General features: G+C 36.1%; 5 protein-coding genes, 1 long non-coding RNA gene and 1 pseudogene across 14 annotated transcripts; 3 read left to right on the forward strand and 4 right to left on the reverse strand.

Annotated features, from left to right (window-relative positions):
• Positions 1-1307: 1307 nt before the first annotated feature.
• PCNP (PEST proteolytic signal containing nuclear protein) lies at positions 1308-16669 on the reverse strand. Its single transcript, XM_019711210.2, has 5 exons — positions 16542-16669; positions 10936-11150; positions 7740-7814; positions 4459-4514; positions 1308-3118 (listed from the first exon to the last, which is right to left on the reverse strand). The coding sequence occupies exons 1-5, from the start codon at positions 16603-16605 to the stop codon at positions 2992-2994; spliced, it is 537 nt and encodes a 178-aa protein (XP_019566769.1). The 5' UTR covers positions 16606-16669; the 3' UTR covers positions 1308-2991.
• Positions 16670-16750: 81 nt separating this feature from the next.
• Positions 16751-34188, forward strand: LOC141571604 (uncharacterized). Its single transcript, XR_012496500.1, has 3 exons — positions 16751-16838; positions 17421-17474; positions 34050-34188. It is a non-coding gene; the product is annotated as an uncharacterized LOC141571604 (long non-coding RNA).
• Positions 25393-29086, reverse strand: TRMT10C (tRNA methyltransferase 10C, mitochondrial RNase P subunit). Of its 2 annotated transcripts, XM_074332611.1 has the most exons (3): positions 28948-29078; positions 27886-28005; positions 25393-26915 (listed from the first exon to the last, which is right to left on the reverse strand). In XM_074332611.1, exons 2-3 carry the CDS (start codon positions 27904-27906, stop codon positions 25635-25637), a joined length of 1302 nt encoding a protein of 433 aa, XP_074188712.1. In that variant the 5' UTR covers positions 27907-28005; positions 28948-29078; the 3' UTR covers positions 25393-25634. The 2 variants fall into 2 exon arrangements, with proteins under 2 accessions (XP_074188712.1, XP_019566768.1); XM_019711209.2 differs by lacking the exon at positions 27886-28005 and having other exon boundaries at positions 28948-29086.
• LOC109434355 (putative protein ARB2BP) lies at positions 33053-44406 on the reverse strand. The gene is made up of 2 exons (XM_019711208.2): positions 43972-44406; positions 33053-34544 (listed from the first exon to the last, which is right to left on the reverse strand). Exon 2 carries the CDS (start codon positions 34533-34535, stop codon positions 33462-33464), a length of 1074 nt encoding a protein of 357 aa, XP_019566767.2. The 5' UTR covers positions 34536-34544; positions 43972-44406; the 3' UTR covers positions 33053-33461.
• On the forward strand, positions 43760-159360 carry SENP7 (SUMO specific peptidase 7). Of its 7 annotated transcripts, XM_019711204.2 has the most exons (24): positions 43761-43929; positions 51274-51326; positions 61557-61655; positions 65072-65169; positions 90766-90963; positions 98609-98803; positions 119632-119750; positions 122490-122671; positions 123771-124110; positions 124706-124863; positions 126293-126439; positions 130721-130754; positions 132990-133169; positions 134396-134658; positions 136914-137047; positions 138483-138599; positions 146352-146474; positions 151305-151397; positions 152040-152164; positions 153320-153372; positions 154609-154652; positions 154747-154815; positions 155381-155531; positions 157541-157821. In XM_019711204.2, the coding sequence occupies exons 1-24, from the start codon at positions 43890-43892 to the stop codon at positions 157676-157678; spliced, it is 3153 nt and encodes a 1050-aa protein (XP_019566763.2). In that variant the 5' UTR covers positions 43761-43889; the 3' UTR covers positions 157679-157821. The 7 variants fall into 7 exon arrangements, with proteins under 7 accessions (XP_074188682.1, XP_019566763.2, XP_074188691.1 ...); XM_074332581.1 differs by lacking the exon at positions 61557-61655 and having other exon boundaries at positions 43760-43929; XM_074332590.1 differs by lacking the exon at positions 146352-146474.
• LOC109434349 (HORMA domain-containing protein 1) lies at positions 112156-113709 on the reverse strand (annotated as a pseudogene).
• A 2722-nt stretch (positions 159361-162082) lies between the features above and the next one.
• On the forward strand, positions 162083-242221 carry IMPG2 (interphotoreceptor matrix proteoglycan 2). 2 transcript variants are annotated; one of them, XM_074332641.1, is made up of 19 exons: positions 162083-163498; positions 163981-164211; positions 181835-182001; positions 185397-185428; positions 185534-185557; positions 192232-192281; positions 193153-193235; positions 204241-204402; positions 208374-208432; positions 210708-210728; positions 215256-215500; positions 217730-217815; positions 229396-229696; positions 231436-232727; positions 233349-233568; positions 237208-237418; positions 238757-238945; positions 240333-240531; positions 240990-242221. In XM_074332641.1, exons 1-19 carry the CDS (start codon positions 163318-163320, stop codon positions 241071-241073), a joined length of 3837 nt encoding a protein of 1278 aa, XP_074188742.1. In that variant the 5' UTR covers positions 162083-163317; the 3' UTR covers positions 241074-242221. The 2 variants fall into 2 exon arrangements, with proteins under 2 accessions (XP_074188742.1, XP_074188743.1); XM_074332642.1 differs by having other exon boundaries at positions 240336-240531.
• Positions 242222-288358: the final 46137 nt, after the last annotated feature.

Below are 288358 nucleotides of genomic sequence, written 5' to 3' on the forward strand. Positions count from 1 at the left end.
TATTTTTTAAAAGAATGGGGACATGTCAAAAAGACATGAGGTCAACTGGAAGGAGTCTGCTTGGGCAAATCTGAAACATTTTGAGTAATAAAATAAATAAATGGTAGTAATGGGTTAAAACCTATAAGGTAACTTAAGAACATTTGGGCCCATTATCATTAATTGAATAAAGAATGGGGAAGAAAACTTCCTCATAATAGAATTTCAACTACTAATAGTAGAATGATAGAAACAGAAAGTCATCATTTGGCAAGCAGTACATTAAGAATCATCGGGGGTGGGGCATGAATGCCTGACAATTAGTGGGCACAAGTATGATCAGAAATAGGGTATTTACGTGGTCCCAAGAATTTTCCCACAATACTTATTAACTGCAAACCCCAAATTAAGAGATCTTTTACAAATAACTGGCCTATACTTTTCAAAAAGTCTAAGGTCATAAAAGACAAACACTGAAGTGTCCTAGATTAAAGGAGTTAAAAAGAGACAACAACTAAACATTGTGTGATAATGAAGTGGATCTTCAACTAGGAAGCATGTAGTGGAGCAAATGGTGAAATCTGAGTAAGGTCTGTAGAACAATAGTACAATAGATAAAAATACTGTAATAATGTTAATTCCCTGATTTTGACAATTGTCCCGTGGTAATATAAGATGTTAACATTTGGAGAACACGGAAATACCTTATATTTTCATAATATGTTTTGTAAATCTGAAATTTTTTCAAAATGAAGTTAAAAAATTTAAAAAGTATCTTCACTTGACCAGAAGAGAACTTTAACAATCCCTTCATAGTATGTCAAGCTAATCTTGATCGTTAAAAAAAAAACACTTGAAACTCACAGCCTTCATTTGTAATTGGTCAAACTAGGTAAGAATCATAATTTTAAAATGTAACTCAATCTTTTCTTTTACTAAGACCGGACTTATTGGTCAGCAGTATTATAAACATTAAGAAGCTATACAGAACTAATGAATGATAGACACTAGTGAGAGAATTCCTTCACCCACCTAGTTTTCAAAGATATGCCTGGATCTTCTGAGGCACAGAACACAGGACTACACTTTGGCAGTGAAGGAGGAAGATGAAGCTATAGAACTGAGTGCTAAGTTAGGTAGACTCCAATAAATAATAATTTAACATCTCCCATTGATTTGGCCAACAATCTGGGCAAGAGCAACCATTGTAACATTTGTCTCTTCTTTGTTAAAAAAAAAAAGCAAAAAAACAAAAAAACAACAACAAAAACACACAGAAAACAAAAAACCCCAGCAACAATGAAGTGGAATAGAAAATAAGAACACTATTGAGTTTGACAAATTTATTGGTTATTTTAGTAAAGACATTCATCTCAGTCGTTTCTCTCTCCCATCTTGACCTTATGTTAATATTTGAGTCAAGAATATGTAGGAGAGGGATGTTATTTCAACATAAACAGTAAAATGGACAAAAATGAAAAGTTTGCCTACATTAAAGCAAGTTAAGTTCATGTATCTTGATATAATTAAATCATATAAGTAAGAACTAATAGTTCGATGCACATTTCCATTGTTTTACTTGGGGCGTACTCTAACTGTAAGTGCATGTGAACAAGTATTAGGAATATATACAGGCTGCTTCTCTGGAGTTATTACCCATTAAAAGAGCTGAGTTATTATCTAGTTACCACCATTAAGACAGTCTGAAGCTGCCCACAAATATAACATAGTAGTTTTCAAGGAAATGATTATACTGCATTTTTCTTTTATCTATGACTGTGCCTTTAAAGATGTGTTTAACTGTCACATTAAAAAAGAATTCATATACAATACAAAAATACAAAACAAAAAAAAACCCCCTACAACACACAGCTCTAACAAAGTGGTCGAAGATTCCATAAAATGTTTAAAGATGCATTTTCTTTCCTTCTGTTTTCAGTACCTAAAATGTGCTTTTGAGAGGCCACTGTTAATATGTATACACCGAAACCATATTATTGTACTAAATAAGAATTCCTACAGTAAGTTCAAATCAAATTGGATTTCACAAGTTAGTAACTTAAAAGTTTTGACAAAGTTACAGAAAGTGCATCTTTCTCATTTTCCATCTTCACACAACGCTGACTTTTTTGGTGTTTATCTTTTAAAACTAAAACAGCCCAATATTTAAGCACTATGTACATTTAAAATTTTTGGTGGTGGTTTGTATTTTAAAAGAAACAGCTTCCTTATGACTTGCCTCAAGATCTGGTGGAAATGCTTAAGGAACTAGCTATAACAAAAATCAAGAGAAGCACATTCAAAATACTGATTTACTTTGGTAGCAAATAGTTGTTCTTTGAAGACTAATGAAGGTAGACAAGACCCGTTAAGGTGAAGTGGCCTATTTCAAATACTCAACAGTTTACATAAAATTTTTAAGTTTTTTTAAAGAGCTAAGCATCTGTATCCACTGATAGCAATGCAATATCTAATTTATGACTTGAAACAAAACAAATGCCCAGTAGGAAAAAAAGCAATATTGTAACTTTATCTAATTTACTTTCAGTCAATAGTCCAGTAACATTTTCTTCCCAATATAATACTCCCTTCTCTATAAGGCTGTTCCTGGGAGCCAGAAAGTTTAGGTTAATGAGGAAGTTAAGTTAGAGAGTAATTGCTTGCAGTTTAAACAGACAATAACTTTTTGCTTCCCTCTTAATGTGCTAATAGTTGTCTAAAAAAATATGCAATTCTTAAAAAGGTACCATTTCTGATTTTTTTTTAATTATCTGTAACCTTTGGAAACTAATCACATGAAACTACAAAATTAGCAAATGTCTTGAAATCTGTATATAAAACATAAATTACCTCTAATTTCAAACTCTCATTTATTAGTGTACCACTCAATCTTAAAAAAAAAAAAAAAAAAAAAAAGGCGGCTCCAAAGATAGTCTTATATCATTCTTTAAAAAGGAAACTGTTCCTTTTAACTTTACACCCACTCCACACCCCAATTTCAAAACACATCATTTAATTGTCTTGGTCATGGACATTTCCAAGATGAGATTTTATATTCCGCTCCCATAGCTTCTGGTTATCAGAAAACCCATGTTTTCCTTTATTGAAGGAGTTTGGTCCTGCCGATGTTGGTGTATCCCTGTGTTAAAAGAAAAGAAATTTATTAAAAATGTTATATAAAGCCTTTTGGGCCACGTTTTTAACTCAATCAAAACACATTTGCTTAGCACAGGCTGAACATCAGAAGCCCCTACAAAGCTTTTTTAAAACATACTCTCCACAGACCCAGTCCTAAAATTTCAGATTCAGTAGGCTGAGGGGGCCAGGTAAATCTGTAGTTTTAACAAACATTTAAGATGATTCTGACACACAGCTAAGGGTAGCAACCTTTATAGTTTTTAAAACCGTTATTTGCAACCCATTAATAAGGTCACAAAATCAATGATGGCTTACCATCAACATTTATAAAAAAATGAAATACAAGAAAAACATGAAGATGCATCAGACACAGAAAAGATTCAGGTCATTTCATGAACGGTTTCAATTTTACATGTTTAGATACATGTATATGGGGTGTTGAGATTGTGTTACAATGTCAGATGAATTCCTTAGTTAGATCTCATATGAAAGGTAGGTGCTGGGCCCTAAGTCCCACTGAGACTGTTCCCATTGGAATCCTATACCAAAAATCTCAAGACTGATGCTTGTTTATGGACCTAGCAATTAGTTCTTTGGGAGCTGAAACATTTGGTAGAAATGGGGACATTAATATGGGTTGGTTTGAAGCTGAACTTTCTTACTAGCCTATAAGTTATCCATTTATGCATACAAAGACAGGAAACTGAACAGTATATTAACTTAAAGTTATTTCCATGACAATAGAAACAATGAAGGAAAATGAAAATATTTTGTCTTACTTCGGTAAGTAAAATTTGGCATCTAAGTTGCCAAGGAAAAAAGGACGTTTTTGATCAAGATTAAGTGGTGGGAATATAATAAATGAAATGAATGAAAACCATTTCTTTTCATATCAGAAAAAAATTTAAATTTAAATCTTAAATCAGAAACATTTCTCATAGCTATTTCTTATTTGAAAAAAAATATACAGATTACATGTATCTGAAAAAAAATAGCCTTAAGTTATTATTTTCTTAAGATACTCATTTTCTCTTACCAGGAGAGAAAATAAGATCATTGATAATTCACAAAACAAAACTATTTGCCCAAATACATAAGAAAAGCCTGAACACTAAAAGATTATGTGCAATTTATTCTTGCTCTTAATTCACTAACATTTTCTACAATATTCATGAAAAAAAAATGTTTTTAAAGTTTATTGGGGTGACAATTGTTAGTAAAGTTACATAAATTTCAGGTATACAATTCTGTATTACATGATCTATAAATCACATTGTGTGTTCACCACCCAGAGTCAGTTCTCCTTTCATCATCATATATTTGAAAGAAAATTTATAATACCTTCCAATATTTTTCATTCTCATCTTTGCTTCTGGAGGCATTTCCTCTGGTTCACTCTGGAGAAAAAAAAGTAAACAGAGATAACTGCATATAGATTAAATTCACTTAATTACTAATATGCTAAATTTTCTATCTAAGCTTTTTAACATTTTCAATACTATAAATTTTGGTAAGAGGAGAAAATTATCTTAACTACATTTTAAAAAGAAATACACATCTTATGGTGTGCTGATTTTACATTTTAAAAATTTGGTAAAGACTTGATATTCTAGAACTAAAACCATTTGTTTATTATGTGCTACACATTGTGTTAAATGTTTTAATATGTACACCTTTAAAAACCTAATAATCCTACATGGTGAGTATAATTACCATCATTCCCTGCTATTTTTCCCTACTTATACCTGTTGAAAAGCTATGTTTCTAGTCAAGTTCCTTTTAGATATGTTTTTCTGTATAAATGCTGCTGCTGAGCTAAAGGTTCTTTTTTAAAAGGGTATCCTTAAGATCCCGCTTAAAGGGTTTCTACAGGTCAAATATGGGAGAACTTAAACATTACAGCCTGTTAAAAAAAGTAAGAATCCATAAGCCTACACTTATAAAACTAAGGAAAAGCTCCTCTTTACTGTAAGAGATAATAAACATAAAAGAGATGAAAGAATTAGAAAAATCATCATTTTGCAAACATAATAATTGATTCGGGCAAGAATCACGAATGGATGTTAACACTGTGACTAAATGTTTAAGACATTATAGTTTTCACATATTCTCAAATCGTATCCCCAAGACAAATTTTCATTAGAAAAGGTAAAACAGTAATTTGACAGCAGAGAAATCTAGCAGACATCACTTTAACCAAATGATCAAAGTTAACACTGCCAGTAATGGGACATATTGAGAACATGTGCTCCCTGATATGATGCACACTGAGAACTTGGAATCATTTCCGTGGTATTCCTGCCAGAAGGAATGTGAATCTAATCATGAGGAAACATCAGACAAATTCAAGCTGAGGGACATTATACAAAATAACTGGCCTGAACTCTTCAAAATGTTAATGACATGAAATACACAGAAAGACCCAAGAATTGTCCAAAATAAAGGAGTCTAAATAAAAGAAATATAACTGGAAAACTTTTTTTTAATAAAAAATTAATTAAATTTATATATTTGTCCAATATGTTTCAGGCTCAGGTTACTTAGCTATGTTCTACAGAAAAAGGAAGACTCAGATGAAGGTTTTAGATGCATGTGTTCTTTTATCTAAGAGACAAGTTTATCTTTCATTATCATTACCATCTCACAGCAGAAAGAGTGTTGTCTGAACCTGTCCAAAATTTCTTTAAAAAAAATAATTAGGGAAAACAGTAAGGGATGATGCAAACAACAGAGGACTAAAAACCACAAGACCTAAGTTTTAGTTCAACACTGTGTGCATTAGCAGATACTTATGCATACTTTACTTAATTTCTCTATTTCCAAAATAGAAATAACCGTATCATATCACAGGGATATATGGAGTAAAATAAAGTTACGTGAAAATATATCCAAATTGTTAGCTATTCAAAGTAAGCCATTACTATTATGTAGATGCTTACCATTTGTCTACTTTTACACATGCTGCTCCCTTCTTCCTTTATTGCCCTTCCCTCTTATAATCTGTACATAGCAAAGTGCTTACCAATGTTAGAGATGGCTTTAGAGATGGCAGAGAATATTAAACATTATTTAAATTAGTACTTTTTAAGTTTTCTTGGGGAGGCGGGGCAATGAAATACTCTTTTTCCTCAACAAATTCTTACTTGGGTTCCCAATATCACAGGTAAAAGACTCGCTAAGTGAAACGGGCAGGAGACCAGAGCCCAGCTTGTTAGGCATCACCTACCCGCACAGTACCTCCTGAGACACTCCCATAGAACCCCAGAACTCTCTGAAAAATAGTTTAAAGTCCTGTGCTCTGAATTGAGCTTTCATTTTACAGTTTAAAAACTAAGGCTCCTCAAAGGTAAATTGATTTATTCACAGGCTTTCTACTGGTTAATAACAGGGCAGGAAATAACTCCAGATCTACCAACTGCCAGTCTGTGGTCTTTCCATGCTGCTCCATCTATTACCCAGCCTCTCATCCTTCCATCAATTTCCACATCACTTCATCTCTTCAGGTACTGGTGATTTTTCATTTTGTAGTATTTTATGTATAAATCTCTGCCTTACTAGCTTGAGTTTCTAATTTATGTTTGTAATCCCACTGTACCTAGTGAACAGAAAGCACTAAAATGTGTAGAATGAGTAAATGTCTCAAGCAGAATACAGTGATAATCACAGTAATTCTTTACCTACTGATCTGGGCTCCAATCATTCCACATTTATCAGTGCCCAAAACTCTTCTACAAAAACCTCCAGTCCAGTCAAATGCAGGAGCTTAGTATTTACCACTTGTGATTTGAAAACTGATGTCTTAGTTTACAAAAGTATTCCTTGGTTTGTCAAAATCCTGCCTAACTCATGTTTCTTCTCTTCTATATTCTTCCCAGTCACTCCGGCTCCAGAGTTTGTGCTCTTCTGAATGTGTAATTTTTATCTAGATTCCTTATGGCAGCAATTTCTCATGGACCCTGTAACAATTGTTACACAATGGGGTCACATCTTAAATGGGGGTTAAGTTCTAAAGTCAGAGACTAAAGAAAAAAATTGGTGAAAATCATACTTAAAATTCCGTGTGTCATTCACAAGCCTGGTAAGAAAGGGATACTGTGAAAAGCATGAGGGAGCTAGGACTGCCCAAGAGAACAGCAGATAAGCACCTCATGCTTACTGTGGAATATGTGCTTATTGAGTAAAACTTCTAGCAGAATCACCTGCATTGTTTAATTGTTATTCCTCATGGGGCTTAAGGGAGAAGGCACTCGAGCTGCCGTTTCAAGTTTAAGGCATGTATAATGTTTCACCACTGAAGACTTCAACTATAAAATTAAAGGTGGCAATATTGAATTTTTCTTTTTTTGGATACTACGTAGTTCCTAGTACAGACTTAATTATTATTCATAACAAGCATGTGCTGATCTGATTCTTAAGTTCTTTGCCCCAGAGTCAATACATTTTAAATAATCCTACAACCAAATAAATACAGTAATATCCAGATTTTGCAGGTGTCACAAAAAGAACTATTCAGAGTTGCAAAGGAAATTTACTAGTACCATTAATACAACCTACAATTGCCAGTAATAGCTTCCTGAAAGAACTGGTTAAAGTAAAATAAGTAAGACTAGTTGTCAACTTACATCTTCATCTTCATTAAAAGCTGCTGCTACTGAAAGGGTTTTTGGAGCAAGAGTTGGAACAGTTTCTTTAGGCTTCTGAAGAAGAAACATTAAAGAGTATCACATAAGGTTTACACAGCCTTGTTTAATGATATAAATAATTTCTCTTCAAAGATTCAACTTTATGTTTTCATAGAAACAATAGTAAGAAACTCAGAACAAACTTTGGACAAATCCATTCTTTTTGAAAACGTGAGTTAACAATGGGTATGTTTTACTATATTGTCCATTTATTTTCCTTCTGTAAAAGATTTTCTAGTTAGGACCTACAATTTAGTATCATTTAGCTAAGGGGTACCTGGTACAGGTAAGAGGAAATGATTAATAATATTTTCCCATAGTAACATTCAAAATAAATACAGTGTGCTTGGGAACATAAAAGACAAAGATTCATATCTCTCTCCCTCCCCACCACTCCTGGCTAGTTTTTTGCCCTTTGGCCTATAAACATGCTTCATCCATACCATCTCTTTGCTCTAACCTACGTTTTTGAAGTAAATTGTTTTCACTATCTCCAATCTTCTCATCACCCATTCAGCCTTCAACACACTGCAATCTGGCTTCCTCCCTTACACCTTCCGTTATTCCTCACTCACCTAGAATCAAGTGACCTTGATTTTGTAGGGTCACTAATGACTAGTGTGTGGCACTTGACTCTGTATCAGCTCCTTTTTGAAAACACCTGTACCTTGGCTTCTGTGACACTGCTTTTTATCGGCTATTCTTGATTCTCTGACCTTTTATTCTCTTTCCCCTCCCTTAAATGACAGATACTCAAGAGTCTATACTTAGTGACCTTTCCTTCTCTATACTTCCCTAGCCAACTTCATTCATTCCCAAAGTTTTAACTACCAAAATCCCATGTCTACCTCCAAATAGGATGTCATCTGCCCACTGCACAGTGGACAGCTCCACTTAGAGCTCCCATAGGTATGTTAGTTTCACAGTGTTTGTAAGTACCTAAGCTAGAAAACCTTTTCCTCAACTTGCACATTTTATTGTAAGGTTCTGATTAAATTTGCATTAAAAACTTAAATATTCCTCTGTCCCCATCATACCACTACAATACCAACACCTAAGGCCACTTAACACTACTTGCCTGAACTACTGTTAGAAACACCATCTCCCCACCTTCTGTTTTTCCCCCCCTCTAATCCTCTGTGCTGAGCGATCTATACAGAGTGATATTTCTAAAATGCAAATTTGTTTAAGGGTCAAGATTTCTTATACTATTCCACGGCTCTGCTAGAACCTAAAGAATAAAGCCAAACTATAATACGGAATACAAGCCCTTTATGATTTGGTCCGATGGTCTCATTTTGGGGGCTTTCTATCCTACATTTGCCTTCCAAACACTTTCCAACTACACTTTCCTTAATGTACTGGGTGGGTTCATAGCTAAGCTGCCTTTCCATGAAATTCCTTTTATCTGAGACGCCCTTTTGCCTCCTGCCTACACTTAAGGCCAACTCAAACATCACCTTATCAGTGAAATCTTCTCTGATCTGCTCAAACAAAATGAACCATTTCTTCTTCCATAACATACAAAATACTTTTTATAAACAACATTTGCTTTTTGAAGGAATAAAAATGTTAATTTGGAGATTATGCATAGTGATTCTAGAAACACCCTTTAATCTTTTAAAGAAGTCATGTATTTGATGTAGATACACATAAGACCAAGTACGTATTTGTTGGCTGATCAACTATCTTTCCATATCGTATAATCAAAAGCAAAAATTTCAACTATTTTTTATACCCAACACGGAAATCCCCCAAGGAGATAGTTTACATGATAGTTTATTTTATGAAAACAGGTTTTAGTTTTCCAAAGATTAAAAGTTTTACTGAGTAGACTTTTTCAAACACATCCCACCCATCTAATATGATGAACAGTAACTAAATCATGTCAATGATTTAGAAAATGCAGGGGTTTGGATATCTGACTTAGGGGTGTATTGAACCACAGTAAAATTTATTATCAAGGGGAACATCTGTATGAGAAGTGTACATGAGAATATATGTTTAATGACTATCCACAAAAGGTAAATATTTATGCAGTTAAGTCTATGCAACTTTTTAAAAAACCCAGGTGAAACAAAAAGGATCAGTTCAAATAGGGAGTAGTCATAAATAATAAAGTCACAAGATGAATGTCTTTTGTTCAGACTGAGTTTAAACAAAACAAAGACAGAAAAAGGCAAAACAGCATAGGGTGGGAGTTGGAGTTGTGAGGAATGGTAGCTCTTTTAAAACTAGAAGTGTAGCTCAAACTCTAGGTGGAATTTGATTCGTATCTTATTTGTAAGATCTTTGAATGAACATCTAATGCAGAAAAAAGCTGTATATGTCTGGCAACATGGTATTAATTTTCACAGAATAGACACGAATAAATAACTCAAAAGCAATTTTAGGGTTTTTTCCTCCTTACACAAGAATGTAACTATTTTCTAAAGCCAATAGCAATACACTATAAGTAACTTAAAGAAGAGATCTATTTGGTTGAACCATGTAAAACTGGCTCTTTTACTAGTCAGAAAGAATCAAAGTTTTAAACCTCATGAGCCTCAATCTAATATTTCAAATACTTTCCAGACACACTCCATGGTTCATAAGTATCAATTCAAGGTTTACACACTAAAACAAGGGATTAAAAGTTCATCTGAAAAGTACTGTTACAGGATATCAGTGTCCACTTGTTGCTCCAAAATAGGGTAATAAGGAAGCTCTTCTTATCAAGCAATACCTTATTAATATTAATCTTCTAAGATAAAATAACTGATAGCTAGAGATTATTTTTAACAGTACTAGAATTAAAAGGTAAGAAACATAAGCTAAAATTCTTTCTGAAAATAATTTTCAGAGGTTTTGCTCAGCTTAGAAAAATTCTAAGCTATTACTTTATAAATATCATCCCTATAATCGTTGTTCCTTTTCATATTCTAAACCTTTTAAAACATAACTTTATTGAGATATAATTCATCCAGATCTTTCTTGAACACAGAGCTAGAAACTCCTTAAATACTTATATATATTAATATAAGTTAATGCCCCCATCTACCCTTCTATACTTAATTTAACTAACCCAGTTAAAGCCGGTTTCCAAAACAAATTCTTAAGACCCACTACGAAAAGCATATATAAAATAACAACTCACACTTGATCCAAGTTTGATGGATATGGCTGAGGTTTTCTTTGTCGTCTGACTACCTATGGCAAATCCAAACTTGGAGATCTTTGTAGGTTTTGTTGGGAAGTCTGCAGCTTCTTCTTCAGCTGATCGCTTCTCAGCGCTGCGACTGGAACTTTCCCCTCCATTACTGGAAGAAACAGTCTTAGTTTTCACAGGTTTTTCTGCTTCTTCTTCAGGTCCTGGTGAAGTCGAAACAACTTACCAAGATGAGCTATTTTTACTGAGCAGATTGATGGGAGCAGCAACCTCAAAAAGCATCGTTATAAGGAAGATACCTCTGCAGTTGTCACCTACTGACCCAACAGTCTCTTCCACTGTTTGTTAGAGTATACAGCAGGAACTGAGATTGTGTGGCAGTAGAAGAGGCTCCCATGAATTAACTAGCATAAAATACAGAGCAATTTAAAATTATAAACATAGAGTTCACAAAAAATAAAGGCCCTTCAACTAAGCACTGTTATGTAAGTTGTACAATAGTTATTTGTGAGATTTTGGTTTTTAAATTAAGGTCTATAAATTCTTCTACACAAACTAGATTGTGAGCAATTAGTCACATCATAGGGATAATACATTTGACTAATAATTTCTAATATCCTTCAATAACGTACTAGTTATACAAAGCACCTAGTTAATGAACAACCCATTACCTGACTACAATGTTAATAAAGTCTGGAGTAATTTTCTTGAGTGATGTGTTCCTCGTGATGTGTTTCTCATGTACATCTCACACAATCTTTACTTGTAAAGGAAGTTCAAGGAAGATTTCAAAGTCATCACCTTTTGAGTAATTTAATTCTACTTTGAAAGCTTGGTTACCACCTGTTTTAAGAGCCTTTAACAATTCTATTCTTAAGAGCCTTTAACAATCATACTTAGGTTTATACATTATTTTTTCTCATGAAAGAAAGATGAGCTAAGTGTAATTTGAAACAGAAGGCATACAGACACACACACACATATATATAAAAGTTTGGAATGAAAGATGTCTTTCAGTAATTTTGTTCCTTTTTGTATTAATGATGAAATTAGGTAACATCTTGAATATCTTAGGTCTGTTATACAAAAAGGCTATTTAAGAATATACTGGGAGGTAAAACGGAAGGCTGTTATTAAAATTTTTATTTTCTTTCCCTGTTTTACCAATTCACCCTATTGAATGTATTCTGCTACACTGGATAGTTTATTTATGGAGAAAGAGAATATGCTCTAAGGGATTGTCCTCACGATAGCTAAGAAAACAGGACAAAAAGCTAGAATGGGGGGACAAGGCATAAATTAAACAGAAATAGACTGACAAGTAATGGATTAAAAAACCGGAAGCTATAGATCTCAATCTATATAGTTTTGGAATTATAGGGTCTCTAGTTAATGAACACTTTGAAGAGAACATTAGATTTCGTTTAGAGTAAAAATAAAAGGAACTCTTTATTCCTTTGGACAAAGGGTAAGAGTTGTAATGACAATGTAGGGGAAGAATTAAGCAGGGTTAGTTAGGTTTTGGGAATTTCTCCAGGAAGTGCCTTTCACTTATTTAGCTATGAAATTACAAAACCACCTGAAGAGTGAAAGATTGCTATCAAAGGTAGAAATACAGAACTCAATTTAGAATTTCTTTAAAAAAAGGTATTATGCAAAGTTTGTTCTATGTTCATAACTAAAATCATTTATGCTAAATTTTATTCTGCTTTCTACTTATAGCTTTAATTTACAGAAAACCTAAACAGTGATAACTTCTTGGTTACTGAAACCCAGCTACAATTGAAAACTCTGTATTGGAACACACAGAAACCCAGAAAAACATCAAAACAAATAGCATAAAAAACAGTCTTGACTGTAGTGTAACTGCTCTTTGAACTGTGACTCAAGGGCTATATAATCAGTCAAGATTTCCAGTTCTTTTAAAATCTATCTTTACTTAATTCTAGGTTTCCTTTTACCCAGAAAAAATAATTTTGAAATGAAGAATCTAGAAAAATTAAATCGCAAATAAGAAAAGTGAAAACAATTCTTACTATAATAACATTAAATGTGACAATTAGCTGAACTAGTTAGTATGTGCTAACACACGGAACACAATAGTACTGTCCAACTTCATGATGCTGTAAGAAGATTTCTATAAAGACTGCTCCAGAAAAAGGTAGCATGAAAAGGTGAGCTGGGAAAACTACTCTACTATTAATTAAGTACTCAACTGACAGCAAACTCAATTTTATTCACATCTGCGTTCTTGTCATCTGAAGAGGCAAGCTATTAAGACCACCCATACCTCAGGTGCACACTGAAAACTAAACATACTATGTCTACTAGGTCATTTCTACACGACTGATTTCAGATCCAGCAATTTATTTCTGGATATAGTAAATAACTGGCCTTGCTCACTCTCAAAAAGTTTTTCTTTTCTTTTTATTGTAAGCAACTGGAAATACTCAATAGCTTTAGAAAACATCTACTCTTTCTTCAATGAAAAGGTGTGGGAAAAGGAGTGAAGGAAGATAGGTCCACTAGTATTAGCGCTCATTACTTAGCGTGGATTGATTTGTTATTTTCTCTTTATATAATCCTTTTCTAACAATTATGCAGAAGATACACAAAACATTTAGGAAATAAAGCAAATGAAATAATGAAGATGGGAAAATATGACAGCCAAATCTGTTATCAGTGTGATTGTTACTATAATTTCTATAATTCTTTATATAGCTCATTAGAAAATTATTTCAAACTAACGTGAGCTTTGAAATATACCATTAAATATCAACATCAATTCTTAAGTCCATTAAGTGCTTTCCTTCAAACACAACATGTACTACTTTAATATTTGGGGCTTTTAATAAAACCTCTGTTTTCAATTTATTTAATGAGATGCTTTGTATTTTGGGCTGTGGAAAACAAAATTTTTGATGACCATAGATTAGTAAGATGAAAATTTTTAGCAATATAATTTATATTTTAAAGGATGAATAAACATGTTTAGTTTTTTAAAAATAAGAAAATCACAAATCAATTTATAACAAAACATGGATAGTTATATGAAATTACTATTTTATCTATAAATATTTTAATATAAGGAATTTTATCTAGTTTGTATTTGATCTGAGCAAACAAAATGTGTAGCTTACTTAATGTGAAATCAAATTACACATGGTACAAGCATTTCCCCCGCCACTGAATAGCTGAGGAGAGGAGGGCCTTGGAGCACAAAGGTATCTTACTTCGAAAAATATTACCTAATAAGAAAGTTTAAGTGTCCCCTTCACGACCCATTTGCATGCATATTGATAGATTCTTCATCTGAAAAAAGGACACACAGCTACCCCTCCAACAGGACAGGTGTGCAGCTTAAATGAGAATATCTTTAAGACCCTCCTAGTGTCTGCCATAATAAATGTCAATTTCATTAAAGTAGGTCTTAGATAACTGAAAATACCCTGAAATGACACTGATTATGATTATGAATAGCTCTTCTCTAAAATTTCTATTTATTTCAAGGAATAACAAAAATTTAGCCAAAGGGAGAAAAAAAAAATCTACCTAAGGCCTCACCCTTAGCATTATAAGAGATAATCTCTTCACTTTAAGGTGACAGCAGGTGGTTCAAGTACATACCTTCTCTTGTTGACATAAATTTATGTTAACTATGGAAGTAATTGCATTAAAAATACTTATGCTTCCAACTTTCTGGATTGTTCAATAGGAATTAAAAAAATCAGAATTCTCTAGGTAAGTCCCTAAGACAAACTTCATAGTGTTTCAAAACAGTGTAGCAATAAGCACTATATTGTTTTAACTATCATTCCTTTGTACAATCTCGTTAAAAATATGATATTCAAAAATAATTTATATGCAACAGCACTATTTTTTTGTAAGGCACACCCCAGGCAAATTATTAAAGGATATTACTTATTGTAAGTCACCACCGTAGTTTTTAATACCACTTAGCAAAGATAATTTTATACCATGTCCCCATACAAAAATATGCTAAAATAAAAACATTAATATTCATACTACAGAGCTAATTATCCCTAACTGAATGGGTGGTAGATAAATTATATAATGGAATTATGCCGACACTTAAGGTTCATTTTGGCAGCATGTTAAATGCATCTCCTACACAGGCAAAGCCAGTCTAAAAGTTAAGAAAGTCGAAAGGCCAGATAAGATTCTTTAGGCTATAGATTTTTGTTTTTCCTTAAACTACTCCTTTTTAATGTACTTTTACCCGATAATTTCCATGACAATAATTTTTGGAGGAAAAACTATCTGAGGTGATAATACTAGATAGTTTAAACTGTTGTTTCGTAAACTGTTTTACTAGTAAAAAAAAAAACGGGGGAGAGTGAGGAGGGAGGAGTGTTTTGGCTTAACTAACAGCACTGCACAAGTTATTTAATGAGCAAATTCTGGGTCCAAAGTAACTGAACATTACACTTCTCAATTTTTGTTCCCAAGGCAATTCACATTAAACTTCATGTTAGTAGGTCCTAACAGTTGCCTTTATATGCTATTAATGTTCTCTATTTTCTCATGTGAAATACTTTCATGGGTGGTGAACACACAATGTGAGATACCGATAATGTATTACAGAATTGTACACCTGAAATCTATATATAACTTTACTAGCAATTGTCATCCCAATAAACTTTAATTAAAAAAAAAAAATACTTTCAGAAACAAGAACTTGAGGGAGTTAGAATAGAGAGTAATACTTAAAACATTCTAAAGATATTATGATCAGCTCGCACGTGTTATTTGCCTTGTTACGACAAAGGGCGGGCTGGAGATATTACATGCTTTTCCCTAATGCACAAGATCCAAATAACAAAACATGGGGTGTAACTGTAACCTGAGTTTACGTCGTAACAATATACAGGAAGAGTCATACTAGCCTATTTAGCCACCTAAATATCTGGCATGCAGATAGCAGGCAACAGCCTAACTCAGAAAAGGCAGACACTTCAAAAAAGGCAACCAAAACCTATCCCTAGACCCCGCGGCTTAAAGCAGCGGGCAGAAAAAAGTATTCCTCCATCGCCTCGACCCATCGCGTTACAGGGTCAGTATTCGGCTTTAAAATAAAGGAAAAAGCAAAGGTCGGGGTAATCCACCTCCTCGGAGAAAAGAAAGCAGCAAATGAACCCCTAAGTGTAACTGAGAGGCCGGCACCGTCGGAAACTCGGCTTGCGGCCACTGCTCGGTTCCTCCCACTGTGTGTACGCGTTTTGTGTGATGTGCGTCTCCAGTGTGGCGGTAGCGGTTCCTGCATCGCCGCTCCTGGTCCCACCCCTAGTTCGATCCCCCTTTCTGGTGCCCATCTCCCTTCTCCTCGTAACCATGGCCTCCGCTGGGGGCAGGAGGTGACGAACAGTGGCCGACTATCCCCCGGCAAGGAGGCGATGTGGGCCCGGATCCCAGCGGGCCGCACCGGGCGTGCCCGGGGCTCGTCTGGGCCTAGCACCTGGCCGGTGAGCGCCAGATCCGCCCATTCTCGCCCCACCCTACGCCCCCCACCCCGGGGAGCTCAAAGAAAGGCCCAGAGCATCCCGCTCAACCCGCGACGCTGGGGTTGTGTTCACCTCCGGCGGCTCCAACTCGCTGCGGCTTCTCAGGCTTCTCCTTTCCCGCCTTTCCGTCCGCCATTTTCCCCGCCGCGGCCTCCCTGCAGCCACGCCAAGGACGTCACGGTCCCGCCCAGTAACCACTGAGTTGCGGAGCCGGCCGGCGAGGTGCCAGCCTAGAGCGGCCCTGGAGAGTCAAAAGAGGCCTTTCGGAAACGGAAGTAAATGTGACGTCAACGAGCCACCGCCGAAATCAGGACGGGGAAGGCTGGGTGGTTTTTATGAGGACTGGTTAGGGGCTTTTACTGAATGGAGGTCAGTTAGATTTTCATGGTCCAGTGGCGGATCCAGAGAAGTGAGGGGAGGTGGGATCATCACCTTTCAAACCGTGGAATCGTGTAAGGTTTTCTGCAGACTGGGGTGTGGTTGCCGCTGAAGCTAGCCGGCTCTTTCATTTTGGTCTTGCTGGATCTCTTGTGCCTGCTCAAAACGGAACAAAACAAAAAACTGTAGGCCTGTATTCTTTTTCCCAATTAAGAGAGAAATTAGCGTTCATAGAGCGCCCTCTTGTGTCAGACTTTATTTCGTTTAATTCCCCACCATAGTCCAATACGGAATTATCCTCTTTTAATTATCTTTGAGGCCAAAGAATGATTTGTCAAAGATCACGTAGCCTAGTGGTAAAACTTTTTTTCTAAAGGCCCCAATTTATGTATCAAGTTAGGAGAAGTTATTTTATTAAGTGAAGACTTCAGTAATTTCTGCCTTCCTTAGAAATCTTTAGTGGATCCCCAGGGTTTGCAGAATGAAGTCCAAGAGTTATATTGGGACCCAGCCTAACTTTTCAGCCTCATCTTCCCTTTTTCTCTATTTTTATACTTCTCTCTTGCCACACAGGTTTGATGCCTTGCCTAGGGAACTGGAATTTCTGGGTTTGCCTTACAATATACAGTGAGTATTACAGAAATTGGTCTTCGGAGTCAAAACTTGGGTTTGAATTCCCTGATCTACCCTCTACTGGCTGAGTGAATCTTGAGGGTTTCTTAACTGTCTACAGACCTATGTTTCCTTCTCTATAAAATAGAAATAATAATAGTACCTCCTCAAGAGCAGTCATGGGGGTTAAATGAGTTAATTTCTATATACCATTCTTTGGTTACTTTATATTTCCCTCAGTATGTGTTTTAAAAAACTTGTCTGCCTAGATGGCTCAAAAGTTTTTTGACAACAAAGACTTTTTTTCACCCCCAAACGGAGACCGTTTAAAGATTTTTTTTTTTTCCTTCACTGCACTTTGTACTGTGCATTTCATATATTAAAGATGGATGGATGACTCCTCTGGGCTCAACTCTGGAGAGTGGAGAAAGAGTCAAAGTATATTTCCCATGACAGAGGCAGGGGGTTTGGTGGTGATGCGTTGATTTGATGATTCGAAGTCCCTGTTGTACGATTTATGACAATGTATGTAAAAATGTGCCCAGCAAAGTATTTTACATAGAGCAGGTAATTAATTCATGTTTGTTTTATTTTTCCCAGATGTGATCACAAATTACTTAATCACTGAGACTCTCACTTTTATCATTTATTAAAGAGACATACACAGATTTTTATGTAAAATTATGTATATATTTACTTACAGATGTCTGTATTTTTAAATGAGGAAAATTAAGTTCAGACAGAGTCACATATAGCTAGCTATCTAGGAGACATTTAGTTCCATATACTACAATGTAGAGAAGTTAAGGATGGAAGATAATAATCCACTCACCTGTCAGTTCCATGAAGTCACATCTTACCATTGTTTCCCCAGGATCTAGATTATACCAGTTTCTTCCCCCACCCCTTTCTTCCGCCGCCCTCCCCACTCTGGTTCAAGCTGTCGTTTCTCAGTCTAGTTGTGTAGGACACAGCTAGCTGATATTAAGATCCTTGAGCTCCCCCAAGCTGAGGCAGTGGGTCATCAGCCAGCTGCTCACAGCAGCTCACGGCAGCTCTCACTGGCAGCTGCCCACTCACGATGGCTGCCAGCCACTCACGCTGGCCACCAGCTGCTCCTGGCAGCACACCGTAGCACACCGTAGCCCACGGCAGCCCACGGCAGTACTTGGCAACAAACAGCAGCTCGCGGCAGCCCAGCTCCAGGCAGCCCAGCTCCAGGGAGAGCTGTTGTTCACAATCTTAGCTATGGAGGGCGCAGCTCACTGGCCCACGTGGGAATCGAACTGGCAACCTCAGCATTAGGAGCACGGCGCTCCAACCACCTGAGCCATCAGGCAGGCCAATTATACCAGTTTCAATAAATACTGAAGAAATTAATGCAAGTTTCAGTAACCCCCAATAAATGGGTTGGGGAATAAAAAGGCAGTATACCGCAAGGCAAAGAGCAGTAGCATTCCATTAGACAACTGAATTTAAATTCTAACTCTGCCATTGGCTAATCCTGTGTGTTTGAACTGATAAAGCAATCTTACTGGTCATGTTTTAACTATAAAAATGTAATAATACTTATAGTGTTCCTGAGAGGATTAAGTGAGATAATGCAGGTAAAATTTGTAATATACTGCTTGGTTCATGTCCGTGGTTGCTTGATGGTAGCTATTGTTTGTAATCTCTAAAGAGCTATTCTAGTAATGGTTTAAACAGCTGGAAATGGCAGGCTATATGGACAGTTATTTTAATTTGAATGCGTAATTTGTGAGGTGACAGCTATAATAGCCAACATTTATTCATGCTTACTATATGCCAAGCATACTTTGCAAGTTTAACATGAAATCAAGAACAATTAAATCATCACAGCCTTATGAATTAAGTGCTACTATTACTCTCATTTTTATGCAAGAGGAAACTGGGACTCTGAAAAAGAGGTGGAGCTGAACTTGGAATTCAGGCAGAGAGCTACAAACTCAGAGAGGAAAAGTAGCCATAGTTTCACTAACCTTGAATAGGTCCTTAATTCAGCCTTATAATCCTATAATATTTCCCTGTACCATTCTCAAATTTTAGTGTACACCAGAACCACTTGACAGGCCTTTTAAAACAGTTAAAACTCTGGTACCACAGACAATTTTTGATTCAGTAGACTCAGTGGATAGAAGCCCCCAAACTTGCATTTCTAATTAGTTCCCAAATGATGTTGATATTCTGCTTTGGGGACCACACTTTGAGAACCACCAAGCCTAATTCATTCACTTTCCTAGACTATTTCACACTTTCTCTGCTGTCCAAGAATGTCCAGTATATCCTCCCCCTCAGCTGATGACTTTGCTTCTTATTTTCACTGAGAAAATAATAGAAATCAAAACAGAACTTCTGTATATTCCCACCATAATCTATGGTGTCGTACCTGCATTTGTACTTACACTTTCTGTCTTTGTTACTACACAATCATCACTCCACTGTTTCATCAGATTTGCACCCCTACTACTGGATCATTCCCAACAGCATACATACATGGTTTTATATCTTCCATTTTTACAAAATAAGTAATAAACAAAAGACTCTTCTCTTGATCGCATATCTCCCTCTACCTCTTCATTCATTACTTTTCCCCTTCATATAGAAACTCTTTGAAAGGACTGTTTGTACTCACTGTCTCCAATATATCTGGTATTTGGTAACTACTCTGTTACCACCTGGTTTCACCCACAATTATCTTTTTTTTTTTTTTTTAAGATTTTATTGGGGAAGGGGAACAGGACTTTATTGGGGAACAATGGTCAAATTGTTGTCCTTTCAATCTTAGTTGTGGAGGGTTCTGTTCAGCTTCAAGTTGTTGTTCTTTCAGTCTTAGTTGTGGAGGGCGCAGCTCAGCTCCAGGTCCAGTTGCCGTTGCTAGTTGCAGGGGGCACAGCCCATCATCCCTTGCGGGAGTTGAACCGGCAACCTTGTGGTTGAGAGGACAGGCTCCAACCAACTGAGCCATCTGGGAGCTCAGCGGCAGCTCAGCTCAAGGTGCCGTGTTCAATTTTAGTTGCAGGGGGCGCTGCCCACCATCCCTTGCGGGACTCGAGGAATTGAACTGGCAACCTTGTGGTTGAGAGCCTGCGCTCCAACCAACAACTGAGCCATCTGGGAGGCAGCTCAGCTCAAGGTGCCGTGTTCAATCTTAGTTGCAGGGGGCAGAGCCCACCATCCCTTGCAGGACTCGAGGAATTGAACCAGCAACCTTGTGGTTGAGAGCCCACTGGCCCATGTGGGAATCGAACTGGCAGCCTTCGGAGTTAGGAGCACGGAGCTCTAACCGCCTGAGCCACTGGGCCGGCCCCCAACAATTATCTTTTACCTTTGTTATTACAACAGCCTCCTAACTGGTTCCTCTCATAATCTAGCCTCCAAAGCAGCCAAAGTGATCCTTTTAAAAGAAATCCGATTCATTCACTCCATAAATTTTTTTTTTTTTTAATTTTTTTTAAAATTTATTGGGGTGACAATTGTTAGTAAAATTACATAGATTTCAGGTGTACAATTCTGTATTACATCATCTATAAATCCCATTGTGTGTTCACCACCCAGAGTCAGTTCTTCCATCACCATATATTTGCCATAAAATTTTAAGTGCTTGTTATGTGCCAGGCACGTACCAGGCCTTGGGGACACAGCAATGAAAAATGACCCAAAAAAAAATCCCTGCCCTCATGGAGTTTACAATCTAGTTATCCTATTAAATCATCAGGAACATGCCACTTTGCTCAAGACCATCTGTTCTTCCCATCTCATTCAGAATAAAAACCAAAGTCCTTAAAATGGTCTAAGAGGCTTACATGACAGACCTCTAACTACCACTCTGACCTCATCTTCAGCTCTTTTCCTACTGGGCATCAGTTACAATAACATCTTGTACTTTGAACCCTCTCTCAGGGCCTTTGCATTCGTTTGTCCCTTTACTTGGAACTTCCTTCCCTCATATCTCCATAGCTCGCTCTTACTTCAGGTCCCTGTTCAAATATCAATCTCATCAGTCTTCGTGCAAATTAGAAAAGTGCTCTCTTATTGAATGCATTTTTTTAAGCTTATAATTCAAAGGCAGATAGTGCCTTTGTATGAAGAAAATGGTGCTTTTTCCTTCTAGCCTACATGGCCCTGTGCCACAGTACATGGCTTGGAGAGGGTAGGATGGGTGCTCTTACGCGGTCAACAACTTGCTTAGAATGCATTCTCCAACCACCTTTTATAAAATAGTAATGTCTCTCCATTCCAGCATTCCCCTTTCTCTCTTAACCCTCATATCATTTATTACTATATAACATTTTACATATTTGTCTTCTCTCTGCCGAGAATTTAATATCCATGAAGCCTGAGAATACTTTGTTCACTGCTGTATCCCCCAAAATTAAAACACTTCTGGGCACATACTAGGTTCTCAATAAATATTTGCTGAATGAATGAATGAGCCCAGGTGGAAGATAAGCTTCTAGAGTGAGAAAAATAAAACAATTGCTGTGACATGGAAATCAAGAAGTATTTTAAGGAGAGAAGCATTCAGTAGATATGCCATGGAAATGGCCACTGAATCTGGCTGGAAACGATATGTAAGCACAAAACAGATACCAGTGTTATCAAGCAGTACCCTCGAGCTGCAATGTTCAATGGCAGCCACTAGCTACATGGAACTAATAAGCACTGTAAATGTGGTTAGTGCAACTGAACTGAACTTTTAATGTTATTTAATTTTAAAAAACTGAAGCAATTAGCTTTTGTAAAAACAACTCTATTTTGATGGGACTGAATTTTACTTTAACCGTTGAAAATTTAGTATTCATATTAAGATGTGATGTAACCACTAAAACACCAGATTCAGGAGGCTTAGTATGAAAAACTGAACATGAATGTAAAATTTCATTAGATTTTATACTGCCAACATAAGAACATCCAAACCTATAGAGAATTTTCATAAAAATTTATTTAAGCCAAACAGAAGATACACCTGGAATCAAGATCTCAACAAACTTGAGAAAAGTGCTTCTGGAGAAGGACAGTTTGTAGCTTCTTTTATGCATTTGAAATTAAGGAGGTTACATGAAAGTGGGAGAAAGCAAGGTGGGTATCGGATCATAGAGTAGTTAACAAGATTATGTGCTCCCTTGAGGGTGATTATTTTGAAAAAGAGGCGTTTCAAAGGTGTGTTAACCTAGATGCACAGATACAATGGACAGGGCTTGCTTGAGGCAAAAATAAACCTTTTATCAAAGAACTTATATACCTGGATCATGATTACACACCATGACTGGACCAGTTAGGAATTTATGATCAGATTACCCACCTTGTGAGTTTACTTTCTCTAGAACCTCTCCTTCATCCACAATTACTGATTACAAATTGAAATAATAGTGTGGGCATATGGGTAAGCAAAAGATATTAAGATTAATTTTACCTGTTCACTTATTTTTAACGTGGCTACTGGGAATTTTAAAAGTACATATGTGGCTCAAATTGTATTTGTATGTAACAGTGGTGTAGAGGAAATGCAAACAGTGTATTCTAAATACTTGCTTGAAGAATCTGGCTTAGATATATAAAGTTAAATTGGGTAATATGGTAGGGGTAATAGTAGCAAGTAAAGACTTAAAATTGTTTTAATTATTAAAAGCTGAGGGAGTTGGTAGCATGTGTGAAAAGAGCAAAAGGACAGAACTAGAAATGGCATTACATGAAAACATGTTTCTAATAGGTAAGACGGAAAGACAACATAGGCAACAAAAGTTGTCTTCAAAGAGGAATACTGTAGAATAAATTATTGGGTATTAGTGATAGAAAAGCCATTACTTCCTACTCAGTGCCTGGGAAATCAGACCATCTAGTTTGGAGAAATTGAAGCAGCATCTGAAGTTCTATGTTCCAATTTCTAAAAAATTAAAATCAGTATGAGTTCAAACTGGATGAGCTTGTTATTGGGATTTAACTCCATAAGAGGTCTTAGAATAACAGTTACTGCTTGGCTATTTGAAAGGAAAATTGTCTTTTTTTTTTTTTTAATTCTAATGTGTTACTGAAATACCTTAGCATATTGTTATACAGAAATAAGAAGGTACTCCTTAAAGGGACACAATAACTTGGCATATACTAGTATTAGAAATTACATGCATTCCAATGAAATTCCATTCCATTTTGAATGCACAGTCTGAATTAGTTATTAATATTTACTTAACACTTATGTGCCAGACACCATATTAAACGTTTTATTATGAGTCAAGTACTGTTTCATATCTCCTTGAAATTAACAAATTTCAAGAGGTTGAGCAATTTAGGCAAAGTCCGAGCCAGTAAGAGTGGAGTTGGAACCTAGGGAGCAAGGCTGGGAGTTGGGAGACCTCTGCCATAGGAACCTTGTTTGCCTTACTCTAGTGGGTCCTGATAGGCAATCTTACCTCTTGTTCCTTAGCCACTGTGCTATATCATCTTCAGTGTATCTCAAAGCAGTTCAAGTATTAATACCTTGCCACTTTAGTAGGGTGTAACAGTTGAAATTCATTCATACCACACTAAGTTTACACATCACTTCCTCAAGGACTTTCCTGATCCCAAAAGTTTGGGTTAGGCATTCCTTGTTTCTCCATTTCATTTTATACTTGCCTTATTATAGAGGGCATAATTTGTAGGTTAAAAACTGGGACTTTAAAGTCAGACAAATGTTTTGAATTCTAAGATATTTTAAGGCTGAATTATTTTGAGTAAATTTTCCTGTAAAAAAGGTATTAATGATAGTACTTTTAACTTAGTTGTTTAAACAATTCATGTAAAGCTGCATTCTGTTTGGCACAAAGTAGTTATTTAGTATTTGGTAAAAGTTAGATCCTGCTTTAAGAAATGTATTGGTTAGTGTATCTTAAGCTAATTTCCAATTCAGAAACTAGGTAGAACTATTTGGCCATACATCTCTAGTTCCCATGTTATCAAAAATTTTAATGGTGCAGCTAACCTACAATGAATATGGTTCCTAAAAGTTCACTTCTTAGGAAACAAGTACATATTTTCTCAAATATATTAGGACTCATTAGGTAGCAAGTGGCAGAAACCCAAACTAGTTTAAGCAAAGGGGAATCTATTAGCGGGATACCAGGACATCTCATGAGGTTTGAACAACCAATAAATGCTAAAGGCAAATCTATAGCTAGACCTCAGAGACAACTGAAAGCAGGGATTTGAACAGCTCCAGAAATTGGTCTTATTTCTGTAGGTAAGCTTCACTCTCCTCCTGCAGCCTGGCTTCCTTTATAGAGAAGGACATGGCCACTATCAATTCCAGAGCTTTCTGTCAAAGCCCACCATGAGAAAGGAACTAACACAGGTTGTCTTAATTCTCAAGTCCAAAAATCCTGGAAAAGCGTTCTGACTGCCCTATCTTATAGTCAGATGCCCATCTCTAAGCCTGAATCTAAGCTTAGTCTCCTTTGGGATAATCAGCTGTGGCCAGGGGAGCAAGGTCTGTAAAATAAAATAAAATATGGCAGCTTCCATTCAAATCATATGGCTGGAGAAAAGGAACTATTTCCTAGAAAAGGAAAACCATCTATACTACAATAGGGAAATGCTGTATGTAACTCTTATCAAATAAACCCTTTTCTTCCAAGAGGACAAGAAATGAGTTTTATCCCCCAAACCCATTTTTCATGATATAGCCAAATCACATGACATGCCAAGGGATTATCTTAACCTTTTGTTTAATAAAGATTCTGTTAAACAGTATACCTTAGTGCCTATGACATGCCCAGCACTGTATCAAATGTTACTTTAATACATGAACCACCACCTGAAGTTTAGAAATCTTTATATCAATTTTTGATGAGAGGGTAGTTGTTGACATGGCTAAAAGAACACTTAAGAAGGAAAATGGAGTCTCAGTCCAAGTAGTCGTAAAAAAAAAAGCCACACCAATGATACAACAGTTTTACTGGGCTCAACAAACTTGGACAACATTTGTTACTTTCTAAGGTTATTAAGTTTCTTTTTATAATTTCCAAAGTTTTACAGATATTAATTGGGGAAAGATAAAATACTTTCGTTTGGAAAGACAACCTTTAAAAGAAAGAGCAAGTGAATTCCATTCAGGAAGAAAGAGACTAATAGAACTATATTTCCAGTCCATTTACTGTTTAATCGATCAAATATTCTCATTCAGGTTACTTTTTTCTGTGTGCGTATATTTAGAGAGCCTTTTGGAAATGAATTAAAAGTCTTTGACTTCTTCACTCTGTTGAGAAGCTCTTGAGAATACCGAGAAATCTCCAGATAACCAGTATGTTTTCTCTTAGGAACAAATCTCAGAGCCTCTTCCCAACTACCAGTGTTTTTCACACATAACAAAATACGCATCATTTGATCTAAGGTGAGATTTTTTGTACCAGTGTCCCACTGTAAATATTTATCTAATGGAAGGCATTCTGTTGCTAGATTCAGCCGTTTTGCTTTGGCTAGGGATATACCTGGCTGCTGATTCTTATCTACAAAAGATCCCACTATATAAATTTTGTCATGCTTGAAAGTACTCATAACATTAGGAGAATCTGCAGTTAAATATATAATACTGTCCTTTGGGAATAAATCTACGTGAGATTCTTCTGTTGCTGTTAAAAGCAATTTGTTCCATTTCTCTCCATAACGTTTAATTAACTCTGTATAAAAAGGGCCATCTATTTTAAGATTGCAGAAATAAATATGGAAAGGATCAACATCTCTTCTGTTCCATCCTTCACTTTCTAAAAGTTGGGAAACAGTATTCTGCAGTTCTTTTGGTTTCATGTAATTGTCGTAAGCCATGTCAAAAACCAAAGGTTGTCCAAACTGCATAGCCTGGGCACCCTTCCAGCCCATTGCTATGTCCATGTTCCTGTCCCAAAGTCGGAGAAACAGGAAGTCTTGTTGTTTATCTTCCTTAGTCGTTTCTAGCAGTTGGTCTGTTTTTGCTTTTTCCTTTGCTGCTGCTTTTATTTCCTTTTTTATTTGCTTAGCTTTTTTCATTTTTTCCTTAACATATAAATATTTTAAATATTTTTTTTTCGATGATTTAGAAGCACATTCCATAATGGTTTTGAGCTCTTCTTCACTGATGTGTTCTGGTACTTCTCTGCCAAGCAATCTCCACATCTCAATTAACTCCCTGGTGGCAGCTACAGGATCTTCATCTTTGGTACTTGAGACTGTTGAAACACTTTCTTGCACACTAGATTTCATTGTAACTTTCCACCCATCCAATTCCAGCTGTTTAGGAGGTGATGTACTCTCCTTATTAGGACAGGACACAGCAGGTATTTTGGAAGACATGTATCTCGGCAGAATTGTTGAATATAAAACCCTTCTCTTCCTATGAAGGGTAAATGGTACCAAAACTCTGGTAAAAGGTCTTACGAAGGTAATACTAACACTCATTTTGAGGAAAACAGGCCCGTAAGAAAACCCCTATAAAAGAAAAATGTAATGAAAAGTTAGATAAAGATTTTAAAAACCTTTCAACTAACTGTGCAAGTACAAATTTGAGACATCAAAATGCAATTGATTTCTGAAACACAAATCTTAATACAACTTTATTTGCTGTACCATTAATTTTTCCTAGACTCCTGTGGCCTAGAGACTACAATCACTTACCAGGCAAAAAGTTTAAAACTTATTTGGGTTCTTATTTTAGACATGAATTTCCCTATTGCTCTAGGCAATAGGATATCTTGAGGATCCTTTTTAGATTTGAATCTAGGGGCCCAGAAAATCAATGATACTAGATAACAAAGTTATATACCACTGATGTGGCTAAGGTCATGAGGCTGTATTTGTCTCCATTCTACACTTACCCAGATAGAGACCCAAACATAAGAGCCTTAACATAAGCAACACATGAATACGAAAGGCTGGAAAGTTACAGAATATGACAACTAGTAAAAAGCACTTATGAGCTGCTATACCAATGCCTTTGTATGTTTTCAAAACAGAAATATAGAGAGATCGCTGATTTTAAAACAAAACACAATAAAAAAAAAAACCCTTCTTTCTCCAGTTCAGACTTTATTTTGCAGCAAATAATGTTATTGCCAAACAAAATGTCCAAAATTAGGAGATATCTATATATATCTATATTGATACCACAATTTTATCGTAAAGGTACAGATGTTCACAAAACAAAGATGCTTACAAATGTGAAACTAGTGCTGGATTTGAAGCAAAAAAAGAAATTCAACTTTTTACAAAATGCAATTAAAATACTTGAAAAGAAAAATTCCTTCTTCCCGTGGCTTCTTTTAATGACTCTGCATGCTCCTTGGTCTCCTGCTTCTCTGACCTGTGTACTGATGCTTAGATTCGCCCCCAGATGTGCCTCGGAGTTCTGTCCTTAGCCCTTTTTTCAATCTAAACATTTCCCCTGTGAGGTCAGATTTACCTCAATAGCTTCAATCACCATGAATCAGAAGACCCCTTTGATGAAATAATCTCTCTCCCTTCCCTTCCCAATCTGTTTCTCCGAGTTTTTCAGGGAGGGATACGGCTATCCATCCATTTGCTGAAACCAGAAATGGAGTCATTTCATTATTGTCCTCTCTCACACCCACCATACCTAATCCATTTGAGTTATTTTCACTTTACTTTCTAAATAGTTCTTGAATCCATTCATTTGTCTTCAACCCCATTTTCTTACTTGCATGTCCTAGCCTCTAGATTTGCTCTTTAAGGTAGATGACATTTGGAGGTAGGGCAAATCTGATCAATGCACTCATATCGTCCCAATGTGTATTTCTAAGCCAGGTTAAAGTCTAAACTTACAAACATGGCTTATAAAGTTTTTCATGAAATCACCCTTTGCTAACCTCTGCAGCCATAGCTATTCTTCACCTCACACTTTAGATCAAGTATTCCTCCTATTAGTTCTTATAGCATCCTGTACCTCTCTATCATAGTACTTATAACACTGTATTCTAATTGTCTAGTTACTTTTTTGCCCCACTAGATGGTAAACTCTATCAGAACAAGGACTATGTTTTGTTTATATTAACAGTGAACCCAGTGCTTGGCCGTATATGGCTCTCGGTAATTACTTAAGTATTTTTCGAATAAATACCCTGGGTCAATGCTTCTCACATTTAAAACATGTTCACACATGCTTTAAAGAAAGAAACGATTTACTTTAGACTCCCTGGAATATTTAACCGGGAGTTCTCAGCCCCAATATGAGAAAGGCTGATTTCAGAACGAAAAGTAACTGGTAAAGATTTTTAGGGTATCATAGAAATGAAAACCTAAAATGTAAAAAAGCGAATAAGGATATATTTTAGGGAACACTGCTCTTGTTCCAGATATTGTACTATTTATAGTTTTCTTAAATCACTGGGCTTCCTCTTACGTGGGCCTTCTTAGCGCACATGCTCCGCTAAGTCTATCTTAGAACGTCTCCCGCGTCTTCCCACCTCGACACGCACACCGGGAGAGGACAAGAAACACCCAATACCAGGATTGCAGACACAGTGGCTCCCTCCGGTGCAAACCGCAGGGACCCCGAGAGGACGCAAGACTCTGCTGTGAAGTGCAGCCCAGAGAGATTGGCGCCACACCTGACCCGCAGCTCGCCTGTCAGTCAACACAGTGATGGTCACTGGCGCGGACCCGCAGCCGGAAATCCCGCCCGCTCCCCCTGTCGCTGCGATATGACGTCACGCCACAGGGGAAAGCGTTTTGGCTTGGAAAGCAGCTCAGTCGGGGAGGAGGCTCGTTGCCCTACCCTGGGTAGTTGCAAACGACCATCTCAATCCAGATGGGCTTTCCAGCTGTGTTTTTGTTATTTTTTTTCTGTCCTCCCATTATTTAAAGCTCTTTCTAGTCCTCTTCTCTTAACCTACACTCTGCTTGGTCCCTTTATAAGCATTTACATAGTACTAAAATAAATGTTTTCACAAGTCTCACTCAGCTTTAAACTCCTAGATGCTAGGACTTTAACTTATTAAACTTTTTGACTAGTTTATCACCAGTACCTGGTACAATGCTTGGAACCTATAGGCAATACTGAATATCTCTTGCTCCTGTTAGCTATTTTGGAAAATTTAATGTGAAAATGAAGTTAAAGCATGTACTGCAAATTCGTGGCCTTTGGGACAAAGTTCGGTCTGTAGGTGTTTTGTTTAGCCAGCACAGCATTTTAAAGTGTTTTGATTTAGAACGTGCCCTTCTAGTTGCTAGATGAGGTGCCGCTGGATTCATTCATTGCTTGATAAAACCAATTAGATCTTCAAAAACGTGTGATTTAGTTGTGTGGACGGAAAAGGGGCCACAGGTTAAACTCTATAAACTCAGGAGACTGAAAATAACCCCATAAGATGGTCTGAACATAAAAAGTCCTAAATAGAAGTGATTCCTAGCTGGTAGTCACATCCTTGGCCTGTAGCTTCCTAGACAAAGGTCAATACTTACCTTAAGAGAGCCTATCTCCTTTTGCATCTAAGAAAACATAAGCTTGGAATGTAAGAATAATCCCTTTTGTGCCCAACCCACCACACCAGAGCAGGAAACTACAAAATCCCTCATTGTTATCTTGTTCCCCAAATAATATCTCTATGTGCTGTAAAATGCTATTAACTATCCTTTACCCACTAATGCAAAAGAAGTGTGTCTCTCCTTTTTACTTTTTATCCAATCCAGAGATTTCCCCGCTTTGCTTTCTCCCACTCCCTTAATCTACAACCGATGAATTTCATGTAACCCTCCTCCTTTGATTCTAATGTATAAAATAAGTTGCAAAACGGCCATTTTCGGGAGCATTTTTTCAATCCCTTGAGACTTTGCTTCCTGGCAATTGTTGTCATTTTGGCTCAAATATAACTCTTATAAGTTTTTTCTTAGGCTGGATTTTTTTCATCAACAGTTGTCATTATTAAAACATACAGTACAACATCATTCATTGGGGAAAGGATATTCTTTTCAAGGAATGGTGCTGAACAAGTTAGACCCTTAACCGAAAACCATATAGAAAAATTAACTCAAAATGGATCAAAGACTTCAATGTAAGAATGAAAACTATAAAACTCTTAAAAGGAAACATGGGAAATGTCATGACATTGGATTTGGCAATGATTTCTTGGATACGACCCCAAAAGCACAGTTAACAAAAGAAAAAGTATACATTTGGATTTCACCAAAACTGAAAACTTTGTACATCAAAGGACAGTATCAACAGACTAAAAAGGCAACTACAAATCTCATATCTGATAAGGGATTAATATCCTGAATAAATAAAGAACTCCAACTCAACAACAAAACAACCCAATTCAAAAGTTGGCAAAGAATTTGAATAGACATTTCTCCAAAGAATATTCAAATGGCCAATAAGCACATGAAAAGATGTCAACATTAGTAATCATTAGAGAAGTGCAAATCAAACCTATAATGGGATATCCCCTTACACTCATTGATCCCTATTATGGACAAAAAAAGGGTTCTGTAATAAAACTGGAAAGTACAGTGACAGAAAGTAAACTCACAGGATGATCTGATCATAAATTCCTAACTGGACAGGTCATGGTGGGTAGTCATGACACAGACATATGACATTTTTAGTAAAAAGTTTATCTTTGCCTTAAGGAAACCCTGTCCATTGTTCTTAAGTATCTACATTAACACACCTTTGAAATGCCAGAGCAATCTTTTCCAGACCTCTCAGTTGTAACCACCCTCAAGAGAGCACATAATCTTGTTAACTAGCCTGCAATCCAATCCCCACTTGGCTTTCTCCCACCTTCATTCCCTACCTTATTTTCCCTCCTTAATTTCAAATGCATAAAAGAAGCTACAAACTGTCATTCTAGGAAGCATTTTTCTCAGTCTGTTGGGATCTTGCTTCCAGGCATATCCTCTGTTTGGCTCAAATAAATGCTAGTAAACTCTTACCAAATTTTTCTACAGGTTTGGATGTTCTTATGTCAACACTATTATAAAAAAGACAGTAATAAATATTGTCAGAGGATGTGAGGATGTGGAGAAATTGGAACTCTTGTGCATTGCTTGTGGTAATGTAAAATGATGAAGTTGCTATGAAAAACAGTTTAGATTCCACTCCTAAATTATACTAAAGGAATTGAAAGCAAGGACACAGACACTCATAATCCAATGTTCATGTTAGCATTATTGACAATAGCCAAAATGTGGAAGCAATGGAAACATCTATCAATAGATTAATGGGTAAACAAAAAGTCATATGTACTGTTAAAAAAACAAAATTCAACTGAGTAAATTTGAAGATCTAATTGGCTTTAATTAAGAGATCCATGAATTGGGCAACATCCCATCAAGCAACTATTAATGGAAGGGCATTCTGAGAAGTTGTACAAAATGGAAAGTTTTTATAGGTAGAAAGAGGGTGGGACTAAGAAGCTAAAAGTGGACTATTTAGGCAACGTCACTTTCCCATAGAGAAAGGCAGGGAATCTAATAAGGAAGGTTTTTATAGGAAGCATGATGGGGTAAAGGAGCTATTAACAAAAGAAAATAAAGCATTGTTGGGCCAGGACACCGTTTCTTTGGGAGAAGAGATCTTTGAGGTCATAAAACACGGGCTTAGTCAACAAACCCCTTTTGTTGCTTTCCTTAGAGGAGGAACTAGGCCAGATGATAATCCATCATAAATTTCACCTCACATGAGGTAGATTTAACTTTATTACCACCCTGGCCTTTCTAACAGTGCTTCACAAAGTGTGGTCCCCAGACCAGCAGAATTAGCATCATTTGTGAATTAGTTAGAAATGCAACTTTTGGGGCCCCACCTTCCAATTCTACTGAATCAGAAACTCTGGCAGTGATGCCCAGCAATCTTTGTCTCAACAAGACATCTAGGTTATCCTGAAGCACTCTATATTAGAGAACCAGTTTTTGAAGAAAAATTGAAAAGCAAGTGAGGGAATTTCCAGTTAAAGAGAGACTTTCCATAGTAAATTTGCTAACCATGTGTTCTTTTTTGTTGAGATATATTTAGTTTAGTATTGGGAAGTGACACACATATCTTGGTGTACTTTGCTTTTGAACAATGATCACAGTCTATTAACTTTAATTACTTTCCACAAGAAAGGAAAAAAAAAAAATCACATGATGATGTCAGAAGGTCTTAGGATTTTCCTGAAGGCCTTCCATATCTGTCTTTTCTCTACCAGGACATATCTCTGGGCTTCAGCTTATAGGAGCCAAAACACTGGAGATGTCTTTCTTGTGTTTTCTTTCTTTCTTTTTTTTTCTTTTTCACCTCAAGCTGCAAAAATAGATTGGCATCAGAAGTCAGAGTAAGGAAATAGGGTAGGGTGGCCCCCTAGGAGACAAAGTTTAAAATAAACTTTGTTAGCTCTTATGCTAGATGTTCTATGGCACCTGTTATTTCTTAACACTCTTCACATTTGCAATTGGTTTTGATTGTGAATTCCGTAAGGATAAAGGCAGTGTTGACCTTGTTTGCCAGTGTTCCCAATACCTAGTATTGACTGGCACATAGTAGACACTCAGATATTAGCTAAGGGCATGAGTAAACACACATACACACTACGAAAATTTTAACCAAAAGAACATAAACATACAAAGAATGAAGTTTCCTTATGATATTTAATTTTTATGTTCCCTTGTAATTTTAATGTAGCATAATAACACAGAAATCAGACTGACTTAATATTTAATTTCTATTTACTACAGCTTTAATGTCATTCTATTAAACCATATGAAAGCCACTTTTCAAAAGAAAGATCCTCTAACTTTACTAGTATGGTAAAATATTAATGATTATGGACTGACTTCCTGGTTCATCAATAGGCTACAAGAGAACATATGTGCTTTTAGAAAAGGAACAAATCAAACCATAATCCAGAATATAATACTGTATGCCAGCTGGAAGTGTTCTTTCTCTTCTAGCATCTACGTTAGCCAAGTTTCAGTTGGACAAAAAACAAAAAAACAAAAAAAAAACTTATATGACAAAAATGTATCTTAAACACTTTGCTATATTTTTGTGGAGCTTCTTGTTACTATTGGCACATGAGAAGAATTAATATTTGTTTTGGCTCTCAGAGCTTTCTTAAAGTATTTAAAAATTGACTGAAGGCTAGAGGAAGGGGCTAAGTCATATTTTTCTGTCCCAGCAGAAACCATTGGAAACTCTTTTTTCAAAACAGTAACTGCAGGTTTATTCAAAGGCTTAGGACTTGTCACCCATTCACGGCAGTGGTGCTTTATCCATGCTAATAACTGTACGTCACTTCCCAGTTGGTGCCTCACATGATGCTGAGAATCAATAAGTGCAACAGCATATACTTTGCTCATCACTTCCGATTTCCTACGAACAAGCAAGTCCATAAAAACCAAGCCTCCATAACCGTGTACAATGAAGGCAACATCCTTGCCTTCAGTCTTTGAAATGAAGTAATCCCAAACGTAAGTCATGTGTTCTTCAGGGGTGTTGCTACATCTTTTTGGAATACATTGGAGAGGCTTCTGGAGAGAGAAAAAGCTCTCAGTTTCAACCATTTTTAGGGAAGAGGATTCAATATTTTGTGTTGAAAGACCTTTCCACTCTTTTTCTATCTTTAGGTCCACAAAATTGTCATTTGGGTTCAGCACAATTACATCATAATGTGCCTGCAATGCCATTTGAATACACGGTATCTGACTTCCATGTTGTAGACCATGATGTACTATTGCCCGCTGACTCCACTGACCAGCTCGAAAGACCCCATGGTCTTGAAGAAGGATGAGAAGAGCAGAATGGTGATTTGTGAATGCTTTCTCACTCATGAAAAAGAAGCTTCTTGGTTCCTTATCAGCCTCCGGTGGGATGTAGACTTTTTGTAATTTGCACACTTTTTCCAAAAGCTCATAAATGTATTGTTCGAGCAAATGGCCAAGGGCCTGGTAGCGCTTGCTATTCCTCTCAGGGACATTTTTGTAATAGTTAAAGACAAAAGGCCCTTGTGTCTCAATGTGTCTCAATTCAGCTTTTTCATTGAAGTCATATTTAAGTTCTTCTAGTAAGTCAGATTGTTCAGTAAATTTTTGGAAGCTCAGTTCCTGTGTCATTGTTAACCACTGAAAGTAAAAAGCAATAATAGGTTAGTGCTAAAAAAGAAAAAAAATAGTAAAAATTTCAGCTTGCTTAATTCTTCTTGTGGGAAATCATGATAAATTAAGCACTTTACAAACATTGACTTTTTAGCCTATGGTAAAGACTTTAACTCAAAATATTTGTGAATGACGCAAAACAGTGAGAGACTGAATATACTAAGGGACAATGCCCAGACCATATATAAAAAAAGAAATATGACCCACAACCTGCAACGACTTACCCAGGAAGCCAACTCCTTATCTGTAATAAACAGCCCAGAAAGCTAGCCTGCTCTAAGTCAGACTTGTAGGAAGTCACACTGCTTGCTACCTCTAGTGACCAGGAAGCCAAACAGTAACTTCCGTTACAACTGGACCAATATGACCAGGAGTTGATTAATAACTGACAGCTTCCCTAATTTTTACCCCCGCTTCCAACTTAGGTCTGAGAAGAGAAAGCCAAGTATGCACCCCTAACCAATCACATAGGATGCCCTGCTACTAGTCAGCCTGCCTATAGCTTCCCCATGCCAGCAGCCTTCCCTTTTTTCCACTAGAATGCTCTCCCACTTTTCTGCCTACCTTTACGCGTTAAGTCTCTGACAAAAGGCAAGCAATGGTGGCTGACTCCCTTGCTATTGGGAGCTCAGAAAAAAAATAAGGTTTTGCTTTTCTCATTTGGTTGGTCTTTGTTTATTTCCACTGTAAGCATTTTAACATTTTTTACAGGGGATGGCAGTGAGGGTGAAATATGAACCAACCAGTGTAGGTTATGATCAATTTAATAATAGGCGATACTGATGTCTGATGTCTGAGAAAGAAAAAAAGCAGCTGACTGAGCAGTTAATTTAGAGAGTTACTATAAAAATATTTATATAATATTCATATGTTGCCAGACACTATTCTAGGTACTGAAGATACAGCAGTTAATTAAAAGACAGATAATCAGGGGTGGCTGGTTAGCTCAGTTAGAGCATGGTGCTGATAGCACCCGAGTTGCTGATTAAATCCCCGCATGGGTCACTGTGAGCTGTGGCCTCCTTGAGAAAAGAAAAAGAAAAAGAAAAAAGACAGATAATCAACAAATATATGCATATAAACATTTATATATCAGGTAATATGTAGGCTATGACGAAAAATAAAGCAGAACAGCAGGATAGAGATTGCTGTTTTAGATAGCATAAATAAATTAAAACTCAGAAGTTGAAGAAACTGAAACTTATCAAGAGTAAGAAACTTGATGAAAGTCACTCAACTTAGAAATGTGGGGCTAGGATTTAAACTTATATCAATCTAATTCCAGAGGCTTCTCCTTTTAAAGGATGGTTAGGTCAATCAGTTATTTACATGTTGGAAAAATACATTAATTACATAATAGCACCTGAGATCAGCAACACTTGAAGAAAAAGGTTTTAATGGAACAGGAAGGACTAGAAAGCAGTTTAGATAGGTTGGCTGCTTCAAACAACCAAACACCTTCATAAAGTGCCAGTGGGGTGTGGGAGTCGGAGAATAAGATTCTGAAAGTGAGAAAACAGTTAAGAAATCAAAGCAAGCACCATTTTAATTTTGCCATAAGCCTTGATAGCAACTTGAGTGGTACTGAAAATCATTTTGAGTGCTACTTATTGGAAGTGGGTTGTGAATTGCTAGTGTCAGTGTTAAGAAATTAAGAGAGAGTATATGTGTATGTGTGTATGTGTTTGTTAAGAACATGAGTTTGAGTATCAGAGAGCCTCAGTATCCAATTGTTTATTTAATAGCTGTTTGCCTTTAGGGCAAGCCATTTAACCTTTTAAAGCCTTTTCATTTCCCTGTAGGCTCTGGGACTGCGATTACCATGGAAGCTTCAGCTTCTATATTTTCCTGTTTCTAAGGACCCTCATTGAACTCCTTCTCTCAGACACCTTGTAGGTGTTTACATGCTGCCCCTGAGGGTCCTGGTAGATAAAACAGATAGTAGCTACTTGGCAATCATCTAGGAATTTGACGTTCATGACATGCAACTCTTCCAGGTGGATGTTCAAGGCCTTGAGCTCTTTATTGTCCCAGTCTAGTGGAATAACCTTGAAAAGAGTTGCAGGCCAATCATCTGGCACTTGGGGTCAATGATGCCCATAATGCCAGTCTCTGAGAGGTGCCCAATACAGTCCTGGACATTGCCACGGACTTGCGTTATGATGTCAATGCTCTTGCCACTCTGCTTATACTCCAAGCTGCAGGCATTGTACTTAGCTGTCAGGATAAACAGTAGGACCTTCCTTTCCCACTTGGGACTGAAAAGCTCCATGACAGTGATCTTCCACACATGCCCACCTCTTTAACGGGCTGAAGCCATGGCGGTAACCACATAATCCCTAATCTTGTGTTTTTGGCAAGCAGCAGGTTCAAGTCTTTAGCTGAAATAACATGAACACGCAGCAGTTCACGGCAGTGGACCTGTGTGCCATTACCACATAGTTGTATGACAGGTCGAGTCCTGAGACGGCCCATCAGGACTTGAATGCAATGACAGAGATGGACACCAGTGAAAAGACAGGGGACCTCACCTGTGTGGTGAACTCCACTGCCATTGCCTCCCCCCACGGACACGTTGCAGCCCAGACAATCCGGGTGGACCATTCTTATAGCTATATTTTTGAGCACTTTTCAAGAATTTTCCTAGGCAATATGCCTAGAAGTAGGATTTCTAGGTCATATCAACATCTTCCATTTTACCAGATATTGCCAAATTGCTCTCCAAAAAAGGTCTATTTTATAATTGGGCATGGATGAGGAGTTTTTTTCTTTTTACAGAAAAGCAGTAATCTCTCAAATCTAAAAATGTTTATTCTGATGCTGTGCTGAAAACTTCCCTTTTCTGATTTAAAATAAAGAGAAAGGTAAAGAATATTTAACTCAATGAACTAAATGAAGAACTTTGTTAGCTGCTTTTCTTCCAGAGAGCAATATAAACAAAATTAGAATTTTTTAATAGCACATGTTATACATTATTCATCTTTTTACCTTTGTTAAGTGTTTGTGTACCTAGTTGTTTGAGAGACAATTCTCAGGGGAAATGGGAGTTTGCAAACTAAAAAACCGAAATGGCACACAGATATATGAAGGGCAGGTGGAGGTGGGGGTAGACAGGAGCAAGGTGGAGAGTATCTTGCAGAATGAAAAGGTACACAATCCTTTAGAATTCATTGTAGCACATTTTGTTTGGCTTATATACTCCAACCTGTCACTCTCCCCAAATTCATATCAACCGTCTACTTGATATATTTACTTGGATGTCAAATAGTCATCTCAAACTTAACATGTCCCAAACACCCCTTTCAATCTACTCTCCCTCTAGGTTTTCCTGTCTTTGCAAATGGCAACTCCATTCTTTCAATTGCTCATGCTGCAAACCTCCCTTCTCTCTTTCACACACTACATCCAGTCAATCATCAAATCTGCAGGCTCCCTTATTTGAAAATATAGCTGTAATCTAATCACTTATCCTGCCTCCACATCTACTACCCTAGTCCAAATCACCATCAACTCTCACCTTCATTAAGTTCCCTATCCAACCTCTTTCCATAAGCTCTCATCTCTCTGCAGTCTGTTTTCCACATAGCAGCTAGAATGATCTTTTCAAAATATCTAAATTGGATCTTACACCACTGTTCAAAATTCTGTGACCTCCCCTCTCATTCGGAATAAACACCTAAGTCCTTACCATGGCCCATAAGGTTCTACATGGCCCTTGGCTCTCCAGTGTCATTTTCTTCCATTCTCTCACTTGCTTACTCATCTAGCGACTTCATCTGGCTCTTAGCTCTTTCTCAGGTGTCATTTCCCACCGTTCTCTTGCTTACATGACTCTAGCTACACCTGGCCTCTTTGCTTCCAAGTTGTGGAGCAAGCCCCTGTTTAAGGGCATTCCTGCAGCTTGGAACACTCTTCCCCTAGTTATCTATAGGGCTTCATTTCCGTAAAGTTTCTGCCCACCTGTTAAATGATCAGAGAAACTTCCTCTGAGCATTCTACCGTGTTTCCCTGAAAATAAAACCTAGCCGGACCATCAGCTCTAATGCGTCTTTTGGAGCAAAAATTAATATAAGACCCGGTATTATATTATATCATATTATATTATATTATTATTATATTATACCTGGTCTTATAATATAATATAGTAAAATAAGACCAGGTCTTATATTAATTTTTGCTCCAAAAGATGCATTAGAGCTGATGGTCCGGCTAGGTCTTATTTTCGGGGAAACAGGTTATCTGAAAGGGCAACACCTTCCAAGCCTTCCTCACTCTTTATCTATGATGCTTCAGTTTTCTTTTTCCTTCCTTCCTTCTTTCCTTCCTTCCTTCCTTCCTTCCCTCCTTCCCTTTCTTTCTCCTCTCTCTCTTTCTCTCCCCCTTTTCATTTCTATTCTTTTAGCACTTATTATTAACTGACATATACTTGCTTATTGTCTGTTTCCCCCATTAGAATGTAAGTTACATGAGAGCAGGGACAAGGACTTCATTTTGTTCACTACTATATCTCTAGTTCTTGGTGAATAGTAGGCACTTAAATATTGTTGTTAGAATTTTATGATTTTTTGCTAAGGGCATAAGGAAGAACAAAAATCCTCTAGCTGTGTATACAGGAGAGAGATGCATGCAAAGCTTTGAAAATTTAAAGAGACTTTTTCTATAATTCTAAAGTTAATAAAGGTTGATTTGTGATTATTCTTAGAGAATGTCTTATGCATCTATATATATTTGTTTTCTCTTTTGCAAATCAAGATGGTCCATTAAAATAAAGGAGACAATCAAATTGTTTTATATGCTTAGTTTTCTAAAGAATGGTTTAGAATACGATAGCTTAGCTTCAAGAATGAGATTGTTAGAGCTGCAAGGGATGTTACTGATATTCTTAGCTAATGCATTTATTTTATAGAGAAGCGAGGCTTTCCAAAGGTAAAGTGACATGTCCAAAGTAACTCAAGTAGCTCTAGGAGCTTGAGAGAAGAATACTTTTTACCAGTGATCTTAAAAATGCATAGTATTTGACTGTTTTCATTCATTTACTGAAAATTTAGTGAGGGTATTTGTTACTTAGTTTCCTTTATCAAGTAGTCTAGTCATTTTGTGTTGAATGAAATAAAAAAAGAAAATAATATGTAATAGAATTTCAAATTAGGTACTAGTAATCTGGATTAGGTGGTGACACAGCTGTTATGTTTTGCTCTAAGTGTGGTTATTTTTTTAATTATTTATTTAAAAATTGTTGTCCAATATGATAAATTAGATCATTTTAACTATTTTTTGGCATGCAGTTTAGTAGTTTAGTGGCATTAAGTACATTCATAATATTGTACAACCATTACTTCCATCCATCCACAGAGCATTTTTAGTCTTGCAAAACTGCAACTTTGTAGACATTAGTAATAATTTCTTATTTCCCCTTTGCCCCTGGTTACACAGTGATGCCCTATTTTAGTAATCATCATCTGTTGGTATATTTAAGAAAGAGGTCCTTTTGTATATCCTATGCCATTAAGAAGCACAGAATGAAGGATGCTTCCCTCAGAATTAAGAAAACAATTATTGTTTTGGTACAAGAGCAGCATTATTTTTATTTTCCCAACACAGAATGCAACAGAATGAGGGTTTTGTTTTTCTTAAGAAAAATAATTATGCCTGTATAAAATTCCATTTAATAAATTGTAGAAAAATAGTAGAAAATGATAGACCTTATTAAATTGTATACATAGCAGTTTCAAAAGAAAGAGCAAATTAAATAGTATTCCTTCCTTCTGCCTACCCCTCCCCAGGAAAGACTAAAGAAGCTGAATTTAATCCACCTGAGGCAAAGACTTTTAGAAAATAGAATATTAGGGGCAGGAAAAAAAAAATCAGCTGTAACCAAATCTTGGGGTTCCCAAATTTGACTATGCAACAGAATCTCCTAGGAAAGTTTTAAAAATTAGTAGTTTAGTGAACTATTATAAAGAGAAACAGCCTTGTAACCACCCTAGGTTGGCTTTGACAGTCATCCGTAAAGTGCCTTCAAGCACCCTATCCCTCCCTCTAAAAGTGACCACTGCTTTGTATTTCTTTATGGTTTTATCTCCTGAGTGTGTAGCCCTAGTTTAGTTTTATGCTTCCTTTTTTTTTTAAACCGATTTGTATTCCTGGGAAACTTTTTAAACATACAATTATTAGGCCCCTCTTCTAGGAGATTCTGATTCAAAAGGTCTGAGGTGGGACATGGAAATAGGTAATTTAAAAGAAGATTCTCCCAAATAATTCTGACAGCTACATTTTGGATTTACTGACTTTGTCCAATCCTAGATTCTAGGCTTCTTGATTTGGATTATTCAGAGGTAAATGGGTACCAAAAATTAAAGGTTAAAAAAGATTAAAGCCTCTATTTTACTAAGTTATAATATGAAATTTTTCTATTACAATCAGCCAGATGTGTTAAGGTGTAGAAATGCTAAATAAACACAACATTTTTAGATAGAACAGTTCAAAGAAATTAGGGATGTAGGTACAAGGTACCTCAGGTTCAGTCCCAGGGCCAAATGACAGGTTAGGAACCTTGTGTTAAATGTTTTTACACAACATTTTCCTTTTACAGCTTGCCGGACAATAGATTACCTCTTCTGCTCAAATGCCCCGAGTTACTGCAGGTTTTCATAACTTCTGGAACAGGCTATTCTATTTCAGGGTAGTTACTATTACTGATTGCCTTACAAAGGAAGATATCGTTGAAGCCAAACAAACTATCTGCATCTTATCTGTGGAAGATAAACTTCCTTCATGTAAAAATTCTCAATATTTTAAAGTGTCAACTACTAATGAAAATAAAGCGAATAGCAATTATGACACAGTACTCTATCTGCAAAATCTAGGCTTTCCTGGAGCCTATGGTAAGTAATTCCAGATTATTCATTTTTATTTTTAAAATAGGTAGAAAGTCTAGATGTCCCCAGTGGTCATCCAAATCTATTTACATTTGTAATGTACTTAAAGTTAATTCATTTGTGATGAGAAAGGGCCTTTTCTAGATTTCATTAAGCTCTCTTCAAAGAAATTGTAATCAAGGGGTAAAATAAAGGGTTGATCAATTTCACACTGCCATAATGTCTTGAACCTATTAAAACCATACCCATTGCTGTAACAAAATTATAATGAATACCTAATTTAAATACTTAATACACACATCTAGCACTTAATAAAGAACCATACTCATTAGGATCAAACCAGTCCATCCTCTCCTCTTATAAAATGCTGGGCTGATGAATTTCTAATCTGAAATGATTTTAATTTAAAAGGCTCTATAGCATGTGAAATAAACGTACATAAAAGAAATGACATTCTCCTCAAACATACTAAGAAAACCATTCACTGTTTTTGGTCTTTCATATTTTTTAAATAAGGAAGCTTTCAACTGAACATCATAAAACACTGTAAAAGAAAGATCATTTAATTAGCCTTTCACAAAAGGCAAATGAGGTTGTTAAATAGCTCCCTCAAAAGTAGAAACTGAACTTTTTAGTACTTTAGTTGTTTGCAATACAGTCAACTATGCAGTATTGATTGTTAAAGTTACAACAATAAAAATAATCGTTAAAAAAGCAAATTTGAAATTCTTGAGCCTAAAGTTCATTTATCTTCAAGTATGTCATTCAAAACAAGCTCCAATTCAAAGAAACAAACTAGCTCACTAAGTCTGTTTAGCAGAAATGCTGTATTTGGTTCAGTGGCAATGAAATATTTGCATGCCGAATAATTTGATCAATTTCTTATAGTTTCACTTCTCTTAAATTTATTTCTTACTGCTAAACTTTAAAACCACTTACTTTTATGGAAGCTGCTAGTTTGGTGAAAATATATTAGGCCTACTTACATTTTCCTTTTTTATATTTCCATCTCTCAGCTCCATTTCCATCTTTGCAGTTAATTTGTTTCCTATAAAATTGGCTAATAAATTAAGCCGGTTTGATTCTTGCATTAAATTATTCAATTGAAAAGGTTGATTTATGAGTAAACTTAAAATATTTTTCAGCAAGCAATGCTTTTTATTTGTTAAACAGAAATAAACTAGGGCCTCTAAATGGAATCATTGTAGTGAATTTCAATCTTAGCAAGCCCTTAAATATTCCTGCTCTTCAGCGACTCCTGCCCTTTTCAGCTTATTCCTCCCCCAGCCCCATTAAGCCTTAGCACCTGAAGGCTTATCTCCACCTCAGCACAGACCACACAGTAATTATTGAGACGCCAACTTCAAGAAGCAAGAGACTGGGCTCTAGTGGAGAGTTGGTCAAGTCCCTTTGTTGACCTTTGTAAAAGGGGAAAGGGGGGAGCGGATGTTAAATTCAAGTATCTCCAGGATTCCTTTCAGCTTGGAACATTACATTATCATTTTGCCTCTGACTAGAGTGCTCTGTTGAATTTTGTTAAAGTGTTGTGATTAAGGCTTACACATTTAAAAAAATTATTCACGTATGTACATAATGGCTAACAAAATAGGGCAATTTTCTAAACTGATGAGCCCTTTGAAAGGACTAAAAAATAATCAGTCTAAAAGTTGAGTTCATTGAGGACAGAGCTATGCCCTTAGGTACTGTAATAAAAGTTAGTTGTATGAATTGTAGGTTACGGCCACCCACTTCCTATCATATCAATATTTTGTTTTAAAAAATTGATGCAGAGCTTATCTGCTGGTCTTTAAAAATGACGAGCTTGAATTTAATGAGATACTCTCCGACATATTTTTCCTCAGCTGACCTAATTTCCACTTCAACTGCTAAACCAATCACTAGGCTAGTAAGTGATTTTGCTGTCTTAAAATCTTGTTTTTGAGTTTCTGGAAGCGCCTTGAGGACAAATATATAGGAGAGACCGTGAGGAAAGAAATACTGCAAAAGGGGTAACGTTTTATTCTCATACTTCTGGGGCCACCTGGCGGGATACAGCGAACTGGCGGAATTCCTAAAGTTTTCCATTTAATTTTTAGGCAAATTAGTCTTCCAAGTCAGCACAACCCCTTGACGATCTCTGGCTAAAACTTTGCAACCAGACTCACTTTGTCATAAGGGCAGAGACAATGAAAAAAGCGCCTCTAAAAAAAGACTTGAAGTGGCAAACCACAGAGAAAACAGGTCCCAGGAAGTAACTTCCGGGTGGAGGTGGGAGGAGCGGTTGATTTCCGGTCTGAGGGCAGACGACAGCTCTTGCGCAAGCGCGGTTCGTATTTTCCTGGCTTTTTTTTCCTTTCCCCTCCCCCTCCCTCCCCCAGCCTAAGGGGTCTTGAGGTGACAGCGACAGTAACTACGACTCCTGCAGGAGGAGAAGATGGACAAGGGGAAGGCCGGACGACGCCGATCTTCATCCGGTGAGAAAGGGTCGGAGGATGGCTGAGCATATTGTCTCCTACCTTATACAAATGGGAGGCACCGGCAGCGACGGGTGCTGAGGCCCGGAGCTGTGAGGGCTCGGGCTCTGGCGGGGGCGGGGAAGGGAGGGGAGGGAGCGGAGGGGCGCGCACAATGGAAGACTCCTGGGTCGCCCCCGCCCCTGCGAATCGAACACCCAGTCCGAGCTGTCACCGAAGCCTTCGTAGTTCTTCACTCCAACACCCTTGCATTTTTTTCCTCTCACGAACACCCTGCATGAGTATTATCGGCCCAAGGATCTTCGCGGTTGGGTTGCGGCTCTCCTGCCACGCCTTCCTTGTATTTCCACCACTGTTCCAATTTCATTTCCAGCTGCTCAGAGCCTGACCCTATTTTCCTCTATTTCTTTGATCTCGACTTTGCCTCTTAACCCCTCTACTCCAGGCTGGTAGACACGGCTGCAACGATGGAAAGGCGGGGCTTGCTAATTGACACTTAATTCGTCAGATAAATACTGGAACATATCTCGTTCTTGTGAAGTGGCCCGCTTAAATAACCTTTTTCTCTTCCAGCCACCTCATGCTTCTTCCAAAGGGGATTAAAAAGTCGAACAAAGGATTTAAAGACGTCCTTTCTTCGTGTTTTTATTCTGAGCATACTGTTTTTTTTTCTCAGCATATTTTTGTTTTTGAAATTGCTTTGCAGTTTCAATGACTATGTTCAGTCTTGGGTACTACATCTGGGAAACTCAAAAGTAGCGTTCTTTCTAAAACATGAGGTAGAGCTCCTCCCAGTCAACAAGTTTTTCTTGTTGTTAATTCTTAAAAGACATTGATATTTTTGTTAGTTATCCCTTGGGAGAGGATTTTTTTTTTTTCTGATGACTTCTCTTTTGGAGCTATTTTTTCTGAAAAGTAATTGTTGTTACATATAATTAAAAACCATTCTCAAATCGAGTATTACCTAGCTGTTCTCCAGTATTCATCTGGTTTTAAGAGCTGAACATTAATTTTTAACGATTCTCTTCTTAATAGTGTATATTTAATTTTCCCCACATAAATTCCCAGAAATAAAACATGATTATTTATTCACATTTCAAGGGATTCTGGATTCTGTGTGCCATTTATGTGCATGCAGTTGCCATTTTATTAGTAGTTGCTAACTGATATTTATGGTTATCAGAATTTCATAAGTACTCAAAGAGAGGAATTTGATTAATAAAAGCATTCTAAGTTAAAATTCTAAGGAAGAATTCTAAGTTAGAAGTAGAAGCAAGGCAGATAGCAGTAGAAAGAAGTGAAGGGAAGAAGTTTCAGTTTCTTCTATGAGACTGCACTAGGTTTCCCTAAACTTTCTCTTAAATAAGGAAGAACTCTGTAGGGGTTACACAGTGTATTGCTCAGAATTCACTTATTTGCAAGTAGCAGCAACCCAATTCCAGCTGGTTTAAGCTAAACACAAAATAAGCATTTATGGGCTCAGGTAACATAACTGTGGGAGTGGGATGGCTTCCAGCATGGCTATATCTGCTTTAGGCACTGGTTCTAAAGGTGTGCTCTGGGGACCTCTGGGCTCCCTGAGACCTTCTTGGGTCTGTGAGGTCAAAACTGCTTTCATAATATTGTAAGTCATTGTTTGCCTTTCTCTCCGATTCTCCTACATGTGTACAGTAGAGTTTTCCAGGGGCTACATGGCATATGTTTTTTTTTTTGTTTTGTTTTTTACATGGCATATGTTACAACAAATTGAATGCAGAAACAGATAGGGAAAATCAGCTGTCCTGTATTAAACCAGACATTAAACTATGTAAAAAAATGCCATTTTTCTAAGTATTTTTGAAAATATATTTTTCATAAAAGTATTTTAGTTAACATGCAAAGCATTTATTGTTTTTAAATGAATTAATATGTTAAAATTAAAAGAAAAATTCCATAAGTAAAAGAATCACAAAGACCCCATTACCCTACTTTTGTGAATGTGGCCATGAATTAGGAATTAAACACAAAACACCCCTAAACAGTGAGGAGATATCACAAAGTCTGTATGCTAAACTAAAATTCACTCACGAGAAGTTTCTCAAGCCCTTCTTCAGAGTATATTGAATCTATATTTTAAAATTATTTATAAGCATGATTATCTTATTTCCAAGTTCAAAGCATATCAAAAGCAGTAAGTTAGATAGGGACACAGATAAAAAAATTATTGGTGCCAGCGACAGGTCCACTAACAGTTGAACGACATAAAAATTGAATGTGTGGATCATTCAAGGGCGAATGACTGTTAGAAACGTTTAACAACAACAACAAAAGTATAACATTTAGAGTCATAGATCACAATTTTCAAGTGGGTTTTTGAATTAAAACAGGAAAGTTCAAGCAAATTTCAGGTTTTCGACTGGTTGCTTCAGGCAACATTCTTCAAGATCTGTGTTTGCTCTCAATTTGAGTTAAGTATACATACTTTTTCCTAGTACTTAGGTACTAACCATTGTGCTAAAGTTTATATAAATTTTAATTCTTTCAAAAGTTTATGAGGTGGTTATTATTTCTGATTTACAGATGAGGAAACTGAGATTTACGGAGGGTAAGCAACCGTTAGCAATAGCAAGTAAGAAGCAGAGCCAGGATTCAAAATCTGGTCTTTCTGACTACAAATTTTAAACTCTTTTACTGTCACAGGACATTAGTGAGCCTACTTGGAAAAAAGAAGGTTCCATGGACAATTACATGTGATACTGTAGTTACAAGAAAGTTTTATTTACCACAGGATTTTTCAAAGCCTTTGCGATGCTACTGTACATTGTGCCTTTCCAGAAGAGTAACTGAGCATGCACTGTTTCTCAAACTTGCTTGATTTTGAAAGTTCCCTCCTCCTCCAGTTTCATCTTGAGGACCGGGTGTCCCATAGTGAGACATTTCTTTTATCTGTAGGCCCAGGTGATGTCTATCTATTTTGACTCGTAAGTGTAATAAACCATAATTGAAGTTCAAAATGAGAATCTACAGTTAATCATGAAAAAACTTCATTATTTGCAGAGATGTTAAAGGGTATGACAGGATATAGGAGCAAAAAAATGGGTTCAGTATGAGTGAGGAAATGGAAGGGCCAAAGGACGATATGTTGTAGAATGAGATTCACATTTGAGAGCTTGAGAAGTGAAGCGCTATTCCTTAAATTCATTCATGAATGTTTTTCTGAAATAGGGATGTGTAGAAGTTTGTTGGAGTAGAGTAAGTTAAGGTGAGTCTATTGTTTTGAGTGAATTGATTAATAGTTTTACAGGTTCAGAGTGATGGTAGATTTTAATAATAGAGAGGAAAACTATAAATCAAGTATCAGAATATTTTAGGAGTGTTGGAGAAGGTTTGGGTCAGTATGGTGATCACAAATATGGGTGAGGTCATATATCCAACTTATGGGGATTTTAAAAGAGGAATTATTGCAATAAAGTTAGAATATTAATTGGAAGTGGTAGTTCGGGAAGGAGATGGTTAATCCCTGCTTCTGGTTTTGTAAGTGGGAGAAGAATCTTGAGAGTTTTAAAAAAATAGTGTAGTCAATAAAAAGCTGGATTCAGTTAAACTAAGGTGGAGGAAATGTTCAAGGAAAAGATTCAGAATTTAAGGAAATTGTATTGACACTAGAAAGGATTTAGTGGGTTAGTGAAGAGATAGAAAAGAATGCAGATGAAAGGCTAGAGTTGAATTATGTAAGAAATGAGAAAAGCAAGGGAATGGGCCGTAGAGATTGGCATCTAGGATGGTAAAAGTGATTCCCAGGCCTGATGATGGAAGGCAGAGGATTGGAAAGTAGATTAGAGGGACATGGTAACACAGCAAATGGCTTATGGATAGGACTGAGTAACCTCCAGAGATCTAGACTGGAAATTTGCTATAATGGTGCTGCTGTCTCAAACCTGCCTCCTAGATGGATAACTGTAATGGGAGTCCTCAGTAATTGAGGAGGCTGACTAATGTGGGCTGCTTCATCTTAGCTGCCTATTGAAAATTTAGTCATTATCTAAAACTTAACCTCAAAGCCCAGTTAAATTTTGCCTTTCCAAGAACTCTTTAATTAACTCAAACTTAAAAATAATCATACCTCTTTCTGAACTTCATAGGTCTTTGCACCTCTTACATGATGTTTATCATATTCCATTATATATTCTAGCTTGCCAAATTGTTTACTCTGTGCTGTTTTACTATTAACTCTGTGACAGACACTGTCTTATTCATCTATAATCCCCATAGCATCTAGCATGCCTGGTTAAGAATATACTGGTTAAGAATACCACTTGGAGTCAGACCAATGATGGATCAACATGGTGACCTTGGACATTTGTTTGGATTATTCAAACCTGAATTCTTCATCTATAAAGTAGAGATAATACCTTCGCTGATCCCATGAGATTTTTGTAAGGATTAAATAAAATAATTTGTGTAAAGTACTTAGTGTAGTACCTGGCAGTGGTAATTATTATCCTAAATACATGTTATGGAATAAATAAGTGAATGAGTTATTCCACGAGCTACTTAGGAACAAGTCATGCTTTTTCATTGTTTGGCTCATATATTTAGAATGAGAATAATTAGATTTTCCTATATGCTAATACTAACATACAATACTGAGGTCACTTAAAGAGAAATATTTTAATATAAAATATAATAATAATAACTACCATTTATTTGCACTAACTATATCACAGACATAATGCTAAATACTTTAATATAGACTATCTCACTTTAATCTTAACAATTGAAAAGCTGGTTATTCTGCCCTGTTTTCGAGATGAGAAACTGAGCCTAAGAGAAGGGATAACTAGTAAGCAAGATACAAATTTGGGTTGTCTGGCTTTAAAATCTGTACTCTTGAGCACAATGCTATACCAGATAATCACCAGTAGAAAGGCACATTATTTATTAAAATGCTCCAAAATTAACCTAGTATAAGACGGAGCAACTCAATTATAAAAAGCCCTAAAATTTTGGGAAGTCATAATAGTATTGATTAAAGGAAACAGTAACATTCTACAAAACAAGATAGAAGCACTTTTAACTCAGTGAGTCAGTTGGGGAATGTTAATCTGTAAATTGCAATTTAAGCAACTGATATTCCTGTTTAAAAAATACGTGTTTTTATTATTTATTAGATTTAAAATTGACTAGAAAGTGATATAAGGTAAAGGTTTTCTTACCATTTATTTAAGAATTATTTATTTTTGGTAGTCTAAGGAATGCTACTTTATTGAAAACTATTTAAAATGATCAGAGGCTTAAGTATAGAGGTTAACATAACTTTTACATCAGCGTTTGCTTCAAGAAATGAATATAGTGAAATTAATGCTGTGTATTACACACTTAGGAGAGATTATTTCAGCTATATAGATTTCTGGATAAACTATAGTTCATTTATTATCATTGTTATTCAACAAGTTTTTTTATTTTTAAGTTGAGGTATTACATGTAACACATTATACGTATCTTAAATATATAGCTTGATGGCTTTTTATACTTGTGTACATACACTTGTTCACCCATCACCGAGATCAAGATACAGAACATTTCCAGTATCTCAGAAGGCTTACTTGTATCCCGTCCCAGTCAATATTCCTTCCCTCCGTAGGTACTGTATTCAAGGCTTTTGTCCATTTTGAAAATTGGGTTGTCTTGCCTTTGCTTTGTAGGAGTTCTTTATACATTCTGGTTATGAGTCCTTTGACAGATATATGAATTATACAGTATTATTATTTATAGTCACCATACTGTACATAGATACATGTATTACAAATTATCTTTCAGTTTGTGGTTTGCCTCTTTTTTATTTTTATTTTTTGGGTTGTAGAGTAAGCGTTTATTATCAGAGCACCGGTGGTCTGAGGAGGCAGCAGGTTAACACCTCCAAACGCGGCCTTCAGAGTCTCAGACTGGCTTGGGTTTTTAAGGGAAAGTCTGAGCGTTCCGCCAGAGGCTATCTGACGGTTTTGGAGGTCCCCGTGGAGCCTTCCCTCTGGCCACGCGATTCTGTGGTGGAGTCAGCAACCCTGGAACAAGATCGGATTAGCCTGGAAGGAATGCTAGACCATAGAGATCGGGACCAATAAGCCTGAGGGTATTAATCATAAGTTTCAGGGTAATTTTCTAAAACGGAACTGGGTGGGACGGGGCATTCCAAGCTTAAGCCACAGGGGGATGATCTATTGTTAAACTATAGGTAGGTAAGTAAAGCTGAGGGGGCGGGGAGGATGCTGAGAGGCCTCCACCGTGGGGATGCCAACCAGTTGCCTTCTCATTCTCAATGATGAGGTGTGAGAATGTGAGAAAACTAAACGGCAGTTTAGTGTTAATGAAGTCAAGGTTAGGATTAATGCTACTTGTGCCTTGTTTAAGAAATCTTTGCCTACCCCAAGGTCATGAAGATATTCCCCTCCTTTTTATTTTTGAAGCTTTATTTGCTTTCTCTTTGACATTTAAATCTATGATCCACTTAACATTAATTTTTTGTGTATAATGTGAGGTAGAGGTTAGGTTTATTTGTTTTCCCATTTGGTTATCAAATTGCTTCAACATTACTTATTGAAAAGACCATCCCTTTCCCACTGAATTGCAGTGGTGTTTTTGTCATAAATAGGTGACCACATATGTGTGGATCTCTACCATTCATTTTTATTATGAAACCTGTGATATATTACAGTAAATTGTAAGTTCCAGGAAAGCTTGGCCTGTGTTTAATTTGCTTACTACACTGTACTCAATGCCTAACACAGTGCCAGGCACGAGATAAACTTCACAAATATTTGTTACTTGAATGCAAGAATCATAAGAGAAAACTCTATAAGAAGTCTGAAAAATGTTGGTGAGGAAAGACAAGCTATTCCCAGTTGCATAGATGCTTAGATATGCAGTAGAACTAAAAATGTTTTTGGAAAATATTCCTAACTTCCAGGTCTCAGCTTCTGCTTTGCTGCCTTCTCCCTGACCCCATCATAAAAATTTGAAAATTTTTCTGGTCATACGGACCAGCATTTATTGAACACCTGTTAGATGCCAGGACTTTTGCCAGGGAATTTCTTATTTAGTGTTTAGAACCAGTTTTCCTCTTTTTTACTCTTTTGTCATCATATGTCTGTTGTTTAATGGGGACATTTTGTGAGAATCTGCTACTGTTCTGATTATTTTGTGACCTTGATGTTTTTACTCTGTCAGGTTCTGTAAAATGTATTAATATAGATTCTAAATCTAACAGGAAGTTAATTTAAAGCAAAGGATGGCTGTGAAAGGATTTATTTTATTACCTTGTTTATTTCATCCAGATATTAAGTGATAATCTTTACCATGTTTTTGTAGAAATTGTCACAGAAGGAAAAAGGAAAAAGTCTTCATCTTCCGAGTTACATAAGGTATGCATTAGTTTTCTTTTTAACCCATGCATTAGCTTTAGTTACTAATATTGAAAATATTTTGCTATTGTCTTTTTAATAAAATTTAAAAAATACTATAAAACTGTAACTAATTAGTGATTTTTTGGGAATGGTGTATGCTGATTATCTGAGGGTTTAGCAGGAAATCCTTTCTGGGACCAGCCTTGTTTAAATCATTGTAAGATGTACCAGTTGTACTTTCCAGGCCTCATTTGAAATTTTATGTAAATCATAATGCAGCAGTTCTTTGATGACTGAATATACTAGAGCTCCTCACGTTCATTCATTATAATCCTGTAGACATAGAAGAGTTATATTTAAGTCTTGTGCTGAAAATTAGTATTCAAATATGTCCTTTTAAACCTTTTTTTTTCTTCCTTTATTTCTTCTCTATTAGCCAAGAGTAGCAAAACAAGCAAAATGAAGTTTCCACCTACTTTGGAAGTTTTCAAAAACATAATCCGTTTTTAAAAAGATAATCTTGTTTTTTCTAGAACTTTGTGATTTAAATGCATTGGTACCCTGATTTACATTTTAATAACTTATTAGACACTTTTCTCTGAAGCATTCCAGGGTATGCACAGAGGACTTTAATTTGGTACATTTCATGGAACAAGGGAGAAGTCTATGAGAGGGAATCAAGAGTGTCTTAGAAGACCACACAGAGAGCATGGCTTTAGGGACTCTTTTTTGTACCTTGGCTTACTTCACATTTGTGGGATGTGGTTTCTTCATGTAAAATTCTGAATTTAGCTTAAGTGTGGTAAATGAAGGAGGTGAAAAAAATCTTACATTGGTACCATACCCAGTTTTTTAAAAATTTAATTTTATTATGAGTTTCAGGTATACAAAACAACATAAGGATTAGAGATTTATACCCCTCACAAAGTGATAACCCCACCAAATCTACTACCCATCTGATATCGTACATAGCTACTATAGTGCCATTGACTGTATTCCCTATGCTGCTCTTTACCTCCCGTGACTATATATATACATATATATATATATACACATTTATATATACATATATGTATGTATATATATATATATATATATATATATATATATATATATATATATATATATATAAACACACACACATGCATGTACATATATATACTGGTGGTGCCAAAAAAATGTATACAAGTGTATACTTTACTCAAGCAATAGTTCGCCCTAGTCAGAAGTGTCTGGACGCTGATAGTAACCACTTTGAGCACCTCTTGTAATTGCAGAAGTCAGATGTGACTTGTATTCATCTTTTGTTATTGGTATAGATTGAGTATTACAATTTTTTTTCTTTTTTTTTAAAAGATTTTATTGGGGGAGGGGAACAGGACTTTATTGGGGAACAGTGTGTACTTCCAGGCCTTTTTTCCAAGTCAAGTTGTTGTCCTTTCAATCTTAGTTGTGAAGGGTGCTGTTCAGCTTCAAGTTATTGTCCTTTCAGTCTTAGTTGTGGAGGGCGCAGCTCAGCTCCAGGTCCAGTTGCGTTTTCTAGTTGCAGGGGGCACTGCCCACCATCCTTTGCGGTACTCCAGCAACCTTGTGGTTGAGAGCCCACTGGCCCATGTGGGAATCAAACGGGCAGCCTTTGGAGTTAGGAGCATGGAGCTCCAACCGCCTCAGCCACCAGGCTGGCCCTGAGTATTATAATTTTAATAGTTTTTTTCTTTCTTAAAATGTGTATACATTTTTTTGGCACTGCGTGTGTGTGTGTGTGTGTGTGTGTATTATAGTTGACATTCAGTATTATTTTATGTTGGTTTCAGGTGTACAGCACAGTGCTAAGACATTCAGATAATCTATGAAGTGATTCCCCCGATAAGTCCAGTACCCATCGGGCACCTTGCATAATCTTTGCAATAATATTGATTATATTCCCCATACTGTATTTCATACCCCGTGACTCTTTTGTGACTACTGATTTGTACTTTCTAATCCCTTCACCTTTCTCACCCATCCCCAACCCTACTCCCATCTAGCAACCATCAGTTTGTTCTCTGTATCTATGAGTCTATTTCTGTTTTGTTTGCTCGTTTATTCTGTTCTTTAGATTCCACATATAAGTGAGGTCATTTGGTAATATCTTTCTCAGTCTGAGTTACTTCACTTAGCATAATATCCTCTGAGTCCATCTATGTTATTGCAAAGATAAGATTTCACTCCTTTTTATGGCAGAGTAATACTACATGTATAAATGTACCACAGCTTATCCAGTTGTCTGTTGATGGGCGTTTTGGTTGTTTCCTATCTTGGCTATTGTAAATAGTGCTGCAGTGAACAAAGCGATGCATATATCTTTGAATTAGTGTTTTGGATTTCTTGGGATAAATTCCCAGGAGTGGAATTGCTGGGTCATAAGGTAGTTCTAATTTATATATATATATATTTGGTCTGTTATATATATATATATATATATATATATATATATATATATATATATATATATATATATGGTCTGTTAGAATTTATGTGGTGCGTTTGAGCTGCAGGATGTCAGGCTAGAGCAGAGGGAAAAGATCATAACCTTTATTTTTAATTTTTTGAGGAACCTCCATACTGTTTTCCATGGCTGCACCAATCTGTAATCCCACCAACAGTGCACAAGGGTTCCCTTTTCTCCACATCCTCACCAGCACTTGTTTGTTGATTTACTGATGATAGCTATTCTGACAGGAGTGAGGTGATATCTCATTGTGGTTTTTATTTGCATTTTTCTGTTGATCTAGTGACATTGGGCATCTTTTCATATGTCTATTGGTCATCTGTATGTCCTCTTTGAAGAAATGTCTGTTGAGGTCCTCTGCCTATTTTTTAATTGGATTGTTTGTTTTTTTTGGTATTGAGCTGTATGAGTTCCTATAAATTTTGGACATTAACCCCTTATTGGCTGTATCACTAGCAAATATCTTCTCCATTTAGTGGGATGTCTTTAACTACCATACCCCATTCTAAATATCTCTGTACTGACTACTGCTTCTTTTCTGTTAACACTTCCAGTGAAGTGAAATGTTCTGCTTTAGACTATTGCTTCATGGAATTTAATCTGAAATTCCACTATTAGAAATTTATAATATTGAGTAAATACATTTCTCTTTTTTATTTTCAGCTGTACTACAGTATTTTTTAACTTTATTTTCAAGTAACTTTAGATTTACAGAAAAGTTACAGAAATAGCACAGAGTTTCTGTCTACTCTTCACTCAGTTTCCCCCGTTGTTAATACTTCACATAACCTTAGTACAGTCATCAAAATTAAGAAATTAGCATTGGTACCATGCCTAAACTATAGAGGTTATTTGGATTTCTTTAGTTTGTCTACTAATGTCATTTTTCTGTTCCAGGATCCCACATTGCATTTAGTTGTCATGTCTTCTTGATTTCCTGCAGTCTATGCCAGTTCTTCAGTCTTTTTTTCTTTCATGACCATAACACGTTTAAAGAGTACTGGTCAGTATTTTGTCAAATATATCTCAGTTGGGATTTATCTCAGGTTCCTTTTGATTAGATTAAGGTTATGACCTTTTGGGAAGAATACAACAGAAGTGATGTACCCTTGTCAGTCTGTCCTGTTGGGGGTACATGATGATCATATGTCTTATTACTGGTGTTGTCAAGCTGGTTGGTCACCTGCTTAAGATGATTGCTTCCTGCTTATTTCATTAAAGTTACTCCTTCCTATTGTAATAAATACATGTCTTGGAGAGATTCTTTGAATCAATGCAAATATACTGTTTCTTCTCAAACTGTGTCGACCATTGTTTAGCATCTTGCAGTGGATATTGCCTGCAACAATTATGTATACACGAGGTGTGACAATTAAGTTCCTGAACTTGTTGCAACAATGTTGCTAACCTTTTTTGATATCAGAGGGATAATTCATTATGAATTTGTAACAACTGGACAATTAACCAAGTTTAGTATTTGGAAGCGCTGAAAAGGCTGCATTAAAAATTTAGATGAAAACAACCTGAACTTTTCACCAACAGTTCATGGCTGTTGCATCACAGCAATGAACCAGCTCACACGGCACTGTCTGTGAGGGAGTTTTTAGCCAGTAAACAAATAACTGTATTGGAACATCCTCCCAACTTACCTGATTTGGCCCCCAATGACTTCTTTTTTTACCTGAAGATAAGGAAATATTGAAAGGAAGACATTTTGATGACATTCAGGACATCAAGGGTAATATGATGACAGCTGTGATGGCCATTCCAGAAAAAGAGTTCCAAAATTGCTCTGAAGGGTGGACTAGGCGCTGGAGTCAGTGCATAGCTTCCTAAGGGGAGTACTTTGAAGGTGACTGTAGTGGAATTCAGCAATGGGGTATGTAGCACTTTTTCTAGGATGAGTTTGTGAACTTAGTTGTCTGATCGCGTGTATATATAATATTCTATTGGTGATTTTCTATTTTCCTCATTCCCTCTACATTTACTAATTGAAAGTTTTTTGTAAGGGAGAGCTAGCCCTCTTTTCCCCATATTTATTTATTCAATTATTGTATCAGTATGGATTCATAGGTATTTATTTTATTCTATGGATTACAATGTACTACTATTTCTATTGGTTTTGCTGATCAAAGTTTTCCAGCTTTAGTATTGGGAGATCTTTTGGGTTGGCTCCTGTGCCCTTTTGCCATATTCCTATCTTTTTTTGAGCCCTTCCATATTTTCTGGTACTACCAGATACTTTCCAAGGAGCGCTGGTTCTTTTTATTAAAGAATGATATTTAGAAATCCAGGTCTGGGTGCTGGGTGTGCTTATTGCTGCTGAGGTGTCATTGTGTCTAGGCTCTCTCAATAGACATGACTAGAAAAATGTATGCGTACTAACCCATACACACACACACACATTTTATTTCTCTGTCTACTTCTCTCTATATCTATAAAAAACCATGGGTTTAACACGGATACTTCCAATTCTAATCCACCACTACAAGGCTTGTTCTGGCCTTCCTTTCCTTATTTTTAATTTTTTTGACCTCATGATCTACAATATATTTACATAGTTGTTCAACAATAAAATATACATAAAGTTGTACTACTGCGTTTTAAAAATGTGGAAGTTTTTAAAGAAAATTAGCATATTAAGTTCTTGTTAGTGGTTTATACTATAGCCTTTTCTCTTAAGACAGCTAGGGAAATAAATTACTGAATTAGAACTTTTATGGATATAGGGACAAGACACTGATAATATTTTGAGTTTAAAGCATCTAAAAAATATTTCTAAAGTATAACTAGTTTGCTGCAGAGAAGTTAGAAAATTCAGTTGAAAAAAAAAATTCAGCTGAGCAAAATGAAAATCCAGACACAACCAAAATTAATACTTCGATGTATATTTTTCCAGTTTATCTATGTAATAAGCAAATATTTAGATATTACAAAATATGAAACCACAAAATACTGTTTTATAATTTGCTTTTTCTATTTAACTATATACTACGAACATCATTTTCTGAAATCAAATTTAAAGCTACTGGATACTTGACATGTCTTGGAGACTATACTAGACATTAGTACCAGGGAAGCAAGCAGTAGTAAATATTTTTAATAACTATGTTATATTCCATTATATGGGTGCATCACAGTTAATTTAACTAATATCCTACTGTAATTTTGAGTTATTTTCAATTTTTAAAAAAATTAATGCTGCAACCATTATCCTTGTAGCTAAGTCTTTGGAACATTATTATCTACTAAATTATACTTGGCCTTTTGATAGAAGCTGGATATAGATTAATTCAAGACTGATCTCTCTGGATAGATGTGGAGTAAGAGTGAATACTTTGAATTCTGCTAATGTGAAGATTCATAGTCTTTGGATTTAGACATGGGGAGGTTGATAATCTATTTCAGAGCAGAAAAACAAGACTTTCTAATCTTCCTTGGTAAGTCATAACCATGTCTATGGGCACACACCCAATTTTCTTTAAATAACAACTTCATATCTATGTAGTATCTGAACAAGTAAGTGATTAAGATTCTGAAGTTCTCAATTAAGAACATGGCAATGAGCATATCAGCCTGAACAGTTTAAAGAGTATAAGTTAGCAATGTATAACTTTTCAATAGAATCCAGCAAGTGTTTTTTTTTCCTGATTATCTGCTTTTCATACATCCTCTTTTTGAGGGCATACTATAATGAATTAGGTTTAAAATGAACCTCAAACTAACTGCATGAATTGATTTGCTAAATGGCTTATTTAGTATTATATCTGAATATTAGTAAATAAATGTTCTTGAGCTTGATTTTTTGGAAGTTATTAGAGTTTTATCAATGTATTTAAGTATAACTTGAAAGGAAAGGGATTTAGAACCCATTTTTTTCCTTAAATGATTAAATTTCAATCTTTAAAGTATTAGGAAACTATTAAAAAATACTTAGAAGTATTAGGAGTCCATCTGATTCTTGTAATGGAATTATAATATAGGCTTTGTAGAATCATTAATAGCTTAAGAATCTTTATTGATTGTACACATTTGAGACTGATTAAAATTTGTCTAAGAAGAGATCAGATTGTGGCAAAAAGGCTTACATTATTTTTGATCAGTTAATCATTAAGAAGAAAGTGTAGAAAAAAATTGACAGTAGTTAGTTGTACTTGAAGTCTGTTTCCCAATCATAAATTATATTAGAGTGAGAGATTTAGATCTATCATTTATTGACCAAGAAGCTGACACAGAAATAGTTCTGGAGATATAAATGTTTTTTTTTCCCCTTGCCTTTAATAATTGCATGGTATTCCTATTAAAAAAATAAAACATTTGGGGGCGGCCAGATGGCTCAGTTTGTTAGAGCACGAGCTCTTAACAACAGGGTTGCCAATTCGATTCCCACATGAGCCAGTGGGCTGCGTCCTCCACAAGTAGATTGAAGATAACAAGCTGCTGCTGAGTTTCCAGAGGAGTGGCTGGATGGCTCAGTTGGTTAGTGTGTGAGCTCTCAACAACAAGGTTGCCGGTTCAATTCCCGCATGGGATGGTGGGCTGCACCCCCTGCAACTAAGATTGAAAATGGCGACTGGACTTGGAGCTGAGCTGCACTCTCCACAACTAGATTGAAAGAACAACTAGTTAGAGCTGATGGGCCCTGGCAAACACACTGTTCCCAGTATTCCCCAATTTAAAAAGAAAAAATTTGGAAACTATAGGAGAACACAAAAATGAAAAAAATCTGCTCTTATCTCACCATTCAGAGATAATCATTGTAAAACATTTTTGTGTATATCCAATATTTTTTCTATATGTGGATTCTTTTACATTGTAAAAGATGATTATGTACATATGCTTTTCTGCTTATTATATTGGAAATAATTTTTTATGTTAATTATTCTTCTGGAACATTTATTTAATAACAACTATGTAATATATCATTGTTTGGCTTTACCATATTTTTTTTTTTATTATCATCGTTTCTAGTTTTTGTATAAGACATACCTAGTCTATATCCCTGTTCATAAATATTTGTTATATATGTACTTTGATTTTATTTCCATAGGATAAATTCCTAAAAGTAGAATTGCTAAGTAAGAGTACCTAAACATTTTCAAGGTTTTTATACTAGTTTAGAGTTTTAATAACTATCCAGATATCATGAGTTTATACTTTGGGGAAAATAGAGAGGTGCCCTTTTTGAAAACGGGGTAGATTATCTTAATATTTTGTGTCCCTACTAATGTAAGTATACATGAATATTTGTTAAGGTAAATAATTCATTGATACTGAGTCTAAGCCACTCATAGGTAAAAAGATAAAAACTAATTAGTGTGAGAAAAGAATATAAATTCTTCCGTAGAGGCCATCAATGTTCTTTTATACGATACTCATTTTACAAAAGACTCAGCACCTATACCCAACTCTTACTTTTGCTAAATCTCAGTTGTTGTCCTACAAGTTTGAGCTGGACATCTTTTTAGATTAAAACTAGCGTCATATAACAGATTACCCCAAAACTTATTGGTTTAAACTTATTTTGCTCATGAATCTGCAGTCTGTGCAGGGTTCACTTGGAGATAGCTTGTTTTTGTTCTACTTGGAGTTAGCTAGGTTGTCTTGGCGGCTGGGGCTTGGAATCACCTTAAAAGCTCACTCACTTACCTTGATACCTGTGCTGGGAAGACTTCAAATATATTGGTGCAAGTCTACTTCTTTTTGACCTTTCTGTGTGATCTTTCTACCATAGTGGCTTCAGGGTATCCAAGATTGTTTTACTTGTTGGCTCAGGGCTCCCAAGGTGTGTGTGTCTGTTAGTACATGCAGACCCACAGAAAAGTCCTGAGACTGAAAATCTATCTCTACACGAGGGCAGGGAAAAACGGAAGAAAGAGGCTGGCCACTCCAGCCTGGCAAGCAACACAGGCTATTGAGTAAACTTAAATGTGAGGCACGTCTTGGGTGGCTGCAAGATGAAGTGGATTTCCTGAGTCACTTGACAGGTGACAAAGAATTACATAAGGTAAAAGGGGGCAGTAGTCATGGGTACTAGTAAGTGAATGCTACCAGGTATGGGAAGTTACTTGGCATGCTTGACCAGGTCAGGACAACAGCCTATTTCAGGAACCACCACATAGCCAGAGGCAGGGGAGGGGTGCTGATTTACTATGTCAGAATGAACATGGACTACATCAGACAGTCTTTAAGGTGAGGTTGACGGTAAGCAATCTCCTTTCTGACCTGGTCCAGCTCTTGAGTCATACATTGGTCACGTCATGGAACAATCTCTCCTCCACAGTACAGAGAGACAGAGAGTGAAGGAAAAAAGGGGAAGGAAGGGAGAATACACAAGCATGTGAGAGCTAGGCAGAAGCTGTATTGCCTTTGACCGTATGATCTAGTTTTGGAAGTCCAAGCTGTGGCCACATTCAAGGGGAAGGAGCATAGACCACGCCTGATGTTGGAGCACTATCAGTGTTACTTTGTAAAAAGACTATTTGGGAGGTGGATTATTGGTGTGGCCATCTTTGAAAAATACAGTATGCCATAGCATGTAGGCTAAATAACCTGCTCACAAAGGATTCATGGGTATGAACAGCCTGAAGCCTTTGCCTTACTGCCTGAAGAAGTATCTATTGTTCCCTAATTAAAAATATGAAGGAAATGGTTGATTTAGAGATAACATTACAGATGAAGAATTATAAACAGGTACCTTTTTATGTAAAATAGATATGAGTAATACATTACTGGTGTCTAGGAGGATTAACTCAGAGGTGCTAGTGAAATAAAAGAGTTGAGATACTTTTTCTTCATGTTTATTCTATCCTTCAGACTTATGTTTTACTCTCATGAAATCGTTTTATGGATTATTCTGGTTATAGTTGATATAGTACAGTGCTTATTATATGTTATATTTTATAGGCTGAACTTGATGCTTAACCATTATTTATAACTTTCTCTTAATATGAAAGTTAAGGTACTAAGTTCTAAACAAATGATTTCAAACTTGTGGCTCTGATGGATCATTCATTCGTTTATTCAGCATGTCATGAGCCATACATATTGGAGATGTAAAGGTGATTAAGTCAGGGCCTTCTTTAAGGACCTACACAGTTTGGAGAAGATAGACATGTAGACAAATAATTATAATATGATATGTGTAATATAAATAATGTACCAAATACATTCACAGAGAAAGGAATGCCTTGGTGTGGGAGTGATGGTTGTGTGGATAGGAGAATAATTTTCGGCAGAATCTGAAGTATTTCACATGGGAGAAGTAGAGAGGGCATTCTAGATTGAGAGAGTAGTATAAACAAAGGTCTAGAGATATAAAATTATATGACATGTTTGAAGAAGATTGAGTAAACTCAGTGTGGCGGGGTATAGAGCTTGTGATATGTAAATGATGGGAAAGAGCTTAAATTAAGTTTTATCTATAAATAATGGGTGCCATTGTTGTATTTTAATTATTGTAGCCATAATTAGAATTGTATATTAGAGGACCGTGGATAGCATTTGAAAGATTAGAAGGGTAAGAGACTATAGGTAAGAGAATAGTTGTGAAGCTATTGTGATACTTCATTTATCTACCTTTATACTGAATGAGGAGTTTCTTTTTTAAATAAAATTATATATAACTACCTATAAATTAAGTATTGAGTTTAAAACTTTTAAAGCTAATAGTAAAATATTAATACAGGGTTCTGTTTGCTGGTTCAGCTCTTATTTATATTTTAATTAAACTGATTATTTTCTCATTCTGGTTTCAGATAACAAAGATGTTTAATGCAAAATCACAGGATGTTTGTGTTAAATCATCACTATCCAAACTCAGAAGCTCAGAACGGTGGGACCTCCCTTTGCAGGGGGTAAATAAAAACTAATTTCTTTTAAGTACATAGTATTATTTGGTATATTTAAAATATTTTAGTAAAACAGTTTTTATTTTCTTATATATCCTTTTATGGATTTGCTTGTGTTACTTATTTGTAGGTTTAAATTAGTTTATATCTGGCATATGTTGAACTGATTCTTTGAGGTTGGTGTCTTCTTCAGTTTAAATCTAAGTGTACCTTATGCATGTTATTTTCTTCATGAAATTTAAATCTCATTATTAAATAAATTATTTAAATTTGTGAGAATATTAAGCTTATTAGAATCATTTGCCCCTCTTTTTTTTTTTTTGTAAATTTGAGAGGTGTATGTTCAAGGGTAACATAACGTAAGACAACTGTTTTTCAGAAGATATTCTGTTTATGAATCTGGATTTTAATTTTATCACTATTAAACATTATAGAGATCTCATGAATAAGGCTTAATTAAGATAGCACTTTTTAAGTACTTTTTTTTTTTTTAAAGATTTTTATTGGGGAAGGGGAACAGGACTTTATGGGGAACAATGTGTATTTCTAGGACTTTTTATTGGGGAATAGTAATATGTTTTTCCCAGGACTCATCAGCTTCATCCAAGTCAAGTTGTTGTCCTTTCAATCTAGTTGCAGAGGGCACAGCTCGCTGGCTCACTTGGGAATCTAACCGGCAACCCTGTTGCCCAGAGCGCGCGCTCTAACCAACTGAGCCACCTGTCCTCCCTAAGTACTTTTTTTCTTGCTTTGCACAACTCATGGTCAGTTTTTTAAAATAGAATTTTTCTCAGATTTTTCAGTTTATCCATTTGATGTTATATGAGTCCATTAGGTCTAACATAATAATATACCACTGACTATGTGGCTTAAAAATTTATTTTCTCACAATTCTGCAAGCTGGAAGTCCAAGATCAAGGTGTCAACAGGTCTGGTTTCTCTAAGGCCTCTCTCTGTGTCTTACAGATGGCTGTCTTCTTGCTGTGTCCTCATATGGCCTTTTTTCTGTGCCCCATCCCCATCCGTGGTGTTTCTTTCTGTTCTTACAAGGACACAAGTCCTGTTAGATTAGGACCTTGCCCTTATGACCTCATTTAACCTGAATTACCTCTCTATCTCCACGTACAGTCATATTGGTGGTTAGGAGGACATCAACATATGAATTTGGTGGAGGGGAGGGGACAAAATAACATTAGTATTTTAAGATAACAAATTTTAAGTCACCTTGAATATATGTGTTTCTATGTTGCAGACAAGAAAAATTAACTATTTATTATAACTTGTTCTCAGAGGAAAGATTTGTCATTAGTATTAGTTGCTTTAACATTATTTAAAAATTTAATTATTAAATAATTCATTTTTTTTAATGCAAGGTACAAAAAAGGGAAATAATAAATGGGACCAGATGACTTCTGTTGACATAAAAATAAAAAATATTTATATAAGTTTAGAAAATTTGGGCTGTATAGAAAGGGACAACAAGATGAAGCAAAGAATCCTTCCCTCTCCTTTTCCTAAAGGCAACTAACAGTTTTTTTTTTTCATTCCTTTCAAAGAAAAAACAAATGTATATGTGCTTATATTATTTTGATTATTTTTTTGATTGTTGCACAGAAGGGATCATGAAATACATATTGTTCTGTGCTTTACTCTTTTAAGTTAATATACCTTAAAGTTTTTTGTTTTGACACATTTAGATCTGCCTCTTTAATTTTTGATGGTTTTGTAGCACTCCAAAGATATACTGTATACTATAATTTATTTACTTAATGCACTCAGACAGTTTGGTTGTTTCCAGAGTTTTGTAATAGAAGCAGTGTTTCAGTGAACATCATTTTTTACATACAGGGAATCAATTTTGAGTAGGTCTAAGGGAGTTTGTGTATTAAGTTTTAATAGATACTGCGAAAATTTGCTCCAAATTATATTGTCATCGATGAGATCTCCCATTTTTGTACAAACTTACTAGCACTGGGTGTTATCACACAGTATAATTGTTGCCAATTTAATAGGAAGAAAAAAGATATTATTTTAATAAAATTTTGTCTCTTTGCATTTATATATTTTTCTTTATGTTTGAATATTGAATTTATTATAGAGTAAAAATTATATATATTATATATAGTTGGCCCTTCCATATTCATGGGTTCCACATCCATAGGTTCAATCAATTGCAGATGGAAAATATTCAGAAAAAAATGTTATGCTATTACTGACATGTACTATAGTTAGTACTCTTATCACTTAGGCAATTACAAGGGTTTTTGGAGCTCTGTGCCAGGAATTGGGGAGATGTGTGTGTGTATATATATATATATATATATATATATATATATATGTATGTATGTATGTATATGTATATATATATATGTGTGTATAGATATATATCTATATCTATACACATATATATGTATACATATGTATATATGTATGTGTGTATGTGTGTGTGTGTATATATATATATATATATATATATATATATATATATATAATTTTTTTTCCCTAATGTTTAACACTCATCAAGATTCATCCATGTGTAACATGTCAGAATTTTCTTCCTTTTTAAGGCCAGATAGTATTTCATTTTATTTCATCATATATATATATCACATTTTGTTTTTCCATTCATTTGTTGATGGGACATGTGAATTGCTTATAACTTTTAGCTTTTGTGAACAAATGCTGCTGTGACCATGGGTGTATAAATATCTCTTCAAGAAAGACAGTGTTTTAAACTTACTATGTATGTAATCATCATACATCCTTGTGAGATAGCTACTATTATTATATCCATTTTCAGATAAGGAGACTGATACATAGAAATAAAATAAATAGTTTATTTATCTAGATTCACAGTGTGTATTAAATAAATTAATTTCAACTTTTGTTTCTAGTCAGATTAAATCTATACTGTTAGTAAAATGTCCGACTCTTTCGTAAAATTTTCCATGCATCAATTCATGAGAAACCAATTGTAATTGTAATGCATTCAAATTGTTATTAGTTTGGTGCAAAATAATTGTGGTTTAAAAGGTTAAAAATAATTGCAAAAACCGCAGTTACTTTTGTACCTACCTAATATAAATGCAGCTAATTAAGAATCACAGGCATTATGTAACTTGACATGTAATAATTTTTATTATTTCCTTTAGACACATTAAAAAATTTTTATAGTTATGTAAGCTTTAGAATCTCAAAAAGTTGATTACCTGACAAAAATTGCCTTGAAATTTTAAAATCTATTCCTACTATTATTGCACTAGCAAAAGAGGCACATGTTTTGTAGATTGTATTTTTCCCCCTCTGTGAACTACTATTAATTTGGCTGTTTATTTCGAATTTCTAAATAAAATGAAAATTTAAGTGCATCTTCATTGTCATATTGCTATGATTATTATTAAAATTCCATTTGTTTTTCCTAGTGGGACAGAAGCCTAAGAAACAAGGTCTTCTCTCTAGACCATAAAAGTAAAAAAGGTGTCCGTGGGCGTCCTGTCACTTCTAACACATCACCAGAAAGGTAAGATACATGTGTATGTGACGTAGGATGGGCTCATACTATGTGTAAATAGTGTGACCATGGGTGATTCATTATTCTCTTTAGGTCTCAATTACCACAACTTTTAAAATGTAAGGATTAACTTCTGTGGCCTCTAAGGTTCCTTCCAAACTCTAACCTTCTGTGATTCTGTCATCTTAACTCCTTGTATTTGTGAGTTTGGAACATCTTGATAAGATTTAGCTGATAATGCAAGAGTTACATATAGACATTATAACGCTTGATTTATCATTTGTGGTCTGCAGTCAAAAACATGCTCCATTTAGCAGCTGTGTTCCTGTAGTCATGTATTAATGCATTATGGTTATACTGGAATTAAATATTCGGGGGATTCAGATTGTAGTTATCAGAAGGAACTTAAGAGCATTTCAGGTTTGGACATCAGTAAATGATTAGAAAGTTGTTATTTTACAAAAGGGTGTTGAAATTTTGAATTTTCTTTTAGAATAGTAATGAATAAAAAGTGACAACAGCAAGGTAAACTTTACCGTTGTTGGGAGATCACACAAAATAGAAGACCAATTCTTGGATTTATGTCAGAGTACTTTATTAGCTACTTACCGTATTTTGCCATGTATAATGTGCACTTTTTTGCCCAAATTTGTGAGAGAAAAATAAGGATACGCATTATACATGGGTACTGAAAAATTAAAACAAAAGATTTTTTTCCGTGAAAGTTTGGGCCAAAAATGTGGGTGCACATTATACACGGGAGCACATTGTAAACAGCAAAATACGGTAGTCGTCTTGTCTGTAGGAAATATAAAAATGTATCTGTGACTCCACAGAAGTTTATATACCTCCTGACCGTCTACCATACAAGGGATAAATTGTAAAGGTGAATAGGGCAGTTCTATAGATGCAGTGATTTTGCTTTGAGCCTCAGAATAGCCACGAACTCAACTTATAGACTTGGTTTTTCCAAAGATTGCTATGATTATATCAAAAGTTATATTTGATCTGAGAGATGGAGTGATAGAAGTAGCGGAATCATTTTTTTTTTAATTAAAAAAGTAAGGGGGGTGGGGGGTGGGGGGTGGGAGATGTGGGTAAGGGGGATCGAATATATGGTGATGGAAGGAGAACTGACTCTGGGTGATGAACACACAACGGGATTTATAGATGATGTAATACAGAATTGTACACCTGAAATCTATGTAATTTTACTAACAACTGTCACCTCAATAAATTTAATAAATATCTTTATAAAAAAAAAAAAAAAAAAAAAAAAAAAAAAACATTTTTCTGAGGGTTTGCATACATAAGGTTGTTTTATTTTATGGGAGAAATATCCTAAAAACCCTGCATACTTCAAAATTTATTTCATTCAAGTCTCATTTTCCCATAAGAGTTCTTGGAAAGTGGTGGGAACAGGTTCTTTGAGCATGTCAATCTATGATTATTGTAACGTATTATTCCTTTAATATTACCTTTTAATTTCCAGGCATTATCTCTAATATCTAATATTTTCCAGTTTGTTATTTCCAAAATTATTGGCCTAGCATAAAGTGGCAATTGTTTAGCTTTCCTTATAGAGTTTACCACATCTGACTTCTGTTCCAAAGATACTGATTTTCAGGCATGTTATTTGCATTAGGACTATGATGTCCACTTAATGACATTATTAGAGGACAAAAGAAGATTTTAAAATTTAGTAGCAGTGGATATTGAAATAAAAGCACAGCAGTGATTAAAATTATCGTGTTTTTAAAACACAGAAAGAACACTGTTGTTAACATGGTCCTGACAAAGGAAGGTGGATGATTCTTTTTATTGGTCTAAGTAATGCAACCAGTAGGCAATAGTGTAAGCAGCTTTATAGTTTACTCAGCTAGCCAGCTTTGGAATAATACATGATTTTTGACATATTTTTTAAATTTGGAGGGCTTTGTATTATTTCAAAAGTTGTGCCTGGAGTAATACTTTATTACTTATTAATAGCTATATTGCATTAATTTAAATTCACAAAGTTAAAATGTTCATAAGATGCTTCTACACTGTGTTTTTGAGGAAATGTGCTTGCATATTTAAAAGTGGGATTTTTTTTGAATAATATCTAATGTATGATTGGGAGGACCTGACCAAATCCTAGTGACATAAGCTTAGAAAAGACACTGTACTTTAAACCGGTTTTTCTCTAGCTTTACTAAAGGTTCTGGAGCTTTTGATTCTTAACCATTTTCTACATCTTCTACCTACTAGTTTCAGATGGGTGAAATGTTTGGGATGGTTAGAATGTCTGGAAACAGAGGTGGGATAGAACATGATGAGTTGCTTGAATGAAATTTGGTTGTGAGAGTTAAATTAATAGGCAGAGTTAGGAAGTGACTTTATTAAAAAAAGTAAATAGGGATGGGAAATTGTCACATATTTGTTTCATGGTACAAGGGGCATGTGTTCATATTTTTGTAAAATTCTCTTGGGTGGATCGAGTATTTTTAGACAAGTACCAATTTGGCTTGCTTATTCTCCTGGAATTTTTTTCCCCCTCTATTGATACCATTTTCACTACCAATGAGCTTATAGAATTTGTACTTATGGACTTAGTTTTCTGGTAACATAACGTTCTTATCAAGTCGCTATTCTTCCTACCCCACTAATTATTCCTTTTGGAATATCAATAATAGAATCCATGACTCATATTATCAGGCTGGATCTGAATACCCTCTGTAATTATGGCAGCTAACATCTATCGAGTGCTTATATGCCAGGCAGTAGGTTAAACCTGAATTATCTCAATTTTCACAAGTCTGTGAGATATAAATAGTATTGGCCTTACTTCACAGAAGAGGACATTTAGTTCTAATTCATTATAATGTGGAGGAATATTGTTAGTATGTCTATGGAAAAGCTATTTTAATATTACTAGATTTAATTTTTTGTTTTAATCACTTGTATTACTGAGTTCTGCTAGACTATCTGAACCATTTCATAAATTGCTAGTCTGTACAGGGAAGTAAAAGCAAAAAAAAAAAGAAATATATCTGGAGAGGAGAAAAAAATCCCTTTATAGTTGCATTACTTTAGAACCTCCAATCCTATCTGCTGTGTTTGATCTCATTTTTGAAGATCGCAGTACCTTTCAGTGTCCTAAAAAAAATTAACAGTTGTTGCAATGTAACTTACATGCTTTAAAATTCATCCATTTAAGTCTATAATATTAGTACATTTACAGAGTTGCACAACCATCACCACAATCTAAACTTTTGAACATTTCCTTCCTCCCTCTCCTCCCCACAAAACTGTATGTAGTCTCACTTATAGCCCAAGGCAACCACTAATCTTTTAGTGGTCTATAGATTTGGGTTTTTTGGGTATTATGAATGAAATCATACAATATGCTGTTTTGTATCTAGCTTCTTTCACTGAGATAATGTTTTTGAGGTTGATGTTGTAGCATGTATTAGTATTTTGTTTTTGTTGCTGAATAACATTCCATTGTATGGGTATTTGTTCTTTATCCATTCACTAGTTAATGGACATTTAGGTTGTTTGTACTTTTTGGCTATTGTAAATAATATTGCCATAAACATTCCTGTTCAAGTTTTTGTGTGGATCAATGTTTTAATTTCTCTTGGGATTGGAATTAAAATGCTAAACTGTTTTCCAAAACAGCTCTACCATTCTACATTCTCATTGGCAATATGTGAGGTTTCCACTTTTTCCACATACTTATCAATACTTATTTTCCCTGGTTCCTTCCCTTTCTGTCTTCCATAGATGTCCTGCTGGATGTGAAACAGTATCTTGTTGTGGTTTTGACACGAATTTCCTAATGATGTCGAGTATTTTTTCATGTGCTTTTTGGTCATTTGTGTATCCTCTTTGGAGATATGTCTATTTATAGCTGTTGCCCATTTAAAAATTATATTGTTTATCTTTCTGTTGTTGAGTTGTAAGAGTCCTTTATATGAAGTGTGATCAAACAATACGGTGAATGTTTAAATAAAAAAAAAAATTTGTTACAGTAAAAGACACATTGCCATTAATCCTCCTTAAAATACTCCCCCTCTCTTCAAAAACACTTATCCCATTGTTCCTGCCACTTTCTGAAGCAGTTCTGGAAGTCCTCTTTGGTGAGTGTCTTTAGTTGTGCTGTCATGGCTGCCTTGATGTCCTGAATCATTTTGACTTTGGGGAAGAGCCAGAAGTGACATGGTGCCAGAGCCGGTGAATAAGGTGGATAAGGACACACTGTAATGTTTTTATTTGACAGAAATTGCCGTACCAGAAGCAGTGTGTGACACAGAGTGTTGTCATGATGGAGGATGATTTACAGTACACTTTAAAACACACTTTCTCTCAACTGTAGCTCACACCTGACTGACTGCACTGAACAAGTGGAAACTTGTCACACACTGTTACTAAGGTTTGACATGCTGCTTCCTGTATTGAAGGTCCCTGCTGTTCAGTTGGATGGCACTCGGCAGCAGCATTCTCCGTATTTTGTGATCACAACAGAAAGGCTCCGTGTCATACATCGCTTTTGGTATGGCAATTTCTGTCAAATAAAAACATTACAGTGTGTCTATATTCACCTTATTTACTGTATCTGGTACCGTGCAACTTCTGGCTCTTCCCCAAAGTCAAAAGGACCATGAAAAGTAAACATTTTGAACCGATTCAGGACATAGAGTCCATCAGGCCATAGAGGCCGCCACGACAGCACAACTAAAGACACTCACAGAAGAGGACTTAATAGAACTGCCTCATAAAGTGGCAAAAATTATGGGATAAGTGTGTTCAAAGTGAAGGGGAGTATTTTGAGGGGTATTAATGACAATGTGTCTTTTACTGTAATAATTTTTTTATTCAAACATTTACTGATTTTTTTAATCACACCTCAAGTATTCTCATACTAGTTCTTATCAAATATATGATTTGCAAATACTTTCTCTCATTCAGCTTTTCACTTCTTGATGATGTCCTTTGAAGCTTAGAAGTTTTTCTCATTTTGAAGTCCGACTTATCTATTTTTCTTTTGTTGTTGTGCTTTTGTTATCATATCTTAAGAATCTGTCGCCTAATCTGAGGTCACTCCTGTGTTTCTTCTAAGTGTTTTATAGTTCTAGCTCTTAGATTTGTGTCTTTTATCCATTTTGAGATATGCACTTAAATTTACTGAAACTTTGTTGTAAGTTTTGAAATTGGGAAGTCTTCCAAGCTTGTTATATTTTTCAAGACGTTTTTGGTTGTTCTGGATTTCTTGCATTTTCAGTTGAAATTTAGAATCAGGTTGTCAATGTTAACAAAAAAGGCAAGAAAGATGTGATAGAGGATGTGTTGAATGTGTAGACCACTTTGGGGAGTATTGCCATTTTGCAATATTAGGTCTTCCAATTCACGAACATGAGGTGTCTTGAGGTCCTCTTTAATAATCTGTAAACAGTGTTTTGTAGTCTTCAGTGTCTTAGACTTTTTTGTTATATTTATCCTGAAGTATTTTCTTCTTTCTGATGCTGTTGTGAATGGAATTGTTGTCTTAATTTTATTTTCAGACCGGTCATTGCTAGTGTATGGAAATTCAGCTGATTTATGTATGTTGACCTTATACTCTATGACCTTATTTAAGTCTTACTAGTTCTAAAATTTTTAGTAAGATTCCTTGGAATTTTGTATATTTAAGATCATGTCATCTGCAAATAAAGGCAGTTTGACTTCTTCCTTTCCAACTAGATGCCTTTAATTTGTTTTCCTTGCCTAATTGTTCTGGCTAGAACAGTGAGTACAATGTGAAATAGATGTGTGAGAGTAGACATCTTTGTTTTGTTTTGTTCCCACTCGCAGAGGGAAAGCATCAGTCTTTTTACCATTAAGTATGAAGTTAGCTATAGGTTTTTCATAGATGCCCGGCTATGTTTGTGTCCCCTAAAAATTCATGTGTTGAAATCTTAGTGCCCAATGTGGTGGTATTTGGAGGTGGGGTCGTTGGGGAGGTGTTTAAATCATGGGGATGGAGCCCTCATGAATGGGATTAGTGCCCTTATAAAAGAGACCCCACAGAGCTTCCTAGTCCCATGTGAGTCCCACGTAGAGTAGAAGTTGGCAGTCTACACCTCCGTAGGAGGCCTTCACTAGTATCCGACCACGTTGCCTGGTACCCTGAACTTGGACTTCTCAGCTTCCAGACTGTGAGAAGTCAATACTTGTTTATAAGCTGCCCAGTCTATGGTATTTTATTATAGCAATAGAACAACACTGCCTACGACTGAACTGCCAAGACATGCCCTTTTAAATGTTGAGTAAGTTAACCTTCTATTTCTAATTTGTTGGAGGCTTTTTATCAGGCATGTGTGTTGGATTTTTGTCAAATGCCTTTTCTGCGTTTGTATCATGTAATTTGTATTCTTTATTAAAATAATGTATTACATAAATTGATTTTTAGATTTTAAACAAACTTTTCATTCCTGGGATAAATCCCACTGAATCTGATTTATAATCTCTTGTGTGTCGCTAAATTCAATTTACTAAGATTTTGTTAAGGATGTTTATGTTTGTATTCAGAAGGGAAATTTGTCCGTAGTTTTCTTATGTTGTCTTTGTCTGGCTTTGGTATAATACTGGCTTTATAGAATGAGTTGGAAAATGTCCTCTTTCTTTGTTTTCTGTTTGGAGATGTTTGGAGGATTGGTATTAATTCATCTTTAACTGTTTGGTAAAATTCACCAGTGAAGCCATCTGGTCATTAGCCTTGTGTGTGTGTGTGTGTGTGTGTGTGTGTGTGAAGTTTTCAAATTACATATTCAAATTTTTTCTTGTTATAGCTGTATTCAGATTTTCTATTTTTTTATGAGTCAGTTTCGGTAGTTTGTGTTTTTCTAGAAATTTATGCTATCCAATTTGCTAGCATACATTTGTTCATAGTATTCCCTTCTAATTCATTTCTGTAATATTGTTAGTGATGACCATTTTTTCATTTCTGATTTTAGTGATTTGAGTCTCCACTTTTTTGTGTTCAGTCTACCTAAAGATGTTATTTTTGTTGATCTTTTGAAAAAAACCAACTTTCGGTTTAATTAATTTTCTCTATTGGTTTTCTATATTCTATTTTATTTGCACTAAAAAGAAAATCTTATTTTCTTTGTTCTACTTGTTTTGGACATAATTTGTGCTTTTTCTAATTTATTAAGGTGGATGGTTAGGTTATTGATTTGAGATCTGTCTTTTCTAATAGACGCATTTACAGTTAAATGTTTTTTCATAGCACTCTGCTGTTAGCTGCATTTCATTAATTCTCTTTAATCTCAAAGGTATTTTCTAATTTCTTTCTTTTTTTCCTGGATTTTAGTCTTGTCTCCACTACTTGACTCACTGGGTGGCTTTAGATAAGTTCTGAAGCCTCTTCAAGCCTCTGTTACCCCATCTTTAAAATGGGTTTTGGTTGTTGTAAGGATTAAGTGAGATAAGTTCCTGAAGCATTTAGCACAATGCCTGGCACAAAGTGGAAGTGTTCAGTAAACTCTATTGTTATTATTGATGTTGTTATTATTCTGCTGGCTACAGGAAGTCACCTAAGCAGTACCGATTTTGTCTTTTAAATTATCCAGTCCTAAAGGGTCCCTCCATGTGATAACTTAACGTAGGTTGGGTCTCTGAACTGGGTTCAGAGACAAAGGTTTATGGGAATTATTAGAGTTTTCCCGTTTGGGAAAGTTTCCAGCTAGAGTTTATCCAAAACTGTATTTATTATCTTACGTCAAAAAGGGCTCTGCTTGTCATGACTAGGCTTAGTGGAACATCCCAAAGAAACTGGAAGGAGGCAGGGGCTGTTTACAAAAGCACACATCAAGAGGAATATTACTTCTTTGCTGCCACTGCCCTTCCTTTTCCGCCTGCATGACTGCAGCGGCCTGCGTGTCCCCCTGAGGTCTGCTCCCCACATGGTTGGCGGAGTGATGTTTTTCAAATGTAAATCAGATCAGCGACTCTTCTGTTTAAATCTTTACAGTGGTCTCCTATTACATTTATCTTTACTAAGTTTTATGTACACTTATTCCATCAGTTATTGAGAGAGGTGTACAAATGTGGATTTGTCTATTTCTGCTATTCTGTAAATTAAAAAAATTTTTTTGTTTTAGATATTTTGAAGCTATGTTATTAGATGCCTACAAATTTAGAACTCATAAATCTTCCTGGGGGTATCTACCCTTTTGTCATTCTTTAATATGCTTCTTTTTCATTCATCCATTTATTTATTTATTAGTTTCAGGTGCACAAAACAAAGTAATAGTTAGACATTTATCATTTATATCCCCCACACTGTGTCAGTCCCCCTCCCCCATCCACTATCCCTCTGACATCGCACACAGCCATTACATTTCCTATTCCTAATGCTGTACTCCGCTTCTTGTAACAATATACGTATATATATACACATATATACGTATACATATACATACATATACATATGTATATATATGTCATACATATACATATATGTATGTATGTATAAATTTGTAGTTGACATTCATTATTATCCTTCTTTGTCTTTAGAAATTCTTTGTATCTTAGAGCCACAGTTCCTAAACTGTACTGAGGTGCTTGGAGGCACTGCATACTTACAGAGCAGTTTGGGATATTTTACATTTTCAAGGGAAAGCTATTGACATCTGTTAGATGCCATGTGAGCTACATGGAGGTAGTTCACAGTTTCAGATTCGATCACACTTGTATTAGGATCCTATTGCTGCATAATAAATTATCCCATCACAAGTGAAAAACATTTTGGGAAGAGAGAATGAACCCAGCAGAATATAGACACCGAGGTATGGGAATAAGGGAAAATCACAATATCGTAGCTCTGGTTGGGACTTTACAGATTGTGTATTTTCTAATTTCTGATATGATTTCTCCTTTGACCCATTTATTATTAAAATGTATTGTTTAGTTTCTGTATATTTTAAAATTTCAAATATTTTCTTCTGTTTTTAATTTTTAAAAACTGAGATATAAAGGACATATAACATTATATTAATTTGTTATACAACATAATGGTTTGATATTTGTGTATATTGGGAAATGATCACCACAGTAACTCTAGTTACCATCCATTACCACATATAGTTATGCACTTTTTTTGTGATGAGAACTTTAAGATTTACTTTCTTAGAAGCGTTCAAACATACAATATAGTATTAACTATAGTTACCATGCTGCACATTACATCCCCTGACTTATTTGTGTGTTGTTAATTGTTATATGAATTCCATTGTGGTCTTAGAACATTTTGTATGATTTCACTTCTTGTAAGTAAATCATTTTATGGCATAGTGTATGGTCTTTCTTGAAGCATGTTTCATGTGTTGGAGAAGGATGTGTATTTTGTTGTTGGGGTGGAGTGTTCTGTGTTTGTTAGATTTAATCAGTTGAGAGCATTCTTTAAGCCTTCCGTAGCCTTGCTGATTTTCTATCCAGTTGTTTTATCCATTACTAAGATAGAACTATTGCTGAATTGTCCATTTTTCCCTTCTGTTTTGTCAGGTTTTGCTTAATGTATTTTTGTGGTCCTGTTATTAGGCATATGTGTATTTATAATTGATGTTTCTTCCTGATGAATTAACCTTTTTCTCAGAGCAATGTCCCTTATTGTCTGTACTAATGATTTCTTTTTTTTTTTTCTCTAAAGGCTATTTTATCTGGTACTAATGTAGCCAATCTAACTGTCTTATGGTTGCTGTTTGCCTGGTATACCTTTTTCCATTCTTTTACTTTGAACCTATGTATTTCTTTGAATCCCAAGTGTGTCTCTCGTTGAGAGCCTATGGTTGGATCTTGTCTTGTCTGTTTGGTCTGCTATAACAAAATACCGTAGACGAGGTGGCTTATAAACAACAAACATTTATTTTTCATAGTTCCAGAGGCAGGGAAGTCCAGGATCATGGCACTGGCAGATTTAGTGACTGCTGAGGGTTTCTGGTTCATAAATAGCCATCTTTTCTCTGTGTCATAGAACAGAAGGGTTCTCTCTGGAGCCTGTGAATCCCATTCATGATGCCTCATGACTGTGTCACCCCCCAAAGGCCCCTCCTCTTAATACCATCACTCAGGGGTAGGATATCAACATACGAATTTTTTTGGGAAACAAACATTTAGAACATAGTAGATATTGATTTTTTTTTCATCTACTCGGACAGTCTCTGCCTTTTGATTTGTTTGTTTAATCCTTTCACATCTCATGTGAATCAAAGTGTCTGCAGGGCTATGCTTCCTCTGAAGGCGTCAGGGAAGGATTGCTCCATGTCTCTCTCCCATCTTCTTCAGACATTACTTGTTTTTTAGATGCATCACTGCAGTCCTCTGTATTTACATGTTTTCATTGTGTGTCTTCACCTAATCTTCCCCCTGTGTATGTCTGTTTCTTTGTTTAATTCTCTGTTTTGTAAAGCCACCAGTCATAATGTATTAAGGCCTAACCTGTTGACCTGAGTTTAACATGGTTAGTGTAGAGACAATATTTCCAAATAAAGTAACACTTTGAGGTAATGGAGGTTAAGACTTTAGAATGTCTTTTTTGATTCAACCCATAACAGACCTTGAAATGGGAGAGAAATTGAGCCCTTTTGGGATCAGTATTTTGTTTTTTAAGGAAATGAACTTGCAATCTCTCAATTTCCTTTTTCTCATTGTTTATTACTTCTTAAAAATCTGTTTCTACCTCAGTGACATGTAAATGAGTATTTGTTGTTTTGTAATACCTTATTTTGTGTGTGTGTGTGTGTGTGTATTGGTTCTGGTTATAGAACTATTCAGGTTTGCTATTTATTCTCTTTAAAAAAAATCAACTTTATTGGTATATCATAGAACAACATGTATCAATTTTAATTATAAATTTTTATGATTTTTGCAGATGTATTTCTTTTTTTATTATGGTAAAACATAAAATTTATTATGGACATAACATAAAATTTACCATCTTAACCATTTTAAGTACATAGTTTAATGGTGTTAAAAACATTTATAGTGTTGTGCGAAGATTATCACCATCCATCTCGAGAGCTCTTTTTATCTTGTAATATGGAAACGAACCGTTAAACAATAACTCCCGATTTTCCCTTTATCCCTCAGCTCATAGCAACTACCATTCCACTTTCTATTATCTACGAATTTGACTGCTGTAACTGTATAAGTCATGTAAGTGGAATCATTCAGTAATTATCCTTTTGTAATTAGCTTATCTCACTTAGCATAAAGTCCCCAATGTTCATCCAGGTCGTGACATGTCAGAATTTCCTTTCTTTTTAGGCTGAGTTATTCCTCAGTTATTATTCATTGTATATTTGGGTTGCTTCTACGTTTTCGTTATTGTGAATAATGCTGCTATGAGCATGGGTGTACAAGTATTTTGTTGAGACCCTGCTTTCAACTCTTTGGGGTATATGCCCTGAAGTGGAATTGCTGGATCATTTAGCAATTCTATTTTTAATTTTTTGAGGGACCACCGTATTATTTTCCATAGCAGCTGCACCATCTTACATTGCCACCAACAGTGCACAAGGGTTCTATTTTCTGTACATCTTCGTCAACACTTGATAATTTTTTTCTTTGTTTTCAAGAATTCTTTTGTTTTTTGTTTTGCTTCTGTTTTTTTATTATTTTACAAATATTTTCTTTTTGTTTTTTAAAGATTTTATTGGGGAAGGGGAACAGGACTTTATTGGGGAACAATGGTCAAATTGTTGTCCTTTCAATCTTAGTTGTGGAGGGTGCTGTTCAGCTTCAAGTTGTTGTCCTTTCAGTCTTAGTTGTGGAGGGCGCAGCTCAGCTCCAGGTCCAGTTGCCGTTGCTAGTTGCAGGGGGCACAGCCCACCATCCCTTGCGGGACTCGAGGAATTGAACTGGCAACCTTATGGTTGAGAGCCTGTGCTCCAACCAACAACTGAGCCATCCGGGAGGCAGCTCAGCTCAAGGTGCCGTGTTCAATCTTAGTTGCAGGGGGCAGAGCCCACCATCCCTTGCGGGACTCGAGGAATTGAACTGGCAACCTTGTGGTTGAGAGCCCACTGGCCCATGTGGGAATCGAACCGGCAGCCTTCAGAGTTAGGAGCACGGAGCTTTAACCGCCTGAGCCACCGGGTCGGCCCCCTACCATACCTTTGAAAACGAAATTTTACCAATACTTTATAATCTCTTCCGGAAGATGAAAAAGGGAATATTTCCTAACTCATTCTATGAGGCCAGCATTACAATAACATCAACACCATACAAAGACATTGCGAGAAGAGAAACTCCAGGCCAATACCTCTCATGAACATAGGTGCAAAAATACTCAAGAAAAAATTAGCAAATTGAATCTACCGATATATAAAAAAGAATTAGACATTACGATCAAGTGGGTTTTATTCTGGTGTGCAAGACTGGTTCAACACTTAAAATCAAGTAATATAATTGTATTACATCAACAGGCTAAAGAAGAAAAGTACATGATGATATCAATCTATGCAGAAAAAAGCAATTGTCAAAACTCAAAATCCATTCATAATAAAAATAAAAAAACCCATTCAGCAAACTAGGAATAGAGGGAACTTTGTCAACTTGATGAGAAACATCTACAAAAAACCCCACAGCTAACATCATATATAGTGATGAGAAAGTAAAACCTTTCCCACTAAAATGAGAAACAAGGCAAGGATGTCCTCTTGGACCTCTTTTTTTCAACATTGTACTGGAAGTCCCAGCTAATGCAATATAACAATGAAAGGAAATAAAAGGCATACAGATTGTCCTGACTGGTTCCTTTTTATGGCTTCTCTGTCATTTTTTATGCATAATATCTCTTTGTTGAAGTTCTCACTGGATTCATCTGTTCTTCCCCTACATTCATTGAGTGTCCTTATAACCAGTGTTTTAAACTCTGCATCTGGTAGATTGCTTGTCTCTATTTCTTTTTCTGGAGTATTTTTCTGTGTTTTTTTTTCATTTGGGATATGTTTCTTTGTCTTTTCATTTTCGCTGCCTCCTTGTTTGTTTCTACATACCAGGTGGATCTGCTGCATCTCCCAGTCTTGGTACGGTGCCTTCTGTAGTAGGTGTCCTGTGAGGCCCAGTGGTCCATTTTCCCTGGTTACTTAAGATCCAGTGGTATCCTTGAACTTGTGTAGGTTGTGGGTTCCCTCCTATTGTATTTCAGTCTTGATTGCTGTTGGCACATCAGTGGGTGGAATTGATTCTCAGTCTGACTACCTGTGAGGACTGGCCATGACTAAAGCAGAGGAGCTGTTGTGTGGGGGCTGATTTCACAGAGTGATTTGCTGTAGCGGGTTTTGGTGCCTGCTGAGTCCACCCTTTGTTTGTGGAGCTAATTGGGTGGTGATCAGGTGTGATCTGAAACTGGGTGTGTTGGTTCTGGGGTCTCTTGGAAGGAGCTCTGGTGCTGGCCCAGGTCAGCTGCTGCCTATGTCCAGCCCAGGGAGCTACAAAGTGATCTGTGGTTGGCAGCTGCCTGTGCTGGGTATGGAAGTGCCTGGGAGAGACTAAGCTGTGAACTGAGGTTGGCTGCCAGTAGTGCTGGGCTGGGGGCTGTTTAGCAGGAGGTACAGGACAGCTACTGTTTGTTTGGTATTTGTGGACCTTTCAGAGATTTTAGGAGAGTCCACAGTGTGGATTGAGGCTAGCCAGTTTGTGAGTATCAGCCTTTTATTGGGTAACAGTGTGTTTTTCCCAGGACCCATCAGCTCCAAGTCAAGTCATTGTCCTTCAATCTAGATGTGGAGGGCGCAGCTCAGCTCCAAGTCCAGTTGCTGTTTTTAATCTTAGTTGCAGGGGGCACAGCCCACCATCCCATGGGTGAATCGAACCAGCAACCGTGTTGTTAAGAGCACGCGCTCTAACCAACTGAACCATCTGGCCGCCTCTAAATTTATTTTTGTGTTTTGATTTTTTGTAGGCTGTCTCTTTGTCAAAGTTCAGTGTGAGCTGTAAACTTAAGGTCTTCTCAGGTGTTTTTGGAGCCTGAGCCTTTTCCTATGTATTTGTGGTAACTTTCTGATTTCCCCCTTTCATGCATTACTTTTGAATGTTATAATCTTTAATGGCTGACTCCGCAAAAGGGAAAAAGAAAAATGAAGAAAAGAAAAAGGGGCACTGGCCCTTTAAATCTCTAAAAGTAACTTCCTCCCAGACAGGTGGGTCTTGTATGGGGAGGTGCAACCACCATGGCTGCCTCGTGTTCAAAGAGCAAGAAAAAGTGCTTTTAAGTAAAGGTAATTACAACCTGTTTTTACTCACAAAACTGTTGAAACCAAAGTGCGTGGCATCTTTTCCAATTCCATTTCTCCAAATCTGGGTACTGACTAGATGTTCTACAGTTTAGTTCAATCCTAACATTATCTACCTTGAGTTAGCCTCAGATCCCACAAGTTAAGGTCTCAGTCTCAGAAGACTGCACTCACTTCAGATGCCAGCAGCAAGTCCCAGGTAGTCACTAGAACTTCTGACTGACTGGCTATACATGGGGGTTCCCATGACCCCCTCTTCACGTTTGATAATTTGTTAGAATGGCTCACAAATCCCAGGAAAACACTTTCTTACATTTACAGGTGTATTATAAAGGATCCAACTCAGGAACAGCCAAATGGAAGCGATACATAGGGCCAGGTATGGCTGGGGGTGTGGAGCTTTCATGATCTCTGGGTGCGTCACCCTCCCGGCATCTTCATGTGTTCCCCAGAGACAGAAACCAAATGTACATTTCTCACTGTATCAGTACTAAACTATAAAACTTTTTCCTTCTCTTGTCTCTTTCTCAACCTGTCATGGTGTATTTTATTTACATTTATGTGTTCTAAGTACAGAAAAAGAAAAATTAAATTATTAGGATGAATTTTACCTTTCACCTTTATATTTATTGTGCACTGCTACTTTTATATGCAGCTGTAAGAGCATTGGACCTGTATGAGCACTTACCGAAATTATACAATTTATATTTCATAGTTTGTGTATATATATCTATTTTGTTCTTACTGTAAGAGTGGACATGTTGCACAAAACTAACCCAGCTGCTTTCATTTCACTTCTCGATACATCTGCATTCTACCAACACTTTCTATCTTTGGCATACTGATACGTAAAGAATGACTGAAAGTAAAAGGAACTGAGTTGTCTTATCATTCCCTTTCCTGCAGTGTCATCATTTTCACTGTAAGTGGTTGGCTAATATAGGAAAGTAACACCAGTAGGAAAGGATACAGTAGAGTACCTTGTATACTTGTGTTTCTTAGGATGCCATCTCTCCCTCTCCCTCTCCCTCTCCCTCTCCCTCTCCCTCTCCCTCTCCCTCTCCCTCTCCCTCTCCCTCTCCCTCTCCCCCTCCCTCTCCCTCTCCCTCTCCCCTCCCTCTCCCTCTCCCTCCCTCCCCCTCCCCCTCTCTCCTTCCCCCTCCCCCTCTCTCCTTCCCCCTCCCTCTCCCTCCCTGTGTGTGTGTGTGTGTGTGTGTGTGTGTGTGTGTGTGTGTGTGTTGGAACCACTGAATGGTCTGAATGAAAAGTGTAGCCTTTCAGGACTTTCAGTGCCTCTGCTTTGCCTTGTTATCACTGTGAATCTCATTGAACTCTCATACATGGTGAGACTATCAGAATTTTTTGTTCATGAACATCTCAAATATATGTGACTAGAACAGCCAGGAATCGTGGACACACGTATTAATATGATGAGTATCTTCTTAGCTCATGTGCATGCTCCATTGTACCATGAATTTCACTTACAAAACGCAGGTTCCAAGATGAAATTGTTAAGAATTTCAGGATAGCAATAGCAGAGCATTAAAAAAATGTGGGGCTTTGAGCTTAGAGCCCTGTATGCTGTGTGGATTACATGTTCATAAAGCTGGCTCTGGATGCAAGTGAGATACGATGGAAATGGGTACTAAGAGCAGCTTCAGATGAAAAAGAGGATCATCAATAGGTGGTTAAGAAACTTCTAGTATAGCTCAAATTAAATAGGTGTTATGGTTTGAATGTGCCCGCCCCACCCCAAATTCATATGTTTCAATCCTAATCCCCGATATGGTATTAGGGGCCTTTGGGAGGTGATTAAGTCATGAGAGAAAAGCCCTCATTAGTGCCCTTATAAAAGGGACCCAGGAGCTCTGTTGTCTTTCCTGCCATGTGAGGACAGTGAGAAGAATGCTAGCCATGGATGAGAAAGTAGGTCTCACCACATATTAAGTCTGCTGATGCCTTGATCTTGGATTCCCGTAGCCACCTGGACTATGAGAAATGCATGTTTGTTGTTAAGCCACCCAGTCTATGGTGTTTTTGTCATAGCAGCTTGAGTGGACTAAAACATTATGAAAGGGGACTAGACAGAGGTATGCAATTTATTCTGTTAACCATATGATTTGGGGATTCAAAATATTCAGTCAACTAGTGGTTTTAGTAGTACCTCAGAGTCCAAAGCAGTTAAGCATCAGTGGTTTAATTTCAAAACATCAGCTGCAGTATCTTTCTCATTCCAAAGAAGCTTGTTAAAGCATTTGGCCAGTTGCTAGGTAACAAACTGATGTACTGCGGTATCCCAGGCGACTACAGTAATAATTATTTTTTAGAGCCCTGGAAATTATTCTAATGGTTTTTCAATCCAAATTTTAGCTAAATGTACTTGTATAAATTAACAAAAATGTTACTTATTTAATTGTTTATAATTTGGCTTTAATAAAGAACACTAATAAGGTAGACTCATTTTCTTAAGGCAATATACATACTGGGGGTGCCAAAAAAAATGTATACACATTTTAAGAGTTGTTGTCTATGCTCAAGCAGTAGTTCATAATCAGAAGTGTCTGGACGCGAATGGTAACCACTTTGAGCACCTCTTGTAATTGCAGAAGTCAAATGTGACTTGTAGTCATCTTTGATTATCTATATATATTGATTATTACAATTAATACAGTATTTTCCTTTCTTAAAATGTGTATACATTTTTTTTGGCACCCTCTGTATTTTTGCACGCTCTTAATGGCTTTTAATTACTTTTACTGATGTACAGTTTACATATATATGAATTTTATGTGCATATTTTGGTGACAAATTTGCACGCTCATAGTACCACTACCACCACCACCACCACAATCTCTGGAACATCCAAAACTTCAAGTGCCCTTTCCCACGTATCCCTCAACCGACCCACTTACAACCCCAGGCAGTCATTGATCAACTGTCTTTTACTGTAGATCAGGTGTGTCTTCCTAGAATTGCAAATATATGAAAACAACAGTATGTATATTCTTTTGTGTGTGGCTTCTTTCACCAAGCTAATATTTTAGAGATGTGTCCATATTGTTGGATGTATCAGTAGTTCATTTCTTTTTGTTGCTGAATAGTATTCCATTATATGAAAATAGTATGTTTATCTGTTGCAGAGGAAAAGCTTTTCCTTTACCCTCTTAGATTCTATGTCTGGGCCTGAGGATTAAACTGACATAAAACAGATTAACAGGAAAAATGCATACACATTTATTTAATATTTTTATGTACATACAGGAACCCTTGTAGGAAAAATGAAGACTTGAAGATGTGTTTAGGACTGAGAGCTTATATACCTTTTTAACAAAGAACGATAAATTTGTGGAGAAGCGACAAGACAAAAAAAAAGGGTTAGTGCTTCTAGGTGCAGTAAATTGTTGAAAAATGACTAGAAATATGAGAGAAACTAATGGAAGATAAAGGTTATTTTAGATTTGTTTGTATAGATCCGTAGTGGTGTTGACTCCCAGTCTCCAGTGATAAAAATGTCTTCCTGGTACAGAAAGAACACCTTTCTCATGGGAAATTATATGACACACTTTTAGGTGGAAATGGAAGGTCAGACATCCCTTCCTGCAGCTGCTGTTTCTCAAGTGCCTTCAGCTCATAATAATCAATATGCCAAAGACGCTTATTTTGGGGTGTTATGTTCTTATCCCCTTCAGCTGGACATTTGGGTTGTTTCCATTTTGCGCTACTATGAATAAAATTGCTGTGAATATTCATGTATAAGTACCTGTATAGACATGTTTTCATTTCTTTTGGGTACATACTTAGGAAATGGATTGCTGGGCCATTGAAAGTATATTTTTAACTGTGTAAGAAACTGCCAGCTTTTCCAAAAATGATTGTGTCATTTTACATTCCCACCAGCAGTGTAGGAAACTTTTAGTTCCTCCTGAACCCTGACAACACTTGTATGGTCGGTCTCTTTTATCATCATCCCTGGTAATTGATGTATAGTGGTATCTTACTGTGGTTTTAATTGCGTTTCCCTGATGAATGATGATGTTGAGCATCTTTTCATGTGCTTATTGGCATTTTGTATCTTCTCTAAAGTGTCTGTTAAAATCTTTTCTTCCTCTCTGCCTTTTTTAAATGACAATCTTTTTTTTAAAGACCATAAGATAATATTGATGATATTGAGTACTTTTTCATGTGTATATTGGCCATTCATGTCATTTTTGTGAAATGTGTAACTCTTTTGTCCATGTAGAGTGAGAAAAAAACCCTTTTTCTCTGCCTTCCTAAATTCTCTGAATGGGGTTTTACAATTTAAACTGCCAAAATACAGGTTAATAAGAGAAAAACAGTTTATTAACACCTGTGACATGCATATATGGGAGAGGAACTCAAAGGAGTGGTTAGAACTTGGGTTTATGTAGCATCTTAACAAAGAACAATAAATTTCTAGAGAATTGACAAGACAAAGGAAAAAGGTTTGAGACTTCCAAGGATCGCAAACTGTGGGTTGGTAAATACGGGGGAAACTAATGGAAGATAAAACTTTTTTTAAGTAAGGCTTGTTCTGTAGATTTCATCTCTAGGCTGATAAGAGTGTCCAGTGCTAAATAGTCACAGCTTTCTTTTAGGCAAGTGGGGGATGGACGGAGAGCATTTATTGCCTTCTACTGTTTCTCAGTTATCTTCAGCTCAAAATAATACTTATGCCATAGTGACATATTTTGGGGTGGCATATTCGGGTTTTCTGTAACTATTTTTTGAAGGGCAAGAAATACTCTAAATTAAATTACGAATACAGAAACCAATTACTACCTTCATTGTAATTGTCACTTTACTGAACCAAAAAACAGGCTTTGAAATTTGAGGAAGGATTATTTTCTTTTGATTTCTGAATTTATGTAGCTAAGTTATATATTTAAGTCATATTTATGTATTCATTGAATGTTTATTCAGTTTTGCTTTCTTTTGAAAATTTTAACTTTAAGAAACTTCAAACTTTTATAGAATCACTAGTATATGTGCTTTTTCATAGAGAAATAAAAATAAAAAAAAATTTTCCCCCTGCTGTGGTTGTGCTGTTTTCCTACAACTGCAGGTTTTCAAATGTATAAAACAGTGCTACAGAAGAGACCTAGTATATTATTTAGTGGGAGTTGTAGTTTTAGACTCTTAAGTACATGGATCAGTGATTATTGCCCCTTGTAAATGAAAAGTAGAATAATGGTTTATAGCTTAGAAAGAGCTATTTTGTAAATAGATAATTGGATGGTTCTGAAAAGCCTAGCTAAGTTCTTTAGCAGAGATAATAAGTATATAGAATCTTGGGTTAGGTGGAGCTCTCCATTTAGCCGTCCTCTATTCTTTATGTTTACTGTAAAATATAATGCGCCTACCAAAAAGATGAATAAAAGACAAGCAGTTTAATAAATTATATATTATAAATTATTTTTTATAAGGCAAATATACTCATATAACCACCATCCTTGTACAAAATAGAAAACTATGCCAGAAATTGTCTTGTGCCTTTGCAGTTAGAACTCCTCTCCTCCCTTTTAAACTAACCTATCTTCTAGGTAACTTTCAGGGTACTACTTTCCTACTTTCTTGGAATAATATTGTCACCTAAGTTGTGTCTCCCTAAATGTTAAGTTTAAGTTTTATTTTGTCTGGTTTGAATATTGTGCTTCATTCTCAAGTTTCTATTTCAGTATCCATAGAAATCTTATGGCATTTACATATAGAAATTAAAAAATTTTTTACTTGAATAATTTTGGGAAAAAACATTGCTGACTTCTGTTTTAGGATATTATTAGTCAGCCAAATTACAATGAAGCCAAACATATAAACATGAAATAAGCGTTTTCCCAGAGAATCCAAATTGTTTTTTTCACTTAGAGCCACCCAATTAGAATAATTAGTAAGAACACCAGTGGTTATTTTCCAACATAAACACTTATTTGGTCTGGGTGAATAGGAAAATGACTTTTCCCAACATTGGATATTTTTAATTAAAATTACCATTTGATAATAATTTCCCAAATAATTTAGCAAATTACTAATAGTTAGTAGTATTCCCAGTAGACTAAAAGTATACCTTATATATTAAGATTTTATAAATATTTTCATTTGATCCTTTAGAATTTTGAGTTGTACAGTTGTAAAACCTTGTAAAAGAATAGTTTAATATCCTGAATGCAAAAAATACATATTCATTTCACTTGTCAATTGATAGGTTTTGGCTATGTAAACCTGAGCTGTTTACCATTCTTTAAAAAAAATTCGTTGACATCTTTTACATAAATAGTACTTGCTTAGTATAGAGAACAGATAAGACAAGTAGAAAACAGAAAAAAACAAAACAAAAACGATATGTGGACAGAACTGAATCCTTGAATCCAAGAAGCAAATAGAACACCTAATTACCTCAATCCCAACAGGCCTTCTCCAACGCACATTGTACTGAAGCTGTCTAAAATCAACGACAGAGAAAGAATCCTCAAGGCAGCCAGGGAAAAGAAGACGGTAACCTACAAAGGAAAGCCCATTAGATTATCATCAGATTTTTCAGCAGAAACTCTACAAGCCAGGAGGGAGTGGAACCAAATATTCAAACTATTGAAAGAGAGAAATTATGAGCCAAGAATAATATATCCAGCAAAGATATCCTTTAGATATGAAGAAGGAATAAAGACCTTTCCAGACATACAGAAGCTGAGGGAATTTTCTAATACACGCCCTGCACTACAAGAAATACTAAAGGAGGCTGTTCAATCACCATCAACAGGGACAATTTGTGGCAATCAAAACATAAAAAGGGGGAGAGTAAAGGCCTGAACCGAAATATGGCAATGGAGAAAGGAAGCATGCTGAAGAAAATGGAATACTCTAGGTATCAAACTTTCTTTTACATAAACTTAAGGGTAATCACTCAAAAAAAATCCAGAACTGAAATATATACTGTAATAAAAGAAGAAACAGGGAAACATCATAGAATACCACCACACAGAAATAATAGACAACAACAAAAAGGCAAAGAAACAATAGAGACACAGCCTTACCAGAAAACTAAAGATAGAATGAGAGGAAATCCTCACATACCAATAATCACCCTAAATGTAAATGGACTGAACTCACCAATAAAAAGGCACAGAGTAGCAGATTGGATCAAAAAACCAAACCCAACCATATGCTGTCTCCAAGAGACACAGTTCAGCTACAAGGACAAGTATAGACACAAAGTGAAAGGGTGGAAATTGACACTCCAAGCAAATGGTATCCAGAGAAAATCAGGTGTAGCCATACTGATATGGTGGCCAAGACATGGGAACAACCAAAATGTCCTTCGATAGATGAATGGATAAAGAAGTTGTGGTATATATGCACAATGGAATACTATTTGGCAGTAAGAAAAGATGATATAGGAACATTTGTGACAACATGGATGGATCTTGAAAGTATAATGCTAAGCGAAATAAGTCAGACAGAAAAAGCAGAGAACCATGTGATTTCACTGATATGTGGTATATAAACCCAAAACAACAAAAGAACAAGACAAACAAATGAGAAACAGAAACTCATAGACACAGACAATAGTTTAGTGGTTACCAGAGGGTAAGCGGGGTGGAGGGTGGTAGATGAGGGTAAGGTAGATCAAATATATGGTGATGGAAGGAGAACTGATTCTGGGTGGTGAACACACAATGGGATTTATAGATGATGTAATACAGAATTGTACACCTAAATCTATGTAATTTTACTAACAATTTTCACCCCAATAAATTTAAAAAAAAAGAAAAAAACTGATATTCAGCCACCTTAAAATTTAAAGTAGAAGATTTTAAGAGACTAATAATATTCCATTAAATGGCTTTATCGTGGTTTACTTAACTATTCTGCTGTTGCTGAGCATTTAAGGTTGCTTTTATTTAATTGCTTTTATAAATAATACCATGGTGAATAACTTTTCCCCGCTTCATGCGTAACTTCCCCCCCGCCCCCCATATGTCATACTTTTTTTGGTACGGGATTTCAGACATGGAATTATTTTGATGAGAATGTGACACTCATATATCCTTCATCTAGATTTACCAGTTATTAAGCTGTTTACAAATCTGCCTTCTCTCAGTCTCTTTTCAGACATGTATGTAACTGCATGTTATATACACACACACACATATATTGCATATATTGGGGGAACCATTTGAAAGTAAGTTGCAGACATCAAGGCACTTTGCCTCTGAATACTTCAGCCTACATTTCCTAAGGGCCAGGACATTCTCTTAACAGAATAACTACAATGCATTTTGAAGAAAATTAACAATGATTTCATATTGTCATCATATATAAAGTCTAGAATCAGAATTCCCTGAATGTCTCCCAAATACGTTTTATTATTTTTGTAAATCTAGGATCAAATTGCGGTTCATGTGTTATATTTTTTGGTTATTATGTCTCGTTAGAATAGCCCTGCCTTTCTCTTTTTTAAAAAACCATGACATTGACTCTTTTGAAGAATCCAGGCCAGTTGTCTTGTAGAATGTCCTACAGTTTAGATTTTTATGACCTATCTGGTTTTGTCCTTATGATTACGTTCATGTTGCATTCTTTTAAGAATACTTCATAGCTGATGTCATTTGCTTATTGCAGCATATCGATACATAATGTTTGCTTGTCCCACTGTGGGTGCTCCTACATTTGATCACTTGCTTAAGGTGGTAGCTGCCAGATCTCTCCATTGTAAAGGTGGCTTTCTCCTTTGTAATTAATAATCACTTGTGAACCTAATTATGTTTGTATTGTGCTGACACCAAGGTGGCTGAGTACTGATGGAAAAGAGTCACAAGACAGAGTATATTTGTGACATAAATTCATGATTATTAGTCTCACTAGATTCCTAAACTGCAAGATAATCCTGTGTTTCTCTAGTTAGGTTGTGTTCGCTCTCACCACAATGATGATTTGAAACCTTTCCTCTTCTCAAGGCTGTATTCCTAATACCTTCATATTAATTTGGAAAGATGATCTTGGTTTCTTCTACTTCTTGGAAGAAGGAAAGGGGTGCCACTTCTTCCATGATAAACCAGCATGGTGGAGCAGTTAAGAGTGCTAGCAATAGAGTTGAGAGTGTATGGTTCTGGATCCCACTTTCACTAACTCACCCATTTTACTGTGGGCTTAGTTATTGGGTATTCTATCTTGGTCTTCTCAATTGCAGAAGAAGAACTACCATTGTATCTCAGTGTAGTTGTGAGGATTAAATGAAGTAAATCATTGTAAAATGCTTGAGTAGCATAGTGCCCGGCATATTTTGCATATTCAATAAATATTAGCTCTTGTTATGCCATTTCTTAGGAAACTTACTGTGTTAATTATTCTGTCTCCTGTATCTCTAGCCTCTCCTACTCTGTTGACCTCTTTCCATAAGCACTTAAGCTTTCACAGACGTTTTCTATCTTAAGCTAACTAACCAACCAATAACTAAGAAACCTTTCCTGTACCTCCCATCTATCTTCAGCTTTTGTCCTATATCCTCTATTCACAGCCACATGTCTACTGTCTACATTTTTTTGTTTCCCTTTCCTCCTTTTTCTCATCCCACTGTGTTCTGGTTTCTGCTCCCAGCATTCCACTAAACTACCCCTGATAAAGTCACCATTACCTCTCTAAATTCATTTTTTATTTCCCTTTAACCTTAGTGCTTGCATTTCATTCTTCATAAAAGATCAAGGTGATCGTTTAAAAATGCAGCTCTGATCTCATCATTCTCTTGTTAAAACTAGTATAATAGATTTCTATCGTTACTGATATAAAGTCTCAAATTCTAAATATAGTTCACAAGGTCCCGCCTAACTGCCCATCTTTATCTTGTACAGATTTCCTTTTCACTCTAAGCACTTGAACCAGGCAAGTTCTTTAATTTCCTTGAACAAACGTTACTTATATATGAGCCATTTGCATTTTGTCCCCCTTTTTGGATAACTCTCCATTTTACACCTGTTTCTTTTGGATAGTGCCTATCCTTTGAGGTTTCAGCTTCAGTGTTGTATTCTCAGTAAAACTTTCCCTCACCTGGTTCAGAAAGGGTGCAGCCATCTGTGTTTTGTCTTAATACCACTCATCAGAATTGTAATTAAATAACTAATTGGGTAATTCTTCTCTGGTAGGTAAGCTCCATGAAGGCAGGAACTGTAACCACCTTGTTCATTGCCGAATCTCCAGATTCTATTAGTAGAGTTGTTTGTTAGCTGCTAGCAGGTAGTCAGTATTTGTTGAAAGGGTGAATTATTCTTATTCACTTAGAGAGATGTCACTCATCTCTTTATTCGTTCTAAAACCTCTAGATTATTTTTTTTAAAAACTCAGATTGTTTGGCGTTCCAGTGCATATTATGGAGGTTGCCCTGAAGACTTGTACCCCCTCCTTCCAGATGGTTTGAAGATATAGCCCCAAGTAGCTGCTGTAAACAAGTGATTTCTTTGAAATCTGTTTTATTTTTAAAATACACGAGCACTTTGCTTTCTGTTTCTTAATATTCTTATGTTTGTTAAATAAACAACCAAACTGCCTAAAACTGGTACCAGGGAGGAGGATAGACACTCTTATGATTAAACATTTCCTATTCTTTAAGTCATTCCTCATTTGACATTGTTTCAAGTCTACTTGGTAACCTGTTTACACTACTGCAAAAGCTGTATTCCAAGGTACCAGAACTGAACACAGTTCTTCAAGTATTATTAGCACAAAGATGTATTGAAGGAGTAATGGGCAAAATGTAATGAGACAAACTGACATTTATCAGTTTTACTCTTGAAATTGATACAGGTACAATAAAAGGAAATGTTTTAAATTGACCTGTTTCTAGAAATAAGGTAAAATTAAATCTATATCTTAAGACTGTATAAGCTTAAGACGGTAGATGATGTACTGTTGCACTCTTAGTTTTAACATTGTTTTCCAAATCAACAAATGCTAAAAGAAGAACAAATTTTTAGTGCAGGAAGTGGTTGCCTCTGTGAAGAGTTGTGTGTATTGTGTATTGTTGTTCCACTCACAGTGTGAATAGGCATAGATGGGTTACTAGGAATCCAGCAGCTGTACATGTATGTGACTACAGTTGTAGCATACTAGATGGAATTCTGAAGAAAATCCCAATTTCAGTGAAATAAGCTTTACTTTTTAATATATGTTCAAGAATGGTTAGACAAATGTTTTACTTATGATATTTATTATTCTAGTTAATTGCTTGAAGAACTGAATTTAGAATCCTTGGAGGTTTTCATTTCTTATAGCTTGTGATGACTTCATGTATTATACAATGTTTAGTACTGTATGTATTAATTATTTGTGTGTGTAACAGGCAACTCAAAGTTATGTTGACGAATGTCCTATGGACGGATTTAGGACGAAAATTCAGAAAGATCCTACCTAGAAACGATGCTAATTTATGTGATGCCAACAAGGTGCAATCAGACTCATTGCCTTCGACATCTGTTGACAGCCTAGAGACATGTCAAAAATTAGAGCCTCTTCACCAAAGCCTTAATTTATCTGAAAGGTATGTTGTTCAGTATTGATTTTGTTCAACTCACCACGTTTTGAAATAATAATATAAGTCCAAATTCTTAAAAATGAGATTGTTGTTGGAAATGATCTTTAAGAAAATCTGCATATGCAGGTGTGACCCAATGAAAGCAAATCTTAAAGCTGACCATCTTAATTAATAAACTTTGTGATCATTCTGTACTCCATTAAGTAGATTAACAGAATTATTTTTAAGAGCAAGTATCAGTACATTTAATTTACTTCACAATTTGATTCATGTATGCACACTTTTAGAGATTCATTTATGATATAAAATGAAGAGATGTATCTAGATAGGTAATGACCTAGATGAAATAACATCTAAAAGGTATGTTAAAGATGCAGAAAATAAAAAAGATAAGTTAACATACCTTTCAAATGTTATTTAATCTAGGTCCTTACCACTTTTGACTTTTTTGAGTTTTCTTTTTAAAAGAGGAGATGATGTTGAAATATTGCTACCAGATCTTTAATATAAGCATGCAGTTTAATTTTGAAAAACAACAAGACAAGATTTGTTTTGTATTTTTTAAAATAATTGTGTATGGAGTTTGGGGCTGAAAACTAGGAATTAGTTCTGGGAAAATTTGATCTGTAACATAATATTTTTTAATGTATTTCCATTTACAGTTTTAATCTTTAAATTAATAGTTTTTGGGGGAGGTGCTTTGCTTTCATTTGGAATAACCTGTCATTAGCTAGATAGTGCTTTGGTTATAGGGTCTGTAATCTGAATGACAGTGTGTAAGTGTTTTAAGCCAAGATTCGGATAAAAATCACTAACTTTCAACACTTATTTAAAAAATAAAAGTAGAACTCTGTCAAAACATATGAACATAATATTATACATTAATTTTAAAAAGGATACGCCTTTTAAAAAGGCAAAAACATAAAAAGCTAAGTAATGAGAATCTCCTTACTAGATCATACCTGATGTAAATTTAACTTTCTAAAGTATCCTAAATTTATAGAGTCAGACAACTTAGCTTCAGTAATTATGAAGCAGTTTGCTCTCATTGTTCTGGATGCTAGCATTTTCCCTTTTTAGTATGGGTGAATTATTTCTTTATTGTGCTGATAGATCTAAATAAAGGGGCTACTTAAAGGAATGGCCCTTCTAAGTCCTTTGACTATTTTGAAAAGAAGCCGCAACTCATCAGTCCTCTCATTTTCTTTTCAACTAGAACAGTGTGATTAGAATAGTGTAATGTTCCATCCTTTTACAAGAACAGTTTTTTCCACCAGGAATTGTTAGCTAGATTATGTGTTCATGAAATTTAAATGTAATATGAAGAGTCCCAATAAGAATCTAATTTGGTTTTTACTGTGTATGTGTGCCTTTCTTTGATTCGCTTCCTGGGGTGAACAACCAGCTAGTCTAGACCTTGTCCCTCAGCTCCAGGTGTCCTAAAGTTACCTTGTTCAAAGTGAATGCGTCATCTTTGTTTTTAGACTTGTTCTGAATCTGTATCCCCTCCCTGTCTGAGTATATGACTCTGTACACTCAGTTCTCCAAATTAGAACTTGGAATTGTCTTAACTCCTCTTTTTTCTTTACCCGTCATAGCCAGTCATCTATCATGTCTAGTTATTTTTACCTTGTAAGTCTGAATATGATCTCTTCCCTAACTTTATTGACACTGCCTCAGTTCAAGCCCTAGTAACTTTATGCCTTTAATACTATGATATATTACTACGATTGTAACTGGATTGGGCTTCCTGTGCATAGTCTTTTCCTTCTTGGATATTTCCCTATATTGTTGCCAAAGTATTCATTCTCAAAGGCAGATATTACTTGTCACTTTCTAGTTTAACATCTTTCTGTGACTCCACATAACCTTCATTATAAAGTTTAAACTCCTTAGCTTGGCATGTGGGGTCCTTAATGATCTCACTTTTGCCTGTCTCTAGCCTTTCATCTGTTCACTCCTCCATATTTGTACTGTGTTTTAGACTTAGGGAACTATTAGTAGCGGACTGAATGTATGATACCTCTGAGCTCATGCTGTTTGTTCTCTTGTAGGCAATCCACCTTTTAGCTTTTATTACTGACTTCCATTGGTCTTTAACATTGAGCTCATATGCTATCTTTTGGGAAGTCTTCCTTGGTTCTACTAGCCAGTCCACTGCATTTTGATCCCTTTCTTTATCTTGCTAACAAACCTGTTCATATATCATATAACTCATTACTCTATATTGCAGTTTCTATTAGGTTGGTGCAAAAGTAGTTGCAGTTTAAAAGGTTAAAAATAATTGCAAAAACCGCAATTACTTTTGCACCAACCTCATAGTTTCTCTACCTCCCTGAGAGTAAGCTTCATGAGGGCAGGGGCTACATTTTATTATATTTTTTTTATATTCGTAGTACCTAGCACAGTACTGGACCCATACTGAATGCTCAGTAAATGCTTGCTGAATACAAGTAAGAGATTGCTTCTCAGCAAAGTTATATTTCCAGTCTTTTTGAGTAGGGAATGTAATTTCCTCCATTAGAACCAATTATTTGCTCTGTAATTTTGGTGGATATAAAAAAAGAACAGGAAAAGAGATATTATAAGCTTCAAATAAGTAAATTGAAAACTGTTTAGGTTGTGGCTTTGGATAGATGTTTTCTGTCTGGGACTTGCTATCTGGAATAGGAGACTTATACATTCTTTAATCTTTGCTTAACATTTATTCATTCATTCTTTCATTCACTCATTGAAGGAGAGCGCAGCTCACAATGGCCCATGTGGGGATCGAACCGGAAACCTTGGCATTATCAGCACCACGCTCTAACCAACTGAGCTAACGGGCCACTCCCAGTCTTTGCTTAACTTTGACAGGATGCTTTTTGTTTTATTTTTATCTTACTTAGCTAGGATTTCATCATTTCAGAAAGATGAAAGGGAGAAAAAATTATTTTTTGTTTTAAATTTTATCTTGGAGTTAATTGTCGAGTAAACCAAAATTACTCATTCAATTCCAGAAATGGCATTTTGTTAGAAATTTTATTCGCATTCTGGGATCTAAAGGTAATGATCTAAGTATGTTGCCTTTTATGGGAGGACAATTTAGCCTTTTATTTCTGGATAAGATTGAGAAGAAAAATAAGTTATAAAAAAAGTATCAAGAGTTTTAGAAATATTAAACTAGTAGTATGTGGAATGCACAAATTTCTTCTTAAATAAGTAAACCATATTTTAGTGTAGGTTTTATCTCCGTATGTGGTTTTATAGCTATTTTCTTGGGAGAAAATTTCTAGATACTTATGAACCTTGTTTCAAGTGGCAAGAAAGAGCCTGGTGGGACCAACCACAAGGCTTTTGAGAAGATAAACCATCTTTCTCCTGCTTTCATCAATTGGCACCAGAGATTTTTAGAGAAGTATAGAGACAGTATATACCCATATTTCATTAAGAAAAAGTAGAGCCTGGTTCTTGAAGTTTCCCTAAATGGTATAATTATATTTATTCATATTTTTCTTAAATTTACATATGTTTGAAGTTTTTAAAAAGTACATATTCCAGATATGGTGATGGTAAGACTTTTTTGATACTACAGTATTTCTATCACCTTAAGGTTTCTTTAAGCCAGCAATATTTTACTTGAGTGATAATTTATTCACTTAAAATTTAGCTTAGTAAAAGAGCAAATTTAGAAAATTGTGAATGCCTTTAATAAAGTTCTTCAAAAATTTATTTTTTTCCTCTACATAGCTTAGGAATGGATTTATGAGAACTTTATTAAAACATTACATAGTACAGTTTTAGAAAAGCATTCATGTAAGTTATACCAAAATGAAAACTAAATTAGTATTATAATTTTTTGTGCTTCTTGTATTATAGCTTTATTACTAAATGTAATTATGTTATCTTTCAACAAGGGCTTTATTTCTTTAAAAATTTGTTGTTGACATGAAGTTTATGTTAATAGCTCTTAACAGTTTTTCAGATTTACTCCCATTTGTTAAATTCTTTGAATCTTACATTTACCTTGCTACGTATGCAGGGAAGACACCTACAATTTGTAATTAAGAAAATTAAGAATCAGAAAAAATAACCATGCAGAGACACAGTCAGTAAATGGTAATACTTCTCAGGCCAGTATACTTTCTGTATTATACTTTCTGCATTTCTACTTACTGCATTATAAAATGTTGTTTCTGCTTTGGTTTAACATACTATATTTTTAAGTGTGATTTCAAAACATTGTTAAATAAATTCTGTTGTATTTTACTGATACTATTTACATACTTTGGAAAAAAAATTGGATAGACTGTGTGAAATGACAATTTTTAGTCCTTCCTTCAATATTGAAATAGTATGAGAGATGAACATTTATATATTTCTTGTAAAAATTCCGACTCTCTTGAAATGGGGTTATCCTTAGAATTTCCATGGCAGTGCTCATTTATATAATTGTGCACCAAAAGATAGCTTTGGTATTATGAACTTACAAATCTATAAAGTCATCACTTTACAGATGTGTATTCTGTAAGAGTGTCACACAAAGCTTTTTGTTTCCTCAAGGTACTCAAATTGGGTAAGTTGTCAATAGTTGATGAAAGATGATTGGGCTACGGCTCTGTTTTATGAAGAATTGGGTATACTTATAGGCATTGATAGCTAATTAGGTATTTTTGTAATAAGATATTTTCATCAAGATTGGAGAATATGGTAAATTATGACAATTGAGCACTATTTATAAGAGGATAATTTATAACTTTGAGCAATACTTCAATAATAGGAAAATTAAAGTGAATTTCTCTTTATTGTGTACTTACTATGTGCCAGGACTTGTGCTAACTGCTTTACAGCTTAACAACTGAGTAAGGTAGATATTATTCTCCCCATTTTAGAGATGAGATCAATGCTAAGAGGCATAAATTAAGGTAAGTAATTTGCCTAAGGTTATATACAGTTATTAGGTACTAAAATCAGATCCTGACCCAATGTTTGTCTGACTCCAAAGCCTTTGCTCTTAACTCCTGTGCCATACTGCTTTTTACTCTAATGAATTTTAATTTTTTCCCATAAGTAAAGTAGGAATTGGACTTTAGTACATATTTTATATGATATCTAATTTCATTAATGTTTAAATATTCTGTTTGTTCTTTAATTTTTTCCTTGTGGCATTTATTCACATAGTAATTGAGTGCTTTCTAATTGGAAGGCATATTGTGGTAGACATGCTGAGATAGTTCCTTAAATCTTCTGACAGCTTCAGAGTCCCTCTAGGGCTCTTGTGCTTTAAAGATGTGGCTTCTGCTGCTTGGTATACAATCTTTCAACTAGTTTTGGGTGAATTTTGAAAATTTTCTAGGAAAGACTTTTAGCTATTTGTTTAACTTAAAAGGTCTCATTTATCCTCTAAAGTTCTTTTTTCATATCTCTTCTTTGCTTTTTCTTTCTTTAGCAGCAAAACAAATCATGTAAAATTTTATTTTTACTTAAATATTACGGTTTCTGGGTTATCTTTTATTATGGGACACATTTTAGAATTTAGTAATGATAGGGGAACGTAAAAATAATATTTCATCAATTCTTAAAATGAGTTATCAATTTAGTATATCAGATTCTCTCATCTCTTAAAAGTAAGTAAAATTTTATTTACACTATAATATTTATCTGGGACAAAAACAGTTCTAACCTGAATAAAATTTTCTCTGCTAACATTCCTGTATGTTTCCTAAAGTACTGAGAACCACAACTGAGTTTCCTTTAATGATTCATTTCATAGCAATTGCTAGTGTGAAGTCAGATAAAATAAATCTTGAGACTACTTACTAGTCCTATATTGTCCCCATTACCACTTCAAATCCAGGATATTAAGGAGGGTTCTGTCAGGCATCAGATGTACAAAGCAGACAATAATAAATATTAGGTTGTCGCAAAAGTAATTGCTGTTTAAAAGGTTAAAAATAATTGCAAAAACTGCAATTACTTTTGCGCCACCCTAATAGGATCCTTAGAGATTTAAATCATACGAGGAGGTCCGAAAATATCTCTGCCCTCCCCTCCTCATAATTAGTGGTTGTATTAGATGGCAGACTTTCTTTCCCTTCTTCTGCACTTAAACTCTGAGTTCAGGGAATTGTATTTACTATTCATCTTTGGTTTTAGATCATATATGCTTCTTAATTATCGCAATACTTTTTTGTGGTGGTTGTGCTGGAAGTGGATATTTTAAAAGATCTGAAGTATTGACAGAAAAGCTTAGTTATTCGGATCCTTTGGCAAGTTACTACTGAGACACAGTGTAATGGAATAAAATTAACAAAACCAAAAGATAATAAATAGGCCCAGGTTCTTTTACTAGGAAGAGTTACTTATACTTGGGCGAGATTTAACTTTTCTGAGCTTTGAGTTCTTCATGTTTAAAATAAAGAGAAAACTAAATTATTTTAAAATTCTCCGAAGCTCTGAAATTCTATGCTGTGTGGAACATAGTGAAAAGAACATAGTGCTTCTATGGAGGGAAAATAAAAGAGTACCTCTCTTAAGTACTACAGCAAATATTATATATGTAAATATATATATGTAAAGTGCTGCTAGTGACACATTGATAACAGCAATATGAAAACTTAAAAAATGCAGTAACAAGAGCTGAAAAAATTAGAAAAATTTGGTTTGGGCCAGCCAGTTCAGGCCAAATGATAGCCTTGTGGGCACATGTAGTGTGGCAAAGTATATCAGTTCATAATAACAACTGGCCAACCAAGGAAAGATTATACTATCCTCTTCTGTTTAAGAAGACACTGGGCCTACATAGTACATTTGCTATGAACCCTGCCAATTTAAAAAGTTTGGAGTTTTAAAAATACACTTTAATTTTCTAAACATAATTTAATTTATTGACTCTTTCCCTGATGCTATTATATACAGCATATACAGAGGGTGCCAAAAAATATATACACATTTTAAGAAAGGAAAGCTATTAAAATTGTAATACTCAATATATACTGATAACAAAAGAGGAATACAAGTCACGCTGGACTTCTGCATTTCCAAGAGTGCTCAAAGTGGTTACCATCAGCGTCCAGACACTTCTGATTACGGCGAACTACTGCTTGAGCAACATTGACCAAAGTGTCCACTTGTATACATTTTTTTGGGACCCCTGGTATATTGCCATCAGTATATGCGCTGTTTCATATAGGAATTTGTCATTATCATATGTGCAATCTGAATGATGTCTTTCTTGTTGGATTTAGCATTTGTCATTTTTCAATTATAAATACATAATTACTTATCAAGGGCCTTTATATTGAATGATAAAAATAAAGATTTCTTGAATTGGTTTGTAGTAATCTGTGTTTTTAATAATGACTGAGAAAGAGAAAGCATTTTTTGAGAAAAATTATTTAAAATTTAAAGCACCCAACAGCATCCATTCTTACAGTTAAAGCCATTGTGGTGGCAAGCTAATCTATGCCAATTTATAATACATAAGTACTTATAGAAACAAAAAACAGAGTGTTCATCCAAAAATTTTAGTATTTACAGGTTGATTTCTAGGATGGTATAATTTTATAGCCTCCTTGTGCTAAGATGAAAATGTTTGAAAACTCAACTTCCTAGAATATATTTTTTACTGCAAACTTCAGTACAGTACAGTGTTTGTTATTTTGTGTGACAGGATACCCAGAGTTATATTGACGAATGTCCTGGGAACGGAGTTAGGAAGAAAATACATAAAGACCTCTCCTGTAACTGAGGCCAGTTTGGGTGATACAGACAACTTGCAATCAGAGCAGCTTTCTTCATCATCTGATGGCAGCCTAGAATCTTGTCAAAATCTAATTCCTCACAAGAGCTCCTTTTTATCTGAAAGGTATGTTTAGTGGTAACTTCACTCAGAATAAATATTACACTTCTTCTCATGAGCCCTCCTCTCTTCCCTCACAGATATGTCTGTTAAATGTGAGGCAAATGTGCTCTGGTGGCTAGTATGACTTTTCTGTCCTGGTGGCTGGAATGGGTGTTGGAACCAACAGTCCATGGCTAATAATCAGTTTCAAAACGTACTGGTCACTCTTCTTGTGTTTTGGGAAAATGGATGCAGACTCTTAATGAAATTTAGTTACCTATTTTAGCATTTCATTCTATTTGTATAGTATAATTGAAATCCATTCCCCTGACATCTGTCTATTCCTCCTCCTTTTCTGTCCTATCCACTCATCTGGCTGGCCAGCTGTCCGTCCATCTATCTGTCTGTCCATCCATCCATCCATCCATCCATCCATCCATCCATCCATCCATCCATCTTGTCTTATTTACTGTTTTTGTATCAGATTCTAGAACTGTACCTGGCACATAGTGCCCAGTAAATATTTGCTGAATGAATGGCTGAATGTATTCCTCACAAAAATGGATTGAGTCAGTTGAATTCCATTAGTAAATGTGGCTTACTGTGTCATCATAAGAGAAATGGAAATTTGAAGTTGCATTTGTTTTAAGTTCTAGAAGAGGCTCACGAGGGGACTGTAAAAAAGAAAGAAATTGTGGGAAAAAGCTAGGGGATGTCAGTTAGTAAATACCAAAAGATCTTTTAACTTTCATTTTTATCATGAACTTCTCTTTTTAATTTTCTGCTTTCAGCAAGTAGAGTAAATACTTTTTATCTGAGTGAAAAATTATTGATCCAGTCTTAATGTTTTTTTTCACCCTGAACCATCCAAAGGTAACTTCTAGTTTGCATTTCTCTTATAAGCCTAATTACATTAAAGAATATTTATAAATGCCTCTTTAAAAATCTATAACAAATTTACATTTCTAATACATTTTATTTTTATAAACTATTTCTTATGAAATTAAAAAATTTTATGAATTTTTCTCCTTTTGGAAAGTATATTATGTTTCACCTACGTTCTGCTTAGTGACTTATCAGTGATAATTTTAACTTTACACTTTATTTGATCTCTTTCTGAATTCTTTGAAAAAAAATGAGAGTTTTAGTGACATTATCCAGTTACTAATAAATGTAGTTAAATAAATACATGTAGTTAAAAAATATAAATGTAGTATAAATAAATGTAGTTAAAGGCTGTATAGTTAAAGATATTAGAAATACATTTATCATTTTATACTATAGGTGTTTATTTCAGACCATGAGCACCTTTAGGAGAGATATCATGTGTTATTTGCACTTTTACTCAGTGCTTATTAGCTCAATACATTTTGAATTTTGTGTACTTGAGTTAATGTTTATATCAATTAACCTTGAGCTTTGGTTTCCCGAATTTTAAAAACAGAAATAATTTTGAATGACCTTTCTACCTCACAAAATTATTTATTATCTCTCTTAAATCTCACATGTGAGAATTCTTTGTGCACATAAAATATATTAATAAAAATATTATTACTGAAGGCTTATGTAAGACTTATGTCATTTGAATTCCATGGTAACAGTACAGCATAAGTGGTGATTTACCATGAAATTACAGTTACCATGGAATTCAAATGACATCAATGCACATTCTGAAAAATAATGTGTTCTGAAAAATAGCACTAATTGTGAGGATTCTGTGAAACTATCATATTAAGTCTGTACTTTTCAGGCTTTATACCAATCTGGGGATAAGGTTTAATAATAATAGGTCTAAAATTTCTGGATGTTTGTAAAATGTATTCAGTAAAAACTCTAACTCTCCCCAAGTTCTTTTTAAATAGTTATTGTCAACAAAAGTTTGCTGCCATCAAGCTAATGTTGATAGGAGTCCCCAATCTGGGGTGCAGAAAGAGGAGAAACTATTCAAGTGAACAATTTGAAAACTGGGGAAATGCAGCCTCCAGTGGAAAAAGTACATTCTACAGAGACAAAGGGGAAGCCGTCTTTTAGAGATCAAGTTCCCACTTGACAGAAAAAAAATATGGTCCATTTTTATGCAAATGAGGAATCCATGTAGCACAGTTCTGATTGGTTGTGATTGCACATTCTGATTGGTCTTTATGGAGCAGCTCTGATTGGTGAATATAACCACAAATGGGGATACAACTGCATAGTTCTGATTGGATGGGGCAGGTATCATTCCATTGGTTGCAAGATGATACCAGGAAGTCTTGTATAAGGGTTGGCACAGATGCAGGAGCATAGTGCAGGGAGCTGAAAGTTCAGTCTGTAGCTTTCCCCTGAAATGCAGCATGCGTGAGAGGCTTCGGTTGGCAATGGCTGCCAGACTCTCTAGTTATGAATTCGTTTCCAGTTAAACACAAGATGTCCTTCAAAATTTCCAGGTGGTATTTGATGTGAGCCCTGAGAAATTATTCTGTTGATGGTAATTTTTTTATTTATTCTTGCAATAGATATAGACTTTGGAGACAAACATCTGGATTCAGATCTTAGCAGTACTTCTAACATGCTGACTTACCTTAGGCAAGTTACTTATTCTGTGTATAAAATAGGGATAGTAATGTACACCTTATAGAATTACTGTGCAGATTTAAGGAGATGACCTATGTAAAGTCCCTGGAACTTAGTAGGTGATTAATAAATGGTAGTCATTATTTTTATCTCTCTTATTACTACTGATAATCAACAAGCAATTAAAGGCTGTTGTAGCTGATGCTACTGAAATCTTCTATGGTGAGGATGACAGTATCTTATCCTGAGATTATGGCTATCCCTCTTGCCATTACAAGTGCTGCCAAGGCAATTGTCACAGCCATACTAGTATTACCATTTGGTTTAAGGCAGAGTACTACGCTCCTTAAACCAAGCTTTAGTTCTCTCCTCCATTAAAACGAGTTCATTTTGTGGAGAATCCAGAGTGCTCTGTAGAAATAAATTGCAAATATGGCCATACCATCACTTCAGTTGATGGGCCCCATTGGAACTCAAGTACAGTATGAGTACAGCGTAGGCTCAAGGATGAGACTCTTGTAACCAATCTTCTCCCAGTCTGCCTGTCTCAAAATCAGGAAGAGTAAATAAAAATTATTTATTAATAGATTGTCTCAGGAGACATGATGTTCTGACATTATTGTTATCCTGTTATTGTAGAGAATGTGATGCACACTCTAACTCTTGTTATGAAGATATAATGTTAAGAAGCAACTAAAAATTGGTGGGTAAAAGAATGGAGGCTAGGACTGAAAACTGAGGAGGTTTCCTCTGAAAACCTAGCACTTACGCCTTTGATGATGTATATGGAAAATGTTATGTAAATGCTAAAAATCTTACTTTAGCCTTAGCCTGTCTTTAGTGTTTGGAGCTGTTATTACTGACAGATAACCTGAATGGAATTTTGTAGGAAAAAAAACACCTTGTGTTTTATGCCAAAAATAAAGGAATAATAGAAAACACCAAGAATGAGTAGAAAATTTAAATTAATGTGGTCTCCATGAAGAAGCATATTTGTTTTTTCTAGATGAAAATTTATTATTTTAACATACAGATACTTATTAACTTTTATATTAATCCTGTAACAACTTTTAACTCTTTTAACTAGTATTTTTATTGTCTTTATTATGATATTGCACTGTGATTAATGCCATACCTGTCTTTAACTTACTTAGTACAGGCTTGAATTGCAGCTCTGGCAATTTGAATTCGCTTAACTTCTTTCTCTATACTTAAGTTTACCTCATCTGTAAAATAAAATAATAATACCTAAATATGATGGAAGAGTAATAAGAAAATCAGCTTTTCTTTTAATTTGATAACTTCCGCATCAGTACATAGAAATCTTTTTTTATGTATATGTACTTCCTTATGAATGGACATTTACGATATTTGTCATTTTTTGTTTGTATACCAATGCTACAGTAAGTGGATTATCAATATGTCTTTGTATATTTATTCTTCTCAATCTTTATATTGCCATTCTACATTTTAACCATAATTAGGTGTTATTAAAAATTTTTTGATAGCATGTTGGGGAAAATAAAATAGTTGTTTTCATTTCAATTATTTTTTATTTTTAGTAAAGATGGATTTTTTTATTTATTATATGAGTTTTTAGTTTTCATATGTATTGGGGTGTTCCATCTGTTTTTTATTGATTTGTAAGAATTCTTATTAGAATTCTTATTAGAGGTATTAACTCTTTGCTGTATTTGTTGCAAATTTTTTTCAAGCTTCCTATTTGTAATTTTACTTTATTTGTAGTATCTTCTATAGTATAGAAATTTAGAATTTTATTTTGTAAAATCTGTCAGTGTTTGATATATGTGTTTTGGTTTATTCTTGGAAAGATCTCCTCAACCCCAAGTGTCGAAATAGGTCAGTCAACTACTGTTTTAATTTGTGATACTTTATATGAGGTATCAGATCTAGAATAACAGTCTGGAAATTACTTTTCTTATTGAAGTTTTGATTCCTCTTTTGCATTTCTGTAGTTTGGTTTAAATGTCTATGGGTTGTTTTCACCCTTTGGCTATTGTGAATAACACTGTTATGAACATTGGTGTGCAGTGTATTTCAGTATTTTTTAAAATAATTTTTTACTTTTCAATTACAGTTGACACACAATATTATATTAATTTCAGGTGTACAGCATGGTGATTAGACATTTATATAACTTACAAAGTGATCATTTCAATAAGTCCAGTACCCATCTGACACCATATATAGTTATTATGATACTACTACTATATTCCCCGTGCTATATTCTACATCCCATGACTATTTTGTAATTACCAATTTGTATCTCTTAATCTCCTCCCTTCTTCACCCATCCTGCTTGCCCCTCCCCCCAACTCCCAGTGTAGCAATCATCGAAATGCTCCCTGTATCTATTAGCTTGTTTCTGTTTGGTTTGTTTGTTTGTCTTGTTTTCTAGATGACATTTGTCTTCCTCTGTCTGATGTTCTCTACTCACCAAAATACCCTCTAGGGCCATCCATGTTGTTGTAGATGGCAATATTTCGTTCTTTTTTATGGCTGAGTAATATTCCATTGTATGTATGCACCACCTTTTTTTTTTTTTTTTTAATTTTTTTATTGGGGAATATTGGTGAACAGTGTGTGTTTTTCAGGACCCATCAGCTCCATGTCAAGTCGTTGTTTGCAATCTAGTTGTGGGGGGCACAACTCAGCTCCAGGTTTTCAGTCTAGTTGTGGAGGCCGCAGCTCACTGGCCCATGTGGGAATCGATCCTTTGACATTGGTGTTATGAGCACTGCACTCTAACCACTGAGCCAGCCCGCGGCTCTGCTCCAAGCTCAGGCCGTTGTCTCTCACTGGTCCATGTGGGAATCGAACCGATGACCTTGGTGTTAATGAGCATTGCACTCCAATCACTGAGCCAACTGGCCACCTGCGCCACCTTTTATTTATCCATTCATCCATTGATGGACACCCAGGTTGCTTCCACATGTTGGTTGTTGTAAATAATGCTGCGATGAACATATGGATGCACATGACCCTTTGAAGTAGTGTTTTGGGTTTCTTCGGATGAATACTCAGAAGTGGGATTACTGGGTCCTTCTTTGTCTCTTAGGGCCTTTGTTTTAAAGTCTATTTTGTCTGATATAAGTATTGCTACTCTAGCTTTATTGTCTCATTTCCATTTTCATGAATTAACTTTTTCCATCTCTACTTTCAGTCTGTGTGTGTCTTCTGATCTGAAGTGAGTCTCTTATAGGCAGCATATGTAAGAGTTTTGTTTTCTTATCCATTCAACCACCTTATGTCTTTTGATTGGACCATTTAATTCATTTGCATTTAAAGTAAATGACTCCATGGAGCAAAATCTGCATTAGCAGGGCTCCGTCCCTTCCCAGTATGCCCTTTGGGTGTGTTGTTTGTGGAGGTGGTTGGGGGTGCATTGTGTATGTTGGTTCTGGGGCCTCTTGGAAGGGGCTCTGGTGCAGGCCAAGGTCAGCCACTGTGTGTGCCCTGCCCTCGGTTATTTGATATGAGTTACAAAGTGGTCTTTGGTTGGTAGCTTGTTGTGATGGGCTTGTAGGCATCTGGTAGAGGCTAAGCTGTGAATTGAGGCCAACTACTCCTAGTAGAGCTGGGCTTGGAGGTGCTTAGCAAGAGGAATAGGACATAGTGAGGCTTCTTGTTTGGGGTGTGTGAATCTTTGAGAGATTTTAGGAAAGTCCATAGTGCAATCCAAGATGTCTGTTTGTATGGCAAAGCTGTTGGAAGTGGCTTGGGTGGCCTGGCAAGTTATGTGGGGCAGTGTTTCAGGCAATCTCCAGTGTGGGATGAACAGTGTTAGCCAGGTCGATGAAGACTCAGACTTGACGCCCACCTATGCCTTCATTCTGGGTGGGTGAAGAGGGCTTAACAAAAGAATCATGGCACCTTGAGCAGCACTTTTATCAAGGATGGAGTTTCCCCTCCAGCCCCTGCTCTGAAGCCAGACAATTCAGTTCCTCTCTGTATGTCCCTGGCACTTTTTGAGCTGCTGCCCCAGCACTGGAGCTCATAGCAAGTGGATCCATCAGTGAGTAATTATGTATGCAGGTCCTTTAAGAGAAATGCCTGGGACTCCAGTAGCCCTCTGTCTCACTGAGCTGCAATTCCTGCTGGTTTTCACAGCCAGGTGTTATGGGGCGTCCTCCTCCCAGCACTTGTGCCCTGGGCTGCTCCTCGGGGAGGACCTCTGCAGCTGAGCTATCCCTCCTGATTCTTAACCAGGGAGTGGGACTAGCTCCTTTAGCATCTCCAAACCTCCTACCTGTCTCCATGTGTCTTTATATCTTTAGTTAAAGAAGTTCTGTTCAGGTAGTCTTCAAATGGTTCTCAATGGTGGTGGTTGTGTAAGTTAGTTGTAATTTCGATGTAGTCATGGGAAGAGGCCAGCACAGCATTTACCTTTTCCACCATCTTGACCTAAAGTCTCTAGGTCTGTAGGTTTTTCTATTTCTGCAAAAACAGCATTACAATTTTTATAAGAATGCATTAAATCTGTAGATCGCTTTGGTTAGTATCTTAACAATATTCTTTCAATCCATGAACATGGGACGTGTTTCCATGTATTAATATCTTTAATTTTCTTTGTCATGTTTTTAGTTTTTGAGTTTTTTGACTCCTTGGTTAAGTTAATTGCTAAGTTTTAAATTCTTGAAGCTATAATGAATGGAATTGTTTTGTTAATTTCCTTTTTTCATTTATTAACTCTAACAGTTTCTTTTTGTATATGTAATTTTTAGAGTTTTCTACATGTAAGATCATGTCATATGTGAATACAGATTATTTTATTTCTTCTTTTCCAGTTTGTTTTTATTTTTATTTTTCTTGCTTAATTGATCTTGCTAGAACTTCCAGTACTATGTTGACTAGAAGTGGAACAGGTGGGCAAACTTATCTTATTCCTGATCTTAGAGGAAAAGCCTTTCACCATTTGTTACGAAATTCACTGTGGATTTTTTTATATGTGGCTTTTATTATGTCGAGGTAGTTTCCTTGAATTCCTAGACTGTTGAATGTGTTTTCTTTTTTATCATCAGGAAAGGGTGTTGAATTTTGTCAATGTAATAACAAGCGGAGAAAAAAAGGAGGAGGGACACAGGCTAGAATGGAGCTAATTAATTAATTTATTTAGTATCTAATCAATTTATTTAGCAATATGCAATAGCAAAAGACTATGGCAATTAACAGAATATGCTAATGTCAGAAAGTAAAGGTGGTTAAGACTAAACTATGTACATTGATAACAATGTCACGTCAAAGAAGTACACATACTAATAAGTTTAAGAGATCCCAACACATGTTTACTATTGATCAAAAATCACTTGGCTAAATACACAAATAACATCACTTAAGGAGTATCCAAAAGCAGTAATAAGCTCTATAGGATAGCAACTATTACAATAGATGTCAAAAGCTCACCAAACTGGGGGAGAACAACACCGGAAAAGTCATAAATCAAAACCTTGCCACGTCTGTAGCTGAGAGAAACTCAGGTGTCTCCCACTCCGTTATTTGTTAATTCCCAAGAATGTTGCTGCTGTTGCCTTTGTTGTTGGGAATTAGGAAGTCTGGTACTGCAAGCTGCAAGCTGTATACAGGTTCCCAAAGATGCTAGAATGATGACAATTCACCAACAAAAGAAGTTTCTACTGTCCATTGAGGCAAGTTCTGATCTCTCACTCTGAAACAATCCAATCCTGAAAAGCAGTCCTAAAACAGCAAATCTTCTGAATAGCAATCTCTTGAAACAGTAATCAATCAATATCAAGCCACCTGAGGTCTGTCTTATATATCTCTTTAAATGTACCTTAGAGCCAAGTTTCTTGTCCTGTCCCCCACCCCTTCAGGAATGGCCAGTTATGGGAGGGTCCGACAGCTATTGATATGAATGTTGCCCCTCCGGCTGAAGGGGCAGTTCATCCAGATGAGCAATAAGGCCTGGCGATGTGCCTGTCACGTCGTCCTGATATAAGTTAGCTACTTCTTCACTTCACTGCTGATGTGGGCGAAACAGAGGAGAACAAAGAGGGAATTCTCTCAACCCCTGATCAAGAATTTCTTTAACCCTAAGCTAATCATCACCTCACAGCACAGACAGAAAAGCAACCTCATCTCATATCTTCCTTTCTCAGGAGAATGAGACCAAAGGGGAAATTTACTCAACCCTTGATCACAGCATAGAAATAACCTCATATACAGGAACAGATCAAAGCTGATAGACAAAAGCTCACATCAACCAGTGAAGGCAAATTTTCCTCAACATCTACCCTACAACTCGGCCTCAAAATTTGTATTCATTGGTAATTACATGCAGTCTCTTATGTGAGAGAACAAAGAGTCAACAGACAAAACTTAACCATCACCTCGCATGCAGTCTCTCATGTGAGGGAAGAAAAAGCAAACTAAAAAGCTAACTATTACCTCAAACGGAGTCTCATGTGAGGGAACAAAAAGCAAACAGACAAAAGCTCACATTAACCAATGAAGGCAAATTTTCTTCAACATCTTCCCTACAGTCAAGCACTTTTTCTGCATGAATTGAAATGACTGTGTGGTTTTCCTCCTTGATTCGGTTAATGTGGTGTATTACATTGATAGAGTTTTGTATGTTGAACCATCCTTGCATTCTACATATAAATCCATGTGGTTAGGGTATATAATCATAATGAGCTATTGAATTCTATTTGGATTATTTTTGCATCAGTGTTCATAATGGATATTGGTCTGTAGCTTTTTTGTAGTTTCTTTGACTGTCTTTGTTATCAGGGCAATGTTGGCCTTATGGAATGAGGTAGGAAGTATTTTATCCTCCTCAATTTTTTGGAAGAGTTTGGTAGAATTCAGCAGTTGAAGCTATTAGGTTCAGGGCTTTCCTTTCTTGGTAGGTTTTTGGTTACTGACTCAATGTCCTTACTAGTTATGGGTCTATTCAGATTTTCTATTTGTCATTCAGTATTGGTAAACTTGTGTTAATGGGAATTTGTCTATTTCATCCTGATTGTCCAATTTGTTGGCATACAGTTGTTTATTGTAGTCTGTTATAATTCTTGTTTCTGTAAATTGGTAGTAATGTCCTCATTTTCATTTCGATTTTATTAATTTGAATCTTCTTAGTTCATCTAGCTAAAGCTCTGTCAATTTTGTTGATCTTTTTGAAGAACTAACTTTTGGTTTTGTTGATATCCTTTTTTTTTCTTTCTATTCTATGTTTATCTCTGCTCTAATCTTTATTATTTCCTTCCTTCCACTGTCTTTGAATTTAGTTTGTTCTTTTTCTAGCTCCTTCAGTTGTAAGTTAGGTTGTTGATTTGAGTTCTTTCTTATTTCTTAATATAAACATCTACAGCTATATATTTCTCCTTTAGCATTGCTTTTACTATATCCCATATGTTTTGATAAGTTGTTTTCATTTTCATTTATCCCTTAGACTTTTCTCATTTCCTTGTGATTTCTTGTTAGACTCATTTGTTGTAAATTGTAGTGTTTAATTTTCACAAATGTGAATTTTCAAGTTTTCATTCCATTATTGATTTCTGACTTCATCCTTTGTGGTCCGTGAAGATGCTTTGTATGGTATATCTTTCTAAGTATATTGAGGCTTAATTTGTTTTCTACAGTATGGTTTATCCTGTAGAATGTCCAATGTGCACTTGAAAAGAATGTATATTTTGTTGTTGCTGTTTGAGTAGAGTGTTCTGTATATGTCCTTTTGATTTAATAGGTTTATTGTGTTGTTCATGTCCTTTAATTCTTATTTTCTGTCAGGTTATTCTATTTGTTGTTGATAGAGAGATATTGAAATCTCCCAACTTCTTATAGAACTGTCTATTTCTCTCTGTCAGTTTTCACTTTATCTATTTTGATAGTCTAATTAGGTGTGTAAATGTTCATGCAGTTGACCTTTGAACCACACAGATTTGAACTACAGAGGTCCACTTATACAGATTGTTTTTTTTTTTTTCAATAAATGTATAGTTAGTCCTCTTTATTCCTGGGTTTCACATCTGTGGATTCAACCAACATTGGATTGAAAACAATATTTTCGATGTGTGGTTGGGAATCCATGGATGTGGAGGGTGGACTGTATACATTGTTCTGTGCTATTTTATATAAGGGACTTCAGCATCCATGGATTTTCGTATTCACGGTGGGATCATGGTCCTGGAAACAGTCCCCTGTGGGTACTAAAGGGTGACTGTAGTTAAATTTTGGGGGAGTCCAAAGTTATATATGCAGATATTTTACTGCATAACGTTGGGGGTTGGCACTCTAAACCCTGTGTTATTCAAGGGTCAACTGTAATTGTTAAATTTTCTTGTATTGAATCTTGTACTGATATATAATGTTCTTCTTTGTCTCTTGTAAACTTTTTGATTTCAAATCTATTTTGTCTGATATTAGTATAGCCACTTTTGTTGTCTTTTGGCTAGTATTTGCGTAGAATACTTTCTTCTATCCTTTTACTCTTAACCTATTGGTGCTTTTGGATCTGAAGTGAGTCTCTGTAGGCAGGCTATAGTTGGGTTATATATATTTTTAAATCCATTCTGCTAATCTTTGTCTTTTGTTTGGAGAGTTTAATTAATTAACATTTAAAGGAATAGATAAAGTGACTTATTTCTGTCATTTTGATTATTTGTTTTCTATATGCCTTATAGTTTTGTTTTTGCCCCATATTTCCTGCGCTACTGTCTTTTTCTGTGTTCCCTTGTTTTTTGTAGTGAAACTTTTTGTTTCTCTTCTCATTTCCTTTTGTCTGTACTCTGTAGCTGATATCTTTGTGGTTATCGTGGGGTTTACATTTAACATTCCTTTTTTAAAAAGTTTGTTGGGGTGACAATTGTTAGCAAAGTTACATAGATTTCAGATGTACAGTTCTGTAATACATTATCTATATCTCACATTGGGTGTTCACCATCCAGAGTCAGTTCTCTTTCCATCACCATATATTAGACCCCATTTACCCTCTTGTGGAGCCCTGCTCCCCTTACCCCTTTACCCTAAACTGTTGTCTATGTCCATGAGTTTTTGTTCTTTCAGTTATTTTTCTTGTTCTTTTGTTGTTTTTGGTTTATATACCACATATCAATGAAATCATGTGGTTCTCTACTTTTTCTGTCTGACTTATTTCGCTTAGCATTATAATCTCAAGATCCATCCATGTTGTCATAAATGGTCCTATTTCATCTTTTCTTACTGCCGAATACATTTAACATTCTAAAGTTACAACACTGTAATTTGAATTTATAACAGCCTAACTTTAGTAACATTCAAAACTGTGCTCCTATACAGCTCTGTCTTCACTTCCTTTCGAGTATTGACTGCACAAAATTATATTTTTATGCATTGTGTGTTCAAAAATGTAGTCTAATAGTTTCAAAAAATGCATTAGTCTTTTAAATCATGTAGAAAAAGGCAAATTACATGCCAAGGTACAATAATACCAGCTTTTATAATTGTCCATGTATTTTCCAATAATATTTATTTCTTCATATGGTTTCGAGTTACTGTCTAATGTCCTGTCTTTTCAACGTGAAGGACTCGCTTTAGCATTTCTTGTAGAGCTGATCTAGTGGTAATGCACTATTTCAGGTTTTGTTTAATTTGAAATGTGTTAATTTTGCCCATACTTTTGAAGGACAGTTTTGCCAGATATAGAGTTTCTGGTTGAGTTTTTTTCTTTAGAACTTTGAATATACCAATCCAATGCCTTCTAGCTACCATGTTTTTTGACGAGAAATCTGCTTAAAATCACCCCCCTGCTTTTTTTTGCCCCCCTTCCCCCCACTCCGGTTCAAGCCATTGTTTCTTCGTCTAGTTGTGTAGGACACAGCTCCCTGGCCCATGCTGGTATTATGAACCTTGTGCTCTCCCCGGCTGAGACAGTCGGTCACCGGTTGTCAGTCAGATGCTCATGCTGGCTGCTGGCCACTCACGCTGGCCGCCCGCCACTCATGGCAGCACACAGCAGCCCATGGCCACTCACACTGGCTGCTGGTCACTCACGCTGGCTGCTGGCCACTCACGCTGTCCACCGGTTGCTCATGGCAGCCTAGCTCCAGGGAGAGCCGTTGTTCACAATCTTAACTGTAGAGGGCACAGCTCACTGGCCCATGTGGGAATCGAAACAGCGACCCCGGTGTTAGGAGCCTGGTGCTCTAATCACACTTGAGCCACCGGGCTGGCCCTGCTTAAAATCTTAATTGAGATTTTTTTGTATGTGACAAGACATTTTTTTCTTGGTGTTTTCAAGAGTCTCAATTTGTCTTTGTCTTTCAGTAGTTTTATTATAACATTTTTCAGCAAAGGTCTTACTGAGTTTATTCTACCACTAGTTCCTTGGGATTCTTGGAGGTTTATATTTATTTGTTTGTTTGTTTGTTTGTTTGTTTGTTTATTTTAGATGCTGGATAACATTTTTGCTCCCCAAAATGCCAGACTCAAAATCTTAGTCATCATTTTGTCTTATTTTTTTTTTTTTATCATTTTGTCTTATAGTAAAAAATGTTTTAAAAAAGGTAAAGCACATATGTTTAATTGTACACTGCATATTGTTAATACACTGTATCAAAGTACTGAAGAAGATTGTTTTAATAACAATTGCAAACACAGTTAAATGGCATAGTTTTAACATAAGTAAAAAGTGAATTCCTTCCAAAATTTAACACCAAAATAAATATTATTTGTTTCAAAATGGCTTTAGGAGGCCTTAAAAATTAATATATTTTTTAAAGGAAGTATCCACCAAAATGGAAGCTAGATCAATATTGAGTAGATAATTATGACACTGATGTTTTTTATTTTATTCAAAAATTCTCTTGGATTTGTCTCAGATAACATTCAGGATCACAATGTGGTAAGTCAGCTAAGAATTCAATTTCAGTTCACGAACTGCATAAGACTACATCTAAGTTTTCAGAGATAGGGCAAACACACCTTAAAATAGTAATATAGTTCCCTTTAAATATTGTAATGAACTGTGCAAACATGAAGAAGAAAAATAATTTTCGTGTATGGTCCTTTGGTTCACTAAACTTTTTATTTTTGGCATTGACTAGGAGAATTAAAGTGATGACAGACTTTTCCCAGATTTGAGTTCACGTCTCTTTTTCTTGTCTTTAGAAGGTTTTACTGATTGATTTCCATTAGCCATTTTATTCTGAAAGATTTTTCCACTTCTTGTTTTGCTTTCAGACACATCAAGTTCAGAAGTTTTATTTACTTTATACACATCAAGTTCAAGTGTTTTATTGACTAAGTGCTCAACCTGAGAATGAGAAATTGAAAGATCTGGACTTTCTTTACACCTCATAGTCTCATCTTCCTCACAAACTAAATTTAGTTCTTCAAGTTCAGAAGATCCAGAATTTTTTTTCTGCTCTTCCATTTTAGTTTCAATGTCAAAATAATCACTTATATAATGCTCTTGGTCATATTCTACATCATCTTTGTCCATGAGAATTTTCTGAAGTGGTGTTTTTAATTGTTTTGGTGATAATACAGGTGAATAAATATTTTCCATTCATTCTTCTCAGTAGTCACTTTGATGGTGTGAAAAGGAGTTGGAACTTCTCCCACATTTAAGTACATAGGCTCCCCATCAAATATCTCTCCACAATCACCATCCTTAAAACCAGGAGGCTGGTAATCTGCAGGTGTGACTTCATCGTAGTAAAAAAGTTTCATGGTCAAACAAACATCATTAGGTAAAGGTCCTAGATTTTGTATTACAACATAATTCTTGCGAATGAGGAGAATACTTGCTTTCTTCGTGTCAGCAGATGACACACGTGATTCACTGCTTTGGTTTTTACTTAAGAAGTCCATGATTGGTCCATTATTGGTATACTTGAATTTAAATTGGTAATGTTCTGAAATTGTGTGAGGGTCTTCTGGATTGGTGTATACAACTAGCACAACCATCCTTAGATGTTTTTTCTGTAAAGCTTGATAGCATCCTAGCATCCACTTCACTAACTGTGTAGATCCTGGACAATGTTTATCTTCTCTCAGAATTTTGAAAAAAGATCATCTACCTATCTTGTTCCATAAGCACATTCTGGAAAAATTCCTCTCAAATACGTGATGCAGGATACTGAAACTGCTAGGAGCCTCTTCACTAACACCAAGCTCAGTTGATACCTTACTGGGAAATATCAATGCACTCACAGAAGTTCTCTTCAGTTGTGCAGTGGCCATCTTCTTATAAAGTATTTTCTTTAATTCAACCTGCGAGGGCCACTACCAGCGACCAGAACTGTATGACACTGATTCTTGGATGTTTATATTCATGTCTTTCATCAAATTTGGAATTTTGTTGGTGATTATTTATTCAAATAATCTCTCTGCCCTTTTTCTTCTCCTTCTGAGACTCCAATAATGCATATATTGATCCATTTGTTGATGTACCACATGTTCCTTAGGCTCTATTTACTTTTCTTAAAATTTTCTTTTTTCTGTTCCTAGATTTGATAATTTCCATGATCATATCTTAAGGTTCACCAGTTATTTCTTCTGTCTGCTCAAATCTGCTTTTGAATCTCTTTAATGAAATTTTGCATTTTAGTTAGTGTATCTTTTAGGTCCATAATTTTCCTTTTGGTTCATACGAGGTCTGACAATTAAGTTTGTGAATTTGTTGCAATGATGCTGCTAAGCTTTTTTGACATTAGAGGATTATTCATTATGAATTTGTACCAGCTGGACAAACAGTTAACCAAGTTTACTATTTGGAGGTGCTGAAAAGGCTGTGTGAAAAAGTTAGACGACCTGAATTTTTTGCCAACAGTTCATGGCTCTTGCATCACGACAATGCACCAGCTCACACGGCGCTATCTGTGAGGGCGTTTTTAGACAGTAAGCAAATAATTTGGACCACCCTCCCTACTCACTTGATCTGGCCCCCAATGACTTCTTTCTTTACCCAAAGATAAAGGAAATATTGAAAGGAAGACATTTTGATGACATTCAGGACGTCAAGGGTAATACGATGACAGCTCTGATGGCCATTCTAGAAAAAGAGTTCCAAAATTGCTTTGAAGGGTGGACTAGGCGCTAGCATCGTTGCATAGCTTCCCAAGGGGAGTACTTCGAGGGTGACCATGTGATATTCAGCAATGAGGTATGTAGCTTTTTTTCTAGGATGTCTTTGTCAACTTGATTGTCCGAGCTCGTGTGTATATTTTGACTTTTTATGAATATTTTCATTTTGTCATAAGTCACTTCCTTGACTTTGTTCAAGATTAATTTTAGCTTTCTGAGGCGCTTTAAGACAGTCATTTTAATGTCTTTGTCTGTTGAGCCTGTCATCTGGATTTTTTCAGGGACAGGTACTGTTGATCTATATTTTTCCTTCAAATTGGCCATACTTTTTTGTTTCTTTGTATGACTTGTGATTTTTTTGTTGAACACTTGACATTTGAATCTTATAATACGGTAAGTCTGGAAATCAGATTTTCCGCCTTCACCAGGGTTTGCTGGTGTTTTTTTAATTTTTATTTTTTTATTGTAACATGTCTTTTTTGCAGGGATCAGTCTGATGTATAAACATAACATGTTAGGTCTTTTCTAAGTCTGCGTCTTTCTTTGGTTATGTCTGTGACTTTCTGAATACCCTCATGTATGTGATTACTTTTTAACATCTTAGTCATTAAGTGTTTGGTTTCCAAAAGAGAAAACAAGAAAAATGAGGGCGGGGGGGCAGGGCGGAATAGAGGGGGAGGGAATGGGTGCTAGTCCTTTAAATCTTATGGAAGTCATTTTAGTTGGATAGGGTGAGGGTTGCAAAAATGGATGCCTTCTTAATGTCTGCTCATCCATGATTAAAAACAACAAGCAGTTATCAGAATACAGATTCCCAGTATTTGGATGACCTTGTCAAGACTGCTCACCTTGGTTTTTGCAAGCCCATGCGAACAGTTTTAGGAACTCTTAGGAACTTGGGCATAGGTGCTTGCCTCAGGGCTGTGGGTAGGGGATGGTTGGTTACCTGCTACCACCCAAAAAGGTGAAATTGACCAAAATTAACTCTAATTCTTGTTGAATTTTTTGACTGGAAGTTGCAAGCCTTTAATAGACAGCAGAATTCCAAAATAGTTACATCAGACAGATTCTGCCAGTGCAGTTGTTGTCTAGGTGAGTAGATGGTAGGTGCTTCCTACTCCACAATCTTCCTAAGGTCACTTGATATGAGTTTTATATTTTACTGTACAGAGATCCTTGATTTATTTTTGGTATGTGATTGTTAAATAGTTTTGGAAATGTGGTAATTACTTTATGTATTCTATTACAAGGGAATGCTGTAGTTTAATAACTTCATAGTTGCTTATTTCAAAATTTTTATTCACTTAAATAATACCATAATGAGTTGTTTCATTAATAATAATTATCATGGATGAGAATATTGTGTGTAAGGCTTTAACTCATTCTTTGGCTATTGAAATATTAACCATATCGATTTCCCAATTTTTTGTATCAATTTATTTTTGAAAATTAACTAGTGCATTTTTTTGATAGGTTACTGACAGATAATATTGTATTAGCCTTAGGTATACAATATAATGATTTACTATATGTTTGAATTGGGAAATGATTAACACAGTAAGTTTAGTTAACATCCATCACCCCACACAGTTGCAATTTTTTTTCTTGTGATGAGAACTTTTATAATAAGAGCTGTCTTAGTAACTTTCAAATATACAATACACCACTTATAATGGAAACTTTACCATTTTACTATAGGGAGAGCGTTGCCACCTACCCTCCTGGCAGCCTCCCTCCAGCTGTCACCTCCCTCCAGCTCTGGCAACCACCAATCTGTTGTCTACATCGAGGTTTTGTTTGTTTGTTTCTTTGTTTTTTAAGATACTACATATAAGAGAGGAAGTGAGATGTACAGTATTTGTCTTTGTCTGACATATTTCACTTAGCATAATGCCTTAAGGTCCATCCATCTTATCACAAACAGCAGGGTTTCTTTCTTTTTTTATCACTGAATAATATTTGTGTGTGTGTGTGTTTGTATCACATTTTCTTTATTCATTCTTATTATTATAGACACTTAGGTTGTTTCTATATGGTGGCTATTGTAAATAATGCTACAGTGAACATGGGGGTGCTAAATACCCAGTACATGAATTGCTGAATGACTTGGCATTTTTTTTTTAATTTTTTTAAAATTGGGAAACAGAGTGTTTCTCCAGGGTGCATCAGCTCCAAGTCAAGTCATTGTCCTTCAGGGTAGCTGTGGAGGGCGCAGCTCAGCTCCAAGTCCAGTTGCCGTTTTCAAGCTAGTTGTTGGGGGGGGCACAGCCCACCGTCCCATGTGGGGATTGAACTGGCAACCTTGTTGAGAACTTGAGCTCTAAGCAAATGAGCTATCCAGCTGTCCACCGGCAACTCAGTGGAAGCTCAGCTGAAGTGGTTGTCTTCAATCTAGTTGTGGAGGGCGCGGCGGCTCACTGGCCCATGTGGGAATCAAACCGGCAACCTTATTGCTAAGAGCGCACTCTCTAACCAACTGAGCCAACCAGCAACCCCTATTTTTAATTTTTTGAGGAACTTCCATACTACTTTCCATAGTGGATGCACCAATTTACTAATTCCACCAACATCGCGCAAGGACATCTTTTCTAACACTTTTATTTCTTTTTTTGACAATAGCCATTCTAACAGGTGTGAAGTGATACCTCAGTGTGGTTTTGATTTGCATTTCCATGATAATTGCTGATGTTGAGCTCCATTATATGTACCTGTTGGCCATGTGTATGTCTTTGGAATAATAATTACTCAGTTCTGCCCATTGAAAAAAAGTTTTTTTCTGCTATTGAGTTTTATTGAGTTGTATGAGGTTTTTTTTTTTTAATGTATTTTGCATTTTAACCCCTTTTTGGATGTATGGGTATGATTTGCAGGTATTTCTCCCATTCCCTAGGTTCCCTTTTCATCTTGGTGATAGTATCTTTTTCTGAAGGGAAGCTTTTTAGTGTGATATATTGTTTACATTGCTTTTGTTGCCTTTGCTTTGTTGTTAAGCCCACAAATCATTGCTAAGACCAATGTCACGGAGCTTACCCCCATGTTTTCTTCCAGGAGTTTTATGGTTTCAGGTCTTATGTTCAATTCTTTAATCCATTTTGAGTTGATTTTCATGTATAATGTGAGATATTAGTTCACTTTATTCTTTTGTCCAGCTTTCCCAACATTTATTTCACCATTGTATGTTCTTTGTTCCTTTATCATAAGTTAATTGACTATACATGTGTGGACTTATTTTTGACTCTATTCTGAATTGATCTGTGTCTGTTTTTCTACCAATGCCATACTGTTTTGATTCCTATAGCTTTATAATATGGTTTGAAATCAGGACGTGTGATTCCTTCAGCTTTGTTCTTTCACAAGATGCTTTGGCTATTTTGGGGGTCTTTTGTGGTTCCGTTCCATAGAAATACTAAGATTGTTTTGTTTTTATGAAAAAGGCCATTGGAATGTCGATTGGGATTGTATTGAGTCTGTAGGTTGCTTTGGACATTTTAACAATATTAAATCTTCTAATCCATGAGTACAGAATTTCTTTCCATTTATGCATATTTGCGTTGTCTTCAATTTCATCGACCGTCTTACAGTTTTCAGTGTACGGGTCTTTATCCATCTTGGTTATATTTATTCTTAGGTATTTTATTCCTTTTGATGCAATTGTGAATGCAATTGTTTTCTTAATTTCTCTTTGTGATATTTTGCTCATAGTGTATAGAAATGCTACTGATTTTTGTTCATTGATTTTTATATCGTGCAACTTCACTGACTTTGTTGATTAGTTCTAACAGTTTTTTGGTAGATTCTTTAGGGTTTTCTACATGTAAGATCATATTATCTGCAAATAATGACAGTTTTACTTCTTTTCAGATTTACATGCCTTTTATTTCTTTGTCTTCCTTAATTGCTTTGTTTAGGATTTCCAGAATTTTGTTGAATAAGTGTGGTGAGAATGGGCACCATTGTCTTGGTCCTCATCTCAGAGGAAAAACTTTTAAATCTTTACTGTTGAGTATGTTACGTGGGGGTTTGTTGTATTGGCCTTTGCTATGTTGAGGTACTTTCCTTCTATATCCAATTTCTTGAGGGTTTTATCATGAAAGGATGTTGAATTTCATGAAATACTTTTTCTATATCTATTTAGTAATCATGTACCTTTTATCTTTCATTCTATTAATGTGTTGTATCACATTTATTTGTGGATGTTGAGACATACTTACACCCCTGGAATAAATCCATTTCGATCATGGTGTAGTAGCCTATCTTTAAGGTACTGTTGAATTTGGGTTCCTAATATTTTGTTGAGGATTTTTGCATCTATAGTCTTTAGGGATAGTGGTCTCTAGTTTTCGTTTTCTGTAGTGTCCTTACCTGGCTTTGGTATCAGGATAATGATGACCTCCTAAAATGAGTTTAGGAATATTCCTTTCTTTTCAATTTTTGGGAAGAGTTTGGGAAGGATTCACATTAATTTTTTTAAAATTGTTTGGTAGAATTATCAATGAAATCATCTGGTCCTGGGCTTTTCTTTACTGGGAGGCTTGATTCTAATTCAGTCTCCTTACTCGTTATTGGTCACTTTATATTTTCTTTTTAGTCTTAGTAGGTTGTGTGTTTCTAGTTATTTATCCATTTCTTTTAGGTATTTCAATTTTTTGGCATATAATTGTTCATAGTAATCTGTTGATTATCCTGTATATTTTTGTGGTATGAGTTTTGGTGTCTCCTCTTTGATTTCTGTTTACATTTATGAGTCTTTTCTTTCTCTTAGTTTGTCTGGTTAAAGGTTTGTCAGTTTTGTTTGTCTTTTTAAAAAAAGTAGTTCTTAGTTTTGTTGATCTTTTATGTTTCTCTGGTCTCTATTTTATTTATTTCTGCTCTGATCTTTGTTGTTTTCTTTCTCCTGCTTCAGTTGTTCTTTTTCTAAGTTCTTGAGGTGTAAAGTGAGGTTGTTTACTTTTCAGACCTCTGATGTATTTTATACGTGTATTATTCTTTTGCTCATTTTTCACGTGCAGAATTCTGCGGTGTGGGTATCTACCCCATATCCCAAAAGAAAATGGAGAATTTAAAGGTAGAACAGGAATGAGAGCTTATTTCTCAAATCTTAGTTTATTATTTTTTTACTGTTTAGATCATATACTCTTCTATGTGGGATTGTGTTTGTAATTTACTGATTTTTATCTTGAATATATGCCAGCTGGCTTCAAAATTCATTTGGGTTTAGAAGAATTGAGTATAATACTATTTTTTTTTTGCAGGGTTTCACAACGAAATAAGACAGTAGATAATAATTATGCAAAACAGGCTGCACATACCAAAGAAAAGAGAAGAGATGATGATGTCATTTCTCTTATAGTGTCTGATGCTCAACCTAAAGGTTTGTTAACCTTAGAAAACTTGTCGTTTGAATTTTTGTGTATTGCTTTTATAATAATTTTAAAATTGTAAATAACTAATTTTACATTTCAAGGATATGTGAAAATAAAGGGAGATTATTTAGCAACACAAAGAAAATTGCTAAATTTACTATTTGTATGTTGTAATATTTATTTCTTGATTGATATACTAAATTCAGAAGTAAATTTGGATTTTTGTTGTTGTTATTGTTGGGGCTGGGCATATATCTATAAAGGTATAATGTTAGTTTAGCTATTTCTAAGTGTTTCCATAGATATGTTTGGGAGTTGTATTACTGCTAACTCGATGATTATTATTAGCTTCCTAGTGGCTATCCTCCTACTATGAACTACATTCTTTATTCATTAGAATTTCTCTCAACTCTAGGAGGATGCCAATACAAGCCATTATTAGCATTTTTAAAGGTAAATACATCCCAGACTACTGAAAATTCTTTGTAGGCTTCCTGGCATGTCGGGTCATCTGACTTCTTTACTCTTTTTTTTGTTTCTCTTTTAAGATTTTTAAATAATTTACAAAAATTTGCACCAGAACAATTTACTACATTAGTCAGATGGGAAACTAACATCTTCAGGGGTCTCTTGGATTATTGATAGCTTCAAACTAGTGAGGTATTTTGTTTTCTGAATGATTTTATAAATTATTCACAAGAAAAGATGGTCCTTTAATGACACTATGCAAAATTTTGTACTTCCTTTGAAACACAGCAATCTACACATTTTTAGTAGCCTTTTCCATACAAGAGGAAAACTTATAAGGAAACTAGACTAATAACTTCGATGTATACAAGAAACCAGCTGCAACTCCTAAGAGGGTAATTTTTAGAGAAAACATTGTGACTCTGTAGTCATAACCTTTCAATTAGTCACTAAGTACTGTCTGCATATAATGAAAGACATTTCTTATGAATTGTGCTTTCCCCAGAAGCAATTACCATTACTTATCAAGTAAAAATATAAGTACTTGTATAAGTGAGCTCAATTCAAATACTGTCAAGGCACTGTTAAGCTCTCACACTCCACTGCTTTTCTAGATAGAGTAGCAATAATTGAATAAAAATCTTTCTGATTTGTGCCCTTCAGTATTACTACAAAGTCACAGTGGAATTTTAGATACACAACATGGAAAAAAGTACGTAACAATAGAAATGCTTTATATTTTCTTAGTATCCCTGAAGGTTTTGGAAATTAGGTATTAAAACTCATTATGTTTTCATCCTATTGATAATTGTGTTTAATTCCAGTTGTTTAACATAGGCCATAAATTAATGGAAATTCTTAATCCCCAGGTATACCATTTTGTAGTACATTACATTTGCATTGTGGAATTTGCTTTTATAAAAATAATACATTGGAAATATTTAATATTTTTTGTTTATAGGATTTTTTCATCTCTGATTTCGTTCACTAGTAATATTTGCAAGTTAAATTGTACATAATATGCAGGTGGAATCATATTTTTACAATGTTTAGCTCTATCTAATAAATTTATTCCTGTTTTCCATGAAATAGTCTTGCTGAAGTGCAAATGGTGAACTGTTTAAAGAAAAGTTCCTATATAATAGTTTTTCTCAAGCCACTTTCCTTTCATCAGTCTTTTTTATATAGTATTTATATTTGAAATTTTAATTTGATACAGTTTTTATGTATAGAAATTGTATTTGACTACCTTTGCAGTTTACAAAATTACAAATAAAATTTATTGTGCTTTTCAAAATACTCTGTTGATGATTGGGGGATTTTATTTTCATGGGCGAGAAAGTAAATTGGAAGATTGTTGACTCTTAAAGTTTTTGCCTTCAATCCTATCCCAATGCCTGCCTTTTAAACAACAACAAAGAGATATTATGAATGTTAGTCATTAGGTGTCTATGAAGCTAGAGTAAGAGCAAGAATAGTTTGAAGAGTGTTGAAAGAACTTTGAGTGAATAGAGAGGCCAGGCTAGTCAGTGTTGCATGAATAATAAGTTATGGATTCAGGGAATATGCTTTGGGACTTGCTGTGCATAACTTTTGAATTTGTATTTGTGTGATGTAGCTTCAGAAAGCAAAATGATTCATGATAATTTTCAGGTAGAACCTATTGGAAGGTATTTTTGTATAGTACATATATTTGATAAACGAAATATTAAGCATTTTTAGTAGTAATTGCCATGGATTTCATAGTCAGATGCTCAGGAAAGGTATTTTGGCTCCTTTTAAAAGAGCAGTGATCAATGCTCTGCTCTTTTAAGTTATTGTCCATTTTCACTTAAAAAATATGCGTACAACTTACATTTTAAAAAGACAACAAATTCTAAGATCACAATGAATTATCGAAAAATATTAAAACATGAATTTTCCATGTTTTTTCCCGAATTTTATTAAGACCCACCCCCCCACTTTTTTTTTTGTATTACAGTTGAAGTTATAGTAAATGGTAAAACATGATTTGATTGCTTTGCTTTGGTTACTAAAGAATACTTCTTTTAAATATATTTTCCTCATATTTATTGTACAATGAACATTCACTTTGTGTGTAGTTTAAAATAGGTTATCTCTTCATATTCATCCATGTCATGTCATGTGAGAATTTAACAGTGGACTTCTTTTTTAACATTAGTTTTGGAAGTGGTATATTTGATGATGTTTCAAAGAACTCTTCTAAAAGGGATTCTTCCTGTATTTTTTGGTTATATTTATGTCTCTTGTTTTTTAAGAGCTCAGTAGTGGAAGCAGAGGTTGTGATGATCTTGAAGAGGGGAGCAGAAACAAGGATGATACATATTCTGATTCAAAAATGGAACCCACTCTGATTTCCAGGAAGAGAAAGAAAAGGCTTAGAAGTAATTTACGTGATTCTCATAATTGTACTTCTTTATATAAGCCAGCAGAACAGACAGTAAGTAGAGGTATTTAGATGTCATGTGAAATAATTTGTGCTATGGTAAAAATGAATTGACTGTGGCCAAATGTTTTTCTAGCTTTTTGCTTTTGTCTTCAGATTTCTTTCTTTTCTTTGTCTCCTTTTTTGATTCTTTGTTTGATTTTTTAAAAATAATTTAAAGGAAACTTTATTTTTGCAGTAATACAGTTATTGGAACAAATTTAAATATTATGAATGAGTAAAAAGTTAAAATTTCTCCTCCTCTTATACCACTCCTTACTCAGAAGTTTGGTGTATATCATTCAGACTTGTTTTACTTTCCCTTTCATTAACCAAATACTATTTGTACTGTTTAGCTAATTGCTTTTTCACTTGCTTGTAAAATTATTACCAGATTTCTTTTATCAGTAGTTATTTACTTACCAACTTCTTTAAGCTTCTCTTTATCTAGAGTTTAGGGAATTTGTTGCAAGTAAAGAATTATCATACTTAATACATACATTACATATTTCTTTTTTTTTTTACATTACCTATTTTCAAAGACTTCATATATGGTTAACAAAACAATAAGAAGACAGGTTTTTGATTCCTTTGATTCACAATGCATTTCAGGACTTTGCAGGCCTTTGACTTACACACATGATTTAGATTTATGCAGCACTAGAGATTTGAAGGCAATGATTAATTTTCATAATTTTTCGTATTGTTATCCTGTTAGGTTTTAAATTTTTTGCTCTCATTACTAGTCACTTGATGTCATGTCCTCATTACTTTTGCAAAATAAAACTGTAAAAAGTCTTCTTCTCATTCTAAGGTTGACTTAGATCATGGGAGACTATCTGAAGCACTTGTAAATACGGGAGTCTCACCATCCCATACTTTTAAAAATGTTTAGGCATCAGATTGGACAGACCGAACTCTGTATCTTTATACTTGGGAGACACTGGCAAGAGTAGTGTAGCATCATTGTGTAGTTTTCTGTCCCTGTAGTTATAGAAATGATATACTGTTTTTACTTTTATATTCTTCTTTAGGAATTTAAACTTAAAAAAAGTTTTTTATGTTGCCAAATTTGAAAAATGTTAATTTTTTGTATGCATTTATTTATGTTCAGAAAGAACAAGAAAATGACTCAACACTATCCACTGAGTTTGAAAAGTCAAGTGAAAACCATTATCAAGACCCAAAACTGCTTGAAGAAATTACACCTGAACCTGTAGAAAGTGATTTTACTAAGCTATCCTCACTTAATAGTAAAGAGGTCGCTTTGAGTGCTGCTCTCAAAAGCATCCCTGACTGTTCAATCACTGAAACTTTTGAGAGCTCTATTTCCACTGATACTGCGGGGAATTCTACCTTGGTTGAAAAAGATGAGAGTGAGTTGAATGCAATAGAAAAACCAGTTTTAAGTGAACACAGTGAAGGGAACCAATCACTTATCTCAGCTGAACCAAGTAAGTAACAGGAGGATCGGAAAGGCTCTTAATTTTATCTCATCAGTAGATTGTAAAAGATTCTGTAAGGACCATTATTATTGTCATTTGGTTGATGAAGCTGAAGTGCAGAGATTTTAAGTGCTATTATTGTCATTAATTTTTATTTAATTAATTTTCAAGTATTTGATGTGGTCACACTGTACATAAAAAGTTCTAAAAGATATACAATAAATAATCTCCCACGTGTTCCCCGTAGCCCTCCATTTCCCTAAGCAACTAATGTAACAGGATTTAAATTACAATTCAGAGTGATGGCACAATACATTATTAGAACTAGGACTTGTTTCTAAATTCTTACCTTGGTCTTATTTATTTTTTAAATGTCTTCATCCTTCAACCTTCAGGTAACTGCTAAACAATAGCACTGATATGGAAACATTGTATATAAGTAGTATAAATTAGGTATTGAATGATAGACCAGTTTCTAAACTGAATAAAGGTAGATGATTAAATTTACTGGGATTATTAAAGATACATCACATGAATTAGAAAGTTCTTTGTTTGAGATATGATTATTGTAATATTTAAAAACACACTTTTTTTTCCTTTTTAGTTGTTGTTTCCAGTGATGAAGAAGGACCCATTGAACATAAAAGTTCAGAGATTCTTAAATTACAACCTACGCAGGACCATGCCATCACTAATGAAAATGAGAGTACTTCTAAATCAGCATTGTCGGAATTACCATTGATTACATGCCAGTCAGTACAGGTAATATATTTCTGCCTTCTCACAGATAAATAGTGAAATACTCACTGTTAGCTAATGACTACTTCTTATTTCATCAAGGAGCATATTGTAACAAAAATTACAATTTTTCTTAGTTTGAATTTTGAGACAACTTTCATATTAATTTCAGAGAAATATATTATAACAATTGTCTTTATTTTGAATTAAAAACATTGTACCATTTTTTTCTCGTCATTTATATTTCTTCAGTCTAAATATTCTATTGAATATTTTTTCTTTTTTTAATGGTTCACATTAGACATTTAGTTACTTTATCAAAACTTTTTCTAGAATTAAACAGTTTCCAATATTTGTGTGTCTGGTCTTGCAGTACTGTAGCTGCTTGGAATTACTCCTTTTCCTTGCTTGCTATTAAGGCAGCATACTATAGAGGAAAGAGCATGGCTTCTGAAGATACGCAGACCTGTGTTCAAATCCTGGCTCTGCCATTTGGACAAGTCACTTAACTTCCTTAATAAAGATAATGATACCTATCTCACAAGATTATTTCGAGTAGCAAATGAAATCATGTGGGGGATTTAGAATAATGTCACATACCTATCAGTTTGTTAAGTCTTTTGTCTCTCCCTTCTTGTAGAAAATAATAAATGGAAGCCTCTGTTGGTTTAATGTCCCCCAATTGTGTTTTTGACATAGTACTTTGAAGAGTATAGCTTTAAAGTAAGGTTCAAATAATTTATTGTCAGTATTCATTCATATTACCAGCCTCTGATTGTTTTATTTTTAAGAAATGATCATTGATTATTTAGAATAATTTTCTCAAGGTAAATCATAGATTTTTTTTTTTTATTCTTTGTTTTAAATTAACATTTAATCTGGCTTTGTGACTCGGTTAAAAAAAAAAATTTTTTTATTGGGGAATATTGGAGAACAGTGTGTTTCTCCAGGGCCCATTAGCTCTAAGTCGTTCTTCAATCTAGTTGTGGAGGGCGCAGCTCAGCTCTAAGTCCAGTCGCCGCTTTCAATCTTTAGTTGCACAAGGCGCAGCCCACCATCCCATGGGGGAATTGAACCGGCAACCTTGTTGTTGAGAGCTCACACTCTAACTAACTGAGCCATCCAGCCACCCCTCCCGAAGCTCAGTGGCAGCTAGTTATCTTCAATCTAGTTGTGGAGGGTGCAGCTCACTGGCTCACGTGGGAATCAAACTGGCAAACCTGCTGTTAAGAGTTCGTGCTCTAACCAACTGAGCCAACGGGCCGCCCCAATCAAATGCTTTTTAAGAAAAAATAATCTAGGTAATAATTACTTCTTCACAGTAAGAACAGTATAAAATCCTTCAATTTCATTCACTAATAATGATTTAAAGAAGTATTTGACTTTGAAAATCATGGTCAGCATTTATATAATACTTAGGGTTATATGCATTTTATAATTTATTCCTTGTTAGGCTTCATCTGAATTATGTCCATGTAATCCTGTCATGGAAAACATTTCCTGTATTACACCTAGTAATGAGATGGATCTACAACTGGATTTTATATTTACTTCTGTTTATATTGGCAAAATAAAAGGGGCTTCTAAAGGTTGTGTAACAGTAAGTATATTTAATTTTTTTATAAGTTTTGGATCTTGGATAAGGTATTCTCAGATTGTCTTCTTTTTTTAGTGCAAATGAAAATAGAATTGAGAATAATTTTATATGGGACACTTTGAATGTCATTATACATACTTTGAAACATGTCTTTAATTGGGAAGGGATTTCTAAAACCATATCTTTGATCTGACTACTCTAATGAAAATCATGTATGAAAAAAATTATGCGTAGTATTTATTGACGTTGGGATCTAAAACTAAAGTATAATTTTATAATTTTATTCAACTATAGTTGGGAGCACAAATAAAAAGTCTCATTTTGCTGGTTTAAATTGTTATAAACTGAATTCTCCAAATTCCTAAGCTTGTTATTTAAGGATCTCCAGGAATAGTTCCTCTTCCTGTTTTTCCACTTTTTTTCAGTATTCCTCCTCATATATTGTATATGAAAGCCAGACTGGATTTTACTCAGTTCTCTATAATTTTTCAGCATTTCTGCCTGCTGAACTCCTAATCATCTGAAGACTTATCTGAAATACTTCCTCTTTCAGGAAACCTTTCCTGATTTCTCCTTCCTAGCCAGAATTAACTTCTCCCTTTACTGTGTACACACAGGACTTTGAACATCTGTTGTAAAATTTATATAGTGGTTTATAGTTTTGCCTGAACTTCTCCATTAATCTTTAAGCATCTTGTGGTGAAGAGCCATGCTTTTATTCCCTTTTATCCTTCCATAAATGGCTCAAACCTAAATAGGCCCCATAAACTTTAGCTAAATTGAATACTCAGGTATTTTCCTAAAAGTTTTATTAATGTGTTAGGAATAAGACAGGGAGTATAAAAATGGTAAGACATGGTCTCTGCTTTCAAGGAACTGGTAGTATAATGGAAGAGACAGACATGTAAATAGATGTTTACTTTACATTATGGTAAAATGTACAATAGAAATATGTACAAGAAAGGTGCATATAGGAATGACTACTTATATCTGTTTGGAAGAATCAAGAAGGACTTCACAGAGAAGATAGTACATGATTTAAGATATAAAGTAGATGTTTACTTGGTGACTGTCCATGAAGGAAGTCCTGAGCCCAAAAAAGTAAACATTATGTACAAATCCAACAAATTCTGGGAACCACAAATAATGGTAGCTTTTGATATAGTTAAAACTGCTTTGATTGAAAGCACAAGAGCCATTCGGTTTAAAATTAATATTCCCTGGTCACTAGTTTTCAGATATTAATGATTTTGGCATGCTTGAGGTGATTTTACAGTTTTTTTTAAAGGAATTTTATTCACTTTTCACAATTTCCCCTCCTTTTTTGCTTTTTTTATTTTAACTTCCAGTTTGACCATTTTTTTGTTGTTGAACTCTTTCTAATGGCAAAAAATTGGGTAATTAAATATGTGACAATAATTGATTGGCTGGGGAGGAAAATCCAAAGTAATTATTCAACCATGTATTTTCATTAGTTAATGTATTAATTATGTTATTACATAGTTAGGTGGACTTGTTATGGGCAAAAAACAAACCAAACAAAAAACTAGAAATGAGTAAAGGAATAATTAAAAGAACACCTATAATCTTACTTATCCAGAGACAACTGCCACTAATTCTACAATGTATTTCATTCTATATTTTTCATACTATATATATATTTAAAACAAAAGGGTATGACATACTGTTTTGTAACTCACCGTGATTATATTAAATTAATTTAACTCATGTACCTGTTTTGGCATACTTGGGTTCTCCTTAATTCCAGACTGTTGGACATTTCAGTTCTCCCAGTATTTTGCTATTACAAAAAGTAGGGGATAGCAAATAGTCAATAAATGTCATAAAGTGGGTCTTAAAAATTTGTCACATGTTTTTTGGAACACTTATAATTAAAGTAAAAAACTTAAATGTCTAATTATAAGAAAGTGGTTTAGTAAATCAAAGCAAATATATGCAGGTAAAATATATGCATGCGAGGAATTCTGCAAAAGTTAAAGTAATTATATTTTGATGGAGAGCATAAGCAATTTTAGAAATGACAAAAATAGTTAAAAATAAGTCTTAAGACTTTCAAATTTTTCAAAAAACTTTTAGTTTATGTTTTTTTTCAGACAAAGCTCATGATGTTCTGTAACTTAGAAATTAAAGAACTTCTTTTGGAGGGTAAATATATATATGAGAATTAAATTTAATCATTTTCTTAATGCTTAGTGAGTGTCTGCTATGCACTGCTGTAGGCACTGGGAGATATTGTTCTCATTATCATGATAATTACAATTTAGCTGAGCTAGAAAAATACCTATAGTGGTAAACTATGATATAAGTTAGAGCCATTGTTTTATAGTTGGATATTTATTGTTACTTTTTTAGTGTAAAGAATGCTACAATATATGTGAACGTTTCATCTTTAGATCTTAGCTTTGTTGATACTAGGAAAATGTTTATTAAGTACATACTATGTTCAGAGAACTCTATTAGTTGTCGTTCGAAGTTATAGAAATAGCTCTTATGAATCTTAAGTTTAAATAGAGGTGATATGATTTCAGAGAACTTGGTTAACCTTCCTGCCACAGAAACATCTTTGTTATTTTCTTAACTGGGGATTAAATTTTAGCTGGGATTAGGGCTTTGCCTTTGGGAGAGGTTACATGTTGGTTTAGTTATCATACAAAGGTATAAATGAGTATCAGATCCTTGCCAAGTGGGAAGGTTTGATAGGACAAAAATACTTACAGTGGGCGAATGAAAGAATAATGTAGAAAGTAGAGGGCAAAGATGTATAGATGCACTACTAGTTTGTAATTTCATAGTAATGAGTATAAAATTTCAAAAGCAAACACTCATATTCATTTTCTATAGTTAGTTATTTTTATTTGCTAAGATATATTTTATCAGAGTAAAGACCCAGTGGAACATGTTAAAATTTGGCAAGGGAAAGTATATACCAAATATATATATATGGATATGGAAATAAATATATATGGATATTTACATATATATATACATATATATAGATATGTATCTGTATGGATATATATATGGAAAATATACACCAAATATATAGCAGTTGTATGAAAGTGACAGAATAATAAGGTGGATTTGACTAAATTAAACTAGATAACGTAATCAGATACCAGTGTCTAATGATAATAGTTCCCTGTGATTAAACATCTTATCGAAAGCTGAGAGAAATTCAGCAAGTTACCTAAGTTTATCTACTCACTATTTGTGAAGTGGTAGAGATAATAGAGACAGGATTTGAACCCCAAACTCAGCTTTTAAAAACTCATGTGCCATTTTGCTTGAATTTTTCTCTGTGGCTAATTTACTCTATGAAATATGACTTTTATATTTGTGAAACTATAATATGATATAATTTTTAAATTGGCAAAAGAAATGGAATCACAGTAAACCTGTGGTTTCACCGAACCTTGTTTGCTGTTTATTTGGAACTCTGTTGGCAGTTGATTTGGGTACCCATGTATCAAAACCATATTTGATTTTGTTTTTTGTTTGTATTCACAGACTGTACCCCTGATTTGATCAACAGTTTCATAAATGTATTGATCAAAAGGGAAATCTAACCAAAGAATAAATAAGCATGAATTAATTTTGTTAATAAAAAAACAAATGTCAAAGCACAAGCGTATTTTAGAAGGTACATGTAAGATTTAGGTGTTCCACAACTCTTGAGAGTTTATTACAAAAGTAGCACTTAAGGAGGTCAGATACATAAAAGAACGACCTAGAGAAAATTAGTGTCCTGGCAGAAGGAGCAGAAAGAGCAAGAACCTTGCTGACTTCTCAGTCAGAAGGGCATTTGTAACATGGAACAAAGACAGATGAATGCTGGGAATGTCAACAAAGCCAAGAATCAAACCCTGTTTTGTAGTTTATTTACTAAAGTCAATGACACTTTGTGAAGCCTTTTGGCAGTTTCTTCTGGACTTTGTTTTATTTCTTCAAAAATTCAAGAAACTTTTTTTTTTACTCAGTGCTTGTGGAGAGGGATTTATTTCAAAAAAAGTTTTTGAAAAATATATTAAGTAAAGTCTTAACATGTTTTTCTAAATGAGCATATTGAGAATTAAATTATTTGCACAGGATTCTTAAACATCAATAAAACCAAGTCTTTATAGTGAAACATATTCTTAGTTTATTGATAAACAGGCATGAGCACTTCTAGTGTAGATTTTGAGTATGTACTTGTGGTTTGAAAAGTTTGAATAATAACACATTATGAGTGGTAACTCATTTTTTGCTTTTGTAATTTTCCTTTAGTTCACGCCAAAGTATGTTAAGATCCCATTTCAAGGTAAGCTGTCATTGTCTTATGATTTCTTTCCACTGTAATTTGGAAATAGATGCAAAGAGAAAGAGTTAGAACAGGAGATAGAGATGAAAAGAAAAATGTTTTAAAACAGGAGCCAGTAAAAAAAAGAATAGAAGGGAAGGGAGAGAAGAAGGAATGGAAGAGGGAAAGAGGAAGGGAGAGATAAAGGGATGAAGGAAGAGAGGGAGTAAAGAATGATGTAAGGAAGGAAAGAAGAAGAAAGAAGAAAGGAAGGCAGACAGGCGTGCAGGATATATAGGCAGGGTAAGAATAGAGAAAGAAAGAAAAAGATGGAATGAAATGGACTGAGAAAAGATATAGGAAAAGGCTATAAGAAATGAAGGAAAAAGGAAGGGGGCAAGATAAAAAGGGAAGCAGTAGGAGGAAAGAAAGAGAAGTTTAAAGTAATGAGTTTGTAGGAAAGAGTAAAATACAAAAGAAAGAAATGTGAGAAGGGTTTGAAAAGGAGCTAATAAAAAAATTAGCACAATTTGGGCAGTGGGGCCCAAAGAAGTCAATTAAAATACTGCAGTAAAGTATAAGATGGATGGATGATAGATAGGAAGTAGTTAGGTAGGTATATACAATATAAATGGTTAGAGCCATAGATAGGTGAGTGATTGATAGACAGTCTATTACAAGAGCCAATAAATAGAGAGTAAAAGAAAGAGGGGCGATAGGATAGGATAGGACAGGAGAGGAAGAGTGGAAGGCAGGCTGGCATGCATATAAACAGGCACAGAGGATAAATAGTAAGAAATACAGAAAGGGAACAAGAAAAAGACATGGAGAATTGGAATAGGGAAGGAAAGAAGGAGGAAATACGAAAGAAATAATGTTTAAGATGGATTAATTTATAAGAAAAAGTGAAAATAAGAGAATGGCTGGTAGTATGAGAACATCAGGATAACTAGTTACTATATTTGAATGCTTATTGTAAAGTGTTTTTCAAACTTGAATGTTCATATGAGTCACCTGGGGTTTTTGTTGAACTGAAGGTCTGATTCAGTACATCTAGGGTGGGGCCTGGTTTTCTGCATTTCTAGCAGGCTCCTAAGTGATGCCAATGGCAGGCTGAGGACTACAGTTTGAGTAGAGTAGCAAGGCACCAGGAGATAATGGGGGAGGAGTACTAAGAGACTTGTTTCAAATCGGGGCCCACCTTACATTTGTCCTTAGCTGATATTTATGTTCCTAGTTCAGCTGCTTGTTTTCTTACAGTTGTACCAGATGACCCTCAGGACTTCTTTATACCATTTTTATGTTTCTTTGGAAAAAAAAAAGGTCCTCAGGAGATTTTTTTAGCTCTCTCTGAGGGACAAAGAGTGATAATTCAGAGTGATTACCTAGAAGTTTTGAGAAATAAAACCTAGAAGAATTTTAAAAGAAATAGCATCTTAGACCATTCAGGAGCTCATATTATTCTTGACAATTCTTTTTTATTAGTTTCAGGTGTACAAAACAATGTAATAGTTAGACATTTACACCCCTCACAAAGTGATGACCCCTTCCCCAATCTGCTACCCCTCTGACATTGTATGCAGCTGTTACAATTCCATTGACACTATTCCCTATTGCTGTACTCCACATCCTTTGACCATATATATATTAAATTATAGTTGATATTCATTGTTATTCAGCTTCAGGATCAGGTGACAATCTTTTGATAGTGACTAGTCTGTGTAGTGAAATGCAGATGTTTTGGGAGAAGAAAAATAGGCATAAAGTGGCTTATGGTAGCATTTGTAGTCTTGGTTAATAGTGTGGACCAAGATAGAAATACATAATTTTCTAGGTTAAACTATGCTGAGTTTTCTGCATTGATAAGGTGATCTTCTTTTTCCCCTCTTTTGCTAGTGATACTGGAATTCCTAGTAGGAAATCTCTCTGGATAAGGTTTTTATGCTATGGAAATTTAATTTCATATTTTCCTTTCCTGGATATAACTGAAATCATATAATATGAGAGACTAAATTGCTACATTTAATTATTATTTAATAATTATTTGGCCCTTTCTAATTGTAATAGGACCTTTTTTACTCTAATAATATTATTTGGGGTATTTCAGCTAAGTGTAGTGAAGTGCACTGTAAATACTGTTTTTGGAAAACTTGACATATAATTCTTTTTGAAAAACATAGTATAGTAGAGTTATGTAGTGTATAAGTGTTATTTTCCAAATGAATTAATTTATTTGTTGTGTTTTATTTATTTTAGTGTCCCTGAATGAGGTTTCATTGCTAGTGGATACCACACATTTAAAGAGATTTGGATTATGGAAAAGTAAGGATGAAGATCACAGTAAAAGGAGTCATGCTATCCTTTTCCTCTGGATCGCTTCACATTATCTTCAGGAGATTGAGACCCAATTAGAAAACTCTATATTAAGCCAGCAATGTGAGTATAAAATGATATCTAAATTTCAATATAACCTGAGAAGTCATATAATTTTCTTATGAAATAATTTAGTAGAATGTAATAATTTAACAGTGTAGTTTCATTGAGTTGAAATTGTTTGTTGAATTAAAAAATTTTATCCCTTAATATTATGTTAGATAAATTATTTATTCATGTAATTTCTCCTGATACTTTACCAAATGCAATTATCTTCTTAAATAAAAGGAATACTGTATCTTTTAGTCAGTTGCCATCCTTGGCTATGTGTCTTATGAGTTTCTGGTTCTTACTTTATAATGATCTGTGACTGAGATAATCAGTGACAACGTTAAATAAAATACAGAAGTCTTTACTTTCAACATTTTCTTTAATTTCTAAAAGAGAAACTCAGTTTACTTATATATTCTTTCTCTAAGACTGGGTTGACTACTTTTCTGTATGTTCCCATAACACTTACATATGTGTGTGTTATATGCACACACACACACACACACACACACACACACATCCTGAGGTATTTCCCAACTTTGTTTAGTTTCCAACTCTAAAGGAGTCTGGTTTAGACTTGGGTAAATCAAATTAGTAAAGTTCTTTCTTACCTTTTTGATCTTTCTATCTCCCCCCCGACCCATACTTCCATGCATATTAAAAGATGTTAACTAGTGAACTAAACTTTATACCTTTCAAATTGGTATTTTGCTATCTTAATTACTTCCAAATTAATTGGCAATATTCATGATTACATAGAGAAGTTGGAAAAATATAATGAGCCATTTATAGTCGTTATTGGAGAGGATGTCATTTGAGACCACTGTTGAAATGATGAAAGTAAATGATTTATTAAAGAAAGGAATGCTATTTAATTAATAGATTTGATATATGGAGGAGGCTAGAGAAAAATAATTAATTGCTTAGTTATCATTCATTCATTTATTTGTACATTCATTGACAAATGTTTACTAATACCTAATAAATGCCAAATCCTGGAAATACAGAGTTCAGTACCACTGTGGAGTTTTCATTCTAATGCAGTAAGAGTCCAAAAATTGGGAATTTTGGTTCTGGGTTACTAATGGCCTATTTTGGGATTTAATTTACCTGGGTTATTAACTAACATAGAAAGTACTTTGTTGGGTTATATACCAGCCTTACTATTATTAAAAATCAAATTATTATAATACCCTTGAAAAATAATATTATTGATAAAATTTTTTTTTTTTAAATAGCAAAATCCAGTGAATTCATTTTCCTTGAGCTACACAATCCTATTTCACAAAGAGAAGAATTGAAATTAAAAGACATCATGACAGAAATAAGTACAACCAACGGAGAATTAGAGCTTTCTTATCCATTGTCTTGGGTTCAGGCACTTCCTCTATTTCAGGACCTCTCTTCAAAAGAAAGTTCTTTTATTCATTACTATTGTGCTTCAACTTGTGCTTTCCCTGCTGCTGCTGCTGAAGAAATGAAGATGAAACCAGTATCTAAGGTTAGCATATGATTAATATAATTGGTGAGGAGGAGAGAGGAAGTTTGGTAAAAATTATTTCATTGAAATTACATTGATTTCAAAATGCTGTGTTTTGTCAAAAGGGCACAGGAGGTAACCTGAAAGAACTCCGAATGCTAGAGTTACAACAGTTGGATCAGCAAAATCAATAATGATAGCATGTGATTATTACCAAAGAATAAAATAAATACCCACAAATCTATATTGATACAAACAAATAACTGAATTAATCAATGGATAATTAAATAAATAATAGTGAATAAAGGTTATTCTTTTTTAGAAAAGTATTCCAATTAATAAATATAAAAAGAGAAATATAAAACCATCATTAGAAAAAGCATAGTTATGATTGTTGCAGGTAAGGTCCACCTAGAGATGCTAAATTTAATGGTTGAAAACTTAAGGAGAAACAGGATATATGCATAATCTCAAATTCTCTTCCCCAAAATATTTATTAATTACAAAAAGTAGCAACTTTACAGTAGAGAATCCTGGCAGACATCACCTTAACCCAAATGATCAAAGGTAACATCACCATTGATAAGACATGTTGACATTACGTACTTGTCACATCATGCACTGAGAATGGTACATTACTTCTGTGGTATTCTTCCCAATAGTGCATAACCTTAGTCTAATCATGAGAAAAATCAGACAAACCTGGTTACAAAATAACTGACTAATGCTCTTTAAAAATATTGAGATTATCAAAGACAAGGAAAGACTGAGGGATTGATTATAGGATCTTGAAACAGAAAAAATATATTAGTGGAAAAACTAATGAACTCAGAATAAAATGTGTAGTTTAGTTTATAATATTATACCAAGGTTAACTTCTTATATTTGATAACTATACTATGGTTGTATAAGTTGTTAATATTGTTACCGAACTCAGGTTCGGCTGCTTGCTGCTCATAAGCCCATGATTGAGAGACAAGGTTGGTGGAAAGAAAGTAGGTTTATTCACAATGCTAGTATTCTGGGAAGGCGGTGGATTGCTGTCTCAGAGACCACCTTCCTCCTTCTGAGAATGGCCAGAACATTTTATAGGCATGTAGGAAGAAGCAGAACAAAAGAAAGGAAGAGTTAGTCTGGTGATTCCTGGGTGCTGATGAAAGGGGGAGTTAGGTGATTGCTGGGTGCTGACATCTGAAAAAAAATAAAATGCTTCCCAGAGTCTGTTTTGTTCTGAGATAAAGTTATTTTGGACCCTGTTATAGGAGTGAATCTCAGTCTGGTTGCTGGCGTAGCAGATGTCTAAGGGCTCAAACAATTTCTTTCAAGTCAGTGTTCTGGAGGTTAAACAGATTAATGAGGTATGCATGCAGCCTTGAGAAAACAGGGTCATTAAATTTAGTAGGAGGGGAGGGAAGCAAAGAAAAGGAGAAATAATTTTCAAGTAAATTACATTGTTAAATGGAACTAAGCTAGAGTGTTAAATCTCGAAAATAGAAAATATAGTGCCACCCTTACTATATTATGGGAATCTGGGAGAGGCTAGGTTTTTTTTTGCAACTTTTCTATAAGTCTAAAATTATCTTGAAACAATTAATAGTAAGTTTGAAAATGCTGGGTTGTTTGCCTTTTTTTTTTTTTAACTAGAAGGTTGGTAATATAACATGTGGCTTGTGTATCTTTGCAAAATACCTCTAGAAAGAAAAGTGTTTATTAAGTTTGTGGTGGTGTGTTCGCACACACACGCAATGAGCTGGTCTGGGGCTAATCTGTTATTTAAAAGGCCTATAGAAAGCCACATTACTGGAAGACAAAGCGTAAGGCTTTACCACTATTTTTATGTATATGTTATAAAAATTTTGCATGGTACTTATATTGTATGTGCAAATTTATATCCTACTTTTCCATTTAATAATAGAATATCAATTTATATTATAAACTCAGTTTCCTAAATTTTATTTTTTCTACAATTTATCTATCACCTCCTTTGTTCATTTTGATCTACAGAGTTTTCAAATTCTCCTTTAATTATAAAACTGATCTGTAAGTAACACTTCAAGTGAAACTTTGACCATTGTATGTATAACATCGTTTGATCAAAAGTATTATCTTGATGTTTATATTTTTGTAGAAATTCTAAAAGTATAGAAATAACTTGATATGGATTTCCTTTAGTCACACTTTCTCTTACAAGTCTAGGTGTTGACTTTGTCCTTTTGAGAGTTAATATGTATTTATGTATCTATAAGGAGACCTTTTTCTTTGTCCTTTTCTGTCAGCCCTCAAATACAGATACAGCCAAGCCTAATTACACCTTCCTGCAGAAGCAAGGTAGTGGTTGCTACTCACTTTCTATTACATCTAATCCAGATGAAGAATGGCGAGAAGTCAGACACACTGGACCTGTTCAGAAGTATGTACTGTGTCATATCCTATTTGTAAGGTGGGAACATTAGTAGTTTTCATTCATGTTTCTGATTTTCTGCAGTTTACCTTTTTAAATGTTTTGAGATTTACTTTCATGCTCACAGTTAATAATAGAAATAATGTTTTCTTAATTAATGAGATAGTTAAAAAAACTTTATTAAGAAAACAATTGGTGCCATTTTATTTAGTTTCATGTCATAAGACAGAAATGGCAGCCAAAATGTTAAATTCGGTAAGATTAAAGTATTTATTGAAAAAATTTGAATACTAGTGTATGATTTTTAAGATTATATATATATATTTAAGATTATATATTCCATATCTAAATACATGTGGGACTGTGAAATTGTTTACTACAGTGTGCCTCAATTTAAAATCCTTTGGAGTTTATCAGAACTTTCAGAAGTTCCTTCTTGGTTTATATTTCATCTTTTATATGTCTTCTCATGGTTGGAAGGCAGAACAGGGAGTCTGTGCATTTTGAGGGTGATTTTATTCCTCTATGTGATTCCTTTACTGTGTTTTAGGAAAAAAAAATGAAAGCACGGATAGGAAAATAGCCAATAAAATAGAAACTATCATAGTAACATTTAAAATTTTCACATATTCTTGTTTGATTTAGGTGCCATGGTTACCAAGATTAAATCAATTGCAGGTGACTTTTCTCTTCTTGAATCTTTCTGGTTCAAGAAATACTTATTATACTTTTATTATTGACTACACTTGTGCATTGAGTATCATCCTGTCTATTCCAAGATTATAGCCAGGAATTTACAACTGGTCTTATTTTTGAACTTTAAGAAGGGAGTACCAGAAGGAAGTTGCCTAATTAGTTGTCATCTGTCTTCTACTTCTTTTTGGTTGTGTTCTAATTATTCATTTCCTTTATGTTCTCTTAAGTGTTACATCATTGTAAGCACTTACAATGGGAAACTTGCCTCCTAAGCCTCCCGTGTTATTTCTTTATTGCCCAGATGCTGGTTTAGCTTTGCCACCAGTAGAACATAATTTTTGACTGATGGCTTTTCTAAATAGAAAGGAACTAGTGTTGGGGATTCACTTAGAGTTGGAAAGTAAAGCATAAGAAAATCTTCTATGGTTGTTACATCAGTTTGTTGAAAGGTAAAAATTGTGCAGAAGAGGGGCATCCTTAATGGTATTGTAATAGCTGTGAGATATAAGCTATTGACTAGACAAGTATTGAGACTCACCCACATAAGAAGAATTGGAAATGAAAAAATAATGAAAGTACTATTAGTAGCTTGTGAAAGTAAAGGAAGGAAAATACAATTGCTTGTATACTGCCAAATATTTTTTACACGACATATTTTATCGCCCTGTTATTATTCCCTATAACAAATATCTTTGATACTACAATTTTCAATACCAATATATTTTTAACTTTATTTTTACTTTTTAAGGTTGATTGTATATCCTCCACCACCTACTAAAGGGGGATTAGGAGTAACTAACGAAGATCTGGAGTGCTTAGAAGAAGGGGAGTTTCTTAATGATGTAATTATTGATTTCTACCTTAAGTAAGTATAGTGATAAATGATCTCATTTGTTTTACAGGTTTTGATGTGAATCTTAAAGTAAATATTTTTATCTCTGAAGTATTTCTATAAAAGTAACCTGCCAAGATTTCAGATTTGAAAATTTTTTGCCTACCAAAATCTTCCAGCATTGACTAATTCAGTTTCATTCCTTACTTCCCATAGATACTATATACTTTCAGACGAGATATTTTTTTGTTTCAGTTTTTGTTTGTTTTTGATTTATTCTTCTTTGACTATTATTGTGGTGAAGGAAGTATTTACATAACTACAGATCACTTTGGTAACTGAAAAAAAGCAATTCTGTGTAGTTTCCTTTGTATCTTTAGCACTGTAAGAACTAACAGTCATTTTAAAAAATCCACATCACTATTCCATTAAAAATAGTTTTAAAATTTTTGTATAGCCAAGCTGAAAAAATAGATAGGAAAGTTTTATGAACTTTCATGCAAAGGTAATTTGTTTCTAGTCTTCATTTTGTACTGTATCCCTAGACCTACATTTCCAACACTTCTTCGAGATGTCTCTAATTATTTCACTGATCCCTCCCAAACTGAATTTATTTTCATCTTCCCAAAGATACTATTGTTTTACTGATAATACTATACTTATTCCAGTTACTCAGGCCCCAAATCTCACATTACCATTTACTCTTTCTCCCAAACATTGTAGATTTAATCTGCAAGTTTGATTTAGGTCTTTTTTATACCTTCCATATCTCTTTAACATTTTAACACGGAATACAGTTATAGTAACTGTTTTAATGTCCTTTTCTACTTATTCTAACATCTGTGTCAGTTCTGTGTCGATTTCAATTGACTGATTTTTCTCTTCATTATGAGTCTTTTTCTATTTTTCCTTCTTTGCATGGCTGGTGATCTTTTTTTGGGTGCTGGGTATTTCTGTATTCCTGTAAATATTCTTGAGTTTTGTTTTGGAACACAGATTATTTGGAAATAGCTTGATGCTTTCAAGGATCATGCCTTTTAAGATCTGTTAGATGAGACCAACAAATTAATCCCCACTACTGAGGAAAGACCTTTCTGAGTATTCTACCCAATACCTCATGAATCATGAAGTTTTCCAGCCTGGCTGGTAGGAAAAGACATTTTCCCGTGGCCTGCATGAATGCTGGGTACTGTTCTATCTAATGTTTTCAGGTAGTTCTTTCCTTACAAGCATGCAATGATTAATATTCTGATATTTACTTGAGGACTCTCAGCAGGTGTTTGGCGTTCTGTCTATATACACACAGATCTTTCCTTTCCAGTATTCTGATCTGCAAACTGCTTCCTTGGTTTCTCCTCACTCTCATCATCTCTTCTGCTCAGCGAGTCTGCCAGGCTCCACCTGGGTTACTCCTTCTTGTGTGCAGGCTGGAAACTATCAAGGCAGTGAGCTGGGGCATTAGTGGAGCTCACCTAATTTCCCATTTCTCAAGGATCACTGTTCGTTGTTGCTTGATGTCCAGGGTTTTGGAAACTACTGTTTCATCTATTTTTTCCAGTTTTTCGCTTGTTTCAAGCAGGAGGGTAAATCTGGTCCCTATTATTCCACCTACCGTGTTTCCCCGAACATAAGACCTAGCCGGACAATCAGCTCTAATGCATCTTTTGGAACAAAAATTAATATAAGACCCAGTATTATTGTACTATAATATAAGACTGAGTCTTATATATAATGTAATATATAAGACCCGGTCTTATATAATATAAGACCGGGTTTTATATTAATTTTTGCTCCAAAAGACGCATTAGAGCTGATTGTCCGGCTAGGTCTTATTTTCGGGGAAACATGGTATTTTCGGGGAAACACAGTATACTGGGAATGAAAGTCTCCGTCGTCATGGACTCTTCACCCTCCCTTCCCTCTCTACATATTCAGTTGCCAATTTTAGTAGATTCTGCCATTCAAATTCTCTTCTGTCATCACGATCTTTCTAGTATTCCTTATCTTACCTAAATTATTATTCTGTCTTTTTAACTAGTCTTCTTGTATCCTTTGTCTTTGTTTTCTTGTCCAATAAGTATATTTTTACAACCATTATTTTTCTTAGACTGCTCTATCAATGCAATTTCCATCAGAAACTTTTAGTATTTATTACCTGTCAAAATGAGTTCAAACACAGTCTGGCTCTTGAGGGTCTTGATAATATGACACCAATCGGTCTTTTCAGCCATCTACTAATAATCCTATATATATTAGATAGTCTAGCAGAATTGAATTATAAACAGTTTGCTAAACAAAGCCCATCCTATTTAACTCTTCTGAATTAATGCCCTTTCTCTTTCTCTTCCTTTTCTTTTGTTTCCTTTTCTTTTCTTTCTTTCTTTTTTTCTTCCCTCTCTTCTTCCCTACCTCCTTCCTTCCCTTCCTTCCTTTTGATCTTTTTTTAAAAAAGATTTTTATTAAAAAGTAGCTAACACAATATTACATTAGTTCCAGGTGTACAGCATAGTTATTCAACATTTATATGCCTAAAAAAGTGATCACCATGATAAATCCAGCAACCATCTGACATCATATCACACTATCACAGTATTATTGACTATATTCCATTTTATACCCCACATCCCCATGACTACTATGTAGCAACCAATTTGTACTTCTTAATTCATTACCCTTTTCCACCCCGTCCAACCCTCCTCCCATCTGGCAGCCATCAAAATGTTCTCTATATCTATAAGTTTGTTTCTGTTTTATCTGTTTATTTTGTTCTTTAGATTCCACATATAAGGGAAATCACATTGCATCTATACTTCGCTATCTGACATACCCCACTCAGCACAACACCCTCCATGCTGCTGCAGATGGAAAGAATGCATTCCCTTTTGTGGCTGAGCAATATTCCACTGTATATATGTACCACCTCCTCTTTATCCCCTCTTCCATTGGCAGACACCTATACTGCCTACACATCTTGTCCATTGTAAACAAAGCTGCAATGAACAGATGGGTGCACATGTCCCCACAACGTAGTGTTTTGGGTGTCTTTGGATAAATGCCCAAAAGTGGGATTACTGGGTCTTTCTTTGTCACTTGTTATAGCCTTGGTTTTAAAGTCTATTTTGTCTGGTATAAGTATTGCTAAACTTTTTTTGTTTGTTTGTTTCCATTGTCATGAAATATCTTTTTTAATGCCTTTACTTTCAGTCTGTTTGTGTCGTTGGATCTGAAGTGAGTCTCTTGTAGGCAGCATATGTAAGGGTCTTGTTTTCTTATCCAGTCACCCTATCTTTTGATTGGAGCATTTAATCTATTTACATTTAAAATAATTGTTGATCGATATGTAGTTACTGCCACTGGTCTTTTTTTTCATCTTAAAGAAGTCCCTCTAAGATTCCTTATAATTCTGGTTTGGTGATAATGAACTCTTTTAGCTTTTTCTTGTCTGAGAAGCTGTTTATCTGTCCTTCCATTCTAAATGATAGCCTTGCTTGATAGAGTAATCTTGGTTGTAGGTCCTCGCTTTTCATCACTTTCAATATTTTGTGGCAGTTCTTTCAGGCCTGCAAAGTATCTGTTGAAAAGCTGCTGTTTTTACAGTTCTTTCTTTTTCTCCTGCTGCTTTTAAGATTCTTTTCCTTTTTTCCCCCCCTTCTTCCACCTTCCCCCCACCCACTCCGGTTCAAGCTGTTGTTTCTCAGTCTAGTTGTATAGAACACAGCTCCCTGGCCCATGCTGGTATTATGAGCCTTGTGCTCCCCCATGCTGAGGCAGTCGGTCACCAGTCATTGGTAGGCCACTCACAGTAGCCCATAGTAGCTCACAGCAGCTCTTGCCGGCTGACAGCCGCTCATGATGGCTGCCGGCCACTCATGCTGGATACCGGACGCTCCTGACAGCTCATGGTAGCCCACAGCAGCACAGCAGCCCATGGCAGCATGTGGCGACCTCTGGCTTCTCAAGGCAGCCCAGCTGCAGGGAGAGCCATTGTTCACAAGCTTAGCTATAGAGGGCGCAGCTCACTGGCCCATGTGGGAATTGAACCAGCGACTTTGGCGTTAGGAGGATGGCGCTCCAACCACCTGAGCCACCGGGCCGGCCCTCTTTTTCTTTAAATTTTGGCATTTTAATTATGATGTGTCTTGGTGTAGGCCTCTTTGTGTTCATGTTGTTTGGGACTCTGCACTTCCTTGTATGTCTATTTCCTCTGCCAGGTTAGGGAAGTTTTCAGTCATTATTTCTTCAAACAGATTTTTAATTTCTTGCTCTCGCTCTCTTCTACTTCCCCTGTGATGTGAATGTAGGTATGCTTGATGTTTTCCTAGAGGCCCCTAAAATTGTCTTCATTTTTTTGGATTCTTTTTTCTTTTTGCTGTTCTGTTTGAATGTTTTCTTCTACCTTCTAAATCGCCAATTTGATCTTCTGCTTCATTTAATCTACTGTCAATTCCCTCTAGTGTATTATTCATTTCAGTTATTGTATTCTTTATTTCTCACTGGTTGTTTTTTATGTTTTTTTAATCTCCATTTTCATGTTTCCTATCTCTTTGCTGACGTTCTCCCTGTATTTGGAACTCTGCATCTAGTATTTGGAACTCTGCATCTAGTATTTGGAATTCTGCATCTAGTAGGTTGCTTGTCTCCATTTTGTTCAGTTCTTTTTCTGAAGCTTTGTTCTGTCCTTTTATTTGGGGCATGTTTCTTTGTCTCCTGATTTGGCTGCCTCCATGTGTTTGTTTCTATGTATTAGGTAGAGCTTCTATGTCTTCCGGTCTTAGTAGAATGGCCTTATCTAGTAGGTGTGCTGTGGGTCTCAATGGCGCAATCTTCCTGGTCACCTGAGGTGGATGCTCCAGGTGTATTTCTTGTGTGGTTTTGTGTGCCTTCCTGTTGTAGTTGAGCCTTTGTTGCTGTTTGTATGTCAGTGGGAGGGATTAATCCTTGGGCTGACTGTGAATACTGGCTGTGACTACAGTGGAGGAGCTGTTGTGCAGGGGCTGACCTTAAAGAGCAGGATTCACTTTAGCAGGGCTCTGGTGCCTGCCCAGTGTGCCTTTTGCGTGTGTCTTCCATGGAGGTGGCCGGGTGTTGCTCTGGGTGAGTCCAAAGTTGGCCACCCGTTGTGCCTGTTCTTTGGCCTCCTAGGAGTGGCCCCACTATAAGCCAAGTTCAGCAGCAGCCTGTGCCATGCCCAGGGCCACCTAGCATGAGCTACAAAGCAATCCGCAGATGGACACCACCTGCACTGTGCTTGGAGGTGCCTCAAGAGGCCAAGCCGCGAACCAACACTGGCTGTGGCTATTGCTGGGCTTGGGCTCCTTGGCCAGAGGTACAGGACGTGGCAAAGCCAGATGCTGCTTGTTTGAATTTTGTGAACCTTTGAGAGATTTTAGGAAAGTCTGTAGCATGAATCAAGACAGGCTGCTAATGAGGAAAAGCCACTGGAAGTGGCTTGGGTGTTCCTGAAAGTTTTGCGGGGCCTGGTCTCAGGGCATCAGAGTGAATGAATGGTGTTGGTTGATGAAGACTCAGATATGGCAGCCACCTGCATCTGCACACTGGGAACAGGCGAGCTCAACAAAGAAACAATGGCTTCTGCCACCTTCTTTGTCTGGGAGAATGCTGCCCCTCCAACCCGCTGTCTGAAGCCAGAAAACCCAGTTCCTCCCCATACATATGTTCCTGGCACCTTTTGAGGTGCTGCCCCAGCACTGGAGCTCAGACCAAGTGAATCTGTGTGTGGGCCCTTTAAGAGGAGCACCTGGGACTCTAGCTGCCCTTGTCTCACTCGGCCACGATCTCCACTGGTTTTTACAGCCAGAAGTTATGGTGACTTCTCTCCCTGGCATTGGAACCCTGGGCTGGGAGCCTACTGTGAGGCTGGGACCCCTTGCTTCTCTGGGTGGGACCTCCACAACTGAGTTATCTCTCCTGATTTCTAATGGTTACATGTGGTTGTGGGACCAGCCTGTTCCACGTCTTCGCTCCTTCTACCTGTCTCGAAGTGGCTTCTTCTGTATGTCCTTAGTTGTAGGGCTTCAGGTCAGCTAGACTTCAGGCATTCTGTAGTTTAGTAGTAATTTTGATATGCTTGTGAGAAGAGGTAATCGTAGCGTTTATCTACTCTGCCATCTTGACCGATTCTCAATGCCCTGTTACTCTTGCTTCCTGGAATACTCACCTCTTTATCTCAACATGTTGAGATTTTGTTCTTCTTTCAAGGTTCCTTCATGAAACTTTTCCTAATCTTCTAAACAGATATTATTAACTCCTAGGATACTTCATTTGCATCTCTTTTATGGTACTTACCATATTTTGCCTTATTTTAAAGTTATTTGGTGATTTTATGATCATTCTCCTTTTGAAGGTTAAGCATTTTGCATCTTATTTTTGTATCCTTACAATAGTATCAAATTTATATTTTTTCAGATGAATTGGGTCATCTTCGGTATTTTAATGTTTTATTGGAATTAACTAAAATTTTATTTCATGTTTCTATCTTCCTATACTTCCTTTTCACAGTACTGTCTATATCTATCTCTGTCCTTTTCAGAATGGATTCTCACTTTATTTTTTAAACTACTTAGTATTTATTTTTTAAATTGATGAGTAACTTTCAAGTAGTAAAGTGTATAAATCTTAAGTCTATAGCTAATAGGTGTTCATATGTGTGTACTCATGTAATCATCAGTTAGATCAAGATAAAGAACACTTCTAGCACCCCAGATGCAGTCTTTGTGTCTCCTTCCATGTAGTATATCTATCCCATAACAACATTAACACGTTGCGTACGGCGGGGTTTAAATCCCTCGTGAAGATTCTCATGATCCTACGCAACGTGTTAAAAAAACTTCAAGTTGTTTTTGTCTTTTACGCTTTTTTTAAAGTAATTGCAAGGTCATATTTGAACCTGCATAAACAATAATAGCAAAGTTGTCTAATTTTGAAGGGTTTAATCATTAAGTGATTGAATTACAAGCTTATGTTGAAGAATTGTTTTAGTATAGAAGTGGACTAAGAATTTAGAGGGTAGTCATGTCTCAAGAGGTATTAAAATTTTCTAGATTTATTTAGGAGTGTCAGTTTCAGTTTTATATACGATCGTGTGATTATTTGGTTAATATTTCCGTGTGCTCTCACTCCTCCGGATTATAGCTCTATTGGAGCAGGTACTTTTTTTGCCTCGTCTTTTATGTCTCTAGTGTAAATATGTTGCTTGACACATGTTAGGAGTTTGATAAATATTTGTTATGTAAATGAATGAATAAGTGGGCAATTTCTTCTTTAAACAATCTTTATGTAGGTGAGGTAATCAAAGAACAAAAAAAGCTGAAATCAGAGCAAATTGCGAGATTCCTTTGCATCTAGTTGGATATAAAAATGAAGTTGTGGGATATAAAACTGAAAGCAACAAGTGAACAAGACAAACAAAGAAACAAAAACTCATAGACACAGACAACAGTTTAGTGGTTACCAGAGGGTAAGGGGGGAGAGGGGGATGTAGAAGAGGGTAAAGGGGGTCCAATATGTGGTGATGGGAGGACAGCTGACTCTGGGTGGGTGAACACATAATGCAATAGATAGATGATGTGTTATAGAATTGTACATTTGAAACCTATATAATTTCACTTACCAATGTCACCCTAATAAATCTAATTTAAAAAAAAAGAAGATTTCCAGAACATACAAGATAATTGGGGGAATACCAGGTAAAATCTAAATATAACTTTATTTTAATAAAAAGGAAAAAATATATAACTTAATTTTGTGGTGTTGCTACTTTAACAGGTATCTTATATTGGAAAAGGCATCAGATGAACTTGTTGAACGAAGTCACATTTTTAGTAGCTTTTTCTATAAATGCTTGACAAGAAAGGAAAATAATTTAACAGAAGATAATCCAAATCTTTCGTAAGTCAATCTTCCAATGTACTTAAGTTTTGAGAGGCAAATATACTATTTTGGTAATCCTAAGGCAATATCCTCGTATAGTATTTCCTAGATTGAACAATATTACCACTTGTATAGGTCCTGGGTCTCTTTGCTCTGTAAAACATTTCTCACCCTTCTGAGGACTATTCCCTGTCACAGGGAGGCTGACTGTTGCAGGCTGCATTTCCAATTGCCTGTGCTTTGGGGGATACTGGAGGTTGGAAGGTAAGGAAGGAAGAAGCTAGGTTGTTTCTTCCTTACCCTCTGCCTTGGGCAGTGATTCTGGCAGCAACTGTGTTTCCTCTATGGGTCCATCTCTTTGGACAGACCCGCTAGAGCTCTAGCTTCCATCTGGAGGTACTGCTTCTTCCCTTTGCCCTTCAGCATAGGAGGATAGCAGTTTTCTACCATGCTAATCTCTGATTGCCTCAGTGTCCTCCCCCCCCACACACACACCTTTTGGCTTTACACTTTTTCTATCACCACTGTAGCCAATTCACTACATTATATTTTATCTGTCTTAAATATATAGAGTGATATTTGTTTTTCTGGTTGGACTCTCACCAACATACTACTATTTAATTAAACTGATGTAACATTATACAAAATACCATATTTGCTGGCAGAGTTTAGCTGAATTTCTGTCCAAGTATTTTTTGATTAATGCTAAAACCTATAGAACAGAGAATAAGGATAGGCAAAAAGGAGGAAGGAGTTATTTTTATTTCTTAGATAGCAGTAACTTGATAGTTGTAGCACGGGGCCATTTCACCCCTCTCCCCTCCCCTAACAATTTATGTGATGATCTATATGGTAGACCCATGATAAAATTAAGAGTTTTTGCTTTAAAAATAGTGTAAATATTTGCCTATCACTTCCCAATTTACAGGGTACAGTTTTGTACATTATTTCTTCTTGTACTAGTTCGTTTAGATCAGGGGTGTCCAAACTGCGGCCCATGGGCCAACTGCAGCCCGCAATCCATTTTTAACTGGCCCACAGCAAATTCCAAAAATATATTTAGTTTACTTAAATAAACCAGGTGAGGCAATACATACTTCACCTCGAGTGAGTGGCGCAGCTGTTTGTGTGTTTTACTGCATATGGCCCTTGGTAAAAAACATTGAAAAAAGTTTGGACACCCCTGCTTTAGATGATGTAGGGCATATATATTATATCCCAACTTCTCAGATGAGGACAATATCATCTGAGGTCAATAAAGATTAAATAACTTGACTAAGGACAGACAGGTAGTAAGTGGCAGAGCTGGTTGGTACTTAGATCTGTCTTTTTTTTTTTTTTTTTTTTTTTTTTTAATTGGGGAATGTTGGGGAACAGTGTGTTTTTCCAGGACCCATCAGCTCCATGTCAAGTCCTTGGTTTTTCAATCTAGTTGTAGAGGGCGCAGCTCACTCACCCATGTGGGAATCGAACGAGCGACCTTGGTGTTATGAGCACTGTGCTCTAACCGCTGAGCCAATCAGCCTCCCAGATTTATCTTTTAACCTCTAGTCCAGAGATGTTTTCATTATACTGGGCTACCTTTAAAAAATGGTTGTGAAAGTTTGTTTCATTCCTTTAAAATAATAGGAATAATAAGCAAGTAAGAAGATGATTAAGTGGGTAAATTGTGTTTTTTTCTTTTTGGTATTGTTGGAGAAAGAGGATGGGAATGGGAAGAGTATTAACATTATTGCATGCCTGCTTGGAACCAAGGCAGTGAACATAAAAGTTATTTTGTTTCATTCTACAATAATCTTTAACATAAGTGCCATCGTCTTTATTAATTGAAGCCTAAAGAAGTTAGATAAGTTATCCAAAATTGGATATAGCTTTCCAAGTTCCAAGTTCAAGCTCTTTCTATTGTTTATAGTGTTGTGATTATATACTTTATGGTCTAAATGGGGACACTTGAGAAAATAAAACGAGGCTCTAATATTAACTACACTGGGCAACATGTGTACTGGAGCTATCCTAGACAAACTGTAACATGTGGTCAACTGTATTTTGAATGTCTTTATAGGTTTGGAACTTGTGCTGTTGGACAAGTCCTGCCAGGATCAATTAAGGAGAAAATGACAATTTGAAAACATTTTTAATAATCAGGGTCAACGGAGAGGGATATATGGAAGGGGAAGATTTATTAAATAAATTTGATATTTAACATTTCTTATGTTCTCCTGTTCTACCCTGTTTCCCCGAAAATAAGACCTAGCCAGACAATCAGCTCTAATGCGTCTTTTGGAGCAAAAATTAATATAAGACCCGGTCTTATTTTACTGTAATATAAGACTGGGTCTTTAATATAATAATAATATAATATAATATACATAATATAAATATAACACCGGGTCTTATATTAATTTTTGCTCCATAAGACGCATTAGAGCTGATTGTCTGACTAGGTCTTATTTTTGGGGAAACACGGTATGTATATAGATACTGATTTTTCGTACCATGCATTTAATCCCACATTTTGTTTTAAGATTATTAGTCAATATAGAGATTATGAATTTGGCATACCTACCTAGAAGCTGAGAAAATGAAAGTAGGTAGATTCTGCTATATTTTCAAATTTTTGAAAATTTTGTTGAAAATTAGAAATGTTAGATATTATAGGCCTGGTCATATATAAAAGTAATACAAAACAAAGTTACATGAATTATATTTTGGAGTAAGATGGTACTCCATACACGTACAAATGCTCATACTGATGTTTGGTCTGATGTGTTTGTAATTAGTATTCACCCAAAAAAATCCCTACAAATCAGTAAAAAAAAAAAAAAGAGACAACTCAGAAGCACTGAGTGGCCAGTGTTATAAACCTAATGGCCAATAAATTCCCTACAAAAGGTTCAAATGACTAGTGTTAGAAAATTGCAGACTAAATGATACACAAACTATTTAGGAGATCCTGCAAGATCTGGCTTCTCTCTATCTCCCTAATAAACTCATGTCACAACATTCTTCCCTCAGCATATACTTCAACTCAACCTACCTCCTTTCAGTTTTCAAATATGCCAAGCTCTTTCCTATTTTCAGACTGAATTTTTTTCTCTTGGCATTTTTTATTTGTTTCACAACACAATTTCTAATTATTTTATTTGTTTTTCATTTTCTGTTTCTTATTTTAAATTATAACCTCCATGAGGTCAGGGACTTTATCTGTCTTATTTTCTACTCTATCCCCAGTGCCTTTTGGTCAGTACTTAGAGCATACTAGGAATTCAAAACAAAAGATAATAATGTGTATTATTGAATGGCGAGAGAACTATTAGACATTAAATTGAGGATTTTCTACACAGTTAGAGATTATATTGTGGTGCCCATATTCTTTCCTACTCTCCTTGCCCCATCCTATGTCTAGTATATTCCCAGTCAAATAAAATTAGCATAATCAGTAAATCTGCCAACATCAGCAGAACAAAACAGAAGAAAACCTGGTGTCTATCCTTAAGATTCTCAAATGGAAAACTAACAGAATATGCATTAGTTGAAAGTAATTGTTTAAAATCTTTTAATGGTCATTCTGCAATAAGAAAATTCAGTAAACATATGACTCTGGATTATTTTATGAAGTAAATCTTCCACATAGTGCCTAATTACTACCACATCTTTTTGCCCTTTCTGGATCCTGTTTTACTCCTAATGTCTCCCCTGGTGAGTTTGGCTAGGTAGTCAGATGAATAGGGATGGGACAAAGCTATCTGTTTCCTATATCACTTGGTGTATAAGTCTGTAAGAATTTAGCGATTTGTTTATTTTAATTCCCTGCATAGAAAGAGGTCCTTCAAAGGTCTGATCGCTCACCCAAACGTTATACTCAACCTCCTTTATGCCACTATTAAATGCCATCACCTTCCTAAAATTTTTCTCTATACCCTACTTGGTTTTATGTCTTCCTTCCTTAACTTTCCTGATGATGTAAAGAAAAGAAACTATTTTTTGTTTTTTGTGTGTGAACCAACCCTTTTATAGGTAGCTTTCCTAGATGCTGTAACATAATTCCTTATGACGCTTATATTTTAGTTATTTGTTGTCGATTTTTTTCCCCCTCCCTCATTTTAAAATAAATTCCTTTAGGGCAGAGTGGTTTTCATTATTTGTTCATAGGAGCTTAATAAGCATTTGGTGAAGAAATAAAATGAAAGATTGATAAGTGATGGGTATACTTAACTCCTTATCCTATAGTTTTCTTACATATGAAATGAAGGGAGATGAGTTTCATCTTTAAAAATCTAATATCTGCCTCCTTCCTCCACTTCCATTAAGTTTTAAAAACACCTCCCTTATCACAGACATAACATTTAGACAATTCTGTTAAGGTTTAATGATAACATTTTATAGCATGCCCAGTGGAACTAAGCAGAATAAATACGTACCGTGTTTCCCCGAAAACAAGACCGGGTCTTATATTAATTTTTGCTCCAAAAGACACATTAGGTCTTATGGTCAAGAGATGTCATCCAGAAAAATCATGCTAAGGCTTATTTTCCAGTTAGGTCTTATTTTCAGGGAAACATGGTATATCTGTTTATATTCAGTTATGGAGCCACTTTTGGAATCTATAAAACATTTTATAAATTGTTGCATTTCTTCTATTTATCGTTATAAGTGGTGATCAGATTTAAGAACAACTTGGAGTTAATTAAAGGAGATAATTTTCTAGTGTGCTATATGTTGCATATCTTGAAAAGAATGGTTAAACTAAACTTACCATTGTTCAGTATATAAAAATGACTCTTGAAATCCTTATCTTAAATTTTTAATTTTTTATATGTCAAATATATTTATCTTTCATATTCCCAGAATGGCACAAAGAAGACATAAAAGAGTAAGAACATGGACTCGTCACATAAACATCTTTAATAAAGATTACATCTTTGTGCCTGTAAATGAGTCGTGAGTATTTCAGATTATTTAAAAACAAAATTGGAGAGAATACAGAAAAAAATTGGGGGCATTTTCTGATTAATAATCAGTAAAAAGTATGGGTACATAAATCCCAGGTATTATTTTAAATTTTTTTCTAAAGAGCTAAAACAATGAGTTATTTATCTTGGATTTTGGTTTGACAGTGGTTATGTTGTATAGTGAAAAAACTAAAATGACAAATGCCCACATGACTGTAATGACTGAGACATTGATTTTTTTCTTCTTTTTTTGTACTCGAGAAGATTTTCAAAATAAAAGATAAAAGGATTTTAGGATGAATCTTTAAATATTTAAGAGAATAAGCTCTTTAAGCACTAATAGAAAAGTGGTGATGCTGTGTCTGTTTGTCTATTTAATAACGCAAATCCTGAACAGGAAACACTAACTATATGAAAGTAAATATGTTTAAATTACTCAGATTTTACCCTAAGTAGTCTTACTACTTATTTAGTTTTAGAATGTGTGTTCTATATTATGTCAGATATTTCAATGAACTTCTTCAAAATTGATGTAGTTTGTCATACCTACTTTCTTTGCTGTAGCTCTGGAACATATTCTTCTACATTGTTTAGATTTTGTGTTATTAAGATTGTGTTTCTTTTTCAATAGGTCTCACTGGTATCTTGCAGTCATTTGTTTTCCTTGGTTAGAAGAAGCTGTGTATGAAGATTTTCCACAAACTGTATCTCAGCAATCTCAGGCTCAGCAATCCCAACAAGACAACAAAACAATAGGTGATAAACTTAATATAGATGGTGTTTTTAATAATGATGACAACAGTGAAATGATTATAGGAACAATATGACTTTAAAAGATAGTAATTTATTATCATTAAATTTATTAGAAGAATAAGAAGTCTGAAATTTTCATGATAGATGCCTAGCCTCATGTCAGACAAAATGTAATTCTTAAATTATACTGTTGTATCAAGTTTTATCATAGTACTTTTTATAGAATAATCTTGCTTACATGTCTAAATCCATGCCATGGATCTACATTTTTTCTTAATATAAAGTAACACAATTCTTGTTGACACTAGTAATTTGGCTAGGTAATACTTGGTCTCTCATAATTCTTCCATGGTTTTTATCATGTTACAACTCAAATAACCTTAATTAAGCAAGCAAATAAGCCTACTTTCTTTAAGGAAGAAAAACCAAAATTACGTTTCTTATAGCTGTAGCCTAAGTGGGAAGCAGAATTAATAATAGCCATTACCATTAATATTGACCAAAACCTAGGGTGGGAGGAAAAAACATCTGATAAAACAACTGATTATTTTCATTTTTCTCTAATCATTCTCTGTTTCAAAAGTGTACTTACGCAACACTGTGATCACAGGTTAGAACCATTACCAGGCAAATTAACGATGCTCCACATTAAAACAGCAGACTTTTTTTAAAAATAAATTTTATTGGGGGATATTGGGGAACAGTGTGTTTCTCTAGGGCCCATCAGCTCCAAGTCGTTGTCCTTCAATCTAGTTGTGGAGGGTGCAGCTCACTGGCCCATGTGGGAATCGAATCGGAAACCCTGTCATTCAGAGCTCGTGCTCTAAACAACTGAGCTATCCGGCCACCCAGAACAGCAGACATTTTGATTAGTGATCCATCTTTGAAGATTGTCTTTTATAGGAAACTAGCTCAGCTAACTGATATTTCAAGTTTTGGCTCAGGGGTTTATGTATTGTCTGATAATAGCTGACCATTGTCGGTTTTATCTGTTGATTGAATTTTATTTATAACATGAACTATGAAAAAAAATTAAATAGATTCCAGGTATTTTTTTCCTTTTAAATACTACTGTGCATACAAATTAGAATTTAAACTTATCTGAATACTTTGTATTAGACATAAAATACTCATAACTGCTTTGTTATTTCTAACTAGATAATGATCTACATACAACTTCAGTACTATCCTTGGGTACAGCGGACTCCCAAGTAAGTGTGTTATTTATAGATGTGAAGGAATGAATCTGTAAAATAGGGCATAGCTAGGTGGGCTATGATGGATATTGGTGGCCCATAATTAAATTTTGCTGCTTTACGATTCTTAATGTATTTTGTGGGGGTAGGAAAGAGAACAAGGGAAATTAAGCATTCTCCGTGCATCTGTTTAGCTCACTTTAACTTCTTCGGTTTGTTTACTTAGTAGTTTATCTGATCATCTTTGTTGACTGCTTTTCTAATTTCTGTGAGTCAGGTTTACTTTTATTCTTTGTATCAGCACTTTCTTGAACTTAGTATAATTAATAAGCTAAGCAAGTATATTTTATATTCTATTTTTCATTATTGTGAATTGTTGATAAAAATTATTCAAAGTAGACTCAAGGTCAGTCTATATTATTCCTGAGACTAAGATAGTTTCTGTTAACTTTTCTTTATATGGTACGCATGGTCTAGATTTGGTGTCTTTAACTGATTAAGGTAGCCATCTAATGAATTTTTTTCTGCATACAGTTAGCATAGTCCTATGTCTTTACTGTCACTGGTACAGGTTGGACAGAAGGAAGGTTTTCTTTTCTGCTGTCACAGTGGCAGGGTAGGGGAGTTCCTTCTTGCTTCTAGAGCCGGGTTTCCCAAATTGGGTTCCTTGAAACACTTGTTCTATGATGCAGTTTATAATAAAAAAGGATCCTAAGGTCACTTAAGTTGGGTAAATCCTGTGTGCTATTCTTGTCTTAGAGATTCACAGTTACATTAGAATAATAAAGATTCTGAGAAGCTCTGCTTTAAAGAAATCTGTTTAAGTTTGTTCTGTTGTTTCTCAAATGTATCAACAAAACAGCCATCTCATTTTCTTTACTGCACATGAATATTCTGCTTCTTGTGCTGCAGAGGGAAGAAATGTGTCTTTACTGACATACTGAGGTAGAGAATGTCTGAGTATGTAAGCACAGGTTAAACTCGCTTAAGATGATAGCTTTGAATAGAAGTAATTAAAGTTCCAGGTTATTTTTTAGGACATAGTATATTAAAGGTCCATAGCTTTCTGAGGCCACATGTAAAACTATATAAACTATATAAACTAATGAATGAATTTTGAAAAATAAAATTAGCTCACTTCAGTTGATGAGAAGAACTCTTATTTGAAATTTTAATTTTAAAGAGTAACTGAATATTGATTTATTCAAATTAGCTTTAATTGCAAAGTTATAAAAATTCATGTTATTTCAGAATACTGAGAAGAATATGTCGACACCAAAGAAAATGTGTAAAAGGTAGGTACGTGCTATAATAATATTTATTTCAGATATTTAGATATACTTTATATACAAATATGTACATCTTGATTTCTTTCTTTGCTCTTCATAGGCCATGCATTCTCATACTAGACTCCTTGAAAGCTGCTTCTATACAAAACACAGTTCAGAATTTACGAGAGTAAGTAATGACAGTTTTACCTTTTAGTCTGTTACCTAAAACATCTCAATAATTTTGAAGCTATCTTAAGAATTACTGAAAACGCTATATCAGAATTATATTTTATTATGTTTAGATGAGGCCTATAAACTTATCAATAATACATATCCCCTATTATGTGTTAATGTTCAAGTATTTGTCAAAGATTATAGCAAAAGTAAATTTGGAATTTATTCACAACTGAACAAAAAGCATACTTTTACAAAGGAGCATTGCAAATATTAGTGGTTATCAAAAGTAACACTTTAGAAAATATAACTTTTACATTCTTATTGTGTGTGTGTATGTAATTTTGTAATTTACTGTAGGATTTGAAAAAAACTAGCAGCTAAAGTTTTAAAATAATTTGTTAGTTTTACTTTGTAATATAAATGACTGTGTTTTTGAGTTGTGAAAGTTGTGTTGTTCAAAAGGTCTAGCTTGAGGTAGCACACCTAGCCTCAAATGTGTTTTCACTTTTGTGAAAGTGTTGCATAATAGTAAAGGTATTTCTACTCAAGTCATTCTATTTTTTTGACGATTTAAGGTATTTAGAGGTAGAGTGGGAAGTTAAACGAAAAACTCATCGTGAATTCAACAAAATAAACATGGTGGACCTTTGCCCTAAAGTTCCTAAACAAGATAATAGCAGTGATTGTGGAGTATATTTACTTCAATATGTGGAAAGCTTCTTTAAGGTATGTAAAGATATAAATAAGTTTCTTATTAAGTTACCAACATATAATCACAAATTACTGGCAAGCAAAGAAGCAGGAAATATTACAGGTAATCAGGAAAGAAAAAAAGAAAAGAAAAGAAATGGAACTGCAGATAATCCAGATATTGGAGTTAGCACATCAGAACTTTAAAATGATTTGATTAAATGTGTTGAAGAAAATAGTCAAAGACAAGCAAAGTAGATGAAGAGATGGAATCTACTAAGAAAAAATCACGTTAAAAACGTACAATGCTATATCTGAAAATAAGAATTTATTGGATAGGTTTAATGGCGGACTGGATAGAGCAGAAGATGGGATTAGTGAACTTCAGAAAAAGACAATGGAAAGTGTCCAACTTGCTCATAGAGAAAAAAGAATGCAAATAAGAGAACAGAGCATAAGAGACAAGTGTGATACAGTCAAAAAGTCTAATGTATATGTAATTGGACTTCCAGAAAGATTACATCGTGTGGTGGAAGGGAGAGTAAGGCAGACAGAAATTTGAAGAGAAATTTTTAGAGCTGAGAGACTCATGTATTCAAGTAGCTCAGAAAACCATAAGCTGCATAAGTACAATGACAAGCATGGGTATTATTTTCTAGATCATCTATTTAAGAAGAAATTTTAAATAGCAATGAATCACTCTTTGCTTTTTGAACTGTCAGCTTATTACTTCAGTCATTGCTCGTATTATTTATGAAGATAGGTATAGGAACTGGATTATATGGTTTCTTGGAAAATCCTTAAAGGTACTTTCAAAGCGTGAGGGTTATAATACGTAGTTGAAACTTTTGGTGTAATTAGAGAGGAATGATACTAAATAGTAGAATATGGTACACATTATGGAAACCATTAAATGTTATGTTGGGTTTTTTCCCCCCCTTTTTAATTCCATATTGGAAATTCATTATAGGGTGACAATTCTGGTCTTCTAATACTCTTTCCAAAGAGATTTGATTTTGATTTTAGAATATTCAAAGTGCCTTATTACATAACATATTCTGAGTCTGTTACATAATTCTACTTTGTATAGCCTCAGTCAGTAGAATATCTTCTAATAAAGGACCTTAGCACTATTTAAGATTCCTGAAGGAAAAACTTAAAAAACCAAACCTTGTGTTTTACAAATTTATGCACTAATGGAACTGAGCTAAGATGGCAAAAAGAAATAGATTTGGGGTAGACCACTCAAAACATGTAGAACTTGTAACTGAACCTTAACAAAAACAATATTATTTCTAATAAAAATACTTGAAATGGAGTAGTTAAATCTCTGCTGACATTTGCTCCTAGAATGACAGTTAGTCCATCCTTTCAGCATTATATCTGGGACTCTTAATTCCTTCTTCAAGATGTAAGTCCTTCTTACATCTGGATTCCAATAGTTTCATCAAATTTATATACATGACCCTCTTCAGCAATTATTTTTTTAAACACGGGGTAAGGTCTTTGCAGTTGCAACTTGCAACTTCCTGGTTAAGCTTAATATGATAGAAAATACAGCATCTTTGAAGCCATAAAATTGGCTGTTTCTTGCACTAAAACAAGGCATTTCTGGAGGATTCTTCATTTACTGTTAAGGCTTTCCCTTTGTTTTAATAGATTCAAAATATTAACATATTGAAAAAAAATTGTGTTCAAACCAACCTGCCGTCTGCATTGTGCTGGATCATTATTTATTAATTCTGTTTGCACTATTCACCAAAACAGCATTGTAACGGAACAGACAGTATTTAATTTTGATGAAAAGTTAGCAGCTTAATGAAAATGTTCTAAAATTGATTGTGGTGATACTTACTCAACTCTGCAAATATACTGAACACCATTCAACTGAATATTTTAGGTGAATTGTATGGTATGCGAATGATATCTCAGTAAATCTGCTATTTAAATACAGTTAGCAATTTTTCATTTCTTTTAAAAATGAAATTAAAACAAATTTGAATTACACTGCTAAAGTGATTGCATTCTTTCTTTTCTCTCTCTAGGACCCTATTGTTAACTTTGAACTTCCAATTCATTTAGAGAAATGGTTTCCTCGTCATGTAATAAAGACCAAACGGGAAGATATTCGAGAGCTCATTTTGAAACTTCATTTACAGCAACAGAAGGGCAGCAGTAGCTAGTTAATCTGTATAAACATGGCACAGATGTTCTATACGATTATTGGAAAGCTGCTTACCAGTATTTGTGTTAGGCAGCTCACAGAGAAGAAAATAACGTGCAGTAGTTTTATAAGTCATTGAACATTATTTAAAATATATAAGGTATATTATTAGAATTGTTGGGATCTGATGGAACAGAAATGGGGGTAATATACATAAACTTATTAGATAGAAATTAAAATTTCATAAATATTTGATATTTTTCTGATTAAATATGCTTGGATTATGCAATAGCATATGTAATGTGGGAATGTTTTTGTAGATAATAAAACTATGTGATCTGTACTTCCACATAACTGGGAGTTGAGGGGGAGTTAGGTTCTCCCTGGTGCCAGCCCCAGTGCTTGTCAAATTTGTTGACAAGTCACATTATATTGTAATTCTATTCTTTGCAGCTCAAGCATGCAGTATGAATACTGTGTATTTTTTTGTTTTTTTAAGGATTTAGTATCAAGGCTTCAGAAAATGCCATTTACGGCATCCCTTCTGTATAGTGTAAAAGAAGACATAATGTTAGGAAGATGACAAAAAATCAGTCTTTCAAAGCGCAGCTTATTTTTCTCAATTGCTAAATGAAACCATTATTCTGCTGTAATTTTTTTTTCCATCTTTTGATGTCATATGTGGGAAATCTGAGAATTTAGTTCATTCAGGGTAAAAATTGAAACAAAAATATTTAGCTGTCCAAAATAGGTTTTTAAAAATTATATATGTAGCTCAACTTAGTTTATTTGAAGTATAGCTATATATTGACACTTACTTTACCCCAGAATATATGTACACAGTTTATATAAGTATGGAAGGTAAAATTGATGTCCTCATAACTTAAAAAAATTACCCTCAAATTCTTATTTATTGTTAGAACTAAATATATAATTTTATAGCTCTATTACCCAGTATTCATTTGCAAAGCCAGATTACTCTCATTGCTTTTATATTTTTAAAGTGTAGTTTTTAGAGATCTGTAATCCTCATGGAGGTTGATTCTTTTTAACTCAATGTTCAGGTAACAGTTCTGAATTCATGTGATGATTGTGGTATTATATAAATACTTCACAACCTTCTAATGTTATCAGGAATATTTTGAGGGACAATTAAAATGTATTTTGTCAAATAAGAATAATGTTTTTTAAGAATATCATTTTAATCTTGTGCTTTAAGCATCTCTTGGACTTACATTGTAACTGTATATAAAACTGAAGCAGAGACAATTTAAGGTAAAGCTAAAAATAGGAACATTTTATTTCAAAATCATGTGAATTGAGATTATTAGTTAAGCCTCAGTGTTCTTAAACTTTTATTAATCTTGACACCATCTTTATGTTGTTAAAGATATTTGTCTTTTGGAAATTTCCTGTAAAGATGCTTATAATAATATGTTTCATTCCCAATTTGTGTGTATGTGGGAGGGGACTTTTTTAGGTGACTATTAATTTTGTACATCTAATTTTGGGAAAGCAAGTATATAATACATCTTCTTGTGATTTCTTAACTTTTTTGTTTTGTGTGTTTTTCAAAGATACCACTCACTGTCCTTTATCATGTTTTGAAGACTGTTTAAAATTCATTTTCCTAAATTCATGTGGAAATAATGCTTTGAGAATATCAACATTTTATATTAAACATGTTTCCAGTTCATTAAATTGAGATGTAATGTTTTTCTTAAGAAATGTGAGCCACTCTTAGAAATAAATTTTGAATAGTGCGATAGGCAGTGCATATCATGTAACTGATGCTTAGATTATTTTTTCTTCCTGTTTTAACAAGCATACACTTAATTTGATTGTCAGTTCAGGGAACATTTTTGAAGTATCTACCCTTAGCAGGTAATTTGCCAGGTACAATAAAATGAACGACAGCTCTTATTTCTGAGTCATTTATAGTCTTAACGAGAAAAGTAGACATATGAACTGTCTTAATATTCTCTGGTGAAAACAATCATAGTTTCTTTGGGAGCACAAGAGGCAGTTCAGCCTCGGGGTGTATGTGTGCACATGTGTGGTAGTGAGGGGTGTTAGAGAAGTAGTAAGAGGGTTGTCAGTGCACAGGGAAGAAGCTTTCCTAGAGAAGATAATATTATTTATAATTCACAAGTCTTGGGATAAAAAGAAAAAGGTAGGGTTTCTTTGTTGTTTCGTTTTTAGTCATATCCAATTACTTAACTAGGACTTAGAAACAGTTTAATACCTCTTAAAATCAGCTTCTTTTTACATTAGGGGGAAAATAGGTTTAGTCTTATCATATAGAGAGAGCCCTTTTTAATCTGGTTTCAACCTATATTCTATCCTCAGCTTTCTACTGTCACGTACTTTTTGGTCATATAAAATTATTAATTTATACTTTAATTACTTTTGGCTTAACACGAAACTTAAGCCTTTTATTCATAGGAAATTATCCTGAATTTTCTTTCTCTCAATACTGTTTCTTTGGAAATATACTGAGCTAAAATAAATGTGAAATGTCAGCTGTATTCAACATTTTTTTAAATGGTGAAACTGTGTCTGAACTGGGAGAACTGAGAGTGGATGTGCATATTCTGAAGGCCTGCTTGACCAGACCGTATAAAACCTTTCTGGAAAACACAGGCCCCTGCTTCCCTGTGTGGAGTCTCTTATAACTGGCCTTGTCCTTGTGGAAATTTGGAAACTGCCCAGTGGCTGTTAAGACATGGTTCTGTGTGGATAAGGCTTCCCTAACGCTGGTGTGGTCTGCACCCACCCAGGTGGCCTCTTCTCTTATAACTGAGTGTTTTACTTTTGGGGACTGGAGAAATCGGGGTCAGGACACCTATAAGGACTCCAGCTGAAGATGTGTTGTACTTGTCTATCATGGTAACACTGTTTTCCGAGCTGTATTCTAATATAAAGTAAATGAGCTAGGTTATGTCACTTTGAATGCAAGGTCATAAGTGGTTGTGTGAAATAGATGTTGCAATGTTGTACCTCCACACCTCAGACCTTGTACATGCTGTCCCTTCTTCCTAGAACACCCTTTCACTATGTTTTGTGAACCTGGTAGTTTTCATAATCTGGCTCAAATGTCACCAGCCCCACACTTGCTCAAATGGAATAATTCATTCGCTCTTTTCCCTGATAACAATTTGTTTATATTTCTCGTATCAGTTTTATTTCATTATTTGTATACATGTTTTCCCTTTGGACTACAAGCTCCTACAAGACTGCAACATCTTGCATTTCCTGTATTTAGTATGTTAGTAACATATAATTAATACTCAGAAGATTTTGCTGAGTCAGTAATGATTCGCAACTGATTGAGAATTAAGATATGGATGAAGGAAACTGGTACTTGTTATTTCCAAAGCACAGAGTTTTGTTTAGTTTCTTATCTGCTTATAATTTTGGGAACATTTCTGGAAGCGTAAGGTTCAAGGATCATCAGATGAGCTTTTTGAAATATTTCTTAAAAAGAATCTCCATAAATAAAAACTGAAGGAATATTCTTTTTCTGAGTAATTAAACATTAGATAATCTTTTCATCTATAGGAAAAATCCAAAATTCTAGATAAGACTTTCATGGTACTTCATAATCGACCTCAACCTTTTTTGCCTTCGTTCCCAAACTATTTACCTTATGCTCCCATTCCTGCTGTAGCAAATATGTTTCTGTTTTCTCTACAAACAGTATATTTTTCCACCTTATTGATTATGACCAGGGTTTCTTTCCTAACTCCTATTCTCTCCCACTAACCACCCTCGCCTCTGCCCACTGAAATGCCCCCCGGGCCATTCAAAGCCTAGCTGAATAACCCCCTTTTACTTTTCCAGTTGGAATTAACCTTGTTTCCCATGGCTCAGCGTTATGGTAGTCGTCACCTACTGCTTTATATCATAGGTACAGTTATTCTAAGAAAGCAGCAGTTAAAAGTTACAGTACATTAAATGTCAAGTTAAAATAGATTTATGAAATGATAAACCTATTTAGAAGCAAATGAACCCAGCTGAAGTTTTCATACTATTTTTTTTTTTAAGTACGGGTTTCTGAAATCTCAAACTATATTTTATAAAACATAACATTTTTAAAGTTTTTAAGTAAAGAAATTAGGGAAAATTTATTCCATTCTGGAGCTTGAACAAAAGAGAATTCCACCACTTCAGGGATGATGTAGATGCCTGATCACTGCACTGTACACCTGAAGCTGAAGCTGAACAATAATGTCAACTATAATTATATATATGTGTATGTATATACTTACAAGAAGCGGCGTACAGTATTAGGAATAGAGACAGTGAAAATGTAATGGCTGTGCGATATCAGAGGGATAGTGGATGGGGAGAGGGGGGTTTACACAGTGTGAGGGATATAAATGATAAACGTCTAAAAAAAAAATTCCAAAGTTTGAAACCTCTTAAAACTTTATGAACACTTGTAATAAAAGACAAATAGTATACATTAGTTTACAAAAACTTCATATTGCCTAATTTTTCTCTGTGATATAAACAGACATCATACCTAATTTCTTTGGGGAGTACACAAGTTCCTCAACAATAAAGTTTGGCAAATAAAATTCTTACCAACATTTTGCACATGTATTTAATAGTTATTCAGATGTGTTAGCTTATCTAAGGGCTGAAAATGTAGTTTGTATGAGGCTGGCTGTATTGAAAAATATACTTGTGCTTTTCCTAAAATATAAAACACTGAGGCTGATTTAGCTACCAATTATCTTAGGATTCTCAAGAGAAATGTGCTTCAGATCTTTACAAAACGTTTTTTTTTAAAGAATTGCTATTTGATAGTAAATCCTAGCTTCCAAAAGGATTTTAACTAAATTGCTTTCTACTAAGTTTATTTGATAAAAACAACTGTTCTAGTACAAAGAATTTTATCTGATCCTATTGTGGTAAAGGCTATCCTTTCTTGGTCAACAGTTCCTCATATCAATAAACACACTGGGCCCCATGTTTAATAGTAAATTAAGCAACAAAGTTAGGATCACATAGCTGTCACTTATATTATGTGCTTAGTATGTGCCAGGCACTACTCTAAGCATTTTCAATCCCAATTCAATCCTCACGGCAGCTCTATCATGAGTTAGCTTTTCTACCCCTATCCCATATTGTAGATCAGGAAGAAGACATAGTAAGTGGTTATAGTGAAAGATTTTCTATTATTTATCAAGGAGAGAAATTTAAGGACAGTAGCTTTATTATAAAGAGAAACATCTCCAAGAAAACTAATTTTGTTTTGCATGCAGCTCTGTACTTCGGAATTAGATTGGTATCATCAGTCTGTGCATTTCATTGTAGGTCCTAGAAGAACCCAGAGAACCTGTGAATTTAGCAGGTTTGACTAACAGACTCAGAAAAATTGTTAAAACTTAGTGAATTATGTATGAAACATTATTTTTAAATGAACTGCTTGTTAAAGGCAAGGAGAGTGTTAGTAAAGAGCTTAGCCGGCCAGATTAGAATAAAGAAATTGTCTCTCCCCATCTGTTCTAATTAGCTTATCTCTCCTGCTTTCATAGCATGCTGGTTGTTTCAGAAAAGTGAGAGGTACTTTGAAAGGACACTGTTTTTATTTAAGCTCATTTATAATGGTTTTGGAATATTTGTCAGTTCTCAAACATAAACTTTTAAATGGTAGACCTTTCCTGTAACAATTTGGTATTGGAAGATTCGGGGCATTGGGGCTCAAAGATTTTGGCCTCTCCTCATTTCTTTGGTTTTGGCCAAATGATTATGTTTCCACATTTTGGAAAGATTTCTTTGGGTATTTTGATATTCGTCCTGATAGAAGAAACTCTTTCATCATTAACAGGTATTTAAAAATCTACATTGTTTTTATCTTTCTTTATATCTGTATTATATTCTCTCTAAAAATAATTTTATTTGATGTGACTGCTGTAAGAAATTGAATTAAATACTACTTACTCTATTAATCTTTGACATTGCTTCATTTAAATTGTTAGAATCTCTCCAATGATTTTGGTTTTCCTCTTCATTAGTAATTCGTGGATCAAACGTTGCTTCCTTTTATTTCTTGTATTGAAAGTAGATAATACACTTGATTTCAATAACTAACAATCTTGAAATAAAGGAGTAGGAATTAAAAGGAAAATAGATTGAATGCTTCACTCCTCCTTAGGCATGCATGTCTGTAATCTGAGATTGACTTCAAAATCCAAATGTGGCACAAATGCCAGTTTTTCTTTATTTGTCACCTTTCATACTGTATCTTCACTTATTATCAGAAGCCTTGTTTATGCTTTCACTCTGTTGCACAAACCTACTTACCTTTAGAAAAAATCCAAGAACCCAAGAGCGCAGTTTCTTTTCTCCTGACTGACTCAGAATCCACAGACCCTTCTCTGTCTATGGAAAAGAAACAACCTCTGGACCACAGAGAAGCTGAGAGACAGCGGTTGCTAAGAAGAAGACGATCTACTCTGTTTTCTAATGGAGTGAAAATCTGCCCAGATGAAAGTGTTACAGAGGCGCTGGCAAACCACGTGAAGTATTTTCAAGTACGAGGTAAGTGAACATCCAAATTCTTGGGCTCTGGAAGGAATTTCAAACATAGTTTTATCACATTTGTTGTATCATATTATAATTCAAAATTTGTGATAAGTTAGACAGGAACTGAGCCAAATATCTTTCTACTAACTATGGAAAAATAACTTGCCAAAAATGTAGTATTTATACAGCTTCAGAGGAAAGTTTACACTATTTTGAGAGGAAACAGTTCAAGTCTTTAAGCACTTCAAAGATACCAGTTTATGTTACTGGATAAATATAATTTTTACTTCTTCATTATAGTAATATGCCTAAGTATACCCACAAAATATATTTACCAAGCTATATTTACTTCCTTGATTGATTAGCTATTTTATGCATGAAAATAAAATCAATTTCAGTATTTTGTAGTGTAGACATTCTGTAGACTCATGCTGGTTACTCTCTAGTTGGTACACATAAAACTTTTTACGTCTGAAACTGATGGCACTTCTCAGGATGGAATGGACCCTAAAGCAACAAAACTAGTGTTTTCTTTTCTTCTTTTCTTTTGTAATCAAACAGTATTATTTTGGATATCGTCCCTTTTTATTATGTGAATTCATGCTCTATTTCCTATATTTACTAACCAAAATTGCTTAATTGACCATAATATATCCCTTAGATATTTGGAGGACTCCCAAACTTTGCTTTCTGCTGCTCAAGAGCCAATAAAAAGCCATAATATGGATGTGATGCTGGTAAACTAAAGTGGAGATACATGATGAAATGATAGTGAAATCAGACTTGTTCATTCAGCTAATGTTTATTTAGCACTTACTATTTATTTAGTACTTACTATGTTTCAGGCAATGGGCTATATCAACTGTCAGTCTGAGCAGCTACTTTATCTTCTCCTTTATTTTCCTTTATTTTGTTCTTCCCCTCTTCTCCCCTTACCAAAGCAAGTGTTTTTAAAATGAAAAATTTAATATCAAATATTACATATATTTATATATTTGAGTTTTAAAAAAATTTCTTAAGGTGGCACAATGTATTAGCACCTTTTAATTAAAAAAAATTTTGGAGTCCATTTATATCTCTTGATTGTATTTGGGGGCTATCAGACACTGTTAAGCAATAAGTTCCTCTTTTACTTTTTTTTTTTTTTTTTTTTAAAGATTTTATTGGGGAAGGGGAACAGGATTTTATTGGGGAACAATGGTCAAATTGTTGTCCTTTCAATCTTAGTTGTGGAGGGTTCTGTTCAGCTTCAAGTTGTTGTTCTTGCAGTCTTAGTTGTGGAGGGCACAGCTCAGCTCCAGGTCCAGTTGCCGTTGCTAGTTGCAGGGGGCACAGCCCACCATCCCTTGCGGGAGTCGAACCGGCAACCTTGTGGTTGAGAGGACAGGCTCCAACCAACTGAGCCATCCGGGAGCTCAGCGGCAGCTCAGCTCAAGGTGCCGTGTTCAATTTTTTAGTTGCAGGGGGCGCTGCCCACCATCACTTGTGGGAGTCGAGGAATTGAACTGGCAACCTTGTGGTTGAGAGCCCGCGCTCCAACCAACAACTGAGCCATCCGGGAGGCAGCTCAGCTCAAGGTGCCGTGTTCAATCTTAGTTGCAGGGGGCAGAGCCCACCATCCCTTGCGGGACTCGAGGAATTGAACTGGCAACCTTGTGGTTGAGAGCCCACTGGCCCATGTGGGAATCGAACCGGCAGCCTTCAGAGTTAGGAGCACGGAGCTCTAACTGCCTGAGCCACCGGGCCGGCCCCCTCTTTTACTTTTTAAATGGAAATCCATTGACCTGGCCTTTTGTGTATAGAGCATAGGCTAGGAGTGGCAAATTCCAAAGAGAAAAGGAACTGAAGATGAATGAGGATGACAGTTTATAACTTATCAAAATATGATTTCTACTACCTGGATTTTTATTTGACATTTATTTTTAAATAGATCAGAATATCAAGATGGCTGCTGCTTAAATAGCAAAGAGGAAACAATGAATCATAACCAGTCATTTAGATGTGATTATGCCTTTTCATTGCTTTGCTCTTGTGTTTATAAATTCAAGAGACAGTATTGAATAGGACTCAACAAAAGAAAAATAAAGCATTCCTAGAATAATTGACTTTAAAATCCAGTTGCTATGAGTGGTATTATTGGAAAGGGACCTCATAAAGTTGAAAGGCTTGGGCAGCACATTGAGATTGCAACAATGTTTATGTAACTGCTACTGTCATGGTAAAGAGTACATATTTCATTTGTTATATTTTTGAAAATTAGGTAAAACGAGTATTTCAACATAGGTCTTGATTTTGAAGATTTCGAAGAGATAATTGGATTTTACCCTTAGAACCAAATAATTGGAAATTGGAGTGAGAGATACACTTAATGTCCAACGAAGGATCTTAGCTCTTTACACCAAACTAATTCACTGTAATGGTTTGCCCCTTTTTTGCTTATAGAGAATTTAGTGTATGTTGTTAGTTGGTTTAACAGATTTGAAAAATATTTCTATTTAAGCAAGAAGCAACTACAATTATTTTATTTAATATTTTTTAATTAATTAGGGTGACATTGGTTAATATAATTATATAGGTTTCAACTGTACATTTCTATAATACATCATCTATATATTGTACTGAGTGTTCACCCCCCAGAGTCAGTTCTCCTTCCATCACCATATATTTGACCCTTTCATCCTTATCTACCACCCCCTTCCCCGCTTACCCTCTGGTAACCACTAAACTGTTGTCTGTGTCTATGAGTTTTTGTCTTGTTCATCTGAGCAACTACATTAAACCTAATGATCTGTAAAATTAAACAGATGCTTAGGGTGCTTGGAGTAGAATGTAATTAATAGCATATTCTCTCATTTTAAAAATGTCATGTTTGTACTTGGGCCTTTTAAAATAGACCTTCTTTAAGGTTTACTTTGATGGATTTTAAACTGCACATACTTAAAGCATGCATTTGATAAGTTTTGACAAATGTATTTACCCTTGAAATTATCACTACAGTTAAGATAATTAATTTATCAATCACCCCAAACATTTTCTCATGTGTCTTTGTAATTCCCTCTTTCCTTACCGCCTCCCTTTACCCCAGTACTGAGGCAACCGCTAATCTGCTTTCTATCACCATGTATTAGTTTGCATTTTCTACACTGCTATACATAAATATAATTATACTATATACTCTTTTTTTGTCTGGCTTCTAATTGTTGTTACTATTTTTTTGTCTAGTTTCTCATTTTATTTTGAAATTTCACATTACTATTTAAACACTCAAACAATGTGTCTAACACAAATAGGAGGAAATTAGTTAACAATAGTAACTTATTTTAAGAAACAAAAGCCAAACATGAATTTATATTATTTAAAAGAGTTTCCATGCCCTCTCTTCCTCTCACCACGTTCACATAAACATGTGCCCTGACATAACACAACTTCGAGGCCTATCTCCCACGGTCAATTTTTTTGGGGGGACTAGGGAAAGAACTCTGAATTGTAAAACCTGAAAGCTATTTTCTTTCGATTTTTTCTTTTTCTCTTATAGCTCTTCAAGATTTAAAAATGTTAAGTGACCATGCTGTAGGTGTTGGAGAAAAAGGAGCACTTCTCTTTTATTATAATCTCAGGAAAATTAGGAATCTCTCTATTTCTTTCTATAAACACTATCCAAAGCTCTGAATGTCAATGTTTGTATCAGAAACTCCTACAACACTATATATATATAAACATGTGCCCTGACATAACACAACTTTTTATATATATGAAATATATATAAAAGAAATATATATGTAAAAGAAATATATATATATTTAAATTGGGGAATATTGGGGAACAGTGTGTTTCTCCAGGATTCATCAGCTCCAAGTCGTTGTCCCTCAATCTAGTTGTGGAGGGCACAGCTCAGCTCCAAATCCAGTCGCCATTCTCAATGTTAGTTTCAGGGGGCACAGCCCACCATCCCATGCGGGAACTGAACCGGCAACCTTCTTGTCAAGAGCTTGGGCTCTAACCAACTGAGCCATCTGGCCGCCTCTCTGGAAACTCAGTGGCAGCTCATTGTCTTCAATCTAGTTGTGGAGGGCGCAGCTCACTGGCCCATGTGGGAATTGAACTGGCAACCCCCACAGCTCAGAGCTCGCGCTCTAACCAACTCAGCCATCCAACTGCCCAACACTATATATTTTTAAATGTAAATGATTTTACCTTGACTGTATGTCTTTGCTCACTCTCCTTCCATTTCCCCCCATGTTTCCTAATGTTACAAATTGTTTTGTGGTTTAATTTCTAAACATAGCAAAATTATTACATACAGCATGATTTTTAAATATAAAATACCAGAGAACAGTTTAATTCTGAAAATTAAGAGTTTCTTTTACCCTTCATTCTCTCCCTAACCCTTCACCCCTCCAGAAACCACTTTACTTTTTTCTGTTTTTAAGTATTTACTGGTTTTCTCCTATGACAGATTTCTAATTTTCCTCCATTACCTATTCTGCCCTTATTCCATCTAGCCATAGAACCCTATCCAAAGCTAGAAACTTCCCTCTCCAGCCTGTCTTACTGGTAGATATGGCCACGTGACTAAATTCAAGCCAGTGGTGTCCGAGCAGCTTAAGATCTCAAATTTTAAAAATGAAAATGATGGTCATCTATTTCCCTTCTTTCTTCATTGCCAAAGAAAACAAATGTGGTTTAGTGAGCCAGCTTCTATTAAGCAGGTGGGGAAGATACCTGGGAGGAGCGCAAAGCAGTGAAAATAAACAAGCTTGGGTGCCTGGAGATCCTTATGGAAGGTAACCCTGGTGTGACCTAACTGACCATCCATAGTAGACTGTTCTGGGAGACAGCTTCTGTGAGACATTTAAGGGTCTGAATTTTGAGGTTTTATTGTTATAACAATTTGCATATATCCTAATTAATGCAGACACTGGTATTCTATTATTTTTTTAAATTTTAAGGCATTTTATTTAGGTAGAGATACAATATCATAAAATATTATGATATAATAAAACATAAAATAAAATAACATAGCTGTACTCTGACAGCCAAGGATTGGTGATTATGGCTATCAATATGTTATTTAAGAGTTTTTGACCAGAACTAACCAAATATTTCTTTTGTTTTTGAGTACAGACTACAAAAAAATCTGAATTTACTGGGGGAAAAAATCCCAAATTGGATGGAGCACCAGATGTTATGGGATTTCCTTTAATACTGGCCTGAGTTGGAACCACTCTTTCCTTCAGTTTTTGTTCTTGTTTTATTCCTTAGTTCCACTGGGGAGGGGGGGCGGGGGAAACAAAATCCTAAGATTTGATATGAAAAAAAAAAAGATAAGTGGGAATAGAATTATTAGTTCAAAATTACCTTCCCTTAAACTTTGAAGTGGTTTCCCCATTATCTTTTAATAGCTAGTTGAAGAAATTTCTTAGCTATCTAATGCTTTTTTAGATATTTTTCTCCTTTTTAAAAATTTTCAATTTCAGTTGACACACGATATTATATTAGTTTCAGGTGTACAACATAGAGATTACACATTTTTGTTACTTATGAAGTGATCACCTCGATAAGTCTAGTATCCACCTGGCAGTATACATAGTTATTGCAATATTATTGCCTATATTCCCTATGCTGTACTTTACATCCCCATGACTGTTTTATAACTTAGCAGTCTAATTCTTGTTCCATTGGACTATTATGTCTTTTTATTTGTTGTTTTCAACTCTCTAGAATAGCTAGATTTGTATTGTTTTGCTTGGTGTACCAACATATTTTTTATATAATTAAAAGATTTCTTCAAAGGTGAACATTTTTTCATTGATTTTGTTGGACATTGTAATCTTTTCTATTTTCATTCCTATGCCATTCAGTTCTGGGATATTTTTGCTGTTCTATTCCTGATATTTTTCTTCTCTCCATTTTTTTCAACGTCTAACTTCTAGTTCAGATCCCATTCTCTACTTGAAGTCACTCTGGACACAGCCTATCTTAGTTTCTTTTAGCTTGTGAACATCAATAGCATCTCCACTTAGAACATGAGGTTTGAACACGTGTATGCATCTCTATGTAGAGAAGTGCATTTCAGAATTCTGACTGTAGTTTCCAATAGTGGTTTTACCTCCATAACTGAATTATGTGATCGCTGAAGCATTCATATCTTACCCTTACGCACACTTTGTAATTTCCTCTGCTAAATCCCCCATAATATATAGTGGATAGTGAAGAAAAATACTTAACTCACCATTGATATCAACAGTTTACGATTCTATTATTCCCTTAGAGGTACACAGTTATAAGAAATCTCCCTTGGCATATCTCTGACCTCGAAGTGTTAAGTATAGATGTTGTGAATATTATGTTAAACAACAACTTTTCTCTTGTTCACCCAATACTCTTTTCCTGATTATACACCTGGTAAACTCCTGTACATCCTTCAAGATATTTTATTGTTTGCTTCCTCAAAATGCAAATATAGATTTTTCCTATGATGTGATAATCATCTTTGAATAACTTTTTATAGCACTCAATTTGTTAGTAATGCTGCTTTACTTAAATCCATTTCTTTCAAACTAACCTGCTTTCTATCACTGTGTATTAGTTTGCATTTCTGCACTTTTATATGTAAGTGTAATCAAACAATGTACTCTTTTGGTCTGGCTTCTTTTACTCAGTATAATTATTTTGAGACTCATGTGTGACCTTTTTGTGTATCATTACTTTGTTACCTCCTATTGTTGGGTAGTATTCCATTTTATGGGATATTTGGGTTGTTTTCAGTTATTGGTGATTACAAAGAAAGCTGTCATGAACATTTTTGTATAAGTTTTTGTGTGAACATATGCTTTCATTTCTATTGGGTAATAGGAGTGGAATGGCTGGGCCACATGATAGGTGTATGTTTAACTTTCTAAGAAACTGCCAAACTGTTTTCCAATATGGTTGTATCACCAGCCTTGAATTAGGATTCCAGTTTCTCTACATTCTTGCAACACTTGCTATAGTCAGTCGTCTCTTATAACGATAACCATTCTAGTGGATATAAAGTGATGTTCTGTGGTTTTAATTTGCATTTTCTTAGTAATAAATGATGTTGAGCACCGTTTTTCACATTTGCTGTTGGTGTATCTTTTTGTGGTGAAGACTCTATACAAATATATTGCCCATTTAAAAAATAATTGGGTTGTTTGTCTTATTTTGAGTTATAAGAGTTCTTAATATAGTCTAGATACAAATTCTTTGTCGGAGTTTTGCATACCTTTTTCTCCCAACGTATGGCTTGTCTTTTTATTTTCTTGATGTCTTTTGAGGAGCGGAAGTTTTAAATTTTGATAAAGTCCAATTTAACATTTTTTAAGTTAAAATTTATTGGGGTGACAATGTTTAGTAAAATTACATAGGTTTCAAGTGTACAATTCTGTAATACATCATCCGTATATAACATTGTGTGTTCACCACCCAGAGTCAGCATATATTTGATTGCATTTACCCTCATCTACCACTCCCCTCTCCCCTTACCCTCTGGTAACCACTAAACTATTGTCTATGTGTATGAGTATTTGTTTGTTTGTCTTGTTCCTTTGATGCTTTCAGTTTTATATCCCACATATCAGTGAAATCATATGGTTCTCGACTTTTTCTGTGTGACTTATTTCGCTTAGCATAATAATCTCAAGATCCATCCATTTTATCACAAATGGCTCAAAATCACTAATCATCAGAGAAATGCAAATAAAAACCACAATGAGATATCACCTCACACCAGTTAGAATGGCTATCATCCACAAGACAAATAGCAACAAGTGTTGGAGAGGCTGTGGAGAAAAAGGAACCCTCATACACTGTTGGTGGGAATGCAGACTGGTGCAGCCGCTATGGAAGGCAGTGTGGAGGTTCCTCAAAAAATTACGAATAGAATTACCGTATGGTCCAGCAATCCCTCTTCTGGGTATCTACCCAATTTAACACTTTTTTTTTATCATGCTTTTGGCATCAACTCTAAGCTTGCACAACCCAAAGTCACAAAAATTTTCTCCTATGTTTTCCTGTAGAAGTCTTATAGTTTTCAGGTATTACATCTAGGCTCGTGATCTTTGAGTTAATTTTTGTATATGGATCAAAGTAAATTTTTTTGCATATGCATAATCATTATTCGAGCACCATTTATTAGAAAGATTATCCTTTCTTGCCTTTTATGCCAATATCATACTGTCTTGATTACTATAACCTTTATAAGAAGTCTTGAATCACACAGTGTAAGTTTTCAACTTTGTTCTTTTTCAGATTTGTTTGGTTATGCAAGGTCCTTTGTCCTCCATATAAATATTAGAATCAGCTTGTCAATTTCTACAAAAAAGGCTGCTGGGATTGTGACTGGGATTGGCTTGAGTCTATCAATCAATTTGAGAAGAATTGTCATCTTAATAATATTGAGGCTTCTGATCTATGAACATGACATATCCCTCCATTTATTAAGATCTTCTTCAATTCTTCTCAACAATGTTTTATAATTTCAGTGTATAGGTCTACACACCTTTTTAAAATCAGATTTATTGATTTCACTTTTTTTCATGCTATTAATGGTATTTCAAAAAAGATAAGTTTCCTATTGTTCCTTGCTAGCATATAGACACATACAACTGATTTTTCTATATTGACCTTTTAGCCTGCAACTTTGCAAAATTCATTTATTAGTTCTAGTAGCTTTTTTTTAGGGTTTTCTACATAGATGATTATTTCATCTGCAAACGAAGATAGTTTCACTTCTTATCTTCCAATTTGTATGCCTTTTCTTTCTTTTTCTTGCCATTTTACACCAAATGGATTTTTCTTTGTGCCACGATTATGAAAGGAAAATATATTACCCTAAAAAAAGACTGCTCCATCCCTGCTTTCTATGTCCTGGATAAGACGCACCACCTGACCCCTAGTAACAGGATTAAAGACAGATTAAAATGCTGTCATTTCCTTCCTCAGAACATTGTCATCACATTTTCCCTTCTTCCAGTTTGCAGAGCAGGTTTTCTCTGCTAGAAAAAAGGTATTTGTAGATTACTTATCTCCTCACAAATAGAAAGTTATCTTCAGCAGTAACTAAAGGCTACATGAAAATTATTTGGCAAGGATGCAACTTCTGAACAGGTCCCCTTCTAGGCCAAGTAGTGACGTATGTGGCATTTGTCTCTGCTGGAGTTGGGCTTTCCTTAGTACATCTTTCCCTGGAATCATGCTGATTTTGCTCTACTCTCTACTGTCTGCAGTGTCCTATCTAGGTTTTCCCTGTCTGAGCTGCATGAATGCTCCAGACATTTCCACCTCCACCCAGTTCTCCTCTGTTGAAATGTAAAATAAATATTCTGAATTCTATCATTCCAGGTTAGTTAATTGGAACTCCTTGTCAGATAGCCCCCAGTTGAAAATTAATTGGATAAATAAGTTAGCATTCTAGAGGGAATTGCGTTTGTTTTACAGTTTTGTTAAGATATAATTTACATACCATACAGTTGACCCATTTAAAGTATAGAATTCAATGGTTTTCTAGTATACTCAGAGCAACTATGACCATACTTGGTTTAAGAATATTTTACCATCTCAAAAAGAAATCCCACACCTTCGAGTAGCTACCACTCTCTTACCCTCTGTCTTCCCTACCTCTTGCCTCAGGACTACGCAACCATTTATCTACTTTCTGTCACTGTAAGAATTGCCTACTGTCATATGTCATATGAATGAGATAATATAATATGTGGTCTTTTGTGACAGGCTTCTTTCACTTAGTATAATGTTTTTGAAGTTCATCCATGATGGATCATGTATCAGTACTTTATTCTTTTTTGGGGTCAAATAATAATATTGTACAGATATACCACATTTAGTTTATTCATTCGTCATTTGATGGGCATTTGAGTTGTTTTCGTTTTTCTCGAGTATGTATTTAGAAGATTCTAAATCTCCTAAATCTTCTAAATACATATTCTACTATATATAGTAGAATGTCTCAGTCATATGAGAAACTGTCAGATTGTTTTCCAAAGTACGGACACCATTTTACATTGCTACCAGCAGAATATGAGGGTTCTGATTTCTCCACATCACTGCCAGCTCTATGATTTTCCTTTGAAAAAAAAATTATTATAACCATCCTAGGGGGTGTGAAGTGATATCTCTTGGTTTTAATTTGGACTTCTCTAATGACTAAAATGTTGAGGCTCTTTTTATATACTTTTTGATTAGTTGAATATCTTCTTTTGAAGAATGTCTTCAGATCCTTTGCCCCTTTTTAAATTGGGTTACTTGTCTTTCCATTATTGAGTTATAAGAGTTCTTTATATATTCTGAATACAAATGCATTATCAGGTAAATGATTTGAAAGTATTTTCTCTCATTCCGTGGGTTGTCATTTCACTTTCTTGACTGTATCTTTCATGAACAAAAGTTTTTGATTTTGATGAAGTCCAATTTATTTATTCTTCTTTTTCAAAATTGTTTTGGCTGTTCTGGGTCTTTTGCAGTTCCATTTGAATTTTAGAATTTGTTTGTCAATTTCTAAATAAGTCAGCCAGTGTTCTGATGGGATTGCATTCAAACTGTAGATCAGTTTGGAGATACTGCCATTTAACAATGGTAAGTCTTCCAATCCATGAAAATGGGAAGTTTTTCCCTTTATTTTAGATTTTCAGCAATATTTTTTGGTTTTCAGGGTATACATTTTACACTTCATTTGGTAAATTTATTCCTAAGCATTTTATTCTTTTTAATACTTTTGTAAATTGAATTGTTTTCTTATGTTCATTTTTGGTTTCTTCATTGCTAGTGTATAGACAGACACACACTGATTTTTATATATTGATCTAGTATCCTGAAACCTTGATGAATCTGTTTATTAGTTCTTATAGTTTTTAAGTAGGTTTCTTAGGACTTCCTGTATTCAAGCTCATGTCATGGGCAAATAGAGTTTTATTTCTTTCTTTTCAATTTTGATGCTTTTGTTTCCTTTTCTTGCCTAGTTGCCCTGGCTAGAACCACTGACCACTGATTCTCACTTTTCTTTTCTTTCTTTTTTTTTTTAAAGATTTTTATTGGGGAAGGGGAACAGGACTTTACTGGGGAACAGTGTGTACTTCCAGGACTTTTTTTTCCAAGTCATGTTGTTGTCCTTTCAGTCTTAGTTGTGGAAGGCGCAGCTCAGCTCCAGGTCCAGTTGCCATTGCTAGCTGCAGGTGGCGCAACCCAACATCCCTTGCGGGAGTCAGACTGGCAACCTTGTGGTTGAAAGGATGCACTCCAACCACTGAGCCATCCGGGAGCTCAGCGGCAGCTCAGCTCAAGGTGCCGTGTTCAATCTTAGTTGCAGGGGCCGGAGCCCACCATTCCTTGCGGGACTTGATGAGTTGAACTGGCAACCTTGTGGTTGAGAGCCCACTGGCCCATTTGGGAATCAAACCAGCAGCCTTTGGAGTTAGGAGCACGGAGCTCCAACCACCTGAGCCACCAGGCTGGCCCTGATTCTCACTTTTTTTATTGAAGTTTAGTAGATTTCCCTGAATAACTGTTTATTCATTTGTTGTATACCCTTAGGACCATTTCTAGACAATTTAAATGATTGGTTTTTAAATAATTTTCACAGTTTTGCTGGGAAGTGGGTTCATGTAGCTCCCCACTCTCTCATGTTGGAAACAGAACTCTGGGAATTGCATTTTAATAAACTAGATATAAAACGGTTAAGCTTAACTTAAAAGAATGAATATCTGATGGAGATATTTTACACTAAGCATTGAACTGTGGGCTTGTTGGAGAAAGTGGGGACATCCCCCAAAAGCATAATTTGTAGCAGACAGTTTATGCCATTCTTCTGTGAATCCATGAGAGACAAAGAGAAAGCCTGCTGTGAAACCTGGTATGATTTCTATCACTTCTAGATGTTCCAACTACATTTATTCAGTATTCAATAATGTTTTTCTAAGATTTTAAGAAATTTTTAAAGCATACAGAATAGTTGAAAGAATGATATAGTGAACACCATATTCTTACCACCTAGCTCTAGAGTTAACATTTTATTATATTTACTTTATGACATATCTATCTATCCAATTATCTTATTTCTTGGACGTGTTTCGTAAGTCAAAGACATCAGTACATTTCCTCCTAGACACTTCAGCATGAACATTAATTAGAGCTTAATATTTGTTTACCTTTTTAAAGGTGAAATTTACATAGAGTAAAATGCATATATCTTAAGCATACCATTTGGTGAGTTTTGGCTAATGCACACACCCAAAACTCTTTTTAAATTTTGGGACAGTATCACCCCCAGAAAGCTACCTTATTTCCTTTCCCAGACAAGCCTCTCCCCACCTCCCATCTACCAGGCAACCACTCTTCTAATGTTTTTAAACCATAGTTTAGTTTCACTTATCCAGGACTTTATATAAGTAGAATAGTATGTACTCTTTTGTGTGAGGCTTCTTTCACTCACTTTTTGAGATTCCCCCATGTTGTTGTATTAATTAGTAATTTCCTTTTGATTCCTTTGTGTGACCATTTGTTTATTTTCCTTTGATGGATGCCTGGGTTGTTTCCATTTTTAAGTTATTATTAATATAGTTGCTCTTGCATTCCATATAGACATATATCTGTTTGCCATCTGTATGTCCTTTTTAGAAAAATGTCTCTTCATGTCCTCTGCCCATTTTTTAATTGGGTTGTTTGTTTTTTTGGAGTTGAGTTGAATGAGTTTTTTATAAATTTGTGATATTAACCCCTTATCAGATATATCATTGGCAAATATCTTTCCCCATTCAAGTAGGATCCCTTTTTGTTTTATTGATGGTTTCCTTTGCTGTGAAAAAACTTTTTAGTTTGATGTAATCCCACATGTTTATTTTTCTCTTACTTCCATCGCGCGAGGGGATATATCAGTAAAAATCTTACTCTGGGTAATGTGTGTGAAGTTTCTTCCTATATTTTCTTCTAGGAATTTTATGGTTTCAGATCTTACATTTAAGTCTTTAAGCCATTTTGAATTTATTTTTGTATATGGTGTAAGGAGGTGGTCCAGCTTCATTTTTTTGCATGTGTCTGTCCAGGTTTCCCAGCACCATTTATTGAATAGACTGTCTTTACCCCACCGTACAGTCTTGCTTCCACTGTCGTAGATTAAATGGCCATATAGGCATGGATTTGTTTCTGGGCTCTCTATTCTGTTCCATTGATCTATGTGTCTGTTTTTATGCCAGTACCATGGTGTTTTGATTACTGTAGCCTTGTAGGTTCTCTCTATATAGTATCATGTCATCTGCTTATAATGACAATTTTACTTCCTCCTTACCAATTTGGATGCCTTCTATTTCTTTTTCTTGTCTGATTGCTGTGGCTAGAACTTCCAGCACTATGTTGAATAGAAGTGGAGAAAGTGGGCAACGTTGCCTTGTTCCTGATCTTAAGGGGAATGGTTTTAGCTTTTCCCCACTGAGTATGATGTTAGCTGTCGGTTTATCATAGGTGGCTTTTATTATGTTGAGATATGACCCCTCTATTCCCACTTTCTTAAGGGTTTTTATCATAAATGGCTTTATCAAATGCTTTTTCTGCATTGATTGATATGATCATGTGATTTTTATTTTTCAATTTCTTAATGTGGTGTATCACATTAATTGATTTGCGTATGTTGAACCACCCTTGCATACCAGAGATGAATCCCACTTGATCATGGTGTATGATCTTTTTAATGTATTGCTGAATTCTGTTCGCTAATATTTTGTTGAGGATTTTTGCATCTATGTTCATTAGAGATATCGACCTGTAGTTTTCTTTTTTTGTGGTGTCTTTGTCTGATTTTGGGATCAGGGTGATAGTGGCTTCGTAAAAAGTGTTTGGGAGCCTTCCCTCCTTCTGGATTTTTTGGAAGAGCTTTAGGAGAATAGGTGATAATTCTTTTTTGAACGTTTTGTAGAATTCACTTGTAAAGCCATCTGGTCCAGGGCTTTTGTTTGTTGGGAGATTGTTGATTACTGATTCAATTTCCCTGGTGGTAATCAGTCTATTCAGGTTTTCTGTTTCTTTTTGAGTCAGCATTGGAAGGTTGTACACCTCTAGAAAATTGTCCATTTCTTCCCAGATTGTCAAATTTGTTGGCATATAGTTGCTCCTAGTAATTTCTTAAAATTTTTTGTATTTCTGTGGTGTCTGTTGTCACTTCTCCTCTTTCATTTCTGATTTTATTAATTTGGGTCCTCTCTCTTGTTGATTTTGTTTATCTTCTCTAAGAACCAACTCTTGGATTCATTGATCTTTTGTATTGTTTTTCTGGTTTCGATTTCATTTATTTCTGCTCTGATCTTTATTGTCTTCTTCCTTGTACTCCGTTTGGTCTTATTTTGCTGTTCTTTTTCCAGATCCCTTAAGTGTGAAGATAAACTGTTGATTAGTGATTTTTCTTGTGTCTTTAGGTAGGCATGCAATGCTATGAATTTCCCTCTTAGGACTGCTTTTGCGGTATCCCATAGATTTTGGGTCATCGTGTTTTCATTTGCTTTGTCTCAAGATATCTTTTTATTTCTTCCTTGATCTCCTGGTTGACCCATTCATTATTTAGTAACATGTTATTCAGCCTTCATGAATTGGTGTGTCTTCCAGTTTTTTTCCTGTAGTTCATTTCTAATTTCATAACACTGTTGTCAGAGAAGACAATTGGTATGATTTCAATTTTCTTAAATTTATCAAGACTTGTTTTGTGGCTTAACATATGGTCTATGTTGGAAAATGTTCCATGTGCACTTGAGAAGAACATGTATTCTGCAGCTTTGGGGTGAAATGCTCTGAAAATATCGATTAGATCCAAGTGGTCCAATGTGTCATTTAAGGCTGTTGTTTCCATATTGATTTTCTGTCTGGAAGACCTGTCCCTTGTTGTCAGAGGTGTATTGAAGTTCCCTATTATGATAGTGTTACTGTTGCCTTTCATAGCCAGGGTTTCTCCATGTTCTTCAAATTTAGGGTTAGAGAGGATTTGTTTACAGAATTTCAATCCATTTCTATACTCTTTATGTTCATAAAATCTCAAGATCCGCTTGAAGAGTGCGTTCTCCTTGGGCGGGAGGCTTACGGCCGGCATCCTTCCAGCTCCTCCCTCTGCTCCCACCACCGCCTGGCTCAGTCAGTCTGTTTGTCCCACCACCACCATTGCCGCCGTTCCTTGGCTACTTCAGCCTTGATTGCCCCGATTTACTGCCTCCACCAGGCCTCGGGTGTCACCGCGTCGCCCAACCCTGAGACCCCCTGCCCCTCGTTGTCCTTTTTCCTTTCTCAACACTGCCACCGCCTCCCCTCCCCCCCCACTGGTCTCCGTCGGCGGTTCACGTGGTAACTCGCAATATTTTTTATATTTTCTCTTACCTCATTTTATAACCAGACCTTACGTACATTCACTTTTGTTTGTGTTTACCAATCCTGACTTTCACCTTTGCATTATCTTCAGCTCTGCCTCAGCCAGTCACTGCTGGACTCTGTGTTGTAGAATCAAAAGTTTTAAAGAACAGTCATTAGGATGCAGTTAATTCACTGAAAGAGAAACTAAGTGTGCAACCCAAGGTTCAGTTCAACCCTGAAAAACCAACTGATAGAGAAACCTTCAATAGTTCACTCTGTTAAAGCTTGCGAGTTGATCTTTGACTTAGAGTATCTTCTTCTATCACACAACTGTCAGACAAATAGAATCCAATGTGATAATGACATCTGATATGCAGCACTATGCTGTTTATAAATTACTTTCCCAGTAAGGTAAGCAAGGAAGTGATTATTAATACCATTACTAAAGAAAGATGACCACACTGAAGCGTTGAATGGCTGTGTAAGTTACCCACACTTATCAAGCTGGTACACGGAATGCTAGCGCTAGAATTCAGATCTTCTGACACTGTGAGTTCAGGGACTCCACCTCAATGTGCTGCCTGATAAGTTTTCAATCTTCTTGAGATAAAAAATAATTTCCTTGATCTCTGTCCATTTATATCCTTCTTTCTTCCTCACCACTCACCTCTTGGCTCCCATTGTGGTCTATTTATTGTCATGTCCTGCGTCTGGCCAGTGAAGTGGCTACAGTACAGCAAGACACGCAGGGCAGATGCCTGTTTAGCATCCTTTCAGATTTGATGCTATGGGATTACTTAGCAGACAGACTGAATTAGTTTTTATTTGAATACAGCAGTATTCTTGTATTTCTCCTAAATATCATTTTCTGTTCTTTTAAATTCTCATATCTTTCTAAAATTATTATATGTTATTTTTTAGGGAAGTTTGAGGTTTATACAAACAGCAGAAAGCCCAGAGAGTTACCTATACTGCCACTGTACCCCCACTGATTCCCCCTCTTATTAACATTCTGTATTAGGATGTCACATTTGTTGTAATTGATGAGCCAGTGTTGACACATTATTCTTAACTAAAGTTCTTAATTTACATTTGGGTTTACTCCTTGTATTTTACATTCTGTGGGTTTTGACAAATGTATAATGACACATATTCACTATTACACTACTACATAAAGTCGTTTTACTACCCTAAAAATACACTGTGCTTCATCTATTCATCTCTTCCTACCGCCAACCCCTGGCAACCACTGATCTTTTTACAATTTTCGTAGTTCTGCCTTTTCTAGAATGTCATGTAGCTGAAATCATACAGTATGTAGTTTTTTCAGATTGGCTTCTTTCACTTAGCCATATGCACTTAAATCTTCTCCATGTCTTTTCATGGCTTGAAGCTCATTTTTTTTTAAACCCTTTTAAGTGTACAGTTCAATGGCATTAAGTACATTCACACTGCTGTGCAGCCTTCACCACCATCCGTCTCCAGAACTTTTTCATCTTCCCAAACTGAAACTTTGTACCTATTAAACAATAACTTCTCATTTGTTCCTCTCCCTAGTCCCTAGCAACCACCATTCTATTATACTTTCTGTCTTTATTGATTTGACAAAACTAAGTGTTTCTTGTTGGGAGAATCATACAGATATTTGTCCTTTTGTGACTGACTTATTTCACTTAGCATACTCTTCTCAAGGTTCATCCATGTTGAGCCTGTGTTAGAATTTTCCTCCTTTTAAGGATGGATAATATTCCATTGTATGTATAGTCTGCATTTATTTATCTATTCATCTCTGGATCAACACTTGGGGTTGCTTCCACCTTTTGGCTGTTGTGAATAATACTGCTGTGAACATGGGTGTACAAATACCTGTTCAAGACCCTGGAAAGCTCATTTTTTAATTGATGAATAATATTTCATCATATGGATGTACCACAGTTTATTTATCCATTCACCAATTGAAGTATGCTTAACATCAGCTCCACTTTTATAAAGCATAAACATATAAACATGGATTTTTTTGTTTTATTTTAAAGAGATGGGGAGGTGCCTATTAGGAGGTGAGTCAATCCCCTTTGCAAAGGAAAGAAGTGGGGAGTAAAAATTCTCTTCCGATCTGAAAAGTTGAAGCAGGAACAGAAGGACTTTGATTGAGAATCATTCCTGTGTCCCTCCAGAAAGGACGCTGTGGGCAAGTGTGTCTCAGGAATCTGAATAAACAGGTACATGATCATCGTGAGAACTCTAAAGTGTGTTAACTTTTCATAAAAATACATCTGTTTTTCAGTGTGTCAAGAAGCTGTCTGGGAAGCCTTCAGGACTTTTTGGGATCGCCTTCCTGGGCGTGAGGAATATAGTTACTGGATGAATTTGTGTGAGGATGGAATCACAACTATATTTGAAATGGGCACAAATTTTAGTCAGTCTGTGGAACACAGAAGCTTAATTATGAAGGTAAGTGTTGTAACAAAGGAAGGAATTGCTGGACCATGGATGGAGTGAGTATACACAGCTAGGGCCTAAGGAAGAAGGAACAAGTGGCAAATCCCTGCATTGCTCTTTTTGTTGAATTACGCTATTTGAATGAGCTGCCACATAGGATACGTGGCCTAGCCTTTGTATCCCTAGCTCTGGCCATTATATAAACATTGTTAATCCACTAAGAGCCTTTGTTTATAAATGTAAATATTTGGAAATAGCACTAAGCAAAGATTTTGGCTAAGAATATAAATCTGAGTCAAACATTTTTGCCAAAGTTTTACACATTATCAATTCAGATTGGATACCAGTGAATACAATGATTCTAATTAAGATGGAGGATATAGTTCGTTGAATAAATGTTGTGTAAAGTATAAATATGATCGTAATTAATGAATTTGCTTACTTGTTTTCCTTGTTTTAGACAGTTTATTCTTAGCAAAGGATAAGTAAGCATGCACATAGACAAATTATCTGACCACCTTCTCCTTGTCATGGAGCATGCATGTATTCATGAAAAGAAAACAAAACTGTTTAGATATATGTGGCAAATTTTTCATACTGTCTGATATACTCTGTATCTATCTCCCTGTCCATCTCTTCAAGTCTTACACATCCTCAGCTCTGATATAATTTTTCTTGTGAGGAACCAACCCCCAATGTAGCAAATTTAGCTCCCAGAATTCTTTGAACTTCCATAATTCTTTATTCATTCTTTAATGTTGTACTTCTTACATTTTATTATTATTTGTTTATATGTGACTAATTCCTCTAGTAGACTATAAGCTGAAGGGCAAGGATTATGTCATTATTATTCATTTTTCATTCCACGATAAAGTAAATGTACAATAAATATTTGTTGAAATAAAACTAAGCAATACCTACATATTTTTCCTGTTTGCTGCAATTTATAAATTTAATAAATATTATTTTAAATATTGATTTTAAGTATTATGTACCTTAGCAAGACTGAGGAGTTATTGATGACATTACTCTGAAATATTTTTACTTAGATTAGTACATCTTAAAGTATAGTTTCCTATTCTTTCTACTTTTATTATTTTATGTCTAGCAGAGTCATACTATTAATGTCTTTTAACATTTGGTCCTACAGAGAGATGATCTCATTAAGTGCAGGCAAGTTGGGGGAGAGAAGGATGATCTGATAAACATGGGTGGAACCAAGACAAGTTTTGCAGGGTTATGAACATTTTGAAGGTGTGCAGATTTTTGTGTTTTAAAATGAACTCATCATTTAATCATGGTACCTCACATTTTAAGCAAAGGTATTGCGTGTATTTTTCTTCTGTCACATTTTTTTAACTGCTCAGTATTAATCATTATAAGAATAGCTACCATTTATGCAGTATCTACCATGTACCAGGCCATGTATTATAAACATTACATGTATCTAATAAACAGCAACCCTGCAAAGAGGTAGTAATGGCCCCATTATATAGAAAAGAACATTATACATCAGAGTTACTAAATTCCTCATCCTAGATCATAAAATCAGATGGGCTGAAACTTAAATCCAGACTCAGATTTCTTTTCCAAAATCCATATTCTTTCCCCCATACCACTGGGCCTCCCTTCTGAATCATTACCAGTTTCACACATTGCAGTGGATAACATGGAATAGCTGTTCAATGAAAAAAGAAACACACACATATACATATTTATATTTATATCAGCCTTGTCCATCTCAATTGTGTCCATGATATAGGATCAACTGGTAGAGCAGGAAATATATGTGATGTAGAGTTAGCATTGCCCTAACAGGAGCCTCTTGGGATGTTGCATTGGAAGGTGTCTCTTACAAGTGGAAATTTTAGTAAGTCTAGTGTTCAAGGCATAGGAAATATACTTTCAATAATTATTTAGTAGAACTAGCGAACAAAGGGGATAATGTGTAACCTCGGTTGAGTCTTACATCACAAGTACAAATTAGCTAAATGAGGAGGAGCTCGGGGTAGACATTCTAGGCAGAGGGGACAACGTGGGCCAGGAGTTTCTAGGGAATGTCTTGGGCCGATGTACCAGAAGTGACAGGCGATCAGGCTGGCAAAGTGGATAACTTAACACTTTTGTATTTAACTCTCTAGGTGATAGGAAACCATTGAAGGGTTGTAAGTAGGTGAGTCACAGGGGCTGATTTGATAGTTTTTAATTTTAAAATGGTTACTATGGTTTTTAGACACCATAGGATAAAGTGGAACAGAGACCAGATTGGATGCTGCTTTAGTACTCCAGGCCCAAGGGGCTGAGGGTCCCAACTAAACCATGAGATAGAGAAAGGGAGCATGAGGGACATAAATGGGGAAACAAGATTAGTCCTGCCTAATCTTGTTTGGATTAAAGTCATGGATTGGTGGGAGTTGGGTAGAATGAAGGAATGGTCCAGGAAGCTTCCCAGTTTCTAGCTCCGATGACTAAGACCCAGAACTCAGGCCGAGACGCACTTTTATAGATGGTGGGTGGACAGAGAATGAATTCACTTTTGAAGTGTTGATTTGAGCCACCTGTGAAATGTGAATTGATTGATATTTAGGTATAAAGACAGGAAAGTGGTCAGGGTTATAAATACAGCTACAGGAATCACCAGTCTTGAGGTGGTAATTAAAACCATGAGAGTTGCTGAGATTATTCTAGGAGAGTCTGTAGAGTAAGAAGAGCAGTGAGTTATTTATAAATATGAATTGAGAGTCATAGTCTCTCCATTGTACAGATGAGGAAATTGAGGCCTAACACCAGAGTGAGAGAAAACAGGACTTGGAACTAGGTTTCTGATTTCAAGTTAGTGTTCTTTTTGTCATATTAGTCTCAAAATAAAACCACTAAGTTAGAGGAAACTTGAGGACAATTTGATTTGGAATGCCACAGAGGAATAATCCAATAATTGACACAATTTGTCTTTTTTCTGAATTCTGGAAAGGCAGATTTATCAGTTATTTTAATCTACATGTTTATATTATTCTAGGATGAGAGTTACTATAAATACATTAGATCACAAAATACTTTAATTCTAAGTCCAGGAAAGGTTAATGTAATACTGTACCAATCTCTAACTTGTAGACCATTTGGAATAATTAGCAGGTAAAGTCTATTAATCTGTGCCCATTAAAAGAGAGCGCAGGAGCTTTGGGACACATAAATAGAGACTGAATGTAGGGATGGTCTCACAGTCACAAAACAAACTTGGCATTGTTGGTACCTTGCTTTAACTATTTGTCTAACCATAAAGAGTAATGATGTCAATTCTATAATGGTAGGGCATTCTGTTCTCCATGCAATAAGTTTTATTTACAGCTTACGCGTATTAACTATCTTGAACTCAAACATTCATTTAAAAAAATCTTTGTTTTCCTTAGAAACTGGCGTACACAAAGGAAACTGTCAGCGGGTGAGTGTCTTTTTTCCCCTAAATTCATGTTTGGCAACAGAGATGTATCCTACCTACTCCAAGACTCACCCCAAATTTAATGGTCCCTTTCTATTTTCTTGCCAGTTCCTGCAATGACCAGGCCTGTGGGTAAGTGACAAATTCTTTTCTCATCGTGAGGCCACTTGCCTTTCCAGACCACCACCATAGCACTGTGCTTGTTTACTGTCTGACCTTACCAGGGGGCAGACTTGTTCCTCTCTCTTGGAGAGGAAATAGATTTCTGGAAATGGAATTTGGAATGATATACTGTTGTTGCAGCTTACAGGCTAATGATGAAATTACTCTGAAATGGTACACCTTAGCGGAGAATAGTTTATTAGATGATGGGTGGTGGTATGGATCACTTTACTGAGGAATAATGGCTATAACCGTGAAGTATAATAATACAATAGCACGACCTTGATGAATCCTCCAGGGTTATGAGTCTTGGCTTCATTGGCCTTTAGGTTTAGGGTTAAGGTCAGTTCTGGCTCCTGAGCAGTGGCAGGACAAATCAGATCATGGAAGGTGACGGATTCTGAGCTTGCAGGGGCTAAAGGTTTCTAATTCTATCCATACTCAGAATAACTAGATTATGCCAGCATGTGGGTGATTATTTAGAAACACACGACTAGGGCACGCAATCCAGGAGAGTCCAGAAGTTTGCCTCAAATTACAGGAAGGGCAGATTGAAAAACCAACTAGGTGAGTCAGTGTCCAGGCAAATACATAGTTGGGGTATACGCATATATGTGGGTGGTAATGAAGTACATGTAAGTTTCAGATCAAACATGAGTAAACAGGAGGGAAGTAGGACTCTGTGGTCTCACTTATCTATACAGCTAATATTACCACTGAGTGTACGTTGGGGACTGGGGTTGAGCCCCTACATGGATGTGGGGCCATGTGGTTTCTTGAGTGTGGGCTCCTTACCACTGAGAGGCAGGGCTCAGAGTTTCCTTGTGGTTGCCGTTGCAACACACAGGAAGTGGACTAAATAATCTGGTGGGTGCCAGTCGTCTTCTTGGTTGTACCTAATAAAAATGATAGCACATTTTGTACATCTTATATGGTTAAGAAGTATATGAATACTAAATAGATACGGCTCTTAACCTGGAAGAAGCCCTGAAATTTGCTTGTGGAAGTGGCTATTGGAAAGATTGTAGTTTGTGAGTTATTGTAAAGTGGTGGAAGGAGGGTTATCTGAAATAGGACGGAAAGTTGTAACACCATAGGAGCATGTGTGTGGCTTGTCACACGGGGTAAACTGAGGTAGCTGGGAAATGTTTGGGATGTAGCACGCATATGTGTTTTGTGTATTCCTATGTGGCTTACTTCAGTTGGGTACAGTATTCTGTGTTCACCAGTGTTTCTTACAGTGAAGTTGTGTATATGTAAAGGAGAAATTTGCATTATGCTCTGTTTCCTAATACATTAATCACATTGGAATACATTCACAAATAAGCATCATTGCAAAACTGTATCATATATTTTTATTGATAAGTCACTGTCTATATTAGGGATAAGAGGGAACTCAAAATATTATTCACTATCCTCAGGAAATAAGGCATGTATAAAAGTAATAATACATATGAACTAAAATGTAACTGAATTTTTTCATACAAAGGAATACTCTTCAACGATAAACAGGGACTGAATGACTAATACATGCACGGTGAACCTCAAAAGCATTATGCTAAGTGAAAGGCATCAGATAACAGATGCAAAAGACTGTATGTCATATGATTAAAAATATACATAAATAATTGAATTTTGAGAATTTAAAAGTTTGTACCCTTCTCATGAAACTAGAGCAGATCAGGTTGGGGTTGGGTGAAAACTGTCAACTGTGGTAGTTGCTAAAATGGGGTGACCTGGAGTTAGGTTAACACTGGAAGGGACACCATGAGAGTGGTCTAAGAATTCACAGAATACATCTTTCTTTAACTTGAGTACTATAGTGATCCCTTAAAACCTTTAATTCACCTATTATTTTTCCGTATTCAGATTTATTTTTGTGATTTGTTTGAGATTGTTCTCATATTCTGTTTGTTAAGAGACTCTCGTATTAGTTTTCTATTGCTGCTGTAACAAATTACCACAACCTTTGGTAGCTTAAAACATCAATTTATTTTACAGGTCCATAGTTCAGAAGTCAAAAGTCTGAATTGGGGCCCAAGGTGTTGGCAGATCTGCGTTCCTTCCTGGAGAATCTGTTTTCTCACTTTTGCCAGCATCCCGAGACTGACTACATGGTTGGCTCATGACCCCCTTCCATCTTAAAGCTGGAATGGCTGGTTGAGTTGTTTTCACATTCCATCAGTCTGAAACTCTTCTGCCTCCCTCTTCTGCATGTAGGGGTTCTTATGATTACATTGGGCTCACCTGGATAAACCAGGATATGCTCCCTACTTTAGGAGCAGCTGGTTGGCAAATTAATTCCATCTGCCACCTTAATTCCCCTGTGAAGAGCATATTCTCAAGTCCTGGGGGTTAGGATGTGCTCATCTTTGGTGGACCACTATTCTGCCTACCAGTTCTCCCCTGTAATTTAAATTGCTGCTTCTATGCGTACTCTAACTCATTTGCTGACATATGCCTTGTACCAAATACTCTACGTGCCATTGTAAGCTTCCTCTACTGTCATCTGCCAAGTTTCTTTTAAAAAGGCGTTTTCCACCTTACTCAGGACTTCACATCCCATCTTATCTCTTAGAAATTTCTGACTGTTATTGTTTCTGTCTTTCTCCTGAGTCTTCCAGTTGTCCCATTACTAACTCATTCCCATTCACATTTAAACATGCTCAAGTCGCTCCCATATCACCTGTTTGACAAAAGCTCCTCCTCTAGCACTTGTCTCCATTACAGGCAGACATCTTGAAAGCATCTCCACTTCGCGGCCATCGCTGCTTAGCCCCCTGCTATATGCTCTTACTGTTGTATCCTCAATCACCAGTACAAGGTACAGTGTAGGATATGTGCTCACTAAATGTTTGTTAAATGAGTACCTGAATTCCTGCTCAATCACCCATGTCTGTTATTAGGTCTCTGGTGATAGTCTCAGTGTAAGGACTCTTCTTTGGGAATTTTTTATTTTTTTTAAATATCTCAATTATATTTGTAGTTGAGGATGCCTGTCATAGATCACAAAGCTAAATATGTATATATATATTTATATTTTAAATGTTTTATTCTGTGTGGGATGACACATGCCACTGCTTCATTAACCCATTTTCTCTTATATTTGTTTAGCATTCCATACTTTTCATAATACGTCTGTACATAATATTTTATTTAGTTTTCGTCAGTACCTTTGTGACCTAGGTAGGGTGAGGAGGTGTTCCTGTTTTGGAGATTAGGTTCTTGAGGCCCAGAGCAACTGAGGTATTTTCCCAAGTCGTACACAACATTAACGATACACCCGGGAGTAGCACCCAGGGTTCCTGGCTCCATACCTCAAGTTCTTTTGTTGTCTCATGTTGATTACAGTTAACAGATTCAAGAGCAAAGCAAAGTACAGAAAATTATCATGGGGACAACTAATCTAGATAGGAAACTACACTTGTCTTGTTTCACTGTGTTTTAAAACCTATGATATTTTTTGGCATATTCCCACCTGAATTCCACTGACATGATTAGGCAGCAGGAGTGACAAATAAATTATGTGCTGGATGAGCAGAGGAAATGAGGCCACAGGGGGTTGTGTGCTGCTGGTATTAAGCTAAAGGTCGGAACTGAACAACTTCAAATTTGTGGTTTGGCTTAGAAATGAAGTAGCATTTCTGTCTCCAAAATCAACACAACTCAGTGTTCTAGTTCTGTTGTGAGTGACATTTTAGGGGATCCCTGCAGGAGGCCTGCCTGATGAGAATATGTGAAAGGATTCTTGTTGTTAAGTGTTCTTCACTGTCTTTTGAAAGGAGGGGGAGGGATGAAATGTTGGAGTATTAGACAAGTAATTTGAATTACTGAGAGTTGCCTATTTACCATCATTAAAATAATGTTATTTTGAATTCAGTAAGTGAAATCTAATTTTATTGAAGTAAGCCAACTTCTCCATTCTGATTGCTTACTTAGAGAATTAGCTTACATTTGATTCTGAGGTAGGGGACAATTGGCCCAACTCCAGGTGAAGTCTGGTTTCTCTGTTGTCATACCAACTTCCTGGTCTGGTTACGGTGTTATGCTTTGTCTCCTTTGTCTTACTTTGACCACTTGTGTGGTTGGTTGCTCTTCATAACTCTCCCACTCTGACGGGGTTTTAGTCCTCTTTCTGGGACCATAAGGGACACTTCTACTTTTAGGTTGTTTTGTTTATGTAGGTCACTATTGTTAAGGTAAGGTGACACCATCTTGGTTGCTTTTCTAGACAATATGGGTGACATAAAGGCCATGTTGTAAGGAATTAATGTGGGTAAGAGGCAGGTTTCTGGAATCAAATGGGCCTGTTTTACATCCAGCTCCTCCAGTGGCTAGCTATGGGACCATGAGCAAATTCGTAACCACTTCTAGCCTTAGTTTCCTCATCTGTATAGATGCAGATAATAGAATCTTCCTCTTAAGATTGTTGCCAATTAAGTAAGATAAACTACTTAGCGCAGTGCTTGGCATGGAAGGAGGACTTAGTAAATTTAGTTGTAATCATTCTTGCTGTTATCATTATTGAAATGGGAACTGGATACAGTTAGGAATTTTAGGTATGGCCTTAGGCCATATTGAATTATTGTGTGACACTGGGAAAATGGCTTTGAACATTTGGACTCTCATTTTTTCATCTGTCAAATGAGGGTATTAGGGAAGGGTTCTGCCCTGTGGACAACTGATAGACCTTTCAGGCCTGATTATAGCAATGTCTGTTTCAAATGCATCTGAATCCCACTTTTTAGCTCTACCTCCTGCAACCCAAGAAGCCTCTTGATGTTTCCTCATCACCCAAACCTTCCTCTGCTCATCACACATTGTAATGAATTAACCAGATATCATATTCCTTTAGGTTTTTCTAGATGATAGCTCACTTAATAGGCAATTTCCTACAAATGCACTATACATAACCAATAGTGATAGGTTTGGTGTAATGGTTTAATATGTTATTCTTTCTAGATAGTATTTTTAAAAACCAGAAGAATCTTTATGATAAGATATGTTTTTTAAAACCTGTGTTTCTCAAATTTTCTGCCAAAGCCTGTGGGTTTAGGGAACATAGCCCTATTTGACTCCCCCACTCCAGTTCTAGGCATGAAATGTCTTGGAATTATCATATTTTATCTTAATATTTATTTAAACTTTGTAATCTATCCATAATAGAGCCACATTTTAAAAAATATTAAAATATTTTAAATTACTGTGAGTTATGACTTAGCTCCTCAACTGCCTATGCTTCAAGTAAAATTGATGCTTCAAGATGTGTACCATGTTTATCTGGTGGCTTTCCATATCCCCCCTCCCCTGCGCCCACCACCATGACCTTAAATTTACAGCAGCAGGGCAAACTAAAGGAGGGGTTCTAAAGATGGGCCTCACTGGCACATTGACAAGTCTGTGAGGGAGACATTTTTGTGATTGAATCACCTTAGGAAGTTGACTTGTGTCAACCTGAAGAGTTTTCAATTGCTATGAATTGAAAATTGGTGTTATCACTATCCAGCTCCTTTCAATAAGTGCCGTTTTGAGGTACAGTCCTTTTTCCTTAGGACATATACACAAACTTTACAGTTCTAAAACTTCCCCAAATCACTATACTTTAAATTTTATATTTTTGGAGAATGTGGAAATTTGGACTTGGAGAAACCCACTTTCTTTCCTTTAGAGCAGGGGCTTTCTCCGTGCCTTTGGCTCTCTGCTTGCAGTTCCTGGGTGGCATGGTTAAAGGATAGCTCGCAGACCTGAAGCTCGCTAGTACTGTTGCCTAAGTCAGTTCTCTAAGCTTGCCTGTCTTTATATAAAATAATTGTATGAGTTCTATGATCTCTCAAATGCGATGAGATTTGTGCTTCTTTGTTCCCCGTAGCACCCGTACTTTCCAGGCTGTACTACTTACTGCATTTGTAATCATTTATTTGGTGTCTATTTTCTGTAAGACTGTACCTTTCATAGACCACAGGTTTTGTTCACAACTATGTGCCAAGTGTCTTCTACACCACTTTTCCAGTAGTAGTTGCTTATTTATTCATTCCAAAAACATCTATGTAATGCATACTAGATGGCAGGTACTGTTTAGGTTGGAGATATAGAAAGAATATGGCAGGCAAAGTCCCTGATCTCGTGGAGTTCAGATTCTAAAGGCAGTCCTAGTCAAATGAACTTTCTGTGATAATGGAAATTTACTGTGCTGTCCAATTAGGTAGCCATTAGACACATGTGACTAGTGTGAAGGAGAAACTGAATTTTAAACTTTATTTAATTTTAGTTCATTTAAATTGCCAAATATGTCCAGTGACTATCATATTAGACAATGCCATTCTAGAGGTTTAAGGGGTTGGAGACTGAGATAAAGAAATAGATAAATGAACAAAATAATTTCACATAGTGATAAGAACTGAGAAGAAATTAAATGGGGGTGATACAGTAAGTAGGGGAGTACTTTAAATAGGGTGATTCTAGTTGAGTTGGAATCAATACATGTAAAATAAATGAATTATGAAGACTGTTTTTTTAAACTTCACTACTTAGTTCTTTGGTTTAGGAATCTTTGTTTGAAGACGTACTGAATTCCTTTTTGGAAACAAAAATAAATCCTCACATTTCTATTGTTTTATTAACTCCATACATTTTTTTCCCCCTAGCCTTGAATTGTCATCTTTGGTTCCTGTCGATGATACGTCAACATTGGGAGGTATGCTTTTGTGCCTTTACTCACTTTTCTTTTTAAATGATTTGTGGTTTAACACAATCTTGCAAGCAAGCACATTTTTCAGCTCACATTTAAAAAAATATTGTGTTTCTCTCTCCATATATGTTGTTCTCAAGAAAAAGTAATTATTTTTTTTATTTATTTTTTGGCATTATGTTGTGGGTACTTAAAAATTTTTAATTATTGAGTATGATACAAATCAGAAAACTGCTTAGAACAAGTGCACGACCTAACTAATTATTTTAAAGCAAACATTCTGCAACCACTGCTTATGTCAACAGGTAGAATCTTTCTAACTTCACCTTTTGTCCTTTGTCTTCTAGAGTGTCTGATTGCATTCTGTGGTGTACTTTAGCATATTCCTTTGACCTCTATATTTCCTGTAAATTGGTAGTTGCTTCCTTTATTTTAATTTTTTTTTTTAAATCTCCTCTTCATTGGAAATTTCACACATATGAAAAATTAGACAGCTTCAACAATTATCAATTTATGGGCAGTCTCCAACCTTCACCCACTTCCCCTTCCTGGTCGTGTTACTTCTTTCAGTACCTGTCCCCTTTGTTAGCTCCTTAAGGAGAGGAACTTTGTCTGCCTCCCTAGCATCCTGCACACATCCTGGCATATAGTCGGGGCTCAGTAAATGCTTGTTGAACGAATGAATGAGTCATTATTATTTCTCATCCTGGGAAGACGTTATGTAAATATGTCTTGAGGTTAGAATGCACAGAATTTCCAGAATAAAAAAGCAAATGAGTTATAGGAATGTTTTTGACGTCAATTCCGTATTTCCTGATGTGAATTCTGACTTAGTCAGGGACTGAATTCATAGATATGTTTTTCTTTGTCTACTTAGGTGCTGTTCTCAGTGTTCCATATCCAGGGGTGAGTTCCTATGAAGATACCTCACAGAGCAGGTTGGAGAGGCCAGAGGACAGTGTGAGTGATGCTCTGTTCTGTTATTTGGTTTCGAACGTGGAGAACCGGGGTTAAGGAGATTTATAATCCATTGCCAGACTACACAGGACTTCCCTTTATGGAAATGTTGTGGATTATAAAACCAGCACATTAAAAAGAATCTGAGATTCTATAGAGAGCTGAATAAAACTGCTTTTGGTGAGAGAGGGCTTCAAATTGTAGATGCAATGACTCGTGGCTTGGGGAACTGTCATTAGAGCAGGCCCACTGTCTCTTGTGGGCTATGTGGCATACTTTATAATGGGGATTTTTTGCCTACATTCTTCTGTCTCTAAATGGATCAGGTCTTAGTTTTCTCTTCTTCAGAGGGAAAGGATATAGATTTTTAAAAATTTTATTTAAGTATGGTTATATACAATCTTACATTGGGTATACAAGTTTTATGTGTACAATATAGTAATTCAACATTTTTATACCTTACAATGTGATCACCCCACTAATTCTTGTAATCATCTGTCACCATGTAAACATCACAATATTATTGACTATATTCCCCTTCCTTTTTTCACCCATCTCCTTTCCCCCTCCCTTCTGTTTCTATGAGTCTGTTTTTGTTTTGTTTTGTTTTTGGATTCCACATATAAGTGAAACCATATAGTATGTTTCTTCCTCTACCTGGCTTATTTCACTTAGCATAATACTCTCTAGTTCCATCCACTGTGTTGCAAATGACAAGATTTCATTCTTTATTGCTGTATTTTATATCTATATAGATATCAATATTGATATAGATATAGATATAAATATAGATATAGATAGCTATAGATATCTTACATATTATTTATTTATTCGTCTATCAATGAACACCTAGTTTGCTTCCATATCTTGCTTATTGTAAATAATGCTTCAATGAACATAGGGGTGCATGTATCTTTTCGAATTAGTGTTTTAGTTTTCTTTGGATAAATAGCCATGAGTGGAATTGCTGGATCATATGGTATATCTATTTTTATAGTTTAACAATCAAGCAGCACCATGCTTTTCAAATACATCATCATTAAATAGTAAACCCGTCTACCATACAACATTAAGTTGACTCTCTAGCACATTCAGATTTAAAAAAAAAAAGTACACACTGCCCAGGAAGATACAAACATTTTGTTAGAAATTTTGTTAAATGTTTCTTTTTTTTTTTTAATTAGGGGGTTCATAAACCCTAGATTACTTAATACATAGCAAAATCTCTGACTGAACATATTCACTAGAAAGGTGCAATTTAGTTACCTTGCACTTTTTCTTCCCAAACTTGGACATTTTAACTTATATGAAAATCAGAACAAGTCACCCTACTCTGCCCACCACCCTTCCTGTAAGTGAACAAGGCTGGTGGTAGCTTGGGATCCCTGAGTGGATGCCCGAATCAATACTTTTACCTTCAGTACAACTGTGCTCAAAGTAGATGGTGCTAGAAAATATTGCCATTTGATAAATACAATATTTGTGAATGAATGAATGAATAAAAGTGATACTGTAGTCCTGAACTTGAGGCAAAATAAGTATGATTTAGGTCTCGAAACATTTATGGAATGTGATAGAGTTCACTAGAATAGAAATGAAGGAATTGTGTGTAATTAATTGGAGCATTAATATTGAACACAGAAATGATGATTTGAAGCCAATTTATAGAGCAAAACACTATGGAGATACCTGACTAGAATTAGGTTGCCAGGTTCAAAATTAAGAATTAGTTCAAAGTAAAGCCCAACGTACAGTTTTACAGTTCAGTTTCTTCTTAATACATTTTTCATTTAGAAATTATATACTTTATTTCTATTTTGTTAGTATAATGGATGTTTAATCTAGCAAAATTTAAGTGTTTCAAAATCTTTATCTTATTCTGAGCAATAGGCTAATGCTAGAACATTAGAATACTGTAATTCAAATGATCATCCTATTGATTTATAGTCTATTTTTCAGTATTTTTGTTCTTTTTTCTCTTTTAGTTCTCTTTCTTTTTACTCCCACAAATTAGACTGTAATACATTTTTTTTATTCAGTTAAAGTTTGTTTTACATTGACCCAGATGTTTCTAATTTTATTTTCGTAAAATACTTTTTTGCAATTTAGACCTCTACTCGAGGCTCACTTTCATTCTGAAATATATGCTTCTGATATTACTTTAGTGAGAGTCTCTCACTGATTCAGTCTCAGTTTTTTAAAAATATTATTATTTTAGTGACCACTATACAAATTTTATTTTTATTTATTTAAAAAAAAAATTTTATTGGGGAATATTGGGAAACAGTGTGATTTCCCAGGGCCCATCAGCTCCAAGTCATTGTCCTTCAATCTAGTTGTGGAGGGCGCAGCTCAGCTCCAAGTTCAGTCGCCATTTCCAATCTTTAGTTGCAGGGGGCGCAGCCCACCATCCCATGTAGGAATTGAACTGGCAACCTTGTTGAGAGCTCATGCTCTAACCAACTGAGCCATCTGGCCGCTCCTCTGAAAGCTCAGTGGCAGCTCGTTGTCTTCAATCTAGTTGTGGAAGGTGCAGCTCACTGGCCCATGTGGGAATCGAACCAGCAACCCTGTTGTTCAGAGCTCGTGCTCCAACCAACTTGAGCCATGCAGCCGCCCTGATTGAACCTCAGTTTTGGATCACCTGAAAATGTCTTTATTATCCCCTTTTTCTAGAAAAATTTAAATCTGTATTAAACTGTAGATTGAGGTGGTTTTTTGGTGAAGGTTTTATTTCACTATTTTCTAACTTTTATTATTGTTACTGAAAACTCAACTATCAATTCAGTTGTTATTCCCTTGTGGGTAATCTGGCTGTTTTCTTTGTCTACTTTTTGAAAAAGTCCTTTTATTGCTTTTTGCTAATTTTTTCAGAGATATCACATTCATATGGGTCAAAAAATAACAAATATAAGAGATAATCGGTGAAAAATCACATACCCAACCCTGCCAACTCCCGTTTCCACTCTCTATACCAACCACCCTTTGCCCACACCCCATCATGAACTGCTTTTGTCGTGTTCTTGTGAATTATTCCAGACTTCTTAAAGGTGCATATAATAGCTATTCTTCCCCACAAAGGATTCTTTAACTTGAGACTCTATTAAGGCAACAAAATGATTATTTGAAAAAGCAAAATATGCCTTAATGGAATTACCTATGTGCAGTTTCTGATGCAGTGAACTTAAGCACACACACACACACACACACACACAATGAATACAAATAATAAAAAAAATTAACTGCATGGGGATTATTTTGTTTCAGACATTGGGACTCCTTTAAAAGGGACCCCCCCCCCCCCGTAAAAGTATTCCTTGTCTACTTTTAAGATATATCTGTGTCTGTCTGCTTCTTCTTCTATCTATCTATCTATCTATCTATCTATCTATCTATCTATCTATCTATCTTATGACAGATGATAGCTGAGAATTTCTCAGAATTCATGACAGACATAAAGCCTCACATTGAGGAAATACAACAAATCCAAAGCAAAACAAATAAACATACTCCTATACCCATTTTTGTGAAACAGCAGAATCCCAAATACTGTATATTCCATATACTGTATACCGTGTTTCCCTGAAAATAAGACTTAGCCAGACCATCAGCTCTAATGCGTCTTTTGGAGCAAAAATTAATATAAGACCTGGTATTATATTATATCATATATTATATAATATTATATAATATAACATATTATACTATATTATACTATACTATACTATACTATACTATACTATACTATACTATACTATACTATACACCCGGTCTTATGTTAAAATAAGACCGGATCTTATATTAATTTTTGCTCCAAAAAACACATTAGAGCTGATTGTCCAGCTATGTCTTATTTTGGGGGAAACACAGTATATGTAAAATACTACACAGTACTTGGGATTCTGCTGTGTCAAAAAAATGCTTAGAGGATAAGTTCTCGGTTGTTACTGCTTATGATAAGTATATGTCTGACCTCATTTTATCCCTCATGTATGTTAATCATTCTTTAATAATTTGTTTGTCTCTCTGTGTTGCATTCAAATATGTTTTGTAATTTATTAATTCTCCCTTCAGCTTAGTCTGATTTGTTGTTCAAACTGTCTATTCAGTTTTTAGAATCCTTGCTTTATGTGACAGTCTTTGATATGATTTGAACGTGCATGGACCTTTCACGTTGTATCCTATCCCTTTGTGATATTTAAAACTAAAGTCTAGATCAGCAAATATATCATGTACTAATACAACATTGCATTATCTCTCTGGATTCTTCTAATCTTTCTTGACCCCCTTGGGGTTTTCTTTACTTTCTTGCAAAGCAGCTATGCACTAAAAAATATTTATTCAGCATTTTAGGCATTCTGTAGCAGTAAGGTAACTAAGCATATTTCTTTTAAAATAATCCTGGAAATGGACGTTTCTGTCCAAATTAGTGAGGTATAATTTAATATGGAAAAATGCAAAGTCTTATACAAAATTCTATTTAAGACTAATAATTTTTGTTGATTTTAGTCTCAGTATGAATCAGCAGTATGATTCAGTTACCTAGTACAAGCAAGAGTACTTTTGGGTTGCACTAATACAAATATAGAATCTACCATAAGGGAGGTGGTAGTCCTACCATATTTTAGTTGATCAGAACTCACTTGTATATACCACACTCTAAGGAAGTGTCTAGAGCATAGGAACTAGTGAAAAGTCAGGGGAAGACATGATAGCTGCCTGTAGTTATTTGAAGGGCTCTCTGGTGAGTACAGGTTTTAAAGGTGTTCCAGGTTACAGAACTGAGATCAATGGTAACACTCACAGGTAAATACTATATTTGAGTTTAATATTAAAAACTTCCCAACCATGAGAGATTTTTGGAAATGTAATGGTCTGCCTTTGAAAGTCATGACTCTTTCTCATCAGAGCCATTTAAATTGAGGATAAGTAACCATTTTTTAGGAATATCATAGAGAGAATTCAAGCATCAAAAGTGATGGTGGGATCTTTGAGGTTCTTTCTCATTCTGAAATTTTGAAGATCACTGATTATATGATCCATCAGGGATGAAAAGTGATACAGGGAAAAAACCCCTTGTGTTCTCTTCCTGACTCTGTGATTGGCTTGCTGTGAGCCCTTGGGCTAGCCATTGTTCCACTCCAATCCCTGGTTTTCTTGTGTATCAAAATGGAGGGGCTTGGATTAGATGACCTCAAGTGTGTCTCACATGCAGCAATTATTATGAAATGTTCTAATGGTAATATTATATTTCCCTCATTTCTTCTACATTTATTAATTGGAATTCTTCAGTAAGAAACTTTTATCGCTTCTCTCATGTTTATTTATTAAATCATATTAGAACAGGCTCATGGATGTTTATTTTATTCTTTGGATTATAATTCAATTTTTATTTTGTTGCTCAAATTATTCCAGGTTTGGCCACTGGAAGAACTGGATTTAAATGTTACTGAGTACAAAATGTTTGTTGATGTGGTTTCAGATTTCACATAGTAACTAACCCTTAAGAAACTACCACTTATTGAACTTGGTGTAGCATTTAAAAAAATATCTGTAATTATATGAAAAGGCTACTAATATATTCCCCCCTTTCCCAATACATATCTGTGTGGATGGATTTTCTTCACATATGTAAACTAAAACAACATATTGGAGCTGATCGAGTGCATGCAGAAGCAGAGTTGTTAATCCACCTGTCATCCATTAAGCCAGACATTAAAGGATTTGTAAAAATATAAACAATGTTGAGTGAGAACTACCCTTCTAAGCTATTTTTAGATGATAATTTTAGCATAGTCAACTCTTTTTTTTTTATTAGTTTAAGGTGTACAAAACAATGTAATAGTTAGACATGTCACCCTTCATAAAGTGATAACCTCTCTCCCTCAATCTATTGCCCCTCTGGCATTGTATATATGTATTACAATTCCATTGACTCTATTCCCTATGTTGTACTCCATATCTCATGATTATATATATACTAAATTATAGTTGACATACAATATTATTCATCTTCAACTTCAGGTGTACAATGCAGTGGTCAAGCATCTACACCGTCCATGAAGTGGCCTCCCTAATGATACATGTGCCCATCTGATACCCTACAAAATCTTTACAACATTATTGATTATATTCCCCAAACTGTCCTTCATATCCCCATAGCAATATTGTAGTTACCAATTTATGCTGTCTAATCCCTTCCCCTTCTCCCTCACCACCTTCCCATCTAGCAACCATCAGTTTTTCCTCTATATCTCTGAGACTATTTCTGTTTACTTTGCTCATTTATTCAGAATCCACATATAAGTGAGATCATATATTTGTCTTTCTCCGTCTGACTTATTTCACTTAGCATAATGTTCTCTAGGTCCATCTATATCATTGCACTTGGTAAGATTTCCTTCTTCTTTATAGCCGAGTAATACTCTATTGTATAAATGTGCCACAGTTTCTTAATCCAGTCATTTACCGATGACCATACCAGTTGTTTCCAAGTCTTGGCTATTGTAAATAGTGCTGCAATAAACAGAGGGGTGCAGGGCCGGCCCGGTGGCTCAGGCGGTTAGAGCTCCATGTTCCTAACTCCAAAGGCTGCTGGTTCGATTCCCACATGGGCCAGTGGGCTCTCAACCACAAGGTTGCCAGTTCAATTCCTCGAGTCCCGCAAGGGATGGTGGGCAGCACCCCCTGCAACTAAGATAGAACACGGCACCTTGAGCTGAGCTGCCGCTGAGCTCCTGGATGGCTCAGTTGGTTGGAATGCGTCCTCTATAACCACAAGGTTGCCGGTTTGACTCCCGCAAGGGATGGTGGGCTGTGTCCCCTGCAACTAGAAAATGGCATCTGGACCTGGAGCTGAGCTGCACCCTCCACAACTAAGACTGAAAGGACAACAACTTGAAGCTGAACGGCACCCTCCACAACTAGGATTGAAAGGACAACAACTTGACTTGGAAAAAAAGTCCTGAAGTACACGCTGTTCCCCAATAAAGTCCTGTTCCCCTTCCCCAATAAAATCTTAAAATAAATAAATAAATAAATAAACAAACAGAGGGGTGCATATATATTTTTTAATTAGTGTCTTAGATTTTTCTGGGTAGATACCTAAGAGTAGAATTGCTGGGTTATAAGGTAGTTCCATTTCCAGTTTTTTGAGATACCTCCATACTGTTTTCCATAGTGGCTGCACCAATCTGCAATCCCACCAACAATGCACCAGGGTTCCCTTTTCTCCACAACCTCGCCAGCACTTGTTGTTTGTTGATTTATTGATGATAGCCATTCTGACTGGAGTGAGGTGGTATCTCATTGTAATTTTTATTTGCATTTCTCTAATGATTAGTGACGTTGACCATTTTTCGTATGTCTGTTGGCCATCTGTATGTCCTCTTTAGAAAAATGTCTTTTCATGTCCTCTGCCCATTTTTAAATTGGGTGTTTTTTTTTTTTTTTGGTGTTTAGTTGAATGAGTATTTTATAAATTTTGGATATTACCTCCTTGTCAGATGTATCGTTGGCAAATATCTTCTGCCATTCAGTAGGATGCCTTTTTGTTTTAGTGATGGTTTCCTTTGCTGTGAAAAAACTTTTTAAGTTTGTTGTAATCCCATATGTTTATTTTTTCTTTTACTTTCCTTGCCCGAGGGCACATATCAGTAAAAATATTATTCAGGGTAATGTCTGCAAATGTACTCCCTGTATTTTCTTCTAGGAATTTTATGGTTTTGGATCTTACATTTAAGTCTTTAATCCATCTTGAATTTGTTCTCGTATATGGCATAGGGAGGTGGTCTAGTTTCATTATTTTGCATGTGTCAGTCCAGTGTTCCCAGCACCATTTATGAAATAGGTTGTCTTTACTCCAATGTAAATCCTTGCTTCCATTGTCATAGATTAAATGACCATTTATCAATGGATTTATTTCTGGGCTCTCTATTCTGTTCCATTGATCTAAGTGTCTATTTTTATGCCAGTACCATACCGTTTTGATTACTGTACACTTGTAGTATGATTTGATGGTGGGTAGCATGATACCTCGTCTTTGTTTTTATTTCTCAAGATTGTTGTGGCTATTCAGGGTCTTTTATGGTTCCATATAAATTTTAGGATTATATGTTCTATTTCTGAGAAAAATGTCATTGGTAGTTTAATAGGAATTGCGTTGAATCTATATATTGCCTTAGGTAGTATAGACATTTTCACTATATTAATTCTTCCTATCCATGAATATGGTATATGTTTCCATTTATTTGTATCTTCTTTGATTTCTCTCTTTAGTGTCTTGTAATTTTCCGAGTACAGGTCTTTTACTTCTTTGGTTAAATTTATTCCTAGGGATTTTATTGTTTTTGAAACAATTGTAATGGGATTGATTTCTTGATTTCTCCTTCTGATAGGTTATTATTGGTGTGTACAAATGCAACTGATTTCTGAATATTAATTTTGTATCCTGCTACTTTACTAAATTCATTTATCAGTTCTAATGTTTTTTTGGTGGAATGTTTGGGGTTCTCGCTATATAGTATCATGTCATCTGCGTATAATGACAATTTTACTTCATCCTTTCCAATTTGGATGCCTTTTATTTCTTTTACTTGTCTGATTGCTGTGGCTAGAACTTCCAGAACTGTGTTGAATAAAAGTGGTGAAAGTGGGCAGCCTTGTCTTGTTCCTGATCTTAAAGGGAAAGATTTTACCCTTTCCTTGTTGAGTATGATGTTAGCTGTGGGTTTATCATATATGGCCTTTATTATGTTGAGATATCATCCCTCTATTCCCACTTTGCTAAGAGTTTTTATCATAAATGACTGCTGAATTTTGTCAAGTGCTTTTTCTGTGTCTATTGATATGATCATATGAATTTTATTTTTCATTTTGTTAATGTGGTGTATCACGTTAATTGATTTGCAGATATTGAACCAACCTTGCGTACCAGGAATGAACCCACTTGATCGTGGTGTACAATCTTTTTAATGTGTTGCTCAACCCAGTTTGCTCAGTATTTTGTTGAGGATTTTTGCCTCTCTGTTCATTATGGATATCGGCCTTTGGCTTCCTTTTTCTGTAATGTCTTTGTCTCATTTTGGGATCAGAGTAATAGTGGCCTCGTAAAATGTACTTGGGAGCCTTCCCTCCTTCTGGATTTTTTGGAATAGTTTGAGGAGAATAGTTGTTAATTCTTTTTTGAGTGTTTTGTAAAATTCGCCTGTGAAGCCATCTGGTCCAGGACTTTTGTTTGTTGGGAGCTTGATTACTGATTCAATTTCTTTGGTAGTAATCAGTCTGTTCAGAGTTTCTGTTTCTTCTTGATTCAGCTTTGGAAGATTATATACTTCTAGAAATTTATCCATTTCTTTCAAATTGTCTAATTTGTTGGCATATAATTGCTTGTAGTATTTTCTTAAAATTGTCTTTATTTCTGTGATATCTAGTGTCACTTCTCTTTCATTTCTGATTTTATTAATTTGGTTCCTCTCTCTCTTTTTCTTGGTGAGTTTGGCTAAGGGTTTGTCAATTTTGTCTGTCTTTTCAAAAAACCAGCTCTTGGTTTCACTGATCTTTTTTTGGGGATCTCTATTTCATTTATTTCTGCTCTGATCTTTATTATTTCCTTCCTTGTACTCCCTTTGGGCTTGTTTTGCTGTTCTTTTCCCAGTTCTGTCAGGTGTAAAGATAGCCTGTTGATTTGAGATTTTGCTTGTTTCTTTAGATAGGCCTGCATTGCTATGAATTTCCCTCTTAGGACTGCTTTCGCTGCATCCCATAGATTTTGGGTTTTTGTGTTTTCATTTTCGTTTGTCTCAAGGTTTTGATTTCTTCTTTGATCCCATTATTGACCCACTTGCTATTTAGTAACATGTTATTCAGCCTCCATGTATTTGTGTGTTTTCCAAATTTCTTCTTATAACTGATTTCTAGTTTCATAGCATTGTGGTCAGAGAAAACGCTTGATATGCTTTCAATCTTGTTAAATTCACTGAGACTTTTTTGTGGTCTAGCATGTGGTCTATCTTGGAAAATGTTCCATGTGCACGTGAGAAGAATGTATATTCTGATGCTTTAAGGTGAAATGCTCTAAAACTATCGATTAAATCCAACTGGTCTAAAGTGTCATTTAAGGCCACTGTTTCTGTGTTGATTTTCTGTCTGGAGGATCTGTCAATTGGTGACAATGGGGTGTTGAACTCCCCTACTATGATAGTGCTACTGTTGATCTCTGACTTTATACTGGTCATAAACTGTTTTATATATTTAGGAGCTCCCATGTTGGGAGTATAGATGTTTACTAGGGTTATGTCCTCTTGTTGGATCAAACTCTTTATTGTTATGTAGTGTTCTTCTTTGTCTTTTATCGTAGTCTTCATTTTAATGTCTATTTTGTCTGAAATAAGTATTGCCGAGCTTTTTTCTCATTTCCATTTTCGTGAAATATCTTATTCCATCCCCTTACTTTCAGTATGTGTGTGTATTTTGATCTGAGATGAATCTCTTGTAAACAGCATATGCATGGGTCCTGTTTTCTTATCTACTCAGCCACTCTATGTCTTTTGATTGGAGCATTTAGCCCAATAATCACATTTAAAGTGATTATTGATAGGTACGTATTTATTGCCATTTTGTTATTTGTTTTTCTGGTCTTCCTTTGTTAGTTTGTTTTCCCCTTTCTTCTGTTTAAAAAAGCCCTTTTAACATTTCCTGTAATGCTGGAATGAATTAGTCAACTCTTTTTTAACTCACAGATGGTCAACTTTGGTGGCTATCTGTGGAAAATTTTCTATCTGTCTCTGAACTGGTTGTTATGTGTTTGTTTAAAGGAATGCACAGTAATTTTAATATTAACTGATATCTTAAAATTTATCCAATTAGTTCCAAAGTCAAATACTGTATAAAGAGTCATTATCAGAAGTTGCCTTTGGCATAGTATCTGGCATATAGTACGTAATCAATATATATTTGTTGACTGAATGAGTAAATATTGACATTTATTGTTCTTTCTCTAAAAATACAGATTAGCAATGAAATTGAGAATGTGATAGAAGAATCCACAAAACCAGCAGCTGAGCAGATTGCAGAATTCAGTATCCACCTTTTGGGGGAGCAATATAGGGAGGAACTACAGGATCCATCCAGTTTCCACCACCAGCGCCTTGTAGAAGAGTTCGTTTCCCAGGTGGGTGATTTTTGTTTGTTTTTATTCATTTTTTGGTTAAACGAGACAGCTTTCTGGAGTTGTAAATTTCCCACATTTATAACACTTTAAGCAAAAGTAGGTTTAGGATTCAAGCTGTCCAGCTGCTTGTTTTGTGGGTGGTGACTTAACCATTTCTTCAGAAGGCTCTGTGAAAAGTTCACAGAAAGACAGATGAGTTATTTCATTGAGACAAAATCTTGCACACATTTGCCATCTGCTAATAAATAAGTGCCATTTCCAACTTTTGGTGCACAGTCAAGGAAGAATGTGTTCTATGGCATGGTTTTAACTTGACAATATTTGGAGATATAAGCATCTTTGAAAAGCTACATACAATGTATTGTTTTTCTTTAGGAAATATTAAATTTAATTTCCTACTTAGTTTTAGTTGACATCCAGTAACAAGTAAATTCCCCTTCTATCTCTGTTCCTTGGGTGGAGGTATTTTTAAAAGGGGTTTCTTTAAAGAATCCTGCAATAGATCATCCCACAACTTTACTTTCTGAAAAATTTTATATAGGACTTGAACTCAAGATTCTTTCAGTCAAAAATGATCCATACTTGTCCCCCTTCTTGTGTGCCTTTGCTTTGTGTAGGAAGGCATTGAGTGCCCATCTCCCCTCTCTGTCTAATTAGAAGGCACATCATTCCTTCCTGTTTATTTCTTTTCCATTCCCTCTTGATGGAGTTCTCCTTAGCCAAGTTTTTCAATTCCATTACCTTGGACTAATTTCCTCCTCTAGACACTGTGTCTAGATGAGAAATAAAAATATGCGTCCCAGCCAAACAGCATCATTGCAGCCATCAGACAGGGGGAGGGTAGGCAAGACGATTAATTTTCCTAGCTGTGTGGCCAAGTGGTGAGGCTGTATGGTATGTGGAAGAAATGTCAGCCAGGCCAGTGACCACCTGGCATCAGATAATGTCTTGGATCAGCTGTCTGGTTCTCTCTGCCTTTGGATTAAGGAACCTTTAATAAGTCTCAGTGTTTGGGTAAACAATTGTACCGAATGACTGCATATTTAGCGAAAGTCTAATAAACACACTGAAAAACATTTCCAGCAGGGATTTTATGAGGTAGGTAGCTACTGGTTTGAGGTGATTTGAAGGTAATGAAGGGTCTGGGCCTACCATGAAACACTTCCTTCTCTGGCTTGTCTCTACATCCCTATCCCTTTACCTGGAACAAAAAGTCTACCAATAGCCACATGTGGACCATCTTTGTTTGGAGCAGTAGAGTCTGGGGTCCTGTCTCTGAAAGGTCCTGTCACCATGTTTACTGCAAACTGAAGCGGGCCCTCCAGCTCTCTCCCTTCAGGACACAGTCACAGGGATTGTTTCTTCTGTATTATTTCTTAGGTAATATTGGAAGACGCACAGGGAAAAAGAATGCCTGCTTGGGGTTGAGGGTCAGGAGATACTACTCTTTTTAATGAGAAGAAGAGTAAGAGTAAGGTGAGCTTGGGACACTACCAAGTATGACATCAGAGAGGGAAAGGTCAGGCATGGGAGTGTCGGTCCCAGACGACAGCCACAGTGCCAACACTGTGCTTGCCTAGGGCTTTACTCGTATGTCTGTTTGCTAACAGCAGCCATGTGGGTAAGCATCTCCACCTTACAGGTGAGGCTCAGGAGGGCAAGTCACTTGTTCATGGCCACTTCAGCCCCTAGGGGTAGAAGGGAAAATCAGGTCTCTTCCTTCTTTTCAAAGTCTTCCTTCCTTTATATCATACAGATTTTCCTTCATTTTAACTCAGGTAAGAAGTGGTGAGCTTCACAGTTTTCCCAGTCCTGGTCCTGTTTCTTCCTTCCTTCCTTCCTTCCTTCCTTCCTTCCTTCCTTCCTTCCTTCCTTCCTTTTTTCCTTCCTCTTTTTCTTTCTTTTAATTAAAATTTATTAGGGTGACAATTGTTAGTAAAGTTACATAGGTTTCAAGTGTACAATTCTGTAATACATCATCTATATATCATGCTGTGTGTTCACCACCCAGAGTCAGTTCTTCTTCTATCACCATATATTTCATCCCCTTTACTCTCATCTACCACCCCCTTCCCCCCTTACCCTCTGGTAACCACTAAACTATTGTCTATGTTTGTGAGTTTTTGTTTCTTCATTTGTGTGTCTTATTCCTTTGTTATTTTAAGTTTTATATCCCACATATTAGTGAAATCATATGGTTCTCGACTTTTTCTGTCTGACTTATAGCATAATAATCTCATTTCTAAACTATATTTATTATGAGTCAGGGGAAAGAAGAAGAGTCATACAATTTAATGGGAAGAATATGGGATTCAGTCTTAGAGAGATTTGGGGTTGAATAAATTCTGATTCAGTCACTCACCAAATGATGACCTTAGATAAGTTAGTTGACATCTCAGAGTCTCAGTTTTCTCATCTATAAAATTGGGAAAATATGTATCTCTTAGTATTGTTGCAAGGATTAGAAGTAATATTATGAAGCATCAGGTGCATAGCAGTCACTCATTAAATTGTACCTATTATTATTTTTGATGTTAATAAAGTAGAATGACTTCTTACAACTGGACACCTATATAGTAACTAACTAGATGTGATGAATTAGAATACCTGTATGTGTTTAGACTCAAGAGCTGGCAAAGCCCCAAATGAGATGGGTTTAGTAATAATATTAACATGCAGTTACATAGTATTTTGCAGTTAATGGAGCACTTTCAGCTACATTCATTTTAATCTTACAAAAACTGCTGTGGTTGGTGGGCAGGGCAATGTTAGCTCTTAAAAGACTGTTCACTCTGCCAGCAAAGCAGCTGGAACTTAACTCTCAGTATTCATTTCTAGTCCTGTGGATCCCATCCCTATCCCCATCCTCCAAGAATTATAGCACTTCTCTCTTTCCTTTCAGAGGATAAAACAAGGAAAGTTATTATAGTCATTCACGGCTTTCATGGGTCTGCATTCTTTATCCTTAAGGCAAGATCTTCAGTGAACCAGGATTTTTAAAATATCTCACTCTCCTGATTATATGAGGACTTAGTTTTAAAAGCAGATGCCCCGAGATCCACTAATAGAGTTCCCAAAGTCCACTAACAACTTACTTTCCTTGTTCTGGTGTTGGCCCCGCATGACTTATCTGGTAATATGCACCTTCTGAAATGTGGGTTAAATGTTCAGTTTTGTTAAACATTTGATATTTGTGCGCAAACATCAGGTATTTGTGCATAACCTGATGATTTTTTAGATATTTAGTGTAGTCTAGCGTTCTTTTTCACCCGCTCCAGTCACTAAGCTCAAACTGATTTACATGGCTGCATTTTAAAGACTCAGTAATAATCTAGTTCCTGCCGAGTGATGCTCATAAATTGATCTTTTGACCAGTTAAGTTACGCGGTCACTGTTTCATAATCTCTTTTGTGACAGCCAGTCAACAAGGCCTCTCTCCTGGGGGCCTACAGATTTCTTTCTCAGGCCGACTGTGTTCCCAGTTCTCTTGTATTGTAGGAACAAGAAACAGACACCACCAGACACTTTTTGGGAACGAGCACCTGACTAATCACAGTGTGCGCTGCAGCCAGATTTCTAATCCAAACAATTACATTTAAAGATGCTATTACAGCTTCTTTTGAAACTAATGCTTTTTTTCTCATTTCATCACATAAGGGAAAAAAACAGTGGTTTGCCAATAAGAAGTATGTTTTTTATAATTTGAAAAAAATTAATATTAAAGCACATTAAAATCTTAAAAGGCAAAATGAAAATAAAAAATTTGTCAGCGTTGTGGTAAAAACTATTTTTTAACCTTGTAACTATTATACTTTTCTTAGTAAGTTTTTGATCCATGTGTATCTATGTATGTATACAAACTTCTAATAGTTATAAACAGTGCACTTTATGTTCGATTCTTAAAAGTATTATTTTCTATGTCCTTTTTCACATTTCTACATAGTTACAAATTTTATTTTTATTTTTAACAGGCTGAAAATGCATTTACTGGGTTACCGGGCTACAAGGACATTCGTGTACTTGACTTTAGGTAAACAGATTTATGCTCAAATGCCTACTTTCAGTAGCATTCCTTATTTCAAAAGGAATATCCTTTTGTGTATTTTTATATCTACACCAATGATTCAAGATGATTCAAATGCTGTAATTCAATGCTATTTCTGGTAAATTCATATTCCCAATGCTAGTTTTTTTAGGTGAGGAAACTGAGTTAGAAAAAGGCAAAATAATATATTCAAGGAGACATACTATAGATCTGTAGTAGGGCCAGGGCAAGAACATAGGAATTCTTGTCCCCAGCTTGCTGCTGACATGCCACACTGCTTTCATTTGTCACTGGCGGGAACTTGAGTTAGAGTAGATGTGACCTCAAGGTCCTGCTAAAGCTCGTCAATATTCCAATGATGTGAGTTCAACGTGTTGGTGTAAGGTCACTCTGGAGGCGATGCATCCATCTTCTTTTTAAACATAATAGTTCTGAGTAAGTAAGAGACCTCTTTTGAAGACATTTCTCCCCTGCGTAAGACTCGCTGCATAATACTTGTGAATGTTTTTTGCACGAGTGCTGTATTAGACACTTCACATTCCTGAGCTCACTTCCACCCTCTCAGAATAAATATGATTAATACTCATTTTACAGAGGAGCAAACAGTTTTAAAGGGATAAACTTGTAGCCCAGAATCAGAGAGATTGTAAATTGGAAACAGAGTGGCTGACTTTATAGCTCTTGCTCTATATACCTCTATGCTAGCCTCAGTCCTCGGAAGGTTTGGAACATTTGGGAGATAGCTGTGTGCGGCGGCTGGATGCAGGGGAGTATGAGTGGAGGCACCATGTAACCTTACAGCACAACTAACAGTTTCACCGTCTAATTGTGGCATATTCTTGTCAACTTCTGGGTTTATCAGCAATAACAGCAAGCACTTTCAGAGCATGTACAGTGTACCAGGCTTTATATCTCTAGTAACTCATTTAACCCCAACAGCCATGCTATGAGGTAGTTTTTATTCACCTCATTGTTTCTGATAAGGAAACCAGAGCACAGGGAATTCAAATAATTTACCCAAGGACCTTCAGCTAGTTAGTTATTGGTGCAGGGGAGAGGGCAAGCGCGGTAAATTCACAGTCCGTCCACGCTGACACTGTGATCAGTCTGGCTAGTTCCACCTCAGTACTTTTCACAGAATACAGCCTCCTGTTGTGACTAAAACTCCTATGAGAACCAGAGAATGCAAGGCTTTTGAAGACCCTTCACACTTGGCTGCCCGTGAAAGTGGCCTTTGGAGCCAACTTACCTCAGTTAACATCCTGCCTTTGGCACTTCTGGCTGGAAGATTTTGGGTAGATTACAAAGTCTTAACTTCTCATTTGTATAAAAAAGACAATTTGTTTACCTATTAATCCCTGCTTTATTAAAAATACTTTTGAAATACTTTGGGTAGATAATTTAGCGTTGTTGTTCCTCAATTTCTTTCTTTACGTGGAATATGGGGATACTAATAGTCCTTAAAAAGTCTTAAGGAGGATTAAATGGATTAATTTTTATAAAATGCTTAGGATAGTTCCTGGCTCATGGAAGTTCTATTAAGTGTCTCCTGCATAAAATAAATAAATATTAAAAGCTATGCAATATCTTATAGGTTAGCCAGTCTTGACCTTTCCCTGCCCTTAAAACCTTACTGCATAACACCTGATTTGCTTTTCATTTATTTTACCCTGTTTCCCCGAAAATAAGAGCTAGCCGGACAATCAGCTCTAATGTGTCTTTTGGAGCAAAAATTAATATAAGACCCGGTATTATATTATATTATTATATCATATCATATTATATTATATAAGACCCAGTCTTATATTATAGTAAAATAAGACCCAGTCTTATATTAATTTTTGCTCCAAAAGATGCACTAGAGCTGATTGTCTGGCTAGGGTTTATTTTCGGGGAAACATGGTAATACTATGTAATACGTATCTCCCAAAAAGTGTTCCCAGTTTTGTGATTGCCAGCTACTGGAGTCCTCTGTTGACCTTCTGAAAAAAAGTTTATTTATAAAGAGATAGCTCTTTAAGAATTGTTTAAAAAGTATTTCAAAAGTCTAAACATAGTAAAGACTATTTTAAAATAGAACACCTTCTCCACCTTTATTTACTTCGATCTACGGGAATTTGTCTGCTTCTGATACTATGCAAACATTGTCATCTAAGGAAGCATTTCAGAGGAAAAATATTGAGAACTTGCACTTTGAGGAATGATATTACAAATATAACTGTCTTAAACTCTGCTTAACACTTTCAATTTTTATTTTCAGGTCCCCCAAGGAAAATGGCAGGTAGAGTACTTTTTGGAACTTTCTATACCATTCAATGAATGAGGAGTTAGTTTAGAAAATATGGTACTAGACTTAGGCCCAAGGGAGTGTGGCTCAATTATTTTATTACTTCCAATATCACTGTCTATTTCCTGATTACAGATCAGGGGTTGAACATTTTTCCTGTAAGGGATCAGATCGTAAATATTTTAAACTTTTCAGGCCATATGATCTCTGTTGCAGCTACCCCACTCTGTCACTGTCAAATGAAAGTAAATATAGGCAATACAGTGAAGATAAATGAATGTGGCTGTTTTCTAATAAATCTTAATTTATGGACACTGAAATCTGAATTTCATATAATTTTTACATGTCACAAAATGTTGTTCTTCTTTAGGTTTTTTCATCCATTTAAAAATATGGAATCTATTAACTGAAGGACAGTGGGCTGGATTTAACTCACAAGCTGTAGTTTATAGACCTGTTATGGACTGCTAACTGACAAGTACTTTTAAATATTGAGTCACACTTAATTTAAAATAGAAATAAAAACTTGTTGCATTAATTGGGCCAGCCTGGTGGCTCAGGTGGTTAGAATGCCATGCTCCTAATGCCGAGGTCGCTGGTTCGATTCCCACATGGCTCAGTGAGCTGCACTCTCTGGAAAAAGCTGTCAAACAGAGAAACTTTCCTCAATATAGCAGTTGTTTCGGGCGAGTTTGGAAGATGAAAGATGATGCATGGTGGTTGGTTTCCTCAGAGTTGCTGAGTGTGGAGAGCCAGCACAGCTTTCTTTAATCAGATAATGTTTTGTCTACCAGTGTGCATTCTACTTCTTATGTGCTTCCTTGGCCTCTTGGCTTTCTTTGTTCCGTCCCTCATCTTGAGACATCTCTGTGCCCCATTTTCCATGCCAGAATGCAGTCTGTTCTGGTCAGAGTAAAGTTTTCAGTTCTGAGAACAGATGCTTTCCTGATAACCTCGAGCATTTCTTTGGGTTCTCTTTCCAGGACAAAAACATAGTAATAAATTGCAGCATCTCTCTGAGGACCTTTATCTTCTTTAATGAATTTATCCTCACTAGACAAGGTAGATTATAATACAAGTGTTACTTTTAGATGTCCAAGGGAAACATTGGGGAGACAAACTTTATTTTGCCAATAAGGAGTAAAGCCAGTAATCTAGCCCAGACTGCCTGATTTGCATAGAGTTTTTGATCCAGGAACATTTCGCTTGATCTTCTCTGTATGATATTTAAAAGTCATGCAAGACACATCACAGGCTCCCAGTAAAGGCTTGCTTCTCCTTGTCTGATTTGCTTGTGGTCCAGAAGCCAACTCAAGTGCTAATTGGCACAGCCTTTTCTTCTTCTCCATTTTCCCTCATCACTGCTTCCTGTCTTAGAGCCGTGTTGACATGTTAATATGTGAGGCCAAGACTCCACGGAGAATCTCACCTTTCTGGAGATGTAGGCATGATGCACCCCTCAGAGCTTGGGAAGAGCAATCATAATCTCACAGAGTCGGGCTATGGCTGTGGAGCAATGCCCCTAAAATGATTACTCACAAAACACAATGTATGAAGGTAACATGTGTGTTTTTTAGGGTGAAAAATTACTCTTTTATATTTAGAGACTAAACATGCTTCAGATTAGGTCAGGAGTATCACATCCTGTCATTTAAGTGACACACATTCAGTTGTCTTATCTGCCTGCACTAGTGAATAAAATCGATCATTTACGTTTCATTATTTTCAAAAGCATCTATTGAATTGCTATGAGCCAGGCATTGTGCTAGATGCATGGGACACATGTGGTGTGGTGAGTTCTGGCCAGTAGGTGTCCCTCTTACTGTTTTATTCTCCTTTGGGAACGTGATTTGGTGATTTTAGCATATTTTGCTCAATTTATTTCTTTACCAAAAAAAGATCAGGAATCACCCATGAATCAACATATTCTGATATGAAAAATTAAAGGGTTGAGGGAAGTTCTAGACGACCAGCAGATGTCTTACCACTTAGTAGAGCATCAGGTGTCAAAATGCTCAGATACTGCGTTCCAGTGCCCTAAACCACCACAATTGGCAGCTTAGCAGATGATCAGATCTGGGAGGAAAACATTGCTGAAGTTACTCAGTGTGAGACAGGAACATTAAAGAAGCCTGGCTACTGGAATGGCAAGTGAGGGATGTCACCTTCATGGTGTCCCCTGTAGTCTAGGATGTGATCTGCAATGAGCAGGCCTAGGACAAGTCCGGTACTGCCAATGCTCCCAGGAACGAGAGGTCTCTTAAGACCAATTCATGCTCACCAAACTACAAAGTACGGTGCATTCTCTAGGATGCCAATAGATCTATTTAAAGCAAGAAATATATCTGCCAGCTGACCAATTATTGCATTAGCTGGCTCATGCATTCTTTTCTCATAGGAAATCTGTAGGGAGTTGTAATCAAATGTTCCCTTTGCAAACTTTAAATCAGGAAAAAGGAAGTTGGTGATTTTAGTGGCCTGTATCATCAAGCCGTGCTAGCCTGTTGTAGCTGTCTACGGTCTAGAAATCTCTTACGAGGAAGCCACAATACACACTGAGAAACATTCCACTAAATAGTATCATAAATTAGTTGACTATTTCCCTGTTTTCTAGACTTCATAAGAACATTGTCATTATGTTGATACTTTTTCTTTACACATGTGAATACCTTGATTAGGCTGCAGTTTTCTTTTTATATTCAGATGAATATAAATTTCTGTTCATTTAGCAGGCACCGGGTTCCCCTCAGTACCAGGTACCAAGCTGAACATTGGGGATAGAAACTCAAAGAGAAACTGAAAGGCAGTCTCTGTAAACAAAATCTTTTTACAAAACAACAAAGACCGTAATCAAGGAATATATAAGAATATATAAGTAAGTTCAGAGAAAGAAGCAATTTATTTTTATGCTTCAATTTGGGAGTCATTTTCCTCCTACAGAATGTCTGAAAGTGGCACTTTGTTTTCCTCACACATCTATTTTGAGTGGTTTATCTTTGGGAAGATGGTATTCTCCTTTCATTGGGAGGGTGTTAGTGTAGCTTGCTGGGTATCGTCTCACAGACTGGCTGGAAGCCAGGTGAGGTGACGACTAGAGCAAAGCTGTTTTCATAATGACTCTTCGCTGATAATAGCTGCAGTAAAGCTACAGAGAGTGTAGCACAGGCGTTCAGAGGCAGCTGCTGGAGTCCGGCACATCTGGGTTTGAATCTTGACTCTACCACATATAGGTTGTGGAATTTTAGGCAAGTCTTTTGAGTTCTTTAAAGCTCAGTTTCTTCAATAGAAATCTGAAGATACTAAACCTTCATAAGATTGTTATGAAAATTAAATGAGGTAAAGTACGTGAAATACCTGTCACACTGTAAGCACTTACAAAATGTTAGCTTTTAGGTGCTACAGAAATTAGAATTAGAATTTAGGAGTAATCCTCTTGATTTTAAAATTTTATATTCTGATGCTATTTTCCCAAAATGTCTATTTAAGAAAATATCAAATGACACATCTACTCCTACTTATTTATTTTTCCTCTATACTTTATTCCAAGAAATCTTCTCTTTGTTTGCTTATGGAAAGGTAGAGAGTAAAAAAGCCCAATTCCCAAAGTTATTTGTTAGTACTTGTCAAGGTTTTATTCAAGTCATTAATGGGGGAGCCAGCAGAAAATGAGAGCTGGTTTCTAGAGCATTTGAAAAACAGAAATTTATACAGTTAATTGGGAAAGAATTACTTGTTTAGATGCAAAATTAGTTGATGCCTTATAGGGTAGTAAACTCATAAACTGTGGAATTATCATTCCTACCATGCCAAAAAACAAATCATGTCTTAGTGGTTTTTTACAGTTTAATATTAAACTTTATAGGACTGTAAGTTGTCTGGGCTATCAAGCAAAAGTATGTCTCTGAGAGACTTAGATAACTGTCATATTACACCATATTTTAGCATAATATTTAAAGAAATCACAAATCATCAATTTGCTTTATTTCCAAGTATTTCATATTTTCCTTCCGTAATAAATATGTTTTAGTTCATAGTAATTAAGCTTTTTTATTGCTTCATTCCCCCTTGTGGAGTACATAATTCTTTCAACAACAATAATAAAGAGATATGAGAGGATTACCCGATTACCCATTGTTGGAAGGAGTAAGAAGGTTTTGTTTTTTTGGAGGAGAAATGCTAATAGGGAAAATAGGAAACAGGCTGATAGTGGAGTGGAGCAGTTGGCTTTGAGGAGGAAAGAAGTGATGAGAATGTGAGGGAAGAGGACACTCGGGTATTGTGCAAGTTTGCCTCTGTGGCCTCTTTGAAAGTCCTTCCATGTTCTCAGAGCTATGGCCCTCTGTTCTCTGGGAAGAAGGAGGAGGTGGCAAAAGGTTGCCCAGGGTCTGCAGAGAATGGTGAGGGAAACCATGCTTTTTGAGACTGTCTCTTCCAGGTCTAATGTTTCTTCTCACTGGATTCATCCTCCTTGCTTTGTGCTTCCTTAGCAGGGCCTAACCTGTTCTCTCTCTTCATCCATAGTGGCATTGATGTTCACTATGCAGTTGCCTTCAATGGGGAGGCCATCAGTAATACCAGCTGGGACCTAATCAGCCTTCACTCCAACAAGGTGGAAAACCACGGTCTTGTGGAACTGGACGATAAGCCCACTGCTGTTTATACCATCAGTAACTTCAGGGATTATATTGCTGAGACACTGCATCAGACTTTTTTGCTGGGGAATTCCTCTTTAAATCCAGATCCTGACTCCCTTCAGCTTATCAATGGTGAGTTTGATATCAATCTGAAGTCCTTAGATAGTTTTAGTTGCTTTTCTAGTATGCCCTAGGGAAAACTAATTTCCCTAAATATATATAGTTCTGAGTATTCTCTAGACTGTGTGAGATAGGAGCTATCTTGATATGAATGGAGCTTTAGCCACGCAGCTATTTTGGATAGTTTACTGAAGGGCTCTCTGGAATATCTATGGACAGAAGGCCACTCTTTGTGGAGCATAACATGATATTTAGAAATATTTAGAGAAATGGAAGCAAAGCACAAGAAAAAGTAAAGCAGTGCCTGGAAGCATGAATTGAAGCAGGATGTAGTGCTGCACAGGCAACCAAGACATTAACTTTCTAAAGGCAAGTCAGCTGGTAAAGGCTTAAAAGCCAGAGACCAGAAGAGAAAGAGTAGCTCTAGGAAAGTTGATGGAAGCCCTTGGCCAAACAAGAAGTGATACTGGGTGCTGGCCAGAATCCCGGAGAATCCAAGACTGAGTTTGAATTCGGACAGCTATGGAGATCCAGTTATGGTCCAAAATCAACAGGGGGATCTGGGTCATCAAGGAGAGGCTGACTACTCCGCGGCTTGGTCAGCCTGGGACAAAAGCTCGCTAAGGGTTTGGTTACATGTGTGCAAGAGCTTAACTCATCAGGGACATGGCGTCCTGTTACTTCATGTTTGCTTTTCCGCGATTTTTTTCACTTGGTAGTTTAACATTTGAAATGTTCAGAGTGTATTTTACTGAAGTGACTGCATGGGAAAACTGCCATGCAGCCAAAGAGGAAAATCCATGAGTGCGAGACAATACTAATAATGATGCATTTTTATAGCTTCTCCAACTCCCATGTATCCTTAAAGGAAAAGAAGCCACCTTTTCAGGCAGCTACCACCTTGGCCTCGTGTGTGTGTGTGTGTGTGTGTGTGTGTGTGTGTGTGTGTGTGTGTGTGTAAATAATTACACAGAAATAGACATAAGGGAGAAGGAGAGAAAAGGGAAAATAATTTTAACAAAATTTTACTATGTATAATATAATTCCTTACTTCCTAAATAAGATCTTCTTCTGAGGGGCTGAACTAAAACTTTGAATTGCTTTTCAGTTATTTTGGCTGCTGTACTGATATTTCTTTAATGTGACAGTGTGCTGAGACAGAGCCACAAAGTGGCCTGGACTTTGTATGCGTTATGTAGGACTTTAAAGTGGAGAAACTCTCTCTTCAGTGAAAGTGGTATTAAGCTGTCAGCTCTAAAACCCAAGGGAGCCTTTGTGTTTTAGAGCAGTGTGGGTACCCTGAGCTTACTTCCTCATGTGCCTCTTTTTCTTTGTTAAATCTTGTTAGAGTATGTAAGTCAGATAAAATAGTGAAAAGAGAAGAGGCTTGTTATAATCTGAAATTGTTGAAGTCCTCTTGGCAAGGCTAACATGGACGAGTTGGGGGCTACTTACAGGGCATATACCGTGTTTCCCCGAAAATAAGACCTAACCGGGAAATAAGCCCTAGTATGATGTTTCAGGATGACATTCCCTGAACCTAAGCCCTAATGCATCTTTTGGAGCAAAAATTAATATGCACATGAAATTTTCTATTTGCTTTGTACCTCTGTCTGACGTAGGAAGTACTTCCACAGAAGAAACTTGGCTTTATTAATGTTTATAACCTCAACTTCGTCAAAGTCTGTAGTAACTAGCAAGGATTCAGTAAGTTTTTGTTAAATTAAATTATACAATCTACTCTCTTACATTTATTGCTCTTTAGTATTGGTATAGTGATAAACTCTCTGGTGTCTTAGCCCATTTTTAAAAGGTACTTTCTACCAAAAAGGAAATCGTTTTGCATAATTTTCTCCATTGTTAGCACAACCAAATGAGTTGGAATTTCAGTTCAACTTTCTTATTAAAATGAAAAAAATAAAATAAAAACAACTGCTTCATAGAAATCTTGAAAAGAATAAAAACTGCTTGAGAAAGGAAAGGAAATAATATAGAAGTATCCTAAATATAATCACGGGAAGAATAATTTATGTTGGAGTCTTATAATTCAGACAGATTTTACTATTATAATATAAATAAAATATCTGAATAAAGTAGCAAGCGTTTTCTAAACAAGTCTCCCCCACCGTTCTGCCCAAATCTAAACTATGAAAAGGAAGAACTTGGTTTTTAGTTGTCTCTGAACCTCAAGTACAATAGTGTCTCAATTAAAAATGTTCTTTTACATTGCTCTTTCTTCAGTGAGAGGAGTTTTACTTCCCCTAACTGAAGACCTAGTTGGGAACTCCCAAACTTCAAGTCTTCAGGTAACCCCACCATCTCTTCTGGTAAGTATATTTCTATGTTTTATGCCTAGAACCAGGCCCTCAAGCTTCTCTTCCTTGTACCCTCAGCTACTTACCTTGGCATCACGAAGCTGTTCCTACTTCAAATATTCTCTTACGTCATCCCTGGAACATTATTCATAGCTCTCAGCTCGTGGGTCCTAAGGATTCGGTTAGAAAATTTAAGCCTTCCGCAGTAGTTAAATGAAATCCACATATTTGGCATTGCCAAACTCCACACATGGTAGAAAACTTATTTATGGTTCATACTTGTTTGGTGATAATGAAGCTTTATGTGCCCACTGAGTTGGTCTCTAAAAGTTACACATAAATAGTTTTTATAGCCAAGATTACAAATTGATGTACATAGGTACAGAGTACAGATTTTCCTTCCAAGGATTGTATTGAAGAAAAAGTTTAGACTCCAAAGCACACTCCAGTGTGTATATGGAAAGGACAGAAGGAAGAGTAAAAATGTTGACTAGCAGACAAATGACAGGGACTCTAAATCAGGCTTCCTTTAATCTGGGCTGACAACACTCCTATTTGTACGGAAACAGCATGGAATGAACTTTCCTTTTTGTTCTTACTGCACAGCTCCCCTGGGCACTCCTCTACCTCCTCCAAAGCTCCACTTATCATGTTGCCTATAGGGAAGCATCCAGGAGAAAAGAAAGGGGATTTCTGGAGTGCAGTGAAAACGACAACCATAGCCCCACTAGAGACTTACCTGTCTACAATGATCACATGATCATTTATCATCACATAGACACAGGAGGGGGGACTCCCTTCTATGTTTCCCACTCCTACCCACTTGAGACTTTTTTTCTGTCTCCTAAGACAGAAAGAATTAACAGTAATTAATTTGAAATATTTGTTTCTTGGCTTTAATTCAGCAATTTCTTGAAATACTGCTTCTTGGCTTGAAGAAATGCTTATTCGAAATACTTGTTTCTTGGCTTTCATCCTGCAATGAAAATTTAGAGCGCCTGTCCAAAATTCACTTAACCATTAATATACGGAGGCATTTCTTCTGCTCAATTATAGAGCAACTCAGTTTTGAAAAGTGGAATCACTGGAAATAACTCTTTTTACTGAGTTCCATATTGGAGAAAAAAGGTTAGAGAAGGATTGACATCAGAGATTACATTCATTGGTGTTTATTTATTCGTTTACTATCCATTCACTCAAATGTATTTATTTTGTGCTTTTCATGCCAAGTGTTAGGGAAACTAAGATGAGTAAGATGTGGCCTTGCCTACAAGACATTTCCAGTCTGGTAGTAGTAGACAGGCTTCTCCACAAATAAGGTGATGCTTCAGGAGTCCATCTAGGACAGGGGTGTCCAAACTTTTTCAACGTTTTACACCAAGGGCCATATGCAGTAAAATACACAAACAGCCGGGCCACTCACTCGAGGTGAAGTATGTATTGCCTCACCTGGTTTATTTAAGTAAACTAAATATATTTTTGTAATTTGCTGCGGGCCAATTAATAGTGGATCATGGGCCACAGTTGGCCCGCTGGCTGCAGTTTGGACACCCCTGATCTAGGACGTGTGACAGGGAGTGATGATTCACTGTGAATATGGTGCCATTCGTCTCCATTTCTGCTAATCACTTTTAAGTCGACACTTCTTTAAACAGAAGATCTGTGGTGATATTTTAGATATTATAAAGACAGGAATTTCTATATCAGCCAGGGGTTGCAAACTGGATACCAGCTGCTGGATCCAGCTATCGGCATGTGCTTGGGGGTCAAATAAAAAAAAAAAAGCCAATTTTTAAAAATTAGGAGATATTTGTATCAAAATGCAGACTTCCAAAGTCTTTTGAAAACCAGGAAGATCTAGTATTCTTTTTTTTTTTTTTAAGATCTAGTATTTATAAGTTTACATTTCCTTGCAGTAAGTGGCTAGAGAGGGGCTGCCCCTTTAATGATGGCAAAGCACTAACTGGGCTCATTTGTTCATTTATGTTACCTGTTCTGTGGTTCTGTTTGCATTTAAGCCAACACCTTAGTATTTTGAATACTGATAACTGTAGGGCATTCATGAACAATTTGTGGAGACATCGGAATGTTAGTGGATGATAAAGAGACATAAAAACAAAATGATTAATTAGAAGTGTCTGGTTATTATTTTCTTCTTTTCTTTCTGGCAAACTGTTAACAAGGTTTTGTACTTTAATAGAAGTGAGATTTTTTTTTTTTAAACCAGATTTGATTTTTAGAAATTATTTTAGAGGTAGGAATGTTGGAATATTGAATTTAATACCTTTTGGCATTCTGACTTGGAAAATCACTTGTTGCACAGTATGCTTTCTATAGCACTAGCAGGCTTTTCAGTTGGCATTAGCAAAAGTGAAACTGGCCAATATAATATTAAACTTGTTAATATACTGCACTGAACTAAAAGAAGAATTCATGAGTTGAATTTGTTACTATGGGGACGTTTATCCATATAAAAATAAATGAAGTGCTATTCCTGGCGTGTATGTGTTCACCTTTCAAAATGTATGAGAAAGCTTCATTGCCGTTTTTTAGGGGGTACTTATTTGGAATAGATGGCCTTCCTTCTTTATTTAAAATGTCAAGTTATTTACTTCCACATTTTATGTTGCTTATTTGTGACTCAACTTATTAAGGATATTATGTGTTGTTTTACTTTTAATTTTTATGAAATGAAAAGTCATTTAGTTATAAATATATTGAAATCATATATATTGCTTGAATATTTCTTTTTTATTGAGGATTCAGCTGCTTTCCTAATGTGTGTCAACTCATAGGCTCTGTCTGATAAAACTCAATTTCTTAAGTATGGGTTAGAGGGCTTAAGCCATATCAGTTGGAATTTTGAAAAAAATGCAGATTTAGAATTTGCAAGAGCGTGAATATGCCTGACTCATCTGGAAGCACGAATGGCTTTAATACTTCTCTAGAAGTGCTTTTAGATAATTAAGAGGAAAAACAATGAATACCTTGGTATGGTATAATTGTCATCGTCATAACTATTTTTTTTTTTTTTGAGGAACAGAATTTGGTATCGAACAAATGGCCTTCTTACTTTTTCCTAAATATATATATGGTTTTGGATTCTAGAAGAAGAAATGGGAAAGGAAGAAACTTTTCTTTCTATATGAACATCCTCCGTATTCAACATAGCAGACATTTAAATATTTGAAAATGGTCTCCCCTGCTGACTGTGTTCACCTTGGTCCTATAGGTCTGTGCACCTATGCCATGAGAATGAGAATGGACTGCAAAGTATGTTAGCTCTAGTTTCTCCTCTGAGAATCCTTTGCCCATCTGGGTATATGCACTTGTATACATCTCTCAGTGAAGCATCTGATATCGTGGGCAAGGCACTGGGATTGAGAACTCTAGAAACTCAAACTAGTTCTGATTTTTTTCTTTATTATTTGTGGCAATGGACATTTCACTTCTATGAACCTCAGTTCCTTATTTTTAATAGGCAAGGTTGAACTACATGGTTCTTAAGAGTCCTTCTAGTTCTAAAATTTGATACTTTATGTTCATGCATATGCACGTGCTCAGTCCCCCTTCCCAACATAAGATTTTTATACGCTCAAGGAGGGCCTTATAAAGCACCTGAACCTTTAGCAAGACAAAAGCTGGTATTTTTACTTATTATTTTTTCTTCCACATTATGGGCTCCAATTTGTTGTCTTTTTATTTATCTGAAATTGAATTCTTACTCTCTCCACCTGGTCCATTCTCTCCCTCCCCTCTGCTTTATTGAGACATAATCAACACATAATGTTGTATAAATTTAAGGTGTACAATGCGGTGATTTGATATCCTTACATATTCTGAAATGTTTACCACAGTAGTGTTAGTTAACGCCTCTGTTATTTCACATAATTGTGTGTGTGTGTGTGTGTGTGTGTGTGGTGAGAACACTTAAGATTTACTCTTTAGGCCACTTAGTAGTATATAGCACGATATTGTTAACTATAGTCACCATATTGTATGTTAGATACCCAGAACTTATTCATATTATAACTACAAGTTTATACACTTTGACCAATTTGTTGAGAGTTTTTATCATACAGGGATGCTGTATTTTGTTAAATGCTTTTCCTGCACATATTGAGATGATTATATGATTTTTATCCTTCACTCTGTTAATGTGATGTATCACATTTGTTATTTTTATTATAACATGTAGCACGTATGGTAAACACATTATTATTGTTTTATGTATATATTGGCTTATAGTTTTCTTTTTTTGTAGTGTCTTTGTCTGGTTTTGGTATCAGGGTAATGCTGGCCTTGTAAATTGAGTTTGGGAGTATCCCCTCCTCTTTAATTTTTTGGGAGAGTTTAAGAAGGATAGGCATTCATTATTCTTTAAAAGTTTGTTAGAATTCACTGGTGAAATCTCTGGTTCTGGACTTTTCTTTCTTGAGAGGTTTTTCTTTTTATTACTGATTCAATCTACTTACTAGTAATTGGTATGTTTAGATTTTCTATTTCTTTATGATTCAATCGTGGTAGGTTGTATGTGTCTAGGAATTTATCCATTTTTTATGGGTTAACCAATTTGATGGTGTATGGTTGTTCACAGCAGTTTGTTGTGTTCCTTTGCATTTTTGTGTTATCAGTAGTAATGTCTCCTCTTTCATTTCTGATTTTATTTATTTGAGTCTTCTCTCTTTTTTTTGAGTCTAGTTAAAGGTTTTTCAATTTTTTTAATCTTTTCAAAAAAAACAGCTACTAGTTTTATTGATCTTTCCTATTGTCTTTCTACTCTGATCTTTGATATTTTCTTCTTTCTGATAACTTTGGGCTTAGTTTGTTCTTCCTTTTTTAATTCTGTGAAGTGTAAATTTAGTTGTTTATTTGAGATCTTCCTTTCTTATTGTAAGCATTGTTATATTCTTTTCTCCTGGAACTGCTTTTTCTGCATCCCATAAGTTTTGATATGTTGTGTTTCCATTTTTGTTTGTTTCAAGACATTATTTTGCTTCAAGTTATATAAGTTTATTATTATTAAAGAAATTTTATAAAAATACTTTTAAAATGCTAACATACATATTTACTGGTGATTAATATGTTCTTTCTTTTATTTCTTTTTTTTTAAAAACACAATGGCGTTACATTACAACCCAGAAAATTTACAGAGAACATTAAAAATGGCATTTTGAACACGTATAAACAGATAATTTAAAATAGGATAAAGCTAGTGAACATTAACAAAAATTTTAAGTCTAACTTTAAATCTTAAAGACAAGCTCTGTATTACAAACTAAAAATATATACAAGCAAATGCTATAATATATAGTATGCCCTACTTTGGATGTAAAATACATTTTTTCTGTGTTTAAATAATGCAATTATTTTGCTTTATGAAAATGTGTAGAAAGACATTTTAAAAGAAAAAGTATTTTAATTCCCTAAAAATGGGCATATGGATGTCATGGTAGCAGTCATACAAAACATATTAATGAAATGTTTCAAATAAAATGACAAAACATATGAATTTTAACCTTTAAAATCTGACTGATCATCATCATTGTCATCTCCGCTGCTACTGTGAGTCATAGTCCACTCCCTGTTTCAAGACTTTTTATTGCCCCTTTGGTTTTTTTTGACTCATTGGTTGTTTAATTTCCATATATTTATGAATTTTCCTGTCTTCCTCCCTGTTACTAATTTCTAGTTTCATACCACTGTAGTTAGAGAAGATACTTGGTATGATTTCAGTTTTCTTAAATTTGTTAAGACTTGTTTTGTGACCTAACACATGCCCTGTCCTGGAGAATGTTCCATGTGCACTTGAGAAGAATCTGTATTCTGGTGCTATTGGGTCGAATGTTCTGTATATGTGTGTTAGGGTCATTTGGTTTAAAATATAGTTCAAGTTCCACATTTCCTTATTGACTTTCTCTCTGGATGATTTATCCAATGTTGAAAGTGGGGTATTGAAATCCCTAATATTATTGTATTGTTATCTATTTCTCCCCAAAGATCTGTTAGTATTTGCTTGATATATATTGGTGCTCCAATGTTGGGTGCATATATACAGAGGGTGCCAAAAAAAAAAGTATATAGGGTCCTATGAGCTTTGTGAAATTGAATGGTCAAATCTCTCCCTATGTTTGGGAAGTTCTCAGCCATCTTTAAGCTTTCTGCCCTCTTCTCTCTTCTGCTCTTTCTGGGACTCCAATAATTCACAGATTGCTTCTTTTGATGGTGTTCTGTAATCTATGTAGGTTTTTAACCCCCACTCTTTTTTCTTTCTTCTCTTCTGACAGGATAATTTCAAAGATCCTGTCTTCTACTTCATAGATTTTTTTCTTCTGCTCGATCTATTCTTTTGCTGATGCTCTCTAATACATTCTTTATTTCATTCATTGTATTGTTCAGCTCCAGAATTTGTCTTTTTTGTGATGTCTATCTCTTTGTTAAATTTCTTATTTTGTTTCTGTGTTGTTTTCTGATTTCATTGAATTGTCTTTCTTGTTTTTCTTGTAGCTTATTGAACTTCTTTCAAACAGCTATTTTTAATTCTTTGCCAGGTAAATTGCAGAAATCCATGTCTTTGGGGTTGGTTACTGGGAGATTATTTGCTATCCTTTGATGAAGGCATGTTTCTTTGATTTTTTTGTGTTTCTTGAAGTTTTAAATTGCTGTCTTCACATTTGAAGTAGCACTTACCACCTCCAGTCTTTACCGATTAACTTTAGGAGAGAAATACCTTCCATCAGTCCTGCTAGGGATTCCAGGGTTTTTCTCAAACCTTTTACAGATACCCCTCCTCCACACTTCTTGCTTTTTCCTATGGCAGAATTCTTAAGCCTACATGCCCTCTCTTGATCCTGCAATGCACAAGGCTGAGTGTTGATAGCTTCCCTTTTGCTTTTCCAAGAGTGGTGCTAAAGCTCAAGTTTGTGGTCTTTCCCTGGCCTACAGATTTGGGCCAGTTTTCTGTGCCTGCTCACTAGCTGTCTGCCAGAGTGCACTCTCTGCTGTGGGGAGTGTGCATAAGGAGCTGGCCATGAGGTGGGGCAGGGGTATGTAAGAGTGAGGCGTGCTGAGTACTGGAATTACCCATGGGACAGTAGGGGAAGATCCATGGCTGAGGTATCTCAGAGACTCATGGTCAGGCCTACTCATGGAGTCCACCAAGTGGTTAGTAGGATCAGCATCCCTTTGATATGTTCAGAATCCTGGCTTCTGTTCTACCCACCACTTACCACCCCCTGGTTGTGCAGTTTGTGACTCAATTCAGTACTCTGGGTGGAGTGAGAGAGAAATAGGACTTTTTAGGAAGGTCCTGCACAGCTGGGGAGGCCAGGTGCTCACTCACATGCTCTCATTTTCCCCTGTGGGAGAAATCGTGTGCCGAAAAGTGTTCTCTTGGCACTGAACTGTGCTGCCTTGGGGGAGGGGTTGATGCAGGTAAAGTGAAACATTTCCTCTTACTTCTTCCAGTGTGTCCGAACTCAGATAGGTTTTTTCCAACAGTGTGTTGGAACTCCTTTGCTGGACTCCTGGACTTCCACAAAGTCTGTCACCTCTGTGGTGATTGTCTAACTCAGTGTTCTCTAGGGGCTCCCAGACTGTGGCCGAGAGGAGCTGGAGCCAATTCATGGGCCAAACAGCGCCCACAGCTGGCGCCAAGGTCTGTGTGCTTCTTACCCAATACATGGGTGCATGAGACTCTTCCTGGGTCCCTCGTGTATGGTGCTGGATCCCACAGCTCCCAAAAAGGTGCTTTGTCCATGTAGGGGTGTCAAATTCTTGTTGGTGAGCGGGGCATGTGAGTGAGGGATGTCTTAGTTGGCTGTCTTGCTGATATCACACTGGTCCATTCTTGAGGATGCAGAAAATGTTAGACCCTCTAGGCAGAAATACAAGGCAACTTTGTGTGTCTATTTGGTGATAGATTATATAGGAGCACCCTGTATACAGGTCAGTGATCACAAGCTGCCTTCCTTGCATAGAGTTATCTAAGGTTAACTCTGTTCCTCATGATTATATACTCTTAAAATACTAAAAACTACCAGAAACATAGCAGAAATCTCCCTGATTAGATAATCTTTTTTGGCCTTACTTATGAATCAAGTCTTACTATCCCTCAGGTTTACTTCTGACAGAGAATTCCCAAGAGGTAATTTCTTATCTGAAATAGTTTTTTTTTTCTTTTTTATAGATCATTTGCTGTTACAGCTAGTCATTTGAGGATGGCCTTCAGCTTCTTTTACATATGTCTTGTTTTTCTCTCAGATATCTCACTTCAACAGACTCAGGTTGTTATACTCAAGTCTAATGCCCAGATGTATTCTATTCCTCTTTTTGACCAAAACCACATTGCCAAAAATTATTAACTAATATTGCACCATCCACTTTTTGTCATTTCCATCTTAACTTTCTAGATTCTTTATTTCTAATTTAAATTTAACCAGAATACCACCTTTCATTCATGTTATTGTTATTATTTTAATTGATTCTCATTCCTCCTTTTTTGTTCATTTGTATTTCATTACAAATTATGTACAGTGGACCCTTGAATAATCCAGGTTTGAGCTGTGTGGGCCCACTTATATGTGAACTTTTTTCAATAAATATGTACATTACTATAAATGTATTTCTTCTTTTTTATGGTTTTCTTAATAAATTTTCTTTTCTGTAGCTGATTTTATTGTAAGAGTGCAGTGTATAATACATAAAACATACAAAATACCGTATTTTGCCATTTGTAATGTGCTCCCACATATAATGTGCACCCACGTTTTTGGCCCAAACTTTCAGGGAAAATAAAGTCTTTGGTTTTAATTCTTTAATTCAAATTTTTATTTGTTTACATTTAGGTACTTGTTTTTTGTATTGTAAAGGAATTTTAGCATTTATTTTTTTAATATATTATGGTACAAGAAATTTTATGCAACAAATAATTATAGAACACAAGAACAGATACGAGATACATGAAATTTCATGTACTGGTAACAAATTTATGATATTTATGCATCATAGAAGGCCAAGAACTCTTTGTCATTGCAAGTTGGTCGTAAGTTCAACACAACCGATTGTTGTATTTCAGAGTATTATTTTGCATATGGATATTGTTGTTGATTTCTAGAGTTACACTTTTAACTCATAAGCATAAATAAAAGAATTAAAAATATTTGTATAGATACGGAATTAGTACTACCCATGTATAATGAGCATCCTTAATTTCCCCTCACAAATTTGGGCAAAAAAGTACACATTGTACATGGCAAAATACAGTATGTGTTAATCAACTGTTTATGTTATAGGTAAGGAGTCTGGTCAACAGTAGACTATTAGTGGTTAAGTTTTGGGGGATTCAAAAGTTATATGTAGAGTTTTTACTTCATGGTGCGGGGTTGGTGCCCCTACCCCCTGTGTTGTTTAACAGTCAACTGTAGTCACTTTTTGACAGAAATGACTCAAAATTTTATGGATTTTTAAAATGCATTGGACTCCAGAACATGGTTCAGCCAGGGTCTCAATAGTTACAGAATTGCTTAGATGGTAGTATGTGTAGGGTTAAGGGAGTAAAAAAGGGATATTGAGGTATATGCAGAGACTAATCACTGTGAGAAGCCATTACCAACCATTGAATTATAGGGCAAGGGGAGGAAAGGCTATTACCCAAGTCCAGTGAGAGCTGGAGCTGCAACTGTGGAGGGATGCAGCTACTGTAAGAGACACAATATTGAGGCTTGGAGGGACCAAGGAAGAAATACCCCAACCTTTCACCCTTCCTGTCCTTTGATCCTCTTCTCGTGCTTCTAAATGTCTTCAAACAGGAGATAGCTAGTGAGGGAGTAGAGGTGATGAAGTTAACTGCAGTTAGCCTCCCAGCTCAGAGAGCAGGAAAGAGGAAGATCTGGGGTGGTGGCAAATAAAGAATAAACAGCATGGTGGCATACTTAAAATAGTACCAAATTAAAATAGCATGAATAAGGTAGGAAGTGAGGGTGTCACGGAGTTCCACAAAAGAAAATTAGTTTACTTGACAGAATGCTTTTAGTTTATAGGTTGTAGATGAAACTGAGGGTATTTTCTACATATAGCCAATTACTGACTATTGTTATCTCTCTCCAATGCATTAGTCACTGAAAGAAGGGATAAATTGGGACATGCCTAGTGATTTCTTGTTTCATATTCCCTCCCTTGTGATTGGGAGAGTGTGCTGTCTAAAGTTTCCTCACATAGACCCTTGATGGAGAGACAAGAAATGGAAGCAACCCAAGTGCCCATCAAGAGACAATTGGATAAAGAAAATGTGTTACATATATACAATGGAATATTACTCGGCCATAAAAAGAATGAAATCTTACCATTTGCAACAATATGGATGGATCTAGAGAATATTGTGCTAAGTGAAATAAGTCAGGCTGAGAAACAAATACCATATGATCTCACGTATGTGTAGAATCTAAAGAATAGTATAAATAAACAAACAAAGCAGACACAGACTCATAGATACAGAGAACAAACTGATGGTTGGCAGAATAATTGAATATCAACCGCAACTGAAAAAAAAATAATTAAAAAAAATAAAAAAGCTTCCATGGGAGCATTTGAGATCTTATTCCCTTGCATATGTCATCAATTTGGCTCAATAAACTCTTCTAAAAATTAAAACAAACAAATAAAAACTTCCATGTGATTTTAATGCTTTTTAGGGTAGAGGATGATTGTTCTTTTCTATTTTTCTTTTTCAGTTTTCACCTAGGATATATTTTATGAATTCCTTCTATGCATATGACACTTCTTGTTTTCTGGTTATTCATAACCCAGCATAGATGAAAATATATAAACTCCCACCAAATGTCATGGTCATTTTACCTCTTAGCATCATCACTAAACTTTTTTACATAGACTAGTCTTCATAGTAGTAAATAATTAGCATGTTCAAGGGTTGTGTTTGTGTCTACTTTTCTATTCCTGAATCTGAATTTTAATGTAATATTAGTACTACATTAGTAAAAAGTCACGAGGAGGAGAAAATTGTATTTTGTAAGTGTGATGCCATTTTGCAGTTATTGCTATTTGTTCGAGGTAACCAGACCACATTTTGATGTGGTGACATTTCTTATCAAAACAAAAGATCTTAATTAATTAAATGTTTTTCAGAGTGATGAATAAAATTGCTAATTGTTCTTGTCTGCTGTGGGCAATGTGCTAAGGTCTTTGAAAACAAATTACAGATATTAGTAACTTCTATATCTTTAAAGTTTTTAATCTAAGACAGAGGGAAAGGATCCATTTAAAGCAAGAGAAACAATAATTTCTTTCATAAATTCACTTTATTTGGGATCTTTTAAATATGTCATCTCATCTAGCCCCACTTTCAAGGTGCCAAGAGGTACACGGGTTTTCCTTAGATTTTGCACCTAGTAAGTGGTTGAACTGGGATTTGATTCCAGATCTTTTGATTGTAGAGCCCATGTCCTCCTTCCCCCAATATTACATTGTCTCCTTGTCCCTAGAAAATCTGGGAATGTAGATAAATAAGTGGTATTTAAAATCATTTTTTTATGTTTCTTTTATCTGTGATATGATTTGCCTTATTTCTCCCCCCAGGATACCTTTCAAGCTGAATGGCCCTCAGCAGATGCATCCACCACCAGCAGTATTTCACCACTTGATTTCAGCTCTGGTCCTCTGTCAACCACTGGCAGAGAACTCTGGTCAGAAAGCCCATTGGGTGATTTAGTGTCTACACCCAAATTAGCCTTTCCCTCGAAGGTGGGCCTCAGTTCTTCCCCAGAGGTTTTAGAGGTTAGCAGCTTGACTCTTCATTCTGTCACCCCAACAGTGCTTCGCACTGGCTTAACTGTGGCTTCTGAGGAAAGGAATTCTGGATCTCACTTATTAGAAGATGGTAAGGAATTCTACTCACTTTTTAAACTTTTTTACTTTAGTGTATTAGGTGACAAGAGTTTTGAGGAGAGGAAGAGATTAGGGTTAATAGAAAAGCATGGTAGCATCCATTAGGAAGAAATGTCCTGGGAAAGTTATGTGAGAAAAGGAACAACCAGATTTAATTGGTTGGAATGGAGAATCCAAGTAGGTAAATAATAAAAAATGAACTTGGTGAGCTGGAGTGGGGATCAATCAATAGATATTTTGAAGGTCCTATTAAAAATATATAATTAAATTACTATTAAAGAACTACTATACTTAATTGAATATTGGAGTGGTAAACAAACAGCTTCAGAGAAGATTATTCCAGTAGTTCTTAATAGGATTAATTGTGGGGGCCAACTGTACAGATTTTTCGCTTGCATTAGGCTTCAGAAGGGGAGAACCTGAGCTAAGGCAGCTACAGCAGAGATTAAGAAATGAAAATCAGGGCCCAGTGACTCAAGTGGTTGGAGTGCTGTGCTCCTAATGCTGAGGTCACCAGTTCAATTCCCACATGGGGCCAGTGAGCTGCACCCTCTATAGCTAAGATTGTGAACAACGGCTCACTGTGGGCTCATAATACCAGCATGGGCCAGGCAGCTGTGTCCTATGCAGCTAGACTGAGAAACAATGGCTTGAACCAGAGGGAGGGAGGAGAAAAATAAAAGAAATGGAAGTCAAGTAGATGATTTTGTTGTTGTAGAGAAAAGGAAAAATCCATGTGACTCAAACATGGAATATATGAGTACATGTGAAAGTGGAAGATGAAGAACAAACATATAAATAATGAGTCCAGGATTTTGAACATTAGGTGAACCTAAAGAATGATAGACAATAAGCATAACAGGGAAATGAAAATTCAAAGACAAAATTTCCTAGAGAATTTTCTCCCTAAGTTTCCATTAGATTCAGTCTTTGTTGTCAATTGGGTTACCACCAGTTCTTTGTTTTCTTTTTTTTTCTTTTTTCCCCCAGCTTTATGGAGATATAATTGATGTATAACACTGTATAAGTTGATTTGATACACTTATATGTTGCTAAATGATGACCGCCATAGCCTTAGCTAACACCTCCATCATGTCACATAATTGCCATTTCTTTTTGTGTGATGAGAATATTTAAGATCTACTCTCAGCCAAATTTTGAAGTATATACTACAGTATTGTTAACTATAATCACCATGTTGTACATTAGATCCCTAGAACTTACACCAGTTCTTTATTTTCATGGAGTTAAAAAAAACCCAAATGTTTGAAGATGAATTATTTCAATAGCTGATATCTTTTTTTTAATACCTTTTTTTTTTTTTTAAATTGGAGAATATTGGGGAACAGTTTGTTTTTCCAGGACCTATCAGTTCCATGTCAAGTCGTTGTTTTCAGTCTAGTTGTGGAGGGTGCAGCTCACTGGCCCATGTGGGAATTGAACAGGCGACCTTGGTGTTATGAGCACTGTGCTCCAACCCCTGAGCCAATTGGCCGCTCAATAGCCGATATCTTGTTATTTCAGGGAAATGGGGTATATTCAAGAGTGACTGTACTGCAGCACAAAAACATTATCATATTGTCTTGTTGTTTGCTGGATGCAGTAAAGTAAACGTCAGCAACTGTCCTTCTTAACCTAATGGGAAAAAAATAGGTAGCTGGTTTTATTAGGAGGACTGGGAGTATATTTTGCTAACTCTGCAGCTTAATTAATGGAAAACTTTATTTTTAGGATTAACCAAAGTTGAAGGGTCAGAAGATTTTCTTTCGATCGATCCATTGCCTTCAAGTCCACCCACTCATCTGGTGCCAAAAGCAACAATACCATCCGTAGGAGATGCTGGGGTTTCTTTGACATCCTCACCGTACATGATCTCCTCTGTCACATTAGCTCGTGCTAAAGAAATAACGATACCTTTCGGCATGGACTCTTTGACCTCCAAAGTGAAAGGCCAATTAGAAGTGAGCACTCTGATGTCAGACACATCCATGGAAAAAGAGTTCATATTTGAGAGTGGCTTAGGTTCAGGGTCTGGGCAAAAGGTGAGTCTGATTACTTGGCCATGGAGCGAGGCTTCATTAGAGAAGAGCACTGAACCACTATCCAAGTCATGGCTTGAAAATGAGGATTCACTTTTGCCAACTGAGGGTGTCGATGAGAATCTAGTTATGGATGACAAAATGGATTCCACAGAAGAAAGTACTGAGTCCTCAAAATATGGGCATTTGGAGAGATCCACAAACTTTGCAGAGGAAGAGCCCCTTGATGGACCTACTGTGCCCATCTTTGCAGAGACCATAACTCAACCTGTATCTCTAATTCTCTCCAAGCACACATCAGAGGCTTCTGACATTGATTATTACTCAGTTACCAAAGTACCTCCTCTACTGACACCTATAGCAATCTCTGCTCCTATGGATAAACATGATCAAGTAGAACCCTTTCTAAAGAAGGATATGGAACAAACTACAGAGACATCCAGTCCTGAATGGTTCGACAGTAAGATTTCAGTAGTGAATCCAGATATGCAACCTTTGTGGACCACATTGCCAGAATCAGATCTAGTTTGGGCGAAAACTTCTTCCCTAGGGAAATTGTCCAGAGACATGTTGACAAGTACACCAGAGAATATTGACAAGCTCTGGTTGAAAGCTTCCATGACACAGTCTACCAAATTGTCTCCAACTACAAGCCCCACCCTGCTGGAGGATGAAGTAATTATGGGCGTTCAGGATATTTCATTAGAACTGGACAGGATAGGCACAGATTATTATCAGCCTGAGCTAATCCCAGAAGAAAATGGCAAAGCTGGTAGTTATGTGGAAATGTCTACAAAAGTCCACTCCACAGAGATGGCTAGTGGGGCTCAGTCCACAAAAAAAGATGACTCAAATCAGACACAGACTGCAGGAGCTTTGCTGGTGTTCTTCAGCCTCCGAGTGACTAACATGATGTTTTCAGAAGATCTGTTTAATAAAAACTCTTTGGAGTATAAAGCCCTGGAGCAGAGATTTTTAGAATTGGTAAGACCAAGAAGTGAAATATGGGCATTAATGAGTAATCATGTGTGAACCACCCCTCAACACATATGATCTGAGCCAAGGAAAGTGTGGGTTTGCTGTGAACCCTCATTTTTTATCATCTACATATAGCATTGTGGCCTAAGGTTGGTAGGAAAACAATAAGACCAGTGGATACAAGAAACAGAAAACATAAATGTGGCATGAGGGTGATGTGACAACTTAGATACTAAAGATTGTATTTCATGATTTCTAGGACTTAAACAAGTTTAAGGGTTTTTGTTTGTTTGTTTGTTTGTTTTCACGTTTTATGGTGAAACCAGTATTTTGTAGGTGCCTATGATGCCTTCACTGTTGTGATCCTTTAATGAAACAGAGAGAATAAACTCTCTGGTGTCTAAAACTGTGAGTTGCATGGGGTTCCTAAATACCACTATGAAAATCTCATGAGTCTCAAATTATTCACAATTTATACTTTTGTTGGTGAATTATTTAAATAATGTAAATAGCATACAATTTGGAAAATGATCCTTGTTTGTTTCTTTAAGTTTTTTAAAAATGTGATATGTGTTGAACAAAATGCAAAACCTTGTCAATAAACTGACCACTTTTCATATATTGTAGCTGGTTCCCTATCTACAGTCAAATCTCACAGGCTTCCAGAATTTAGAAATCCTGAACTTCAGAAATGGCAGTATTGTGGTGAACAGCAGAATGAAGTTTGCCAAGGCTGTGCCTCCTGATGTCAACAGTGCTGTCTACATGGTTCTGGAAGACTTTTGTACCACTGCCTACCAAACCATGAACTTGGATATTGATAAATACTCCCTTGATGTGGAATCAGGTAATGATATTGATTCCCATGGTGGTTTCTTAGTGGAATCCAGTGATTAATTCTTGTATATTTTCTTCTAAGTCAAGTTGAATTCAATAGTAGGTGAAAGAGTAGTATGTCAGGCAAATTTTCCACATCTTGATAATGAGTAAAACATCTCTTCCAAGAACATCAATATCATTCTCTTTTCAAAAGGGGTGTGCACATATTATCTTTACTTGTGAACCTCCCACTCCCTTTTCTACCTGTTCTGTCTGGTTCTGTCTTTTACTAATCCACTGGATTGTTTGTTCTTGCTACACCTCTATGTTGCCAAGCCCAGTAGGTTTGGACTCGCTTCCCTTCTATATTAATTTCCTAAGTTGTTTTATCCATTTCCATTATTGTAAATCTAACATAGATGTCAATAACTCTCCACATTTTTACATGCAGGTCAGACTTATCTTCTGAGATCCAGAATTAATATCTAACTACATACTCAATGACCGCAACTTGGATGTACTCTATGTATATCAAACTTAAGTTGTCGAAGACTGAGCTCTTGTTTTCCATATCTCCCCACCTTCCAGCTAAATCCATTCCTCTCAGCTTCATCACCTTTGATAAATGGGAGCTGTGTCCACTTAGCTATGTAAGCCAGAAATCTGGGAAGTCATTCCGATATCTCAGTTTCTATCACCCCCAACTTTTAGTCACTCACCAGACTTAGATTGATTTTGAATTCTAAATATATCTCAAATCTATATACTCTTCTCTGTCTCCACTGCTACTACTCTAGGCCAAACATTGTCATCCCTCATTTGGACCAGTTTCCCCACTACCTCTCTTGTTCCCTTCCCTTAGCCATTCTCCACACAGTGGCCAGGGGGCTCTTTCTTACACATCAATCATATTATCTCACTTACCTGCTTGAAATGCTTCAGTGGCTGCCTGGTTCAATAGCCACAAGGCCTGGTCTCTATCTTCCCCTGTATCATCCAGTGAAAGTAACTTCTTTGCTCACCAAGTTAAACCAGCTGGTTTTTAGTTCCTTAGATGAAAAAAGCGTTTCTTGCCTTAAAGCCTTTGCACATACTGTCTCCTTTGCCTGAAACTCATTCCCTCTTGGCTGACTTCTGCTCACCCTTTATGCCTCAGTTCAAATGTCTCTTCCTCAAGACTTTCACGGACTCACCCATTATCTAGATTGGGTCTCTCCTATTAGGTTTTCTTGTAACATCATGTTCTTTTCCTGCTATAGAGTTTATAGCTATTGTAATAATGCCAATTTATGCACATAGTTGCTTAATGGTTATTATCCCCAGTTGAGCTATTCACAAGGAATAAGACTATATCTGGTTTATTAACCACAATGCCTTGCATATAGAAGGTACTCACAAATGCTGTGAATGCATGAAAGGAACCATTGTTTTTATTTGGAAGACTTGGATGCAGAAAATACTGTTGAATCTTCAGACTTTGTTCCTTTTTTACCTTCCACATACCAGAGGACAGTGGTTTTGAGCAGTAGTAAAGGGGGATGTCTGGGTCTGTATTTATCCAGTGCCTTTTACTTTCAAACCGGTTTGCACGTCAACCCTATTCTTTAACTGAGAATGAAGCAAACTTTCTTTCCTTTGAAATCCTGGAAGGATTAATCATTGAAAGTGAGGAAAATGATTTTGCTAATTCCCCCAATATCCAAATCTCTTGCCATTTGAGCTCTCTAAGGCCAGTTGCACATTCTTTGCCATGTGGTGTAGTGGAAGAAGCAATTAATTGTAAGTTGGATGGCCTGATTTCTTGCCTCTGCACTGCCATTTATCATTTGTGTGACCCTAGATGAGCTATTTTATCTCTGAGCCTTAATTCCTTATATATTAAATGAGGATAATATTGTCTGGTCTATGTATTTTATGGGGCTATTCTAAGGATTAAACAAATAGGATATTTGAAGGCATTTGACTAGCCATACAAATGATTTATAAAACCTTTGCAAAAGTCAACCCACTTCTTTTTAAAGGGAAGTACAATAAATAAGTGCATTTACTTCAATTTTGTATGTAGCTCACGTATCAGCTGCATGCCAAGTAATCCAGGTTTACAGGGTCACCTTTTTCTGTAATAGTCAAACTGGCATTAGCCCCTCCCAGGTGTAGTGTAAAACCTGCATCCACGGTCTTCCCACCCCCAATATCTCTAGGAATTAACAGGGAAGTTAAATATCTCTTACTTACCTCCAGCTGTGAGTTTCTTCTGCTGAATTTCCAATCTCACATTTGTCTTTATACTTGTGGTTCTTTTTAAAAATCCAACACAGATCACAGTCCCACTTTTGACTTTCCCAGAATCAACACAAGGTAGTTGATTCTATCAGATATTTGCTTATGATACAAGGGTGATGGAGGTGACTTTATCATAGCACAGCAGATGGCTTAAAATATTATTGTTAGGCGTAGATATTCTAAAATTCCTCAGTCACCCTTTCAAAGGCATTTCTTACCAGCCAACTTTTTGGACCAAGCCAACTGCCACGTTCCTCTGGCCACTCTGGCTATCTTTCCAGACCCTCTTCATATTTCCTTCAGTCTCATTTTTCTGTACCCATCAATCCCTTGCCTAGCCTGCCCCTGGAAAACCAGAATTCACTCTACAGTTTAGATCTCTGTCTCCTATTCTAGCCTTAGCTCCATGTCTACCTTTGTTTTCCCATTTAATAAAGAAATCATTAAGGATCTATTCTGGCCATTCACCTTTAACCTGCACAAAGGACTGGAAAATGACTTTAAAGCTACAGTTTTTTATTTATTTACATGATTAAAATATTAGTCTTGGTCTCTCTCTCCTTGGTCTGGAAGCAAAAGGGAGCGACATCTCTTTCCTTTTATAGATCCTAGTTTCCTTCCATAGACACACCCACAGCTTTAGAATGGTCACAATGTGGTAGAATTGTTATGTAGAATTTTCCAACTACCTGTATAAATTTAGTTAACGCCTCCAGATAAAAATACTATTTTATCTCAAGATTGGCTAGAGACAAGATTGACCTGTGTCTTGCGTAACTTGTTTTCACAGAAAGTCTTGAACTTCCATCAACATAGGAAACCATGCAGTATCATCCTTCCCATTCCCTATATACTCTCCTTTCTCTTGTTGCTTGTCTAGGATTAGATTATTTTCTGATAACAACATCACAAAGTGAATACTAGGATAAGGCTGTGAAGACTTAGGAAATACACAGTGGAATCCCACTGTGTAGTCCCCTTGGAGAAACTGCCCATCTGCCCTCACATTTGTATGCTCTCCTTATTACATGAGCATCTTATCAGTGGTCCCTGTATTAGTTTCCTAGGGCTTCTATAACAAAGGACCACAAACTGGGTGGCTTACAACAACAGAAATTTATTTTCTCATAGTTTTGAAAGCTGAAACTCCAAAATCAAGGTGTTGGCAGGGCCATGTTCTCTCTGAAGGCTGCAGGAAATAATCCTAGAATGAATCAGAATTTTTTGTGGTATTGGTAGTGATGGTGTATCGTGTTTCAATGGCTCAGGAAAGAGTTGTCCCATGTACTTTGGAGGTGGTAGCCTTAGTGAAGGATCTTCATGTACCCCGACTCCTGTGTTTTGCCTTTCCTTGCATCCTTCTCTGGTTTGTTTGATGTTTTAGGTGATCAAGCCAACCCATGCAAGTTTCAGGCATGCAATGAATTTTCTGAGTGTTTGGTCAGTCCCTGGAGTGGAGAGGCAGAGTGCAGATGCCACCCTGGGTACCTGAGTGTGGAAGAACTGCCCTGTCAGAGTCTCTGTGACCTACAGCCTGACTTCTGCTTGAATGATGGAAAGTGCGACATTATGCCCGGACATGGGGCCATTTGTAGGTATGGTGCAGGTAGGGGTTTGGGCTTCACAAGGTAATAGATACTTCCTCTGAAGAAAAGGGGTCTATACCTATGATTGTAGGATAATCACTACAGTATTTGTTATAGAAGTTATATCTGGGCAATAGATTAGTGCCATCTAGTTCTCATGAAGACTGAGTCATTTCAAAGGCCTGAATCATACCTAGTTTAAATGGTTGTTTTATTTTATTCTCTTAGGTTGCTGTAAGAAAAACATTGTCCAGTGTCCTATTGAGAGTACTTGGAGTAGTTGGAGATCTCTGTGTTGTGGTTCTTAGTGGTGATAGTAATGCAATTGGTGCTTAAATTAGATTTAGGCATAAGATCAACACTTTATACTATATCTGAAAGTGAAAACAAAGGACTTTTATTCTATCTGGATTATGTTCTTAATGGCCTTGGGCTGCTGTTGGGTATTCAAAGATAAAGAAAAACAAGTATTTAAAGTCTCTGAGGTTATGACAAATGTATTTTAAGTACCTGAGATCCATTTTTTGAAAAGGTAGAACCCAAGAAAATGCAGCAGTCAGATGGGCAGATTCAGGCAGCTCGACCATCCTCCCCCTTAAACAAAGCAGAGCAAGTCAGCCTCCCCCCCACACACAACCATAGTCACCTGGTACGATAAAAGGAGAGAATGCTGAGGAGAAGCCAGGGAAACACAAACAAGAGGACAATTTGTGAATGTGAGAAAGGTCAAATGTTGGCATAGATGCCAAAAGCGGAGGAAATAGGTAGAAATGACCCAGCATCTACTATGTGAAAAAAATGTAATGTTTAGCTAGGACACTAAGGGGAAAAGTAGCATCGAAATTCCAGATAAATTAATATTATTTTGTAAAGCAGTCATTTCCCTGCTGCTCGGGGAATTGAAGACATTTTTGCACAAGTTTGTAGCCTTGGGTTTTGAGGATCTCTGCAGTGAAAGGACCTGCAGAGTCTGGAGACCTGGGTTCTAGACCCAGCTCTGTTGCAGAGTAATTGTGTGATCTCACGCCAGTCACTTTCCTTCTGGGCCTGTTTTTTGTTATCTATCACTGAGAAAGTTGACTAGAATACTTCCTTTAGGTCTAGTCAATCTTTCATTCTGCCGTGTACAAACAGTCATCAAGGACCTGCTGGGTCTGTGCCAGGCATTTGCACAGCCTTAAATTGTGTGATCATTTAACCTGTGTATTCACCTTATTGAAGCTTCATGTGGTCAGCATTTATTGATTGTTTTGTCTACCTTTCCCCAGTCCCACCAAAGATTCTGCTGTTAATGGTTATCCTCAGCAGAGCGATTTCATTTTCGAACTTGGTCACTTCTCCTTCCAGATGCCGGGTGGGTGAGAACTGGTGGTACCGCGGTGAGCACTGTGAGGAGCTTGTGTCCGAGCCCTTGGTGATAGGTGTGGCCATCGCCGCCATGCTGGGACTGCTCCTCGTCTCTTCTGCTGTCATCTTCCTCCTCGTCAGGACTGTTCAAGCTCAGAATGTTAGGAGAGAAAGAGAGAGGCCCTTCAGGTGAATAAAGAAAATTGCTCTCTGATGGAATCAAATATTCCTTTTATTCATTCATTTTGTATTTACTATGCACCAAATATTGGACAGGGATCAGGGTTGGGGGGAGAAAGCTATCACGTTGAATGAAAACATGGTTCCTGTCCTCGAATGGTGTCCAATTGGAAACAAACATAAGCAGCAATATGAATAAAATACTAAGGGGCCTAGATGAGGGTTACATTCATTTTTCCTGGGGGCGAGAGTCTTAGAAGTTTGATTGATGGTTATATGTAGCTGGACCGCAGAATAGATGTTTGCTGTGGTTGGGGTGGGACACTTGCCAGCTAGGTGAATGAGCATGAGCCAAGTCTGGGATGCAAGCATGAATCTCAAAGCATCATTGAATGTGGCCAGAATGCCTGTTTCATGGTGGTGGGGGCAATTGACAAGGTGATGGAGAGGAGGTGAGGCCCTTGTGTGAAGACCAAATCCATACATTTGTTCCCCTTTGGTTCATTCCTGTGGTGGTTAGACACATTTTAAATCTAGGTAAGAATCTGACAAGAAATGAAATCTGGTTCTCTTTTAGTTAAGCATAGCTTCATTAGTGGAGAAAACAAAACCTGTTCTACTTGTTAGATTAGCAATCCAAGGACCTTTTGGGTTGTTATGGGATCACAATCCCTGGTAGTACCTTGCTTCTGTGTTTCTGGAGTCTAAAAGAGCTACTGCTTTGGGTCTAGGTTACCTTTTCTCACCCTCTGGCTGCCTAAGGAGGTACCTCTCCTAGGTTCCTAGTATATACCCAGGGCATACTTCCATCATTGTTTTTATGCTTTTTTATTGAGTCTGACTTTTCAGCAGCCTCTAGTCTCATTCTGGAGAGGGATTCCAACAAATTCTTTGTATCATCAGCATCTAGAATAGTCTTAGGCACATAATCAATGCTCAGTAAATATTTGTGGATCTGAATTTAATTTAATTGAGGCCTAGTACCCCCATATTTATATTTCCATCAGATTCTCTGTGTGGTGACACACTGATTTTTGATTTGTCTACTCTGGGAATGATGGAGCCATATGCATTTAATGAGATAGTATCCATTGGCAGGCACATTTCCCCATCAACATTTATTGAGTGCCAGGCACTGGGAGACAAAGAAGAATGAGACATGGAACAATTCTGCAGGGCACTTACCATGCAGTCGACGAGATAATAATGATAACACCTGAACAACAATTTTCGAGATTGGGTTGGACATTTTTCACAGTCATTTCTCCCCATTTGTATCCAGTTCACCTTTCTTTCTTCCTTACAAGAAATCTTGCTCCAGGTACATAGTCTTCCAAGCAGTTGAGCATCTGAAGAAGATCCCGAAACAACCATGTGTTTCTTTTTGTGGCTCTAGCAGGCAGCCTGCCAGCCTCTCATTCATTGAGGATGCTGGGAAGTGCAACCCCGCATATAAAACCCACATGGCTGGACTCGAGCATGAGGGACTTGATCCTCAGCATCCCTTCTGCAGCCCTGCAGGTGGAGAGGTGATTGGAGGTCTGAGCAGAGAAGAAATCAGACAAATGTATGAGAACAGTGGGCTTTCCAGAGAGGTAGGAAACTTTGCTTTGCTGCCCCTGGTGTGCCTGTGAGTGCGTGCATGCGTGTGTGCCTGTGTGTATACATGGGCTTCAAGAAAAGATGAGAAGTATTTCATAATTAGTTTTGTACCTCATAATATCTCACAGTTGGTGTGGTATGGAGAGGGTGTACAAATCTGAACTGTGTCTTTTTCCCCTCCCAGTGGTTCCTTTTTCTATTATTAGCAAATGCTCTCTCCCTCACTTCCTTAGAAATGGATGTTTGAGTTATTCAGAAAAGTTCGTTTTGTATCCAAACCTTTCATTTCTCTGAAAAGGCCATTCTTTCCTATAGCTGTCCTGTGGATAGCCCAGAAAGTCATAATTCCTTATAAAAATTAGAACTTATAAAAGGCTGTTGAGATTTCTCTAATGCGATGTATGGGCCTCTTCTTTTCTTTTCTTTCTTTCTTTCTTTTTTTTTTTTTAAGGAAATTCAAGAAAGAATGAGAATTTTGGAACTGTACGCCAATGATCCTGAGTTCGCAGCATTTGTGAGAGAACATCAAATGTAAGCGTTAGGAACAGCGCCCCCACTCAGGTTCTTAACAGTTTGCCTCAGAACGAGTGCTCTGGTGTGGGCGCATGCGTCCTGTCCATGTGACAGGGGTCCTGGTGAGAACTGACATTTGCGGAGTTCTCTACAGTTAATACATTTCCGTACAGATCACCTCATTTATTTCTAATAATGGCTTTATAAATCAAATGGTTTTTATTTAAGTTTTATAAATGAGGAAAGGAAGCTTCAGAGAGCAGAAGGGACTCACTCCAGATCACAGTGACAGCAAATGGCAGAGAAAATTTAAAACTAAGCTACTGTGTTCTGGCCTCGAGCTTCCTGGACTATGTCATATTTTTCCCGCTTATTACCATAGATATCACCCATGATTTAATGCTATAAAATATTTTTCATAGGTAGTTTCTATGAAAAGAATTTGAGTAACTATAAATCCTCACATTCTTTTAACATGCCAATCTTTTTCTATTTCTATAGATACTTTTTTCACTGTGCTTGGAATTATAATTTGGCTTTGATATTTGGTCCTACTGCTGCCCTCACAAAGGTGCTTCCTCACGGTGTGGCTTCCACACAGGCCAAATATCTTTACCTGGCTTTTAAAAGAGAAAACCCAGAGCATTCATGCATGCTTATACATAGAAGAAATTGATGAAGGGTCAGGATAATACCCATGACCCTGATTGGAGCTTCTGCCCCTTTGTTCCAAACCCATTTTCTCTGATAGGTAGCCCCTCACTCATGGTTCCTCTCTGATAGGAAGAGATGAATTGACACCTCATGAAATTGAGGAAGATACTTTTCTAATTCCACATGCATGATGGAGACTCCTTCAAAAATCTGTGAACATCTGACTTGGCCCCTGGGAGGTGCTGCCAACCTTGCCAGAACAGTATTATCAGGAGTCTGCCTTTTAAACCAGGATGCCCACTCATCCTGGCATCTCCAGCCAGCAGATAGCCTATGGCTCCATTCCACTGGTATCCAATAGAAAGAACATGACGGACGTTTTCGTCTCCCCCAAGACCTTTTATAAGCCCCTCAGACCCACCTGCCTGAATGTGTTTCCTGAGTTAAAAACACCTCATCTAGGCTAAGATATCCAAAGAAAGGGTTCAGGAGAGCCTAATTAGGGAGAGACAGATTGACTACATGCTTCAGTTTCTTCAAGTAAATTGTCTTGTGTTAAAATATACCAAAAAAAAAAAATCCGTGTAACATACTATAAGATTTAAACAAGAAGATCAGTGAAACAAAAGGAAGTCCACACAGACCCTATAATCTTAACAGGGGTGTTCACGGAGGAAGATAGCATTGAAAACATGTTAGGCACATAATCCATACAACATTTTCAGGTTCACTTAATCTCAGCATTTTCATCTACCAGTAGCCCCAGAAAATGTTAATGGACTTGATTTAGGATTCAGTTAAGAGCATTACATGGTCTTTGTAGAGCAGAATTTTTTTAAACTTAGCAAGGCACAGGAACAACGTTCCTGCAAAGAAAGAAAACAGAAAGTATTGGTGATTTTAGAAACATAGCTTGGCAGTGCATTTCAGTACATTCTTAACTTGATAATTGCCAATTTCACTCATTAAGAGGACACCAGAAACTGAAATCTAGGCTGAGTACATGCCACCGTAAAGCTATTGAAAGCCTTGAAGATATCAAGATATTTTGCAAAGCATGTATGGGTAACAGCTTGTGTGTGTGTGTGTGTGTGTGTGTGTGTGTGTGTGTGTGTGTGTGTAAGCAGTTCCCTTATCTCAGTATTTCTTTTCATTCCCTACTCACATAATGGATTCTCTGTAACTTCAGCATAGGTACAAGCTACTGTTGGGACATTTTTTACTGGACCCATTTGAAAGGTAATTGATAATTATCTTTAAAACATGATAAATGTCACTGACATTTGTCACTACTAAATGCTTAATTTTACTTGTAAAACCTCCAAAGATTTCTGTTTAGCATTTAAACATTTTTCCTAAGCTTATTGTGTTAGATGAAAAAGAAAATTTGTTTTATCACAAATTAACCCTAGAATGTGTGACCTTTTGAATATCTGTGTGCTGGCAGCATTATAGATAAACATAAAGGGATCTAGAGCAGGTGACCATGTGAAACACTTAGGAGAAGCACAAACTGAGCTAAAGGAGGATTGTTGTTTTCCAGAAGCCAAGCAGTGAAGTGGGAATTTGAGAATTCTGACGTGTGTCTGCCTCTGATTTTCTTTTGTGTGACCTTTTCATGCAAGAGCAAATCACTTAGTTCTACATGCATGTCTCCTCCACACTTATTAAATGGAAGAGTAAAGGAAATCCTAAATTCAGGAAGAGACCTGGAGACCTCAGTGCAGGAAAGAGACTGTCACCCTACTACCTTTGTGTAGCTGAACCACAGTGGGGAAGATCGGAGAATGCGTTTCCACACTGAAGATCCTCTGATTCTCAAAGTAAATGCCTGACGGACCTATTAGTCTGACAGGACAGATTACCCGGAAAGAGCTTCTTTTTCATTTAAGTATACTTGGTGTACAATATAATATTAGCTATATTAGTTTCAGGTGTACAATATAGTGATTTGACATATGTGTGATCAGCCCACTAATTCTAGTAATAATTTGTCACTGTGCAAACTTATCAAAATATTATTGACTCTGTTCTGTTTTAGAGGGTATGATGCTAAGTGAAATAAGTCAGACAGAGAAAGTCAAATACAATATGGTTTCACTTATATATGGAGCCTAAAATAACAAAACAAATGAACAAACAAAACATACAGATTCATAGCAACAGAAAAGGCTTCTTTTTAAAAGAGCTTTCCCCAGGGTAATTAATGGCATGTAGTTATTTAGAAGTATTTGGCTAAACTCTCTTTTTAGGCTGTGTGATGGAGGAATGAAATGTTCTGATTATTAGAACATTCTCATTAACTTAGCAATATAACACCCAAGAAGACTATCACTGTATTCAAAAATAGTAAAAAGCAGTTAGCCCTAAAAGTGTGTGGTAAATAACTCAGACTTTTTTTTTTTTTTAATTCATAAAGTGCTTTGGAGTCTTGTAGCTATGGATAGCCTTTATAACTGAGTGTACACACGCGATCCTTATTTATAGTGGCACTAGATAAAGGGGAGTCTATTTGGTAAAAAGGACTCCATTTCCACCATAGCAATGTTTGAAGGGTATTTTTTCACATTTCGTGCCCTAAAGTCCCTGTGGGGACAGAGTCCCAGAGAGCTGTTTCCAGGCTCTCGGCCTCACGTGGAAAGGTGCTGGCTCGGGTAGTAAATGGCCATCAGCTGTAACTCGTTGGCCATCAGCTGTAACCAGTTAGCCATTGCCCACTGATATAACTGCCGTGGCTGAGCTAGCAAGCGTGGATTGCAGCTAACAAGTGGAGTTGGTTGGTTGGCAGAGAAGTGGACCGCAGATTGCGGATCGTGTAGCTCCTGCTTCCTGTGTCTCCAAACCAGCCGCCAGTGAGAATATAGTGGTATGAACCCCTTATCCATAGCTCCGTGGGTGTTCCTTTTTGGCCTCACCATGTCCTGCGTTCTTATGTGGGGAGCGGGAGCTGAGACCCCGCATAACAGTTCCATTGACTTTACATAATAAAACAAGTGCATGTTTTACTTGATTTTATTCCCACCTCTTTCTTTTTTTTCCTGCAGTATCTGGTCACAATGGGTTGGCTGCCCCCCATCTCCCCCACCCCCTTTTTAAAAACATAGTCAATTGTAATGTAGTTGAAAAACCCTGACTTAATATTACTTCTGACAAAGAGATGGAACCTGTACAAATATTCTTTGTGGGCTCTAAAACTATGTTGGCTCAAATATGAAACCTGATCTAATTATTCATTTGCATGCTTGCTTCATAAGTTTGCCCCCCATTTCATGATTTTAAGGCAGCTGGTATCTTTGTGTCATTTCCGTGTTTTCAGTAATAGATATTTTGACATCTATCCACTTGTGAATTGAATTTTCATTTTGAAGTGGGAAGAGAAGGCAACATATTTGTTTCATAAGGAAAAAGCTGATTTAGGAGAATAACTGATCATTACTAAATTGAGATGTTTTAGCCAAGAAAAATATGGGTCAATTTTTTTTTTCCTAAAATGTTTTTAACAATTCCCAGTAGGAATGGGTGGAGCCAACCTTCCTCATTTACAATCCAGCTGCAATGAGTCATGGATTCTAGCTCATTCTATTCCCAAGTATATAATAAATGAAGAAAAAAAGATGTACAAGTCACAATCCTCAAATCAATTGCATTGTGTTCTACAACATATCTGGCTGAAGGTGGGAAGGTGGGAGGGTACCAGAAAGTAATTGATGATGTAAAGAATCTGCCTGGAAATTTCCTTGACTCATGCATTTTGTAAAACCTTACACTACTCCTATGAGTTAATAAAACAGGTTAAACAGCTCCCCTCAGCCACACAATTTAGAGCTATAGACTAGATTTAAAGGACTCCTCACCCTGGCTTTTGCCCCCTCACTTATATTTAGTTATTTCTTTAGAGTAGAGACGAAAGGCATAAATAGGAAAAAAAATTAACCATTATATCAGAGAATAAAAGTATGATTATTTATGTATCAGGACTGTGATGTTTCTGAAGTGGTTGTGTATATGCCAGGTGTTCAATATGGAGTATAGATAACAAAAGATTTTTCTTTTTTATCTTGTTTATAATGACATTTTACCTAAAGTATGGATCAGATAAGTTCATGCTACTGTAGTATTGTTTTTGAAATGCTCTAGTTTTAATGCTAGCTAATTAGAAATAAAAATTTAAGTCTCTATAAAAATTTCAAAGTCTTTCTCATATATGTATTTGTGCCATTTTCATTATTAATAAACTTCTCTTTCAAGAACCTCCCCTTCTTTTTCTTTTTTTGTCAATTAGAGGAAAACACTGTAGATTGTGGCAACAGTTGAGTTGTAATTACCATTCAAAAATACAATGTGAACAGGATGTGGAAATGAAAATCATTCTTTGATTAACCTTTTTAAATTTTTTAAATTTTATTTACTTGATTTTCAAAAAATTTTAGAAATTTAAAAAATTACAGTTGACATACAATATCATATTAGTTTCAGGTGTACATCATAATGATTAGACATTTATATAATTTACAAAGTGATCACGTCTATAAGTCTAGTATCCACCTGGCACTATACATAGTTATTACCATGTTGTTGACTATATTCCCTGTACTTTATTTTATATCCCCATGACTATTTGTAACTACCAATTTGTACTTCTTAAACCCTTTCCATTTTTCACCCAGCTCCCCAACGTCTCTCCCATTTGGCTTTGATTAATCTTTGTGTAGTGAGGATGTAAGGGAACTGGAGACAAATCTATTGTTGCCTCAAAAACTTTGCCTCAAATCTATTGTTGCCCCAATGGTTGCCTCAAATTTTGTTGATAGTTAATGATGCTGAGTCATTATTTAGCCTCTCCTGAACTTTACTCTTTTAAACTTTTAGAGACTTTCTTTTTTTCCTCATCTGCTTAAGGCAGGGATGGAAAGAAAACTGATGGAGTTGATTAAAGAAAGGTTAGTGGGGTAGCTAGCAGCAGCTGTCCTCTGATGAGAGAAGGAATTGGTGACTGTCTAAAGAGAACAGAGGAGACATAAATATGCTAACAGCAATCTAAAAAGAATCTTGCATGGAAGAGGCAGGAGGAAAATCAGCTGCCACTTACCTAAGCATCAGCATCAGAAACCTCAACTTTCAGTTTTTTTCCTTCCTGCCTTTGTGTGAGATCTTGCTGGCAACAGGGCATGAGGAAATCCTAAGGCAGTCTTCGAAAAGAGGAGGGTGGTCTTGATTTGACTCCAAAGACTGTCTTATAAAAACACAAAGTGGGAGAAATGTGTCTAATAAATAACTGTTGGTTGATTAATTAGTGCCTTAGTTTGAGGAGAAACAGTGAGTAATAACACTGTTTTTAGTAAATCTCAGGACAAGCCCTCGTCACCATTAGGTCATGCCCTCATGATGCAGATCACTGTCTAGGTCCTTCTGAATGTGTGTCCCATCTGAGCTGTCCTCGATGGGCTGTGTTTCATGAACTAACCTTTAAATTATCTTCTCACCAAAACACACAAATATTTTGTGTTCCAGTTTTAAAAGTAAAAATGAGTCTATGCTAATATAATAATAGTTGTTAAGAAATCGTGCTTTTCTAAGTAACACCAACATGGTGTGTGGGCTGTCTGGAAATAATTCACTTTTCCAAATGAATAACTCTCATTGATAATATTGCACACACCATGGCAGGTTGGAGAAGAATGTGTGTATTTTTGGCCTTTGAGCCTTTGAAGGAGCCTCAGAAAACCCACACAAACTTCTCTTTTCATGCTTTTTCTGTACCATGTACATGCGTCCATTTCGTTCTTCACCAAGGCTTTGTTGTAATTTTTTATTTATGTCACAGACTTTACACTAAACTGAGTTCTTTGATGTTGGGGCCATGTCTTGCTCATTTTTATTCATGAAGCCAAAGGATGCTTGATGCAGAGTTTGTCTATAATAATTATTACTTGGCTGGAGATAATGGGTCATATGTACATATCTATTTTATGACTAGCAAGCAAATGATTATTTCGTATTCCTGGAACAAATTAGGTGGACCTATGAGTGGTTTGTCACCCCAATAAATTTAATTAAAAAAAACAAAACAAAACAAAACAAAAAAAAACAAAACGTTTTTGAAAGAACTGGTTTACAGAGATTTAAAAAATAACCCTAAGTGTTTCAAGAGATCAGGTATCCATACATTTCTATCTATCTTACTCTCTTTGAGTAATTCAGGGATCATAACATAGTAAGCATTTTACTAAAACCTATGAGAACATATGGAGTGCTACATCCAGATGTAGTAACCCATCTGAGTTTCTTATCCACAGACTCAAGGAGGAAGGTGAGATGAAGATGAATAATGTGGGGAATGGTGCTAGGATAGTAGAAACAGGTTTCAGGTGTTATGGCTGTGGGAGCGGTGAAGATTGGGAAGCTTGTGGAGACAGGTGCGTTTGTAGGAACAAATATTTGACTTTCTGTTGACAGATGGGAGTATGATGCATACAGAAGGCATTGTTTAATTTAAAAAACAGTTTTTTAAAAAAATGATTCTATTCCTTGTTTATTTCTTTATTGTGTAGGACAGAATAAAGGCACCCAGTTCTTCCCTTTCTTAAACAAAAACTACCATAAAGAGGGATGAGTAGTTTGTTAAATCTGACAGTTTTAGTTAAGTTCCTGAAATTGTCTTTTTTTCTTTTTGGGTTTTATTTATTTTAAGTGTGTTTTTCCAGAACCCATCAGCTCCAGATCAAGTAGTTGTTTCAATCTAGTTGTGGAGGGCGCAGCTCACAGTGGCCCATAGATGGAACCAGCAACCTTGTTGTAAAAGCACCACGCTCTAACCAACTGAGCTAACTGGCTGCCCCCTGCAATTGTCTTTTTTGAAAGTTGGTGATGATGTGCCTTCATAATTGGTCAGATTTGTCCTTCATATAGCAGCAACCGATTTCGGTATTTCCTCTCAGTTTCCCAAGGTTTACTATGAGGGGAAAATTGCTTATCTTCTCAATTTAGGTAACTCAAGCCTAGCAGCATAGCTGGTGTCCCTGTGCTCCGAAGGAAAGGCCCCCAAGAGAGAAGGCTTTATGCCAGGTTCCTCGGGACAGATTTCCCCTAACATTATGTAGGCATAGGAATACCTTAGAGATACTGTGGGTTGGGTTCCTGGCCACCACAATAAAGCAAGTGTCACACTAAAGTGATTTAATATCTTTTTGCTGGTAGAGGGCCTTGCCTTCAATTTGTAAAAATCACAATATCTGTGACCCACATTAAAGCAGAGTGTAATGAGGCATGCTTGTACCTGGAAGCATCTATTTGGCTCCATGCTCTTAGGGGGTGGGTATTAGTTTTGCTCAGTGTCAGATAATTCGCAAATACTCAACGAAGAAGATATTGCTGCTGCTGCTGCTGCTATGAGACCATCAAAGGTTTGTGTGGTACCAAAACAAATGTTAAATACTTTCTTTCCTGTAATGGAAGATGGAAACCCATTTCTGGTTCAGATTTTAAGTCACTATTGCTTGGAATGTACAGAAAAACAAAATAGATCAGAATTTTTTCAAAGTTTGAGGAAAAACTAAATTGTAATTATTTGAAAACAGATATTGATTTAATTTCTAATTACTTTTTAGGGATTATTGGTTAAGATACCCCTCTCCATGACTTTTTAATTTTACTATGAACACCTGTGGGGACAGAGCCAGAAGTGCAGTTTCCAGGCTCTCGGCCTCATGAGGAAAGGTGCTGGCTCAGGTAGTAAAGGGTCATCAACTGTGATTGGATGACCATCAGCTGTGGCTAGTTGGCCGTCAGCTGTAACCAGTGAGCCATTGGCCACTAATATAACTGCCGTGACTACGCTAGCAGAAAATTGGGGCTAGCAAGAAGATGGTGGCTGAGCTAGCAAGAGCGGATTGCAGCTAGCAAGTGAAGTTGGTTGGCAGAGAAGCGGACGGCGGGTTGCGGATCGTGTGTCTCCTGCTTCCTGTGTCTCCAACCCAGCCACCAGTGAGACTATAGTAGTATGACTCCCCTATCTATGTCTCCGTGGGTGTTCCTTTTTGGCCTCACCATGTCCTGTGTTCTTATGTGGGGAGCGGGACTAGAGACCCTGCCTGACACCCTGCATGACAACACCACTTTTCCACTTACAATTTTTGTGTGAAATAATTGTTTTTCCTCAAAGAATTTGTGCTTTCTGATAACTTAGTACCTTATTTACTGTAAGTGAGAGAAGTTTAATGATCAAAATTAAGAAAAAAATCATTCTTTAATTAAAAAAAAACTATTTGGATTTGGAATACGATAGATAAAATGAGCATCTAGATCTCTTTCTACCATTTAGTGACAATTTCACTTAAGATGAATAATCAACAAATAATTCATGTTGCAGTTTCCACTGGGAAAATGGATTTAACGGCTTATTTCCAGGGCAGGTGGTACTCTTCAAAATATCTAGATAAGGAGAATGTTAGATTGGAATTTCTCCTTAAAATGCTGCCTGTTTCTTTAAAAATGTAAATATAAACATAACTCATTTCTAGAGAAATTTATTTTCCTCATAAAGTGCTCTCTGTGACAGTAGTGGAATGATCTTTCTTCTTCATAAAAGAAAGCTCTAAAACACATGTTTAGAATTAAAAATACCTTCTGTTCAACACTGTGAGTCAGGGGAGAGTTTTCCATTGCTTCACTTTTTCTTATTTTACTTTTAGATTTGCCAGTGATGTTTCAAAATCAGAATTTAACTTGGAATTGCAAAGCTGCAAGTTTAAATAGACTTTCCATTAATGAACTGGTTTAGACATGATTCTATTTTGAGGATAGTCTTAAATTAATTTTGACTCAAAAATATAAAATTGATAGTTTGGAAAGATCTATAAAATCAGGTGATTCTTTTCAGTTTTATTAAACCAAGATGGAGAGAGTAGGAATCTGATGTTAGTGAACATGTTATAAAAACACTGGCTTTGCCAGTATTTCTTCAGTGCCCAGGTGGGAGCCACATTGATTGATGGCATTTGATCATTTCTTCTTGTCCCTGCCCTGTGATAGACTACTGCTCTTCGTGTACACATTTATATCAGGACCTCATGGTGACCCTCACTTGGAAGGGCTCAGCAGTGCACAAAGTGAGGGCCAGATCCTTGCTCTTTGTTTTAGAACTCACTGGGGAAACATGAGAGTTACATGGCAATCTAACCTGCAGAGGTAAACATGTTAACTTGCAATTAAGTTGCTCCAGGTTTCTTTCTAATTGTCTTATAAAACTTTGTCCCTAATACTGTTCAATTTAAAGCAGAGGGTTGGGTTGAATTACAGTAAGTCCTGGAACTTCCAGTCGAGATGGTGCAGTAGGTAAACGCTGTGCTTGCCTCCTCTCATGACCACATCAAAATTACAACTAAACTATAGAACAGCCATCATTGAGAATTGTCTGAAGGCTAGCTTAATTGAAGTGCTACACTAAGGATATACAGAAGAAGCCATGCTGTGAGGGAGACTAGGGGTGGAGACAAGGAATGGGCTTATCCCACAACCACATGCAACAGATAAAAATCAGGAGGGAAATCTCAACTGTGGGTATTCCCCCTGAGGAGAGAGGGGTCCCAGTCCCACACCGGACTCAGCCCAGTATTCTATAGTCAAGGAGAGAAGTCCCCATAAGTACCCCTTCTGGCTATGAAAACCAGCAAAGATTGTGGCTGAGTGAAACAGAGGGCTGCTGCAGTGCCACATGCTCCGCTTAAAGGACCCACACATAGACTTACTTGCTGATGAACTCACTGCTTTGAGCTCCAGCACTGGGGCAGCACCTCAAAAAGTGCCAGGGACATACAGGGTGGAACTATATTGTCTGGCTTCAAGATGAGGGTTGGAGGGGCAGCTTTTTCCCAAACAGAAGTGCTGGCAGAAACCATTGCTCCTTTGTTGAACCCTCCCCCTACCCAGTGTGCACACAGGTGGCCACCATATCTGAGTCTTCAATAACCTGGCTAACACCATTTGCCCTGCTATGGTGATTCCCTGAGAACCTGACCCCTCCTTCCCTCAACTTGTGGGCCCACCCAAACCTCTTCCAGTGGCTTTTTCATACAAACAGCCTGTTTTGGCCCATGCTAAAGACTTTGCTAAAATCTCTCAAAGGTTCACAAACCCCAAACAAGCAGCATCTGACCTCAGTGTGCCCCATACATCTTGTTAAACAGACCCAAGGCCGGCACTAGTAGTAGCTGGCCTCAATTTACAGCTTAGCCTCTCCCAGGCACCTCCAACCCCAGCACAAGTGGCCATCTGCAGATCACTTTATAGCCCATACCAAGTGGCCCTGGGCAGTGCACAGGCTGCAGCTGACCTTGGCCTGCAACAGAGCCCCTCCCAGGAGACCCCAGAATGAACATACTCAGTGGCCAGCTTCAGATCACACCAGAGAACCCCCAACCAATTCCACAAATGATACACCAAAGGGCAAACTTGACTGGCACAAGAGCCCTGCTAAATCAAATCCTGCTCCATAGGGACAGCCCCTGCACAATAGCTCCTCTACTGTAGTGATGGACAGTCCTTACAACAAATCAGCCTGAGGGTCAATCCCTCTCATTGATGTACCAACAGAAACCAAGGCTCAACTATGATAGGAGGGCACACACTAAGGATACACCTGGAACACCTGCCTCAGGTGACCAGAGAGACTGTGCCAGTGGACCACACGGGACACCTACTATATAAGGCCATTCTACTAAGACTGGGAGATGTAGCAGCTCTACTTAATACATAGAAACAAACACAGGGAGGCAGCCAAAATTAGGAGACAAAGAAATATGTCCCCAATAAGAGAACAGAACACAGCTCCAGAAATAGAACTAAACAAAATGGAGAATAGTAATCTATCAGATGCAGAGTTCAAAACACTAATTATAAGGATGATCAAGATCTCAGTGAGAACGTTAACAAAGAGATAGGAACATAAAAATGGAAATAGAAAGCATAAAAAGGAACCAGTCAAAAATGAAGAATACAATAACTGAAATAAAGAATACATTAGAGGGAATCAATAGTAGATGAGGCAGAGGATCAAATCAGCAATTTGGAAGATAAAGTAGCAGAAAACACCTAGTCAGAACAGCAAAAAGAAAGAAGAAATTAAAAAAAAAAGATATTAAGGAGCCTCTGGGACATCCAGCCTAAAAACATTTATATCATAAGTGGAGAAGAAGAAGAAGAGAGAGAGCAAGGAATTGAAAAAAGATATTTGAAAGAATAATGATGGAAAACTTACCTAACCTGGTGAAGGAAATAGACATACAAGTCCAGGAAGCTCAGAAAGACCCAACGAGATGAACCCAAACGCCCACACCAAGATGCATCATAATTAAAACACCAAAAGGTTAAAGACAAAGAGAGAATCATAAAAGCAGTAAGAGAAAGCAGATAGTTACCTACAAGGGAGCACCCGTAAGACTGTCTGTTGATTTCTCAACATTAACTTTGCAGGCCAGAGGGACTGGATGAAATATTCAAAGTGATGAAAAGCTGGGACCTATAACCAAGACTAATCTACCCAGTAAGGCTATCATTTAAAATTAAATGAGAAATAAAGAGTTTCACAGACAAGAAAAAGCTAAAGGAGTTGATCACCACCAAACCAGCATTACAAGTAATGTTAAAGGGACTTCTTTAAGAAGAATAAGAAAAAAGATTTAAAAAATGAATAATAAAATGGCAATAACTATATTTTTATCAACAATTACTTTAAATGTAATCCATTTAAATGGATTAAATATTCTAATCAAAAGACATAGAATGGCTGAATGGATAGAAAACAAGACCCTTATATATGTTGTCTGTAAGAGATTTACTTCAGAATGAAAATAAAGTGATAGAAAAAGATATTTCATGAAAATGGAAATAAAAACAAAAAGCTGGGGTAGTAATACTTACACAAGACAAAATAGACTTCAAAACAAATTCTATAACAAGAGACAAAGAAGGACTCAGTAATCCCACTTTTGGGTATGTATCTGAAGAAACCAAAAGCAGTGTTTCAAAGGGACATGTGCATTCATATGTTCATTGCAACATTACTTACAATAGCCAAGATATGGAGGCAACCTAGATGTCCATCAATGGAAGAATGAATAAAGAAGAGGTAGTACATATATACAATGGAATATTACTCAGCCATAAAAAAGAATGAAATCTTTCCATTTGCAACATAGACAGACCTAGAGGGTATTGTGCTGAAAAGAGTAAGTCATGTAGAAAAAGACAAATGCCATATGATTTCACTTATATGTGGAACCTAAAGAACAAAATAAACAAAACAGAAACAAACTCATAGATACAGAGAACATTTTGATGTTGCCAGATAAGAGGAATGTTAAGGGATGAGTGAAAAAAGGGAAGGGATTAAGAAGTACAAATTTGTAGTTACAAAATAGTCACAGGGATGTAGAGTATAGCATGGGAAATATAGTCAGTAGTATTTAATAACTATAATGAGTCAGCTGGGTACCAGATTTATTGGAGTGCTTACTTTGTAAGTTATATAAATGTCTAATCACTGTTGTACACCTGAAACTATTATAATATTGTATGTCAACTGTAATTGAAAAATAAATAATTATTTTTAAAAATTATGGTAAGTCCTTAACATTGTTGAAAGGTTCTGTGATTTTAAGCAAAATGACGTATAATGCAACCAATTTTACCATAGGCTAACTGATATAAAAAAGAGTTATGTTTCTGCAGCATCTTATCAACACTATAACAAAACGGTGTTATTCAAGGGCCTGCTGTATTATCCAAAAGTGTTCACTGTTGAGGCTCTTTTATTGTCAAATTATGTGAACCAAAACATAATTTTTTTTCCATTAAGGGAGCATATTTATTGAAGACCTGCTATACATTATGATCTCTATTAGGCGATTTGTATGCACAATCTTATTTAGGCAAAGCTCCATAAGTGGTATGTGATTATTCTCTATATGCAGGAGGATAAACTGAGGCTTAAAGAGTTGAGTACTTAATAAAATTATGTAATTTAAAAAGGATAAAAGTGAACTACAATTCTGGTGCACCTGTATCGAAACCTAATGTTTCCTCAATATAAATGTGCCACCCAGACAACAGCCAGAATGTACGAACAACTGCAAAACAATTTTTTTAACCTCTCAATTTTTATACTGATTTAACGGAGATAATGTTCCCATTCCCAAGTCATAAAACTTTCTCAGAAGCAGAAACAGAAAGTAAAATATCTTGAGAACTTTCCAACTTCAAGTTTCCTTCTATTATCTAGGAGAATACAGTAATTCTAGCCAAGAGAGGTGGTCATGAGACTTGATTTTGTAGTGTTAATCTACTTGCCCAAACCTAGACCTTGTAGTGCAGAACTAACAAGCCAAATGGGCCTGGCAACCTCATTCCTGTTTCAGGCACCAGTAGGGAGGGAGGTGTTTTTGTGTTGCTGGGTACATGTAATGTCTCTACCTCGCCCCTTCCCTTGATGTGGCTCCTTGTACTTCTGCATGTTTTGAGTTGCTGATGGCTTCTAGCACGGGCATCCTCTTTTCCCCTGGCATTAGTGACCTGTGTGTACTCATGGTTACTATGTGAGCTCAGTGTCTGGGCTTCAGAGTCATCATTTTCACAGAGAGCTTGTGTCTGAGGCTGTGCAACAGAGTGCCGAATGGATGGGAGGGCATGTTGGGCTGAGGGGCTGTGAACTGAGGCTGCAAGGACAATCTGTTGTTAAAGTGGCTAGTAGAGAAGTGACAGATAAATAATACATTTTTCCTCCTAGCCCTCAAACTAGACACTCTTGTTAAGATGAACATTGAATACAATTAGCTAGTCCACATATGAATATTATCAAATTTACATTTCCAAAGGAATAACTTTTCTATAAAGATATTCTCTTTCATATGCCTGCATTTTATCTGCTACTTGTTTGGATGTCCTACGTGATTCAAGAATTATTGAAAAATATACCAACAGGCAACTCTTATTTTACCCATGGTAAAATTTTATATCTTCATGACCAGTAGGTAGGTTTCCTCCCACTCTTATTTAATCTGGGTTTGGAAAATGCAAAATAACTTCCATATTTGACTCATCAAAACAAAAGTAAATATGGGTGAATTTGCTTCATAAAAAGTCACCTGATTATCAAAGGATTTTCCTTGCGATAATCATTTCTTTGATTCCTGGATATGGTGACACGAAGAACATGCTCTTCTAAGTCTCTGAACACCTTTTCTACATAGAGCTCTAGAATGGTGCAGGATGGAAGATAAAGACTGGAATAAGTCATAAACATTGGCTAAATAGGGAGCAAAAGAGAGGAAGAGAAAGCAGGCTATGATGAACACATACTTTAAAAACATCTGGCCAGCAGCCACTATGGAAATCAGTATGGAGGTATCTCAAAAAACTGGAAATGGAATTACCTTATGACCTAGCAATTCCACTCAGAGAAATCCAAGACGCTAATTTGAAAAAAAATATATGCACCCCTATGTTTATTGCAGTGCTATTTACAATAGTGAAAACTTGGAAACAAACAAAATGCCCATCGGTAGATGACTGAATTAAGAAACTGTGGTACGTTTATACAATGGAGTATTACTCGGCTATAAAGAAGAAGGAAATCTTACCATTTGCAATTATATGGATGGACCTAGAGAACATTATGCTAAGTGAAATAAGTCAGTTAGAGAAAGATACATATCATATGATCTCACTTATATGTGGAATCTAAAGAACTGAATAAATGAGCAAGGTAAACAGAAATAATCTCAGAGATATAGAGGAAAAACTGATGGTTGCTAGAAGGGAGGAAGGTGGAGATGAGGAAGAAGGGGAAGGGATTAGACAGCATAAATTGGTAACTACAATATTGCCACGGGGATATGAAAGACAGTTTGGGGAATATAATCAATAACATAAAGATTTTGTAGGGTGTCAGATGGGAACATGTCTTATTAGGGAGACCACTTCATGGATGGTGTAGATGCTTGACCACTGCACTGTATACCTGAAGTTGAATAATATTGTATGTCAACTGTAATTTAATATATATAGTCATGGAATGTGGAATATAGCGTAGGGAATAGAGTCAATGGAATTGTAATATATATGATGTCAGAGGGGCAATAGATAGGGGGGTTATCACTTTGTGAGGGGTGAAATGTCTAACTATTGCATTGTTTTCTGCACCTGAAACTAAAACAACAGCAACAACAAACAACAAACAAACAAACAACAAACGTCTGGCCAGTATTTGAAATAGCTTCCCCAGAAGAGTTACAATCATGTTTTGTTGCTGGATTATGATAACCAGGGGTTGGGGGTTTGGGCAAAGAGGACCCAGAAGGGATCAGGGACATGGTCTCCGGTTAACCATGCTGATCAGAAGCTGAGATACAGATGGTGGTGGTGGTGAGGAGGAGGTAGGGAGAGGGCTCAGAAAAGCTAGTATCTAAGCCATAGACACTGGTTTCACTATCATGGTGGACTGAGGTCAACAGCAGGGCAGGCAAGACAGTGGCAGGTATTTCTAAAGTCAAGTCAGTGAGAGCCTAAAGCTGCTGCACAATGCAGAAGTCCAACACAAGAGCCCTGAGTTTCAACTCAAGGTCCAGATGGAGTTCTTCATGGGAAGCGAGTGGAAAAGACATCAGTGAACAAAGGGACACTCTAGCAGGGGTGCCTTCATCCTGAGGAAAGTTCTTGTTCTTGCTTCCAGGTTTAAATGGCTCCCTGGAGATGACAATCTCTCCCCTGGTGCCGCCTGAGCTCTGGCGGCAGAAGCAGGCAATTGGAAGAGCCTGGTTTAGGCTGGGATGTGAGGCCAAGGAATAGTAGCGTGAGAATGACCTGGGGGTGCCTGATTTCCAAGGGGTAGCCCTGGGGTGCTGGCCACTGTTACTCAGCTAGTTTCTCAACTCTAATATTTAAATTAGGTTATGTAGACTTAGTTTAAGGGTTCTTCTTGTAAATGAGTTTAAGTTAAATCATACCAAATGCAGCCTTTGTAATGCAATGGAAAACATTCCATATATGTACATAATTCTGCCTTACAGTAATAACTTCTGGGCATAGTATTGAAAAGTGAACACCCCCCCCCTCGCTCCTCCAGGGAGAGTGTCTGTGGCCAAGATATCCCTCCTGATTCTCAACAGCCACAGGGGGTTTTGGGGTCAGCCCATTTTGTGTCTCTGCCCCTCCTACTAGTCTCAATGTGGTTCTTCTTTATATTCTTAGTTATAAAACTTCTGTTCAGCTAGACTTCAGATGGTTTTCCAGTTTGATTGTTCTATAACTTAGTTGTAATTTTAATGTGTTCATGGAAGGAAGCAGGCAAAATATTTATCTACTCCACCATCTTAGATTTCTGCCCTGATACCTTATTTTTAAAGTTACCATTTATTTAGTGTGTCGATGGTCTAAGTGCTTCATATACAGGGTTCCTTTGCATTATTTTTATGACTGTCTTCTTAAATTAGTAAGTTTTACAGCAATTCAAAATTGTGGGACCTCATAAACAGCAATTTACACACAAAATTTAACGTGACTGATTGGAAGAAAGAAGAGATGTGAACCTTGCTGAGCTTTCCCTTTTTAGGGACATTTCTCAATGTTGCAACATTAATGTTGAACCCAAAGAAAGGGCTGAGTAAATGCATTTTTCCTTCTTCAAGATAGTTTTTAAAATATTCTAAAGTAATAAATCCTCATTTGAAGAGAATATTGAAAATACAAAAAAGTGTAAAGAAAACAAATCATACATCCTTTCCCCTTAGACATAGAGATTATGATTGTAATGACTTTCCTGCTAGTCTTTTTTCCTACACGAAGAACATTTTTGAGTAATTTTAAAAGGTAATGAGGACAATACACCCCTCCCCCTTTTAACCTGATATTATAAAGAGCATTTTCATTAAAAATTCTTTAATGACATAATTTTCAAAAACATTCCACCACGTAGATCAGAGGTAGCAAACTGGTGCTGTGTCAGCCAAGTCTGGTCCGTAGACATATTTTGTTTGGCCATTGTATTATTACTGAGTATTTTAATTAGTTGCCGATATATTTTAATGTCAGAAGATTTCACATCACCTAGCCTACTTCACTTGTCTAGGTGACCTATCTGGCCACTTTCAGCAGGTGCTTTGAGAGTTCTGGGATGGCTCTACCAAAACTTTTATTAGCCATTCATTCCCATATTGTGATCATTTTCAGATTACTTCTGATATTTTTAATTGGCACAATGAACAATGTAGAAAGAATAACATAAAGAATACCATTGTATTTTCTGTATTTCTGAATGACTTTCTATTTAAGAAAGACTTCTAGAAGGAGATTTATTTCATTAAGTTTTCAAAGCTTTTCTTATCACACTTTCTTGGCAAAGAAGACACAGAACCTTCTTTCCATTTGGCCAATTTGCTAATAATGTCTGCAAAACAGGGTTTTGGATGGACTGCATGGGTGTTAACCAGACCAGACCTCCTGTTGGCCTGGTGTGGAGGGTTCTCAGCGGCCAGCATGAGAGCATGTCCAGGCCTGATTTTCCACTTACCTCTTGCCTAAGATTTTGGCTCAAGTTAGTTTGGTCAGGGTGTTTTTCAATTTATTATTTTTTAAATCAAGGTGAATTAGTGCAAGTCAGTTTTGTGACATTTATTTACTTTTTATTTGAATATAAGATCACTGTTAAAGAATGAATTTTTACTTTATTTAAAAATATTCTTAACTTTATTCAGAGCTATAAACTTTGAGTGTTATTTCAGTATATGACTATACTTTAATATTTAGAAAAATATTTGTTTTATTTGATAAAAATCTATATTGGACTAAGATTCATAAACACTCTATACAAAATAAGAAGACCGTAGTCATTATATAAAATGCCAATATATAATGATGAATAACACTCATTTTGATCTTGATACTTTTATTAAAAAAGAAAATCTGTGTATTTATCTCTTTCCCAGTTCATCTTCATTACTTTAGTTTACACCTCAAGACTTCTTTCTTTAGAGATTTTTTTTCCAACTTATTGCTTTAAGAAGATATTTTGAAAAACAACTACTTATTAAATACCTGCTAAACACTTAGCATCTTGTTGTGGAAAAGTCAAAGATGTTTGAAGCATAATCCTTGCTCTTAAAGAGTTTGCAATCTAGTTAGGAAGACAGGACATGTGATCATATAATTTTTTTTTTTTTAAATAGAACACTGCTTATTTGGCAAACTTCTTTTTCTTAAGTATATATATATTTTTATTTTTCAATTACAGTTAACATGCAATATTATATTAGTTTCGGGTGTATAACATACTGATTAGACATTTATATACTTATGAAGCAATCACCCTGATAAATATAGTAACTATCTGACAAAATACATACTTATTACAATATTATTGACTATATGTATTGTGCTATACTTTACATTCCACCATGTAGAATAAATAACTATGACTATTTTGTAACTACTAATTTGTACTTCTTAATCTCTTCCTCTCTTTCATCCACCCTCGACCCCCTTCATGTGACAACCATCAAAATGTTCTCTGTATCTATGAGTTTGTTTCTGTTTTGTTTGTTTGTTTTGTTCTTTAGATTCCACATATAAATGAAATCGTATGGCATTTGTCTTTCTCTATCTGACTTACTACACTCAGCACAGTACCCTCTAGGTCCATCCATGTTGTTGCGGAGGGCATGATTTTACTCTTTTTTTATGACTGAATAATATTCCATTGCAAATATGTAACAACTCTTCTTTATTCATCCATTGATGGACATCTAGGTTGCCTTCATATCTTGGCTATTGTAAACAATGCTGCAGTGAACATATTCATGCTCATGTCCCTTCAAAATAGTGTTTTGGGTTTCTTTGAATAAATACCCAAAAGTGGGATTACTGAATCCTTTGTCTCTTGTTATAACCTTTGTTTTAAAGTCTATTATGTCTGATATAAACATTGCTACCACAGTTTTTATTTCATTTCCATTTTCATAAAATATATATTTTCATCCCTTTACTTTCAGTCTGTGGGTCTTTCAATATGAAGTGATTCTCTTATAGGCAGCAAATGTAAGGGTTTTGTTTTCTCATACATTCAGCCACCATATGTCTTTTGATTGGAACATTTAATCCATTTACATTTAACGTGATTACTGATAGGTACATAGTAATTGCAATTTTGTTATTCATATTTATGTTCTTCCCCCCCTTCTTCTTAAAGAAGTACTTTTAACAATTCTTGTAATACTGATTTGGTGGTGAAGCTCTTGACTGTGAAGCTCTTTATCTCTCTTTCAATTTTAAGTGATAACCTTGTTGGGTAGAGTAGTCTTGGTTATAGCTCATTGCTTTTCATCACTTTGAATATTTTGTGCCAGTCCATTCTGGCCTGCAAAATTTCTGTTGAGAAATCAGCTGACAATCTTATGGAAGCTCTTTTGTAGGTAACTAGCTGTCTTTCTCTTGCTGCTTTTAGGATTCTCTCTTTGTCTTTAACCTTTGGCATTTTAATTATGATGTATCTTGGTGTGGGTCTGTTTGGGTTCATCTTGTTTGGAACTTTCTGAGCTTCCTGGACTGGTATGTCTATTTCCTTCCCCAGGTTAGGAAATTTTCCAGTCATTATTTTTTCAAATGAGTTCTCAATCTCTTGCCCTCTCTCTTCTCCTTCTGGTACCCCAGAGAGCCCTTAAACTGTCCTCATATTTTAAATCTTTTTTATTTTTCCTGTTCTGATTGGATGTTTTCTTCTACCTTGTTTTCCAAATCGCTGATCTGATTCTCTGATTCACTTAATCTGCTGTCGATTCTTTTTAGTGTATTCTTCATTTCAGTTATTGTATTCTTCATATCTGAGTTGTTCTCTTTTATGGTTTCTATATACTTCTTTATGCTTACTAGCTTTTTGTTGAAGTTCTCACTAAGTTCCTTGAGCATCTTTATAACCAGTGTTTTGAACTCTGTATCAGGTAGGTTGCTTGCCTCCACTTCATTTAGTTATTTTTCTCTAGTTTTCTCCTATTCTTTCTTTTAGGACATGTTTCGTTGTTTCCTCATTTGCCTGCCTCTTTGTATTATTTTTCTATTAGGTAGACCTGCTATATCTCTTAGTCTTGGAAGGGTGGCCTTCTATAGTAGGTGCCCTGTGGGGCTCAGTGGTGCAGTCTCCTTGCACAGTTGGGTGCTCCAGGACTGTTCCTTGTGTAGGTTGTGTGTGCCTTCCTGTTGTTGTTGAAACTTGATTGCTGTTGGCATGTCAGTGGGTGGATTGTCCCTCAGACTGACTGGATGTTATGACTGACTGTGCCCACAGCATATGATTTGCAGTGTAGGGGCTCACTCCACAGAGTGGGATTCACCTCAGAAGGTTCTGGTGCCTGCTGAGACCATCTTTTGGGTGTGCTGCTTCTGGGGCTAATCATGTGGTGCTCTGTTGTGGTCTGAAGCTGGCCTTTGGGTGTGCTGGTTCTGGGGCCTCTTGGGAGGGGCTTCCATGCAGGCCAAGTTCAGCTGCTGCCTGTGACAGGCTCAGAGCTACCTGTTAGGAGCTACAAAGCAATCCACAATTGGTTGCTGCTTATGCTGGACCTGGAGGCACGTGGGACGAGCCACCTTGTGAATCAAAGCCAGCTACCACTAGTACCAGGCCTGAGGTAGCTCAGCAAAAGGTCAAGTTCACCCCGAAGTCTGCTGCTGCCTTCCAGCTTCCAATAAGTCTCAGCCACTGAAAATGCCTTTTGCGGTGCATAAATTGGGTAAGGCGAGGTCTCAGGGATTCACCAGGGTGCGGCGAGTGTTGCTCACCAGGTCAATGCAGTTTAAGGTGTAACACCAGTACTGAGCCTAGGGCCACTCTGCAAAAGGCTCAGAGCACACCGAGTCCAACTGCTGTCTGCTTGGGGGCTGCAGACCCCTGAGAATTGTCCAAGAAAGACTATGTCATGGGTCAGGGCTGGCTTCCCTCCATGGAAAGTGTCTCTGATTGTCCTTGAGTTGGATAGAGCAGGGTCCCAGGGTGTCACCAGGGTGGAGCGAGCAGATTTCACCAGGCCAATATAAATTTAGATTGGCCATGTGGGGGGAGGCTTCAACTCAGGAAAGATGGTACCTGTCCACCAGCGGCACAGGAGGAGGGACAATGGGGCTGTCCCTCCAGGCCTCACTCTGAAGCCCCACAGCTCAGTCTTTCCCTGTATGTCTCTGGCACTGCTCAAGTCACAGTGCTTCTGCAGGAGCACAAGGTGAGTTTGTACATGGCCAATATATCCCTCCCAATTTTCAACTGCCAAATGTGGGTGTGGGGCCAGCTTGTTTCACTTGATATGGCTTCTCCTTTATATTCTTAGTTATAGGACTTCTATTCAGTCAGTCTTCAGAAGGTTCTCTAGGTTGATTTTTCTATAATTTAGTTGTAAATTTAATGTGGTCATGGGAGAAGGCAAGTGCAGTGTTTACCTACTCGCCATCTTACCCAGACCTGAAGAAATTTTATATGGGAAAAGTTGACAAGATTTCAAGACTAGTTAGATATTGAATAGAGGAAAAAACTCAGATAACTCTAAAAATTTAAATTCTATGCACTAGGAGCATTATGGAGTCTTTAAATAGAAACAAAGATGTTTATATTGGGTATTGCTTTATGGCAGAAAGGCTTATATGTCCACCTTTAGAAATTGTTTAAAAAAAAAAAAAGATTTTATTGGGGAAGGGGAACAGGACTTTATTGGGGAACAGTGTGTATTTCCAGGACTTTTTTCAAGTCAAGTTGTTGTCCTTTCAATCTTAGTTGTGGAAGGCGTAGCTCACCTCCAGGTCCAGTTGCGGTTGTTAGTTGCAGAGGGCACAGTCCACAATCCCTTGTGGGAGTCGAACAGGCAACCTTGTGGTTTGAGAGGACACGCTCCAAACCACTGAGCCATCTGGGAGCTCAGCAGCAGCTCAGCTCAAGGTGCCATGTTCAATCTTAGTTGCAGGGGGCACAGCCCACCATCTCCTGCGGGGAGTCAAGGAGTCAAACCGGCAACCTTGTGGTTGAGAGCCCCTGGCCCATGTGGGAATGGGACCAGCAGCTGTCAGCGTTAGGAGCATGGAGCTCCAACTGTCTGAGCCACCGGGCCCACCCTAGAAATGATTTCTGCTTCATCAGCCCTGTCTTCTCTGGGGTTTTGTTTTGTTGATATTTGAATGCTAGATGGTGAGTTTGAAGGTGAGAAAAGAATTGAATGGTGGGTTAACATTTTAATCTTGAAAGATGCAAAGTTCTCTTCTAAGATTAATGAACTAGTCGTGTTGCAGCCTAATTAGCTAATTAGCATAATGTTACCAGAATAAAGATCATGAGTTTTGTTTCCTTTAGTCCCCATATGGATAGTAACTTTGTTCAACACCTTTGGCAACAGATGTTGCTCTTAATCATGAACTCACCAATCTACAAATTCATGTAGTTGGCACCAGGGAGTTTGGGAGTTTGAGAAAAGGAATTGAGTGGGTTAGTGTATTTTTTTAGAACCCTTGACCATATATTTTTTATTGACTTATTTACTCTTCAACAATAGATGTTAAAGAAGAAATAAAAAATGACTAAAATTGAATAGATTAGTGTGTCTTAATGTTTAAATGTTTAGTTTGGGTCATAGAACAAGGGATAGAGGTAAGCAGATCTTCTGTTACTGCAGATATTACTCTGGGTAATTTTACCTTAAATCACTATAATGTATGATTACATACACTTAAGAGAAACAAAATTGTTAGTAAAGTTACATAGATTTCAGGTGTACAATTCTGTAGTATATTATCTACATATCACACTGTGTGTTCACCATCCAGAGTCAGTTCTCTTTTCATCATTGTCATCCCAATAAACTTTAATTAAAAAAAGTAACAAAACTAATTTTGAATGCCTTGTCAAAGAAATTAATAAAATTTTTAAAAAGCATGTTGGAATCCATTTTTAATGTTGTTCCTAGGTTACCAAGACGAATATAAAGAGACATCAAGTATCTCTATTATATTCAACAGTTTTAAAAGGCAGAAAACAATATGTTTTTTCTTCAGATTTGTGGGTGAGATGAACGCTTGGTTGGTTAAGTGGAAAAGCATCATCTTGGCAATGGTAGCCAAGTTTTCCTGGGAGGGAGTAATGACTTCCAAGCCCATAAACATGACACTGTCACACACTGACCTGTTTGCTGCCTTGACCTCATATGACATTCCTAAATCCCTCTCTGTAAGGGTTTGGGTTCTAAAAGAATGGCAAGAGAAAGGGTGAGTTTAGAGACTTAGGGCCAAGAGGAACCAAGCAGTAAATTGAAACTTTAAAGAGCAGCAAAGATACCAAATTGGTAAAGACAAAGTTGGTCATAGAGTGCAAATGGCAAGAGATGGGTTGAAAACTGGACCAAACTGGGATAGAATGGACCAAGAGCAAGATTAGGAGCAAAACAAAAGGATTCTAGGTTTACAGAGCAGAATTGCCCGCGACTTACTTTTATTGGATGCCTGCTGAATGTTGCATGGGTAGTTTGGTTTTGGTTTAAAGAATGGGTTGGGAAATACAAGACTGAAAACTTACATATAATATTGCTTTACTTTGATTTGATTCCATCATTTCTGGTCTCCTATGTTAAAAACAAGCAAATAGATGTAGCAAAAAAGCAACAACAAAAAACAACAGGACAATGTATTTTGGTTTGTGTTAAACATTCTCAGACAGACCTGCAAGAAGACAGTTAAGGCAGCTGTTGAGAAACTACTTCATTATAAGTCAATAGAACTGCTTTCTGTTGCTGAACATAGAGAGGCATTTTGAACAGCTTAATTGGCCAGGGTGTTCTCACAGACTAGCCCAGTTGTCGTTAGTCTTCTGCACCAATCATTCATACTGGCTCTTTCCTTGATGATAGAGAGGTACATAGAGACAATTCAGATAAGTTTCATGATCACAAATCCTTTTAATACAAGTGTGTGTGTGGATAAATATAGACTTTTATTAGAAATGAAAGTATCTGACTAATGCATGTATAACAAATGGCAAAAGCTGTGAGACAGAGTGGGAAAAGCGCTATTTTGAGAATGGGGAAAGTTAGGACAACTTTCAGTCTGCAGAGTCATGGATTAGTCACAAAATAACGAAGTGACCTTGGCCCAGTTACTTCTTTGGGTTTGAATTCCTCATGTGAAAAGTAAGGAGGTTAAAAGATTAGCGACTAATCTATGTAATTTTACTAACAATTGTCACCCCAATAAATTAAAAAAAAAAAAAAAAGATTAGCGACTAATTGGTGTGACTGGTAGTCACAAATGGGGTTTATTGTACTTGTCTCTTTTACATATGTTTAAAAATGTTCATAATAAAAAGTAAAAAAAAATTGGAATGTATTTAAAAAAAACACAAATAAAAATTTCATCCAGCCTGCTTCCCATCCACCTAAAATGAAGCGGTTGAATGAGATAATATGATTGCTTTTATTCTAAATTTCTATGATTCGTTTTGTAATTCTAAAATACAGAGCCAGGATTGTTTCAAGCTGTTTGAGAAGGAGTCAAACACAGGAAATCAAAATTTTCTTCCCCTGGAGTGATTTTTCCAAATCAATATTCTTGATCATGCTTCCTTGGTCAATTTACATGAAAATGTATATGTATTTCATGCATTATACTGAATGGCTTGGCATGTTTTACAATGGTTTATAGTCTTTTCATATAAAAATCAATGTCAGGTCTCCAGATGTAATTTAAAGCTTATATATTCATGTGAACATTTCCAAAATGGGCTGGAAACAACAGCTTTTGGATAACCATGTAATTTCCCATAGGAGGCATGCTTTGTGGACAGGTGATTCCTGCTCAGTTTTTTGTGAAAATTTAAATTTCTCCACCAGTGTTTCTACTGGACCCCTCTATCCACACCTAGCTTAAGATATGAGACAATTGGCCAATGATTTGGTCAGTTTGCAAAGGTGTGTTGGGTAGGTTTTCTTACATAAGAACTTGCAACAAAGGGCTGCACTTAATATGGCAATGTCAGTGGCATCAGCAAGCAATCCTACCTTTTCAGTTTTACAGTAGTCCCCCTTTACCCTTGGTTTCACTTTCCACTGTTTCAGTTACCCATATTGTCTGCTGTGGTCTGAAAATATTACATGGAAAATTCCAGAAATAAATAATGTGTAAGTTTGAATTATGCAGCGTTCTGACGAGGGTGATGAAATCTCACCGGTCCTGCTTCATCCCACTCAGCATGTGAATCATCCCATTGTCTAGTGTATCCACATGTATAAGCTCCCCACCCATTAGTTATTAGGTAGCCATCTTGGTTATCAGATCGACTGTTTTGGTATTGCAGTGCTTGTGTTAGAGTAACCCTTATTTTACTTAATAATGACCCCAAAGCACAAGAGAAGTGATGTCGGCAATTTGGATACGCCAAAGAGAAGCCATAAAGTGCTTTCTTTAAGTGAAAAGATGAGTTCAGTACAATAAGGTATTTTGAGAGAGCTAGAGACCACATTCACATAACTTTTATTATAGTTTATTGTTATAATTGTTCTATTTTATTATTAGTTATTGTTGTTAATCTCTTACTGTTCCTAGTTTATAAATTAAACTTTATCATTGGTATGTATGTATAGGAAAAAACAGTGTATATATGGTTTGGTACTACCTGTGGTTTCAGGCATCTATTGGGGGTGTTGGAATGTATCTCTGTGGCTAAGAGGGACTACTGTATATTTAAACAGGAAGTCATGGGCACTGAGTAAAAGACTCTACAGTAGCCTACATAGTAACAGAAGTGAAAGAAAAGGCTTATTTTAAGAGAAAAACCTATCAACAACTTGATGATAGAACAAATTGTCAAGGCTTGATGTTAGGATTACTTTGGAAATTCTTGCCTTCCACGATAACCACAAAAGCTTCTTTGTCAGCTTGAGTGCAGTTCTTTTCTGTATGGGATGTTGTTATGAGCAGGGCGCCGTGACAGCTGGTATTTTGTAGCTAAGCCTAGTTCCAACATTATTAGATGAAATGTCAGTGGTAAGAAACAGAAATTTATATTCATGCTAATATGCTAGCCAGAATTTGAAGTTAAAAGGCTCTTGTCATTTTGGAAATCATCCTGAGGCAGACACCTGCCAAGGAGAGCCTTTCCCAGTAAGTAATGATGACTTGGCAGCACCTGCCTTTTGTGAAAGGAAAAGATGGTAGAAATAAAGTAGTAGCAGGAAGCCTAAAAAACAGTTTTGTTTTGAAAGATGAGTACAAGTTGCATAGTTACAGTTTTATATATCTCTTTCTTTCACCTGTGTTTTGAAATATTGTATGATTATATGACTGCTTCTAAATTTTCAAACCTTTTAATCATCTCGTAATTGGTCATGAACAAGAAATAGAAAAAAGGTCAAAGAATTCATACTTAAAAGGTACATGTTGAAGTCCTGACTTCTTTGTAGACTGATACTGGGGAAGATAATTTACCCCTCTGAGCCTCAATGTCCTCACCTGTTAATTGGGAATAATGATAAGACCAACCTCACAGGCATTAAATGAGATAATAGTTATGAAAAATTATATCACAAAAGGCAAATACTATGTAACAATAATAATTGTTGCTTACATCATTAGCAGATCTGGAATCTTAGAAAGCAAGGTCTCTACAAAGCAATGGAATATATAAGGAGCATAAAGAATTAATTGCTAAGTGCAGTATTGCTTCACTGGGAATGCTCCTCACAGAATGAGAAATATTAGTGTGTTCACTATAGTGTTCTATATTTGTTGTTCTACTAGGGCATGGTCAGACTTCGCAAAGATCTCAAAAATAATCAGAGTTAATGCATTGGAAACATCTACTAGTAAAGGGCCTCATCCTAGGGTATGGCTCATCTCCCCCTTAGTCTTGCTTGTATTGTGGATAGTGTAACCAGGGTGATCCTCTAGGTACATACAATTGATGTCCAGACGCTGCTTCAATCTTTCTCTCTTTTTTCCTTTCCCTGTTTTTCTTTTTAGAGAAGATTAAATGAATTGAAGAAAGACTTGATCCAGATGGGCTGACACCATTTCCTTCTTTTGTATGTTTGGAATGCCTTCTAGAATACCTTGGGGATTTATCAGTTTCTGTAGTGAGCTTAGTTCACCAATATGCACAGAGTGGCACTAATTACTCATATTGTGAAATTGTTCCTTCTTAAGGGGGTTTTGGAAATACCTCTTGTAGGGGTCTCTTCCATCTGGAGGAGCCATACTGTATAATCTCACCTCAAATTTAGGCACGTGAACAGTTAAGAGCTCTGTCATCTCTTCTTACAAAAAGAATGGCTAGTGATCTTAACGTCTTTGATATACAGGTTCTTATGAAAAACTATGTGAAAGTTGTCTTTATTGAGCATGGTTCCGTCACTGATGGAGTGACTTCCACTTGACTCATGGACATTTATGAGTACTGTTACAAATTCAGCTTATGCTGGGCAGTCTGCTTAGCCACATTCAAGATCCCTCACTGCCAGGTGAATGGCTGTGAAAATTCTTGACATTATTCTGATAACTGTAAAGAGCATACTCTGTCAGGGTGGCCTTTCCTCCCTGTTTTAAACTTCTTGCATATGTCAGCAGAGCACTGTATGACTTTGCTAAGTCTGAACAAGTGTTGATGTTTCTTAGTTGATCTACAGATGTCCTGTAGTTCTTCTGTGTCGCTCACCCTACTGGCTTTTGCAGACAATGTTTATGTTAGCTCCTTTTTACTTTCTTTGAGGTGTAATGATTTTGCAGGCCTTTTCTTGGGTCATTACAAATGTCAAATTGATTTAGCCAAGTGGTCCTGACCAATTAACTCTTCATGCAACATACTCTTAACAACGTTGTCTAAGAAAGTCTTTTCATTTTGCAAAAACTACTCTGAACCCACACAATCCTAAATTCACTGCACTGAGTCACAGGAACACAAAACTATTAAGCCTACTAGTGATTCACAACTTACATCACAGTAATACTAAGTAGTATACGTCGACAGAGTCAGTAATACCAGGTGGGTACAATTGTCTTGTTTCCTGACTTATTCTTTCAATAGTTGTTGGAAAAGTGTATAAGAGTCTTTTTGATCATCATTGGCCAAATGTAATAGACTGTATGTAGGTACTCCTACTGGGGTAGATAATTCCTCAGCAAGGACAGCAATGTCCTTGCCAAGAATTACAACAAATTACATAAAGAATTTGAAAGTTACATGGAGATCTAGATGAACAGCAGCTAGCAAAAATCTTTCTTTATTCTCCTCACCAAGAACCTCACACACAATTTATAGAAAAGAATAAGAATATCATAAAGAAATAAGAGATTACTACTGAGGAAATTAGTCGTGATGGAAAACATACGCTTTCTGTTTTTGTAATTTGGGTAGGTTCTGTGCTCTTGGTGCTGCATGTACTGTTTGAAGCAGAAGGGAAATTGTTGTTCTGAAGTTTGTAAAAGTCAAATTTAGTCATGCCCAGCGTTGGAGAGCTGAGTGTTCTCTGAGCCTCACATTTTGGAATATGTGAAAGAACAAAAGAGATTTTGCCAAGATTGGCTTTCCTTTCAGACTTTCCCTTCACTACATTCCAGAGCAGAGTGTGTGGTATTGAAACCAAACCACTGTCAGGATGTTTAGGGTAACATGGCAGTATGTTGTGGGTTAGCAGGACTGGCTGTTCCTGTGAGACTTTTATTTATATTCCATTCTGAGTTTTTAGGTAGTTTGGGGAATTTTTGTTCTTTTAAAACAGGTTTTACTCAGAGTATAAAGTGTTAAAACTTTTTTTCTGTGATGAATGATAGTTGAAGCACTTTCTCTAATTGCCTAAGCTACCCCATGGCTTAATTTAAGCAAATTTGTCTGTCTTATTACCTCTGTCATGCCATCAGGATACTATTTATTTACTCATCAAGTTTTTATTGGGTCACCAAAGGAACACTAATATTTTGGTAAGTACTTGGACAAACATATTAAAGGTTAATAAGTCTGGGGACCTGAAAGATGCCTCAGTTTTATCCAGAGAAGAGCTTCGGCACTAGAAGAATCAGAGTTTGTAATCATGCAAACACACTTTTCTGGTAAATGAGTAGATGTTATTAGTTTTGACATACCATGACTGTATTGCAATATTATGCCTCTTGCCACTTTTAGAAACTTCTGGTACAGAAAAAGGAAGCTGTACATAAGGATTTCCATGGGTGCAAATTGAACTACTTTATCAGTTGGAACACGTGGCCCATGAGTCTAGGAGGAGTGTTCACATGTTGGGAATATATTGCCCAAACTTTATAAATTCACAATATGTACTCAATATCATGCAATTAGAATGCTTTGTTCATCCAGAAAATTAAGGTCCACTGAGTGATGTTTCCAGCTCATTGCGAGAATTCTCAAACTTCCTGGACTAAATATTAGCTGGAGGAATTGCCACACAGGTAGAGAAGCAGCCATAAACCAACATCAGGTTTAGCCCTGAGTATCTTCATTCAATAAGTATCTTCACTGAGTGCCTGCAGTACTGCTATATGCCAGGCTCTGGAAAAGATGCACTGGGAACAAAGATGGATGAACCATAATCTGACCTTGAGTTGCTCACAGACTAGGTGAGAGACATACGTGTTCATAATTAGTGACAAGAAACAGTGATACATCCTGCAATAAGGGTATGAACAGAGTGCTGTGGGGGCACCGGGGAGAGAAAGTTAAGTGCTAGCTACCGTGTTTCCCTGAAAATAAGACCTAGCTGGACCATAAGCTCTAATGCGTCTTTTGGAGCAAGAATTAATATAAGACCAGGTATTATATTATATTATATTATATTATATTATATTATATTATATTATATTATATTATATTATATTATGCTATATTATATAAAAGTGGGTCTTATAGTAAAATAAGACTGGGTCTTATATTATTTTTTGCTCCAAAAGACGCATTAGCGCTGATTATCCGGCTAGGTCTTATTTTCGGGGAAGCACGGTAACAACAGTGAAGAATTTTTGCGTTGTAACAGTCCTTACGGTTACCTGGTTCTACAATATGGATGCTCACCAGAGTCCCTGGCAGGCGGTCATTTAGCCTGTACTAAAAACACCCTCTAGAGGCAACTCATTGCATTTTCAGGCATCTCTGTTTAATTAATTCAAATTAATATTTATGTGAATACTTGTCAGGAATTGTGCTGTTTGCTTATTTATTTAATTTATTTATTTTGCTTATTTATTTAATATGTTTGCTTATTTAATCCTTGCCTTACCAAGAGTAGGTACTTCTAATATCCCACTTTTCAGATGAACCGCTGAGGCTCACAGAGGTTAAACAGTTTGTTCAAGTTTACCTATCCACCAATGGCTGGAATCAAGGTTTAAATGCACTGTATGACTTCAATACTGTGTTCTTGGTCTACCTGATACTTTCATAGGTTCTTATTCTTCCTTCTACAGAGAAAAAGAACATGTTTAATTTCCCTCCTTTGTGACAGCTTTTTAAGGATTTCAAGAGAACATTCGTGTGTCCCTGTGCCCTCCTTGCCTACGTCCAACTCTTCTCCAGTCACTCACATTCTTTCAAATGTTTCCCCAAAGACACACTTTTCTGACCTGTTACTGTCCTGGTCCCCTCTGGGGGCTCTCCTATGTGTCGATGACTGTCCTAGAATGGAGTCTGCAGAGTTACCACAGTGTTCCAGAAGTAGTCTGTCTGCTGCTGAATATAGTGGACGTGGCATCTCCTTACCTGAAAAGTACTCATTTTTGCAGCAGCTGCATCGCTTTTATGGCTCTGGCTTAGTTTGTTGTCAATAAAGTTCATAGGTTAATTTCGTCCTCCCTTTTTGGGCCTTAACTAAATTTATTTACGTATAACCACATCTTCTTTGCAGCTATTTTTTTTTCTAATGTGTTCATTCACACAACGACTAAGTCATACCTTAAAAGAGATGGAGTCAGAAATACTTCATCTCCATAAAGCTAGGAGCTAAGTAGATGCACTGCAAAGAAGCTAAGCAGAGTTTCCAGGTGCACTCTTTCACCCCTCAGCCTCGTAAGTTTTTCTCACATTCACAAGGGCATGCAGTCAACTCCTGATGAGAGGTTAGGTCATCAGAGAGGACAGGCTATGTTCTCCCCAGGCATGTGGCTCAGGTTCATCACCGTGTTCCATTTGATCTCACCTTCTTGAAGCTCTATCAGAATAGGGGAGCTGGCAGATGAGGGAGGGTGTTCTTCTGGCAGGAAGAACTTGGCCAGTGTTCTGAATAACCTGTCTCAAATATCATTTTAGAAAGATTGCTTAAACATGACTTAGAGCTTGACTTCGTAATACCAGTCATCTTAATATTCATTAGTGGCCTGTATAAATAGTCTAGTGGTAATTAAGATTTGAAAACATGAACACCCAAAAGTTGTAAGGCCCCTGGTAATCCCAAAGTGCCACTGCCAGGTTTAGATAATTTAGAGAATCATTAGATTTTCAAGGTGAACCAGATTTTGAACATAAAGCCTAGGTCATTTGATATTATTTCAAATTATTTTTTTATAGTTACTTAAAGCTGAGTGGATTTAAGCATAAAAGTATATATTATGAGAACAACAACAAAAAAGTCATGAAATGATGAAATGAGAATTTTTTTTTTTTTTACACGAATTTAAATTTGAAGAAGACAGTTCATTTTTCCAGGGCTTTCTCTGGTAGAAATGATCAGCATGGAAAAATGGCTATAGTTAAAATCAAATGTTCTGCTCCACAGTTGCAAATTATTTATTTAATCAAGCATAGAAAAACCATCTTTCTGAATCATATTTTGATGCTTAGGTTTAATATTTTGAAAAACGACCTCAATATGCTGTTTGAAAAGATTTTCAGAGGGGAGAACTCAATCCGAATTCTGGAAGATCAACTCTGGCTCGTGTTTGTCTCCGCACTTCTTTATTGGAGTAATCTATATCTATATAAGTGATTCTCCAGATGTGGTCCCTGGCCCAGCAGCATTAATATTGCATAGGAACATGTCAGAAATGCAAATTCTCAGGCCCTCACCCGAGACTACCTGAACTGGAAACTAGGAAAATGGGGTCAGGCACTGTGTTTTAACAAGCCCTCCAGGTAATTCTGATGCTCGCTAAGTTTAAGAACCACTGAGCTAGACTGTTTCAAGCTTTGTAGAATTATTCATTACTATGTGGCCAAATTCTGATGGAACAAAATGAGGAGAAGCCATTACTTCTACTCTGATTATTACAAGTCATCAGAGAACCGTCCATAGAGGAGTTGTGTGCCTGGCAGGGAGAAACCTCTCTGCTGTTATTTTCCTCCACTCAGAAAAGAATGAATTATTTTCTCTTTCTTTAGGAAATCAAACTAGATTTCCTGGAATGCCTAGAATTTATACTGATTGAGAAACGATTAACTCACTAGTTCAGTCAAACTCTTTGCTCTAAAACAGAGAGAAACACCTCTAAGAAAAGACTCCTGAAGATGAGAAATTTCTTACTCCTTGAAGGGCTGCATGAAATAGCTCAATGACTCAAATCTATGTAGATGGAAGGAGCTTGGAAAACTTCTTATTTCACCATCCTCAAAAGCAGTATTCTATTCAAATAGGTAAGATTTTTCTCTGATGTTAAGAACCTCCAAAGACAATCACAATCAATCATAATCATTCTATTACTAAACTCTAAGTTTAATAGCCATAAATGTCAGAAAATGCATTTTTAAATCTCCTATGCTATTTGCTATGTTAGGATAACATGGTAATTCAAATATTGCCTAAAATGATCCTCACAGTTGACAATTCTGACGCACCATGACAAATTCTGTTGCTCCAGATGCTTATACCTGAGCAACAGCTCCAGGGCTTACGGAGATGGAGAAGTGACGCTGCCCAAATCAATATAGACTCCTCTCATCCCAACCCATCCCAACCCAAATCTCTGTAATCTGAATATTAGAAAAGAGGAAATTTAAGGTAAACACTAAAGGTAGTATCAAAATTTTACAAATGCGAAGTACAAGGTCGGCATTCAAGTAAACATAATTTTGGTGGTGCTGGGTGCCCGGAGGGAAACAGTCCACATAAAACATTTTATCCTAAGCACATCATGTCTTTTAAAAAGTTACATTGTCTAATTCTGGGGTTTAAAAAAGTCCCTAAATATTTTGATAATTAAATGAAATATTCAAAAATTAAAAAAAAAAAAAAAGAAAAGAAAAGAGGAAATCCTTGGAGTTGGGTCATTAGCCTGTGTGTGTGTGTGTGTGTGTGTGTGTGTGTGTGTGTGTGTAAGGAGGTGGTGCTTCCTCTCTAAAGCTAGTGGAAGTCAATCATAAAGCCTGAAGATGTTTGTGACAGGGAGTAAAATGAGTAAATGAAGGAATAAAGTGAGTAAAGTAAAATGATTTTATATTTTATCCACTGTCTCCTACTGTTCAACAAACCATTTAAAAAGGCTTAAACTTTTAAAGTACAGGTACAGTGTTAAATGACAATAAAATGGATTTTAAAGGATAGAATTATCACTGTATTACTTAGGGATTATTATTGTCCTAAATATCATAGGCATTCCCAACTCAAGAATTATTACTTGTTTTACATATACCGGGGGTGCCAAAAAATGTATACACAGGACTTGTATTCATCTTTTGTTGTTGGTATATATTGAATATTACAATTTTAATACAGTTTTTTTTCTTAAAATGTGTATACATTTTTTGGCACCCCCCATATGTACATATATATGCTATAGTCATATGGAAAAATACTGCATTTTATAATAGTTGGTTAAAATTTATTGTTATTTGCTGTCCCGAAGCTTCTATGCACAGTTTTTCCTTTCCTATTTTTAGCTGCACTGACATTTCAGAAACTTAAAATGTAGGATTTGTCTGCTGTCTGGGGTAGTATCCACTCAAGCTGACCATTCTCACTCTGTGAGAAGATTCTCCATTTTACCGAGTTGAGGCAGTTCTTGTACACTGTCTCCAGGACAACAGGAGTCTGAGAAGCTCATAATGAATCTATGGATAGCTGTGGAGGTAGAGAGAAGAAGAAAATATTATTTCCATTTTACAGTCAAGAGAACACACACACACACACAAAGAACCACAAAAAAAGTGGATGGGATTCAAATTATATGGTAATGACTTTAATTATTTCCATACTAAAAGTGGACTAGGGTTTCCAAATCAGTGTCTCCTAAAGGCATCATTTTTATTCTGCTAAATTGAAAGACAGAATATGTTTTCTATACTAGTGCTGTCCAGTAGAAATACAACGGGAGTTGTACATGTACTTTAAAAAAAATTTTGATGTATTAATTTCACCTGTTTCTTTCTACCTTTTTGTTTTTTAATTAGGGAATATTGGGGGACAGTGCGTTTCTCCAGGGCCCATCAGCTCCAAGTCATTCTCCTTCAATCTAGTTGTGGAGGGCACAGCACAGCTTCAGGTCCTGTTGCTGTTTTTGATCTTAGTTGCAGGGGGCGCAGCCCACCATCCTACTTGGGAATCGAACTGGCAACCTTGTTGTTGAGAGCTCACGCTCTAACCAACTGAGCCATCTGGCTGCCCCTGTACATGTACTTTTAAATGTTCTAGCAGTCATATTTAAAAGGTAAAACGATCACATTAAAAGGTGCCATCAATTTTAATAATATATTTTATTTAACTCAGTGTATGCAAGATATTATGATTTCACCATTCAGTCATTATGGAAAATGAATAGAATATTTTATATTCTTTTTAAAAAATTGTCTTTAAAATTATAACACACCTCAATTCAAACTTGTCACATTTCAAGAGTTATTAGCCACATGTGGCTGGTGGCTGCCATACTGAACAGCACCTTCTAGAGTCTCCTTTTTCTACCCGTACAGATTGTTTCAACTTCCATTCCCCACCAAAAATACAAAATGTGTGGATGTTGAGTTCTCTGTCTCTGGAAGCGTTCAAGAAGAGGTTGGGTGATCACTGCTTGGAGGGAACATTGTGAATAAAGACCGTCAGATGGATGGTTAGACAAGAAAAGCTTTAAAATCCCTTGTGACCCCAAAGTTCTAGGATGCCATGATACTGAGAAATGAGATGTGGAATTATGAGTTTGGAAAGAATTTCCTTCCATATTAGCCATGCACTTCCTGCCATTATCTCCTGATTTGTAATTTACCTCTATTTCTAATAGGAATAAAATAACCATGTGGACTGCTACATATTTATAAACTAGTCTCACAAACACTAACCATTAGTTCATTTATTTGTTCACTCATTCAGTGAAGGCACATTGAATCCTTATAATGTATTAGTTGCTGTGCCAGGAGCAGGAATGCATTAACCACAGTGGTGGGACAGGCATGATTTGTGTGCTCGCAGAGTATTCAAGCCGTTGTATTTTTCCTACTTTTCCTTATCCCTGGTTCCTGGAAATCCCTCTTCTTCTTGTTTGGCTTGACTCACCAGGACCCACAAACCTAATGATATGAAAACAATGGTCTGACTTTGTTTCCTGATGTAAAAATATCAACCCATCCCAAAGGGCAGTTTTCAGGGATGAGAAAAGTAAAGTTGGGGTTCTCTGCTTTCTGGTGTGATTAAGGTATTAGAAATAAGGAATTTTTTTTTATAGAGTAGTAAATCTGCTGACGTTCAGCTATATTTACCAACTGGAATTGTAACATACATTAAAAACTCCTTTGCTGTCAGCCAACAGCTAGGTAGACACTTAATCTCCTTTGACTCTCTGCTGCACGTTTTTGTGCCTTATCCACAAATTCTGAAAGAGTTAAAGCTTCTTCTGAGCTATGGTTCATCAATTATGATGCTCCTGCTTTAGAGAAAGAAATAATATAGAACCTTCAGTGTCAGAAAAACTGGTGCTTGTCTTGACAGAAAAAAATAAGGATTTATGACCAAAGAAAACCATTTACAGAAGTAGTTTAGGGATTTGATTATAATTCTGCCCAGTAAGTGTGTAAAAACTCCATGTCACTCTGTTTTAAGTGCTATAAGTGTCCCAAAATATTTCATCAGTTCAGTTTCTAAATTCTACTGTACTCAACCTTTCTGGAATGTGTTCTCACAGCTTCATGTTACCACCAGAGAGCAGCAGAGATTTAGAGGTAGTTAATGAGTACCCTCAATAACAAAAAAAACAAGGAAGCTAAGCCACTTGATTTGATGTTAGAATAGTAATTAAACGTCTGAGAGAAAAAAGGCAGATGATTAATAACCAGAACTTTCGCACATTAGCCTGTCTCCCCACCATTGCACTCTTTCTTTCTCTGAGGTGTGTGTATAAGTATGTGATTTTAATAATTTATGACATTTGTTGGTGAGAGTTTTTTGACTTTTCTAGTAGCTCTGAGGATATGGGTCAAGACACAATTCATATTCCACACTTGCCCATACCATAGACTGAACGATGAACCTGAAGACAGTAAATCTGAAGTTTGAGTGAGTGCAGTACTGTTCTTCTCAACCAGAGGTCATCAAAGTATTGCCCACAGGCCAAATCCAGCCCACTGCCTGTTTTTTGTCAATAAAGTTTTACTGGAACACAGGCATACCCATTTGTTTGTATTTTGTCTGTGGCTGCTTTCACGCTACAATGGTAGAGTTGAGTAGTTGTGACCATATGCGAACGTATGGCCTGCAAAGCCTAAATTATTTACCATCTTGCCCTTTACAGAAACAGTTTGCTAACGCTTGCTCCCCATATATTTGTATTTTAAATTTAAATTATGGAAAGTGTGGGCAAGTAGAAGGAGTCCTGGGTTGAGACCTCAACAATTATTGTTCTATTCCTAGTTCTGGTACTTGGGAAAGTCTCTTTCCATTTCTAGCCCTAGGTACCCTCGTCTGTAAACGGGGGTTGGTGTAGGGGGAGGTTGAACTTAGCATCATTGAAGACCCTTTCCAGATTCAAAGTTCTATGGCTTTTTGGTTGCTTTTGTTTCTGACAAGTATATGATATATAGAGAATAAGTTGGGGCGATAATTTTTCTTGGTCTATGTCCCCTAGGCTCCAGTTTTAATCCCATGGGATTTGCCAGATGGCTGGGCCAGCTTGTGCTGTACACCAAGGAAGTCTGGTGTCAGACCTACATATCCTTAGAAATTACCTTAATTCATTAAGAGAACAGGAAAAAGGGTGAGGTCAGTGTTTAGAGTCCTTACTCTAGCTAAACAGGACTATATTTTTCTTTTTCTGAAGCCTACATTTTGACTATACTCCTTAACTTGTTGCTTTTGACAACCTCTTTTTTTTTTTGGAGCTGTTATTAAATGTTATGCTAAATGTTAACTCCACAATTTCTACAATTTTGCTTTGTAATATCTTCTTGGAATGTCTAATAATCTGAGTTAGTATTGATTTCCAAATGTAAACGTGAAGAGAAGTATGTGAAGTAAAAATTTAATACCATAGATAATTTGACTCCACATTTTAGTTTATTCTGTTTTTGATTGATTTATTTGTTCATTAATTTAACATTCATTTAGTAATCTAATTAGTGTTGGGACTACAGCAATGAAAAAGCAGATAATTAAGTAGAAGATGGTCACTGTGAAAATTTTGGAAAACAAAGCAAAATGTAAAACAGAACCTAATTTAGTCTAAATATTTGTACCTGTACATGTTTTTTTCAAAATGTAAATATTTATGTAGCTAATACCCTTCAATATCAAGCCCAATGTTAGCATTTCTTGATTTATTTACTTATATTTATTAGCAAGATGACTTTTCAGTCCTCTGAAAGTGACTGATTAGGTTTTCATGCCTCATATTTCTGATATGTAGGACCTTTTACAGTGCAATTGTATATAAATGGGTTACTGCCTGTATCATCTTAAGGGCTGCTAAGTCCATGTTGCTAAGATGCTAGTCAAATTCTGTGTCAAAAAGGGCGGGAGCTCACTTTATGAGGTAGGCGTTACTATCTAACCATGTGGTCCTTCATATATAGAAATAAAGCTGCTGACCACCTTGGCCGCTCATATCCTTTTGGGAACAACTGGCAAGAGGAGTCACCTTACAGGCACATCCTTTCCTGGTTCTCCCCAGGCTCAGAGATGTATGTGGAAGATTTGGAATCAGAAGAGCTGAGTTCAAATGTCTGCTCTGCTACTTCCTAACTGGGTGATTTTGGCTGAATCACTTCACTCTCTCAGTGCCGGTGTTCTCATCTATAAGATAGAGGTAAAATGTCCACCCTGCCTACCTTACAGGGTTGTCATGAAGGCAAAAAGACAACGTGAGGGTTTAAATAAAAGCATGCTATCAAACCCTAATGCCCAATGCCAATGCAAGCTCAGGCTGGGGTGAAAATGAAGCCCAGTAGTCAGCATATGACTGTAACCCACAAGGGTGAACAACTGACCTTGGGCCTTAGGATCAATTTAGTGAGTTGGTTTAATTGGCCCTGCCAGTTGAAGTTTATTAATCCATTAACATGGACTATTGAGTTCTTAACATTGGTCAAAGCAGCAAGTATGTGTTTGGTATTATCTGTGGACATGTCCCTGGGCTTGTGTTGTAGAGGATACAAAGAACTGCTCTGCCCATAGGAGCTTAATGTTTAGAAGATAAGGGTATCAGTCAGGTATAACAGGACCATAGAAACCACTTTAAGTTTTCAACAGAAAGATTTATTTATTTATTTTTTACTTTGATACGATCACAGACTTTCATGATCTTGTCATTTTTGAAGAGTACAGGTGATTTATTTTGTAGAATATCCCTCAATTTGGCGTTGTCTGATGTTCCCTCATAATTACGTGCAGGTTTACATGTTTGGTGAAAATACACAGAAGCGATGCTGTGTTCTTGTCAATGCACCCTGTTAGGTGGGACACGGTTTTGGTTTGTCCTGTTATCGATCACATTCACTTTGATCACTTTCTTAGAAGTCTGTCAGACTTCTCTACTGTAAAGCGAATCTTTTCCCCCTTTGTAGCTGCTAAGTATTTGAAGAGAGAGGTTATGTTGTGACTATGTAAACATCTTGCTTCTTATCAAACTTTAATTCATTAATTCCTGTCAGTACACATTCTTGGCTTTGTTCAATAAATGATAATGTTACTTTCACTACTTTGATGCTCAAATTGTCCTTATTTTGGCCAGAGGGAGCTCCTTCCAGCAGGCTTCTGTGTCCTTTTGACATGCCCCCAATCATTCTTAGAGTACTTTCTTACATTCTGGCCCCCAAAGATATTCCAGGCTCATCTTGTTTTTTCCGTATCATAGCTCTGAAAACAGCCATATCTCTAAGGATTTCAGACTCCTTTTAGTGGAGAGAATGACGTAGAGACCCAGATCTGGTTCTGAGTGTGCGCTTTGCTATTGAGGTGTTGCTGTTTTCAGACCCTCACAAAGGGGATTTAATTCATGGAATAGTAAAACTGGTGATGGGGAAGCTGGAGCCAAATAGGGGTCAGTGAAGCAACCCAGAGCAACCACTAACACCCTTAAGGTGGAGGGAAAAAAGGGGGATATATTGTGCTCAGGAGGTCACCTCACCTGGAAGAAGCTAGAGAAACATTGTAACTGTCCAGAGGAAACTTTTGAGTGAGGAGGAGATGTAGCTGCTGCAGAGAAGCCACGTGAGGCGAGGCTCCTCCCTTCCTCTTGCACTCCAACCTACTCTTAGCACCTCCCGTTTGCCTGACTTGGCCAGCATCCAGCTGTCACAGGAGCATGGGAAACAAAGCCTGCAGAACCAGCCCTCGACATAGAGCACAGAGGAAGGGACGGGATAAGACTGGAACTGAGGGCAAAAGGCCCAGGACTGCACAGACATACCCATCCTTGCATCCTGGTAATTGCCATTTCAACAAAACAGAAAACAAGTGTTTTTCTGACTTGAAATGAGCAACGTCTTCTCTGATGCGGCTACTTAAATGTAACATATTCCCAAGAATCTTCACCCTGCCTATTAGAACCCAGGCATTGATCGGGTCACATATTACGTGAGGGCAGATAACTGTACCTTAAAAGACCCATGCTCTGACTCACTTTCCCTTTCCTGTTTTCAGGCAATCTCTATTTTGTGAGAGGCACTTAGGCTCTAAGCTGAGTTATAGAGTCTAATATAGCTTTTTTACTAGAGATATTTTTACATTGCATGCTTTTGGTTGAATTGTGTCCCCACAAAAGATGTGGAGATTTTAAACCCCAGTACCTGAGTATGGGACCTTATTTGGAAATAGGGTCTTTGCAGATGATCAAATTAAGTTGAGATCATTAAGATGGATCCGAATCTAACACACTGGTGTCCTTATAAAAAGGGGAAATTTGTACATAGCATGCGCACACACGGAAGATACCACGTGAACATCAAAGCAGAGATTGGAATGATGCATCTATCATCATTCCAAAGATTGTCAGCAAACCACCAGAGGCTAGGGGAGAGGCAGGGAACAGAGTCTCCCTCACAGCCCTCAGGAGGAACCAACCCTGCCAACACTTTTTTTCTCAGACTTCTAGCCTCCAGAGCTGGGAGAGACTAAATTTCTGTTAAGTCGCTCAGTTTGCAATACTTCGCTGTGACCTGCCCTAGCAAACTAATACACTGGATTAGAGGTGGATATCAGGTACATAACCATCTGTTGATAAAGTGCTACTTGGTCTCTAACAGTGGCCAGTGGTGTAATAAAGGGGTTGGAAGGAGAGGAGATATGACCTAAAGACCTACGCTTTCTTCTGAACACTTCTGCCTTCCCTGGTGGCAGGCCTCTCTCTGGCTATTGCTAACAGTGGCACCAGTGGCTGGGCAAAGCTGGTAGGCATATCCCTTTGTGATGATGGTCAGGCCTGGCCTCTGCAACTCATCAAGGGATGGGAGCTGGGATTCCACAAGTCATTTTATTTCCCTTCTACTTTGGGCCTCAGGTTTACGTAAGTGTGACATTGGCTCATCACTTGTATAGAGGAGCAGACTGTGTAAAACAATATGTTGCTGGTATTAGTCAAAACATCACCCTCTGTTCATGGAACAATGTTCCTGCACTCTTGAATACAGAAAAAGAAAAAATAGAGTTGCTATTCTGGTTTGTTAGTGGGTTTGTTTGATTATTTTGTCTATAGAATGTTACTTGCTAAAGCCAAGTAAAGGTCAGCTTTTAGGTCTTAGGTTTATGTTGCATCCTGGTAATTGCTATTTCAACAAAACAGAAAACAAGTGTTTTTGTGACTTGAAATGAGCACATCTCTGATGTGGTACTTAAATTTAATATGTTCCCAAGAATTAGTTTGCAAATTTCTCAAATATAATACGAGTATGTTCAGGATTAATTACATACATTTCAGAAGGCTACTCATCAAATACTGACGATTAACATCACATACCTTAGGAGATGACACGTACTGGAAGAAGGAAGTGTTGAATCATGTGGCAGATACAGTACTATCCTATCCCCAGAGAATGGAATTTAGCCTCAGTAGAGAATAGATTGCCGGCATATGTTACATATTATTTTATGCTTATAATTATATGCAACTGACTAGAGAATGCTTTGTTGCTATTAACCCTGGAAGTTTTGGCTTATGGGGGTAGAACTGTTACCTTCAAATACTTAGATGCTATGAAGCATGTGTCACTACTATTAGGAAAGGTGACAGGACAAAGGCTCTGGGGTCTTGGACTAAAGAACAAGAAGGAGAGCCTAGAGCTTAAAAAAACAACAAACAAAACTGTTTACTTTCATGACCATTCACCCATTCACATAGAACCAGTTAATTGGGTTTCTTTTGTTTAATAGTTACTATTTTTTCTGTTTTTTTTTTTTCTGTTTTTTTTCTTTCTAATAACGTAGACAAAACTGGTAGGCTGAAGGTAGGTTATTGATTCTTGGTGTCAGGACCATTTTATACTCTTAAAATTATTGAGGATTCTGAATATCTTTTATTTTTATGAATTATTGCTATCAATATTTACCATACTAGAAAAATAAAACTGGATAATAGAAAAATACTTACTAATTTTTTAAAAATAACAATAATACACTCATTAGGTATTGATGTAATCAATTATTTGTAATGAAAATAACAACATTTTCCCAAACAAACATATATTAGTGAGAAGGGGGGCATTGTTTTTCATTTTTGCAAATATCTTTGATGTCTGGCTTGAAAGATGATAGCTGAATTCTAATATCTTATTCTGCACTTAATTTATTGTGATCTCTTTTGTTATCACGATACATAAAGAAAATCTGGCATGACACAGATATACAGTTGGAAAGGGAGGTGTATTTTGATGGCCACTTCAGGTAATTGTGAGTAATCTTCTTTTATATTATACCAGAATTTGAAAGTGGTAATTTCTTAAAGGTTGGTTGCAGTGTGGAATTTGAAACCACATTAACAAACTTTGCATACTCTGCTGCATTAAAATCTAATGATCCTTTCTTTTTCTTTTTAGAATAATTCTTTTTTTTTTAAGTTTATTGGGGTGACAATTGTTAGTAAAATTACATAGATTTCAGGTGTACAATTCTGTATTACATCATCTATAAATCCCATTGTGTGTTCACCACCCAGAGTCAGTTCTCCTTCCATCACCATATATTTGATCCCCCTTACCCTCATCTCCCACTCGCCTCCCCCCTTACCCTCTGGTAACCATTAAACTATTGTCTGTGTCTATGAGTTTTTGTTTCTCATTTGTTTGTCTTCTTTTGTTGTTTTTGGTTTACATACCACATATCAGTGAAATCATATGGTTCTCCGCTTTTTCTGTCTGACTTATTTCATTCAGCATTATATTCTCAAGATCCATCCATGTTGTCACAAATGTTCCTATATCATCTTTTCTTACGGCCGAATAGTATTCCATTGTGTATATATACCACAACTTCTTTATCCATTCATCTATCGAAGGACATTTTGGTTGTTTCTATGTCGTGGCCACTGTAAACAAAGCTGCAATGAACATTGGAGCACACGTGTCTTTATGTATAAATGTTTTCAGATTTTTTGAGTAGATATCCAGGAGAGAGACTGCTGGGTCATATAGTAATTCTATTCATAATTTTTTGAGGAACCTCTACACTGCCTTCTGTAATGGCTGCACCAGTCTGCATTCCCACCAACAGTGTATGAGAGTTCCCTTTTCTCCACAGCCTCTCCAACACTTGTTACTATTTGTCTTGTTGATGATAGCCATTCTGACTGGGGTGAGGTGATATCTCATTGTGGTTTTGATTTGCATTTCTCTGATGATTAGTGATGTTGAGCATTTTTTCATATGCCTATTTGCCATTTGTATGTCCTCTTTGGAGAAATGTCTCTTCAGGTTCTCTGCCCATTTTTCAATTGGGTTGTTTGTTTTTTTGTTGTTGAGTTGCATGAATTCCTTGTATATTTTGGATATTAGCCCCTTATCGGAGGCACTGTTTGCAAAAATCTTCTCCCATTCAGTTGGTTGCCTCTTTATTTTGTCGATGGTTTCTTTTGCTGTGCAGAAGCTTTTAAGTTTCATATAGTCCCATTCGTTTATTTTAGCTTTTACTTCCATTGCCTTTGGAGTCAAATTCATAAAATGCTCTTTGAACCCAAGGTCCATAAGTTTAGTACCTATGTTTTCTTCTATGCAGTTTATTGTGTCAGGTCTTATGCTTAAGTCTTTGATCCATTTTGAATTAATTTTGGTACATGGTGACAGATAGCAGTCCAGTTTCATTCTTTTGCACGTGGCTATCCAATTCTCCCAGCACCATTTATTGAAGAGGCTGTCTTTCCTCCATTGTATGTTTTTAGCTTCTTTGTCAAAAATTATCTGTCCATATTTATGTGGTTTTATTTCTGGGTTCTCAATTCTATTCCATTGGTCTATGTGTCTGTTTTTCTGCCAATACCATGCTGTTTTGATTATTGTAGCCCTGAAGTACAAGCTAAAGTCAGGGAGTGTGATACCGCCAGCATTGTTCTTTTTTCTTAAGATTGCTTTGGCTATTCTTTTTGTGGTTCCAAACAAATCTGATGATTTTTTGTTCTATTTCTTTAAAAAATGCCATTGGGATTTTGATGGGGATTGCATTAAATCTGTATATTGCTTTGGGTAATATGGCCATTTTAACTATGTTGATTTTTCCAATCCATGAGCATGGACTCTCTTTCCATTTCTTTGTATCTTCTTCAATTTCTTTTAAAAATGTCTTATAGTTTTCAGCATATAGGTCCTTCACATCCTTGGTTAAGTTTATTCCTAGGTATTTTATTCTTTTTGCTACAATTGCAAAAGGAATTTTTTTTTTATATTTCTTTTTCTGAGATTTCATTGTTAGTATATAGGAAAGCAATGGACTTTTGTACGTTGATTTTGTAGCAGGCAAACTGTATTCGTTGATTGTTTCTAATAGCTTTTTGGTGGAGTCTTTAGGGTTTTCTATATATAGCATCATGTCATCTGCAAAGAGTGACAATTTCACTTCTTCATTCCCAGTTTGGATGCCTTTTATTTCTTTCTTTTGCCTGATTGCTCTGGCGAGGACTTCCAACACTATGTTGAAAAGCAGAGGTGATAGGGGACAGCCCTGTCGTTTTCCTGAAAGTAGAGCAAAGGGCTTCAGTTTTTCACCATTAATTATGAGATTAGCTGAGGGTTTGTCATATATGGCCTTTATTGTGTAAGGTATTTTCCTTCTATGTCTATTTTATTAAGTGTTTTAATCATAAATGGATGTTGTATCTTGTCAAATGCTTTTTCTGCATCAATTGATATAATCATATGATTTTTGTCCTTTATTTTGTTTATGTGATGTATCACATTGATGGATTTGTGGATGTTGAACCATCCTTGTGCCCCTGGGATGAACCCCACTTGGTCGTGATGAATAATCTTTTTAATGCATTGTTGTATTCGATTTGCTAGAATTTTGTTTAGGATTTTTGCATCTGTATTCATCAGAGATATTGGTCTGTAGTTTTCTTTTTTGTGTGTTGTCCTTACCAGGTTTTGGTATCAGGGTAATGTTGGCCTCATAAAATGAGTTAGGGAGTACTGTCTCTTCTTCAATTTTTTGGAAGAGTTTGAGCAGGATTGGTATTAGATCCTCTTTGAAGGTTTGGTAGAATTCACTAGTGAAGCCATCTGGTCCCGGACTTTTGCTTTTGGGAAGGTTTTGGATGACTGATTCAATTTCGTTACTGGTGATCGGTCTGTTTAGATTTTCCAGTTCTTCATGGTTCAGCCTTGGAAGGCTATATGTTTCTAAGAACTTGTCCATTTCTTCTAGGTTATTGAATTTGGTGGCATATAGTCCTTCATAGTATTCTTGGATGATCCTTTGTATTTCTGTGGCATCCGTGATAACTTCCCCTTTTTCATTTTTGATTTTGTTTATTGGTGTCTTCTCTCTTTTTATCTTAGTGAGTCTAGCCAAGGGTTTGTCAATTTTGTTAATCTTTTCAAAGAACCAGCTCTTTGTCACATTAATTTTTTCTATTGTCTTTTTGTTCTCTATTTCATTTAGTTCTGCTCTGATTTTTGTTATTTCCTTTCTTCTGCTGACCTTGGGTTTCACTTGTTCTTCTTTTTCTAGTTCTTTAAGGTGTAACATGAGGTTATTTATTTGGGAGTTTTCTTGTTTCTTGAGATAGGCCTGTAATGATATAAATTTCCCTCAAAACTGCTTTCGCTGCATCCCAAAAATTTTGGTAGGATATATTTTGATTGTCATTTGTTTCTATGTATCTTTTGATCTCTCCTCTAATTTCTTCTTTGACCCAATCTTTCTTTAAAAGTATGTTGTTTAATCTCCATGTATTTGTGTTTTTTCCTGCTTTCTTTTTGCAGTTGATATCCAATTTCAAAGCCTTGTGATCGGAGCATATGCTTTGTATGATTTCAATCTTCTTAAATTTGCTGAGGCTGATTTTATGTCCCAATATATGGTCTATCCTTGAGAATGTTCCATGTACACTAGAAAAGAATGTATAGTCTGATGTTTTAGGATGAAGTGCTCTATATATGTCAATTATGTCCATTTCATCTAATGTGTCATTTAGGGCTGCTATTTCGTTATTTATTTTCTGTTTGGATGATCTATCCATAGCTGTCAATGATGTATTTAAGTCCCCTAGTATAATTGTGTTTTGGTCAATTTCTCCCTTTAGTTCTGTTAGTAGTTGCTTGGTATATTTCGGTGCTCCCTGATTGGGGCATAAATATTGATGACTGTTATGTCTTCTTGTTGTATAGTCCCCATTACCATTATGAAATGTCCATCTTTGTCTCTTGTTATCTTTTTCACCCTGAAGTCTGTTTCATCTGATATCATTATGGCTACACCTGATTTTCTCTGGGTACCATTTGCTTGGAGTGTCAATTTCCACCCTTTCACTTTGAGTCTATGCTTGTCCTTGTAGCTGAGATGTGTCTCTTGGAGACAGCATATGGTTGGGTTTAGTTTTTTGATCCAATCTGCTACTCTGTGCCTTTTTATTGGTGAGTTCAGTCCATTTACATTTAGGGTGATTATTGATATGTGAGGATTTCCTGTCATTCTATCTTTAGTTTTCTGGTAAGGCTGTGTCTCCATTGTTTCTTTGCCTTTTTGTTGTTGTCTATTATTTCTGTGTGGTTGTATTCTATGAAGTTTCCTCTGTTTCTTCTTTTATTACAGTATATATTTC

The sequence above is a fragment of the Rhinolophus sinicus genome, linkage group LG01, assembly GCF_036562045.2.
Source record: "Rhinolophus sinicus isolate RSC01 linkage group LG01, ASM3656204v1, whole genome shotgun sequence".
NCBI classification, from domain to species: domain Eukaryota; kingdom Metazoa; phylum Chordata; class Mammalia; order Chiroptera; family Rhinolophidae; genus Rhinolophus; species Rhinolophus sinicus.

Excerpts from the sequence above, each read along its gene's own strand:
- IMPG2 (XM_074332641.1), top strand. The coding sequence starts at position 163,318 with ATGGTAGACCTTTCCTGTAACAATTTGGTATTGGAAGATTCGGGGCAT. Across the intron at positions 193,236-204,240 it reads TGGAGAGGCCAGAGGACAGT|ATTAGCAATGAAATTGAGAA; the intron begins GTGAGTGATGCT and ends CTAAAAATACAG. Across the intron at positions 215,501-217,729 it reads CTCCCTTCAGCTTATCAATG|TGAGAGGAGTTTTACTTCCC; the intron begins GTGAGTTTGATA and ends CTCTTTCTTCAG.
- SENP7 (XM_019711204.2), top strand. The coding sequence starts at position 43,890 with ATGGACAAGGGGAAGGCCGGACGACGCCGATCTTCATCCG. Across the intron at positions 124,111-124,705 it reads ACTTATCTCAGCTGAACCAA|TTGTTGTTTCCAGTGATGAA; the intron begins GTAAGTAACAGG and ends TTTCCTTTTTAG. Across the intron at positions 153,373-154,608 it reads TGGGTACAGCGGACTCCCAA|AATACTGAGAAGAATATGTC; the intron begins GTAAGTGTGTTA and ends ATGTTATTTCAG.
- TRMT10C (XM_074332611.1), bottom strand. The coding sequence starts at position 27,906 with ATGGTGATTGAAGCTATTGAG. Across the intron at positions 26,916-27,885 it reads TGGTGATTGAAGCTATTGAG|GGGTTTTCTTACGGGCCTGT; the intron begins GTAAATCTGACC and ends TTTCTTTTATAG.
- PCNP (XM_019711210.2), bottom strand. The coding sequence starts at position 16,605 with ATGGCGGACGGAAAGGCGGGAAAGGAGAAGCCTGAGAAGCCGCAGCGA. Across the intron at positions 11,151-16,541 it reads GCGAGTTGGAGCCGCCGGAG|GACCTGAAGAAGAAGCAGAA; the intron begins GTGAACACAACC and ends CGACTTCACCAG. Across the intron at positions 3,119-4,458 it reads AGAATGAAAAATATTGGAAG|GGATACACCAACATCGGCAG; the intron begins GTATTATAAATT and ends CTTTTAACACAG.
- LOC109434355 (XM_019711208.2), bottom strand. The coding sequence starts at position 34,535 with ATGACACAGGAACTGAGCTTCCAAAAATTTACTGAACAATCTGACTTA.